General features: G+C 42.5%; 1 protein-coding gene across 2 annotated transcripts; it reads right to left on the bottom strand.

Annotated features, from left to right (window-relative positions):
- Positions 1-50,330: 50,330 nt before the first annotated feature.
- On the bottom strand, positions 50,331-259,904 carry NYAP2 (neuronal tyrosine-phosphorylated phosphoinositide-3-kinase adaptor 2). Of its 2 annotated transcripts, XM_068279253.1 has the most exons (7): positions 258,641-259,904; positions 235,377-235,617; positions 113,703-114,004; positions 88,242-89,333; positions 64,233-64,445; positions 60,174-60,277; positions 50,331-50,808 (listed from the first exon to the last, which is right to left on the bottom strand). In XM_068279253.1, the coding sequence occupies exons 2-7, from the start codon at positions 235,580-235,582 to the stop codon at positions 50,581-50,583; spliced, it is 2,145 nt and encodes a 714-aa protein (XP_068135354.1). In that variant the 5' UTR covers positions 235,583-235,617; positions 258,641-259,904; the 3' UTR covers positions 50,331-50,580. The 2 variants fall into 2 exon arrangements, with proteins under 2 accessions (XP_068135354.1, XP_068135355.1); XM_068279254.1 differs by lacking the exons at positions 235,377-235,617; positions 258,641-259,904 and adding an exon at positions 220,790-220,929.
- Between the last annotated feature and the right edge of the window lie 28,454 nt (positions 259,905-288,358).

Here is a 288,358-nt window from a genome sequence, read left to right as displayed (position 1 = left end):
ATCCTGTCTCCATTTTTAGGGTGACCTGCTCTAGGGGACAAAAGGGAGCTACGGCTCATACCTGCCACCTCATTCCTCAAACGATACACCAAATTAGGGGGATATCCTCTGTCGATAAATTTTCTGGACATAGTTTCCAAACGACAATGTGGCGTGTTGGAATCACTTACAATCCGTTTCACTCGCATAAGCTGGGACTTAGGAAGCGATTCACGGAGTCTCTTGGGATGGAAACTACGGAAATCCATTAACGTATTGCGCTCCGTAGGCTTGCTGTATAGATCACAGCTCAAGAGCCGTCCTATCATGGAAACATCAACATCTAAAAATGGAATAGCTCCATTGCTTATATTTGCTGTAAATTATCTTGTATTCCAACTGTGCAGGTATAGGTTATTTCGTGTAATATTGTATTGTTCTTTACTTCATCTTCTTAAAAAAAATGTTTTCTTGAAGTGCACTTTCATCTTCATAATGTTTCACTCCCTCACTTTTTCACGTCAATTGGTGTTCTTCTGTCCACTGTATGCTACTATGAGTTACTCTATTTTTCACACTTGTTCTTAAAGGGGAAGTGTCCCTTTTCCTACTCTTAAAGGGAAGGTTCAGGGTGGCTCTTAAAAAAATAAAAATGCCCATCAACTTACCTGGGGCTTCCTCCAGCCGTGGGCAGCCAGGACGTGCCCTCGGCGCCGCTCCGCAGGCTCCTGGTCCCCTCCGGTGGCCGACCTGACCTGGCCAGGCCGGCTGCCAGGTCGGGCTCTTCTGCGTTTCAAAATGCGCTTCATGGGGGCTCGCTGACGTCATCGGACGTCCTCCGGGCTGTACTGCGCAGGCGCAGAACTACTGCGCCTGCGCAGTACAGCCCGGAGGATGTCCGATGACGTCAGCGCGCCCCCGTGAGGCGCATTTTGAAACGCAGAAGAGCCCGACCTGGCAGCCGGCCTGGCCAGGTCGAGTCGGCCACCGGAGGGGACCGGGAGCCTGCGGAGTGGCGCCGAGGGCACGTCCTGGCTGCCCACGGCTGGAGGAAGCCCCAGGTAAGTTGATGGGCATTTTTATTTTTTTAAGAGCCACCCTGAACCTTCCCTTTAAGGGGAATTGTCCTTTTAGATTGTACTACAGTTCTTTTGATTGTATTACAGTTTTTAATTGTGTTGTTTTTATACTTTGTAGATGTTCACTATATATTTAAAGGCCTGAAGAAGGGTTACCAACCCGAAACAAATTGATGTTGTTGCCTTTTTTTCAATCAATTATATGCACTTTTTTACGTGATTAAAGAATTTGTGTACATATTTCTGCACCTTTTTGCAAATAAAAAAGAAAGTAATTTTTCAATTTTTGATCTTCCGTGTCTTTGGTATATCCCTGATTAATTATTTAGACTTTGAGCTTGGCGTTTGTGGTGCACCTGCAGGGATTTTTTTGTATATTTTGCTTTTCCCAAATACACTAACCACTTGTATGTATGTGTGTGCGTGTATGTATGTGTGTGTGTGTATGTATGTGTGTGCGTGTGGATGCATGTGTATGCGTGTGGATGCATGTGTGTGCGTGTATGTATGTGTGTGCGTGTATGTATGTGTGTGCGTGTATGTATGTGTGTGCGTGTATGTATGTGTGTACGTGTATGTATGTGTGTGCGTGTATGTATGTGTGTGCGTGTATGTATGTGTGTGCGTGTATGTATGTGTGTGCGTGTGGATGCATGTGTATGTGTGTGTATGCATGTGTGTGTGTGTATGTATGTGTGTGTGCGTGTATGTATGTGTGTGTGCGTGTATGTATGTGTGTGCGTGTATGTATGTGTGTGCGTGTATGTGTGTGTGTGCGTGTATGTATGTGTGTGCGTGTATGTATGTGTGTGCGTGTATGCATGTGTGTGCCTTTGTGTATGTGTGTGTGTATGTATGTATGTGTGTGCGTGTATGTATGTGTGTGCGTGTATGTACACTGACAAAAACTATGCAGGGCCCCCAGGGACCGCAATAAAATTAGGGGGAAGACCTGGGGGTTCTAGAGCTGGTTCAGGGGCCTTGGGGAGGGGTCTGCCAGGGGGGCCCCCATGTTAATCAGGGCAGTGTAAGAACAGGCCCTTCCTGTGTGCCTATATGTCTGTGCAGTTGTATATGTTTGCCTGTGTGTTTATGTGTATTATGATAGTGTAGGTGTGTTTGTGTGCGTGTATGTATGTGTGTGCGTGTATGTATGTGTGTGCGTGTATGTATGTGTGTGCATGTGGATGCATGTGTGTCCGTGTGGATGCATGTGTGTGCGTGTATGTATGTGTTTGCGTGTATGTATGTGTGTGTGCGTGTATGTATGTGTGTGCGTGTATGTATGTGTGTGTGTGTGTGTGTGTGTGTATGTATGTATGTTTGTGCGTGTATGTATGTGTGTGCGTGTATGTATGTGTGTGCTTGTATGTATGTGTGTGCGTGTATGTATGTGTGTGCGTGTATGTATGTGTGTGCGTGTATGTATGTGTGTGCGTGTATGTATGTGTGTGCGTGTATGTATGTGTGTGCGTGTGGATGCATGTGTTTTGTGTGTAATTTTGTGTGTTTTTGTTTTTAAAATGAATGCTAACGAGTTACCATAGTGAATAGAAAGCAGGCCTAGAAACTGTATGGAATGAATTTCAGCTGCTTATAAAGAAAAAAAAAAGTACAAACAAAAGCTGCTTTTTATTGTGCACATTTATCGCTGTTTTTCCTCCCATTTGCTTTCATGTTAACTTTGCTAAGTACACAAATGCATTGGAAAGTCTGGTCAGCATAGATCTAAGTACAGCGTATTCTGGTCATGGAGACTTTTTCCAAAACAGTAATTGGCTGAAAGTGATAGCAAATGGCTGTAAACCAAAGCTCAGTGTGCTTATACATCTAAGGAATATTTACATGCTGTCTTTGAATTTCCTTTGTCAGAATGGTTGAATAATCTAGACATTTGCAGTCAGGTATTATGCTTTTGACATTGTACATTGTTTTATTTGGTAGATAAGAAGTTCCAGGGGCAGTATGTACTGCAATGGGAACATGTAATTGCGTGTAATAAAAACCTGATACTGTCTTTCAGTGACTAGATGCCAGAATTACACTAGTGCAGGAACCAGTCTGCTAAGATAACTCTTACTCATGTCAGTGTGACCCGACTACTCTGAGAGATTTACAGCTCTGGAAAATAACTGTAGACCTTCTTTCTTCTGTAGACGTTTAATTTATTTGCAGAACAAATGGATTGTTATTTTTCCACAGCATTATACAGTATGTCTATAAGAATAAACTATCCATGTACATAGCTCCCAACTGTCCCTCTTTTGGAGGGACAGTCCCTCTTTGGGAGCCCTGTCCCTCTTTCCTCCTCATGTGTCCCTCTTTCAGGACTGATGTACAGACCTATGTGAAATTATGTATTTTTCTACTGAAAAAATGTGTTAAATTGACTCTAAACCTTATACTCATCCTTTAAACTCATATTTCTTATGTTCCAATGTGCTATGAAGGAAAATGAACCAGGATAGAAAGGACCAGTGTGGTCTAAATAATAAAATGACATATTTTTCTTATAAAATCTTTATGGTATGCATGACTAGGGGTGTGCTGGGGGCGTGATTATGGGTGTGGCAGGGGTGTGGCTTAAGTGTCCCTCTTTCTGATCTCAAAATGTCCACAGACATTATGTACACTTATTTCAATCAAGGAACCGGAGGGGAGGGGGGGAGGCTCAAGTTCCCCCTCTTTGTGTGACCCACTAACCTAGGCCCTTCCACCGGACTTCCTCCTTATTACGCGTGTGGAGTGGACTGGAGGGTTGGAGCAAACTTGCAAAGTAAGTTATACTCACTGGTCGTCGACAGACGCAGGGACCCAGGCAGCACAGGCGCCAACAACTAGGAAGTTCCTTGAAGCTACTTGCGCACCAAGACGTTGCGTTAGGTGCTACATTAAGGTCGCATAACGTGCACCTAACGCAAGGCCTGGTGCTCTTCGATGTGGACATCAGAGTGAGCCGCGTTGTGCAGCTCACTCTGCCGTCCGTGATGCTGTGATGCGTACTCTTGGACGCATGAGGCATCACGTGGTCCCGCTGGCCAATCGCCGCACAGAGCGGCTGCACCAGGAAGTAAACACTGCACGTCACAACGTGCAGTGAATATTAATTAGCCATGTGCCTGGCCGCTCTCCTCTCCTCCCCAACATGAGTGAGCATGTGCAAACAGTCTAACGCGGCTTAAGCCGCTGTAACGCCGTAGCATGCTGCACTTTCGGCAGAACGTGCAGCGTTACATGTAATGCAACGTGGGCTGTGTGAACAGCCCACTTGTGTTACATTGCTGTGCGTTGGGGGAGCGTTACAAGCTGCACTAACGTGCGTCTGTAACGTCTTAGTGTGTAAGCAGCCTGAATCTTGGTGTACCCATTACAACTGCACCTTATGTGCGTGACGTGACGTAGCATTGTTGCCATCTTGACGTCATGACAGCGGAGGAAAGAGGAGGAGGGAACGTGCGGCCACCAGTGACAGGTCTGACTAACTCCACACCATTGAAAGCAGCCAGCGCCTCTGGGAATGAATGTGTGCATCAAGCAGAGGGGCTCAGGGGGATGGTTTGGGACAGTAAGGGGTTGATTCACTAAACAGCGCTAACTAATAGCGCTATAGCGTTACATCAATAAAGCGTGTTATTGAGCGCGTACAACTCTTGTTTAAACACATTGCATAAATGTTTATGCGCCTTAACTCTTTTAACATGAAAAAATGGAGAGGAGGCACACCTTCCAGGATTCAGTTTGATGTGCCAAGGCCATCCGGAAACCACCCGGATCAGACTGTAGCAGAAGATTAGGCCGGCACCATCCATAGTTTTATAATGCTCTTTTATTGAAGTTCCATCATACTAGACTGTCACACATAGTGCGACGTTTCGAGATGTATCTCTTTCTCAAGCATGTGACAGAGTACATGTACACATAGCAGTATTTATATATCCCCACCAAAATATAAACCAACCATGGGTCAGAAATCATCCCAAACAATCACAGGTCCTATACACACAGGTGGACCTGATGGGGAACTTATTGTGGTCTGAATGGACCAATAGAAAAGGGCACACTCACCTGTAGCAGCCCCTCCACCCCCACCGGTCACTAGCACTTTGCGCAGAGGTGTCTGTCACCATCTGCGGCCTGGCTCCACCCACTGGAGGAGGGCGAAGCCACCGCATTGGAGCGTGGCAGACGCTTAAGCCTCGTGACCTGCCAGCAAATCCGATTGGCCACTCACAGGGTACGTGGAATGCGGAAGTCGCATGCAATGCAAGATGTTAATGCATGCATTGCGTACTTCAATGCGTACACATCACCCTGTAGGCATAAGCGCTGACGCGCTACCATGACAACGTGAGCTCCCAGACGAGGCAGCGCCACGGAAACGGGGACGCCGCCACAGAAAAGATAGAGCTGTAGGGAAGTGGGCCAATAAAACAAGGAGTTATCCACCATCAGATGAGTTCTATATGATCGAATATAAAAGTTATGTGATCAAAGTGAAACAAATACATTAACTTCTTGAGGACCGCAGTGCTAAACTCCCCTAGTGACCAGGCCATTTTTAGTCAAATAGGCCACTGCAGCTTAAAGGCCAAGCTGCAGGGCTGCACAACACAGCACACAAGTGATCCCCCCCCCTTTTCTCCCCACCAACAGAGCTCTCTGTTGGTGGGGTCTGATTGCTCCCCCATGTTTATTTTTTTTGTATAAATATTTTTATTAGCGTTTTTTTTTTTAAAAAAATGGTTTCTTTAAATTTCTTCCCTCCCTCTCTCCCCACAGCCAGCCAATTGCGGCGATAGGCTTCCGCCTATGAGAGCCGATCACTCTCTTATCCCCCAGGGGGACAGCCATGTGACACGGCTGTCCCCAGTACAGCGCTGCTGCCGATCACAGCGCTGTACATGTAAATAGCCGCTCGGAGACTGAAGGCAGGGTGGAGCTCCGCCCCCCAAGCAACACCCTGCGCGCGATCTCCTGCATTAGCTGGCTCCAGGACTTTACACCAATCGGCGTTAGGCGGTCCTGAGGCTGCCGTCGCGGCCAGGCCCATCGGCATGACACGGTCGGGAAGAGGTTAAGCACAGTATCATATCACAAAAGTGGCAACAGGTCATATTCTCTATTGAGACCTCTTGGATCTAGGCAATAAAGCGTCCTGATTCAGAAGGCCACCCTGTATAGCAATCTTTTTAACCTGCCTGGCGTTCTATTAAGATCGCCAGGCAGGCTGCGGGAGGGTTTTTTTTTAATAAAAAAAAAACTATTTCATGCAGCCAACTGAAAGTTGGCTGCATGAAAGCCCACTAGAGGGCGCTCCGGAGGCGATCTTCCGATCGCCTCCGGCGCCCAGAATAAACAAGGAAGGCCGCAATGAGCGGCCTTCCTTGTTTTGCTTATATCGTCGCCATAGCGACGAGCGGAGTGACGTCATCGACGTCAGCCGACGTCGTGACGTCAGCCGCCTCCGATCCAGCCCTTAGCGCTGGCCGGAACTTTTTGTTCCGGCTGCGCAGGGCTCAGGCGGCTAGGGGGGCCCTCTTTCGCCGCTGCTCGCGGCGAATCGCCGCAGAGCGGCGGCGATCAGGCAGCACACGCGGCTGGCAAAGTGCCGGCTGCGTGTGCTGCTTTTTATTTCAGCCAAATCGGCCCAGCAGGGCCTGAGCGGCAGCCTCCGGCGGTACTGGACGAGCTGTGCTCGTCCAGACCGCCCAGCAGGTTAATCTACTGCCACCTCTTCTAATAGGTGGAATGCCTTCAATGACCTTGGCGTTCTGATTCTTTCCGGATGTAGGGTCTAAAAGCGGTGCTGCCAGGGAAATCTGCAGCACCCCAGCAATGACTCACGTCCCTGGCTCCAGCGCAGCAGTTAAGCCTCCATCCTCTGGGTGGCGCTGCAACTCTAAAGTGAAATTGCCGGCTGTCGTCATGACGACAGCCGGCGGTCTCACCAGCAGGAAGCAGAGCCCCGGAGGAGAGGAAGAAGAATGCCAGCTTACGTCGGGATCCCCAGGAGTTATGTAGAAACGCTCCCGCTGTGCGCGTTGCTCTGCATACAGCCTCCGGCGGCTACCCCGAGCAGAGGTCAGGATTACCGTTCTTAGCTGCGGTTTTCTGCCCCGATCCTAGCTCAGGATAACTGCCAAGGAGGTTAATAAAGTGGGCTGGAACTGTTACGAATGGCTGATTTATGGGCTGATAATCTAACTTTGAATTTAGACGTCGTTTGACCCACATAAATGAGCCCACAGGGGCACTTTAATAGATACATAACATACTGTGAATCACCGTTATAACATGCCTAGATATAATATTTTTTACCTGTATGTGGATGCACAAAATATGGGGATCTGATGATCGAGTGACAGGGCACGCAGTTGAGGCAGGGGAATGTCCACCTGCGAGAAGAATGTTCTGGGGGTCTTACCAAGGTCCTCATCTCTGCGTGTACAAGCCTGTCAAGCAGTTTGGGAGCTCGTTTGTATGAAAGCAATGGAGGTTGTTGAAATTCATTAACAGAGGGAAAAGAGTGTGACAATGTGTGACAATATTTTTTCAAACTTTTTTCAAACTTTTTCCAATGGAATCACTCCAAATATTATATTGGGAAACAAACAGCAGATGATTGCCAGAACTCTTCCTCCTCTTAGTAAGACCAAGGGATTCACCTGCCTCCCTGTGTGTACCTTGCACCAGATCACCAGGATATTCACGAGCCAAACATTTTTTTGTCATTTCATTTAAATTCACATAAATTTCCATCATCCACTATTCGGCCTATCCGCATAAACTGGCTGTTAGGTATCGATCGTTTAGTGTTGATAGGGTGGAAACTGTTATAGGACAAAATGGCAATTCGATCAGTCGGTTTTACATATAAGTCGGTATGCAAACTACCGGCCTTAAGGTAAACCATTGTGTCAAGAAAATTGACACACTGTCTGTCACTATGAACAGTGAGGCGTATGGCCTCACATTGCTGATGTCACAAATTCATCCGGGGTCGAACGTGGCCCCGCTGTAACGATTGTGGAATTATCTCCGTGGTCAGCGCACAAGATGTGCGCTGACACTGCGGAAGTCCTCCACAAGCGTATAAAATGACAGAACCCAGCTTGGTGCAATGCACTTGTAGAGGGAAATTCCCACCGGCAGATGGAGCTGTGGAGTGCAGAGGAACAACTCCTCTGCACTGCCACAGATGCCAGATGGGGATTGTACGAATAGCAACAATGCAGGGCAAGATAGCCCTCAGAGAGAGAGAGTGCGCAAAGCGACAGAATGTATGTGTGTCCACCAATCTAGTCGCCCCCCCGCCCCCCCCCCGACGACGGTGAACACACAACAACGGAAATTAAGTGGGAACGCAATCGCAAGAGTGGCGATTGCCAACAGTGACACAAGACCGAATAAAGACAGAGCACAAGTGTAGCAAGAAAGACACAGCAAATAACAATGATCAGAACGCCAAGGAAAATAACAAACGCACTCGCTAAGCACAGTCGCCGCGCGAAAAGCGCAACAGCGACAAAGCATGCTAATGGCGCGGTCTCCGCACGAAAAGCGCAACAGAGACAAAGCATGCCAAACCTAACTAACCAATGTAACACAAAAACGAACAGAGAACGCGAACGCTTACTAAACGGTTACCTCACCGAGCCTACAGCAAGCGTTCGTTCCAAACAAGACAGACAGAAGGAGTAACCAGTAGCAACCACAGCTCTGGCCTACACTCCCAGACAGAGTACAGAAGGAACCACCGCCACTACCGCTAGGGCGTATGCGATCCAGACAGACAGACAGATGGGGCTACCAGTAGCAACCACTGCTCTGGCTTGCACCCCTAAGGCAGAATACAGAAGGAACCACCACCACTACCGCTAGGGGGAATGCGATCCAAACAGACAGACAGATGGTGCTACCAGTAGCAACCGCTGCTCTGGCTTGTACCCCTAAGGCAGAATACAGAAGGAACCACCGCCACTACCGCTAGGGCGAATGCGATCCAAACAGACAGACAGATGGGGCTACCAGTAGCAACCGCTGCTCTGGCTTGCACCCCTAAAGCAGAATGCAGAAGGAACCACCACCGCTACTGCTAGGGCGAATGTGATCCCAACAGACAGAACGATTTCCTGTCGACCGCCGCTGGCGACAAGACAATCGCAACACATAGACAGTACAAGACAATACAGATAATACAACCTGACTACGCTAGAAGGAATGCTTAGTGCACTCCCAAGGAATTACTCTAAGATAATCTTAGCAAACAATTAGCAAAGGCTGAGACTCCAGGTAAGTTAGCAGGAACAAACCATCATGACCAGCCAGGGATTCTGGGAGGAAATGGTATTTATACTGCAAGCCATCAAAGGAAGCAGCTAAGCAATTTACATGCCAAGTGGATGCAAATTCCTCACCAGAGCAGCAGCTCAGCAAGTTGCAGAGTGAAGACAGGTCTCCTTTCCAGGAACCTGCAGCACTCAGACCTACAAAATTACACCCGTCCACACCCAAAATATATCATCTATATATCTTAGCCAAATCTTAGCATGTTTATGACAAATTTAATTGGTATATACAAAACTCTCTTTGTAGACATTCATATATATATATTTGCGTAGGATGGGACCACGTTTGACCCTATTGCTGTACCCCGCACCTGTACAAAAAATTGATCGTTAAACACAAAATAATTGCAAGTTATTACAATACGTAAAAGATCAATCAAAAAGTCAACTTGTGAATCAGAAAAATCTGATGCAATAAACAAAATATGTCATACTGCCTCTACATCATGTGCGATGGAGGTGTAGAGGCTCTCGACATCCATAGTAACAAGCAAGCTTTCATGTGGGATGTCACTCAAGGTGGCAATAGCATCAAGAAACATGGCCGTGTCCCTAAGATAAGATTTTTGTGCTAAGACATATGGACGTAATATATAGTCCAGGTATTTGGCTAAAGGAGAGAGTACAGAGTCTATGCCTGACACAATCGGTCATCCAGGTGGACATTGTAAGGATTTATGTATTTTGGGGAAAAGATATAGGACTGGTGTCCTAGGATATTCCATTTGTAGAAACTTAGCAAGATGGTCATCAATACGTTTCTCCCTCAAAGATTTCTCTGTGTTATCTGTTTCTTAATGTCAGGTAGGGGGTCGCAAGGTAGTGGTTGATAAGTATTGATATCATTAAGCTGTCGTGAAGCTTCCAACAGATAGTCTGCAGAGTCCATCACTACCACTGCTCCCTCCTTATCCGCCGTTTGATGACAATAGAGCTATTAAATTCCAATTCTTTAATAGCCAAACGTTCCTCTGAAGTGAGGTTGTGTCTCACATATGTCCCTGGATCGCCAACCCTGAATAAAGTGTCAATATCCTGGGTAACAGAGGCAGTGTGCGTTATCTAGTGGGGAGTACAACATGGTCAGAGTATAAAGTGAGATTGGCCTAAATTAGAGCGTATGCTTGTCTGTAAAAGTGAGTTTTGAGGTTTTGCATTCAGATTTCAAAGGTTGAAGAAGGACAAATGTGTTGTGGCACGTGCAATATCTTATATACGTGAATGCGAGGAGGTGATTCACAAGGAGGAAAAAAGAAGGTTGTGTGCAGATCTGAGATTGCGATTACAGGTATTGCGCAGCGGGAGCGCGACTCACCTAGCCGGGATCCAGCACAGCAAAATGTGACACTACATCACATCTCCTTCCTGGTCCATGGCATTCTGTCGCACTGGTAACCGCGCTCCCTGTGATGACATCCTGGCTGGATCCTGGCTAGGTGCATCTCCTGTTCCAGTGGGGTAGTCAAATAAGTTTTTTATTGCGCTCACCAATTGTTACTGCACCAATGGATTGTGACGTGCTGTGAACACCCCTGGAGGCACAAGGATAGACTTCATCAATACTGGAAAGATTCACACCATCTAAAAACGTATTTTATTACAGCTCTTTAAAATTAGGCAATTATAAAAAGCAGTACATCAGTTTGTGCCAGGTCTGCATAATGATGACGCACAGCGTTTTTGTCCGAAAGGCCGTGTGTCATCATTATGCAGACCCGGCACCCACTGATATACTGCTTTTTATGATTGCCTAATTTTTAAAGAGCTATAATGAAAGAAGTTTTTAGATGGTACGGATCTTTCCAGTATTGATAACGTTTTTTTTTATTGAACTGAAACTGACATATCAGGTCTTCTATTGGGGAGGTGAGTCCACCACTACCTCCCATTTTATATAATTTTAAGTGAAAGTTGTTCTTATTCTTTTGGCGCCTCTGTACAAGTCTACTGTGTTATGATTGTCCGCCCTTGGTGGAGGGGCGTTTCTCACCTTTCCTACCTACAGAGAGCAACTTCTTAAACCTTGAGTGGGGCCAGGTGAAAGCTCCCCACCTGCTGTGGCAGTGGTTGCCTGAGTGGTAACCCTTGTTTGTGAGTAGAGGTGTAGCGAACGGTTCGCCGGCGAACGGTTCCAGGCGAACTTCGGGGGTTCGCATTCGCCTGCACCAGGCAAACTTTTGCGGAAGTTCGATTCGCCCCATAATGCACTATGAGGGTCAACTTTGACCCTCTGCATCACAGTCAGCAGGCACATTGTAGCCATTCAGGCTACACTAAGCCCTGGAGCCCCACCCCCCCCTTATATAAGGCAGCCTCCGGCGGCCATTACAGTCACTCGTCTGCCTACTATTAGACAGACTAGGGAGAGTTGCTGCAGACTTGTTCTTCTAGGGACAGATTAGTTAGGTTCTTGGCTGCTTAGCTTGCTCCTGGCTGATTGTTATTGCTTTTATAGCACCCAGCAACAGCTCTTGTCAGAGCTCATCCTGTCCTTTTTTTCTTTTTTTTTCTGTGTGTCAAACTGACACTTTTGTTGCATGCACAGCATTGCTAATTGATAGTGTGTGTGCCACTGCCAGCAGCCCAGTACATTCAGTGACTACCTGTGTGTGTGACAGGGAGCTGCACATTGTACTACCCAGTACTGCATATACCCCAGTACCTGTTGTGTATACTTAACCCACCTCATCACTGCATATACCTAGCTTTGTGTTGAGTGAACCCAGCTCACTGCATCTTCTAAATACCTGTTGTGTTGAGTGAGAACCCACCTGGCCACCTCACTGCATCTAACTACCGGTTGTGTTGAGTGAGAACCCACCTCACTGCATCTTAAGTACCTTCACTGTTCAGTGAACCCAGCTCACTGCATCTAACTACCCAGTACCTGTTGTGTATACTTAACCCACCTCATCACTGCATATACCTAGCGTTGTGTTGAGTGAACCCAGCTCACTGCATCTAAATACCTGTTGTGTTGGGTGAGAACCCACCTGGCCACCTCACTGCATCTAACTACCGGTTGTGTTGAGTGAGAACCCACCTCACTGCATCTTAAGTACCTTCACTGTTCAGTGAACCCAGCTCACTGCATCTAACTACCCAGTACCTGTTGTGTATACTTAACTCACCTCATCACTGCATATACCTAGCGTTGTGTTGAGTGAACCCAGCTCACTGCATCTTCTAAATACCTGTTGTGTTGAGTGAGAACCCACCTGGCCACCTCACTGCATCTAACTACCGGTTGTGTTGAGTGAGAACCCACCTCACTGCATCTTAAGTACCTTCACTGTTCAGTGAACCCAGCTCACTGCATCTAACTACCCAGTACCTGTTGTGTATACTTAACCCACCTCATCACTGCATATACCTAGCGTTGTGTTGAGTGAACCCAGCTCACTGCATCTAAATACCTGTTGTGTTGGGTGAGAACCCACCTGGCCACCTCACTGCATCTAACTACCGGTTGTGTTGAGTGAGAACCCACCTCACTGCATCTTAAGTACCTTCACTGTGCAGTGAACCCAGCTCACTGCATCTAACTACCCAGTACCTGTTGTGTATACTTAACTCACCTCATCACTGCATATACCTAGCGTTGTGTTGAGTGAACCCAGCTCACTGCATCTTCTAAATACCTGTTGTGTTGAGTGAGAACCCACCTGGCCACCTCACTGCATCTAACTACCGGTTGTGTTGAGTGAGAACCCACCTCACTGCATCTTAAGTACCTTCACTGTTCAGTGAACCCAGCTCACTGCATCTAACTACCCAGTATCTGTTGTGTATACTTAACCCACCTCATCACTGCATATACCTAGCGTTGTGTTGAGTGAACCCAGCTCACTGCATCTAAATACCTGTTGTGTTGGGTGAGAACCCACCTGGCCACCTCACTGCATCTAACTACCGGTTGTGTTGAGTGAGAATCCACCTCACTGCATATAGCTAGCATCCCCCCCGAGATGGACAAAATGGACAAACCAGGTAGAGGAAGAGGTAGAGGCAGGCCCAGAGGAAGGCCACCAGGCACCGGCAGGTCTGTGCGAGGTGGTGTTTCTCTGATTTCGTGCGGACCTGCCCCAAAATACAGTGCTCAGAAGAAGGCACGTGCCATCACTTCCCAAAATCGTGAGGAGGTGATTGAGTTTTTAACACAGAACACCTCATCTCCCGCAGCCACCAGCGCTACAACAAGCACCACATCCGCTGCATTTGACACTTCGCAGGAGTTATTTGGTGGTGGTGGTGAAATCACTGATTCCCAGGCAGCCACTACTGCCACAACAACAAGAAGGCGCAGGTACACCACCTCATACGTCTGAGTTAGGTGGCGATAATATGGACGTAACGTGTGTGGATGGGGATGATGGTGGACCACCTGAAGTTGGTGCACTTGAGGAGGTGTCTGAAGAAAGCACAGCTGGCCAGGAGGATTATGATGACGATTATACGGATACCACATATGTTCCCGGTAGAGGAGATGACCAGGGGGACAGTTCAGAGGAGGAGTCAGAGAGGAGTAGGAGGAGACGACTCCATGATAGAAGCAGAGGGAGCTCGTCCTCAGAAACAGCTGGGGGCAGTGTCCGGCGCCATGTATCGCCAGCTATGGCCAGCCAGCACACATGTCCTTCAACGTCAGCTGCTGATGCCACCGTAGCGCCATCAGCCCGGGGGGGCTCAGCGGTTTGGAAATTTTTTCACGTGTGTGTCTCAGATCGGAGCAAAGCCATCTGTTGTCTCTGCCAGCAAAAATTGAGCCGTGGAAAGGCCAACTCTCACGTAGGGACAAGTGCCTTACGAAGGCACCTGGAGAGAAGGCACAAACAGCTATGGCAAGAACACCTGAGGCAAAGCAGCACCCCTCAAAAGACAAGCCACCCTCCTTCTCCTCTTCCTCCTTCAGGTGCATCGTCTTCATCCACTTTCTCCCTTGCACCTTCACAGCCACCCTCCTCCACACCGCCTCTTCCCTTGAGCGGTTCCTTCTCCTCTGCCCACAGCAGTACCCAGCTGTCCGTGAAGGAAGTATTTGAGCGGAAGAAGCAAATGTCTGCCAGTCACCCTCTTGCCCGGCGTCTGACAGCTGGCGTGGCGGAACTATTAGCTCGCCAGCTATTACCATACAAGCTGGTGGAGTTGGAGGCTTTCCGTAAGTTTGTGGCCATTGGTACACCACAGTGGAAGATACCAGGCCGCAATTATTTTTCACAAAAGGCCATACCCAAACTCTACCGTGCAGTTGAGAGGCAAGTGGTGTCATCTCTGGCACACAGCGTTGGGTCAAGGGTCCACCTGACCACGGATGCCTGGTCTGCCAAGCACAGGCAGGGCCACTACATTACATACACAGCCCATTGGGTCAACCTGGTGACCGATGGCAGCAATGACATTGACATTTTGAAACATACTACACCATCGGGGACACCCAGTTTCCCTCTTTTATATACAAATGTTCACATTATTAACCTTTAAGGCCCCTTTTACCCTTTATGTGATCCGTTGCATCCATTCACCTAAAACCACTGCATCTAGACCAGGGCTGCAATCTTTACATTTCAACCCCCCTCCCTGCAGAGTTGGGAGCGAGCTATCACCCTGAATGTGGTATGGCAGGTCCCAGCATGGTAACAAGCCAACTTGCATGTATACCCCAGAAATGAGGCAACTTTAAATGGAAAGCATGCCTACCTGATTTGGTCATTTGGTCATACTGCAGCTGTATAGCACGGCTGTCAATACAATCCAACACTCCCTAGATCTCTCTTCCTACAGCTAGGGTGAAAGCAGGAAACAAAACTAGAATGCCATACCCTTTACACTGAAACCTGAGAACACTTCATTGGATGTAGAAAAGAACATAGGCACCCCCCTCCCTCAAATAACAAAAAAAATCCTTATTCCAAATTGTTCTCTTATCCACAAAGAATTTACCTTAGGCGACTTTCCAATTTTGTGCACTCATCCCTATTTGTCACTATCTGCTGGAATCCCCTCCAGGTGAGAGCAAATGCTGGGGACCTTTCTGAGTGTGGCATATGAGGCAGCTCTAATGTTTATTCAAATGACCTTTTAAGTTTAGAATCATCTCTGGCTTATTTTAGCTTTGCACTAATTTATCATAGCTTTGCCTGTGCTCTAAGAAGAGCTCTAACAAGAGTTTCAATAGCAGGACAGTAAAGTTTCAGGGAAGAAGCACTGTGCTTCCAATAAGATAACTTTGCTTGTCCCCATATAACCTAATAGATATGTGTATAGTCAAGTTCAAGGTTATTTCAACTTGAGAATTCTCCCTGCACATGCTCCACATTTCAGGGCTGATCTTTTAATCCTAAATGCCAAGTTGAACTCTTTGTTCTTCTATTACCCATCTTTTATCTCATCCCGAAGATTCTGTTAAATCTCGAGGGTGTCTCCTAGTCTTTGTTATGACTCCAGGAATGCTTAACCTTTAACTTTACAGTACAAGGTTGTCCCCCCTGCAGAAATGTTAACCATTCTTATATCTACTGATAAAACTACAGCATAGTTTATTTTTTAGGTGATCAATTTGAAAGATTTCAACAGCAACTGCACAACTTCATAAATCGGTGATTTTTGGTTATATGTCATAGTTTTCTTACTCTGGTCCAGAGACTGTTGGACGGCTACAGGCTTTTTCCTAGTGGTAAATTACATGATTCCTCAAAAAGCATGTCATTTACCACTTACATTAAAGCAGAAGGCTCCTGGGTAAGTTTCACCCTCCCGTCACGTGTGTCCCCCAGTGTTCACTAAAGATAGGGCATCATCAATATCCCAGTTAGCATTACCAATTGTGACATGACACATATCTTTGCTTTAGTTACTGAGCATGAACGCGATGAGAATCGCATGAACTGGTGATTGCGTTTGGGGAAAAAACGGTGCACACCAGTGGGAAATGAGCACAGTGATTTACATGTAAATCCCAGTGCTCTAGCCATTAGCAAAACAACTGTGATCCGCATTTTGGAGCGGATCGTAGCTAGTGGAAAGATATAGTTAATTAAAGCTTCACTAACAATCTGGACCATTTAAAAAAATAATGCTACCATGAGCTTAAATTCAAGTAATGGGGCCCCCCAGCAAAGCTTTGATGGGGCCTCAAAATGTTCCCACCTTTCCCATGCATCTATCTGGTAACCATCACAGCGGGGAGCCTTATAATATGCCAAAGTTTTCACAGTTGCAAACTCTAGCAGGAAACAGATGATGGAATCTTCTATTCTTCTTCCCTTTCATAAATATGCCCCATGATTCTAAAAACCAAAGCAAGGAAAATAGATTTTTTTCAACCAAAACTGAATTATCTATTCATTCAGTTTGTACGGTAAATGTTATGCACAATTTTTTAATTACTTAAAATGTCCCCTAGATGGTGCTGCTACTCTAATTTCAGGCTTCTTTTTTTAGTAGTCACTGATATGAGATGGCACTAGAATGCTTCTCTTAAAGAGACACTGAAGCGAGTAAAAAACTCGCTTCTTCTCTTATATTCAGCAGGGGCATATGTGCCCCTGCTAAACCGCCGCTATCCCGCCGCACAACGGGGGTCCCTTACCCCCCAATTCCCCCCCCCCCTGAAAAATCTACGACCAACTTGGTCGTAGATTTTGCTGCTCCTAGAGGCAGGGCTAACGGCTGCAGCCGTGCCTCACAGCACGTCTATCAGTGGCGCATCGCCGCCTCTCCCCCGCCCCTCTCAGTGAAGGAAGACTGAGAGGGGCGGGGGAGAGGCGGAGATACGCGCTGACAGATGCGCGTGAGGCGGGGCTGCAGCGGTTAGCCCTGCCTCCATGCGGAAGAGATCTCCGGCGAGGACGGAGGGGATTTGGGGGGTAAGGGGCCCCCATTGTGCGGCGCGATAGCGGCGATTTAGCAGGGGCACACATGCCCCTGCTGAATATAAGAGAAGAAGCAAGTTTTTTACTCACTTCAGTGTCTCTTTAAGAGAAGCATTCATACTTCATTTATACTCGCTTCAGATTCTCTTTAAAAGAAAAAATTAATTGTACCTTACCATATACTGTAGTGTATTATAGTTCATCTTTGATGTCTAAAGGCCAGAGCCGGGACAAGGTCCTCCAGCAGCCAAGGCTGAGACACCAAAGTGTGCCCCTCCATCCCTCCCACCCCAGACTTCACACACTGATTGCTATTAGACTAAGAAGGCCACAGGGCCCACAACCTCCCCAACACCTTAATATCTAGTTCTCTGGCCTGCAGTCACTGCTATGTATCCCCTTTTCTTATTTCTTTCTGCTTCATACACAATTAGGAATGACAGCTGAATGAATTGTGCGCCCCCTCCTACACTGCGCCCTGAGGCTGGAGCCTCTCCAGCCTATGCCTCGGCCCGGCCCTGCTAAAGGCTGCACAGCCATGCAAGATTTATTTTACAATAAATGCTGTGTATGTGGTAAACCAAGGTGCTTCTATAGTTTCTAAAAAACAGATCTTTATAATATATAATGCTTGTTTCAAGTTGAAAAGCTTGGAGTGATGATAATATGCATATTCTTGGCCTCTATAAACACCAATTTATCTAGTATTCATGTTGCACTACTTGCCTTCAAACACAATTAAATGTTTCACTGTGTTATTAAACAGAATACACCACAAATGAATTTTGTATAATATGGACTATAGTTAGAAAAGCCACTATAATCAAATTTTACCTGTCTGGGAAAGGCTTTGGTGATTTGTCCTGTTCAACCACGTCCCTTCCTGGAAAGTTGCCTCAGTTTTTGCCTGCACACCTAATTCTTTGGACAGACAGGGGGTGGAGTCAGCAGCACACTCTCTGGGGGTAGGGTTAAATTGTAGATGTGGTCATAATATTTATATATATTGCAGACAAATAGAATACAGTAATACTGAGGTGTGGGGGGAGAGAGCAAAGTAATCAAATTTACTTACAGGGATGGACCTGATAATTCCTGCTTGTATATGGATGTCAGTGTCACAGATTCAAGCTATACTGCAGGAAATGAAACACACACACACCATAGCTCCCAACTGTCCCTCTTTTGGAGGGACAGTCCCTCTTTGGGAACCAAATCCCTTTGTCCCACTTTTTTCCTCATTTGTCCCTCTTTCAGGAATCATGTACAGATTTGTGTACTTGTATGTATTTTTCAACTGAAAAGCTCGACAAATTACTCATTTCATTTAATATTCAGAGTCAGCAACTGAGTATATACAACAATTTGAGACATGGCATGCTGCAGCTCAACACAATAACACACTGGTTGGCTGGCTGCGAGTCTGTGACAAACAAACTGCTCACCCTCAGCCAGTTGGCCGTGCTCCATTCCTCCTCAGTCAGGACAGCAGTGCCACCTCCTCCCTTCTGCTATGAAAGTCAAATGGAACACTGCTGCTCTCCTGCCTCCCCCTCCTCATTCACTGTCAGACTCCTCACACAGCACAACAGGCTGCTTTTCCCCTATGATGACCATTTCACCTCTCTCTCCTCTCGCTCCTCCTCCTACTCTGACTGCATGCTGCAAGTATAAACACAGTACAAACATGCTGCCCCTGTAATCTCTGCACCTAATGCAAATGTTTCACCTTGCTTCATGAGAGAACCAGACCTGCTTTGCCCTGATTAAAACTTTGCTTTTCCATTTTAGAGCAGAGTCCCTGGGTGTTAGGTGATTCTATCTATCAATACAAATCTGGGCTCAGGTTTCATCTGTTATTAATGTTTAGGGGAGAAGAGAGAAATCATTTCTGCTCTCCTTTCCCTGCTTTACTCGTCCTCCTCACACAATCACACTGTAACGCTCAGCAGCTATAAATGACTGCGCCCTGCTCCCATACCTCCTGTGACCTGAGGCATCCTCCAGCTGTAGTACTGCTGCACTTTAACCAGCTCCCTCATGCAGATCACAGCATTAAGGCAGTAGTAGGAAAAACAGCGCTGGGCACCAACTGCATCTGCTCTCAGGGAATTTATTGACAGATAAACATACAGAATTCAAGCCAAGGGGGTAATAGGTCTAACAGCCATTTTACGGATAGCCCGCTTCCTCAGAGACCAGATCACAGCATGATCCGGGAGGAGGAGGATGGTTGCACGGCAAGTGCTAGCAGCAGTAGAGAGCAAAAGGTACCGGGGCTGTGAGGAGCGGGGCACGCTCGGGTTGGCTGCCTCTCTCTTATTGGCTGAAGAGAAGTGCCAAAAAAGAAGGCGAATGACTGGAGAGGGAGGAGGAGGTGGCAGCCTGAAGCTTCTGCTGCTGCCACCCGGGACTCTCCTAACTGCATTCATATGTGAAAAGTCACATTTTTTGATGGACGCCAGTCGTAAAATCACGGACAAAATGGACATGAAATTTTGAGTGATTTTGACGGATTGTTCCTCTAAAGATGGACAATTGGCAACCCTGCTTATTACTGATAGCTGTCAGTAATACATGAAAGAATGCTGAGGGCAAGTGCAATTTAAAAAATAAGGTTCCCAGTTCATTTTCTTTTTAATACTTTACTTTACTGAAGTGATTATCAATCTGATGTACATACATTTTTAGTTTTTTTTGCATCATAGATACCTTATCAGTTGATATTAGTCTAGGAGGAGGATCCATGAATCTAAACTCTGTAGGTGAATCGTTGGATACAGTTCATGCTTCTATTGTTTTCTTTCATGCTTTATATTTCCTTCTGATTGGCTTTGCTCACCAAAAGTGTCTTTTAATGGAAATCTGAAGGTGCCAGATCAGGGCTGTGGAATGGATTATGAAGTATTTCCTAGTTCCAGAAGATTTGGCCATATCCCATTTTGAATGATAAGTAGCTTACAAAGTGTAATAAGTGCTACTTATTACCAGGTCATGGCACAAGGATTAGTGGCAAATGCAATTATAGCTATTTGCCTGAGCCATGCTACTAGTCCCCATGCAATAGGATGCCTGGTTTTGTGCCGTAGAGCTCTTTTTCAGCACCACAGAACTGCTACCTTGCTGCCCTGGGAGATGCGTCACTCTGGTTGCTGATACCATCTGCCGCTAGCTGTCGCTATGCCCGGAAAGGTACCCAGGACTTACCCGATGTCTGCCATGAAGAAGGTCATTTGGGCGCGTGCTCACTGCTGTGCTGCACCTAACCTGGACCATCAGACCCCAAAATACTTCTCTCTCCAACTTGCTATGACTCAGAAGGGGAAACAGTATTTAACGCCACCTGAAATTTCAGCAGCAGGAAGATGAGTTATCATTCGGCTATCTGTTTTGAATGCAAGTTGTGTAATTTAGCTTGTATTTCGAGATCTGCACATTTATGAAGGTAGTGAATTCAGGTGCAGCTTGTATCGGGGAAGCACTTCCAATGGGTCCTAAACAAAACGTAAGCATATTTTTGGCTAGGCAGTTTGCATTCAAATTTTTAGAATAGGTATAATGCATAATTTTCAAATGATTTGTATTCAAGGTATGTAATTTAGCTGCTGGAGAGATTTGCATGCCTCTGTTGGTTTCACTTCATTTGCAGCCTAGAGCGCTGTCAATGGTGCGCTGCTGTTTTATACAAATGTGTGGGCATGCGCTCATCTCTGCATTCTAATGGACCACATTTTTACAATGTCTTCCTAGATAATGGTGTCAATTTACAAAACTTCTTATAAATGTCTTCTTTTTCTCCTAATTAATAAAAATAACCTTTCAGTACATTTACAAAAATAAAAGTAAATAATCACTCAAAGTAAGTTGTTACTGATTAAGTTCATTTCAATATTACTTTTCTTACCTTAATTATATTGTTTTTTTGCTCTTTGGGAGCTTAAAAATGTAACATAGATAAGGTGAAAACAGGTGAAAAAGCTTTTCGAATTATGCCCAATATTTGTGGAAACGGACGTTGTGTAGCAATTCTTCATGTTATGAATAAAATGTGTGCATTTTTTGATGTGTAGAGTGTATATTGTGTATCACGAACATTATAAAATGCACATAAGTCCTTCTCCAAGGAGATCATTTTTTTCATCTTCTGTTTAAAATAACTTTTCAGCAGCTGCAGTTGAAAAAGTACCAAGAAGTAGGTGAAAAAGTACTGTCAAAATCATTCAGAGTATTTTCTTGCTTGCTAAAAGGCTTAAAAAGACATTTTATTGATGGTATGAAAATGGCACCTAGAAGAAAAATTAGGAGAAAAGGTGAATTGAATAAGGGCCATCATGTGAAGTTAGCTAAGAGTTCATTATTTGATTAGTTTCTGTAGAGACTGATATTGATACAAGATTCTTATTGTCACTGGCCTTATGTGAAGAGAGCATGTTTTCTCACTACTGCTGCAAAACTATATAGTTTTTGCATATGCTGTACAGTTTACTTACTGCGTTTGTGCTTACGTTCAAACAAAGCAAGTGTTGAATAAAATATACCCTGGTATGCATAGAACAATTACTATACTTTTGAGTCCTAAAAGGAACACCATTCTGGCTATACTAAAGATCCTACACTACTGGCATGCAGACAACGACCATGCAGATCTCTGTGGCTCTGTGAAGTACTGTACTGTTGTACATTGGAAGCACCAGTAAGCATTTAGAAGCCTTATGTCAGCAGTAATTCTGTATTCTTTCACAGATGCCCTTGCGGCATGCTTAGATTATGGTAAACAAGATGATGTCACTGTGCACCAAATAGTGAAAGCATTACTTTATACATTTAGGGCTCAGGGCTAAATGGGCAAAGATAAAAAGGTGTGCACTGGTCAATATAAATAAATCCTACTGATACTGTTTCATTTAAAAATATAACTAGTATGATTCATACCATATTGTGTGGCTTGTGTTCCTTAATACAGATTATAACAATTGAAGATGTCTTTCCAATAGAAATGGCCCGAACAGTTCACTGGCGGACAGTTCCCAGCGAATATCAGCTGTTCGTGCCCGCATCGGACGGCGAACACATTGGGCTTGATTCACTAAGATGCCTTATCAAAGTTAACACGCCTTATTAAAGTTAACACGCCTTATCAGAGTAGCATAGCGAGCGCTATGAATTTATGCCTTGGCAATGACGAGAGCTCCACTCATCCTACACTGAGGCCCTGCGGGTTCGTAGCACTCGCTTTGCTACTCTGATAAGGCATGTTAACATTGATAAGGCATGTTAACTTTGATAAGGCATGCTGTTTGTCTTAGCGAATCAAGCCCCTAGTGTGTTTGACCCACCCCCTATACATCATCGTTGAGCTAAACTTTAACCCTTTACCTCACAGTCAGCAGACACATGGCAGCTAATCAGCTAGCACACCCTCCTGAACCCCCACCCCCCTTTAAAGTTGCGCCAGCCATTTTGGATTTAGTCTCTGGCTGCTGTAGTGAAAGGAAGGGACCGAGCATTGCTGCAGCAGATAGGCATTCAATACCTTCAATACCATCAGCCCTAAAATACTTCAGGACAATCTCGCTTTGCTAGGAGTCCACCCCACCCTACGCCTGTGGATCACGGACTTCCTCACCAACAGGTCCCAGGTCGTTAGGTTAGGCACCATATCCTCACAACCTAGGATCACCAACACAGGGGCCCCACAAGGCCGTTCCTGTCCTGTCGCCGTTCCTGTTCTCTCTGTATACGAACAACTGCAAATCCACTTTAGACTCGGTCGAAAGCATATGCCGCTGGTGCAGAGAGAACGGTTTGGTCCTAAACACAGCAAAAACGGTGGAGATGATTGTTGATTTCAGGAGGCGCGCCTCTACCCCGCCTCCAATCCACATGGATGGCATGGAAGTGGAAAGAGTCCCCAGTGTCCGCCTACTGGGCACAACTATTTCCAATGACCTGAGGTGGAACACCAACACTGCCTCAACACAGAGGAAAGCCCAACAGAGACTTTTCTTTCTCCGCCAACTGAAAAAGTTCGATTTGGCCCAAAAACTTCTGACAAATTTCTACTCAGCCACGATCGAATCCGTCCTATGCTCGTCCATCCTGGTCTGGTATGCCAGCTCCTCCGCCAGCGACAAGTTCAAACTGCAGAGGGTCATCAAATCTGCAGAGAGGATCATCGGAGATCTAGAGTTGAGCCGAAATTTTCGTAATTTCGCATTACTATAATTACGCATGCGAAATTTGCGATTACAATGCAAAATTATGGTAGCGTAATTGCCATTAAAATCGTGATTGAAAATACCGTAAGCGTAATTTTCAACGCGTAATTTCGCGTTTCGTTCATGCCATAATTTCGCATTAAACGCTACCGTAATTTCGCGTTAAACCGTAACGCTCCGTATAATATAAAAAAGCCGCCGACTTTAAGGGTTAATAGCAAAGCCCCCTTAAATGCTAAGAGCCTCAAATTTGGAGAATATATTAAGGAGATCAGGAGGAATAAGAAGAAAAATTTTTTTTTCAAAAAGACCTTATAGTTTTTGAGAAAATCGATTTTTAAGTTTCAAGGGCAAAAATGTCTTTTAAATGCGGAAAATGTCAGGTTTTTTTGCACAGATAACAATAGTGTATTATTTTCATAGATTCCCCCAAGTGGGAAGAGTTTTACTTACTTCGTTCTGAGTGTGGGAAATATAAAAAAAAAACGATGTGGGGTCCCCCCTCCCAGACCCCTTTAACCCCTTGTCCCCCATGCAGGCTGGGATAGCCAGAATGCGGAGCACCGGCCGCGTGGGGCTCCGCACCCTGACTATACCAGCCCGCATGGTCCATGGATTGGGGGGTCTCGGAAGGGGAGGGGCAGCCAAGCTTTCCCCTCCCCCTCCGAGCCCTTGTCCAATCCAAGGACAAGGGGCTCTTCTCCACCTCCGATGGGCGGTGGAGGTGGAGGCCGCGATTTCCTGGGGGGGGTTCATGGTGGAATCTGGGAGTCCCCTTTAAAAAGGGGTCCCCCAGATGCCCACCCCCCCTCCCAGGAGAAATGAGTATAGAGGTACTTGTACCCCTTACCCATTTCCTTTAAGAGTTAAAAGTAAATAAACACACAAACACTTAGAAAAAGTATTTTAATTGAACAAAAAACATAGCCACGAAAAAAGTCCTTTAATATTCTTAATTAACCAATAATAATTACCTGTCCCTTTAAATAAATAATCCCTCGCAATATCCTCGGAAATGTTCTATCAGTTACAATGTAACAAAGTCATTACAATGTAACAACTTTGTTACATTGTAACTACGCCGCACCCGACGTCACTCGCCGCTCAGCCGCCGCATACGCGTCCGCGGCCGGTGCTCCGCATTCTGGCTATCCCAGCCTGCATGGGGTACAAGGGGTTAAAGAGGTCTGGGAGGGGGGACCCCACGTCGTTTTTTTTTTTATATTTCCCACACTCAGAACGAAGTAAGTAAAACTCTTCTCACTTGGGGGAATCTATGAAAATAATACACTATTGTTACCTGTGCAAAAAAAACTGACATTTTCCGCATTTAAAAGACATTTTTGCCCTTGAAACTTAAAAATCGATTTTCTCAAAAACTATAAGGTCTTTTTGAAAAAAAAAAAATTCTTCTTATTCCCACTGATCCCCTTAATATACCCTAGGAATTTGGTGTTCCTAAACTTTAAGCAGGCTTTGCTATTAACCGTTAAAGTCGGCGGGTTTTTAACTGTATACATTTTTACTTTGAAACTTTAACATCGATTTTCTCAAAAACTATAAGGTCTTTTTGAAAAAAAAAAATTCCTCTTATTCCTCCTGATCTCCTTAATATATTCTCCAAATTTGAGGCTCTTAGCATTTAAGGGCGCTTTGCTATTAACCCTTAAAGTCGGCGGCTACCTAACATTGATCCATGCGTCAACTTTTCCGCTTGGGAGCATGGCCATACGCATTAATTTCGTAATACCGACAGTAATGCGAAAATTACGTGAAAAATTACGCTTACACGAAATTTCGCAAAATCCTTCTTCATTACGATTATGTACTTACGGCCATAATCGTAATTACACTAATTACGCGAAATTTCGCGAAATCGTAATTACGTCATTACGCTCATCTCTAGGGAGATCCCTTCCCACTGTGGACTTCCTCTACCACTCCAGGCTGAACACCAGAGCATTAAAGATCGCGAACGACCCCTCACACCCAGGCTACCGCTTCTTTAATCAGCTCCCCTCGAGCCGGAAGCTCCGGTTCCGATACATCTACACCTAGACCTCAAGACAGAAGAACAGTTTCTTTCCCTCGGCTGTCAACCTCCTGAACTCTCGCCATGGAAATGCCCATCCCCACCCCACAATACCATGACGCACTGAAGCACTCTGCACATAGACAGCGCTCCAGTTCAAGCGTACTTTTTTGGTTGTTTTTTTTGTATTGTAACTTATGCCACATTGACCTCAATTCACTAAGCTTATCTCCAGTCTTTAATAACTCTTCTAGAGTTGTTACCATGGTGATAAGGCATGTAGTATTCAGGAAACATTTTACCTCAGGCAAGCCTAAAGTTAACTCTTCTGTCTTTAAATTAAAGGGATACTGTAGGGGGGTCAGGGAAAATGAGTTGAACTTACCCGGGGCTTCTAACGGTCCCCCGCAGACATCCTGTGCCTGCGCAGCCACTCACCGATGCTCCGGCCCCGCCTCCGGTTCACTTCTGGAATTTCAGACTTTAAAGTCAGAAAACCACTGCGCCTGCGTTGCCGTGTCCTCAATCCCGCTGATGTCATCAAGAGCGCACAGCGCAGGCCCAGTATGGTCTGTGTCTGCGCAGTACACTCCTGGTGACATCAGTGGGAGCGAGGACACGGGTGTGCAGGCGCAGTGGTTTTCTGACTTTAAAGTCAGAAATTCCAGAAGTGAACTGGAGGCGGGGCCGGAGCATCGGTGAGTGGCTGCGCCAACACAGGATGTCTGCGGGGGACCATTATAAGCCCCGGGTAAGTTCAGCTCATTTTCCCCCGACCCCCCTACAGTATCCCTTTAACTCTCCAATCCTTAAAATAACTCCAGAGTTAAAGACAGGCTGTTAATTAACTGCGTGTGAAAATAACTACAGAGGAGGTAAATTAACTACAGAGGACGTAAATTAACTACAGGAGAGGTAACTTAAGGAATGAAGAGGTAAGATAACTCTCTCACGTGTGGAGGTAAGTTTTCTCTTGCTTTATTATCTCTAGCATGATCTTAGTGAATTGAGGCCATTGTCTCCCTCTGCATAAATGTTATATACAGTAATGTTCTGTTTTTCTGAATAATGTTCTGTTACTACTGCATGTCCTGTATCTGTAACTACTGTATACCGTGTATCAGTACCCTGTACGTGCCAAGCCCAATTCCGGGCACAACCCAGTCGTGCTTGGCGAAATAAAGTTTCTGATCCTGATTCTGAAGTTAGCTAGGCTTGTTTTCTTGCTGATTGACTTGCTGTGAAATCGCCCCAAATAGCCCTGTTGAGGACTACTATATTGTTCTTTTTTTTGTATGCGACACACCACAGCCCACCCTGACACCCAGAGCTGTGTGCACAGCACACTACTGCTATGTAATTTTTGGTCCAAAGTATAGAAGGGTCGGCACCACCAAGTAGTAAATATAGCTCTTTATTCCAGCAGTAACAGACGCTGCTTCGGGCTAACAAGCCCTTTATCAAACTGCTCACCATGTGTAAAACACCACCACCTTATATACCCACCCACAAAATGGGTGGCAACACAGGAGGACCTGATGGGGAACTTTAGAAATGTCATAAAACACTCACCAAGAGCGAAGAAAACGTTAGGATGCCAGGAAGTAGCTGCAAGGTGTATTGAAAGCCATATGTCCAATCACAGCAGCTGTACGCCGCTGACCAATCACAGAAGGCAGTCCCCGCCGTCCAATCGAACACAACAACGCTTGGAGCAAACCTCACAGCGCGCCTTGACTGACGCTGGCCAATCAGGGCGGCTGAAGCCGCCAACCAGTCACAAGTGTCTGTCAGCGTCGCCCCGCATGACGTCACGGTGTAATTACGTGCGTCTAAGAGGGAAGATCATAGGTAGTCTCCATGCGTATAGAGGGGCGTGCGCTGTCGCAACATTATCGCACCGCCCACATAGAGGAGGACATATAACTACATAGATAAAATAGGGCATGGGGTGTCATGACAACGCCGCTCCGCCCTTGTAAACAAAGGGAGTAAATATAAATCCTAGCTACAAGCATCACTAACAAACATGTGATAGAAAGAAAAAATTCACATGTAAACAAAAATAATATAACTCACAGATTCCCAGCAGGTCCTCCCGTGTCAACATTAAAATAAGGCAAGAGCACCTGTTAAAATATAAAATAAAAGAAAACAGATGTCAAAGACCAGCATAGTGTGCAACTCTCACTTACAAGCAAAATCTGAGATCATATTCTTTATTGAGACCCCCTGGACCCATGGTACCAAGTCTACGTATCCAATAAGCCTCCTTACGTAGCAGTAGTATTGGGACAAAGAACTGCTACGTAAGGAGGCTTATTGGATACGTAGACTTGGTACCATGGGTCCAGGGGGTCTCAATAAAGAATATGATCTCAGATTTTGCTTGTAAGTGAGAGTTGCACACTATGCTGGTCTTTGACATCTGTTTTCTTTTATTTTATATTTTAACAGGTGCTCTTGCCTTATTTTAATGTTGACACGGGAGGACCTGCTGGGAATCTGTGAGTTATATTATTTTTGTTTACATGTGAATTTTTTCTTTCTATCACATGTTTGTTAGTGATGCTTGTAGCTAGGATTTATATTTACTCCCTTTGTTTACAAGGGCGGAGCGGCGTTGTCATGACACCCCATGCCCTATTTTATCTATGTAGTTATATGTCCTCCTCTATGTGGGCGGTGCGATAATGTTGCGACAGCGCATGCCCCTCTATACGCATGGAGACTACCTATGATCTTCCCTCTTAGACGCACGTAATTACACTGTGACGTCATGCGGGGCAACGCTGACAGACGCTTGTGACTGGTTGGCGGCTTCAGCCGCCCTGATTGGCCAGCGTCAGTCATAGCGCGCTGTGAGGTTTGCTCCAAGCGTTGTTGTGTTCGATTGGACGGCGGGGACTGCCTTCTGTGATTGGTCGGCGGCGTACAGCTGCTGTGATTGGACATATGGCTTTCAATACACGTTGCAGCTACTTCCTGGCATCCTAACGTTTTCTTCGCTCTTGGTGAGTGTTTTATGACATTTCTAAAGTTCCCCATCAGGTCCTCCTGTGTTGCCACCCATTTTGTGGGTGGGTATATAAGGTGGTGGTGTTTTACACATGGTGAGCAGTTTGATAAAGGGCTTGTTAGCCCGAAACAGCGTCTGTTACTGCTGGAATAAAGAGCTATATTTACTACTTGGTGGTGCCGACCCTTCTATACTTTGGATTGCGGAGGTCCCAAGAGACACTGGGACGGAGTCGTGGCACACCACATTGTGCTAAGGTGCACCTCACCTCACTTTCTTTGATTACTGTGAGTGTCTCTGTGAGGTCCAGCACTTAGCTTGAAGATGGCGGAGACCACTGTGGTGGACACTTTCTACTATAATGAAGCTCAAGCTTCTGAGATTCTGGCTCTTGATGAAGGCGAGGCTGAGTTCCTGCAAACACCCGATGTTAGAGCACTCCAGAGGGACTTGGAGGTTGTTAAGAAGCGGAGGGCTAACTTACATCTTCATGCCAAAACTTTGGGCGAATACTGCAGAGTAAGGAGGATTCCGCGAGCTATGCGATCTCAGATTGCTCCTATCATGTTCCCTCATGATGTGGCTTTTACCAAGATATGGGAATGTATTTGGAACAAGGCATCCTTTGATGCGATGCTGCACACTATAGTCCGAATACGTCAAGAACTCCCACTTTTGGATGCCAGAATTGATTTATTGTTTGCTCAAGTTAAGAACAATATGGGTTCAAGTGAGTTTGCAAAATATACTGAGCTTCTCACTAAGAAGATGGACGAGTTCATGAAAGCTGTTCAGAATGAGAAAAGAGGGAAGTTTGCACGGGACACAGCCGACTATACTTCGGGCTATGTCTATGCCTGGCAGAAACAACCGGCCCCGAGATGCCAGGGCCCTAGAGGTGGGAGACCACCACGAGGACGTAAACCCAGGGTCCCTGGTTCAGGTTCCGGGGTGGATCCTGCATCTGATCCTTCCAGTGGCGGTTCCAGAGATCCATCCCCAAACGTGGGAGCCGGGGGAGGATCAGGAGGGGTGGACGGAGACGGAGGAAGCGCAGGGAGAGGCAAGCAACCATTGAGCCCCAGGATCCTGAGACCCAGGAAATAAGAAAATCCCTGGTCGTTAATATCTCCTCATATCCCTTATCCACGGAGGAAGCTGAGGTTCTGGAACTTGGTCTATCATATTGCCCTACAAACTTTCCCAATTTCTTCAACTTGGATCAAGAACTGTATCGTTTTTTTAGGTTGCTTAAACTTAAACCGTTCTTCTCCATGGTACCACAGTTCACTAACCGGACAACACCGATTGATGGGCGTTTTGAATTACGAGCTTTGGGATTTAGAAATCGGAGTGACTTTGTTCCACCAAGCCACCCTATCATTGATTCCTATATTAGCAGGGTACAGGAGGATCTCCAAAGATTGGAGGCTGACTTTCAACATGACTCATACAGGGTCCAGTGCAATTTGTCTCCTTCCCAACGGAAGGCACTGGGTACATTGCACAGGAACACCTCCATCACGGTCCGTCCAGCTGACAAGGGCGGAGCCGTGGTGGTGATGGACACCACCATGTATGAGGCCGAGGTGTTACGCCAATTGGCTGACACTGAGGTCTATGAATCAATTAACCATGATCCTGTACTTGAGATACGTTCTAAAATTGATGTAATATTAAATTCTGCATTACATTCTGGTATCATTGATGAAGGTCTATATAGGTATCTTAGGGTTGACTTTCCGAGCACTCCATATCTTTATATATTGCCCAAAATACACAAGCGGTTGGAGCGGCCACCGGGGAGGCCTATAGTGGCAGGGGTAGGTTCTATTTTTGTCCCTGTGGCCAAATTCCTCGATGGCCTTCTCCAACCAATTGTACAAGCTTTACCTTCCTATCTGCGAGATACGTCTATGTTCTTACATAAACTCAAAGAACTGGATTTTGGGGGTGATGTGCTATTGGTTACCATGGATGTTGAAAGCCTCTCCACCTCCATCCCTCATGATGTGACGTCATGCGGGGCGACGCTGACAGACGCTTGTGACTGGTTGGCGGCTTCAGCCGCCCTGATTGGCCAGCGTCAGTCATAGCGCGCTGTGAGGTTTGCTCCAAGCGTTGTTGTGTTCGATTGGACGGCGGGGACTGCCTTCTGTGATTGGTCAGCGGCGTACAGCTGCTGTGATTGGACATATGGCTTTCAATACACCTTGCAGCTACTTCCTGGCATCCTAACGTTTTCTTCGCTCTTGGTGAGTGTTTTATGACATTTCTAAAGTTCCCCATCAGGTCCTCCTGTGTTGCCACCCATTTTGTGGGTGGGTATATAAGGTGGTGGTGTTTTACACATGGTGAGCAGTTTGATAAAGGGCTTGTTAGCCCGAAACAGCGTCTGTTACTGCTGGAATAAAGAGCTATATTTACTACTTGGTGGTGCCGACCCTTCTATACTTTGGATTGCGGAGGTCCCAAGAGACACTGGGATGGAGTCGTGGCACACCACATTGTGCTAAGGTGCACCTCACCTCACTTTCTTTGATTAATGTAATTTTTGGTGGGACTTTTGCATGTATTCCACAGTTCCAGTTCCATTGAAGTCTATGGCAGTTCGCACAAACTTGAACTTTTATGGAAGTTTGAGTTTGGCGTTCGCGAACCCAAAATTTGATGTTTGCGACATCTCTACTTTCCAACACCTTTCACTAGAATGAGACAAGCTGTACGATAGGTGATTCCATCATTGCTTTTTACAAAAATTATATACCAACAGATTTTCTGACATGGCGATGGATGGAGGGAAACAGTGGGCCAGATTTATTAACGGAACTGTGTAGTAAAAAAACTGGTCATCAGTTAATGCATCTGCAACGCTTTCTTCTCCCCACTCTATCATTTTGCCCATTTACCATTTAGTGATTTATAAAGGGATGTTTTGTTTGTATTCAGAGATGTCTTACTACTGTAATCACTCTAAAGATCCTTTTTACACTATATACATTTATTCACGCAGCAGTGCAGTGCCCCATGGACAGTGTAGAGTATAGTATAGTTACAATGCATAACTATAGCCCCCACAACCCCTGCAACCATTGCTTAGCCACCCCTTAACACTCCCTCACCCCTTTATGCAGAGCAGCACAGCATGTAGTACATCACTGTGGCTCTGCTCTCTCCTCTTCACTATGCAGTGTGGGAATGAGCACCAGCATTCCTCCATAAGGCCCCAGAGCATGTCACATAACGATGTATTTAAGGTGGGCCCAGGGGTTACAGGCAGGTGGGCAACGGGCAGGTTTTTTTTAGCATTGAGCCGCACAAAGTTTTCACCGTGGGCTTCCCATGCAGCTTAGTTACACCCCTGTTAGAACAGATCCACTAAATTAAACTATACCTTAGGCCCGTTACAATAAAGGGCACAAGGCCCTGCCCACTATGCCCCTTAAAACCCCCTCCCCATGTCACCTCAGTCAACATCGCCTGCACGGTCAGCATGCATGCGCATGGCCGCTACGTGTACGTGGTCGATACACATACATGCATGCACAACACAATGGTTGCATTGCGCACACATGCACGTGCACACGCCCGCCCCCTGCACTGGTCCTCCTGTGCTGTCTAAAGTTCTCCCACATGCCACGCATGCACGCTGGCCTAAACGCATGGACACAGGGACACAGGAAGATGCGGGGACACAGGCAGTTTATTATATAGGATGGTTCCTTTGACAAACAAACTGTGCTTAACCTTAACTCCTATGGACCCCCCATACACAACACACACATACACTCCTTACACATCCTATGATGGTAAATAGCACCTATATGTGGCTATAATGTTAAATAGCAGCTATAAACCTCAGGCATCTCCGAGCCCTCAAATTACCGTTTATGGCCACTAATCACAGCTTTTTACATTGTCGCCTATGGCAGCACTGTTTTTAACAGGGCAACCTTTTTATCTGCTTTGGGTATGAATATCCTCAATATTTGCATGTATTATTAAAGCACATTACCACTGACATTCCTGGAATGGAATATTCAAGTGTAAAATGTGGGTTATCTGGAAAAAACAAAAACGAACCAGACCCTACCATGGAATTTTATGTAATTGTCAATATGTTGAAAAAGATAGTTTACCCCGTTAATAAATGTTTTGTCTAGAATTACATGTACCAAGAAGAAAAACATTTCAGGCTATAAGTTGCCCTTGATCTTCCTAATAGAACATCCTGGGCTCTAGAAACAGTGAGCCACCATGTAGGACAAATATAAGGTAGCATTTTGCAGTTTGGCATCTTATTATCATATATCATTCCATTTAGGCCAACATTTTTACACTCAGATTTTGGACTAAAAGTATGTGTGTGAGTGGGGGGGGGGGGGGGGGGCCTGTAGAATTTTCTGTGGGTGATATACTATGTGCAGGGCCCCCCTATGCAGCGCATGCATTGGAAACATGCTGGAAAGCATACCGTGGCTTCCTCTCCTCGCTCATACTTGCATTGTTGCATCTTTTCGGGTTAACTCTTTCCAGTACTTTTATTTGAAAATCCACTTTTGATGATCTCTGGGTGATGTGCCAGGGAAGGGAAGGGGGAGCCGGTGCACTAGTGTAAGGAGGTGACCCTTCAATGAGAAAGGGGCGAGTTAATAATCACATCTTTAACCACTTCTGTGCCAGGGGTATTTTTGCTGATCGGTGCTGCGTGGGCTTTCCAGCCCGCAGCACCGATCAGCTAGCAGCCAGGGCAATCAGACTTCCCCCCTTTTTTCCCCACTAGGGGGATGTCCTGCTGGGGGGGTCTGATCGCCGCCGGCTGCTTGCGCTTGCGGGGGGGCTCTTCAAAGCCCCCCTCCGCAGCGCTTCCTGGCCTCCTTCCCCTTCCCTCCCTCTCCCTTCCCATGTGAGCGGCGCAGGACAGATTTCCGTCCTGCACCTGATGGGATAGGCTTTAGCCTATCAGATGCCGGCGATCCCCCGCCAATCAGAGGCCGGGAATCGCCGATCTCCTCTACGGCGCTGCTGCCATATACATGTAAACACCGGGGAAGATCTTCCCCGTGTGTTTACATTTACCCTGCGAGCCGCGATTGGCGGCTCGCAGGGTGTTCACGAAGACACCCTCCGTGAACTGACATGGAACGACCGCTCATGCGTGCGGCCGTTTCCATGCTATCCACTTCAGGATTCAGGGGCGTACTTAAGCATACGCAGAATCCTGCAGTGGTTAATTTAAATAGACAAAGTGTAAACATACACGTGATGCTAGGTTTTGGTAAGCTTTTCTTAAAGCAGTATCCCAAAATCCATGTTATTTGTATTATATTAATTCTCTTTGTATTATATCTCTGAGCATTGCGTGAAATGGGAAGTTGATACTGAAATAATAACTGTACAAATGAATGCCAAAACTTGGAAAGTGTTTTTTTAGGAATATGCATTGAAACCTAAGGCCTCTTTTCCATGGGAAGCTGAACTGTGTGCTTGTCGGGCAGTTCAGCCTTCCAGCTGCTAGTAGTTACATGCAGCCAAATGGTGGTGTTTGATTACACCATGCATGTCACAACAGCAAGCACCATCCTCAGATTCAACTTCACGGGGGGCACCAGTCCACCGCCTGTGATGGGGTCCTGTCTTCTTAGAGTACAGAGCAAAAAACTGTAATAATTTTAAATACCTGTGATATTGTGAATAAAACAGTAAGGCCTCGATTCATAAACAGCAGTGCGATAAAAAAAATCTTGTCGGGAAAATACCGCACTCGGTATTTTCCCGGTCTGTGTGCTAATTCATAAAGATTTCCCCAGCTGCCCTTGGAGGTCGGTAAATTACTGCAGCCCATTGAGCGGTAGAGTGGAGAAGTGTCTCGATTCTCTCTTTGCCCTGCAGAAATGACTCACACAGACGGCTCTCTGGCTCTCTCCACTGATGACTCAGACAAATGAGTCACACAGTCTTTCCCTGCCTGCTCAAATGATTCACACAGAGGGCTCTCATCACTGATGACTCAGACAGATGAGTCACACAGTCTTTCCCTGCCTGCTCAAATGATTCACACAGAGGGCTCTCTGGCTCTCTCCACTGATGACTCAAACAGACTTCGGCTCTCTGCACTTTTGCATTCATCAGAGCTGTCGGTAACTTGTTATCGCCTCACTAGAGGTGTCGGTAACTACCGTCAGGCTTACCGCTTGTTGAAGGCTTTATGAATTGACATTTGCTGACAATTTACTGACATGTGTTGTCGGTAACTACAGCCAAGTCGGTAATTTATCTCCCTGGTCGGTAATGTCAGCTTTTCATGCGGTAACAGCCTTTAAGAATTGACATTTTGCTGAGTGGTCGGTAAAGTCTGCTGTTTTCAGCATTACCACATGAGGTAATGCTTTATGAATCGAGGCCTAAATGTTAACACATACACAATTATGTTATTTTTAACATGGCGAGTTCATTACAATGAAAGTCCAACAAGTTAGAAATACTTTAAACTATTGCTTTTATTTCCACTGGAACACAAATAAATAAGCACATAAATAATTTAAAATATTTTAATGCACAAAGGAGAGAAAAATTAATATCGGAAACAACTTTGTAATGTTACTACCATAGTATCAAATTACTTTTAAATACTTGGTATTTAAAAAAAAATATGAAAAAGAAAATACCACTGAAGCCTTGTATGGAAAAATGAATCAAATAAAATGACTCTCTGGTTTTGCACTTGTTATTTCAGAAACATCTGACTGAATGAAGGTGTATAGTGTTATTTTATTATATTGGATTTATTTATTATGTATAGTAGTTAGAAGAATCCAATTCATTTATTATATCATCCATTTTATGATATATTTATTTCATTAAAAGAAATATTAGAAATTAGTTTTACATGTTTTTTAGAGCTTCATTTACTGATATGACTGTCAGGGTTTGTAAATAGAAAAGCATAATAACAATAATCCAAACATTTGTATAGCGCTTTTCTATTGTCAAACTTCAAGCGTTCAAGAGCTGCAGCCACTAAGGACATGCTTAAGAGACCACCCTGCAGTGTTAGGGAGTCTTGCCTTGAACTCCTTACTGAATAGGTACTGATTCTAGCCAGGATTTGAACCCTGGTCTCCCATGTCAAAGGCGACGCCCTTTAAGTGGAACTTCAGCCTAAACAAACATACTGTCATTAAGTTACATTAGTTATGTTAATTAAAATAGATAGGTAATATAATCTCTTAGCCACCCTGTTTCAAAAGGCAAATGTTTGTGATTTCATGGGGGCAGCCATATTTTTGGTTGAAAGGAGGTGACAGGGAGCATAAGACACTGTTCCATCTGTCCTGTGTCCTGATCACCCCTCCCAGCTGCATGCGCTAGGCTTCAAATCTCAAATTCAAAATTTAATTTGAACAAATTTGCGCCAAAACAGCAGAGGGAGAACAAAAACAACAGAAATTCCATCATGCTTTGCACGGCATCAGGAGAAAATTTTTTCATGGGGCGGAGCTTAGCTTTCGTGCAGCTAAAAATAAGGCTTTGGTAGGAAAAACCAAGTTCTGATGCTGTGAAAACTGTTAAAGAAACACCAAGCCATTTCAGTGCTGCTGAGTAGATTTTTAGTCTGGAGGTTCGCTTTAACCAGTGCACTATTCAGCCACCATCGTGCTTCTGCTGCTGTAAGCAAGCCTATAACTTTACTATGCTAAGTTTCTAAATAGCTGAGATCTGTAATATACTACAGACTAATGTTATTTTTACAGCACAGCAGTAAAACAAGAATATGTTTCAATGCAACATTTGTCAGTCTAATCAGCAAGGGAATCTCTAAAAAACAAAACATTCATCCATAATATATTACATGTTCCTAAAAATAAAAATAGTTTTTTAGAAATTCTAGTTTAGTACTATACATAATAAAAAAAAAAATGAAAAAAAAAAATCACTATGCATTTCCTTAGAAGGACTAGTATATCCCCTCATCCAAACTAAGTGTTTGCTTTATATGAAAGAACTATGAACAGCATTTACAACTGTGTATGTAAAAGTTCCAGAACAGAATGTAAGATATTGGGAATTTACGTAATTTTTTGTGCAGTCATTTGTGCATGTAAACTGTCTCTGGAGGCAAAATGATAGGAAAAATTACTATTGAGAGTTTTCCTTTAGGGACCTCATTTATGGAATCTGCTCTAAAGACATTTATTTTGATGCCTATAGTATCTGATCAGTTTCTATTTGACCTTTTCAGAGGCCAGATTCGAAAATAAACGAATCTAGTTTCATTACTCAGCAACATTTTCTCTTAGGACAAATTACATACTTGAGGTTCTTTTATTATGAATGGACAGGAAGTCTCTCATGAGGTGGGTCATAAATATCCCTCCCCAGTCTAGCACCTTAGTTTTAAATATCTTTTCCTCTGATTATCTCCTGGAAGTTTTACATGTTAAAAAATAAAAATAGAAAAAACTTTGTAAAGCAACTAACTCCACCTCTACACAGCAAGAACCAGTAGATGGTGACTGTGATACACACATGCCCTGCACTTCATTGCAGCTGCCCTGCACCAGGAGCCTTGGAAACCGCATAGGCAAACCCCCAAACCTCTGAATTTACCCATTGGCCTATGGGTCCTAGCTCAATGACTGTGCTCAAGAATATAGCAACATATAGGCCAATATGCAGCCAATATGCAATTAACTTCTTCTCCTGAGTTTTTTACTAGGTGATATTTTCACACCTTGTTGTCAATAAAATGTGTTTTAACTACCTGAAGACCGATCCACCCCCCTGGGGCGTGGTCGCGGCGGCAGCCCCAGGACCGCCTAACGCCAATTGGCGTCAAGTTCTAGGGCTGCATTTTGCAGAAGATCGTGCGCAGGCTGCGTGTGCATCTCCTGCTTGGGGGGGGGGGGGGGGGAAGCAGAGCTACGCCCCGCCTTCAGTCTCCGAGCAACGATTGCCGCTTGGGAGACTGCAAGACGGCGAAACCGCTGTATTTACAGTTAGTATAGCGCAGCAATCAGCAGCAGCACTGTACTGGGGACAGCCGTGCCCGTGTGACATGGCTGTCCCCCTGGGGGACAAGAGAGCGATCGGCTCTCATAGGCAGAAGCCTATGACAGCCGATCGCCAGGATTTTCTGGCTGGGGGGGGAGGGAGGGGTTTAAAAAAAGAAAAAAAACAATGTATAGTAAAAAAAAAACAAAAAACACCAACATAAATATTTATTGAAAAAAAAAATAAACACAGGGAGGGCGATCAGACCCCACCAACAGAGAGCTCTGTTGGTGGGGAGAAAAGGGGGGATCACTTGTGTGCTTTGTTGTGCGACCCTGCAGCTTGGCCTTAAAGCTGCAGTGGCCAATTAACAATAAAAAGGCCTGGTCTTTAGGGGGGTTTAACAATGTGGTCCTCAAGTGGTTAAACTAACACCAAAATATTCAAAATAATTTTGATGCTACTTTTTCACCAACTTTTGGGTACTTTTTCAATTGTAAATTGCTTAACAGTTATTTTAAAGAGAATATGAAAAATAATCTCAAAGGAGAAAACTCAGGAGTAAAGGTTAATTGCATAGGGACCATTGGGTGATAAGATGTCTGCACACAACCAGGAAAAAGACCAAGTTAAGATCCTGCTGGAGCACACTGAGGTAGCTGAGGGGTAAGTATACACACTGTCACCATCCACACCTTATTGTGCTGGCTGTGTAGTGTGTGTAGGGGAGGGGACATGTTTTAAAAAGAACACCCAAGCTTACTGCAGCAACCAGCAACGTTATTACAGCATGTTTTGAGTTAAGAGGCCCTTTGATGACAATTAGTAAATAAAAATACCATGAAAACATTCAATTTCAGGATTAGTAAACAAATTACACTTAACATATATACCGTTTCATCTTAAAAACCATATACAGTATTTAAAAATGTGTCATAGTACACTAAAAACATACTGTTTTATGTTACTTTACATTGTATATAATTGTCAATAAGCAATAAAGAAAACATACATTGCTAATATACACATGTATAAATATAGCTACTTGTATACATATAGATATATTTATACAAACAACATTTTAGTGCAAGGGTAACAAGACCAGAATGTGACTTGTCTGTGCTTCATTTAAATCACAGCATACATCACAGAAATGCTACTCTAGAATCTCATCTATCCTCAGTTAAAAGAAGTGCATACAGAATAAGAGAACTGTGCACATGTAAACATAGGTGGGGACATGGTAGATGATGGATATGAGGCTCCTGAATTTTAAATGATATTTCTGTTGACCAATTCTCATGCAATTCTCTTTGCAATATAGATATTTTTTTATGTCACCTTGTTTAAAGAGAAACTTCAGCCTAAACAAACATACTGTCATTAAGTTAGATTAGTTATGTTAATTAAAATAGATAGGTAATATAATCTCTTACCCACCCTGTTTTAAGAACAGGAAAATGTTTGTGATTTAATGGGGGCAGCCATCTTTTTGGTTGAAAGGAGGTGGCAGGGAGCATGAGACACAGTTCCAACTATGTCCTAATCACCCCTCCCAGCTGCTAGGCAACGAGAACAACAACATCAGCAATCCCATCATGCATTGCACAGCATCAGGGGAAAAATGCCGGGCAGTTTTCTTTGATGGGGCGGAGATTAGCTTTCGTGCAGCTAAAAATAAGGCTTTGGTAAGAAATACCAAGTTCTGATGCTGTGAAACTGTTAAAGAAACGCCAAGCCTTTTCAGTGCTGCTGAGTAGATTTTTAGTCTGGAGGTTCACTTTAAGTTAGGTTTGGGTTTAGTTAGGTTCCAGGTGATTACTGGTTACTAATTGTTAGGTGGTTATGTCATCTTTCACCAGCTGGAGACGCTATGGGAGACATCAGAAATTATTGAAATGATAAGGTTTGAATGGGTTATGGTAAGCTATGTGTCACCAGTTAAATACTACTTTTAGCATTGCCCAGACAACCTGGCATTCAATAGAAGAAAGATCTATTTTTAAATTCCATGAGATTTTTGTCAAGCAATAATTTAGTAAACCAACTGGCGTTGGGGTGTATTTCAGTGTGTGTCATTGAAATAGATTTCCATAATGAGAATTTGTTTAAGTAAACATTAACAGCTGTTAATTAATCATCTCATTGCTTATTGCAATATCATTAACGGGGTTAATTATATTGCAGTTAGTAAAGATGTTACCTAGAATTCACCTCAGTATATCAGTCACTTAAAGGATGACACATGAAAATGTAAGTAAGTGTAAACAAGTGAGTGGAGCTAATGCCCTAAATAGCTAGTCCTTTTAGAATGATTAAATGATAAAACTAACTGACTGTTGAGGACCACACCTCCAACGTTACTGCAGGTTTTCTAACAATGGTTTTCACAGATCAGCACCATAGCAACCACTGGTCTGAAATCTTTCTGAATTAAATCATAGCAATAATAGTGAAGGTTTAGGCCAAAATATTATGATATATTACAAATATGTATTACTATGGAACTTGAATATTGTTGATTGAGTTATTTTGAACAGTAACCAAGCAGATTTTGGTATTAAGGACTTATGTGAACAAATTTGTGCCACATGCTGTATTTCAGTCCCCTTTTCCATACTCTTTAAATAATATTTCTTATTTTATATTAATGTATTTATTCCTGAGAGAGGGGATACATTTATTAAATTAACTCACTTGGCAATGTAAGTGTTGTTTTGGTTAACCATTTGTGTATTCCAGTTTTAATGATAATACTATATTTTTCAATATAACTTTACAAATGGATGTGTAATTGCCAAAAACAGATAGTGAGAGATGTTCTACAGTTGATATGCAGACACAATGGTGTTATTTTGGCTTTCAAAGAGTGGGGGTGGGTTAGAATATCCTTCAGGAGTCTATTGTTTTCGGGATCCCTGAAAGACTGATATCACTCAATTCCTGTTACATTACAATACAAGTGGAGATCTAGTTAGCAGGAGAACAGACAGAAAAAAACCCAAAAAACGGAAGGTGGCTTTAACCCTTTCCACACTACTACTATAGTATTAATAATTTTATTGCAATGTGGAGGAGTAAAGAGATATATTATCAAGAAGCAATGCAACCATAAAAGGCATAATAACTCTTAATGCTATCCAAACCTTAAAGAAAAAGTCTTGGGACGGAAATGCACTTTAAAAAACTCCTTTGTTGTCCATAATCACCAGTTAGACTCGGACTTCTTGATCAGACCTTTTAGTTAGTTGTCTGAATCTGCTTTGTGTCTGAGGTGGTCAACTCAATTCATATGTACTTACGGTAACTTTTCAAATGTGACACATTGGATTATTAGCACACAGGAAACACACTTTCTATGAAGAATCAATGAAGCATAAACTCCAGTGACATTAGATTTTGTTTTCATTTATTTAACATGGTTATGCTATGTTTTTTTCATTTTCATTAAATATATATTTTATGATTATTTACTGATGAATATTTTCATATTGATGTCTTAAATAAAAATAGCCTCTGCAGTATATTTAATTGCTAAATAACAAAATGTCTGTATTGCTGTTCACACATATTGTACCTGTTTAAACAGAACCTATAGTGGATTGTCCCACTTCTGAGACCCAGCAGTTCTCCAAATGCAGCTGGATTTCCTGGCTCAGAAGCAAAGCTATGCTTCCTCTCACCCCACTCACAGCCCCACCACCCATGCACCACCTATTCCTGCCCATGCCACTTCTCTTCCTGTACTCGCCTTGCCCCTCCTATATCAGTCATCCAGCCTCTGCACCAAATGGGCTTGGGATTGGTCAGACAGTCTATTCTATAGTCAAAGTCCTACTTTGGGGACCTGCTAGGGTGAAGAGCATGCAGTCTTACAACCTGTTTATAATACAGCAACCCACAAGAGGGTAACTTCAAATGTTAAACAATAATCTCTAATCTACATATTTAAATAATTCATCATTAGGAGAAAAATACAATAAAGTGCTCTTGTTTCTTATTTGGGGATTAATAATATTTATCCTCCCTAGGAAAAAAAAAACAAAAAAAAAAAAACAAGACAACAGATACAGTAGACTCTAACTTTCTCGTATTTAAATGTCACTGCATTGGGACACAAGCTGGGATTATCACAAATAAACACAGTAGTGCACTAAACAGCAGTGTGGAACACTAAAAATAAAATAGTAAGCAAACAAGTAAATACATTTTCTGACTTCCACTGTATATCATAGAGTTCTAGGCTTAATAGTTTAGAACCATGGGTTTTGTAGTTCTACATTAAAAATAGTGGTATATTGTAGTATATAGTGAACTGTATTTTTGCTTTGAAGATATATAGCAAATTTAATAAAGAAAAATATAATGGGAGTAAATTAGTATGATTTTTGTCTCTTTGAGTAGTTACCCTGAACGTTACTCAGAGATATAATACTTTAACATATTTCTTTAAGTAATGATGTAACTGGATTTTGCACATAAAACATGCTTCTCATCCATCAAAAACATATTTTTTTAACCCCTAGCCGACCACTCCACGCCGATTGGCGTGAACGCGACGGCAGCCCCAGGACTGCTCCACGACGATTGGCGTGAATGGCTGCGGGCAGGGATTGCAGGAGATCTCTGCATGAATGACAGAGCTCTACTCCGCCTTCAGTCTCCCAGTGGTGACTGTTAGACGGCGAAACCACCGTCTGTTAACATTGTACAGCGCTGCGATCTACAGCAGCGATGTACTGGGGACAGGCGTTTGGCATCGCTGTCCCCCTGGAGCTCACAAAAGTGATCTGCTGTCATAGGCCGAAGCCTATGACAGCCAATCACGCCGATTGGCTGGCCGGGGGGAGGGAGGTAAAATAAATAAAATAAATACACAAATTTATTTTAAAAATAATGAAATAAATATTTATATATATAAAAAAAAAAAAACATCTGGATAACGATCAGACCCCACCAACAGAGAACTCTGTTGTTGGGGAGAAAAGGGGGGAGGAGATTACTTGTGTGCTGAGTTGTGCGGCCCTGCAGCGAGGCCTTAAAGCTGCATTGGCCTATTAAGTAAAACATGGACTGGTCACTAGGGGGGTTTAACACCGCAGTCCTCAAGTGGTTAAGCACTGAAGATCACTATCAGAGATAGTGGTCACATGGTCACTAATCAATTATGCTGTCAAAATGCCTTCATAAGTATTGAAATTTCCAAAATTAACCAAATTTCCAACAAATTAGTGCCAGAAACTAACTCTTCAGCTTTATTATAATACTACTCAGCTATTTATTTTAGGAGCAAAAAGATAACATGAATAGATTAAAAAATATGATTTGCCATTTTTTATAGAATTTGTTAATTTGTTAAGCTCAACACACACCATACAATCTTGGTTGTGCAGATTTACCAAATCTATGTAGTATAAGGGCCAACAGATTCAAAATACCTTGAATGATTGATTGGATAAGCTTTTCTACTACATGAAAGTGGTAAGATTGAACAACCAAGATTGTATGGTGTGTGTTGAGCTTTAGAGTGACTTTAAATTGCTTACAAATAATAAGAAAAATGTTGATTAAAATGTTAGAAAGTTACACTAAATCCATGTAAAAATAATTGTATTCAGCTGAGTTCTACAATTGCTGTGAGACTTGCCTGGCAATAGGTCATTATAACGATAAGTATGCTTGAATTTAGAGAAATTGTGAGTTTGTATTGTTTAACTTGATACACTGAGCACAAGCATTCACATCCCAGTAAGGCATTCCATCTGTATTGCTTGACAAGTGAGCTTACAATCTCAGCTAATTTGGCCCTTAATATATAAATAAAATTATTAGCAATCTCAATGTGAAATGTATAATTTGAATGTTGCTTTGCTTAGAATTAATCTATGAGACACTGTATAATATAATAAAAAGACGAGAGTAATATTGACAACCTTTACAACATACTTTGCTGTAAATGTCTTCTTGGATAGATGAACATTCAGTTAATAAGCATGGCTCTTGGCTTGTCAAAATCTGTCAAAATATAAAATATATGCAGTGAAGGGACTGATACTAAAGATGTACATTGCCATAGTTAAATGAGTGTGAAAAACTGGTGAAACTAAAGTATGAAATATTTATTTCAGGAAATATATAGGGTATCAGCTGATTACCAGCATATGCCTAATGCCAACAATGTAAATGCCATGATGCAGTGCGTTCTCATGAGTTCCTGATCAACTGCTTTGTGAAGGACCGATGTGGTGACTTTTATTATTATTCTTAGCTAAATAAGACTGGAGGCAAGTCAAAACTTTAATGCTGCTTCAGAAGAATAATTAAACAGTTTTTAGGATGAGTAAGCACTCATTAAAGCGGAATATAACCCTGCATTTCAACTTTGCTCTAAAACATTATTTACAGTATATTATATGCAACCAGCATTTTTTTTTTACTAGACCAGCATTGGAAGGGTTACACAGGGCTTTAAAGTTCCTGGAGATTTCTGCAGACGCATCCGAAGCTGACAAAGATACATTTTGTTTACATAAATGTATCTAAGTGTTGAATGTGACTCATCTCTCTGACTGAGAAGGAGTTGGAGGACAGCCAAAGAGTGTGTAGCATTTATCAATAGATACATGTAACTAAATAGAATGTATCTATCTGAACTTCTGCATATTTCTCCACGGGACTTTAAACCTCTGTGTTTAACCCTTCCAATGCTGGGCTAGTAAAAAAAAAATGCTTTTTGCATATAATATATGCTGTAAATAATATTTTAGAGCAAAGTTGAAATGCAGGGTTATATTCCGCTTTAATCAGGAGAATTAGGCTTTACTATCCCCTGTGAGAATCCAATGTTTCCAGATCTCAAAAGATATTTTTCTCAAGGGCAATGTCTGGCAGCTGTTTGCCCACCAAGATGGAATCTATACTCCCTCTTTGTATTTGGTGTGATCTATAACAGCTACAGTATATGGTCTGCCCTAGGGGAGTAGAGTAGTTAGCTCTGCCATGGTGTTTTATGATAATTTAATAGTTACTAGATAATGTTAACTATAATTGGGATGGCATGTAGGCTTGAAATGGCCCTGCAATTCTTTATTCAGATGATATCACAACAATAATAAGGCGGAAGTAAATCAGTAAAATCTGTGGCGGCTTAAGGCTATTCATATGAAAAGCTGTGGTAGTGATTTTTCGACACAAGAGCACAACACAATGGAGGACAACACACCTTAAAAATTCACTTCCTTGCATAGTCTTTGTGAAGCAGCACAAAAAGACTTAAAGAGACACTGAAGCGAGACTAAATCTCGCTTCAGGTCTTATATATAGCAGGGGCACGTGTGCCCCTGCTAAAACGCCGCTATCCCGCGGCTTAACGGGGGTCCCTTCACCCCCAACCCACCCCCCGCAAACCTGGGTCGGAAAAAGGTCGCTGGAGCTGAGCTTCCTGGAGGCAGGGCTAACGGCTGCAGCCCTGCCTCCAGTCGCGTCTATCAGACGCGCATCGCCGCCTCTCCCCCGCCCCTCTCAGTGAAGGAAGACTGAGAGGGGCGGGGGAGAGGCGGAGGTACGCGTCTGACAGACGCGCATGGGGCAGGGCTGCGGCGGTTAGCCCTGCCCAAACCAGGAAGCGCTCCCCCGCTGCTCGGAGGGGGTTTGGGGGGACAGGGACCCCCGTTAAGCCACGCTATAGCGGCGTTTTAGCAGGGGCACGCATGCCCCTGCTAGCTATGAGGTCTGAAGCGAGATCTATTCTCGCTTCAGACTCTCTTTAAGTAAAAATGGTAACAATACCCTGGTCTTTTTACTGGATACAATTGCATTGCTTTTCCCCACGTAAATAAAATGATCGCCCTTTCTTTAAATAACCTTTGTCCACAGGTTTGAGGGTTAGAAAATCAGATATACAATTTCCAGTCGGGATGCACAGCAAATCTGTGTTCTCAGTAACTGAATGACTCTCATGTGAATGAATGGTCCTCATGGTAGACAGCCATGTTTGTTATATTGAATTCCTTCTCATTAGCCCAGAAAGCCCTTATACATTTTGAATCCCCCAAAATGCTCTATTCCACCCCGCCCAGCAATACACAAATCTATCAAAACAACTCCAACTGCTAGTGTTGGTGCTCTGGTTTGTAGACATCAGAAAGAGTCAGGACAGAGCTTCATATCAGGCCTCTATTCAGAATGAGTCTTCCTATATAATAATCCCCCTGTGTCTCTGCGTCCCTGTCCCTGTGTGTGTCCGTGCGTTTGCGCTACTGCGCATGTGCCGCACGGAGAGCCTTGGGACAGGGAGCAGGGCAGGCCATGGGGCGTCAGGCCTGCGTGTGCATGCACGTACGATATTTGCTCTGACTGTGCGGGGGTGGCGGCGGTCACAGGGAAGGGGCGTTCCGACACAGACTTACAGCCCATTTTTAAACAGGCTTAGGTCTACTAGTATATTAATAACCTTCTGGGCTTTGCAGGATCTGCACTTAAAGATAAACTTTCACCAACATTTTAAAGGATACCCCAACTGAAATGTGACATAATGAGATAGACATGCGTATGTACAGTGCCTAGCACACAGATAACTATGCTGTGTTCCTTTTTTTATTTTTCTGCCTGAAAGAGTTAAATATAAGGTATGCAAGTGGCTGACTCAGTCCTGACTCAGACAGGAAGTGACTACAGTGTGGCCCTCACTGATAAGAAATTCCAACTATAAAACACTTTCCTAGCAGAAAATGGCTTCTGAGAGCAAGAAAGAGGTAAAAAAGGGGAATTTCTTATCAGTGATGGTCACACTGAAGTCACTTCCTGTCTGAGTCAGGACTGAGTCAGCCACTCACATACCTGATATTTAACTCTTATAGGCAGAGAAAGAAAAAAAGGAACACAGCATAGTTATCTGTGTGCTAGGCACTGTACATACACATGTCTATCTCATTATGTCACATTTCAGTTGGGGTATCCTTTAAGTCTGGATATATTGTTACATATCACAATATATGCCAACACTATTCCTTTAACAAGAAATAGGATGGCCTCACAGGAACATTGTGCAAGAATGATAACATTCAAAATATTTATTACAAATCAGGAAACACAAGCAAATAAATGCCACATAACTTGAGGAAAAATATGATAGTGTTGACCCTTGGTAGAAAATTCAAAATGTCACAAAAAAGCAAATTGATTTTGTGTTTGAACTTATTTTCAGAGGTGATCTTAAAGACATGTAGGTGTGTTCTTTATCAGGGTCTTTTTAACAAATGTAGTTTGCGTAATACAATATAGATTTGCTTTAAGCAGCAGTGTAAGTAGAAATTGGTGGAGCTATAATGATAGATTACACAGAAGTTACCAATGCGCTATACAAATGTAAGTTGTTTGAATAAATTGTCTGTTAGCATGCTTGTATGTTGGTATAAGTGACCCAATCCTAAGAAAGGAGCCTTGATGATTGGTTAGGTAGTGTAACAGATCCGGGGTTTTCTGTTCCTTGGAACTGAGTTCCTTGTGTTTCTGTTAAAAAAGGGAGAGAGGGAGACCAGGAGCCCAATAGTGCAGTATCGTTAGGACTCTGGAGGTTCAATTAAAGGAACAATTGAATACTCACAAAGATGGGTTGCAATCCTGCAACCACCGTATGTGCCTGTGGGAAATTTGGACCGCTCCTGCTCGGTCTCCTGGTCTGCTCTGGACTCGGGTGGTGGCTCTCATCCTGGGGTCTTCTCTACTGGTGGAACGATTCCTGACGTAGTGAAGGCCTACACCTCTGTAGGAGGTGGTGAAGTATTCAAATAGGGGTTGTGAGGAGGCGCCCAATATAAATGTACTGACTGATTTCGAAAATATAATAAAATGAGGTTTCTTACCTCTACAGAAGACTCACTAAGATGGAAAACAGGGAGTCTTTATAAAAAAATGGTTAAACTGTAGACAACGCGTTTCCCGGGAGGCAGCCCGCTTCCTCAGGTCAATAATACAGAAACCTTAAATGTCAGCCATGCTGTCAGCCATGCTCATACGTTTTTTAATAAAGACTCCCTGTTTTCCATCTTAGTGAGTCTTCTGTAGAGGTAAGAAACCTCGTTTTATTATATTTTCGAAATCAGTCAGCACATTTATATTGGGCACCTCCCCACAACCCCTATTTGATGATTGGTTGTTTGGCTTTATTTGAGAATGCTATGGTATTTTTGAGAAACTATGATCTTCCATTTTATTTGGCAATTTTTATTGCTGTGTTGTGGCTGAATGGAGTAATGGTTAAGGGCTCTGCCTCTGACACAGGAGACCTGGGTTTGAATCTCGGCTCTGCCTGTTCAGTAAGCCACCACAAATTCAGTAGGAGACCTTGGGCCAGTCACCCTAACACTGCAACTGCCTATAGAGCGAGTCCTAGTGGCTGCAGCTCTGGCGCTTTGAGTCCGCCAGGAGAAAAGCGCAATATAAGTGTTCTGTGTTTGTTTGTGCATTGCTGCAAGTGTTAACTTTGAGGGCAAGGGTTAATATTAATTTGCATACTAATTTAACTATCTTTCATAAGTTCAGAGGTTTAAGTGTTTAAATCTCATCAATAATTCTCACTTTATTTGGCTTTACATTTTACTATATATCAATGGAGCTGTATGCTCTTTGTGCACTAAAACCAAAATGCCACTTTTTATTGTTTGTTTGCTTCTTTTTGTATCATTATTTTTTCTTCTCTTTATGGTTTCTTCTTAAGCTTGTCCTAGAGCTTAGCAATTACCAGTATGCCTGTGATGGGATTATTCAGTTTTACTGATACAGAGTTCTTTTATTGTTTAATTTGATTTATAATGCGCTCTATAAGCAGTATCAATATGAAAATATTTTCATAAAAATAGCTTTTTAGAGGCTGTGTATTTATAATTCACCAGTAAATGAGTGGAAAAAACCTTACGCCATAGTAGAAGTAGATGTTAAAAAGGAAAGAAAACAAATATTTCTAAATGCTTTCATTTTGTACTGATTATGCGTTCCTATATATCCACTTTCAAACAATTCTTGAAAAGAATAAGGGGATTATTGGTTTATTATAAATGTGAATAGGCTATAGCAGATTGCCATAACTGCTTTAGAATTATGTATGGTATATAAACCTCCCACTTTGCTGCTAATGTATCTTGCTCAAACTATGGTCTGTAGCCCTGATAAAGGTATTTTGCTATTCTTGCAGTATGTTGTAATTCTAACCATTGTTATATTCTCAGGTTTTCTCTCTTGCAAAGAGGACAGTGGACAAGCCAACAACTTTAAAGACCAAGAACCATATACCTTGACTTATGAAGTATGCATCACAGCAATTCGATTGGCAATGCTTGCATTAGTCACAGTGAACTATGGTCTCCTTCTTTAGAGGATATAAATGGAACAGTCAGGTTAATGTCATCTATATATAAACTTAAGCAGGGTGGCCTCTACAATAAAAGGCCTCCACTAGGTCTTGTAGGCTACTGAATTAGCGCTTCCATACCAATTCTGGCAGCATCACTCACCTTGTAGGTAACTGGAAGTGAATGAGAATGCCATTAATGACTTAGTCATGACTCGCTTTGGTAGTACATTAGAACTCTATTCATACCAGTAGTGACATTCAAAAAAAAAAAAAAAGAAAACATGAATGGAGTCATCATCATAACTAACGTTTAACCCCTTATAAATGCCAGTAATTGGGCAAGTAATCCACTGTCTGCTAATACTGACAGCTTTCCTATGCAAAATCAAAATTCCCTAAGATTTTGCCTCTGATACAGCAAGTATAAAGCTTGTACTTGGAATATCTAGAATCAGTCCATATTCAATGATTGTATAGGCAATTATAGATCATTGCTGAACTAATCTTCTCTTTGTTATGTTCACAGCAAAAAGGTCAATTCCCTAACATCTCCAAATCACATCATTGACTCCTAGTAATTTTTATATAAACTGCTTATCAGTCAATAATGACAAGAACTAGGTGAAAAAAGAAACACTATATAGAACCTGTAGTGCTGTACATCACACAAGATTGTTTCTCATTTTCAAGCCTATTTAAAGGGACCCTGAACACCAGATAAAAATGGAATTTGAACTTATTTGGGGCTTCCTCTGGCCCCCATACCCCACAAGGTCCCTCCCCATCCTTTGGGGCGCCTCCATTCTCTCGCTGGTGACTCTAACCGGGAGTCATGCGCTGCTGTGCATGCGTGGCCTATCTGCCACCTGGCCGGTGGCATGCCTATTGTTGTGATCATTCTGTGCACAGTTCTTGAAAACATGAACCGAGCATGTGCAGAATACTTACTAACGGGCGCACAAATGAGCTTGGCGCAAGGATGGGCCATGCATCTGCAGTTGTGCATGACTCCCGCTAAAGTCCCGTGCTATCAGAGCTGCCAATGGGACTCGGAGGAGGCCAAGGGAGCTTGCAGGCTATGGGGGGGGGGGGGGGGAGGGGTGCTGCAGGAAGCCCCAGGTAAGTTTAAAAAAATCAATGCTTATCCTGTGTTCAGGGTCTCTTTTTAGTATAGCATGGGAAAATGTATCTGACCTTTCAACCCTTCTTTTGTTCTACTATATATATGTATGCAATATAGGCTTAGGCAGTTATAAAAATGAGTATGTCATGAAAAATGCATGCTGATGGGGAAACTACAAAGTGGAAATCGGATGACGTGAGAAAATATTACGTAAAATTGATAGTAAACAACATTACATTTAGTACATTACACAAAATATCAAAAATTATTCATAAAATTTTAATAATTTATTTTTTCAAACAATGTATTTTGTCTTTGTCATAAACGGATTCGTTATTTACATTAAATATCGTTGTATATATCTTAAAAAAAATTCTTGATAAATATATGACATGAAGTAGGTAGATCAATCTTCTTTGATTTGTTACAGGTACATTGTGGCAACAAGTACATGGATGTCCCCTCTGCATGAAATGCAATTGCTCTTTCGAGTGAACAATGAACATTGCTACCTGTGCAATTCAAACCTTAGTTTCATGTGACGGAATCTTTTCGACTACAACTGTGTCATATAGCGGTGTCCCAGAAGACCGTTTGCTGTTTGGAATAGGGTGGAGGGCTGTACTTCTTCGACCCGTTACTCTTCTTCCAGCTGGGCAGGATAGGCATACTCTCTTGTTTGCAGAGTCCCTTTTCTGTTTTTTGTCTTGCTTTAATCTCTCTGCACAGAGTACGTTTCTTCTCAATCATCTCCATCATTGTGTGGTCACCGTAAAGCCACTGCATAGGTGCCATCTGTCAAACAGAGTCACATGAGATATTGTTTAATGATAACATGCCAACGAATATTAGAAATGGGAAAGGTCAAAGCCTATTTGTAGCGTACAGGCTAGGTTCACAGTGGTCAGTTAGGCATAAGGCACTCGTTATAATGCATTATAATGAGCATGAACTGCAATGGAGACTCGGCATAGACTTCAATACAAAGCCTACAAGCAGCTAGTTAGAATAACATGATGCATTGCAATGCAGTTCTGCCAACAGGCCCATAGAATTGTATGGGCAGTGAGATGACATTCAGAATTATTCTACAACGTAAGTTTGGTCTACCTCAAAAATTAATGGTGCAGTTCTACACTGCGATCATTGAATCCATCATGACATCATCTATGTCTGTATGGTTCAGTAATACTACAGCGCATCATCTGAACAGCGGAAAGGATAATTGGCCATAGCTTACCTTCCCTACAGGATCTTTAAGCTACTAGGTGCAGAAAGTGAGTGACCAAGATTGCCTCTGACCTCTCTCACCCTGCTCACTCCATCTTCCAGCTCTTGCCTTCAGGAATAAGATTCCGGTCAATCACAACTAAAACTTCTAGACACAGGAACAGCTTTTTCCTGCAGGCGGTAGCCATGCTTAACCCCCTTGGCGGTATGAAAAATACCGCCAGGGGGCAGCGCAGCAGTTTTTTTTAAATTTTTTTTTTTTTAAATCATGTAGCGAGCCGAGGGCTCGCTACATGATAGCCGCTGCTCAGCGGCATCCCCCCAGCCCCGCCGATCGCCTCCGGCGATAGGCGATCAGGAAATCCCGTTCAAAGAACGGGATTTCCTGGAGGGCTTCCCCCGTTGCCATGGCGACGGGGCGGAATGACGTCACCGACGTCAGTGACGTCGGGACGTCATTGGGAGACCCGATCCACCCCTTGGCGCTGCCTGGCACTGATTGGCCAGGCAGCGCAGGGGTCTGGGGGGGGGGGGGCCGCGCGCCGCACCGGATAGCGGCGATCGGGCGCGCGGCGGCGGCGATCGGGGTGCTGGCGCAGCTAGCAAAGTGCTAGCTGCGTCCAGCAAAAAAAAATTATGTAAATCGTCCCAGTAGGGCCTGAGCGGCACCCTCCGGCGGCTTACCCCGTGTCACACACGGGGTTACCGCTAAGGAGGTTAAAGAGGAACTCCAGTGAAAATAATGTAATAAAAAAAGTGCTTCATTTTTACAATAATTATGTATAAATGATTTAGTCAGTGTTTGTCAATTGTAAAATCGTTTAAATCCCTGATTTACATTCTGAAATTGATACATGGTGACATTTTTACTGTTGGCAGGTGATGTAGCTGCTGCATGCTTTTTTGGCAGTTGGAAACAGCTGTAAACAGCTATTTCCCACAATGTAACAAGGTTCACAGACAGGAAACCGCCATCACGGTCCTTAGAGTTTCTTGTGGGAGGGGTTTCACCACAATATCGTCATACAGCACCCACTGATGGTCTGTTTGTGAAAAGGAATAGATCTCTCATGTAAGAGGGGGTATCAGCTACTGATTGGGATAAAGTTCAATTCTTGATCGGAGTTTCTCTTTAATGCTGAACCATGGTACAGCTACTAGGACTGGAAAGCATTCAGCACAGAACTGTAAATGAACACTTCTCACCCTGTTTACTGCCGCTAGAACTTACATACAGTCCTTGACTTGTAATATATATATACTGTCTGTCCTTGTAGTGTTTTGTATCTGTATGTTAAGCAACCGCCAAGTCGAATTCCTTTAAAGTGCAAACTTGGCCAAATAAATTGATTCTGATTCTGATAATCCAACTTGGTGGTGCCAACTAATAGTGTAAGTCTGTAGTTATTTCAACTTATATCAAACCATTTATGAATAAAATAAAGCTTTTATCTAATGCCCCACCTAGACCTCTAGAACTGGATTATTATAACACATAGCCTTGTAAATAGCTTTTGCTAATTTGGTTAGTGTGTGTTTTCATCATAAGATACCATTGGGTTTGCTTGGGTTTACTTTAAAGGACCACTATCTTGGGGACTTTAAAGGACCACTTGCTTGGGTTTACTTTAAAAGACCACTATCCCAAAAAATGGTAACATTTAAAATGCATGTGAACACATACAAATAAGAATTGTGTTTCTTCCAGAGTAAAATGAGCCACAAATTACTGTCACTTACAGTAGGTTGTAGGAATCTGACAGAACCGACAGGTTTTGGACTAGTCCATCTATTCATGGGGGATTCTCAGCATGGCATTTATTGTTTATAAAGACACTTCCTGAAAAGGATTTAGACAAAGATGCTGGCCAGCCTCCCTGCGTGCTGCACACTCTTTTGGGAGTTGGACAGAGCAACTGCCATTCACTAAGTGCTTTTGAAAATAAAGAAAACCCTGAGAACCCCCCATGAGGAGATGGACTATTGCAAAACCTGCGGTTTTTATCAGATTTTTACTACCTACTGTAAATGACAGCAACATGGAGAAAAGGCTCATTTTACTCTGAAAAAAACGAACTTCATATTTTTAGGTGTTTACATGTATTTTAAATGTTATGATTTTCTTGATACTGGTCCTTTAAAGCCCCTAAAATGATGTACAAATCATATAATATTACAGTTGTTGAAAGCTAATTTTCTGTTCAATGCAGTGTGTTGTTCTACCACTAGATGGTACTCATAAGTCATAATACGCTTCAAGCTGTTTGAAGATTTACAGGCTAGGAAGGATGTATTGTATTAGGAATTGTGAACACAAACTGTATTACTGTAAATTTGGGTATGTGTACACAGTATCATTCATTCTCTTTATAGTTCTAGTTGGTCAAGCTTTTCTTTCTCTGATACAGCATAAAGTGGCCTACCAGGAATTACCGGTATATACATTTTGCAGCTGAATGTCCACAAGATACCCCATGAAAGTCTAGCCTTGAGTTGAGTATAACATTTAAACAACACAATGGGGATTCATGTAAGAAAGTCTTGTGTATTGTATCTAGAGCTTATGAACCAATTTTTTTCATTCGTCTGACTTATATACAGTAAGTGTCTAGAGTCAGGGAAGAAGAATGTCCTCAAAAAGCTAATTGGCCAAACTTAGGTATTGCCCTTGGATGCCTTTATGCATGTTAATTAGGAAATCTCTTTTTCAAGTTAAACAAGCCCAATCTGTCTAACCTTTCCTGCTAAGTGAAACCTTTTATCCCTTCAATTAATGTAGTTGGCTATCTTTCTATGCATACTAACACTTCGATAACTGTCCTGAATTAATAAATAGTGTTCAGTCTAATTGCTGGCCTGCAGTATTTAGGCAGTAAGGCCACCATTATCACTTATCTTCCTTTAACACTGTTTTGAAAGCTTTTATTTGCTTTAGGGCAACCTGCTTATATAGTTCATTTTCTCACCTTTTAGTGGAAGGTTGAGTACCCCTTCCTTCCTCCCCTGACTGCTTTTGAATTGGAATGTGATGACTTAGGATACTGTTCAGAAGCACCATGTTAAGATGGGCACACAGCACATTGCACAGCGCACTGCTCAAAACCAGTGCCATAACTATAAATCTATAGGGGAGCAGCACCTGCAACTGCGGGGGGGGGGGGGGCAGCGTTGTTGGAATGGCCCCAACTAATAACCTTCCCTTCCTTATGATACTCCAGATCAGGTGTTTTTGTGGCTACACTTGTTATGGGTGTAAAGATCCTGATGGCCACATTTGTTTTATGATCCTTGTAAGATGGGCCTCCAGGCTGTGAGGGTCACCAAGGGGTGGCAGGGGAAAGTATGTAAAGATTATAGGGGCCCCATCAAAGTTTTATCATGCCCTGTGCAACACAAATAGCACAATTTGCGTGACATACACAACATGCACATTGCTTGTATAATTTGACCATCATGCTATCTGCGTTATTCAACCAACAAGCGTATTGTGTAGGTAATGTGAGTTAGGCTATTGGCACAATGCCCACTTGCACTTTGCATGATACCGTGTAAACCTTACATGCGCTGTCTGTAGATATTTTTACCATTGTTTCGTTCTTATACCTTTAAGTTAATTTTTTTTTCTTTGAATTGGGGCTGGTTCACACTTGCTTCAAAAATGTACCCAGTTGGGACGATTTTTAAGCTCCTCTTAGTGCAGGAAGTGTATCCTAATGTTAAAAATGGGATCCGTCTCCCGAAGCAGGATGAAAAGGGAGCAAGAGCCCTTACAGAAAAAATGGTGCTGCAATAGGCGTCTATGATAAGAGCCGCTATTAGCAACATCATTGGAAATTTGGACGCATGGCGGCAGCCATTAGCAGGATACCTCAGGGTGCCCCAATTTTACCTTTTTTACCACAAATCGCGGTTGATATGCAGCTATGAAGGTAAAATTGGGAGCCGGGAGGCACCCGAATAGCGGCAAGAGGGGCCATTTGTTGCAGAGAGGCTTTGTGGAAAAGAAATGGTTTGCGGTCACAATGAAATGATCTATATCTTTTTTTTTTGACACCAATTAGGCTTTCTTTGGCTGGTAAATTTTGCTAAGAACTATTTTATTTTAAATGCATTTTTATGGGAATAATAAGAAAAAAAATGGAAAAATGGAAAAAAAATATTATTTCTCAGTTTTTGGCCATTACAGTGTTAATAAACTGTTTTACTGTGAATCAAACCCACACATTTTATTTTCCCATTTGTCCCGGTTATTACAACATTTCAAATATTTCCCTAGTACAATGTATGGCAACAATTTTTTATTTGGAAATAAAGATGTATTTTTTTTGTCTTGCGTCCGTCTCTAATTACAAGCTTATATTTGAAAAATTAACAGTAATATACCCTCAACATATTAACCATTTATGCCGTCTGGACGTGATTGTCACGTTCAGGTGGCTGCTCTGGAGCTGGTGTGCGCTTCTGTTTACCTCCCACACCAAACATTACCCATATAAAAAAATTTATGAAGAAAAAAATTAAATAAAAAAAAAAAAACATGAATAGTTACCTAAGGGTCTGAACTTTTTTAATATGCATGTGAAGAGGGTAAATTGCAAACATTTTTTAAATTATAAGCTTGTAATTAGTGATGGATGCAAAACTGAAAAAATGCACCTTTATTTTCAAATAAAATAATGGTGCCATACATTGAGATAGGGACATCATTTAAATGGTGTATTAACCGGGACAAATGGGCAAATAAAATACATAGGTTTTAATTATGGTAGCATATATTATTTTAAAGCTACAATGGCCAAAAACGGAGAAATAATGAATTTTTTTCAATTTTTTCTTAATATTCCTGTTAAAATGCATTTAGAAAAAAATAATTCTTAGCAAAATGTAGCACCCAAAGAAAGCCTAATTGCTGAAAGAGAAAACAAGATATAGATCAATTCATTGTGATAATTAGTGATAAAGTTATTGGCGAATGAATGGGAGGTGAAAATTGCTCTGATGCATAAAGTAAAATATACCCGCGGGCTGAAATGGTTAAAAAAGTTCAGTCCCTAAAGTAACTATTTATGTATTTTTTTAAAATATCATTTTTTTTAATTATATGTGCAAATATTTTATTTTGTTAACTATGAGAGAGTGGAGAAGGTAAGGGGTTAATTTTAATGGTAAATGTATGCATTAGTGTGCAGTGTAATGTGTATAATTTACTATTTGGCCACTAGATGTCCTCCCTCAGCTTACTCCTCTGAGTACTGATTAGTATACAGAGAGAAAGTATCACCTTTATGTGTTACTTTCGGTTTTGTCAATGATCACATGCATCGTCCAAAAGACGAAAGTAGTTAAGCTCTGAGATTAGCCTCAATTTTTCAGAACTTGTCAAGATAACACGATAAAGTTTGTCAGATGTCATCCCTGCCTTTTGTTTACGCTGATTGGTATTGACATTCGCCGTACAATACACCCACAATTTAAGATCAAGATCAAATCAACAGTCTTGAAATAGAACCCCAACCATTTGTTTCTAGCTTTGGCTAGCGTGAGGAAGATTTAGATTCTTACCTATTCTTATTGTATAATACAAATAAAAAAAAATTGCCGTTTGCATCCCCTTTGTGGAAATCTCCCTTATTCTCTCACTTTGGACCTAGACTGCAATACAAACCCAGCAAGGTTTCTTGTCCTTCCCAATACCTGAAATAAGTTGTGGGGTTAGCTTGTCATTGATATCGCCAGAACAGGTGCCCCATTGAAAATGTTTTCCAAACTCCTGTCTTGATTACAGCTATAACATGTCTGGTACTTACCCCCCTATCGTTCCTTTTGCGAGATGTCAGTCAATGATAAGAGTTTCATCCCCTCCTTTATTAAAATTGAAATGAAAGATTTTGCTGTGCTTTAAAGGGAATCTGAAGTGAAAATAAACTTATGATATAATGAATTCTATGTGTAGTACAGCTAAGAAATAGAACATTAGTAGTCTCATATTGTTTCCAGTACAGGAAGAGTTAAGAAACTTCACTTGTTATCTATGCAAAAGAGCTTCTCTGAGCTCTCCGATCCAACCTGGGTCAGAGACAGTCCTATTTTCTGAAGCACTTATACATCAAAGAAACAGTGAGAGGCAGCTTCAGATAAGGTTTTACTGCAGAGGAGTCATTAGTTCTGCTCTGTTTCATAGTTTAAAATACACTGTGGATTGTAATTGCACATTTGACAGAATGATTTAATGTTATATAAAAAGCTATGCAACTGAAATACAAATATGAGCCCATTTTCTTTGCAATTAATGTTCTATTAATTATCTGTACTACACTTACAATTCATTATATCATTAGCTTTTTTTTGCTTTAGTATCTTTTTAATGTTACTCATTCATTGCGTGTTGCAGCTCGAAACCTTTTAGTATGATTTAGAAAGTTTGAATGCTCATAGCAATGTGGAAGAAGTGTGTTTGGTTGCATGATCAACTGTAAGGTAAAGTTGGATTGCATCAGGTGAGGTATATTTTAGCAACACTGCTTGTCTATAACAGCTGATGAGAGTGCCCCAGAGGTATAGGCAGCTGCTACCAGTGAGCAGTAAGTTTGGCATAAAAGTTAGGTTTTAATGTCAAAAAGGGAAATCACCAATAGTATAACAGTTAAAGTATTTAACACAATGGCAGAAACAATGTCATGAAACTGAAATAGCAATTGGCAATTGAATTGTTTAGCTAAAAGTTTACTTATCAGGTTCCTGGGTCCAAACCTTCCCATACATACTACATACTTCCCATACTTTTATACCCCTGCAGTTCATCTATCATTCTTTAACCCATTAGCAGCTTCAAATGAATTATCTCATTTGAGATACGTGCAGTGCTTTTGACTTCAGTTGGCAGAACTTGATGTGCTGTAAATTCTTGGAATGCTTTAATGTCTCTCTGTTAGCAGAAAATATAGAAACTGGAAGAAGAAGTCCTCTGTTATTGTGTCACGCTGCCCCCTAGTGAAAGTTGGCCATAAATACACATTGCAGCAATACTAATTAGTAGCAATGAAATAAGACAAATAAGAAGTAAAATGTGCTAAAATAAATTGGTCTGGAACACTTGCAAGACTCTATATTGGATTTGCATAGTTGCACATGTACCTACATTAAATTTAAAGGAATACTGTAGGGGGGTCGGGGGAAAATGAGTTGAACTTACCCAGCGCTTCTAATGGTCCCCCTGCAGACATCCTGTGCCGATGCTCACCGATACTCCAGCCCCGCCTCCGGTTCACTTCTGGAATTTCAGACTTTAAAGTCTGAAAACCACTGCGCCTGCGTTGCCGTGCCCAGTATTGTCTGTGCCTGCACAGTACGCTCCTGGTGACATCAGCGGGAGTGAGGACATGGCAAATCAGGAGCAGTGGTTTTCAGACTTTAAAGTCTGAAATTCCAGCAGTGAACCGGAGGTGGGGCCGGAGCATCGGTGAGTGGCTGCACGGGCGCAGGATGTCTGCGGGGGACCATTATAAGTCCCAGATAAGTTCAACTCATTTTTCCCCGACCCCCCCCCCCCCCCTACAGTATTCCTTTAAATATTTGCAAATGCACTCACAGTAAATTCTTTGTAACAATTCCAGGACAGCTTTAGGTGTGTGCCCAGTGACTGCTATTTCACTGACCTTTGCCACCTAATAGAAGACTTTTTTTTAATAAATCCAAGACAGGTTTGGCAGTCCACTAATATTCTCTGACGTTTTCCCATGTACTTCAGTTTTGAAGAAAGTTAGCTTATCAAACCCTGTAAGTGACTGACAACTTGCAGGCTTCCAAAACAGAGTAGGATTCTTCCAGAACAGAGGAACTGGGGTACCAATCCCTGGTGAGCATAAACTTCAGTAGGAGGTGCAAAGTTTGGTTAATTTTAAGCTGACCGTGTTGGGTTCCAAGTTTTGGACAAAGTTGCTTCTACCAGATCCTTCATTCCTACTATTAAATAACCTCGTTGATGATGAACATAAAAAAACATCAAATATGTACATGTTGGACATGTAATATCATGCAAGTCAAGAAACAGACACACAAAGTCATGCATTGAAATGCACAAGATATCAGTACAACACAGTTGAGATAAAGTATTTAGATGCTGATTTTATTTATATTTTAAAGATGATAATATAGTTAGACTTTTTTTCATGCACAAACACTTACAGGTCACTTACTATCATCATTTTTTGGCAAGAGAACGGGCTCAGATTAACCCCCAGATTACCCGGGACATCTGTCAAATGACAGGACACCCTGACAGAAGGAGGGGATAATGACTACCATACAGTTTACATCATTAACAGTCCGTGATTTTTATTATCATTTTTATTCCCTCATGTCACAAGGCTAACATTTGGGGGTAGCTGCCATATTTCTGGATGGGAATTGATGGCTGTGCAAAGATACAGACTGTGACACTTCAGAGTGTAATATAAACATGCACAAAGAGTCAAATAAATGCAAAAAACAGTCACACATATTACAATATATCAGGGAGATTCTGAAAATGTATGTACAAATTATTAACAATGTATTTAACTGCAGTAGACAAGACATTCATCTCGACACAGAAAAACAAGGCTGTGAAATTTATCAAAACATGATAAATTTTTCTCAACAGTAAAAATGTGCACACCATGTAAAAAACAAATAAAAGAATTAAAAAGTACAAATAGTAAAATGGTACAATCAAAGTACAGAATGAGTCAATCTAGAACAACACAGGAATTGAAGAAATAGAAAGACAAAGCTCCTCCGTGGACAGAGCGGCGGATGACTTTGTTGACTAATGGCAGACACAGAGTGGACCGTACCAAGACAGACACACAGAGCGGACGGCAACAGATGACAGACAGAGAAGTGGCATGTAGAATCACATGACGTCATTCACTACTGGGTAACGGTGGTACCTGGCTCTGTAGTTGCTCATTGGCTAGCCTGAGGGGAGTAACTGAAGGAGGAGGCACACCTGACGTGGAAGCAGAACGACCTAATTTGCAGCTGATTTTCATGTCTGAAAAAATCAACATTAACATACGGTTAGAATCAATGATATTCGAAATCCTGCAAGGCACAGATACACAATTATAATCAAGAACAGCATAGAGGTGCTATTTCTATAACTAGTACATTTCTTCAGTACATGAAACTGCTTCCTGCCCAACTAATAACTTTTATTTATTGTTTGTTCTCAGAATCGTCATGTACCTGTCTCTCAATTTATATAAATAATTACAGTAAAAGTTTTCAGTTGTCACCTGGATTATATCAGCTGATAGTGAGAGGTATTTAAGCATAAATACTTAACACATATAACATACATGACATTTTGAGTCCCTTTAAAAAAATAGAATAGAACTTACGAATGCAAAATAATAATACAGCTGTAATGGTAGGTCTGCACATGTATAAAATCTCTTCTGGACTAACTTTATTCGTCAAAAAGGTGACTTCCTTTTCTCAGAGAGAAAACAGCAAATAATATAGAAAAGTAAAAAATGATAATATGTACATTTTAAGAACATTAATACTGCTTCAATATGCCTCTGCCTCAGTTTGGATGAATGGCTGTCAAAGGGCATTGAATTTGCAAACTTTGGCATCTGAACACCATTAAATTCTATAGGAAAAATAGCTCTTGCAAACCAGCTGATTTTGGTGCAGTGTTGCACCGATTGTTTGTGTGCATGATTTGGGCGCCAGGAGTTTCAGCAGGGCACCGCACAAATCAGGAAAACAAAGAGTAATTCAGTAATAGCTGGTGCCTGAATTATGTGTTCCCACAAGCTGCTAAAATTCAGAGGGGGAATAGTAATCAGCGTGAGCCCAGAGTTTGTGCAGGAGCAGAGTGAGCCGCTTCACCCTGTGCCAAGATAGCCCGCACTGAGAATGAATAGACCCTGGCTCTGGTAGTTTGCTCTAGTGTCTATCAGGCAATATCAGAAGCCAAATGCAAGAGAACAGGTTGAGAAGTATGACATGTGGCTGGGGGGGGGGGGGGTACTATTTAAGGATTAACCTCCCTGTAAGCAGAGGCTGCTTGGGTGGTAAAGACAGGAAGGAGGAGGAGGAAGATTTAGGTGCAATCGGTTGAGGGAGAGTGAGTGGCAATGGTACTGTTCTCTTGGCTTTTGGTTTTTTTTGCACACACTATTTATCTCAGGATACCTTGGCTCTGCCACATCCTCCTTTGCCTCCTTCCTGCCGGAGACTTTGCTAGTTCCTTACTTTAACCCATTAGCCTCCCCCTCCCCCACACACACAAAGTTTCCACTCTTAAAGTGTACCCGAGGTGACATGTGACATGATGAGATAAACATGTGTAGGTACAGTACTAAACATACTAATAATCAGGGTCTTTTGCTTGTTTTATTTTGCTGCCTTAAATAGTTAATTTTTAAGGCTGGAAATGACAGCTTCTGTCTTGTCAGAAGCTTGTCAGGAATATAGTAAACATCACTGATAAGCGAATTACAGCCATAAAAGTTTTTTGTGGCAAAATACATTTTCTACATATTTCTGAGAGCAGATGGAGAGAGAAAGGGTCAATATAGTTCATGTATTTTCATTTAGGGACACTTAATAGACTGCAACTGAGCAGAGACAACAAAACATTCAATCTACTTTCTAAATGTTTAAATATAAAATAAAATCCTGGGATGTCTTAAAAGTCATTTTTTGGAGTAGGAGGATAAATATAATTGTTTATCTCATCAGTTTATTTTCACCTCAGGTTCAATTTAAAGAATTTTTGACCACAGCATCCACATGTTTCAAACAGAAGTTGTATTTTACTAGTAATTCAATAGGTGAGCGCTCAATAACATTTGTGGACAATATTTATTTACGTAACCGTGCAAGGCCTTTAGCATTGTTACTATGTGGACTTTGCTGAATGGCAGAGAACTGTATATTATATTTCTTCTGTTTTAGCTTAACATGAAACTTTTCAGAGTAGATGGCAGAACAGAGATCTGAAGATGGTGAAGTAATGGGTCAGGTGTTAATGATGTAAGACTTTCTCAGCTTAGCTGTTTCTTAGCCCATCATAGAAAAATCTTTTGACATATTTTTTTAGGTTGTCTCATGGTGCCCATACATGGTACATTTTTTTTTCATCCAATCTTACCATTTCTATTATGTAGTATAAGGGTAAATTAAGTGAATATACTGAAAGGATCATTTAGGTAGTTCCCTTATGGTGGCCATACATGGTACAATTTTTCACTTTATTTCGATTAGATAATTTAGTTTGATTATTCCATTAGATCGCATATAAAGATTTTTCCAGCATGTCCGATCAGATTTTTCTCGAAAAAACGGGATAACCGTTCGAATTTCTTGATTGAAAAAAATAAAATATTTTCAACTTTCATTCGATTTGATCATTTAGATTGAATAAACGGGAAAATCAAACGTTTTTATTCTATCTTGTATGGGCACCATTATATTACATAGAAAATGTAAGATTGGATTAAAAAAATGGTACCATGTATGAGCACCATTAGACATGTATTTTATCAGAATCAGAATCATTTATTTCATTTAGATTAGAGTTGTAACAAGAAAAGAAGACCATTTAGGGGGTGTTTGACCTGTATGTACCATTTTCAGAATTTGAGAAAGAGAAATACTGAAAATAGAGAGGCTAGTGTGGATTTAAGGGATCAGACATATTTTAATCATCTTTATGTCAAAATTGGAATTTTGATGAAAATACAACTGGATTACACATTGGTCAGTTTTGCTTCTTTCTAATCTATGGCAGTAGTTCTGGCCAATAATGCTGGAGAATCTCTCTTTCATGAATGCTGTACAAATTACAACTGTAAGGAAGCAAGGACAAGCAGAAGGCGACCTACGAAGGAGAGAGGCCATACCAGTTGATGTACCATGTCCATACTATGATGCAGATTACTATATACGTAGATCTATATCAGACAGCTATTCATACAATATTCCCAACCAAGCTGGAAGAGATGAGGCAAGAATAACGTTTTCCCATCTCTTGTGTTTATTTTGTGATATTTTCATAGATGTTTCCCACCCTAAGACATATGTGCTTAGAGTATGTAGCTTGGGATTGAAGTGGGCACTTTAGGGTCAACATAAAGTATTATAATACCAAATTATGGAATTTTTAATGAGTGGAAATATCCCAGTAACCCTGCTGTAGAAAACTGTTTTGTGACTTATGCTTTCTTTTCGTGAAAGGAGCTGTTTTTATCTGTATTTGCACTCCTCCTGGAGAATAAGTATAGCAGCCGTGTTGTACGGGTAAGGAATATGAGGGTGGAAGTGTCTCAGAAAAGAAGACCTCGTCTTTGAACAGTAGGTATTAATCACACATGCACTTTAATTTCTGGCAGTGTTAGTGAGAAACACAAGAAGTGTTAGAATTTAGAAATTTCAGTACTGGATATAAATAGAGAAGGCTGACATAGCAGGGAGGAAATGCCATAGGATAAGAAACAGTACTTGTGTAGGCACCTACTAGGGTAATAGTAACTGGCAATTGTCACAAGTTGCTTTCAGGGAAATTGTTCCACAATGCGTCACAGTCACAATTCTTTCGAGACTTGTAGCTCTAGCTTTCCCAATTGCCTTTTATCAAATGAAGCCCTGACCAGGGCTTGCTGTGGATGTCTGTGGATATCTAAAACCAACAACTCCAGTTTTGTTGTAGGCTTCATGCATATTACTATATGGATAAATAAAAAAAAACTACCAATACAAAGCATGGGCTTTCTATCTATTTATTTCCTGCCAGACGACCCTTATCAAACTTCCTCGCTCTTGCCTAAAAGCCAGCTTCATGGCAAATTCTGCTGCTGAGTTCATGAGAATCTCACCAATCTAAGTAAGATTTTGGCTGGTTCTCTCTCTCCAAACTTGTAAAGTTTGCTCACTCACTCCTACATGTAAATACTGCAATGTAAAATCTATGCCAAAAAACACGTCTTTCTCACCTGAACTATTGTTTCCTGCTAGCATGGTAGGACTCACGGACGATCTTCCGAGTCTGCTGGAAACATGAGTTGGGCCTGGAGATCCATCCCATTCCTGAGCTTTTATTGAATCTCTGGAGGATGGTGAAGAATGATGACCAGATCGTTCTTTGCTTTCCAACTTTGGTAAAGGTTCTGTGCTGTGACTCCTGACCTTCATTTCATCAGGTGGTTCTAAGAGAAGGATATAGAAATTCACATTTACATTTAGTACACTAAAGAGCAAGTATAGAAGCAAATTAGAAGTTCCCTAAAATATATTTATGGCTTAATTTTTTATTTTCCAATCATATTTAATTTGGGGGTTCTGCCTTTCCATAGAAGATTCTTAGCTGAGAGCCTGGACTACAGAATTTATTTGACTCTCTTGAATATTCAGTCTGACTTTTAATGTCTGTCTCCATCTACCATCTCATCCCTGCCGAGTGTACAGTAGGGCAATAGTCATAGCTGTGACAAGCTGATGTTTTATTATTATTGATGTATAAAGTGCCAACATATTCTGTGGCACTGCATACAAATACACACATACAGACAATGGTGTACACACCAATATACAAAATACAGAATTGGTGCAAAATTGGTTATTATAGTGACAAAAGTGACATGATGAATAAAAGGTATAACAAATTTCAAAAAACAAAAGGGTGAGAGCACCTTGCCCTTGTGAGCTTACAATCAAAGGAATTGGGAAGAGGGGGAGAGACAAGAGGTAGGGTTGTTTACATATAATCATACATAGAGGCAGTGCATTTATAGGTTATCTAGTAAGGAGTACAACTTGGCCATCGGTCATAAGGTGAATGGCATAAGTTAAAGCATACGCTTGTCAGCAAAAATGTGAGTTTTGAGGGAGGATTTAAAGATATCAAAGGTTGGTGAGTGACGGATGTGTTGTGGAAGGGCATTCCAGAGAGGGGTGAAGCACATGTAAAATATTTTATACAGGAATGTAAGGAGGTACAGTAATTCGAGAGGAGGACAAAAAGAACGTCATGTGTAGATCTCTAGATTGCGTTTAGGTTGGTATCTGGAAACTAGTGAGGAGATGTACAGGGGAGAGAAATTGTGGAGAGCTTTGGAGGTTAGGGTTAGGAGTTAAAACTGGATCCTCTGTTTAATTGGTAGTCAATGAAGAGCTTGACAAAGAGGAGCAGCAGGGGAAGAGCGAGGAGAAAGATGAATGAGATGAGCAACTGAGTTCAGTACAGATTACAGCATTGCCAGTCTGTATTGTCTGTTGTTTTTGGTGAGCTGCTTATGTCTGCTTTTTACATTTTTGTACTATTGCCTCCTACCTCAGTGATCTACCAGTCTGAACATATTTTGTGTTACCATCAATCCGATGCATACTGCTCATGACAAAGGCATGGAGCTGGCCATGGATGTGCTGGTGTCTATGGCGGAATACAAGTGCCACGCTGCCGGAGGGGTAGCATAGCTTTATTGTAAAGCCTGCCACATCCTTCTATATCCCCATGAGATCTGAGGAAGATATTGGAATGTTCCAACGTTACTTACATGGCCTCATAGGGGGAACCCTTCCTCTCACATTAACAGCTGTTTAACTCCCCCTTCTGCACAAAGCAATGCCCCAAAGGTCCATTGGTAGGACCATTCACCAACTTCAGAAACACTAACATTATAAGTGTCAGCTTTTTTATAAGCACTCTGCAGCATTTACATAGTCATTTTTTAAAAAAAATGTTTTAACATATTTTGCTATTCTGCCCCTTTAAAAGACAAAGGAGGCTATTTACGAAAATCATAAAATGGATTCAAATTAAGTTTGTCTGGTACTGTACACAGTGCAATGATTGTAATCTGTCATATTTATAAAACTCATCATTTCTGAAGGATTTGGAGAAGTGATTGTGCAGACACTTGAATGAAGTAGTACTGAAATCAAATTTTATGTGGTAAACTGTAGAACATCTTTTGTTATTCATATGAATAGACTGCACTATTAATAACTATTAATGAACACAGCTGCATTTCTGCATTCAGCCACTAGGGGGCACTTGACACTCACATCCATTTCTCATAGACAACACATACAGTTTAGGAGCAAGAACATAAGGATTTATACCTGGATAATTTACACTCAAATGTAAAAAAAAAAAACACACAGGAAAAAAATTAGCAAAAATCATGGTATAACACAAAGTTGCATGGTCTTTCAGCCATGTGGTTCAGGGGGAAAGACAGATGTTCTAGCATGGTAGGCATCTCATTCACATTGTAGAGGAATGTCTGTAAAGATGACATCATCTTCAGTGGGAAAGCATGTGTTCTCATTTGTAGGAACCAACATCCGAATATAAGCCTTTCTTTGGCTTCAAGGTTAGCAAAGTGCGTCTATTCTTACTATTGTTTAACCTAACTTCCCTCTTGTATTGTTTCCTGGATGTTGTTTCCATTATTTACCCAAATTGATTTAAATAATTATAATTAAATATAATAGGGGGTCCTCTGCAATTGGCACAAACAACAACAAAACTGCAAACAACTGTGGGTGGGGGTGCTCCCTTCGTTTGGCACTGGGTGGTTTTGATACAGCAATTGGGTGGCATTGGTGTTAATGAATTTGTTCCTAAGGCCCTCAATAAGAGTTTTTTTTTTACGTTAAAGGATATCTTAGCGATCCTAAATTTTAAAAGCGGGGCATGTGTAGCAGGCAGTCCTCATGCCCACTGCTCCCTTCATTCTTCTCTGTCCCCCTCCATTACCTTGTAAAGGCCGCCCAGAGCTACTTCCAGGTCGGCCAGGGTCGGTGAGCAGTGTGATGGCATTGCCTGGTGATGTGCATCCTTGATCGTGCGCCCTTGGCTGGCAGCGCTCTGCACACGCGCACTACGTAGTTGAGGGGTGTAAGGCAATGCAGAGGAATACTTTTAACGTTTAACATGGGGGCAGTACTGGTGCGGAGAGAGCTGTTAGGACATGGATAAGGAATTATATTTTACATTAGTGAGGTTCAAGTTGGCCAGGATGGTTGAGACATGGTAGAGGAGTAGTATTTTGTTTTGTGGCGGTTATGGCTTGCATGGTAGGTAAAGGAATTGTCGGCTTGTCTCTGAAATACACAATGCACTGCAGTTCTGACATTAATCGTATAGACCCTTAGATTTACCGTAATAAAATGTAAAAAAAAGGCAGAATAATATACTGTATATGACTTAGAATCAAAACTTGAATAAAATAGGGGAGGGAAAAGAAGAAGGGTTTTTATTTAGTCCAAAGCAGGTAATTTGGGTGCCAGTGGCTATGGTAAAAAGAACACTCCATAGACCGCAATGTTAATATCTTAAAGGATACCTCAACCGAAAAAAATTATAGCTGCAGTGTGTTGGGGGTTAAAATTACATACCTCTCGTCCTCCTACCCCCCTCCGTCTTCCGCCGTTAGTCTAATATTCCTCCCGGTGTCCGGTGACTCTCTTGACCCCCCACCTGGACATACTGCGCCCTGTGTGCGCAGTATGTCCTCCCCTGTTCACTTCTGGCCGGCGCATAGCAATCGGCTCAGAAGCACACTGCCCCTCTGTTTCCTCTGGGCTGCGTGTGCGCTCCATTATACCAAGCATCACATGCATGTGATGCTTGGTATAATGGAGCGCACACGCAGCCCAGAGGAGACAGAGGGGCAGCGTGCTTCTGAGCCGATCGCTATGCGCCGGCCAGAAGTGAACAGGGGAGGACATACTGCGCACACAGGGCGCAGTATGTCCAGGTGGGGGGTCAAGAGAGTCACCGGACACCGGGAGGAATATTAGACTAACGGCGGCAGACGGAGGGGGGGGGGGGGGTGCAGGAGGACGAGAGGTATGTAACTTTAACCCCCAACACACTGCAGCTATAATTTTTTTGGTTGAGGTATCCTTTAATTTTGATTAATTTTGGATATATCGGTACTTTGAGCGCCGAAGGCGCCAATAAAAATATTGTAATTACGTGGGCTGCATCTGAGTATTTAGCAGCGAAGGCAGTGTGGATATTGGAAATACCACATCCCAACAGTAAAATATCTGTAATTTTACCAATATTCTACTAACAACAATCTCCGGTGCCCAGTTTACGGCGGCACACATTTTACCTGTATGCTGCTAATTTGACTTCACTGTGATGTCTCTTTCTCTCCTCTCATTGCTTTAACATGCATTTATTTGCAGACTTTCTGATGCCAGCAGAAAATTAATAAATGCTTTTGGATGTGCAAGCCATGCATAATAATGTTCATGATAAGGCATTAGAGAATGATTGCTTTTATGACTTATTTCTAAATCAATATTTTCATTTTTGTAGTTGGCAAGAATTAGATCATATCTATGTGGTCCCATGCTACCATTAGAGTCGTTTGTGTGTAGCAAAACTCATGGAGAAGCAGGTCATTAGTTTGATACACTAATAGTTTTGGCTCTGATTTCCTGTTCATGATGATTTTTCTCTTCGGTCTCCTAGGTTAAATGGGTTAAAACAAGAAGTGATTAGAGCAAATCAGAACCTTACAAACTGTTACAAATCAACCTGTACAGGCTGATCACAGAATTGTTCTGCCGCATACACATGAGCAATACTATATAGCTCAGCAAAGTCTCTGTTATCCGAATTTCAGTAACCGGAAGTTTCAACTAAACGACATGTCTGAGGGGAATAACGGGGACTGTGCTTTAGGGTTTTTGCAGGGCAAAAAAATACACATCAAGCGTCTAGTGCCGTCTTCTAACCTTCCTGTAGCTCCTAGTGGCTTTCCAGCATCCATGCACAGCTCCTGGCATGTCATGTGACCTCACATAGGTCAGGTGACATGGCGGTAGCCGTACACTCCCGGTAGCCGTGCACATAGAATGCCGGAAAGCCTCTAGGAGCAGCAGGAAGGTAAGAAGAGGGCTCAAGCAATCCCCCCAGTGCCGGATACTGTGGAGTTTGCTGTATACATAAGCTAATGTATAAATGAATGTTTGCACAGAGGCGTATGTACAAGGATGCAGATTTGGCAGGTGCCACAGGCACTTCTTATTTTAAAGAACTGGGGACGCTGTACAACCACAGCATTAGAGATGGCTCGAACCTCCGATTTTCGTTTCGCGATCCTCCAACGAACTTCCGCAATTCGGGTTCGCGCGAACTTCGCGAACCGCAAATGACTTCAATGGGGAGGCAAACTTTGAAAACTACAAACATTTATGCTGGCTAGGGATGGTCGGAAATGCCAATTTCCAATTCCGCGGTAATTCCGCATTCCGCCATTGCCAAATACCGATTCCGCTTTCCGCTACCAATTTCCGCATTCCAATGTGGAATTTCCGCCGGAAATCGCGGAAATTCCGCCCGATTTTAACATCGATTTTCTCAAAAGATATTAGGTCTTTTTGAAAACTTTTTTTTGCATCTTGTTCAGAAGATTCTGTTTAATAAACCCTGAAAATTTGTTGTTTCTAGGACGTGCGGGGGCTTTGCTATTAACCGTTAAATTTGGCAGATTTTTCCTGTAATGTAAATGCAGAAAATAGGCAGAAGCAGATTTTCTGCATTTTACATTACAGTAAAAGTCTGCCGAATTTAGTGGTTAATAGCAAAGCCCCCTTAAGTCCTAGAAACACCAAATTTTCAGGGGTTATTAAACTGAATCTTGTAAACAAGATGCAAAAAATTTTTTTCAAAAAGACCTTATAGTTTTTGAGAAAATCAACGTTAAAGTCGGGCGGAATTTCCGCGATTTCCGGCGGAAATTTCCGCAATTTCTGGCGGAAATCCGCCTAAAGCACTTGCATTACCGATTTCCGCATTCCGATGCGGAAATGCATATTCCGATCGGAATTTCGGAAATTGCATTTCCGCGGAATCCGAATGAGCATCCCTAATGCTGGCCACAAAAGTGATGGAAAATATGTTTCAAGGGGTCTAACATCTGAGTTTTGCATGGGGTAGTGGGATACACGCCAAAAGTCCCGGGGAAAAATCTTTATTTGACGCACAGCAGTGTTTTAAGGGCAGAAATCACATTGCAATGCTAAATTGGAGGTATAAAGTGCTTTAAAACATCTTGCATGTGTATACATCAATCAGGTAGTGTAATTAGTGTACTGCTTCACACTGACACACCAAACTCACTTTGTAACTCACTGCAAACAGCTATTTGTGTAGTGACGGCCGTGCTGGACTGGTGTGCATCATGGCGAGAGTGCAGGCCATGGCGGTTTTCAAGCCCATATGGTCGCCGGGCTGTGGTAGCTCAATGTTAGAACAACGGGTGACTGTCCAGCTGATCGAATTTGGTCTGTCCACAATGAAGCAACGACCTTATTATCTTGGGTGCGCCCCCCCTCCGACACACTCATATAGCCGGCGGTCATTGCTTCATTGTGATACGCAAGCCCATTTACCGTGGCAAGGTAGCGATCACGAAGGGGAATTGACACATGTACATGACTTTTGTTTTGTTGTTGCAGCCGCAGTGCAGCCAGAAAAATTAGGCAGGCATGTACACAAATTGTTGACAGCTCTGGCCACAGGTCAAGCCTGCGCACCCAGTAGTCCAGGGGTTCATCGCTGTTGTCTACATCCGCAGTTAAGGCCAGGTAGTCAGCTACCTGCCGGTCCAGGTGTTGGTGGAGGGTGGATCCGGAAGGGCTAAGGCGAGGCGTTGGACTAAAGAATGTCCGCATTCACCCTTAAACGCACTGAAATCACCCTTAAACGCACTGTAAAGCATACTTGACAGCTTGCGTGGAAGTGCTGCATCCTTTCTTCCTTCTGGTGATTTGGTGACATCTCCACCACTTTGTGCTTATACCGAGGGTCTAGTAGCATTGCCACCCAGTACAGGTCATTCCCCTTTAGTTTTTTTTTTTTATATGGGGTTCCTTCAACAGGCTGGACAGCATGAAAGTCCCCATCTGCACAAAGTCGCATGCTGACGTACTAGCCATCTCTTGCTCTTCCTCAGTGATGTCAGGTAAGTTCTCCTCTTCCCCCAGCCACAAACAATACCACAGGAAAGGTGAGCAGCACAAGCCCCCTGCTGCGGTTGTTCTTCTGCCTCCTCCTCAAAAAAAAAAACCACCTTCCTAATCTGACCCCTCTTCCCCAGGTGATTGTTCCTCCTCATCCCCTCTCCTCTGTTCTGCTGCAGGTGTTGAGGAAACATCTGGTTCTGCTGATGATTGTTCCCACTCTTCCGCCTCTTCCTGGTCACGCTCGTCCACAGCTTGATCCACCACTCATGCGCACTCATACGCACGGCATGCTCCAGGAAGAAAGCATATGGAATTAAGTCGCTGATGGCGCCTTCACTGCGACCCACCAGGTTGGTCACCTCCTCAAACGGACGCATGAGCCTGCAGGCATTACGCATGAGTGTCCAGTACTTTGGCAAGGAAATGCCCAGCTCTCCAGAGCCTGACCGTAGCTGTTCAGATAGTCGTTGACTTCTTTCTCCTGTTGTAGCAGGCGGTCAAACATGAGGAGTGTCGAATTCCAGCGAGTCGGACTATCGCAAATCAAGCGCCTCACCAGCAAGTTGTTTCTCCTCTGAAAATCGGCCAAGCGTGCCATGGCTGTGTACGACCGCCTGAAATGCCCACACACCTTCCTGGACTGCTTCAGGACATCCTCTAAGCCTGGGTACTTAGACACAAATCTTTGAACTACTAGATTCAGCACATGTACCATGCAGGGTACATGTGTCAACTTTCCCAAACTCAAAGCCGAAATGAGATTGCTGCCGTTGTCACACACCACGTTGCCGATCTCCTGTTGGTGCGGGGTCAGCCACTGTTCCACCTGTTTTTTCAGAGCAGCCAGGAGAATTGCTCCAGTTTGACTCTCGGCTTTGAGGCAAGACATGTCCAAGATGGCGTGACACCGTCGTACCTGGCATGCAGCATAAGCCCTGGGGAGCTGGGGGTGTGTAGCTGGAGAGGAGATCTCAGCACCAGTAGGGTAGCAGTGCCACTCAGCCAATGAGGAGGACGACAGCGAAGAGGATGTAGCAGGAGGAGTAGGAGAAGAAGGAGAGGAGGTGGAAGCAGGCCTGCCTGCAAACCATGGAGGTGTCACAACTAGGCCCGCTATACAGCCACGTACTCCCTGCTTGCCAGCGGTCACCAGGTGGACCCAATGGGCTATGCAAGTAATGTACCTGCCCTGACCGTGCTTTGCAGACCAGGCATCCGTGGTCAGATGGACCCTTGACCCAGCGCTGTGTGCCAGAGATGACACCACTCGCCTTTCAACTTCATGGTACAGTTTGGTTATCGCCTTTTTTGAGAAATAATTGAGGCCTGGTATCTTCCACTGCGGTGTCCCTATCGCCACAAATTTACGGAAGGCCTCAGAGTCCACCAGCTGGTATGGTAACAGCTGGCGGGCTAACAGTTCTACCAAGCCAGCTGTCAGACACCGGGCAAGGGGGTGACTGCCAGAAATTGGCTTCTTCCGCTCAAAGATTTCTCTCACGGACACCTGGCTACTGCTCTGGGCAGAGGAGCAGGAACCGCTCAAGGTGAAAGGCAGAGTGGAGGAGGGTGGCTGTAAAGGTGTAAGGGAGAAAGCTGCTGAAGATAATGCACCTGAAGGAGGAAGAGGAGAAGGAGGGTGGCTTTGCTTTTGTGTGCTGCTTTTGCTCAGGTGGTCTTCCCATTGCCATTTGTGCTTTTTCGACATGTGCCTTCGTAAGGCAGTTGTCCCTACGCAGGTCTGGGCCTTTCCACTGCTCAATTTTTGGTGACAGAGAGTATAGATGGCATTGCTCATATCTGAGGCAGACACACACAAAAAATCCACACCGCTGAGCCCCACTGAGCCCCACTGAGGTGATGGCACTATGGTGGCGTCAGTAGCTGACATTGAAGGGCATGTTGGCTGGCTGTCCATAGGTGGCGATACATGGCGCCAGACACTGCCACCAGCTGTTTCTGATGACGAGCTCCCCCTGCTTCTTTCAGCAACTCATCTCCTCCTACTCCTCTCTGACTCCCCCTCTGAACTGTCCCCCTGGTCATGATGTCTAGTAGGATCCCACGTGATGTCCATGGCAGTATCATCATCATCGTCATCGTCATAATCATCCTCCACAGCTTCGCTTGTATCAGACACCTCCAAAACTGCACCAACAGCAGATACTTCATCATCATCCTCACACCTTATGTCCATAGTGCCGCCTAACTCAGACATATGAGGTGGTGTGGTGTAACTTGCTTAGCGCCTTCATATTGTTGTAACAATAGTGGCTGTGAATCAGTTCATTCCCCACCAAATAACTCCTGCATAGTGTCAAATGGAACGGATGTGGTGCTTGTTGTAGTGCTGGTGGCTGCAGAAGATGAGGTGTTCTGTGTTAAATAATCAACTACGCCCTGACAATCTTGGGAGCTGATGGCACGTGCCTTCTTCTGAGCACTGTACTTTGGTCCAGGGCCACACGAAAGTACATCAGCACGACCTTGAACAGACCTGCCGGGTGGCCTGCCTCTGGGTCTGCCTCTGGGTCTGCCTCTGCCTCTGCCTGTTTTGTCCATATCAGGGGGGATGAAGTGAAAGGTATGCACTTACTTGACTAATACAATGTGCAGTCACACAGGTGCAGTGAAAGGTATGCAGTGACTGGTATTACAATGCAATGTGCAGCTGTCACACAGGTGCAGTGAACAGGTATGCAGTGACTGGTATATAAAACTGCGTGCTGTTACACAGGTGCAGTAAACAGTTATGCAGTGACTGGTATATAACACTGAGTGCGGTCACACAGGTGCAGTGAACAGATATGCAGTGACTAGTATTACAAATGTGCAGCTGTCACACACACAGGTACCGTGAACAGGTATGCAGTGACTGGTATATAATATAACACTGCGTGCTGTCATGCAGGTGCACTGAACAGGAATGCAGTGACTGGTATCAATACAATGTGCAGCTGTCACACACACAGGTACCATGGACAGGTACGCAGTGACTAGTATTACAAATGTGCAGCTGTCACACACACAGGTACCATGAACAGGTATGCAGTGACTGGTATTACAAATGTGCAGCTGTCTCACACACACAGGTACCGTGAACAGGTATGCAGTGACGGGTATTACAAATTTGCAGCTGTCACAGACACAGGTACCGTGAACAGGTATGCAGTGACTGGTATTACAAATGTGCAGCTGTCACACGCACAGGTACCGTGAACAGATATGCCGTGACTGGTATATAATTTAACACTGCGTGCTGTCATGCAAGTGCACTGAACATGTATGCAGTGACTGGTATGAATACAATGTCCAGCTGTCACACACACAGGTACCATGAACAGGTACGCAGTGACTAGTATTACAAATGTGCAGCTGTCACACACACAGGTACCGTGAACAGGTATGCAGTGACTGGCATTACAAATGTGCAGCTGTCACACACACAGGTACTGTGAACAGGTATGCAGTGACTGGTATATAATGTAACACTGCGTGCTGTCATGCAGGTGCACTGAACATATATGCAGTGACTGGTATGAATACAATGTGCAGCTGTCACACACACAGGTACCGTAAACAGGTATGCAGTGACAGGTATTACAAATGTGCAGCTGTCACACACACACAGGTACCGTGAACAGGTATGCAGTGACTGGTATATAATGTAACACTGCGTGCTGTCACGCAGGTGCACTGATGCAGTGACTAGTATTACAAATGTGAAGATGTCATACACGTGCAGTGAAAAGGTAGGCACCGAATGTGCTGGGTGTGGCAGTGGCATAGCACAGTAGGAATTAGCAAGGGCCAGCTGCAACTGACTGACAGGGCTGTATATGCAAGTGTCAGTGGGCCACACAAAAAAAGAGCTGTTGTGGGGTGCTTTTTAGCAATAAGTATCAACAAGGAGCAAGCTTACAAGCCTAACAAGAGCCTAACTAAGCTTTCCCTATGTCTACAACAGGTTCCTCTCCCTTCTCTAATTACTGCAGCCACACTGAGTGAGAAAATGGCCGATGCAGCTGCCTTATATAGGGGGGGGGGGCTCCAGGAGGGAGTGCAGTCTGATTGGATGACCTGTGTCTGCTGACTGTGATGTAGAGTGTCAAAGTTGAGCCTAATGATGTAGTATAGGGGATGGGTCGAACTTGCATAAAGTTCGCGGTTCACCGCGAACGCGAACCACCGGAGTTTGCGCGAATATGTTCGCGGTCGAACCGCTCGTGCCATCACTACACTGCATGCCTGTTGTTCTCTACATAGGTTACAGCTCGGTGAAGCCCTGCATCTGCTCTGCTCTCTGGTGTCATGTGGCCTGGAAGATGGACAGAAGAAAAGGTCATATCAGAGGCAGGAGGCTTTTTGCTGGCCACATGGAGAAAGGTAAGCCTCATCTGAACTTCCACCACATGGAGAGTGCGTATTCATTTTAGTATTAGACCAAGAGGACTGAGTATTTTGTTTGTCACTGTGGTCTGTTACTAAGGGGAAATCTGTAACTGTAGGTTTGTTTTGGGGGGCAATGTGTTGCTGAAGGTTTGTGATGAGGGCTTTGTCCGTGGGGTGCTATAACTGCAGGAAGAAAAACACCATGCTAACAAGGTTGCTCAAGAGGGCTGTACGTTACTAGGATGTGTCAAGAGATCTGTTTTTTTACTGTGATATGCATGCTGCCTAATTACATTATTTTAGGTCTTTAAGTCTGTTAGGACTTTAAGTCTGGCTAATTTTATTACACTGCTTAATTTTTATTTGAAGGACATGCTGCTTCCATTTTGTTATTTGGTGATGATTCTCCTGCCTGGTTACATATTTGGGGGTTTGGAGAGCCAAGCTGCCTAACTGTTGCTTGCGGACATGTAGACACGTCGTTGACCTACTATCATACTTCATTATTACAGGCCCTGCTTTATTTCAACTTGTACATACCGTGTGTGTGTGTGTCTTGTATATCTTTTCTCAGCAGAGAAAGCATGATTTCCAGAAATCTCATTAGGACAACATGAGATCTGCTGCAGAGAGCATTGCATGTTCTTTGTCTCCAGTGGCTGTCTGCATTGCGTGTAGTGTGGGGATACTGATGAGGTTTCAGTCAGTTCTATTTGGCTGGGATCATTTAAGGTTGTATGGCACGGAGCCAGCAGGAAAGCTATGTCTCTTTCTCTCTCTTCTTCCCTCTATTTCTCTCTTTCCATCCCTCTATCTCTGTCTCTCTCCATCTGTTTCTCCCTCTCGTTCTTTCTCTCCCTCTTCTCTATTTATTATCAGTACTGATTCTTCCTAAATGAAATGCCATTACAACAGTCAACCTTTTGAGACACAAAGGAACGTAGATCTAAACTGAAGACATTCAGCTTCTGTAGCTCGTTTGACCCTGAATGTCTGCCTAGAGTCAGAACGCCAGAAAGCTTACTGGTTAAAGGGATACTGTAGGGGGGTCGGGGGAAAATGAGCTGAACTTACCCGGGGCTTCTAATGGCCCCCCGCAGACATACTGTGCCCGCGCAGCCGCTCACCGATGCTCCGGCCCCGCCTCCGGTTCACTTCTGGAATTTCTGACTTTAAAGTCAGAAAACCACTGCGCCTGCAATGCCGTGTCCTCGATCCCGCTGCTGTCATCAAGAGCGCACAGCGCAGGCCCAGTATGGTCTGTGTCTGTGCAGTACACTCCTGGTGACATCAGCGGGAGCGAGGACACGGCAACGCAGGCGCAGTGGTTTTCTGACTTTAAAGTCAGAAATTCCAGAAGTGAACCGGAGGCGGGGCCGGAGCATTGGGGAGTGGCTGCGCCAACACATGATGTCTGCGGGGGACCATTAGAAGCCCCGGGTAAGTTCAGCTCATTTTCCCCCGACCCCCTACAGTATCCCTTTAAGGCTAGATGCATTGAAAGCTGAAAGTGCATTGGACTGTTACAGAAACTCCAATTATCTTTCCTTTACGTGAATTCTCCAGGTAAGATATAAACACACAGGCTCCTATTCAATTAACTTTTCTCCTAAGTTTTCTCATAGGTGATGTTTTCACACCTTATCAAGAAAATACCTTTAAAGCCGACAACAAACAAGAACATTCTCAAAATCAGTAATTTTTTTTGTATTGTAACTGTAGTTAGGGACACACTAGTGCATTTTTGGCAGCGTTTTGCCGCAATGCGAAAATGCGTGTAATGATTTTGTTTGGAGCATATGTGATTCTGCATAGTGTTCAAAAAAATGATACTTTTTCGTACAATGCTTGTGATTCTTGGCTACTGTTACATGCCTTAAAGTGCACACAAATCGCACAAATCATGCAGCAAAACGATTGACAGAAATAATCTGCGGTTCCGACTGATACAAGTTCCCTCAGGACATTTTCATCATTTGCATCAGTATAGAGATAAGCATGTGTTGAAGGCCTGAGATAGTTTTTTGAGAAATATATGTCCATTTTAAATTTGCTGCCAAGAACATCTTTCTAAATAGGTTTGGGGCAGGGACAAGTTTACAAATATATTGTGTCACCTCTCTTTTAACAACACTATGTAAATGTCTGGGAACTGGAGACACCAACTGCCCCATTCTTTACTGATAAAATATTTCAGCTTTAGTATACAGTGATTTCAGATCCTTTTTGTCATATTTTTTTAATTTTAGATGTAGACTCCAGACAAGCCCTCCTGTGCATACCCCCCCCCCCCCCCAACACACACACACTTTTGGCCTAAAAATAGGCCATAGGCTATGACCCACCAATTGTCCGACCCCCAATGTGCCCCCATCACCCTCCAGGTAGAGCACCAATTTGTAGCGTGCCGATGCAGAGTGTGCACATGTGTGTGATTTAGCATGTATAAACTACCTGTCCTTGCTACAGCTTCTGAACTGTCACTAGAGCTCCAGGGTCACTGTCATGTGACTGCAGTAAGCCGGGAGCTCTTATGGCCAGTTCAGAACGCTGCTTGGGACACTGAAAGATGCAAGCCTGAGTGAGGACAGGTAGCTATACATGCTAAAATATGCTCCACAGCACACTCGGGGGCCCTGCACACATCATCAGTGTAGATCTCCTGCGGATAGGCCGACCCACCACTTTACGTTCAGAATTCAGGTGTCAATTCAAACAGCCTATCTGAGGTCATATACAATGCCTAAAAAAGACGTTGGCAGCATGTTGCTGCTCCAAAACCTGTGAATATTATTCAGCATCTACAATGCCTTCCCAAATGTGCAAGCTAACCATTCACACTAACCATCATGGTTGCTAGCATTTAAATAATATGCTGAAAACAAGCCAGATTGTCCTTTCCCACCCTTAGCCCAGAGGGCATGGTATCCATGATTTCCAGACTGCAGGACAGTCTTCTAAGTTGCCTTAGTGCATATTAATGTGCTCATGCCCAGAGAAGGTGACAGGATTTATGCATTATGTTTATGTTTCTTCCTTGCATGGTAGAGTTTTAACTTGTATTTCCGGATGCAGTAACATGCATGTTCAAAGACAATGCTTTCTGGAGGTGTTTCTGAGCCCATGCAGTGATTTCCATTACAGAAGCATGTCTGTTGTTAAAGTGACACTGAAGCGAAAATACAATTATGATATAATGAATTGGTTGTGTAGTACGGCTAATTACAAGAACATTAGTAGCAAAGAAAATATTCTCATCTTTTTATTTTCAGTTATATAGTTTTTATAGTTTATAGTTTTTTTTTATAACATTGCATCATTCTCTAATATTTGCAGTTTACACACTACTCAGCATTCTAAATGATTTCACAAAGCAGACTAGTGAAACTTTGAACTTTCCTCTGCAGAAAAAAAAGCAAAATACATAAACAGACATTTGAGATAAAAAGCTTCAGAAGACAGAGTTCTCTGCGACTTTGAAAGTCGCGGAGCTCAGTGGCTCTTTTGCATAGATAACAACTGGAGTTTCTTAACTCGTCCTGTACTGGAAACAATTTAAGACTCATACCTCTGCTGCTAATGTTTTATTTCTTATCTGTACTACACATACAAATCATTATATCATAAGTTTATTTTCACTTCAGATTTCCTTTAATGTAGTACGCCCTGATGTCCTGAAGATTGCAGGCACCCAACATTGTCCTTTGGCATTGTCTCTTGTATACAGAGTTATTTATGTTTTCTATGAATGTATTTAGAAATGTTATGTATGGCATAAGAGAGCAAAAAACAGACTTTGGCCTCTTTTACAAGGAAAGCTGAACTTTATACTTGCAAGACAGTTCAGCTTCATCTGGTCAGCAAGCACCTTTGTGCTGCAGTTTAATGCAGCTGACCAGCAGCATTTGCAACCACATGCAGCAGGTCAGCATTTCACACGTAGTGTGGTGATCTGGCAGCAAGAAACTACATCGGTAGAGTGAGGGTTCTGTGTGAGAGTAGGGTTAGGTCAGGTCACAGTAAAATATCAGTAAAGTTTACCAATATTTTACTATCGTAATTTAGTAGAAGAATATCAGTCATTTTACTGATATTCTACAAGCAGCTATCTCTGATGGCCTTTTTTTTACCGGATGTGTTTTTTACATGTATGGTCTCACCTGACTCTAGAGTTGGGCCGAACGGTTCGCCGGCGAACGTGGTTCGCGCGAACTTAGGTGGTTCGCGTGCGGGTGTCGCACGCGAACGTTTTGCGGCAAAAGTTCGCAAAAAATCGGTTCGCCCCATAATGCACCTGAGGGTCAACTTTGACCCTCTACATCACAGTCAGCAGGCCCAGTGTAGCCAATTAGGCTACACTAGCCCCTGAAGCCCCACCCCCCCTTATATAAGGCAGGCAGCGGCGGCCGTTATGGCCACTCGTGTGCCTGCATTAGTGAGAGTAGGGCGAGCTGCTGCAGTCTCTCATAGGGAAAGATTAGTTAGGCTTAACTTCTTCCTGGCTGCATACCTGTTCTGTTCAGTGAGCCCTCAGCCCACTGCATACCTGTACTGTGATCCTGCCACTGCATACCTGTTCAGTGATCCTGCCACTGCATACCTGTTCATTGATCCTGCCACTGCATACCTGTTCAGTGATCCTGCCAGTGCATACCTGTTCATTGATCCTGCCACTGCATACCTGTTCAGTGATCCTGCCAGTGCATACCTGTTCATTGATCCTGCCACTGCATACCTGTTCAGTGATCCTGCCAGTGCATACCTGTTCATTGATCCTGCCACTGCATACCTGTTCAGTGAACCCGCCACTGCATACCTGTTCTGTTCAGTGAACAGTTTGGTGTGTCAGTGTGAAGCAGTATGTATACACATGCAAGATGTTTTAAAGCACTTTAGGCCTGTCATTTAGCATTCAATGTGATTTCTGCCCTTAAAACGCTGCTTTGCGTCAAATCCAGATTTTTCCCGGGGACTTTTGGCATCTATCCCACTCCGCCATGCCCCCCTCCAGGTGTTAGACCCCTTGAAACATCTTTTCCATCACTTTTGTGGCCAGCATAATTTTTTTTTTTTTTCAAAGTTCGCATCCCCATTGAAGTCTATTGCGGTTCGCGAACTTTAACGCGAACCGAACCTTCCGCGAAAGTTCGCGAACCCGGTTCGCGAACCTAAAATCGGAGGTTCGGCCCAACTCTACCTGACTCACAGAATTAGCTGTTGGGCAGCATATGCAGAGGTAATTTTTGCTTTAAAAATATATACTTATCTGGCACTTTTATTTCATGTTTCAGTAGCCAAAGAGGGTGAAATCCTCTAGTGTTAGCGACCAAATGAGATTGCTCAACCAGCTTGCCTTGCTGTCGCACATGATGTTGTATCCATCCTTTTTTCTGGTGTAGTGGATGCAGGGGAAGCACTGGCTGTTCCACTTTTGAGATGTACATACTGATATCATTGTACGTGTGCACATCGTCACTATAAGATGGGCAATCAAGGGTTACAGTACAAGCCTTCTGGGAGGTAAGTAGTAAGGGGAAGGGAAGCACCAGTAACACAGCTATATATACAGTGCTACTGTAAAGAAAATTAGTCTTCAAGTTTTCAAACCCCCTTTAAGAGAAACTGTAGGGAAAATAACATAGCTCATACATTTGCTTATTGTTTACATTTTTAATTTATAGATTACTTAGTCAGTGTTTGCCCATTGTAAAATCTTTCATCTCCCTGATTTATAGATTTATATTCTGCCAGGTGATCAGTACGCAATGTTCGTTGCTGAGAGTTTGTTTTTTGTTTTTTTACTTTTTTCATTAAAATTTTTACTGAATTTTGTATAACAAAAACATTGTACAATCATAACAGACCGTAAACAAGAGTTAAAATGAATCAACCATGAACAGGATTCATAGCAAGGGAACAAAAGAAAAATACTCATAGAACACATAGGATGATCCAAATGTCAGCATAACATAACAGCAAACTCTGACCAATAGCACATGAATTTGGAATCATTTAAGGTTACAGTTTGCATATTATCTTAAGGGACAAGTATAATGAAAGTGCAAAAGACAAGGAATACAACCTCTGCCCATTCATAGAACCAGAACTGGATGGGCAGGGGCGTACCCCATAATGTAGAATAAACACTAGTGGAGCCTGTCTTCCAGTGAAGGCAGGGTAGGGATATTTGCGAGTACATCTTGTGTATATAAGGGGTAAGGTTACAATGATAAATGGTAAATCATGTAGCAGAGATCAAAAGAGAGGTAGCAAGGGGAAGAACAAAAAAGTAGAGGGAGGGAAGTAAGAAAAAGAAAGAAGAGAGAGGAGAGAGGAGAATATGGGACGAGGAGAGCCCCATGACTCTGCAAGTAGTACGAAGAGAGGTCAAGGACTCAAGAAGATTCAAAGGTTACTCACCCAGGAGCTGTGTTTGGAGCCCAAAAGGTAGTCTATAAAGGGCGCCCAGATTCTATTGAACTTAGTTATATTATCTTCTAGCCGAGCTCGTAGCTTTTCAAAGAAGAGGCAGCTGCTATGGTAAGTTTAGTAGTGGTAAAGATGTGTCGTATAAGCAAGTTCTGCGCCTTGGTTGGGTTAGAGTAGAGGAGGCCCAATAATGTGTGAGCTGGTTTCCTGGGGACTGGTTTGTTAATGAGGGAGGAGGCCCAGGTACACACTCTTAGCCAAAGACGGCGCACCTTGGTGCATTTCCACCAAATATGGTAATGGGTTCCTAGAGTGCTACATCCTCTAAAGCAATTTGGTGAGATATCTTTGTTAAATTTAGCCATGTGGGGAGGAACCATATACCAACAAAATACGAGTTTATAATTAACTGTCATGACATCACACTGTGGGAGGGGTTTCACCACAATATCAGCCATACAGCCCAACCCCCTCTAATCCCCCCGAGAGGATCCATTTGAGAAAAGGTAAAGATTTCTTGTGAAAAAGGGGGGTATAAGCTGTTGATTGGGATATAGTTCATTCCTTGGATTAAGTTCCTCTTTAAATCTCAGTCCATACATAATATTTGCTTGGCCCTTTTTTATATGTATGTAAATCTTGTTGTACAAGCACTGTGGTTTGCACTCAATGTAGTTCATTGTTATTAACTACACATTCAACATAACTAACCACATCAAAATAATGAGCTGCATGACTTACGCTACATGTCGGCCCTTGTTGCTGCTATTCGCAGTAATGTAGAAATGCACAGTAACAAAGAATTTTCAATGAACTGAACTTCGACACTGAATATCATTAGTTAAATCTACTTACAACATGCATCAGCTCATCGAGTAATATAAAGGTTCATGCATTGTAACAAGCACACACATTAAAGTCACTTCTACACAGTCAAAGTAAAGGCACACCATTGAACTGCAGCCTTTCATTTGTTTCAAGTTTGGAATACTGCCATTAATTGCAGGCGGATTCATTCCATACTAATGCACATGTGAATAATTTAAATTGAGGCATGGCTGCTACAGACAATCTAGTCATTGGTCATGTGACTTCCTGTTCAATTTTTTTTTTTTGACTCAGTGTTGGGCGACATTCTTTCCAGTGTGGCATTCTATCTCCACTGATCTAGAAATGATGACTTAATACTTTTCGTTAGGCCCCGTATAATATGGATCTTAAAGAGAACCAGAGATGAAGCAACCTCATGTATTTTACCTTATAAATCAGTGGGAACATGACAGTAAACACCTAATCTGCTCTTTGTTACATTGTTCTCTGTTTAATTTGCCTGTTATCACCTCTAAGATAAGAATCCCGACTAAGCAGTCGGTCTGGCTTTGCTACAGAATAATTATAGCTGAGACTGTGTTCTTTGCTGTCTTCAAGTCCAAGCCTGCCCCCTGCTGGCTTTGCTCAGGAATCATTATAGCTGAGTCATTATAGCAAAGCCAGACTCAATGCTCAGTCCGGGATTCTTATCTCAGCTAGATAACAGACACTTTTAGCAGTGAGGATGGAACAGAGAGCAGGGTAAATGTTTTCTCTAATGTTCCCACTGATTTCTATGGTAAAATACACAAGGGTGCTTCGTCTCTGGTTCACTTTAAGTGGATAAGATGACCTCATGCCCCAATTTAAGTAGCAACAAAGCTCAGCCAGCCTATTTGGCTAATCTCTGAAGCAGCACTACAACTCATACACAGAAAGGTTTTGAATGCAATTACTTCCAGTACAGAGAAACAATGGGATTCCAAATGCCTGGTTAGGTCACTCAGAAAGCTTTATTAAACATAACTAGCATAACATTAAATTACAATCATGCTGCCGCACCCTCTAGAAAATTAATTTTCTTAAGCATTTGTTTAAAGCCTGCAGCATTCCAAACATTAACCAACTAAATTCTTAATTATATTCTGATGGTTAGTTTAGCTTCTTTGAGTAAATTTGGTAAATAGAGGCGCCAAAATAGGATAAGATAGGTTAAAAACAGGCACTGTATTTGGAGATTAATAAATATTTTTGTATCATCTACGGCTTGAATTTAGCCTGGTCATTTTTAGTGAGGGTAGTGGTTCCACCAACCCCCTCCTTTTAAACAGTTTTTAACCTATCTTATCCTATTTTGGCGCCTCTATTTACCAAATTTACTCATATCTTGTCCACCCTAGGTGGAGGGGTGTATCCCCATTTCCTTCTATAGAGAGCGACTTTTTTATACCTGAGTGGGGTCAGGTCATAATTCTCCCCACCTGCCGTTACAGTGGTCGCCTACGTGGTGACCCACACTTGTGAGTATATTCTCATTTACATTTTTTTCCCATATTGGCTGAACATACTACACCAGATTTGGCTCTCGGTTCTTTTTCTTGTCTTTCAAGCACAGTTTAGCTTCTTTGTGCATCAGTGTATTTGTAAAGTTCCCTGTGCATCAGTGCAAAGTATTTGTACAGTTCCCAAGTGGATCAGTTAAAGAAAATCTAAAGTAAGAGGAATATGGAAAATGGCATTGCTTACATCATACTGCAAAAGTATTACTGCTGCTACCACTACTGTATTACTATTGCTAAAACACATTAAAGGAGCACTGACTTTTTCTGAAATGTTTCACAAAGAACATTGCACCAGTTTAATCGCTGTGCCTCAAGCAACTTAACTAGGCAACATCACTAATTCATCACTAATTCATAAAACATAACACTTATTAACTTAAATAAGAACTTTAAACCAGGATTGAACTTCATCCTAATCAATAGCCGAGATCCCTTTCCCACAAGAAATCTTTACTTTTCCTAGAATAGATCCCCAAGGATGTCTGTATCGCTGATATTGTAGTGAAACCCCTCCCACAGCGTGATGTCAGGGCCATGGTCCGGAAAGCCTTTCCTTTTAGCCTATCATATTGTAAGTGGGTGTGTTTATAGATGATGGCAGTTAGTGCTGTCTGTTTTTTTCTTGTCTCATCATAGGGATGATTACCTTTGGGCTCAAGATGGATCAAACAACTTGAACAAATTACATGGCGAATATAAATCATTTCTTGATCTGTGGCACTCCGCTGCTAACAAGAACTATACTTCAATTTATACCTTAAAATAGATAAAACAATATTCTATACGGTGTTCCTTAGACTCTATAGACAGTAGCTGTGTTAGGGAGTCTTGCGCAAGTTTACGCATGTTCAGCTGGCTTACTGATCAGAAAGAGCCATGATTTGAACCCTGGTCCCCTGTGTCAGAGGCAGAGCCCTTAACCAGTGCACTATCCAGCTAGCTATATACAGAATACTCTACTGGCTGCCCCAGATGTGGCATCTCTTATTTATTCACTAGATGGAGCCAAATACTGTGTGATCCAGGTGTTCAGTAATGTTCCTGTCTTCTCCAGGATGACACACTTCCCTGGCCATCCCCGCCCACTGGTGAACCTGGGAATTGTAACCATAACCACTGAGCTAATTGCACTTTGCCTCCAAATCTTACTGATATACAGCTACAGACAAACTGAGATGAATGGCCAACCCGACCTTGCTAGCCAAGGATATTTGCTTTCTCTACTGGGATCTGATTGTTTACTTAATCTGGATTAAACATGTTTTTGTGATTTTACATCCTGAATACATATTTATATTCATACCAATCTTCAAGGGCTTTGATGTGTGTAAAAAGAAAGATTTACAGTTGAATATCTGATTCTAAGTAGACATCAGGACCTCTTAAACTTTCTGGTATCATACAATAGTGCTGTTAGTGCAGAATATGCAATCTACCTGTTTAGGGTATTGGCATACATATTTTTAAAATTTTAAGCCATTTATTGAAGCAATAAAATGGCTCAGACAGCGGACCAATGGGGAGCCCTGGCTTCAGATTCAAAGATGCTTTGCCCAGGCTCCTATGTGGACAGTAATTACAGTGATAGATACACTGTAATGACACAACAGAATTTGCAGCGAGAGGTGTCGGGCAATCAGCAGCAGTATGTATGTTTACAGGGGAGCCCGGCAGAGCTATGTGGGGGGCTTCTAAGGTGTGCGGTGACCAGACATGGAGCTCTGGGGATCAGGAGACCCCCAGATGCTGCAGCGGAAGATGGCAGCGATGTTCGGCAGGTGAGTGCGCATGTGTGGGGAGTGAGGCCGTGGTGCTGAAGGACAGCACCACAGCGTAAACCTCACTCCCCATTGCCCGGTAACAGGGAGCATCGCTCAGGCTTTCGCCTGAGTAATGTTCCCTAACGATCAGCCATCGCGCGAAGGAATGGGCGATAGCATTTGCCGGTAATCCTCACACGATGGCAAGGTTATTATTACATAGTGCTGTACATTAGGCAGGCAAAATGGGCGCCAGACATTTGGGGGCGCTGCCAGGTGCCGCCATAGGCTGTAATGTAAATTACAGCTATAGCGGCGCTCGGAGGGTAATTTGGTCACTGACTAAAGACGGAGCCCAGATTACAAACAAAACAGCGCAATTCGTCCGCCAGCAATAGTTGGCCGCCGAATTGCATCTTTCCTGAGTTCATGGTGGCCTGGAGGGGGCATAGTAATTAACACCACCAGTAAATTTGCAATAGCCAGTTTTCAGCTTTGCCCTTTGTCCAAGTTTCCCGATTAAGGTTTTACAGAGTACAAACTTAATGGAAAATGGGATTCTTTTAAAAAAATGACTACAGATGAGACAAAAAAAACTTAGACATAACTAAAATTGGTCTTTCATGAATAGAGTGAGAAGTTTTTTTTCTCATCTGGCTGTAAAACCTGCAAAGGGGCTTTACATGGGTGTAGAAATATTAAACTATAAATTACACTTTAAACTGATATTTTAGTTGTTTATCAAAGATGAAGAAGTGTCCAATACAGTATTTTAACACTCTTCCATAAGAAATATGAAGCCACAGAGGTGATAATTTATTAATAAAAGTTTTCTTAGATTTCATTATCCTCTTCGTTTTCAGTGGTGTTTGTCATTTGATAGTTTAAGCTCTGCCATCAGAAAAGCAATAATGGCAAACATGGACAAGCGATTGGATCAGACAGTAATATCCTGCAGTACAATGCTGCCATCCCTCTGCAGGTCCCCGTTAGTAGCTGATAATGATCAGCAGTAAGGGAACATTGGAGAAATACAGTTATGAGAACACATCTGCTACACTTCGTGTCAAAAAGTTTGGTTTAACCCCCAGTTTTAACCAGCTGTCTTTACACCAGAGAAAAATCTAAATTTAACATAACATTAAAGCCAATGGGTACCAGTTTAAAAATAAAAAAGTCAGATACTCTCCTCTCCTCGTGCCCTCGGTGCTGCGCTGGCTCCCCCATACGCGTCCGCCGCCGCAGGGACTTCAGAAGTCTTCGGGAGCACTCGGGCTCCAGAAGACCGGCCGCTCCATACTACCCACGCGTGTATGCGTCATAGAGGACGTTCGCGCATGCGTACTATGGAGCGGCCCGTCCTCGGGAGCCCGAGTGCTCCAGAAGGCTTCCGAAAAATCCCTTCGGTGGCGGAAGTGGCAGTATTTGACCGAACTGGTCGAATACTGTTACTCGGGATCCTGCGCGGGACCGGGCACCGTGAGAGGAGAGGGAAGGCTCATTAGGACCGAGCCTTCCCTCTCCTTAGTTGAGTATCTGACTTTTTTATTTTTAAACTGGCACACTTTCACTTTAATATACAAATTTAAGCTTGCTTGTTGGAAACTACCAGCAGGTTGTACCTATTGCAGAAGGTTGAACCTGATGGAAACATGTCTTTTTCAGCCCAGTTAACTAGGTAACAATGTGGTCACTGTGTGCAGCAAGACAGAAACATTGCATTCTTGCACAACTAGTAAACGGGTTCTTAATTTCCATCCCCTTGTTTTTCCATTGTATTTGATGTGGTTTTGAAATAAAGACAACCCTGAGAATCCCCTTTGAGCAGATGGACTAGGCCAAAACCTGTCAGATCTGCTCAATTTTTACAATCTATTGTAAGTGACAGCGACATAAGAAAAAATACATTTACATTGCATTTTACACTGGCACAAATGCATACACATGGATTTTATATCTTACAATTTTCTGTGATAGTGGTCTTTTGAACATTGTTTTCATTGAATTATGGTAAAAATATATATATGTTTGAATCTTGTATTTTGAGTGTTACACTTACTTTCTGAAGGCTCTTTAGAACGTCTTCCACTGGAGGGCCTCCTCAGCAGACTCCTTCCTGAGGTAAATAGGTTTGATAATTCCTCAAGGGGACTAGTTGGTGTCCTAGAACGTGAGCTGCTTTGAGATGCACAATAAGTACTACTAGAAGAATTGATTAACTTCACTTCTTGTGGTGTGTTTCTGCCACTCGAATGAGGCACTGATGGAGAACTTCTTGATAGACTTCCTGAATGCACAGAATCATAGGGTGGAGGTCTTTTGAGGCTTAGAGGAGTCAGTGACCTACCCATGCTTACAGGAGAGGGAGAAGCAGAATGACTTTTAGGATAACCATGAGGAGACTGCGTTCTGTATGTGGCTGAAGCATGTGGTGGCGAAGAGGAATGCCCAGATGAAGTACTTCCATGCGCCACTGCTGCCTGATCCTTTTCCCCTTTCTGATGCCCTGGAACATGTGCTGAATGTGAAGATGGTGAACCAGCATTTTGCTGCTTTATGTAGGCCACATTTTCCAGTACGGGAAGCTTTGCCACTTCGAGAGGGGTTAAAGGAGATTCATCTGAATTTGGTGAACATTGTGCCGGTGCTGGTGGAAACACCAATAAAGGAGGCCTTTGAGAAAGTAGATTTGGAAATGGAGGGGGGATGTCACAAGTCTGGCCTTTTGGAGTTGATGGCACTGAGGACTTGGTGAATTCTAAATCAGGCACTGTAGGAGTAGGACACTGAGAAGAGCAAGAAATGTGGTCCATTTCATAAAGACACCTGGCGTCTGGACCTACATCATCAAATGTAGGATATTTCATTTCTTCATAAACTGCTTCACACTGGTCTTCCTCATCTTTTTTAAAGTCTCTTAATATATTTCCAACCATTTCTATATAAACAGGCTCATCATCTCGGTCTAGGGCATGGCTGCTGAGCTGAGATGATGATAGTTCTCTAAACAGACTGCCCTTCATGCGGCCATGTTTTTTAATGTATGTTTCATCAAATGATGTGCTAAGGTGAGTTGTTGGGTTCCGCTTGGGTTTTGGTGGAGGGATCTTCTTTGTGTACTCATCACTGTGAGGCCTTTGCTTGGATGCCGCTAGAAAATCAAGGAAACTTTGTTTTAAAAAAAGCATATATATTCTAAAACACATAAAAAAAGCATATATATTCTAAAACACATACATTGAGATAGGCAGCAAAATAATACAGTTCTTAAAGACATTTAAAATAAACCTCCAGGAAGCATAATGAATGTATTTCTCTAAATACCAAGACTTGAATTTCTCCATTCTTGTAAATATTTTCTTTAATAAAATTACCATGTACCTTAAAGTAGTATTAATGGTACTGCATCGCACTTTACTTGCACAGGCACTTTAGTGCAAATATGAGATGATTTTCAAGGACAGGTAGAAGAAGGAAGATACCCTTCAGGCGCAATGTATTTTTTTCTTGCTTGGAGATAGAGTTGACTAGAACTTATTACTACAATACACATTCAGATGTCACCTGTAGCTATCTTTTGCAGGGCCAGTTTTAGGCATAGGCATGTTAGGCAGTTGCCTAGTGCACTACCTTCTAATAGGGGCTAAACATTTCCATGCCAAACACAGTAGTCTCTATCAGAGCAAGGACAAGGTCCTCCAGCACCCAAGGTTGAGATACCAGGGGCCATATGCAATTCTTTTTTTCAGTGTTCTCCTAGGTGATATTTTCACAAATTGTAAATAAAATGCGTTTTAAACCACCAGCAAGCAAAAAAATACTCAAAATAATTTTCACAATGCTTTTTCACCTACTTTTTGGTACTTTTTCCATTGCAAAGTTATTTTAAATTGAAGTTGAAAAATGGTCTCCTAAGAGAAAACGGAGGTGAAAAAGTGAATTGCATATGGGCCCAAGTCCGGCCCCCCATCCCTCCCACCTCAGCCATCACACACTGATTGCTATTAGACTAAGAAGCTCCCCAGGGCCCTCAACTGTTCCAGCACCTCCAGATCTCTAGTTATCTGGCTTGCAGTCACTGACATATATCCCATTTTCTTATTTCTCTCTGCTTCAAAAACAATAGAAGAATGATAGCTGAGTGAGTTGTGCGCCCCCTCCTACACTGCGCCCTGTGGCTTAAGCCTCTCCACCCTCTGCCTTGGCCCGGCCTTGATGGAGTTACAACACAAGGCTACTGGGTATATGACTGATGGGATGGAACTGATGGAAAGTTCACATGATGTTATAACATCTACTCAACCCAGTAATAATGTTTACTGAAACTTAAAAGGACATCTTTCAATTAGCATAATAATGGAGTGGCCGATAATATTATTATACTATTATTGCATGCTAATTATGCTGTTATCCTTTAAATATGTGTCCTTTGTTGAATGTCTCTACTTTCCTATCCCTGCTTATTAAATTTCTGACAAAAAAAAAAAACACAATCCTCATGTTCTACCAGTCTACATGAAAAAGTAAGGGTTATTGGCATTTTTTTGGGAGGTAAAAAGAAAATTAAAAAATGTTTGTGCTCCAAGGCAAGGCAGTGCACAGTGCTGTCAAAAATGACATTAAACTGTCCAGCCTCCATCTGACCACTGTGAAGTCCAACGATGTATCGGGAAGTACACGTTTCCCTTAATGGTTCAATGGAGCTATGCATAGCTGCAGGGCCGGATTTGTACTCACCAGTGCCCTAGGCCTGCTGTCACCATGCGCCCCCCCCCCCCCCCGCCACCACCACCACCAAATAACATTTTGGCCAACTATCTGACTAGCGATCACTGGTTTGAATGGGCTCATTTCAGTTGTGCTGCTGTGCCCCTCATTGAACAAAGAATCAGTGGATGCTCTGTCCTCTCACGATGGAAATTTGCGCTCCTGCCCGAATGTGCACAGCAGCCGATAGTGTTCTGGGCATGCATACTTGAGAAATTACGGTGATGTATGATCGGTACTTGTCAAGAATGCATAACACTATACTGGCCTCGGTTGCTGTGCACATCTGGGCAGGAGCAGGAAATTACAGGGAGCGCAAGTGGCCAGAGCATGCGCTGCTTCTTTATCCTCTGTTCGACTGGCTGCAGTCAGAGCCACAAACAGGTGACAGGGAGCGTGAGTGGCCAGAGCATGCGCTGCTTCTTTGTCCTCTGTGCGACTGGCTGCAGTCGGAGCCACAAACAGGTGGCAGGGCAGAGCAATGGAGAGAAGCCCATCCAAAACAGAGAACAGGTAAGTAGCAAACATCCTGTCAAGACCCACTTTGGATGTTCTGTTGTAATTACAGTGGACCTGAACTCAGAACTTCCTCTCTGCTCTAAAAGATACGCAACAACATAACCTTTACATAAAAACATTTTTGTTACAGCTGATACAAATCCTGCAATAAATAGACAGTGTGTCTAATTCCAACTTTCATGGAAGCAAATATATTAACATCTTGTGCTTTAAAATAAGCTTATATGCTGTGGCAGTCAGGTGACACAGGGAAGATATCAAATTTGTGATAAGACACAGATGTGGAAGAATTCTAAAGGCTCTCTAAATACATACATGGTGCATTTCTCTGTTTTCCTTCTGTCCTGTGCAAGAGTTCAGCTCCACTTTAAAGCATCTGAATGACATTTATTTATATTTGCTAAAAAAAAAACTACGTATCTCTTTTGAATGCTGAATGTACATATAGTGGTGTGCTCTAACATACAGACACTATACAGGAACAAAGTCTGAAGAAGGCTTATTAGCAGAAAGCTTACTCTTTTTCTTTTAAGCCAATAAATGGTATCATCCTGATTCAAAACTCTCTGCTTTTGCTGATGGCTAAGATGGTAGAATGAAGAAATCAAGGGAACGGACGAGCACCATCAACCATAATGAATAATCAGGCTAATAGATAAACCAATGTACTACTATCCTAAATAACGTGTGCAGAAAGGCCAATATATCAATGTATAGCACTAAACAAGGGAAGGATTGGCCCTACAAAAAACACACCACCAGATATGTAGAAAATTACAAAATAGCCTTTATTAAACCATACAGTAGATAAAACCATAAAAACAAGAGCACAATATAAATAACAATGTCCTCAATGAAGGTATGGTAAATCAAGAGCAATGGTACACATGAATAATATGAGCTGTGCAGCAATTTACACCGATAACCTATGCATGAGGGAGATGCAGGGAGTGAAGAATGAAGTGCAGCTGGATGACCTGTGGGAATAAACAGAGTGAGTGAACTGATGTGCAAAGGGGATGACAGTATCTATCCCCTGTGCCAAGCCTGTATCACAGAGCATGGGGAAGGTGAATAGCTAGTGCCCGCAGCATGAAGGCACCGAGTGACGTGTGTGTCTATAAAAGGAGAGCTTCACAAGAAGCAGGATAAGGAACCGTGCATACAGGAGCCAAATCCGACTCCCAAAGTGCGGAAAGGAGGGTGTGAAGGGCCGTAAAGGGCTGTGAACCCAGCGTCACGGAAGTCCGTGCGGTGGGAGTGCGGAGAGAGGAGAGGCTTACCGGTGGAGCTGGACAGGGGGACAAACGTGCAAGGGCCCTTCATTCTTCACTCCCTGCATCTCCCTCATGCATCGGTTATCGGTGTGAATTGCTGCACAGCTCATATTATTCATGTGTACCATTGCTCTTGATTTACCATACCTTCATTGAGGACATTGTTATTTATATTGTGCTCTTGTTTTTATGGTTTTATCTACTGAATGGTTTAATAAAGGCTATTTTGTAATTTTCTACATATCTGGTGGTGCGGTTTTTGTAGGGCCAATCCTTCCCTTGTTTAGTGCTAAGATGGTAGAATGCTCTAATGCTACAGGAAAGCAGAAGGATGCCAAACCATACACACTAGCATAGAGGTAGTAACAGCTCAAGTGACAGTGACAGTTTAGCAATGAAAGGAAAGCATACAGCATTTTTATTCCAGGCTGCAGCAGTTCTCATAGATGGTCGGAGCTGACGGACAGAAAATGAGTCAGGAAAGAGTTAACTTAAGCAGAGACGAGATCACTGGCTAGGAAGAAAAAAAAGCAATAAATTACGGCTAGATAAGAAAGTGTAATTTACAACTGCTGGGGTCAGTGTCACAGCTGTAAAAAAGAAGGCAAAGAAACTAGCAGAAATGTTTGTGAATGCCTGCATTAGAACTCACGGAACTTAGTTTTATCTGCTTTGTAATTCAAATCCCTGGTATTTCTCACATCCACTTGTACTGTATGTCGATCATAATTGGATCATCAGGTGACAGTTATGATTGATCCTGATTGTTATAACACATCAGGAAGTGAGAGATGCAGGGATTGGGGAACTCTGGAATTCAGCTATTAGTGCAGAGCAGGGCGCTGGATGGCTGCGCTGCAGGAACAGAGGAGATGATTTACTTTGACATATGACTTCTTCTCTCTCCAAGTCATGTCGCCCTTCTGATCTTATCTAAATTTATCGCCCTAGGCCATGGCCTTTTGGCCTTTGCAGAAATCCGGGCCTGCATAGCTGCAGTAACCGTCAGCCACAGATCCAAGAGTGCAATAGCTGGCCTCTAGGCTGCACTATGAAAACCAAAGCACTACAGCCAGGTTACTGGGATTTTTAAAATGTAAAAACGATGACGCCCATCATATTACAAGGCCTTCAGTTACTCTGTATGCATATGTCCAGATTTTGTATATGCTGCAGTGTTAGCTAGTGCTTTATGCCTTATAACAGCGGTATACAGCATTAGTTTGATTGAAATATGGTGCTCAGAGAGATTAGAGGCTTTGAAGCTTTTTCATGCTGCAGATGCAGTAATTCCTACTCTCACTGCAGTCGGTAGCTTTTATATAGCTAAAGCGACAAAGCTGTATAGAAATATTGCTGTTATACTGTCATCTCTGTAGTCACCAACAGACCTGATAGGCTAAATCACTGAGAGGGTATATAGGGTGAACAGGATTTATTCTGCTATAAAATATGTTACTGGCTCTAGTAGTGTCTGGCTTTGATTCAGGATAAAATAGCATTAATTTAATAATTAATTGTGTTTGATTTTATTTTTGCATATGGATCTTTTAAAAAAACAGCTTTGATTTTGAAATGCTACATTTATTCAGTAAAGCGCAAAAAAAGTAACTTTCAAGTACAGGAAACGGGAAAAAATGTTTTGATTCCTTAAAAGGAAATGTCAGCATTTGCCATTGGATCTGAGCTACAGAACGGCTAACTAACTTTGTAAACATACATAATACTCTTATCTGCCAAAACATTTAAATAGTCAAAAAGTCCATATAGGAAGGCACCACCATTAGTAAAACATAGCTCTTTAGGAAGTCATTAAAATGACAAAAACAATAAAATTGGCCCGAGCTGGGGCCTATATGGACTTTGTGACTGCTTAGTCACTTGGCTACTGTGACTACAGGCATTGGAACACCAGGATCCTCTTTTGCATGGTTGCTCCCCCACATCAATAATTGTTGCAAAAATATTAAAAATACCATCCTAACATTGTGAAGGTCCCCCTCGTGCAACCAAAACAACTTAACCTATTTAAAGTTTACCTGGAGTTACTCCTACACATCTCAGAATAAGTTTGTGCATATGCACTATAAACTTGAAAACTGAGCTCTGTTTTCAGACCACATAATGGAAACTACTGTGTTTGAGCCATACAAATGTACAGACCACGCTCACAGTCTTAAGTCCCAGGACAAAAGAACCCAAACAGAGGGTAAACCATCCGCTTTTGAGCAATCAAGCCATCCTGTGTACTCCATCCTCCCTCACACTTCAGGATAGGACTTCACAGCAGACAGAAGTGCTCTCCTAAAGTGTAAAAAACTTGGAGCAGCATACTGTCTAATTAGGAAGAATTGGCCACCTAATGCGCTGAATTGCTCCTCTGATCTAAAGGGGGATGCCAGGGTACATGGGGGAAACTGACCCGACACTGGAGAATCCTGACACTGGTGGTCCAAGAGTGTTTTGAGATGGAGGAGAGTTTTTATTCATGAGGAAAGATGTCGGGTACAAGAATAAATACAGAATTACACTATATATCTTTTCACCTTTTGGTATGCAAATTTGTATTGGTCACACATCAAGGGAAGACTGAAGACTTATGAATCTGCAGGACAGCTTCATTTTCTCAAAAGTGGACTGTTGATTTACCTTCAGTTTGAGATCTGTCCTCCTTGGACTAGATCTTGAGCATAGTCTGTAAATTTGTGTTACGTTCTGCTATTTTGTGTAAGACTAGGGCGCTATAACTTGTATTTATATTGTTTCCATCAGCACAGATTTCCTTGTAAATATGTGTTAAAGAGGAACTCCAGTGAAAATAATGTAGTAAAAAAAGTGCTTCATTTTTTACCATAATTATGTATAAATGATTTAGTCAGTGTTTGCTCATTGTAAAATCTTTTCTCTCTCCGATTTACATTCTGACATTTATTACATGGTGACATTTTTACTGTGGGCAGGTTATGTAGCTGCTCCTAGCTGTTTTGGCTGTTAGAGACAGCTGTAAACAGCTAATTCCTGTCTGTGAACCTTGTTACATTGTGGCAGTTTGCCCAGAGTACCGCAGTCCCAGAGCTTCTTGTGGAAGGGGTTTCAGCACAAAATCAGTCATACAGCGCCCCCTGATGGTCTGTTTGTGAAAAGCATTATATTTCTCATGTAAAAGGGGGTATAAGCTACTGATTGGGATAAAGTTCAATTCTAGGTTGGAGTTTCTCTTTAAGCTGTTCACCCCACAAAATACAAGATGGGACAGCTAAATGAACTGATGATATAGGAAATCGGAAAAATCTTCAGGAGAACAAGAACATGTATTTGAAATATTACTGAACACTTGTAAGACTGCAAAAATGATCTCCCTTATTGATTGTTAAAATGAAAATAGGTTACTGTAAATAGCTAATGTCAGTGAATCAGTGAATCACTTCATCAGCACATGTCTGTTTACATTTACAAATCAGTCTCTTGAAAGCATGCTATAAAAATACATCTATGCGACTTGCATGATGTTGGCATATTTGGTTCACTTTCAAACCTAATGTCCTTTTAAATGGCATATGAACTGCTTCTGTACAGAAGAGGACACATTCTGTTTTGAGTAAAGAAATTTTATCAGAGGTAAAACAAGGAATGCCCTGGAGCAAGGATGAAACCACTCACACCCCCCCCCCCCCCCAGGATACATTCACTTCCTTCACAATTACCAGCCTTACATCTTCATTGTAAGTGTCTCCTCAGACAAGAACTTTGCGCTATGAGAACCTCAGAACCGTATGCTGCTTCTTTGACAAAGGTATATTTAGTCCCATGGTTGCGGAGGAGAGGAACCATAGTAGCAAGGTTACATATGCAATGTCCCTTGTGTTAATTTCAATATATCATGTAGAAAAATATTTCTAAATTCTGAATGTTTCATATGTAACGTGCAGAACTGTGTGGGGACAAAGATTTGCTAATTGATTAAAATGGGCCCAAGGGCTATGTTAATGCCTCTACACTACTTTCTGGTATAGCTCAGGATGGAATTCAAAAGACAGAAGTTTGGCTGTAAGGCATGTTCCTTGTTGCTAAGCAGCAGTAACTGCAGCACATGGTTGCAATAGCATTTTGTGTTATCATTGATCCCCACTGTAGCAGTAGGGAAAACACAGACTGGAAATGCAGCTCCTGTTTGAGGGGTACACCATCTAGTACATGTGCAGGACACCTACCCTTCAACCACTTACCCTCTGGACAGTCTTTTTGGATTAGCATCTGTCCTTAACTTTCAAGTTCCAAATTAGTGCAAAGTAAAATGTTAGAAGGCATTTGAATGGTTCACCTCACCAAGTTCTGTCTAGAATGTCAGCATATCACTACTAATGATCATCATTCTTATAGTCAACCTCTTCACCCCATGCACTCGGTCTTGTGCCCCATAGTTGACCTCCTTTCACCTTTCTAGCAACAGAACATGTCAGTAGCCTGCAGGCTAGTGATGTGTCTGGAAAGAAGTCAGCAGCCTCGATCTGTTGCCAAAGGGACAAAGTCCTTATCCCAGTGGGTGGCAGCCCTTGTACTTGTCATTGTATGAGGCTTTAGTCAGCCACAGACTGGTACCAATACACTGTTCATGCATTAATTTAAAAGTCTGTGAACTTTACATTTCTTCTCTGCTGACATGATTATTAGCTTAGAATCTAAAAGATCTGCAATGTGATCTCTTAGTGTAGAATGTCTAAGATTATAAACCTATGTACACAATTGGCATTATTGTCACTCAAAACAATTACATATGTTTCAGCAGCAATTTCATTATGAACGCTTTACAGATACACCTCTCTGCTTCTAGTTCAGCACCGTGTTCGGTTATAAGTAGAGGAGAGGGCATAGGACAAAAGAGTGAAACCCTGCTGAGAGAGCTTCAAAAAAATTTCCAACAGCAAAAATGGATGTGAGGTGAAACCTATCCAGAAAACTAGAGGGTCAATGACTTCTGGTAATTCCTGTATATGCTTGATGCACCTGAAAAACCATCCCATATGACCGCCACAAGTGCAAATATATAGATGCCGGCCATTCCCTGTGCACCTGTTAATCTCCATGCTTTTTGGCTTTATTTAAGCCTGTGCCACCTACATTTAGTGCCGTAAGTTTAACGCTCTCATGCAACAGCAAATGCAAACAGACACAGGTTTCAATAAAGCCACATAAAAAACAAACTGCACAGATAAAGTAATAGGTTCTTAGGGAGGGGCTGGCCGGCATCATCCTGTAAACATGCGCTCATAACAGGTACATGGGCTGTATCCATAATGTTATTTAAGCACCAGTACCTCTCAAAAATTGAATTGCAGTTCTGCACAAATACATCACACAGCATGTTGGTCAGAATAACTTATTACTGCCTCCTTCATAGGATCACATAACTCATCCCTTGCCCAAGCCACCACACCATCAGTTAGATCAGGGCATGTATAGACAAACTGATAAAACCTAGTAACACAAAATATGAGTTGCATAAAAATCTGTATGGAAAATATATAGTTGATGTTTGTAAAATTCAGCTGAACTTCTTGAATAAACTAGAATATGGCCTCAATTCACTAAGGTTTATCAAATACTTTATCAAACGTTTGATAATTTACCTCATCGGTAAAATCTAATTTTGAATTCACTAAGGTGTCATAGGTTTATTGAATGTTTTATCAATAAACTAGAAGATGTATCAAAAGTTATCCAAGTATCTTTCTCAGTTCAAATGAGGTGAAGGAATATCCTCAATACTTATGCACGCCTGGGTAATGCAACCCTATTACTTCAGGCACTGTAACAGCTAAACCTACACTAAAGCAAACAGAATGTCCATTATTACTATTACCATTTTCATCACGTCTTGCAGAAATCAGAATGTTCAGAGGCATATCTTCACATACCCAATGTCTCTCTCAATTAACTAGTGGTAGTCAATAGACATAGATAGATGGATAAATATACCTGTAGGTGAACTCGTGCAACCTCTGTCCTATATAACAAGTAAAACGCATGCTATTTTTTTCCTTTGTAGTAGACAGGCATTGCTTCAAGTGCGTTGGAATACTGTAGTGCGTAGAATCCCAATGCACTGCATGCACTCAGTACATTCCATCAAGTTCCAACTTACTATTGCAGTGTGACTTTCTGTATAAAGATGTCCCCATAAAGTCACACAGCAATGGCCCACTGAGAGCCCAGCCTCAAACCTAGATCATGCTCTCTGTGTGCTGATTAAATACACAATAGCACAGAAAGTAAAATCAATAAATGGAACCATAAGGGATAAATGGTTGGCAATGATATTGGTGATGAGAAAGTGCCACAATACTTCTATTCCCCCAGATCTCTGTGGACAAAGATGGACTCATCAGAATTACAGGCAGTGGCACATGCCAAAAGTGGAGCAATCATGATTTTGGGAGCCATTATTACATAACTGTCCTTTGGAATTTGTTAAAACATAACTTTAAACTTTAAACCTTGAATAAACTATAATTCTCAATGCTAACTGAAACTACAGGAAACAGACAGGCAAAACATAGGGCCATATATTCCCGGGTGCAGACACTGTGAGGGCACACGAGAGGCAGCCTCGCTGGCCACCCAAGTGATCCCTCAGCCCTCCCTCCTTCCCTCTGCAACAGCAGAACACTTGCTGGCTCCAATGTTCCAGCAATGGATGACATCATTTCTCCTCTGCAGCATCCGTCGCTAGAGCGTTGCAGTTAGTGAGTCTTGTGCTGTAGCTTCCGTTATCACTCTGCCGAGGGAAAGAGGCAAGTGGGGGCACATCTTTCCATACGGTCAGAGGAGGGCACATATGGCTGTTCATAGAGGGAAGGGGACAGATATGGCTGTTCATAGGGGGAAGGGGGCACATCTTGCTATCTATGAGAGGGGGGCATATCTGGCTATCTATGAGAGGGGGCTTATCTAGCTATTTATGAGAGGAGGGCGTATCTAGCTATGTATGAGAGGGGGGCATATCTATGAGAGGGGGGTATATCTAGTTATCTATGAGAGGGGGCATATCTAGCTATCTATGAGAGGGGGGCATATCTAGCTATCTACAGTGATGTGAAAAACTATTTGCCCCCTTCCTGATTTCTTATTCTTTTGCATGTTTGTCACTCTTAAATGTTTCTGCTTATCAAAAACCGTTAACTATTAGTCAAAGATAACATAATTGAACACAAAATGCAGTTTTAAATGATGGTTTTTATTATTTAGTGAGAAAAAAAACTCAAAACCTACATGGCCCTGTGTGAAAAAGAATTTGCCCCCTGAACCTAATAACTGGTTGGGCCACCCTTAGCAGCAATAACTGCAATCAAGTGTTTGCAATAACTTGCAACAAGTCTTTTACAGCGATCTGGAGGAATTTTGGCCCACTCGTTGTAATTCAGCTTTATTTGAGGATACCGTCTTTTTAAGGTCATGCCACAACATCTCAATAGGATTCAGGTCAGGACTTTGACTAGGCCACTGCAAAGTCTTCATTTTGTTTTTCTTCAGCCATTCAAAGGTGGAATTGCTGGTGTGTTTTGGGTCATTGTCCTGCTGCAGCACCCAAGATCGCTTCAGCTTGAGTTGACAAACAGATGGCCGGACATTCTCCTCCAGGATTTTTTGGTAGACAGTAGAATTCATGGTTCCATCTATCACAGCAAGCCTTCCAGGTCCTGAAGCAGCAAAACAACCCCAGACCATCACACTACACCAGATGTAACGGGACACGCACCTTCCAAAAAGTTCAACTTTTGTCTCGTTGGTCCACAAGGTATTTTCCCCAAAGTCTTGGCAATCATTGAAATGTTTTTTAGCAAAATTGAGATGAGCCTTAATGTTCTTTTTGCTTAAAAGTGGTTTGCGCCTTGGATATCTGCCATGCAGGCCGTTTTTGCCCAGTCTCTTTCTTATGGTGGAGTCATGAACACTGACCTTAATTGAGGCAAGTGAGGCCTGCAGTTCTTTAGATGTTGTCCTGGGGTCTTTTGTGGCCTCTCGGATGAGTTTTCTCTGCGCTCTTGGGGTAATTTTGGTCGGCCGGCCACTCCTGGGAAGGTTCATCACTGTTCCATGTTTTTGCCATTTGTGGATAATGGCTCTCACTGTGGTTCACTGGAGTCACAAAGCTTTAGAAATGGCTTTATAACCTTTACCAGACTGATAGATCTCAATTACTTTTGTTCTCATTTGTTCCTGTATTTCTTTGGATCTTGGCATGATGTCTAGCTTTTGAGGTGCTTTTGGTCTACTTCTCTGTGTCAGATAGCTCATATTTAAGTGATTTCTTGATTGAAACAGGTGTGGCAGTAATCAGGCCTGGGGGTGACTACAGAAATTGAACTCAGGTGTGATAAACCACAGTTAACACAGTTAACACAGTTTTTTTTAACAAGGGAAATCACTTTTCACACAGGGCCATGTAGATTTGGAGTTTTTTTTTCTCACAAAATAATAAAAACCATCATTTAAAAATGCATTTTGTGTTCAATTATGGTATCATTTTTGATGAGCAGAAACATTTAAATGTGACAAACATGCAAAAGAATAAGAAATCAGGAAGGGGGCAAATAGTTTTTCACATCACTGTATGAGGGGGGGGGGGGGGGGGCATATCTAGCTATCTAAAAGAGGGCACATCTGGTTGTCCATAGGGGGAAGGGGAACACATCTAGCTATCTATGGGGGGATGAAGGGGGGCACATCTAGCTATATAAGCAGAGAAAGTGGGGCACATCTGGTTATCTATGGGGGAGAGGGCACATCTACCTATCTATCGGGGGGGGGGGGATTAGGCTATTTTAATGGGGAAAGGAGGGCACATCTGGCCATCTAAATGGGGAGGGGAAGGGTGGCACACCTGGCTACCTGTATGGGTGGGGCACATCTAGCTACCTGTACTGGGGAAAGGGTGGCACATCTGGCTACCTATACTGCCATCTTCTGCACCATTTGTATGTTTGGTTCCACCTTTGACCACACCCACATTCCACTACATGACCACGCCCATTTTATTTGTGCGGCTTACCAGAGGGGGGCACAAAAATTGTCTTTTCCCCCGGGTGCCTAAAACCCTAGCTATGCCTCCGGGTATGCAGCAGCATCACCAGTTGCTACAGTGCCTCATGCTGGCAATTCTATGAACTGGGCTCCAGTGAAGAAACATGATTGGATGATGAGATGCTAGGCTGCACTCTGGTGCTGAGGAAGGGAAGAGAAGGTATGAGAGAGATAAGAAGAGGAAAGCACTGAAATGGTGGTAGAGGGAGAGGTCTAAACAAGAAAATTATATTTTACAGCAGACACAGGTGAAATCAGGTGAGGCTAGAAATAAAATAATTTTTCAGCAAACGTATTCAAAGAAAAGTATACTGCTGTGCTAATTTTAGTGAATGCTATAAACGCAGTTCGTGTATGACAAACTATGATAAAACATAATAATAATGATTCTTGTACATAATAAAGTTAAAAGTATTTTGGGAGTACTTCTGCTGCTGTGCAAAGCAGGCCATCTGCTTGGTAAAAACATGTCACTGCTAGCATAACCAAAAAAGACCTTTTTTGTTTGTAATTCCTTGAATAAAAGCAGATTGGAGAGTTGCTGCTGTGTGTAAGCAAAGCAAATTCTAAAAATAAAGAAATATTAATAATGAATAAAAATTCAACTCTACAGCCACATAGGCCAGCTGTTGCTGATGATATTCCTGAAAACCACTCTTGTTCTGTAGCACATCTCTGTAAAGGTGGCCACACACAATACAATAAAATGATACGATTTTACAGCAATTCGATAAAAACGATCGTAACTCCCGAAAAAGATCGAAAGCTTTTTTTTTTTCATTCGACTGGAAAATCCAACCGGATTTCCCGTTTTATCCGATTTATATCGAACCGGAATGCCAGATATTTCTCTTCAATTTTTTTAAAGATTGTATGGTGTGTGTTAGATTGTCAATTTATTAATATACACACCCTAGCAATTTTCTCAGAGTTTCCAATCAGTTTTATCATAATTGGGGAAAAAATGAACATAAATGTGTGGTACATTGGTCTTATTTTTGAAATTGTACAATCTGTTAGAAAAACTGATTGCGATTCCTAAATTGAACAGATATTTAAAAATTGTATGGTGTGTGGCCACCTTTAGGGCTTGTTTACACTATGAGCTTGATTCACTAAACCATGATAACTCAAATATCACACCTTATCAAAGATATCACACCTTATCAAAGTTAACACCCCTTATCAGAGTAGCATAGCGAGCACTACGAACTTATTCCTGCTAATTGGCAATGGCACTGGTCCTGCCCTGAGCCCCTGCGGGTTCACAGCACTCGCTATGCTACTATGATGAGGCGTGTTAACTTTGATAAAGTGTGATATCCTTGATACGGTGTGATATTTGAGTTATCACGGTTTAGTGAATCAAGCCCAATTAGCGTTTGTGGATTTTTTTTAAAGCAAGGAGTTTTGAATCAGGATGATACCATTTATTGGCTAACTTGGAGATGAATAAACAGTAAGCTTTCGACTTATAAAAAGTCTTTGTCAGACTTGGTTCCTGACAAAAGCTAAAAAACACATACAGTATATACTGACATACAGAGAAGAAACATTCTTTAGCAAACATAAATGTAATTAGTTGCCTTAACTGTTACTTCAGGAGGCTTTCCCAGGCATTCTGGCTAAATTGACAAGATCAACAGTTTCCTCAACATAACATAAAGCAGACATTGGTGATGGGGTTATGGATTTTTTAAAGCACTGACAATTTTAAAAATCGCCTTAAAAGCACTTGTGCAATTATTTCCTATGAGAGTGTTCACACATTTCCATTGCTTTCCGATTTCAAAATTGCTGCCTGTACCATTTTCTGAGTGCTTTGGCTCAATGGAAAGTATAAGGAGATCTCAAAGCGCTTGAGAAAAAGCGCTTTGTATAGAGATTTCCTGAGCACTTTTAAGAATACATACATTGTATTTATACTTTTCTGGGTCAAAGAGTTCATTGCTAAATTGCTCAGCAGAAGCGCTTACAAAAGCGCTTTTCTAAGCTCAAAGCGCAGGGAAAAGTGCTTTGAAAAAAGCTCAATAAATCGCTCAGCACTTGCGATAGTGCTGGCGTTTTATGTCGTGAACAAGGCCTTAGGCTACATTCACAGTGGTACGTTCCAGTGCAGCATAATGACCACTTTGTAACTCGTCTTGATATGCTGCAATGCACCACCTATGCAATGCAACAGGTGCATTGTGGTTTACTGGCATGTAAGATCATAATGCACTGCATGCAGTGTGTTACTGCAAAATGCACAGGCTGGAAGTAAAAGTGAAGAATACTTTTCATTGGCTGTATGCTTCACTGTAAACGACGATAATGTGCACTGCCACTTTCCCAATTTGTTGTGTTGCCATTCCTACTGTCACGGGGAACACAACACCCACTGTGAACGTAGCCTTATACCACATCCAGCTTTAAAGAGAACCCGAGGTGGGTTCTAAGAATCCAATTAGCATTCAGAGGCTGGGTCTGATTATAATACCCAGCCTCTGTTGCTATACTGTTTCCCCCCAGCCCCCCTCTGCGCTCTGCTGTCCCCCATAAATCAATCACCGTGCTGGCGACATGCAGCATGTCGCCAGCCAGCTGCTTACATGTGAAGTGTCAGTCTGCCGCTCCGCCGCCTCCTCCGTAGCAAAAGGTCCCTGCCTGCGTCCCTTCCCTCCAATCAGCGGAGAGTGAAGGGACGCGGGCGGGGACTGGCGCTATGGAGGAGGCGGGGGAGCGGCAGACTGACACTTCACATGTAAACAGCCGTCGCCAGCACGGCGATTGATTTATGGGGCATAGCAGAGCGCAGGGGGGAGATTGAGGGACACGGGATAGCAAAAGAGGCTGGGTATTATATGCAGACCCAGCCTCTGTATGCTAATTGGATTCTTAGAACCCACCTCGGGTTCTCTTTAAGGTATCCCACAAAAAATGTTTATTGAAAGATGTTGTGCATCTCCCATGTGACCCTTGAAAATGTGTAACATGGCACTTTCCCCAGCTCCACCCCCACTCCGCTGCAAACATTTTTTTCTTACTTTTAAATTAGCACCTGATCCTCACAGCTATATGGGCCTTCCTATGCCACTTTGGTTAGAATACTTTTCTAACGACGCCCTAAAGGTTAGAACTGAATGTCGCATTGGTCCTCTATTATTCAATGAAATTTGATTTTGCATTTTTCAGTTCAAAATGGATGAACTGAACTGAACTGAGTGATGTACCCGAGGTGACATATGACATGATGAGATAAACATGTCTATGTACTGCGCCAGTGGCGGACACAGCCAGCAGTGGGCCCCTGTGCAAAATTGTAATTGTGGGCCCCCTATGACCTGCCACGGCAAAATATGGGCGTGGCTACAACCTGCGGCGCGCAAAGCGCGGCGCGGCAAAAATTAGTGGATAGAGCCTGCGGCGCATAAATGGGCGTGGCAATGACCGGATGAGGGCGGAGCTAACTGTAACTTAAAGCGAACCCGGGGTGAGGGTTTATTTCCTTTTAAACAATACTAGTTGCCTGGCGGCCCTGCTGATCTATTTGGCTGCAGTAATAAACTGAATTACACCAGCAACAAGCATGCAGCTAATCTTCTCAGTTCTGACAATATTGTCAGAAACCCCTGACCTGCTGCATGCTTGTTCAGGGTCTATGGTTGAAAGAATAAGAGGCAGAGGACCAGCACGGCAGCCAGGCAACTGGTATTGCTTAAAAGGAGAGAAATATGGCAGCCTCAATATTATTCTCACCTCAGGTTCCCTTGAAAAGTGAAACGCAAAGACAGTGGGCCCAAGTTTTGGTGACCCTTTCCCCAGAAAATTCACATAATTGTGCAGGTTTTCTCAAGAAAATACACATATATGCCCAGAAAATACGTGCAATCATGTCGGCAGATATGCCCAGAAAATACGTGCAATCATGTCGGCAGATATGCCCAGAAAATATGTGCAATCAAGTCGGCAGATATGCCCAGAAAATACGTGCAATCAAGTCGGCAGATATGCCCAGAAAATACGTGCAATCAAGTCGGCAGATATGCCCAGAAAATACGTGCAAACAAGTCGGCAGATATGCCCAGAAAATACATGCAATCAAGTCGGCAGATATGCCCAGAAAATACGTGCAAACAAGTCGGCAGATATGCCCAGAAAATACGTGCAATCATGTCGGCAGATATGCCCAGAAAATACATGCAATCATGTCGGCAGATTTGCGAAGAAAATACATGCAATCATGTGGCAGACCTGCCCAGAACATACACCTGCTAATATAAATAAAACAAAAACATTTACTCACCTGCAGCAGCAGACCTCCTGTCCCAGCCTCCATCCGGCGCGCAGCTCCCATGGGTGGTTGGGTGGATAGGTAGCCTAGTGGGTGGGTGAGTGGGTGGGTGGGTTGGTAGCCTGGTGGGTGGGTGGGTGAGTGGGTGGGTTGGTAGCCTGGTGGGTGGGTGGGTAGGTAGCCTGGTGGGTGGGTGGGTAGGTAGCCGGGTGGGTAGGTAGCCTGGTGGGTGGGTGGGTAACTAGCCCGGTAGGTAGGTAGGTAGCCCGGTGGGTGGGTAGGTAGGTAGCCTGGTGGGTGCGTGGGTAGCCGGGTGGGTGGGTAGGTAGCCTGGTGGGTGGGTTGGTAACTAGCCCGGTAGGTAGCCGGGTGGGTGGTTAGGTAGGTAGCCGGGTGGGTGGTTAGGTAGGAAGCCTGGTGGGTGGGTAGCCAGGTGGGTGGGTAGGTAGGTAGCCGGGTGGGTGGTTAGGTAGGTAGCCGGGTGGGTAGGTAGGAAGCCTGGTGGGTGGGTAGGTAGCCGGGTGGGTAGGTAGGTAGCCGGGTGGGTAGGTAGGAAGCCTGGTGGGTGGGTAGGTAGCCTGGTGGGTGGGTAGGTAGGTAGCCTGGTGGGTGGGTAGGTAGCCTGGTGGGTAGGTAGGTAGCCGGGTGGGTAGGTAGGAAGCCTGGTGGGTGGGTAGGTAGCCTGGTGGGTGGGTAGGTAGGTAGCCTGGTGGGTGGGTAGGTAGCCTGGTGGGTGGGTTGGTAACTAGCCCGGTAGGTAGCCGGGTGGGTGGTTAGGTAGGTAGCCAGGTGGGTGGTTAGGTAGGTAGCCGGGTGGGTGGTTAGGTAGGTAGCCGGGTAGCCGGGTGGGTGGGTAGGTAGCCTGGTGGGTGGGTTGGTAACTAGCCCGGTAGGTAGCCGAGTGGGTGGTTAGGTAGGTAGCCGGGTGGGTGGTTAGGTAGGTAGCCGGGTGGGTGGTTAGGTAGGTAGCCGGGTAGGTAGGTAGGTAGCCGGGTGGGTAGGTAGCCGGGTGGGTAGGTAGCCGGGTGGGTGGTTAGGTAGTTGGGTGGGTGGTTAGGTAGGAAGCCTGGTGGGTGGGTAGGTAGCCGGGTGGGTAGGTAGCCGGGTGGGTGGTTAGGTAGTTGGGTGGGTGGTTAGGTAGGAAGCCTGGTGGGTGGGTAGGTAGCCGGGTGGGTAGGTAGGTAGGAAGCCTGGTGGGTGGTTAGGTAGTCGGGTGGGTAGGTAGGAAGCCTGGTGGGTGGGTAGGTAGGTAGCCGGGTGGGTAGGTGGTTAGGTAGCCGGGTGGGTAGCTATCCGGGTGGGGGGCCCGACTCCTATCCTCCCTCCCTCCCTTCCTTCCTCACCTCGGGGGGCCCCCTCCCGATATGCGCGGCGGGAGAGCGAGCGGCAAATGCAGGAAGTCTTCAGGGCTCTCCAGGCATCCGCTAGAGGCCCAGCCGCTGAGTCTCCAATATGTCTCCAACTGGAGACATATTGGAGACCAAGCGGCTGGGCCTCTAGCGGATGCCTGGAGAGCCCTTCCTGCATTTGCCGCTCGCTCGCTCTCCCGCCGCGCATATCGGGAGGGGGCCCCCCGAGGTGAGGGAGGGAGGGAGGATAGGAGTCGGGGGGCCCCCCGGGAATAAAATAATAAAAAAAAAAATATAAAAAAAAAAAAAATACTTAATGGGCCCCTGAAGAAAACGGAACTTCAGGGGCCCTCGTGCGGCGGCACGGCCTGCACGGCCGTATGTCCGCCCCTGTACTGCGCCAAACATACTAATAACCAGGCTGTTTTACTTGTTTTACTTTGCTGTCTGAAAGAGTTCATTTTTAGGTATGGAAGTGACAGCTTCTGTTTTGTTGGTACTTTTTTACGGGAATATACAAAACATCACCGATAAGCAAATTACAGCCATAAACGTTTTCCTGGCAGAATACAACTTCTGAGAGCAGGGGAGATTAAGAAAAAAAGGTCAATAGTTCATGTATTTTCATTTAGGGGCACTTAATTGGCTGCCAGCGAGCAGAGACAAAAAAAACATTCAATCTACTGTGTAAATGTTTAAATATAAAATAAAACCATGGGACATCTAAAAAAAGGGTCACTTTTAGGAGTAGGAGGATTAATACAATTGTTTATCTCTCAATTTATTTTTACCACGGGCTCACTTTAAGCATATTTATTCATCACTGGTTTCGACAGTGATGAATAAATATGATTGCTTAAAGTGGAATTAAGATTGCTATAAAAACAAACAGCTTCACTTACCTGGGGCTTCCCAAAGTCCCCAGCAGCTGTCCTGTTCCTCGCCGGTCTTGCACGATCCTCCGTTCTCCCGCCGTCAGCTAGTTTCATTACCAATGAGTTGTAAGATGACGGCGACTGCACCTGCACACTCTGGGCCACCTGTATCTTTCTCTGCGTTACCATCCTGCAGTGGACGATAACGTGAATAAGGATCTGCGTGGCCCGGGGTGAGCAGGTTCAGTTGCCATCAACTTACAAGTCAACAGTAACAAAACTGCACCGCGGCGGGAGAACGGAGGATCGTGCAGGACCGGCGGGGCACAGGACAGCTGCTGGGGGCTTGGGGAAGCCCCAGGTAAGTGAAACTGTCGTTTTTATAGCAATCTGCGGTTCCGCTTTAAGCTTATTTCTCAACTTTGACTTTTACCCAACTACTTTTTTTTTTTATTACAGAAGAAACATAATGCAACCCAATTGAGTATAATTGGTAGGCTATTTAGAAGAACCTAGTTAATCCATGTACGGTGAAATTTTAGTTTGGACATAATATTGTCTTCATCATGCCAAGCAGACAGAGCTTCCAGACACTCTAGAATTCTGAGAGTGCATTCTCATCTGTATGATAATCAGGACCACATAACATCACACTTACACGCTAATATTCAGATCAGCTGAGATTCACATTTCTAGGGTTTCAGTTAGAACACGTTTTATTTAAAAATGAATACACAACAGATTTACCATTTGATATTGTCAATTTCTACATTACCATTAGCTATTTCAAAACTGCTTTTATTCCAAACAATATCTGTTTTGAGAGTCTAAGTCAAAACTGAATTTGAAGAAAGCTGCTCTACTGAGAGCCGAGAACGTTTTCCTTATTTTCAGAACATTTTGTGGAGGCTTGATTTGACACATTGCATAAAAATGATTTCCAATGTAGTATCAACTGGAAATATATTATGGTATTATTTGTCTGACTTTTTCCTTCTTTGCTTGGGAATATGGAATATTATTTTCTTCCAATCCGAATCCTGCTTCTCATCCGTCTACCTATTTACTTCCAATGCCAATCCTTATTTAGTGAAATTTTAATTTCAAAACTGATCTGATGCAAGAAGAGCTTAAGCTTTAATTTGTCATAGGTATGTGTATGCTGCTGGTAAGTTGGGCACAGGGTGAGCTGAATGATGGCTCACCCTGCTGCCGCTCAAATTCCCAGTGGTATGAAATACTATTCCCCCTCCAAGTTGTAGGATACCGAATTACCCATGCATGGGGTGTGCACTATAGCACTAGTGCTATAGCGGTGCCCAAGTCAGGCGCTACGCCAAAAGCACCTGCCTTGTTAGTGTCCTACTGTGTCAAAATCAAATTAATGTTTATTAACCACTTGTTCTGACTCAGTATAATCACGTCCACCAGTTTTGGCAGAAGGATGTGATTGTAAGTATGTAATGCTGAAGAGCACAGGATTGTGCAAAGAGCTCCCATGAACATGAGCAGTCAGTAGTACGGTGCTTTGTGAGAGGAGAAGGATTTGTCAGTCCACTGTCAAGGTACCAATACATTGCTGACAGGCATAGGGCTACTAGTACCTAGACTTGGATACATATGTTTGCTAGGTCTCTGCCTGCTCCTTATTAGCTTGGTTGTTATAATTTATTTACGGCAAACAGGAAAAAAAAGGAAAGCCTGCTTCGTGTGTATGCAGTTAATTGGGTGCAAAATTAACAGAAAACTTCCTTTTCACAGGTGCTAATTATATAATGTTATATAACAAAAATATGAAATAAAACAAGTGTTAATAAAAGTTCAGTGTTTCCACCCCACTGTAGTTTCTGACAGGAGAAAGAAAACCTAATGACACCTTGTTCAATTATAGAGTTAACATTTTTCTGAATGGTTAGATTCTAGCTTACCACTTCTCTTTGCCACAGCGAACAAAGTAAATAGTGCAGGTTTGCAGAAAAAAGAACTGTGAAACCTTAAAGACTGGTCATGTGATATCTACCCAGCTTTCAAAATAAGTGCAACCTATTTCATGAGAGAAAACCTCACTGTAATAGGGAATACCGGTACACTGCAGGATGATGTGCCCCCTTTCCTCCAAGCTTATTGTTAATACCATCCCTACAAGATAATTTCCTCTTCTAGTACTGCTGTTGTTGTTAATACACTTCCAGAATGTTAGCATTCCTGGGAAAATCAGGGGTGATGAAGGCATCTCAACCTCAGCTTACTTCACATGATGTGAACACATTAAGTGGAGATACGATCTGGAAAAATGCAGTAGTTAAGGGCATACAGTATATCAAAGCATACAACTAGCATAAACTGATTTCCGGACAACAATTGCAAGATTTTTATGAAAATAATTAAGAATAGATTATTTGATTTAAATGTGGCAAACCAAATTGAACAGAAATACAGGATTTTGAAAGATTTCATTTTGCACGGTCTAGCAATGCTTTTCATAACTTGCATCTATTGAGCCAGCTAATATCATCCTCGGTGCAACCTGACCTGAGTCCCTCTAGCCATGTGTCTGTGGTCATGTACTCATAGCAAAGGTTTTATCTGTAGAAACTGCATTTCACGAAAAAAGGAAATACTTGATCACATTGGTTACTAAGTTAGTAGAGGGTATTAGATTGGAATTTTAAAATATTAGCCTGAGATAGGATTTCACATCAGAATTAGTTATAGTCAGCTCCCAAAGCTGGGGATCACTACTTATATGTGCCTCTAGAGTAGCTACTAGAAAACACACATCCATTGTAGTGATTTTATGTTATTTAAACGGTATTCACAAAGTTAAAGAGACTCTGTAACAAAAAAAAACCCTCTGGGGGATATTTACCTCAGGAGGAGGAAGCCTCAGGGTCCCAATGAGGCTTCCCTGTTCTCTGTAGCTTGGGGGAATCCAATGCTGGCTCAGCTGGAAGTCCCTCGACAAATCCTGACAAGTGGTGCGCCTGCGTGGTTAATATTTACCTACCCGCAATACAGCGCAGGTGCAGTAGTGGCTCTTCATTTGCGCTAAGGCGGAAATAGCCAAGCCCGATCGATCCACTCTACTGCGCAGGTGAAAAGGACTGGCACCTGCGCAGTAGAGCGGATATGATTGGGCTCGGCTATTTCCACCCTAGCTTGAAAGAAGAGCCGCTACTGCGCCTGTGCTGGATTCTAGTAGGTAAATATTTACCTTGCCGATGTTTGGGGGTCGCAACGATAGATTTCCGGGACAGTGGAGGATTGGGGAAGCCCCGTTAGGATCCAGAGGCTTCCCCCTGCTGAGTTAAGTATCCCCAGAGAGGAGTTTTTATGTTAAGGGTTTTCTTTAAACTTTCAATGGGATAACTGAGAACAACAGTGGTGTAACATCCATGAAGCAGCCCCTGCAGCCTTGTAAGGGCCAATAGTGAGGGGTGGCTTGCTATTACTTCCCTCCCTAAAACCTTTTGTAGATCATGAATGTCACAATGTTACCTCAGCCTGGCTCCAGCAATGTATCGGCAGTCTCTGGGAGCCAGCAGAGACAGATGATCGGCTTCCCACATGCAGTTGGCATCTTTGTTACTCCCACAAGCTCACGAGAATGGGCTTCCTCTGTCATTGTTAGCAAACACTGAACCAGGAAGTGATTGACTAGTACAGAGTCAATCACTAGAGGCAGGCTGTGTGATTTTATTGGCTGGCTGACTGAGTTGGGCTTCCTGATTGGCTGCTGGAAGTATATAAACCTGGGTGGCACAGCTATTAGTTATCTGTGATAGTGTTATGTCACTAGAGCTAGCTGTGGGGTGTACCTTTGCATCTCTTGCCTGTTACCTTGCCTGATACCTGCTTGTTACTTGACTATACTATTGTTTGCTGCCTAGACTAACCTTTGCTAGTTTGACCACTCTTCTGTCTCATCCCTTGTACCTGGTATCATCTATTTGTGTATGACTTCTGACTACGATATTGTATACTCCCCTGACTGGCTGCCATCTGATTACTGGGTATGACCCCAGACTGTTTGACTATGATAATTGCCTGTATCTCTGCCTAGGGAGTCCTGGTGGTACCACTGTCTTACAGTCTTCAGTTCCTATACCTTGCACTTTAAGCCTGGGTGTAAACATTTGCTGGGTAGATGCAGTGAACTGAACTGAGGCTGAGCTAGGACCTGCCACATAGGGTCAAGACTGCAGTAGAGATTGTGGCATAGGAACTGATATAAGGTGGTACATCCACAAAGCCTTACAATAAAGTGTTATGGTGCCCATACATGGTACAATTTTTTCATTTTTTTTTCAATTAGATAATTTTGTTTTATTATTCCGTTAGATCAAATAATAAGATTTTCCCAAAATGTCTGATTGGATTTTTATTGAAAAAAACGGGATAATCGTTTGTTTTTCTTGATTAACCTCTTGCCGACCGCATCACGCAGAAGCCTATGACAGCCGATCGCCGTAATTGGCCGGCTGTGGGGAGGGAGGGAGCGAGGGAGGGAAGGGATTTAAAGGAAGAGGGTTTTTTTTTTAAAAAATGGCAACACAAATATTTATTAAAAAAAAAATAAACATGGGGGGAGCGATCAGACCCCACCAACAGAGAGCTCTGTTGGTGGGGAGAAAAGGGGGGGGGGAATCACTCGTGTGCTATGTTGTGCGGCCCTGCAGCTTGGCCTTAAAGCTGCAGTGGCCTTTTAAACTAAAAATTGCCTGGTCACTAGGGGGGTTTAGCCCTGCAGTCCTCAAGAGGTTAAAAAAAAATATTATTTTCAACTTTCAGGCTATAGTTTTGGTCAAATAAACGGGAAAATCGAATGTTTTTATTGTACCCTGTAGGGGCTCCATTAAAGTTTCTGTCATCCTTTTTTTTATGTTCCTGTGGCCTCCATGGTTCCTGCTAATGACATGGATGTCCCGGGGATGGTAAGTGCGATAAACAGAAGCAGTTCTATACTCTTTCCACACTATTTAACACTATTATTTTCTAGGGAGGTGGAGCAGACTTCAATGCAATTCATTGAAATTAATAAGGTCAACATTTATACATTTTAGGGTATTCCTTTACCTCATTAAAACGTATTAAGCCACTTGTTAGTGGTTTTAATGATGGTTATTACAGGGACTTGCATGCAGCATAAGTGAAAATAGGGTTTGTATAAAAAAATAAAATAATGAAATAAAACAGAATTTGTCTGTGTTAAAACAGTGTTTTGATATCTATCCCTTCTAACAGTTACGTATAATATTACATAACAAGGAACAAGGACCAGATTCGCTTCATGTTTTCAGAGCCCTTAAACACTATGAAAATGTTCCATTAATTATCATATTATGTCTGGAAATGAAAGATTTCATGCATATGACTTACCATCTGTCCTGTCTGTGAACTTTGGACTCTTGCCTAGTGTTCCGGTGTTAACAGTCTCTGATGAAATGCTTAGCTTTGTGTTTGGGTCTCGTTTTGGCTTTGGAGGAGGTTGTTTTCGAGAACAACCACTGCTGTCATCATCAGTGCCACCAACAGAATGGAGGGACTGTGAGCGCACAGAAAATCCACTAGAACATGGATGTGGTAGCCTATCTTGCGGTGCAGGCATTGTCATAAATCCCATGCGGAAGTGTTTATTGACGTAACTCCCCTCACTTCCTCTTACCACGTCTCCACCAATGCTGCAAGAGAAACAAAACAACAACCGCATAATTAGTTGAAGTTGGCTAATGATTTTTCTTTATATAAAAAAATGTAGTACCGTAGTCTAGTAATTAACCCAGAATTAATTCAGAATATATATATATATATATATATACATCATTAATTAGTATTATAGCATTTGATCTTTTTTGCCCCTGAAGCTTTTAATTGTAGCTCAGGCAAAAAGGGGCCTTGTAGGCTTGAGTGTTGTTGTTTATTGGACTGCAGTTCATGTAAAGTTTAAATGTTACAACAGTCACAGAAAAAGTTTTCAGCATGGAATGTAGTAATAAAATAACCTATGATTACATGCGATCTTTTTTTTTAATTTAATTAAATCTTGTAGTTATTTTTGGCAGAAATGTCATGAACACATCTCCTTTCTTATGTTATTTGACCATTACTATTCGTTTTACAGGAACAGCCTGTATCTTTATCCTTCTTAATTACTGTATAGTTATGTGCACATAGCCTCTTTGTATTAATGCTGACGTAATGTTCTACTTCCCTGACTTGGCCAGAGATGCCCACATAGTGTAGATGATACAGCAGCTAAGATGGTAAATGTTCATACCACACTAGAGAAATGTTATGAAAAAAAAATTGAGAGCTAAAATAGTAGGAGAAAAGATTAATTGAATAAGTGTCTATAACCCTTATTCAATTTACTTGTGGGCCGATCCAATTCACTTTTTCTCCTACGTTTTCTCCTAGGTGATATTTTCCCAACTTATCAATAAAATTGCCCTTTAGGCCACCAACAAGCAAGAAAATACTCAGAATTATTTTGACAGTACTTTTTCAACTACTTTTCAGTACTTTTTCAATTGCAGAGTGTTGAAAGTTATTTTAAACAGAAGATAAAGGAGAAACATTAGGCACAAAAAAAGAAAAGCCAACATCTTCCGTAGCATATACATAGTACAAAACAAATATTGTGGAACAAATACACATGAGAAATTCAAGACAGTGTACAGTCATGACATAGTAGAAATACAAGTATATACTTAGTTAATGTGTAAGTTTAAGATATCTCTGAAGTTGGTACAAGTGCATATGGTAAATTACAGCAGAAACACTAGGATGAGGTCCCTGCCCTTGCAAGCTTACAATCTAGAGGAAAGCAATTCACTTTTTCTCCTTCGTTTTCTCCTAGGTGATATTTTCACACCCTGTCAGAAAAATGCATTTTAAAGCACCAGCAAGCAAGAAAATGCTCAAAATAATTTTGAAAGTACTTCTTCGCCAACTCTTTTGCACTTTTTTAATTCTTAAATGCTTAAAAGTTAAACGTTTTAAAGAGATTATGAAAATTATCTCCTAGGAGATAACTTGGGAGAAAAATTTAGTTGCATAAGGGCCTATGGGCCATATGCAATTCACTTTTTCACCTGCGTTTTCTCCTAGGAGAAAAAATTAATCTTCCATTTAAAATAACATTTTAGCACTTTGCAATGGAAAAAGTATCAAAAAGTAGGTAAAAAGTACTATCAAAATTATTTTGAGCATTTCTTTGCTTGCTAATGGTTTAAAAATCAATTTATTGACAAGTTTCAAAATATCACCTAGGAGAAAAGTCATGTGAAAAATTAAATTGCATATGGGCCTATGGGCCATATGCAATTCACTTTTTCACCTGAGTTTTCTCCTAGGTGAAATTTTTAAACTTGTCAACAAAATGCCTGTTAAGCCACCAGCAAGCTAGAAAATACTCAAAATAATTTTGATAGTACTTTTTAACCTACGTTTTGGTACTTTTTTTAGTTGAAAAGTGCTGGAAAGTTATTTTAAATTGAAGATGAAAAATTTTCTCCTAGGAGAAAACTCAGGTGAAAAAGTGAATTGCATGTGGGCCTATGTGTCCATCCCAATGTCACCTCAACCTTACAGGGACAAATGTTCTATTACAGATTTGGGCATCAAATTAAAGGAAGGACAATAGAGTTTTAAAAATGATCCAAATACAAGCAACTAGGTTATTACAAATAATTAAAAACCAAATGTATAAAGAAAAGTTATGCAAAATGGGCTCAACTAATTAATGTGTGTAAATACATCCAAGAGCAATAGAAAATCTTGGTGGATGAAGCTTTTTATCTCTTAGCATGTAAAAGGACAAGAGTACATAATTGGAGGGAAGGAGATTTTACTACTTTTCATAGAAAGTGGCTTCTAAAAAATTATATATCTGCATTTAGAACTGTCCTGAATGATTTTCTCTCTCTGAAGTCCTTGGGCCTGATTCACAAAGCGGTGCTAACAGTTAGCACGCTGGTGAAAAGCCCTTTATCACACCTAAACTCAGTTTAGGCATGATAAGTTTAGGTGTGATAAGTTTAGGTGTGATAAGTTTAGGCATGATAAGTTTAGGTGTGATAAGTTTAGGCATGATAAGTTTAAGCACCAACTGCGTTAGCACCGCAGTGCACGGCTGATCAAAAGTTTTGCGCTAGCAAAGTCTGGTGCACTTTGCATAGAGTTTAATGGCGCTGCTTTGCGTGCGGGACTTTGCACGCTATCTACACTTATCTAAACTTAGCATGCCTAAACTTATCACACCTAAACTTATCACGCCTAAACTGGCTTTTCACCAGTGTGGTGCAAAGGTTATTATATAACTGAGTTATCACCGCTTTGTGAATCAGGCCCTTTGAGTGCATCACAGATATCCAGTGAGGGAGACAATTTTACATTTATGGCTTTTTTTTTCCTTTAGAGCACGCATGTCCAAAGTCTGGCCTGGGGCAAAATGTGGATGCTGAGCCATTTCTAGTGGCCCCCAAAGCTCTTTCCAGTTGTTAATTCCATGCGGCCCACAGGCCGTAGCTGCAGTGCTGCATGCAGGGGCCAGCAGCAGTAGCAGCTATTGATTAGCAACTGTCACTGTGCTAGCTGCAGATGGTATATGGGTTATTTCCCATGGAAATGTCTTATTTGACAAAATGTTACAGGCATAAGGCTTGATTCACAAAAGGGTGCTAGCTTAGTTAGCATGTCTAAAAGCCCCTTAGCACGCCTAAAGCCCGTTAGGACGCGCAAAGTTTTGCGCTGCCCAGTGCAATGTTTTCATCGCACCCGGTGCAACATTTCATGCGCACCACGCGGCACAAACCTTTGCGCGCGATCAATAAGGCGTGTTAATGCTTAGCACCCTAGTTAGCACGCCCAAAGCTTTTAACTGATTTAGCACCCTTTTGTGAATCGAGCTCATTGTGTATCTAATGGCAATCAGCAAAAATTGTGTTTCACTTCACTAGTTTGGCCCCCTAGCACTTTCAAGAACGGCTATATGGCCCTTGGCCTGAAAAGTTTTGACACCTCTGCTCTAAAGAAAGGCACACTCTAGGTGCAAAACTGGTACAATAGTGCAGCAGCCACTCAAAGTGCCCAAAACTGTTGATCTGGATATCCCATCATTTTATTTTATTTTATTTTTTTGCCCAATTTCTTTACTTCAGTTTTCTTTGCACTAGTTTGTATAAATCTGCTTCCCAACAGGTTGAACTTGTTGGACGTTTCATTTCAAACATCCAATCATATGCAGGACATTTAAAAATCTGCACATGATTGGATGTTTGCTTCATTGCTCTTTGCCTCCTTTAATATGTCACCCTAATTAATTATTGGACAAGCAAGGTGCCCATCACTAGTCCATTATATGTTTTACAAATATTACTGTATGACTGATTTCTGTTCCCTTGCATCAACACCTTTTGTTAATTAAATTGAATTGCCTGTTGCCAAGTCCTCATCATTTATCATGTTGCCAGTAAATGTAAAAAATTGCATACATCCCTAGTGCTGTTCACTGCAGACCCATCTCCACCCTCTTAATCTGCTTTGTTTACATGCAATCCAATCTGACACACAAGGATTTAGCAGCACTTTTTAAAATAAAGGGCACCAAAGGCGGTTAGCTTAGAATAATTGTAAGTGTTGATCCCAGTTTATTACATTTGACAGGAAGGAAACTTGCATGTCTAATAGGCTGCATCTATTAAGTGGCATAAAATCAATTTAGAAGATTGTTAGAGAAAAGTTAATTATTGCATATGGTAATGTTATATGATTATAAATTCTGTGCCTCAGGATGTCAGGAGGCATTTGATGTTGCGTTTTCAGATTTACATAATTTTCTTCTCATATCTTTGACATATATATATATATATATATATATACATATATACATATATATATATATATATATATATATATATATATATATATATATATATACAGTATATAATCCAAGGCAAGAATGTTCATTAATCCATCCCATTTATGTTTAACCACTTGCCGACTGCCTAACGCAGGATGGCGGTGGCAGAGAGGCTCTGTTATTCCTCAGCAACGCACGAGCGTGAGCTCCCATCACTATAAACAGTGGGCCTCAGCGATCAGCCTCCCAGTGGCTGATCAGTGCTGGCAGGCTGGGTTTTGTATTTATAAACATAAATGTATTTATATAGCACTGACATCTTACGCAGTGCTGCACAGAGTACATCCTTGTCACTTAACTGTCCCTCAGAGGGGCTCACAATCAAATCCCTACCATAGTTATATGTCTATGTATGTATTGTGTAGTGAATGTAACGTAGTCTAGGGCCTATTTAGGGGAGAGGGGGAATCAAAAAATATATCTTTTTTTAAATATGTCTTTTTTAAGTAATAAAAAAAAATGCAGCAGCAATCCAATACCGTCAAAAGAAAGCTCAATTTGTAAGAAGAAAAGTGGTTAAATTAATGTTGCTTGTATGACCGCGCAATAAACCGTTAAAGTTGTGAAGTGCCAAATTGTGGTCCTCCTCAAGTGGTTAAAGTACAAGTAATGCAAAATCAGCTGGAACTAAGGTTATTAATGATGTAAAAAGTGGAAGATTTGTAAACCTGGATATCCTACAGTTATTTTGCATCCTGTGCTATAAAGCTACAGCCAATTGCCCATATGCAATTCAATTTTTCTCCTGCGTTTTCTTCCAGGTGATATTTTCTCAGTTCATCATAAAATGTCTTTTAAACCACCAGCAAGCAAGGATATACTCAAAATAACTTTGCTAGTACTTTTCACTAAGTTTTTGGTACTTTTTCAACAGTAAAATGCTGGAAAGTTATTTTAAAGAGAAGGGGAAAATAATTCAGGAGAAAAAGTGAATTGTATATGGGCCAATGTCTCGCAACTTGCTATCAGGGAACTGCAAAACACTTCTCCATTTTTTTAATTCTCAGCTTGAATACTTACACTTTATTTTGTATTTTTATGTATTTATTGAATTTGGTGCTAAAAGTAAGTACTTAAAAAATGCTTCTTGGTTATTTTTAAATCAGAAAAAAAATTAACATGTTTAAAGAAAATCTGATATTTGTTTGGAGTTCCAATTGCTGGTTTGACTGGCAAGTCTAGTAGGCTCAAGATTGTTTTATTTCCATAAGACCCTTTAGTATATGTTGCTACATTGGGTTATATAAGTGTAATTCCTGCAATGAACTCCACATTACCAACAGCTAGAAAAGTAATCCCTTATGCCAGGTACACACCATTCAATTTTTTGTCACATCGATGGGTCAAATCGATCATTTAGAACATGATTGATTTCTGATAATTTTTCTGATTTATTTTTTACAGAAGTCCGACATCAGATCGGACCTGAAATATACGTTTTGACCTGTCAATCTGATGGGAAATTTCATGGTGTGTACCAGGCATTACAAGTTGGCTGCAACACAATTTACATAATCAATCAGCACCTTGATATGCCACACCCGTGAGGTGGGATGGATTATCTCGGCAAAGCAGAAGTGCTCACTTAAGCTAGCCACTAAGGGTCCAATTTCTAGCGAAAAATCGTTAGAGCGATCAGAAATTCTGATCGGATTGGTTGTAAATAATCTCCATTGGTGGACACAATCGATTATGAACGAGTGAAAAAAATGTCGCCCGAATGAATTTTCATCGAACGAAAATTTGGATTTTCTTGGTGGTCGTGATAGGTAGGAAGCAATGATTGGTTAGTTGATGGTGTAGTGAACGATTTTTCGTCCGATCAGAATTTCTGATCGCTCAAACTATTTTTCGCTAGAAATTGGACCGTTATTGGCCAACAGATTTAGACAGATTTGTGAACAATATTTGAGATTAATGGGTCTTTGGGTATGTAGAAAATCTTTCAGATCATTGAGTTCAGCTTATACGAAATGGGAGCAAAACCGAAAGTGTTGTGTTTATATTTTTGCTCAGTGTAGTTGAGGTGAAAAATAAGTCAGGTGAGATAATTCAGGAGAAAAGCATTGTGAATCAACTCCATGGCCCATATGCAATTAACTTTTTCTCCTGAGTTTTCTCCTAGGAGCATTTTACAATTAAGAGTACCCAAGAGCTGGTCAAAAAGTACTATCAATGTTATTTTGAGTATTTTCTTGCTTGCTGGTGGCTTAAAAGACATTTTATGACAAGGGCCCATATGCAATTCGTTTTTTCTCCAGAGTTTTCTCCTAAGTGATATTTTTAAACGTGTAAATGAAATGCCTTTTAAACCCCCAGCAAGCAAGAAAATATTTAAAATAGTTTTGATAGTACTCTATTACTTAATTGTAGGTACCTTTTCAATTGCTGAGTGCTGGAAAGTCATTTTAATAGAAAATGAAAAATGATCTCCTAGGAGAAAACTCAGGGGAAAAAGTTAATTTCATATGGGCCAAAGGGCCATATGCAATTCACTTTTTCACCTGAGTTTTCTCCTTGGAGATACATTTTAATCTTCAATTTATAATAACTTTTTAGCACTTTGCAATTGAAAAAGTACCCAAAAATACGTGAAACATTACTGTAAAAAATTATTTTGAGTATGTGTTTGCTTGCTGGCAGTTTAAAAGGCATTTTAATTACAAATTGTGAAAATATCACCTAGGAGAAAATGTAAATTGCATATGGGCCTATGTGTGAATTCACTAGATTACGCCTTAAAGGAATACTATCAATACCCAAGTGTTCTAAAATGACAGTGTGCAAATAATGTAGCTGTGTAAACATTTTCCTACTTTTCATGTTAAATATCAGAGGCAAAAACTGAAATTTATTGAGGGTAGGATTAAGCTATATTGGGACAAATCAATTGCAGAAGGGGTGTCTGCTTCAATGCACAGCCAGAGTTGCATATCAGACTACAGAAAGCAAATATCAAACATATCAAACTCTGAAAGCAAAAACAGTATGAAATGCTGTGAGAATTAGTTACATTTCCTCTGCTCTCTTCAGACACGTCAGTCAGAAACACAGGACTCAGAAGCTGCAGCTGTTGGGAGCTCTCTTCTCTGTCACACACAGAGCTACACATAGAGTTAACTGATCAAGTGTGAGGGGAATTTCCCCTCTCCTCATGGTTCAGTCAGCCATCAGTTTTGGCATCAGTAAAGTTTGAATGTATTTTGATAACAGTAAACAAAGAAGTTGCTACTAAAATGTATACACCAGTACTTAGCAGCACTTCCCAAACAATTCCTGTGTCAATTGAAAAAAATATGTGAATCGATAGTATTCCTTTAAGCAGTGCACACTCTTTTACACATAAGCAGTAGGTTTTCCAAACTATTCCTTGTAGTGACCATGCTTGTAAAATAACTCAAAGCTGAGTCAAAGCTGCTTGATTACCCAACTGACAGAATCATAAAGAGATACAAATAACTTAACAGAAATAAACACAAGTTTATAAAGAAAACAAAAAGTACTATCAAGGGTGTAACTACAAATCATGGTGCTCCCCAGCAAAACTTTGATGGGAGCTCCAATGTCTCACTCTTTCCCTTGCTTACCCCTGGTGACACTCACAGCCTGGGCACACATCTTGCAAGGGTCATAAAACAAGTGTGGACATCAAAATCTTCACTCCAATAGCAAGTGTTGCCACAAAACCACCTGACCTGAAGGCTGGACCATTTATCGGAGGGAGTCAAGTAGCAGTTGTGGCCCACTTCCAGCTCTGGGCTTCCTTGCAGTCGCAGGGGCTGCTCTCCTCTAGTTACACCCCTGAACAGTATGGCAACCAGTCAGAGTTCATTTGACTGGCTATAGTGAACTGAAATCATCTGGCTGCAGCACAATGACATTTGACTGATCGATGTGAGTTATTGTGTTTCGCACTTATTCATTATTACTTTTTTTCCTCTACCTTATTGGAGAAGCTAATGTATGTGTTCTTCAATTAAATGGCCTTTCTATGACAAAAATATGTCAGCAGCATTTCTTCCATTCCCTGAATGATATACACAGCTGTCACATTAATGGCCTTCCTCTAGTTTTAGGATTTATCATACTTATAGGCTTAAACATCTAAGTCACAGAATGTACAGGTCACACTGCACTACATTTAGCTGCACACAACAAATGCTGTGGAAAGTGGCCAGCAAACCCAGCAATTCTCAGAGTGGGAAACAGACTGGGGAAGAACAGCACTTCTCAAAGACACAATGACAAAATGTTTTGAAAACTGAAAAAGAAAGCAATACAGAAGTAACCGTATAAAACGCAGTTTGCCTCAAACAGATAAATACTCGCTTTGTCTCCATCAGAATTTCTGAAGAAATGGAAGAATATAAATTCTAAATTTAGTTGTGTTGTTTGGAGCTTCACAACCCCAATGACTATTTTTGCACTATTTAACCCAATTCTATTTAAATGCATACACATTAATATGTATTTTTTAAGTTTTGTGGAGTATATTTTTAGTACATGTTAATACGTTTTTTTATATATATATTTAGTCCCTCTTTTTGCCTTTGTGTAAATGTTTGAGAATGCATAAAGAGAAGCACAAAAATACATACAAAGCCAAAACAAAAAGCAAAGCAGCACATGTCAAATGCCAAGAACCTCACAAAAATTAAACCGTATCTTTGACTGGATTTTGAATTCAGCAATGTTAATTGCCCCTAATGAAAATTTCAGTCTTTATCACCGAGCCATAAATTAAGACGCAGATACATTTCATATGAGTTGTTTTGTCTTCTTTGTGATGTCATTGCCTGATTTTATATGCAAATAAATGTGTTCTGCTTGAGAAAGATTCATTTGCATACAAGGCCAAACAAGGTCATGAACAGGCTAAGGTAGGCTCTGTCTCCCAAATGTCATGATTAGCCAGGCAGACTTTTCTATAAGTCAATGGTTTTCCTCTCTGAGGACATTTCTGGTTTTGAGAATTTATGCTTTTGATATTTTGTGAGACTTTAACTTAAGTGACTGCATTTGCTTTAAAAACATCAGTTGAAAAATACTCTTTAAAGTAAATTTTGAATGATTCAGTGGGGCACACTTTTAGCTACCTCTTGATTCGGCATCGCTCCTTACAGCAATGCCTTCATACCATGTCTGTTTGCATCATCTCCTGCAGGAGCTGGGCAATGGACATGTAAAGGAGGGTGTTTATATACAAAAGGAATACTCTGCACGTAGAACCATCAAATTTGGCCTGCAAGTGGTTACCCCACTTTGCATTATGTGTGGCCCACTCTAGACCACCAGGAAAGCTGCATTGGAGGTTAAGCTCTAGATCACCAGGGAAGCCATATAGGGGGAGAGGTAAAGCACTAGACACCAAGGAACTGTACAGAGGAGGGAGGGTACTAGACATCAAGGAACTGAATAGGGAAGGGAAGAGTCCACTAGACCCCAGTGAACTGTATAGGTGAGAGATGACCACTAGGCACAAGTACCTGTATATGGGTGGGAGAACCACTAAACACTAAGGAACTGATTAGATGTAGGGGCAGGGCCATAGACACCAAGGAACTTTATAAAGGAGGGGGGGCACTAGATACCAGGAAACTGTATAGGGGAGGAAGGAGGCATTAGACACCAGGGAACTGTAAAGGGTAGAGGGAGGACCACTAGACACCAGGGAACTGTATAGTGTAGCGGAGAAGGGCACCAGACAGCAGGAAATTGTATAGGGAAGGGTGGGGGACCTCCAACCACCAGATAACTGAATAGGGGAGAGAAGAGGGGTACTAGACACCACGGAACTGTACGGCGGGAGGGGGCATTCAACCCCAGGGAGGTTTATAAGGAAGGGAGGTGGCTACCAGACATTGAGGTTGGCCCAAGACTTCTCCCAGTGTTCAATTTCAGCCTACGTTGTATGACAACCCTGTCCTAGAGCACAGCAATGAGGTTGTGCATTTTGAAATATATTGCTGCATTCAATTTGAGCAAGATTTGGCCTGTAGGCCAAAGTTTGAAATGCATGATGTAAACTATGCTTACAAGAATACCTATCTATGGTGTAAGAAGTTTTACCACTAGAGCAATGCTATTAAAGACTAATCCTAACCCTGGTGCCTAACCTTAACTCCTCACCCCATGTAAACAGCTTCCTGATACCTTACCGTAGCTTGTTAACTCATACCTGATGCTTAACCCTAACTTCACCCCAGTGTAAAGTGCTTCCTGATGAGTCAATCAAATAGTTTTCTTTAAAATATTCATTTGATACAGTTTATCTCTTTTTATAATAATTTTGAAAGATTGCATTTTATTTTAGCTTATTTTAGAAGTTTGTATAAAGATCTGTATGTATATGGTCAGCATAAATGGAATGATCTGTCTTACCATGTCAAATAAGTCTGCAAACCACACAAACAGCTTTTATTTTATTCATTTTTTTGTGGGAGATACACAGGAATGTGAAGGTAAAAATTTGCATCTATATTTGCATTTTAAAATGTTTCTTCTACTGTGAAATATGCAAACAAATATTCATAGCTAAACATAAATAATACATAAAATAACATTTTCATGATATGGAAATATATTAACTCATCACTAATGGAAAATCTTAGTCTCAAAGATGAGGTCATGTCATGTGCACCCAGCCATTGAAATAGAACAAAAAATTTGCTTTAAAGAGAACCTGTAAAATCAGGTGCTAACCTGTGGTGACTATCACATGTATTTGCTTAAAGGACGTCTGTCGCAAAAAATCTTAAAATTTAAGATATGTATGTAAATATATACAATTAAGAAGTACATTTCTTCCAGAGTAAAATGAGCCATAAATTTATTTTTTCCTATGTTGCTGTCACTTACAGTAAATAGTAGAAATCTGACAGAACCGACAGCTTTTGGACTAGCCCATATCCTCATGGGGGGTTCACAGAGATTTCTTTATTTTCAAAATGCACTTAGTGAATGGCAGTTGCTCCATCCAACTTCCAAAAAAGTGTACAGTGAGCAGGGAGGCTAGTCAGCATCTTTATATAAATCTTTTTTAGGGAGTATATTTATAAACAATAAAAGCCATGCTGAGAGTCCCCTATGGAGAGATGGACCTGCCCAAAACCTGTCGGTAATGTCAGATTTCTACTACTTACTGTAAGTAACAGAAACATAAGAGAGAAGTAATTTATGGCTCATTCTACTCAGGAAGAAACAGACGTCTTATTTGTATGTGTTTTAAATTTTACGATTTTCTCGACAGTTCCTCTTTAAGGATGACCAACAATTCACTGTCCTCTTGCTATACAGAAATAGGAATACATACGGTTTACCATAGACAGGCTTTCCCTGTCCTGAAGCCTTGGTACTCGGTACTAAATCATGTACATTAGACTATACATTTTCAGACCTAAGTATTTTGTCTGACACAATGATCTTACATAATCTATTTTGCTTTTGTGACAGTCAGGTAAAGTCAGTCAAGAGCAGAAGGCTTGCCAGTGTGGGTAGCTACAAACTATTTGTTGAATAATTCAAGAGGATGTCTGTCAAATGTCTTATGACTGCATGAGCTGTTGCTACCCCTTTTTAGCGTATTCGGAACTATGTACCGCCTCAGTGAATAAGTTGGTGCCTTAGTGTCTCTGCCATTTGCTCTGCTGTTTAGACCTCATAGTCAGAACACAGCAATAGACATATTCTTCATCCTTGCTTATTTTCTTTAAGGCAGGGGTCACACTTGTCTTTCAGTTTTCTACAATTTTCAGAAAACTGAAAGAGAAGTGTGACCCCTGCCCTACAGCAGCTAATGTAATTTATAGAGAAAACTGACAAATTGCGCAAGATGTCAGTTTTTTTTTTACTGCGTGCGAATTCGCCCATTGATTAACATGAGTTCTCAGTTGAAATTAGTTTTTCTGTGCAGAAAACGCGCACGAAAGCCGACAAGTGTGACCCCTGCCAATGAGTACATTTTGTACACACATGAAGTAGGATTTAAACATGATGATGGCACTCTTGATGATAGCCAGGGTGAGGATGATGAAGATAATGGAGGAGGTGGTGCTACTGCTGCTGATGGTGATGATGTTAATGGTGGTTGTGACGGCAATGGTGAGCATGGTGGTAGTAGCGATGACGGTATGACTTTAATTTATGATTATAATTATCTGTATTTATATTAATAATTGCAATCTATTGTGTAATATTGGATCCTTCCCATATGCACTCCTAGTCAGTGTGTGCAGCTGCATAAGACACTGTACTATAGACCTGAAAAAGTGGGCAGGTCCCACAAAATGTGTCGTCCTTTTCTGTGTCCAATAAAATTATTACCTTTAAACCTCATCCCTGAAGTAAGACTGTTTCATTACCCAAGTTTGCCTATTGCATACTACATTGGGGCGCCTCCTCCCATTGTAGGTACAGTTTTCTCCTCCCCCAGGGGAGTCCTCTATGGTAATTATCCAGTGGTCCTTTTTCTGCAGTGCGACCCAACCTACCCTAAAGAGGATACCCAATCCATGTGGAGACAGAATTCTCCACCTGCCTGATACTGTGGTTGCCTAATAGCAGTAGTAAGTAGTATTTATATTTTCACACAATAATTCATTGCCTGGAAGTACTACACTATCTGGCTCCTGATGTTTACTTTTTCCTTTTTTCCTCCCCTGGTTCCTGAGGTTTGGCAAAGCTATGGCTTGCAGTGAGCGTCAGCGATATTACACATCCCAGAAGTACCACTACTGCTAAAGAGATATCCTCATGCTAGACTAGATCTGGAACGAATAGCAGATGATCACAACATACAGATGATCAGAAAAAAAGAGGCTGGGGCTGAAGAGCAGGATGACGTTTTGGGTTGGAGGTAAATGTGAGCACAGTTTGCAGAACTAAAAAAAAATCGAAACCAACAGAAATTAATATGGTTCTTAGAACTGGAATGGCAAAGACCTTATTCACAGTAGCTTAAATGAGATTAGATGCAAGAATGGCTTGTACTATTTATACAGATAGCTCTGAGTGAAGCAATGTTTTCACTGAAATGATGGCTGGAAATTCTGATTCACTAAGAAACGTGTTATTGTCTTGTGCCTTTTTAACTATTAGTGAACCTATAACAATACATTTGCAGTAAAAGTAACCAATACTTTTTGTTCTGCATGTGATATTTAACTTGATAAGGCAAAGAGATTAGCAGAATTAGGCAGATGAGATCTCACTGGGAAATACTTGAGAACTCTGGGGGTTTCTGTTAATTTACAAAGTGCAAATCCACTAATGAAAGGGAAAGGAGCCTTTGATTTGCTGATTGATCTCCAATCTGCAGAGCTGTCTAAACCTCAAGATCTAAATAATCAGCAGAACTAAAGAAAAACGTTAAAAAATAAATACAAAAATAAATAAAAAAAAAAAGAATAACTTACTTAAGTGAACATTACTGTTTTTATTAAATTTTTAAGATTTGTATTTTTAAGCGTCAGTTTACCTCATCATTCACAAAAAATAAAAAGGCACAGGCAAGGTTCTGTATTAATTAGCACCTAATTATGCACATAAATTAATACATATAAAAATACTGCACCAATTAACACAGTTTGAAATAAAGTGATTAATAAAGTGATTCTTGAATGCTTTCTCCCTGCTTGCGTGATTGGCTTAAAGAGGAGCTGTTAGGTATAGGGTCTCAGAGAAAAAAAACACATATACTGTATCAGTAGCTAAATATTGGCTGTACTTACATTACATATGCATTTCACTGTCCACGTTTGGATTTCACAGAATTTTTATATAGTATTTGCAGAGATTGATGCTCCTGACAGCTCATGGCAGGTTCCATGTTTGACTGTCTTGTATGAAGCCAATTGTGATGTAATATCCTCCCTTACCCTGCTTCCTGATTGATGATTTTTTTAGCCCTCCCAAGTTCCAGCCCTCAGACACTCCCACTAGTCTCTGGTCTAACGGGCATTTTGTCTGGCACTCTGATTCAAATCGGATCATTAAAAAGATCCGGATCTTTGAACCGAATCTGTGAATGATTTGCAGCAGAGTGAGAGATGCTGCAGTTCCTGTTTCTTCCAGACATCCACTGTGAACCGAATCTCGGATGATTTGACTCACAAAAAAGATCCGGATCAAATATCCTAATGTTCATGATCCAGACAACACTACTGTGCAGTGAATATTAATTAGCCATGTGGCTAGGAACAATAGCGGACTCCTGCAGTATACTCTAACAGAACATGTGCACTGTGAACAGCACATTGATTTTTCAGTGCAGTGAGTTGGGCTGCAAGTTACAAGCTGCTGTAACATAAGCCTGTAACTTCCCACTGTGAAAGCAGCCTTAGGGCAGGATAGGGAAATGAAGGGGAGGACCAAGGGAGTGCAATAGGGAGAACAAGCAGCCCCTGCATGCTCTGCAGTATCTGTTATGCGGCCTGTCAGCCTCCTTAGGAGCTTGGGAATAAAGAGGATTGCTATTCAACAAACATCAAAGTAAGAGAGATTTTTAACTTCAGTATTGCCTTTTTGGCTTCCTTCTAAACTGTTTAACACAGGAGAATAGAGGTTTGAATTAGCTTTTTCAGCCTGACAGTTACTCTTTAAAGCAAACCTGAACTGAAAATAAACTGATGATATAAACAATTCTATAATCTTATATCAATATCTATGATTTTACTCCTGACTAAGACTTTTCTAGAATCCCACACACAGTTTATTTTGTGATTAAAAGCTTAGAAACAGTATTTTAATGTTCCACCGCTTCAGCTGCTATGTACTGACCTTTAAATCTCATTTCTGCACTCATAAGTATTTTTGTGCGATGAAAAAGCTTTATGACTTGTTACTGGTAAGAGCTAAGCTATGGTACCTCTCTAGCCTGACTGAAGAGAAAATATAATTTGTATTCCTGAATTCTTAGCTCTTACAGTGAAAAAATAGAAAAGGACCACAACCTGTATGTTTGGGACTGTACATACACATGTGTATCTTGTCATGTCACAGGTAAGACCACATAACCTTTAAGGACTGCTATAAGACCTGCCACAATAAGCATACACTAATAACACACAGCAGATCTGTGCTTTTGTAGTGTAAAAAAGGCATCCCCACAAACTCAGAATACATTTAAACGTCACACTGTGACCCCACCCCCTTACAGCATTTTGGGTTGCAGCATGTTGCTTACAGTGTTCTATATTGCTTTCTTTAAATGGTATCTGGAGGAAGTCCATCCTATTCAATGTTTTCTAATCAACTAAAGGGCTGCCAACAGCTTTTCCTCTATTGATACTCAATTGTGCAACCTCAAAAGATGTAGATATAGTGGAGGCGTCAGCAGCAGCCCATTAGTGAAGCAGAAGACCTAGAAGAAGATGGACTTCCTCCTGACATTCTTCAGGAAAGAAAGAAAACTGCAAGCACAACCAATAAGAAATGAGCCATACTGTAATCAAGGCTCCTGGTGAAGATGGAGGTCCTGCAGAAAAGCCCTGAAGAACTCATATATTATAAATATTAGAACCCCCTGTGTTTTTTTTGTTTTGTTTTGTTTTGTTTTTACACAGGGACAAAATACAGTGGGTTGCAAAAGTATTCTGCCCCCTTGAAGTTTTCCACATTTTGTCACATTACTGCCAAAAACATGAATCAATTTTATTGGAATTCCACATGAAAGACCAACACAAAGTGGTGTACACATGAGAAGTGGAATGAAAATCATACATGATTCCAAACATTTTTTTTACAAATAAATAACTGCAAAGTGGTGTGTGCATAATTATTCGGCCCCCTTTGATCTGAGTGCAGTCAGTTGCCTATAGACATTGCCTGATGAGTGCTAATGACTAAATAGAGTGCACCTGTGTGTAATCTAATGTCAGTACAAATACAGCTGCTCTGTGAGGGCCTCAGAGGTTGTCTAAGAGAATATTGGGAGCAACAACACCGTGAAGTCCAAAGAACACACAAGACAGGTCAGGGATCAAGTTATTGAGAAATTTAAAGCAGACTTAGGCTACAAAAAGATTTCCAAAGCCTTGAACATCCCACGGAGCACTGTTCAAGCGGTCATTCAGAAATGGAAGGAGTATGGCACAACTGTAAACCTACCAAGACAAGGCCATCCACCTAAACTCACAAGCCGATCAAGGAGAGCGCTGATTAGAAATGCAGTAAAGAGGCCCATGGTGACTCTGGACGAGCTGCAGAGATCTACAGCTCAGTTGGGAGACTCTGTCCATAGGACAACTATTAGTCATGCACTGTACAAAGTTGGCCTTTATGGAAGAGTGGCAAGAAGAAAGGCATTGTTAACAGAAAGCATAAGAAGTTCCGTTTGCAGTTTGCCACAAGCCATGTGGGGGACACAGCAACCATGTGGAACAAGGTGCTCTGGTCAGATGAGACCAAAATGGAACTTTTTGGCCAAAATGCAAAACGCTAAGTGTGGCGGCAAACTAACACTGCACATCACTCTGAACACACCATCCCCACTGTCAAATATGGTGGTGGCAGCATCATGCTCGGGGGGTGCATCTCTTCAGCAGGGACATGGAAGATGGTCAGAGTTGATGGGAAGATGGATGGAGCCAAACACAGGGCAAACTTGGAAGAAAACCTCTTGGAGACTGCAAAAGACTTGAGACTGGGGCGGAGGTTCACCTTCCAGCAGGACAATGACCCTAAACATAAAGCCAGGGCAACAATGGAATGGTTTAAAACAAAACATATCTATGTGTTAGAATGGCCCAGTCAAAGTCCAGATCTAAATCCAATCGAGAATCTGTGGCAAGATCTGAAAACTGCTGTTCACAAACGCTATCCATCTAATCTGACTGAGCTGGAGCTGTTTTGCAAAGAAGAATGGGCAATGATTTCAGTCTCTAGATGTGCAAAGCTGGTAGAGACATACCCTAAGGCTGCTTACACACCAAGACGTTACGTGCGCCTGTAACGCTCCCCCAACGCACAGCAATGTAACACAAGTGGGCTGTTCACACAGCCCACGTTGCGTTACATGTAATGCTGCACGTTCAGTGCAAAGTGCAGCATGCTATGGCGTTGGAGCGGCTATAGCCGCGTTAGACTGTTTGCACATGCGCAGTGGGGGGCGGAGAGGAGGCGGGGAGAGCCAGCTACAGTAGCCGCGCACATGGCTACTTAATATTCACTGCACTGGCGGCAGCTGATTGGCCGGCGGGACCACGTGATGCGGAGTGTCTCGCTCCGCATCACGTGGTCCCGCTGGCCAATCAGCGCCACTCTGGGAGACATTATAGGAATCGAGCCGCCGAACGCGGCTCACTCTACCGTCGGCTTTTGCAGCACCATACGTTGTGTTAGGTGCACGTTATGCGACCTTAACGTGGCACCTAACACAACGTCTTGGTGTGCAAGAAGCCTAAAAGACTGGCAGCTGTAATTGCAGCAAAAGGTGGTTCTACAAAGTATTGACTCAGGGGGCTGAATAATTATGCACACCCCACTTTTCAGTTATTTATTTGTAAAAAATGTTTGGAATGATGTATGATTTTCGATCCACTTCTCACATGTACACCACTTTGTATTGGTCTTTCACGTGGAATTCCAATAAAATTGATTCATGTTTGTTGCAGTAATGTGACAAAATGTGGAAAACTTCAAGGGGGCAGAATACTTTTGCAACCCACTGTATATGGGGTCTCAGGAAACCACAATACACATAAGCCAGAGTGAGCATACATATTTGTCTGCTCTGAATTTGGTGTGATAGGACTGCACCATAACTATGGTGCTTGGGGTTCTCCGTGCAATGCTCTCCCTACTGGGTAATGCAGCTCCCAAGTCACATAGCAAATGTGTGCCCCCAGGTGTTAGAAGCTGGCATGAGAAAGCCTGCACGTAATAGCATTATTATGTGGAACCAATGTCTTTTTGTAGGATAGAGGACCTGGTTTCAGCCCGTGCTAATTCTAGAACTACAGATGCAATTGCACATGTCCTCAAATGTATGCACCCATTTATAAGCTAGGTGCTGTTTGGTATTGGTCACTTCTTACAACCTCACTTAAAATGTCACTCCCTTGAGAAGTTTTTAACTTTGTACAGGCCCCTCATGAAGCATGGCAAGTTGCCCAAAGAGAGGTGCGGTTATCTGGCAATTTATGTGCTGGCTATTGCAGCTTGACTAAACTTTAGTGCACCCAGCCCTCGGCTTAGTTTAGTGCATCCAGAGCCAGGCGTGTGATTGGTAGCAGTGCCGGATAAATGATTAGATGCTGTAAGTGTGTGTGACCACGCCCCCTGAGGAACATATAAGAAGCCAGCATGACACACTCTGGATGTTGTGACCCACCCAGCTCTCCTTTCCCTGCCTGTCTCACTCTACCGCCTCGCTCCAATTGCATCATCACAGCACTTGCTTGACAGCTGTCCTTCATACCAACGAAGGGTATACTCTACACAGGTTCTGTGTCCATCCTTCAGCTCAATTTGGACTTGCAAAACCTCGCCATTGAGCCCATCTATGCTGTTCACACTGATACAAGGCTGGGGTCAACACTGCTCATGACTGATATGTGGACTCTGACATTAAATTGCAATGAACAGAGACTGAATTATACACCAAGCTTGCCTATGTTGCAGCTGCCATGCTTGTGAGGCTATATTGCCTTCAGTGACTATTTTCCAAATCTGCTTTTCCTTATGCTCCTTTTACTGCTTTTCCAATGCATGAACGCTACCTCCCAAGCTTGTCTACAGGTGATGGATGCTGGGTTTCCCTGAAGTGGACATTGACTGCTGGTTGGCTGAAGTATGCTTTCCTTTGGCCTGGTTTGCTTGTGAGAAGATTTGAGTGTGTTGTGGTGCTATAGGTAGTCGAGATAGTGGTTCCATACCTTTTTTAAAATTGAAATTTTTTTATCAATGATAATTAATACAATCTGATTTTTTTTTATCTCTCAGTTTTGTATATTTGTTTGACAAAGTTCTGGATCTCAAAATGTTGCACCAAAGAAGTTCTCAAGCTTCAGTATGATTCTGCTACTAAACATGGCACTGGTCTGAGATAGAAAGTTCATTGGCTTTCAATCAGTCTCTAATGGATGTTCTCCTTTGTAAGCAGTACTAATTACATTGATGTTTTCTAGTCGTAAGTAGTGTGGAGGACTGATTTCAGAGAAATAGGCTTAAAATGGATCTAAACTCCGAAATTCCTCTCTGCTTTAAAAGATTATCCACAGCATGATAACCTTTAGGGGGGGAAATCCTCATTACAATTTATGGAAATCCTAAACAAACTTTTAACAGGATGAACTGTGCAGGGAGCACATAAAGGGTTAAGCCTCAACTTTTCTGCAGAGCAGTGCAGAGCTAAGGTAATGCTGTGAGTCACAGCTACTGATAAGGCTATTTACACTCTGATGTAGCTAAACAAACACACAGGGCACACTGCAGTCGACTTTTACAGCACTTATATGCGGAATGAACACTTTTCATTGTGTGCTGTACAAGACATCAGGTCTGCTCTAAATGATATGCTATACTTGCTTTTTCCCTTTTGTATCCATGTAGGTGCCTTATGAACAGTGCAAATGCTTTTTAAAACCACATTAGCACTAACACACTTCTATTTAAAAAAAAATATCATGATGCAAAGTAAATAAAAAAGGTAAATATATGATTGTACACATGCAGTTGAATATTTTAACCACTTCGCATCCAGACCTTGTTTTCCCCTTATTGACCAGAGCAGTTTTGACGCTTTAGCGGTGTCCCTTTTTAATCAGCAGTAACTTCATCTCTACTCATGCCACCTAAATGATCTATATATCGTTTTTTTCAAGACAAACTAAGCTTTCATTGGGGGGTATTTGGTACGAAGTGAAATGTTCCTTTCTATGCATTTTAATGGAACAAAGTGGGAACATTTTAAAAAATGCATTATTTCCACATTTTGACCAATTCTATTTGAAAATAAAAAGTGCGATTTGACATAAAAACTGTGCCGCCAGTTAAAGTTGCCCCAGTATAGATATCCAGATGTGTCCCCAGTATCACCGCCTCCCCCAGTATAGCCAGATGTGTCCCCAATATCAGCCCCCCTAGCATAGCCACATATGTCCCCTGCGTTTGAAAGCCCCAGAAAAGATTGACAGACGCACCCCCAGGAATAGTGCCCCTCTTCATGGCCATATGTGTCCCCGGAACAGGATTACCCCCATTATGGCCAGATGTACCCCTAGGATTAGTACTGCCCCCCATTATAGTCAAATATGCCCCCAGTATATGATTATTGCCCCCCCCCCAGGTGCCCAGATACACCAAATTAGTAAATCCCCCCCTCCCCTTAGTTAATTAGATGCCCCCCAGCAAACATGAACCCCCCTTTTATATATCCTGCCCCCACCCCCCAGGATCGATAGCCAGATGCCCCCCCCCCCATAAGGACAGCCCCCTCCGTGCAGAAATAGTAAAAAAAAATGCACAAGCAGGCAGTCTCACTCACTTTACCTCGGTCCTGCGACTGTCCTGAAGTTTGATCCTCCGATCCCCGCTCTGCAGTCAGACGCATATTGCCGGTAACCCGGGTCCCGGCTTGATGACGTCATCAAGCCAGGACCCGGGTTTCCGGCAATATGCGGCTGACTGCAGAGCGGGGATCGGAGGATAAGACTTCAGGACAGTCGCAGGAACGAAGTAGGTGAGTGTGACTGCCTGCTTGTGCATTTTTTTTTACTATTTGTGCGCCGAGGGGGACAGATGAAGGATCGCTGCAGTTCACTACTGCAGCGATCGTTCATGGGAGGGGGGTGGACTAATTGGCCAAAAGGGAACATGTTCCCTTCCGCCAATTAGTATTGCAGCTGACAGTGCCGGAGGGTGCGCTCTGAAGCGCACCCGACCGTGCACAGCAGGGCTGCAGCCAGGTCAGTATATCTACGTCGCTGTGGCTTGGAGGGTGCCACAGCTGACGTAGATATACTGTAGTGGTGGGGAAAGTGGTTAAAAATAATCTTTTCAATTTCATTATATATAGCACACAAATATTCTTTGTAAAAGATAGTATAGAAGCAAGGAAAAGAGGAAAAAAAATAAAAAAACATTTGTATTCCTGAAGCCCTCACAAATCATATGGTCAGGCTATTGAACTGCAAAGTCCTTGACTGTATGTTTTGCTTCTGATAATACAGTAGAATTAAGCCTGGCTATTTTAGGAAATTACATATTAGCAATGTCAGTATATGTAGACATCAGGACAAGAAGATTTCCCCATGATTATCAGCTCCAAGCTATCTCTGTGAATCTTCTGATAGATATCCTCTAAATCATATAAATCAGGGGCCTTTAAGGAAATTGTGCCAATGAAAATCACACTACGATTAATGTCACAGAGGTCACAGAGAAGTCACTGGCTATCTGCATTCACGCTCTTTTACCTAAACTGTAAACACAAACATATCCTCACATTATTTATAATGCTAAGGCCACAACATGCATCATTGGAGATCGCTATGACACAGAGCATCCTCACAATAGCACCGTGGATACAGGAGGTTACAAATCCAATTAACAAGATGAGAATGCCTGTTAACGTCTGTTCATTGGAATTATCAAGGTTATATTTATGTGCAAAAGTGACATTTATTTTTTAACTGACATTCATTCTTTTTATGTGTAAAGGGGTTATGTGTATATGACAGTTTGCCACAAGATAATTCAACACTACAGGTGTGCAAACAATGGATACATTGCTCAGTCTGCTCCGTGTTGTGTTTATATGCTGCTAGTAAAAAAACCGAAACTTACATATTTGTTTCTTAGAACCCGTTACACTTTCATTGTAATGCAAGATAGTAAAAAGACACCTACTGTAAGTTGTGAACATTAAATTAAAGAAATCATTAATTAGCCAGAGCTCTGCCCATTTTCCCTATCATTGGCTATCTTCTCTACTAAACAGAGAGATCTTGGCATGGGTGCAAAGGACACCTGACCCAAGGCAAAGCTACTTAAAGGGACCCTGAGCAGTGGACAAAAATGAAATCTGGAACTACCTGGAGCTTCTTACAGCCCCCATAACCCGCGAGGTCCCCCTGCATCCGGCAACTTCAGCTGATCTCTAAAGACTGAACCTCATATGCGCAGGATGCTTATGGCGACCGGGGCGATGACGTGTCAGGTGTGTACCGAGAGCACACATGCCAGAGCCATCAGCTGTTCACAGAAGGAACCAAAAGGATGCACTTTGCTGGCTACGGGGTGCTGCAGGAAGCCCCAGGTAAGTCCAGATTTCATTTTTTTTCCACTGCTCAGGCTCCCTTTAAAGTAAGTACAGATGTATGTTTTGCTGGATACATATACCTCTGTGTGTTCTGCAAGCCAGAAGAGGCAGGCTTGCAGAGTTGTTCCCTCCAATTTCCTCCTTATTATCTATCCATTAACTCTCCTAATGGGTTGGGGAAGAGGAGGGAATGGGAGGGTGATAGGAAGAAGAATTCTTAAGAAGAATTGATACTTAACTGGGTCTTCCTCCAGCCCCATATATGCCAGTGCCCCCAACCCCCCACCCCCCTGTTGTCCCTAGCCACTCCCTTTGTCTACATTCTATCTCACCTGGTATTATGGTTCCACTCTAGCAGGGCGCCTGCCAGGGAGAATGGCGAGGGAGGTAGCGGCGTACATGGGGTGCAGGAAGTATAAGTAAGTATCAATTGTTTTACTTACTTCGTCTCAGATGCCCTTTAAGCCAAAAGTCACATTTTTCAAAAAGTGATTATGGGGACCTTGGGAGAAAAGGGGGCGAGGAAAGCAATGGACAATGCACAGAGGTAAGTGGTTCCAGGCAAACAGCATGGCAGATCTCAGAAATGACAAAATACCGTACAATTTTCAACAATAAAAGAACCAAGCGCAGTGTCCTCATCATCTAGGCCAGTGATGGCTAACCTTGGCACTCCAGCTGTGGTGGAACTACAAGTCCCATGAGGCATTGCAATACTCTGACAGCTCTAAGCATAGCTCGGGGAGGCAGAGGCATGATGGGATTTGTAGTTTTGTCACAGCTGGAGTGCCAAGGTTAGCCATCACTGATCTAGGCTCTTCCTTCTCCAAATTATATCTACTACTTGTAGTTAGTAGGGACAAGCTAAAATGTTGCAATTTAAGTCATTTTCCCATCAATGTGTACATTTTAACAATTGTGCTCATTTGTGCAAAAATGACTTTTCTCAAGCTCATGGACTTCAATACAGTTGTCAAAGAATGCCAATGGTTTTTTTACATATATTCTAATCTATGTGATTATGTATTTTTTCATGTCCATATGTTTCTCAAACATACGTGAAATTTTCATGAAACATGAAATGAAGAGAAAATGACAATACCCGCTCATTATTACATTAACATGTTCCTTTTTATGGTCAGTTTCCTTTCCTGTAAAATAATGCATGTGTATTCCAAATGTATTTACAATTATTGTGAAGCATTCATAAGTCTCTACTGTGCCCTGCAGTCTGAATTAGTTTTAGGTTTTTGTTATATTTACATTATTTTGATTATGCACAGCGATGCAGCTCAAAGTCAAGCTGAAATTTACAGAATATCTTCCATGTTAGTGACCACCACTGTTTTCAAAATGCTGCTGTCTTGGTGAAGACTACATGGGCATCCATGCGAATTATCTTCTTCAAATTAACTGTCAGCACATCAGATTAAAAAGGTGCCAGTCTGACTTCCGCTATTTCACAGTGCAGCAGAATCTTCTCAGTGTTGGAAAGGTCATGCATGCTATTGATTTAATCAGACCAGTCCAGTTTCTTATTCACTACATTGTGTATTATACAGAAGATAGCTATATTCCAATTTCTGATAATGGTCTCCATCCTAATGCTTGGTACACACCGTATAATTTCCCATCAGATATTGGGTCGAATCAATCATTTCCTACAGGTCCGATCTGATTTCTGGACATCTGATTTTTTGTGAAATTATCGATTCGACCCAAAATTTGACAGGAAATTGCATGGTGTGTACCAGGCATAAGATGGGTTACCACTAAAAAAGCCTGGATGTTTAAAGATAACCTGAGATGAGAAGCATCTCAGTTTCCATACTTACCTGGGGCTTCCTTAAGCCCCCTTGAGGCCGCTGATCCCTTGCCAACTTTCACCCGCAATAGTGCCTGAAAGCCTGGTTGAGTCACGCTTCATCGCACATGCGCGGTGGGCCAAGCACGCTCCTATCTCTATTAGTTTTCTGTGCCTGCACAGTGGCACTGTGAAAGTGCAGAATGCTCCCATCCGCGGGAGTGCAGCAGGGGAGCGCATCTTGCCAAGCCACGCATGCGCGATGAAGCACGATTCGGCCAGGCCTTCGGCAAGTATTGGAGGTAACAGGAGCCACCCAGGGAGATGACGAGGGATGAGAAGGCTCAAGGGAGCTTAAAGTGGATCCAAAGTGAACTTTTACTCATTGCATAATTGTGTTCCTTTCCTGTTGTTTATAGGGCTTTCCTCAAGCCAAATACTTTTTTGTTTTTGTTTTAATACTCTAATTCCCTATAAACTAAATACACCATGCCCACAGGTTTACAGAGAGCCTTGGCAGTAGCAAGGGCTCATGAGAGCTCAGTCTGGGCAGGGGGAGGAGGAGGTGTTACTAGCCATTGATTTCAGAGGCAGAGGGGAGGAGGGAGGAGGAGGGATTAGGTTTTTTTCACAGTCTGAGTGCTGTTGGTGCAGATAAGCCTGCCTCGGTGTAATGTTTACAAACAACATGGCTGCTGTCATTGTATCACAGGAAGAAATAATCATGTTCTATTAAATCTGTTTGCAGCTAGATTTGCTGTGTAAACTATGTAAACTTTAGATAAGATATATAGACAAGTTACTTGTTATAGTTCGTATTTCATCTCGGATCTGCTTTAAGGAAGCCCCAGGTAAGTATGGTACCCGAGACGCTTCTTGTCCCTGGTACACTTTAAGTTACAATGTTTGTCCATTATTGCAGTGCCACATATCTAACTCTAAGAAACCTGAAGTGGGAGGGAGTGGAAAAGGGGGAGAATAGATTTATCTTTAAGTAGGACAATGGCCCAGAATTGCCAAACTGCAGGGCTTGAGGGTCTCACCCATGCTAATATTTGAGAAGAACAGAGCTATTTTACTTAATGAACCGCGCTCACAGGGTAATTAGACCTGTGCTACGGTATGTATGAAGCTGGAGAGCACTGCCCTAAACACATGGTCAAAGGACAAGGCAGTACAACTCCACATTCACCAACTGTAGCATGGCCCCAATGAAATCTGACTTTTGACTAAACCATTTTAAAACATTCAGGTACTTAAAACACTTAAAATGGTCCAGTCAAAAGTCAAATTTCATTCTAGCCGAGGCAAGACTTGAAAATAACTGTTCAGAACTGTCTTTGATCCTCTTTATAAGATTTAGATGCTTTCCTTGTATCAGAATTTCTTCCATATTGTGAGGAGTAATCTGAATCCAAAAAGTAGCAATGAGTGTCAATTTATAGCTACAGGATCTTGTAACCACTACCTAATTAAATCCTGAAGTTATAAATTGGCTTGTTTAGTGGTTGCACCAATCAGAGGTACTGCCATTCAAAATGTGACCCAGGGAAGCACAGTGATTGGTGAATAGCTCTAGCCATTTACTACATTGTATAATTGCATCTGGGAGGATAGGGTCTACATTTTTTTCTAAATATTCAACTTAGTGACAGTGTTACATATGGTTTGCAGACCTTTTTATTGTCACATTAAAAAAAATCATTTTTTTAAAGTGAACCCGAAGTGAGAGTGGCATGGAGGCTGCCATACTTATTTCCTTTTAAGCAATACCAGTTGCCTGGCTGTCCTGCTGATCTTCTGCCTCTAATACTTTCAGCCATAGACCCTGAACAAGAAAATTCAGATCAACTCACAAGATTGGCTGCATGCTTGTATCTGGTGTAATTCAGACACTACTGCAGCCAAATAAACTATTAGGCCTAGTGCACACCAGAGCGGTTCTGCTGCGGTTTGCGATCCGTTTGCGGGTGCGGATCCGCTTGGGTAATGTATTTCAATGGGCTGGTGCACACCAGAGCGGGAGGCGTTTTGCAGAAACGTATACTCCCGGGCTGCTGCAGATTTTGGATTGCGGATGCGTTTCTGCCTCAATGTTAAATATAGGAAAAACGCAAACCGCTCTGAAAAACGGCACTTCAGAGCGGTTTTGCAGGCGTTTTTTGTTACAGTAGCTGTTCAGTAACAGCTTTACTGTAACCATACATGAAATCTACTACACCAAAAACGCTTCACAAAACCGCAAAATGCTAGCTGAAACGCTACAGAAAAATAAGAAAAAGCGTTTCAAAATCTGCTAGCATTTTGCGGATCTGCTAGCGGGTTTTGGTGTGCACCGGGCCTTAGAGCTGCCAGGCAACTAATATCATTTAAAAGGAAATAAATATGCAGCCTCAATATCACTGTCACATTCGGTTCACTTTAGGCATATTTCCACTGCTTCTATGAGAAATAAACAAACAAACAATGATGAAACATACAATATGAGTAATTTTGGCAAAAGATTAGTCAAGCATACAGCATACAGATGTGCATAGATCATAAACACTTGACAATAATATTTCATATCTTTAACCACAAACAAGGGAGGTTCTACAATGTACTGAATTATAAAGTGTGAGTTTCATTCAAGCTGATGTCAAACATTTTCTTTTTCACCTTATACAAAAAACATTTTCTTCTTTTAAAATCTTAAGTGCATTGTGGTAAACAAATATACCCCAATTAAACCCATTTCAATTAAATGCTGTAACCATAAAAAAATTGGAAACATCTTGAAAGGAAGTGAAAAAGTATACAGCATAAAGTGCTGCACCATCTCCGGCTACAGAACCTGTCTAAGCACAGCTTGATTGACTAATAGCACTTACTAAGCTCCATTTCACTTTACACTGCTATGAAATAAACTCAGAGATATTTCACATGGATTTATGGTCAACAATAAAGGATTTACTGACAGACATGTGTCACAACATGAATACTGCTATTTCTCTTCTGTGATGGGATTTTGGCATCTACTGGGATCACCTGTCTGGTATGATTAACTCAGAAACATCTAACTAACCATAAAGAAATGTATAGATACTACCGTTATTAGGCACTGTTAATATATGGGATGCCATTGTCTTCTTCAGAAAAGGGGTTTGGCCTGGAAAAAGATTTACTAGACCACTCTAAGGTGACTATTAACCAAAACACTGTCAGGAAAAATACAATATCTATACTTACTTAAAGGAATACCTGTTACTTTTTAATAAATGGTGGGGAGACAGAATTTCTTTTTCATAATATATTTTAGTTCACTCACACTCCTATCTAAAAGCAATGTGTCAGCAACAGAAGCCTTGTTTTTTATTCTCCTCTTGACAATTTTTAGGGATCATTCTGGGCAACAATTTAAAAAACAATTGTTGTACAAACCTGCTGTTTAAGAGGGATAGGAGCACAAGTGGAGAATGGATTGGAGGAACTGAATGATACTGGTTGTTCATGTTGGTCATTAATCCCTAAACACAAAGTAGGTCATTATGGCACATGTCCTGTTCATTACACTGGGCATTGCCATAGACCACAATGTAATCTGAGGCTATGGCACTACCGACTGAGTAATTTGGGCTCCACTATATGGCAGCAGGGTTCAGTGTGCAGGGCACAAAGTTTGGCGGGGGAAAGTGTGTCAGAGGTAAGTAAGCTGAGCTCAATCTGCGGTGGGTGTGAGAAATTGGGTGTCTGGAGTTACGCTACTACAGAATGTAGCGGTATCCCAGAACAGCTGCTGCACGGTGTTAGTGTTGGCCATAGGTAGGGGGTGGCTAGTGTTAGGTGTAAGTAGGGGGAAGGTTTGTGTTAGGTGTAGGTAGGGGGTTAGTGTTTGGTGTAGGTTGGTGGAAGGTTATTATTAGGCATAAGTAGGGAAGTGTTAGTGTGAAGTATAGGTTAGGGAAGCCAATAGTAAAATATAAGTAACTTTACTGAGATTCTGGAATACTTTTGGAAATACTGTTGGATCTGGTCCCCAAACTAATCAGGCACCTTTTTTACTTAACGCCACAAAACAACCTCTTGGGGCACCTGTACTGACAGCAGATGGGCAATGTGCTCACTAGAGATGGCCCGAACCTCCGCAAACATTCGCGAACCGCAATAGACTTCAATGGGGAGGCGAACTTTGAAAACTAGAAACATTTATGCTGGCCACAAAAGTCTCATTGCATCATACTTTCATAGGTGCAGTTTTAAAGCAAACTGTTTCTTTTAAGCTATAAGACAAAGCAGAAATAATGATCCTTTGAACTTTCCTGCAATAAAACCTTATCTCAAGCTGTCTGTTTCTTGGCTGTCTAAGTGCTTCAAAGAACAGGACTGTATTCCACCTAGTGGGTCAAATAGCTCGCTCAAAGAAGCTTTTTTTTTTTTTTTTTTTGCGTTGATAACAACTGAAGTTTTTTTAACTCTTCCTGTATTGGAAAACAATATGAGACTCTTTTCTTTGCTACTAATGTTCTATTTCTTAACTGTAATACACATACAATTCACAATCTCCTAAGTTTATTTTCACTCCGGGTTTGCTTTAAGACCAGCTTTCCTGCTAATGCAGGTGAGTACACTCATTTCCATCAATCCTATGACTCAGCAATTGCACACAGAACACCCACACAAACATTCCCCTGTAGCCACCATTCCCTCACGTTCATGTGTCGTTCTGACCTGGATTACAGAGGGCCTTGTGCATGAAATGTTTGAAAATAGATTTTGATTCTTAAATCAATCAGCTTTTCTCTTCTGTTTTTTCAGGGCAAGGTAGTACGTGAATAGAAGATGTTGGCTGGTTGCTGGGTGAAAACAAACATTTCTTCTTCTGTGCACTTAGTACACAAGAGCATATATTACAAACAGAATCCAACCACTTGAGGACCATACATGTGGCAGACATAGTCCCCCCAGTTCTGACAGCGGAGTGTGATATGCAAGTGGCACTGCAGTGAATCGGACGTGAGGTAACTTACTTCAGGAATGATACTTACCTAAGAAGAGGAAAGGCTCTGGATACTATTGAGCATACTCATTCCTCAGTGCTGGCCATAATTCCTGCACCGTGCCCAGTGAAACTTCTTCGAACTGCTAGGTCGTAGAATGGTTTTTTCGTTTTCGAGCAACTTTTGAAAGTATTTGCGTTAGTACTTTTGAAGACAAACCTGGGCTACGTTACGAGTACTTCTGAAGACTGCCTGAAAACTGCTGAATTGCTAGTAGGTTTTATTTTCTTTTTTCCATCTCAATTCTAGTAGCATACAACCCATTCAAAATGTAAATGTGCCACATCAGCACCCTCTTGAGATGGGTTGCCCTTCACATCATAGTTGGTTATGCAAGCTTTATTACCAATAAACTGACTACCATCCCTGAAATGGATCATCTTTCCCATCAAACATCCCCTACACCATAGCCATCCATATCTTCTAACTGAAAACACTTTGATTCACTCATTGAGTAATTTTCCCTCTGACTTTGCTTATAGTTCTTCCTCTCTATTGTCTGTCCTTAACTTCATGTATTGAAGTTCCAGTAGTTTGAGAAAGTTTAACTGGGCACGGCACAGGTACGATGGGCAGCACAGAAGAACAGGAAGGCTCAATAGTATCCAGAACCTTCCCTTTACTTAGGTAAGTATCAAACCTTTGCTTCTCTTTGTTATATGCTCTTTTGAATTAAATGACAACTGACGTGAGAGGGATATGGAGGCTGTCATATTTATTTCCTTTTGAGTAATACAAGTTGCCTGGCTGTCCTGCTGATCCTTTGCCTCTAATGCTTGCTAATTAGCCATAGACCCTGAACAAGGATATGCAGATCAGATGTTTCTGACTTTATTGTCCGATCTGACAAGATTAGCTGCATGCTTGTTTCTGGGGTAATTCAGACACTACTGCAGACAAATAGATCAGAAGGGCTGCCAGGCAACTAGTGTTGTTCAAAAGGAAATCAATATGGCAGCCTCCATGTTCTTCTCATTACAACTGTCCTTCGAGTGCATAGAAGAAGAAATGTTTGTTTTTACCCTGTAATAAGCCAACAGGTTTGCTTTCATGTGTCAGATATTACACTGGTTTAGGAAGCAACTACCTAAGCCCATCTAAAGTGTACAAAGTACTCTGAAAAAAAATGTCTGTCTTCCATATTTATGTTTGGGACAGTTAATCTCTAGGTTGCTTCAAATTAGCAGTTCTGTTGCTGTCCTGTCAGCGCCTAGCAGCACAAAAATCATAGGTGTTTTCACAAGCTGTGCAACAAGGACATTTGTCCAGAAATGTCAAAGTGTTCTTATGATCAAATATGTCAGTTTCTCACACAATGCGGCTACAAGTTATACATATCATCCAGGAGATTAGTGCACTGCTAGGTTTAAAAAGTAACAAAACATGTTCTATCGCCAAGTCTAGTGGAAATTAGTCCAGCTTCCAGCTATTCAAGACTTTTGCTCTTTACAGCAGCTCAATACCCATCAAACCAAAAAAATAAAAGGAAACATCCCCTCACCTCATTTAACCTGAGGAAAATAGTAACTGGATTAATGATGCAATACCTATTAGAATATTTGAGAAGCCCAGTTACCGTGTTTCTCCAAATATAAGACACTGTCCTGTATTCTTTTTAAAGGGGTAGATGCTATGTGTATGGAGAGGTGTGCAGTCTCTTACTGCTCCTCCCTTGTGGCTGCGTCCCCCTCCATTTGTGTATAATTGCTCTAGTATCCTAGCTGGTCGGCACTGTGACCCCTCTCCACACAGGAACGTGACCACGCTCCCCTGTCATAATGTGTGCACGCACTGATGCGTCCCTGGCGCACATTGATTATGACAGAGGTGAGCGCGGTCATGTTCCTGCGCGGAGATGGGTCACAGTGACGACGAGCTAGGATACTGGAGTGGTTATACGAAAATGGAGGAGGATGCAGCCATAAGGGAGGTGCGGTAAGAGACTGCATACCTCCCCATGCACATAGTGTCCTACAGCTAAGGCTTATTTTCGGGGGAGGACTTATATTTCAAGCATGCTTGAAAGTTAAGCTAGAGCTTATTTTCGGACGAGGTCTTGTTTTAGGGGAAACACGGTAGTAGGGACATGACAGGACAGCTATACTTGAGAGATGACCGGCTCCTATATGAAAACAAATCTTACATCTGTAATGAAGAAAAGAAGACCAACTGTCTGGGGGACTTTTTTGCTGAAGCAAATATCTTGTTGAGATAGGCTATTTGCCCTGTGATGCTTCACAATGGTAAGGGTGGTAAACTAGGTAGAAGCATGGCAGATTCGTACCAGTGAAAGAGGGCGCAGTGCTTTTTGCCTAGAAGCATGTCAAAGATCTCATAGAATAGGCTACTATACAGAGTTGTGTAATCCATCTGCAATAGAAGTTTTAGAACTGTGTTAACCACAAAAAGGTCAAACAGGTGACTGGATCTTCTCCATTTCTGGTATTGCCACTGCTCTTTTTACCTCTAGGAAATGTAGGTACTTTCTCTAGAAAGGCTATCAGAAAAGAAGGAATGAGTAACTCCTGTGAGTGATGAAACGTGGACCTGGTAAGTATATGAAATCCAGTCTGAAGAAGGATAAAAAGAAGTGAAAGGTTCTGTAGATTGCTGACTGTTCTGGCAGAAGAAATAGCCACAGAAAACATCATCTATAAAGCAGGATATCGTTTGATGAATATCTACAAGGGTTTAATATCGATGCAGCTCAAGTTGGCCTTTTGTTTAAAGAGAACCTGAAGTGAAAATTTGAATAAAAGTTACATTTTCACCTTAGAAGAGGAAGCCTGAGTCTGGTTCCACACTACAAACTGGAACCGCACTGCTAATAACAGGCCTTCAGGGAATACAGCGTTACTACATGGTATTCCCTGTTAGGCATCCGGCCAAACAGGAAGTGATGTGCGTTTGTGGTCACTGGTATGCGTGTTAACGTAGTTTTGGAAGCACGTCAGATTGAGGACTTCCGGCGCACCGGGACACAGGTAATGTGATTTCCCCCATAGGTTTTTATTGGAGTGCAGCAGCAGAGCGTCAATTTGATGAACCGAACCTCCCCAGTGTGAAAGGGCCCTGAGGCTTCCTCCACTGTCCTCGACCACACCGATCCAGCGCTGGGACCCTTTCAGCACATCTTACAAGAGCTTCTCGGACTCACTCTTGTGGCCTTTCTCCCCTCTGTGTGTGTGCAGCCACAGTGTGTCTGTGTGAGTACTGCTTGCACCTGCTTACCTTTTTTCTCCATGCTGCTGCGCAGACACAGACAGGATTCACGCAGGCACAGTGCAGCCACACTCCTGCATGGAGAGGAATGCCTCCACAAAGAAGACGGTCCTGGCGAGCAATAGTGGGGTCGAGAAGGACATGGGAAGCTACTGGATCAACCGGAGGCTTCACTCTACCTTGTATCTAACTATTTTTCCTTCCTGGTTTGCTTTAAGAAATACTTTATGAAAAAGAGCATTTGATTAAATGAGTTAAAAAATGTGCTTGGTTACCATATCTGCAGTAAGGAGAGGTCACTTAGGACATCTCATTGTTCAGCAGGGTCTTCTGTAACTGGCATATTGATATATACAATAAAATGCATGTGGTGCATGTTTGAAATAATGTGTCCCATTGACCTTTAGTAAATTGTCAGCTATTGTGCTTATTGATCAAGTTCAGTTTGTTTCCTTTTCTTTTGGAAGGTCATATATTGATTGCATTGTGTTATGACTCATACGCTGGTTAGTTTCCCAGGGCTGTGCAGAGAGTTAAGTGTGTGTGAACAATCAGCAAGGGAAATTTTCTATGTTGGAGGAAATATAGTCACAGGAGGTTTCAGTAACCCATTTTAATGTATTACTGGATACAGTTGGATCTAGAGACTGACTAATGCCAAAACATATACGATATATAACAATATCACAATAATGTAGCTAGGTTTTTCTAATATTTTTAAATAACACTACCTTCAAAAGATATAACACAAATATATTGTCTTGGTCTCCCTTTACATGATACTACCAGTGAATTTTGTTACCTTTTAGATTTACCAAGTGGCAGCTGCAGGACCAGCGACGCAGTATTGCGTCGCCAGCTGCAGGCTGATTAATCAGGAAGCAGCCGCTCGCGCGAGCGGCTGCTTCCTGTCAATTCACGGCGGGTGGCGGCTCGCAGGCTAAATGTAAACACAAGCGGAAATAATCCGCTTTGTTTACATTGTACGGCGCTGCTGCGCAGCAGCGCCGTAAGGCAGATCGTCCCCGGCCAATCAGCGGCCGGGGATCGCCGCCATGTGACAGGGGACAGCCTGTCACTGGCTGCACAGGACGGATAGCGTCCTGTGCAGCCCGGTTCACCAGGGGGGGCCAGGTAGGAGAGGGAGGGGGAGGATTTCGCCACGGAGGGGGGCTTTGAGGTGCCCCCCCCCGCAACGCCCGGCAGGCAGGAGCGATCAGACCCCCCCAGCACATCATCCCCCTAGTGGGGAAAAAAGGGGGGCGATCTGGTCGCTCTGCCTGCACCCTGATCTGTGCTGGGGGCTGCAGAGCCCACCCAGCACAGATCAGCTAAAACAGCGCTGGTCCTTAAGGGGGGGTAAAAGGTGGGTCCTCAAGTGGTTAAGCCAGACGACTTCCAACAAAGTCGTGCTATGACTCCTCTGGAGGAGTCTCTTGCAATGGCCATGCATGTCACTTCCTCTTCCTGCTTCATTCAGTGATGCACTCCTCTAAAAGAGAAGACAGGGGTGACCTGGAAGTTATAACATAGCCAAGATGGCAGCCGGGATTTTTAAATTGAAATCGCATGAAAACTATTTGGTGTAGAATGGCGATCAAATGAAAGAGGAGAGCACAAGCTACAGAAAGGTATGCATGTTTAAGTACTTTGCAGTACTGGTCGGAGTCTTAAAGGCATGCCCATGAGAGGTGCTCGGAGTCCCTTTAATCTTGCAGCTCCAGTAATGACAACCTTCTCATGGACTAACTTGGACATGATTTGCTGGGTCTCTGTAAAATCACATGAACATGCATCTTATACCCTGTTTGCATGTACAGTCCTGGCCAAAAGTTTTGAGACTGTGAAAAATATTGGAAATTAGAAAAGTTGGTGCCTAAGTTTTCATAATAGCAATTTGCATATACTCCAGAATGTTATGAAGAGTGTTCAGATGAATTGCATAGTCCTTCTTTGCCATGAAAATTACCGGTAACTGAATCCCAAAAAAACCTTTCCACTGCATTTCATTGCTGTCATTAAAAGACCTGCTGAGATCATTTCAGTAATCGTCTTGTTAACTCGAGTGAGAATGTTGACGAGCACAAGGCTGGAGATCATTATGTCAGGCTGATTGGGTTAGAATGGCAGACTTGACATGTTAAAAGGAGGGTAATGCTTGAAATCATTGATCTTCCATTGTTAACCATGGTGACCAGCAAAGAAAGGAATGCAGCCATCATTGCGTTGCATAAAAATGGCTTCACAGGCAAGGATATTGTGGCTACTAAGATTGCACCTAAATCAACAATTTATAGGATCATCAAGAACTTCAAGGAAAGAGGTTTAATTCTTGTTAAGGAGACTTCAGGGTGTCCAAAAAAGTCCAGCAAGTGCCAGGATCGTCTCCTAAAGAGGATTCAGCTGCGGGATCGGAGTGCAACCAGTGCAGAGGTTGCTCAGGTATGGCAGAAGGCAGGTGTGAGTGCATCTGCACGCACAGTGAGGTGAAGACTTTTGGAAGATGGCCTGGTGTCAAGAAGGGCAGCAAAGAAGTCAGTTCTCTCCCAAAAAAAACATCAGGGACAGATTGATCTTCTGCAGAAAGTATGGTGAATGGACTGCTGAGGACTGGGGCAAAGTCATATTCTCAGATGAAGCCCCTTTCCAATTGTTTGGGGCATCTGGAAAAAGGCTTGTCAGGAGGTGAGCACTACCATCAGTCCTGTGTCATGCCAACAGTAAAGCATCCTGAGACCATTCATGTGTGGGGTTGCTTCTCATCCAAGGGAGTGGGCTCACTCACAATTTTGACAAAAAACACAGCCATGAATAAAGAATGGTACCAAAACACCCTCCAACAGCAACTTCTTCCAACAATCCAACAACAGTTTGGTGAAGAACAATGCATTCTCCAACACGATGGAGTACCATGTCATAAGGCAAAAGTGATAACTAAGTGACTCGGGGACCAAAATGTTCAAATTTTGGGCCCAGGCCTGGAAACTCCCCAGATCTTAATCCCATTGAGAACTAGTGGTTATTCCTCTAGAGGCAGGTGGACAAACAAAAAAACAACTAATTCTAAGAAACTCAAAGAAGTGATTATGAAAGAATGGGTTGCTATCAGTCAGGATTTGGCCCAGAAGTTGATTGAGAGCATGCCCAGTCGAATTGCAGAGGTCCTGGAAAAGAAGGGTCAACACTGCAAATACTGACTCTTTGCATACATCTCATGTAATTGTCAATAAAAGCCTTTGAAACGTATGAAGTGCTTATAGTTATATTTCAGTACATCACATAAACAACTGAAATAAAGATCTAAAAGCAGATTAGCAGCAAACTTTGTGAAAACTAATATTTTGACAATCTCAAAACTTTTGGCCAGGACTGCATAACCTTGTGCTATGTTGTATAACTGTTTGCAACCTCTCTGTCTGTCACCTCTTTTTTACATTGTATGTATCCCTATTTATTGTCCAACGCTGGGTAATATGTTGGCGCTTTATAAATATAATAAATAATAATAATAATAATACTGGTTAACCTGTAAATCAAGACCCTTAATTCCTGTCACCACTTACTAATCAAACTACAATTATTTTAGTGACTTTAGAATAAATCTGAGAATTTGCAAACAAAAGTATTTATACTTACCTGGGGGTGGCTTCCTACAGCCCCCTGTAGTCTTATAGCGCCTTCCATATCCATCCGCTCTCCTCCGTTCTGCTACTGTGGAGTCCATGATCCAGCCAGATTTCAAGTCACTGTGCATGCAGGATCATGGTCATGTGCATCCCCCAATCGTGCTCCCCTTGGCTGGAGGCATTCTGCACAAGCTCAGTTACAGTCTTAATGAACTGAGCATGTGCCGTAGTCCCGACTGGCTTAGTAGGGATCTTTACCTGTGCTGGAAGCAGTGCAACGGAGGTAACCAGGAAGGTGCCAAGGCAGCAGATGGTCTACAGGGGGCTGGAAGAGGCCCCGGGTAAGTATAATACTTTTGTTTGTTTTGTTTCTCAGGTACACTTTAAAGCAAATCTAAATAGATTTTTTTTATTTTTAGTTATGTAGCTTTATTTATTGCATTGCACCAGACTTTCTCAATTGCAGTTTTGAATACACACTCTGTATATTGAGCTGTAAAACAATGCAGAATGAATGACCCTTTGACCTTTTCTGCAGTAAAACATCTAAAGCTGTCTTTTACTTTTTCTTAGCTGTTTAAGCTCTTCAGAAAACAGGACTGAGTTTGACCACGGTAGTCGACAAGCTCAAAGATGTTCTTTTGCATAGATAACAACAGTTTTGTAATGACTCCTATACTGGAAAACCATACGAGACTCTTTTCTTTGCTTCTATTTATTATCCGTACTACACAGAAGATCCCAATTACTCATATTAAATGAGGCTGCAATACTACACATAATGTGAATAGAAACAAATATAGTGTCAACAATTTCATTAAAAAAAAACCTGCATATCTAAGTTGGTGGAATAAAATTGGGTATATGCTACACCCATCAGTCGTAGATAGAGATGGCCCGAACCTCCGATTTTCGGTTCGTGAACTTCCGCAAACGTTCGCGAACATGCAAACTTTCGCGAGCCGCAATAGACTTCAATGGGGAGGCGAACTTTGAAAACAAGAAACATTTATGCTGGCCACAAAAGTGATGGAAAAGATGTTTCAAGGGGTCTAACGCCTGGAGGGGGGCATGGCAGAGTGGGATACACGCCAAAAGCTACCGGGAAAAATCAGGATTTGACGCACAGCAGCGTTTTAAGGGCAGAAATTACATTGCATGCTAAATTGGAGGCCTAAAGTGCTTTAAAACATCTTGCATGTGTATACATCAATCAGGGAGAGTAATTAGAGTACTGCTTCACACTGCCAGACCAAACTCACTGTGTAACGCACCGGAAACAGCTGTTTGTGTAGTGACGGCCGTGCTGGACTGGTGCGCACCATGGCCAGAGTGCAGGTGATGGCGATTTTCAAGCCCATATAGTCGGGCTGAGGTAGCTGAATGACAGAACAACAGTGACTGGGTGCCCAGCTGATCGAATTTGGTCTGTCCACAATGAAGCAACAACCTTATTATCTATTTTCTTGGGTCAGGTGTGCCCCCCAACCAGCCTCGGACTGACCCACCGAACTGCCGATGATTCCATCGGTGGGCCCCGCCTCCTGGGGGCCCCAGGGGGCCCCAGAGCCGGCACAGCGCAGGAAGGGGGGAAATTGGGCACACAGAGCGGCGGGGAGGGGGGAAGCTTCCCCCCCCTCCCTCACCTAGGGGCCCCCCCTTCCGCACTCCCCCTCCCTCCACAATGTCAGGCAGCGAGCGGAGAATAGCTTTACCGGCATAAAGACATGTCTTCAGAGGAGATCCATCGCTCTGCGTGCCGCTTACTGGTCTGGTCTCCGTCTCTCCTGCAAGGCTGCAATGCACTGACCAATCACGCTCTTACAGGAAGTACTGTAAGAGCGTGATTGGTCAGTGCATTGCAGCCTTGCAGGAGAGACGGAGACCAGCCAGCGGCAAGCAGAGCGATGGATCTCCTCTGATGACTGATGTCTACAGTCTATGTCTTCATGCCGGTAAGCTTATTCTCCGCTCGCTGCCGCTGGCTGACATTGTGGAGGGAGGGGGAGTGCGGAAGGGGGGGCCCCTAGGTGAGGGAGGGGGGGGAAGCTTCCCCCCTCCCCGCCGCTCTGTTTGCTCATTGCCCCCCTTCCTGCGCTGTGGGACACCTGCGGCCTGCCTACCTAAACTGGGGGGGGGGCTCCAGGTGAGGGAGGGGGGAAGCTTCCCCCCCTCCCTGCCCCCCCTACCAAGCTGGGGGGGGGTCGGGGGGATATTAGACCTACCTAACTGGGGACACCTGTGACCTGCCTACCTAAACTGGGGGGGGCTCCAGGTGAGGGAGGGGGGAGCTCCAAGTGAGGGATGGGGGGAAGCTCCCCCCCTCCCCGCCGCTCTGTGCCCACTGCACCCCCTTCCAGCATGGGGGCCCCCACTAACAGGGGACCTGACTTTGTGGGGATATCTGCCACCAATTTGATTGCATTTTGTGGGGATATCTGCCGCCAATTTGATTGCATTTTGTCGGGTTATCTGCCGCCAATCTGTTTGCATTCTGTGGGGATATCTGCCGCCAATTTGATTGCATTTTGTGGGGATATCTGCCGCCAATCTGTTTGCATTCTGTGGGGATATCTGCCGCCAATTTGATTGCATTTTGTGGGGATATCTGCCGCCAATCTGTTTGCATTTTGTGGGGATATCTGCCGCCAATCTGTTTGCATTTTGTGGGGATATCTGCCGCCAATCTGATTGCATTTTGTGGGAAAATCTGCTGCCATTTGACTATTTGATGAATTATCATGAGGCATGTAACTACTTGATGATTTTATCTAAAATGTATCTGGTCGGACCTAATCTCTGTGAATAAAACCGCTACTTATTTTGTGTGGTGCGTGGCGACACCCATTAATTTTTGCTGCGGCGCGCTAAGCGCGCCGCATGTGGACATATCCCTTTCGGACACTGTCCTCAGAAGTGTTTAGAATCTATTCCCTACCATCAAATCATGCAACATTTCTAGAGTACATGTATATGTGAGCCCAAAATGGGATGGGGGGGGGGGGGAGGGGGGGCGGGGGGCGGGCCCCAGGCTGAAACTTCCTCGGTGGGCCCTTAGTGTCCCAGTCCGACCCTGCCCCCAACCCCAACACACTCATATAGCCGGCAGTCATTGCTTCATTGTGATACGCAAGCCCCTTCACAGCAGCAAGGTAACAATCACAAAGGGGAATGACACATGTACATGCCTTTTGTTTTGTTGTTGCAGCTGCAGTGCAGCCAGAAAAATTAGGCAGGCATGTACACGCACCAGAAAAATTATTATAGTGGCCGCTGCTAGCGGCCTTAAAAATTCAGGAATCCGCCTGTAGTCCTGGTGGACCCTGTTGGTGGTGGCAGTCAAGCGGCCTGCAGGCAGAGATGCTGTGTCGGGACCGACTTAGTCTTGGGGCAGGCAGCCAGTCACACGGCGTGCAGGCAGAGATGCTGTGTGCGGGGACTGACTTAGTCTTCGAGCGGGCAGTAACCCTCCGGGATCCATGCCTCATTAATTTTGATAAAGGCGAGGTACTGAACACTTTTGTGACCTAGGCGACTTCTGTTCTCAGTAGGGATGGTCGGAAATGCCAATTTCCGATTCCGCGGTAATTCCGCATTCCGCCATTGCCAAATACCGATTCCGCTTTCCGCTACCAATTTCCGCATTCCAATGTGGAATTTCCGCCGGAAATCGCGGAAATTCCGCCCGATTTTAACATCGATTTTCTCAAAAGATATTAGGTCTTTTTGAAAACTTTTTTTGCATCTTGTTCAGAAGATTCTGTTTAATAAACCCTGAAAATTTGGTGTTTCTAGGACGTGCGGGGGCTTTGCTATTAACCGTTAAAGTTGGCAGATTTTTCCTGTAATGTAAATGCAGAAAATAGGCAGAAGCAGATTTTCTGCATTTTACATTACAGTAAAAGTCTGCCGAATTTAGTGGTTAATTGCAAAGCCCCCTTAAGTCCTAGAAACACCAAATTTTCAGGGGTTATTAAACTAAATCTTGTGAACAAGATGCAAAAAAAAGTTTTCAAAAAGACCTTATAGTTTTTGAGAAAATCAATGTTAAAGTCGGGCGGAATTTCCGCGATTTCCGGCGGAAATTTCCGCAATTTCCGGCGGAAATCCGCCTAAAGCACTTGCATTACCGATTTCCGCATTCCGATGCGGAAATGCATATTCCGATCGGAATTTCGGAAATTGCATTTCCGCGGAATCCGAATGAGCATCCCTAGTTCTCAGTGACAATGCCTCCAGCTGCGCTGAAGGTCCTTTCTGACAGGACGCTTGAGGCAGGGCAAGAAAGAAGTTGGATGGCAAATTGGGACAGCTCTGGCCACAGGTCAAGCCTGCGAACCCAGTAGTCCAAGGGTTTATCGCTGCTCACAGTGTCTACATCCACACTTAAGGCCAGGTAGTCGGCTACCTGCTGGTCGAGGTGTTGGTGGAGGGTGGATCCGGAAGCGCTAAGGCGAGGCATTGAACTAAAGAATGTCCGCAAGGCCGACATCACCATGAGATCGCTAGAGCGTCCTGTCCTTGCCTGCATGTACATGGGAGGAGGAGGATTACTGGCAGTGGCACCTTTATTCCGTTGTGCTGTGACATCACCCTTAAACGCACTGCAAAGCATAGTTGCCAGCTTGTTCTGCATGTGCAGCATCCTTTCTGCCTTCAGGTGAGTTGGTAACATGTCCGCCACTTTGTGCCCATACCTAGGGTCTAGTAGCGTGGCCACCCAGTACAACTCATTCCTCTTGAGTTTTTTTATACGGGTGTCCCTCAACAGGCTGGACAGCATGAAAGACGCCATCTGCACAAAGTTGGATCCAGACGTACTATCCAACTCCTCTTGCTCTAGCTCAGTGATGTCAGGTAAGTTCTCCTCCTCCTCCCAGCCACGAACAATACCACAGGAACGTTGAGCAGCACAAGCCCCCTGCGATGCCTGCTGCGGTTGTTCTTCTGCTGCCTCCTCCTCCTCAAAAAAACAACACCTACTGCATCCTCTTCCCCACACAACTCTTCCTCCTCCTCCTCCCCGCTCTGTGCTGCCACAGTTGTTGAGGAAATATCTGGTCCTGATGAGAATTGATCCCACAACACTTCCTCCTGTAACTGTTCCTGTTCACGCTCCTCAACAGCTTGATCCACAACTCTACGCATGGCACGCATCAGGAAGAAGGCATATGGGATCAAGTCGCTGATGGCACCTTCACTGCGACTCACCATGGTTGTCACCTCCTCAAACGGCCGCATGAGCCTGCAGGCATTTCGCATGAGTGTCCAGTACTTCGGCCAGAACATCCCCATCTCCCCAGACTGTGTCCTTTGACTGTAGTTGTAGAGATACTGTTTGACGGCTTTCTCCTGTTGTAGGAGGCTGTCGAACAGCAGGGTCGAATTCCAGCGAGTCGGGCTATCCCAAATCAAGCACCTCACCGGCAAGTTGCTTCTCTGCTATCGGCCAAGCATGCCATGGCTCTGTAAGACTGCCTGAAATGCCCACACAACTTCCTGGCCTGCTTTAGGACATCCTGTAAGCCTGGGTACTTAGACACAAATCTCTGTATTACGAGATTGAGCACATGTGCCATGCAGGGTGCATGTGCCAACTTTCCTAAATTCAAATCCGATATGAGATTGCTGCCGTTGTGACACACCACGTTGGCGATCTCCAGTTGGTGCGGGGTCAGCCACTGATCCACCTTCTTATTCAGAGCAGCCAGGAGAGCTGCTCCAGTGTGACTCTCCGCTTTGAGGCAAGACATGTCTAAGATGGCGTGACACCGTCGTACCTGGCATGCAGCATAGGCCCTGGGGAGCTGGGGCTGTGTAGCTGGAGAGGAGATCGCAGCACCAGTAGAGTTGCGCTGCCACTCAGCCAAGAAGGAGGACGACAGTGAAGAGGATGTAGCAGGAGGAGTAGGAGGAGTAGGAGAGGAGGTGGCAGCAGACCTGCACATCCACGTACTCCCTGCTTGTCATCCGTCACCAGGTACCGTGAACAGGTGCAATGACTGGTGGTATTAACAATGCGTGCGCTCACATAGGTATAGGTAGGTAGGTGCACTGAACAGTGAACAGGTGCAGTGATTGGGATTACAAATGTGCAGCTGCCCGTCACACACACACACAGGTACCATGAACAGGTGCAATGACTGGTGGTATTAACAATGCGTGCGCTCACATAGGTATAGGTAGATAGGTGCACTGAACAGTGAACAGGTGCAGTGATTGGGATTACAAATGTGCAGCTGCCTGTCACACACAGGTTGTCACTCACTGAATGTGCTGGGCCTGGCAGTGGCACAGTAGGAATTACCACCAAAAGGCCAAAGGCCAGCTGCGACTGATTGACAAGGCTGTATATAATGCAAGTGGGCCACACACACAAAAAATAGATCACAAGAATAAGATTAGCTCTCAAAAGAGCTGTTGAGGAGTGCTTTTTTTGCCATAAGAATCAGCAAGGAGCAAGCTAACAAGCCTACAACAGCCTAACTAAGCTTTCCCTATAGCTCTCTCTGCAGCAGCTCTCCCTTCTCTAATTATTGCAGGCACACGAGTGAGTCCAATGCCTGACACTGTCTGCCTTTTATAAGGGGGTGGGGCTCCTGGAAGGAGTGTAGCCTGGTTGGCTACAATGTGCCTGCTGACTGTGATGTAGAGGGTCAAAGTTGACCCTAATAATGCACTATGGGGGCGAACCGAACTTCTGGAAAAGTTTGCGGTTCTCCCCGATCGCGAACCCCGGAACGGTTCCCGTTCGCCGGTTCCCGTTCGGGCCATCTCTAGTCGTAGACTGCTAACGGGGGAGCCAGAGGTGGAATGCGGGGACCGTCGGAGGAACAGGAAGACTCAGTAGGACCCAGAGCCTTCCCTCTCCTTGGGATCTGTTGCTTATTTCAGACTCCCTTTAAATTACAATTTTTGGAATACAAAAACAAAATCAAAATGCATAATATACAAATAATGGGGTTGATGCAGAAAAGGCTGATAACATTGCACATCATGCGGCAATGTTACCGGCCTGTACTGTAATACTTGTTGCACAGATAGGGCTTGATTCACTACACCGTGATAACTCAAATATCACACCTTATGAAAAGATATCACACCTTATCAAAGTTAACGCGCCTTATCAGAGTAGGATAGCAAGCGCTACGAACCAGCAGGGGCGCAGGACGAGTGCCATTGCTAATTTGCAGGCATAAGTTTGTAGCGCTCCCTATGCTACTTTGATAAGGCGTGTTAACTTTGATAAGGTGTGATATCTTTTCATAAGGTGTGATATCTTTTCATAACGTGTGATATCTTTTCATAAGGTGTGATATCTTTCCATAAGGTGTGATCTTTGATAAGGTGTGATATTTGAGTTATCACGGTTTAGTGAATCAAGCCCAAAGAGTGACAAGCGTTATCATAGCAATGGGCATAAACAGTGTACGCGCGGTATGGCAGTAGTGCAGTAGTGCATCAATCCCATTATTTCTATTAACAAAAAGTTATCAAAAACATTGAGAGCAGAGGCAAAGGGAAACCTCTGATCTACATGCAGTACTTGTTCCAGGCAAGATACTCCAAGAGACTTTCACTGGATCAACAGTATAGCTTAAAAACAAAAATTTTTGAAGTTCAAGATATGGCTTAGTTTTCATATGTATGTAATAGAAAATTATTTTACATGCATTATGTATGAGGGTTTTGTAGAAAGCATCACCAGTTTTGGTTATCCTCAGAAAACTCCTCTGCCATTCATTCTCAAGTTTTCTGACTGAGGAGGCAGCAGGAAAGCTTTGTTTACATCACAGAGCAATCACTGTCCTCCTGCATGCTAATGTGATCATAGTAGGTGTGGCTCAGACTGACTGTAGAGTAAGCAGGAAGCTGTAGGTCTCTGAGGAGAGGAAGAATAGGAAAAGCATGTGTTTTTCTTTTTGATTTAGAAAAAAAACTACATTTGTTCACCATACTTTAAATGATTCGGGACTGACGCATGTTAAAACTCCGCCGCACTTGTGGCTGCTTAAGACTAATGCAGTGTAGTTTTATTGCCAGTAGCTCGCAACCAAGGGACACGATTGCACATCCCCGCAAGCACAGAATTCAACTTTTTAAAGACAGCTGAGTTCCGTTTATAGGTCAGGAGCCGTTTTCATCAGGCCATTCAAAGTGATCAGGAAGTAGTGAATTAAAAGAAATTTCTGACGTCCATGCTTGCTTGTGACCATATTTTAAAGGCACTTATATTGACCTGAGGAAGCGGGCTGAGACTCATGAAACGCGAGTACTGAATTAAAAGAAAGGCTGTGGTCCTTAAAAGGGCCAAAGCCTGCGGTACTGATTTAAAAATAATGTTCTATTAAATGCATATAGAAACTATGCCTAAACTGTGGTTATTAAATCCAGTAGTGGCAGCCTTTTGCTAGGTCAGGTGAATATATATATATATATATATATATATATATATATATATATATATATATATAGCAGCCTATGGGCTGTATTCACTAACCGGCGCTAAGTGTTAGCACCGATGTGAAGAGCCCTTTTTTGCCGCTAGTGCGCGCAAAGCTACTTTGCGCGCAGCCCCGCTCACTACAACGATAACGACGCATCGGGTGCCCCTGAAATGGCGCAGCAATGCGCTGCTTCGGGGGCACCAGATGCGACGTTTAAGGGGCAGCGGGTGCGACATTATCGTCGCACCGCGCACTAATATAGGCGTACCCACTCTGCACTCCCACTCTGTGTGGGCGCAAACTACTTAGTGCCGTAATTTGTGCCCACTAAGTGATAGGGCACACTAACCGGCTTAGCGCCGGTCAGTGAATCAAGCCCTTTGTGTCATTATCAAGATTTCCAGGTTTTTAATGACAGAGAATGCTTAGTCTGGGAATTGCTGCTTTAATCAATCGGAGTACTGCTATTATGTGTACAAGCACATAGTGCGCTTCAGCCTATTTTTACTATAGACTAAGCTCTTGCACTTGGATTACTTGGTCCCTTTCCACATCTTCACTCCAGGAATATGTCTGACCCCTTTATCTCTTGGTGCAGAACACTGCATGTATCCATGGTGACAAGAGGGTTAACGTAGTTAACATAGATCTCAGAAAGACAAGGCTGTTCAGTAATGAAGCTATTCTACTATTTGTTGTCAGAAGAACTGGCAGTCATAGATGCATAGTCCTTGCCAAAATATCTCTCCTTCAAAGGTCCTTCAATATTTCATGTGCATTTTAAGTACAACCCTTAAAATCTACTTATAAAGCAGCAATAAAACTGGTCAACAGGTCATTTAATGTAATTCATTAGCCAAGGTATTATACACTATTTCATAATTCATTACGTTGAACAGGGGACATGGCTGCTTTCCAGTAAGCACTAAGCAAGCCCCAAGCCTAACAATACCCTTGATATTCCTGAGATTACAGCAGCTCCTGCCAGATACAGACTAACCACTGGATTATGGCATAAAAAATATTAATTTGCTACTGGTGCAGTTTAACATTAATTGATCAATTGTGTAATATCCAAATGTGGTTTTAGGTAATGCCCACACAGCAACTTGGACTAAATACTATACATAATAACTGTATTAAGGAAATTAAATTAAAAATAAAGTGTGTTGATGCAGGGTCTATAGCATATCACTAGTTCATACACTGTTAAGGTGAATCTATAATAAGACTAAATCAGATGTCATTCCAACAAAAAATCACAGCACGAAACATCACTAATAGTAATAAGGATGACTAGGTGAGAGCGAAAATCAATTTTGCAGGAGGTGAAACTGTAAGATGAGGGCCTTGGTAGTTAACGCACCTTGGATGCTGCCTTCATCAACTTGGCAATTCCTCCTTCACAGGAAGTATCGGAAGGATGTAGGGGAGTATTGAGGTGAGTTAATCTCCTCTGCCATGGCCTACGTCCTCAGGAAAGACGATATTTCCCTCTCACCTGCTCATACTTTTAATGACCATGAATACTGTTAACCACTTCACCTCCAAGGGATGTAGATAGTCCTCTGTGTAAGTGAATGAGAAATGAATGGGCAGATAAAATTACTCTGGTGCTGAAGTGGTTAAGGTACAGTCATCCTGGGGTACCTACAAGAAATTGTAACATAGATTTCTGGGAAAGCTTTGTTTGATGATCTGCATGATGTAGTACAGACACACAGCAACATGCACCCAACTTCTGTCTCCTGCTTCACATTTTGAAAAACAGAAAATAAATATTTGTTATGTTCCTATACTGTTCACACACACTCAGATACTGCCCCTCAAACCACTGTCCACTGATGGCACTGGGCCACAGGTACATGAAGGGATCACAGCCCCACCAAATTTCTGTGCAAGGTGAAGCCGAAAGATTGCGTTAATGCTATTCTCCTTGTGAGTGGTCACAACTCGTGGGAATGCATAATTTGGCACCAGCTATATCCAGTGGCCATATTTTAATTTTGTTTTACTAACCTGAGCTCTGGCTATTGCCAGCACCCAAATTAGTCACTGAGCCGCGCTATAGCTGTAATTCTCATAACAGCTTATGGCAGCATCCAGTGATGCGCCGAAATGATCTGATTCATCAATACAAGTAAATCTGGAGCTTGATATTGTGTTCTGTGGATCACTAGAAGCCAATGCAAGAGACTGCGGTGCAGAAGACAAGTATCTGAGACGCTGAGAGGAGATGTGAATAAATCCAATTTTCATACGGTCTCAAGTGCCTTCTTACTAGATTCACTCAATGATCTAAAGCATTTGAATTCCCTCTCTGCTCCAGTTTATGCAGATTTTGCTGTTCTTTTCAAGTACCTCATAAATTGACTAAAAACAATAAACTCGTAGTGTTTGTGATTTTATAGTCATGAAATGGCAATCTATAAAATGTAAACAAGCAGATGAAATTACAAGTACCATGGTAAATGAGAAGGCTAGGCCAGGGTAACAGAGAGGTAGTCAGATTTACCAATGATTAATCCACAGTGCATCCAAACACAATCCAAGGCTGCACAATCTCTTCCTGCTCTTCCCCTGACTCTGTGCTGGTATTACATCATGGTTATGGAGATCCTCTATGAAGGACACCTCGTCAAATGGAAACAACTTATTCAAAATCATCCTAAGTATATATTAAAGTACCTTACATTTCCTTACCTTTAAAAAAAATAAAATATACAAGGAGAAAACTTTACAAAAGATGTAAAGGTACCCCTTAACGTTAGAGAAAGAGCGATTTAAAGGACAACTTAAATGAGAAGAATATGGAGGCTGCCATGTTTATTTCCTTTTTAAACAATACCAATTGCTTGGAAGATTTCAAAGACCATAACAGACTGAGAATAACTTTCAACACCTTGTGTTTACTGCACACTATGGTGTCATATTTCATTATTATTAATACTATTGTTTTTTATTGCTGATTTTGCTCACTAATATTACCATTATACTGGGGGGGGGGGGGGGGGGGGCTTGGAACGGTCTGGCCTTGTTTTTAATTGTTTTTAATCTTTGAGTTGGCTTTAATATATATTTTACTTGTTAACATTATGCTGTTTCTTGCTCCATACTGTTATTTGCTCTGGTGCTTAATATTTGATACATTTTGGGGGATTCTCCTTTCTTTTTGTATGTAACGTTGTGTAGCTATTGAAATTACTGGGTCGGTGACCCTAATCCCCTCTCCATCCTATTAATGGTAATAATTGGCAATGTCGATTGCCTTAAATATGCATGCTCAGTTTTTTGTGCTTAATTTTACCTTTGTAGCAGCAAAGCAAACCATAGTCAAAGCATGGAATAAGCAAATTCTATCTTTTGAAGAGGTCAAATCCAGGCTCACTACACTGGGATCCATGGAGACCAATGATGGCAATAGAGTAGGGGGGAAAGGGAAGGGGATGCATCCCTGGGATTTTGGACGACTATTACATAACTTCTTAAATATTTTTCTTTTTATTCTTCTTTCTTAATCTTTCTTTAATATTTCCTTAAGAATAGTATATTTGCTGGTACACAAGGTTAATTCTAAACCTTTAAATTTAACACATTGGAGACCTTAGCATTAATTTGAGTCTCAAATAATTTGTTGTAAGAATGTGCCTTTGAACACCCAATGAATCAGAAATGTTAGAAACACAGGATCATAGTTTTGGTTTGTAATGTACAGTATTTTTATGATACATCTGTTTGATTGTATTTTTAATTTTGTTAAAATCCCATAAGGAAGCAAACTATTTGTTAAAAAAAGTATATAGATCATTAAGGTATGATAAGTAGTAATAAAGTTATTTGCGAATGAAGGGGAGCAGCCCTATGTGAAAATTGCTCTTGTCCTGAAGTGGTTAAGATAAAATAAACTTATGCTAGCTTGACAGTGATCACTAATCTATGAACTGTCTATGCATCTGCATTAGCTGCACCATATAAAGAACTTTACAATGTTTTGTGGAGTGCCAGGAAAACAATGTTTGATCATGACTCACCTGCTGCCACGTTCATTGTGAAAACGTACTTTGTTGTTCAATTCATACAGAGGTATAACCTCACCAACAATTGATGTGTTTTTCATTGAAACCAAAGCTGACTCATTGATGAAAAACACAAAACAATGCACCTGCTTCCTCAACCCCCGTCTTTTCATTGCAGTGAGTATGTAATACATCTGCTGCTTCACAGTGACATGCAAGTCATGCTCAGTAAGTGTCATTTATATGTCAGGCAGCTATCTGCAAATAATCACATAACAGGTCTCAACACTCCTTGATTTTCATTGCAAATCAGAACAATCATGGGACATGTCAGACATTTAGGACTCTGTAAAGAAGCATTAAAACACGAGTACGTGTATCTGAGGTGTCTGTTTATTTGGACGGCTGGTATTGCCAATAGTTTGAATATCGGTAATGTACCACCAATATTCTCTATCTGTTTCTGTGATTACTAACACTAACTTCCCCTACCTACACCCCACACTAAACCTCTTACCTAAGCCTATGGGGGATTTGGACATGGTCAACAATTCTCTTAATCGCTTCCTGACCGTGCTGGTTGAAATCTACACCCTGTTTTGCACCTGCTCTGTCTTCCAAGGCATCGATTTCAATCCTTCGTGCCGCACGCCCTCGCCATTCCCATTGATCACGCCTCTCTAGCCGCTGCCTCCCCCTCGCTCTGCCATCGCTCCTGACCCTGTGATCACTGTGAGTCAATCACACTTAGTCACATTGATGACAGGGTCAGGAGCCAATGAAATCAGTTCCTGACCGTCACAGGGATCTCTGCCATCCCATGATGGAAAAGCTCCCTGAGCTGGTCAGAAACTGATTTCAAGGGGCTACAGTGACGGGACATCTGCATGAACGCTGCTAGCGGTGGGTCAGTGCTGTGTGATATCGGTAAGCAGTGGTGCTCAGCAAGATTTCCGAACTACCCAGATAAAACTTTTTCCACTATCCGAACTTTGAATAGCAATTCGGATATTTTTTAAAATCCGAATAGACTATCCAAGCAAACTCGGATTTCCCATCCGAAATCCGGTCAGATATCCGAGCAGAAGCCAAAATCACCTTCAATGGCAAAAATCCCTTTCGAAGGCATCCAGGCCGAGAGAGAGAGAGAGAGAGAGACCTCCGAAATAGTTTTTTGCCATTTGAAGAGACTTTTGGAAGCATTTTAAGCCATTTTCAGGTCACTTCTGGTTTTCTATCCTCCTACCTATCACAGGAGATCGCAAAGGCCGCCAACAGACCAGCCCAACTATTCCGCACAGTTAATAGACAATGTAATCCATCCTGTCTAAAACCCACTATAACTCCCTCAAAGGAGCTATGTGAGAAATTTGCTTGCTACTTTGCTGACAAAGTATCTTCTATTCGGTCTCTCATTCAGTCCACAGCACCCAAGACTCATGCAACTAATGGAAATAGCTGCAAAAACAACCTAACACCCTGGACTGACTTCAAAAGTATTAGTGAGGAAGAGATCTCAGACATCCTCTGTCGTCTCCGCCAGACAACCTGCGACCTGGACCCTGGACTAACTAAACATATGCTGAAATGCCCTGAACTGCTTGGTCCAGCATTTCACAAAATAGTAAATTGCTCTCTGCAAGCAGGGAGGTTTCCTACCTCTCTAAAAGAAGGAATCATCAAGCCCCTTCTTAAAAAACCTTCCTTGGATCCAGATGCTATGAGCAGCTACAGACCTGTCTCCAACCTCCCCTTCTTAGGTAAAGTTATTGAAAAGGCTGTCTATCTGCAACTTGAAACCAGGCTGTCAGTAAACAACATCCTGGACCCTCTACAATATGGCTTTAAGAAACACCACAGCTGTGAAACAGCCCTCATCCAAGTCTGCAACGATCTGCTCATGGCAAGGGACAGAGGGGAATGCTCCATCCTAATCCTGTTGGATCTCTCAGCAGCTTTTGATACAGTTGACCATGAAATCCTGCTTAACAGACTGCAGGAGTACTGTGGCATCAGTGGATCAGTCCTCCAGTGGTTCAGATCATTCCTGACTGACAGAACACAGAGAGTATCCCTAGGACCTATAATGTCCAAACCTGCACCTCTACAATTCGGAGTGCCACAAGGATCAATCCTATCCCCTCTGCTGTTTGCAATCTACATGTTGCCACTCGGTACACTTATCCAACGACATGGCCTGACGTACCACTGCTACGCTGATGACACACAGCTATACCTGTCCTTCAAACCTGGTGGAACAGACCCTACCCCAAAAATAAACTCTTGCTTAGCTGAGCTTCAGGCATGGATGAATGATAACTGGTTGAAACTGAATGCTGACAAAACTGAGGTCCTGTTTGTCCAAAGCCAATGCTCGCCATCAAAACAGCTCTATCCTAAAGCAACACCAATCAGGATTGGGAATTCAGACATAAACAGCTCCAACCTTGTGCACAGCTTTGGTGTACTAATCGATAGGGAATTGAGTTTCAGAAACCAAATTTCATCTGTAGTTAAATCTTCCTTCTTTCATCTGAAGAACATTGCAAAGATTAAACATCTGATTCCCCCAGAGGATCTTCCAACCCTAGTCCACGCCTTCATCACTTCACGGCTGGACTACTGCAATGCCCTTTATGCTGGCCTCCCCAAAAAGGACCTGCGTCGCCTGCAATTAGTGCAGAATGCTGCTGCCAGATTGCTAACAAACCAGCCTCGCCACTGTCATATTACAACGATCCTTCGCTCACTGCACTGGCTACCAGTAGAATGGAGAATACTCTTCAAGATTGGACTGCTGACATTCAAATCCCTGCACAATCTGGGCCCTGGATACATGAAGGACTTGCTGAAGCTGCACCACACCTCTCACAACCTCAGATCAGCAAGTTCTATAAACTTGGTCACTCCCAGAGTGCACCTCAAAAAATCTGGAGACAGAGCCTTCTGTCATGCTGCCCCTACTCTTTGGAACTCCCTACCACACCCAGTAAAGACAGCACCATCCCTGGAGCTATTCAAATCCAGACTAAAAAGCCACCTGTTTAGCCTGGCATTTCCAGATTTATAAAATTCTTCCTCTGTACCACGATGGTCGGAGCCATGCTTATGCGCTTTGAGTCCCACGGGAGAAAAGCGCTTTACAAATGTTATTTGTTGTTGTTGTTGTTGTTCTATCAGGATATCCAAATCCGGCCGTATATCCAGGATATTGGGTTCGGATATCCGAGTTTACTCAGATACCAAAAAGTTCGGATTCGGATAGCCGATTCGGATCCGGATATCTGGGTATCCAGATTCAAATCAATTCGGATTTTAAAAAGAGGTTTCCGAGCACCCCTGTCGGTAAGTGCCGTTATTTAAACCTGCAGTCTCTGGTCTGTAGGGGGCCAGAGACTGCTGGTATGACAGGGGTTAAATATCAAATCTACCTCAGCTACTGTCATGTTCAGAAACATGGTGACCTGTTAAATATCTTCTTTGATGCCACTGGCTTAAAAATCCCAGTGAATGAAATATACTGGCTTCTCTTAGCACACGAAACGATGTCCTGTGAGCGTTCAATAAACTATACATGTCTCTGTTTATCATTGGGCACTGAGTCATTGCGTTTAATTGGCGGAAACTGGACCGACAGCAGGGCAACTAGTCAATAGAGTGGACCTCATAATGCAGATAGATTATCTTGCTTACTTTGTTTAGGGATACCAATCAGTGATTTAGCTATGTTGAGGGTTTTCAGAACTGTCTTTTAACACGGTATTTTGTACTTGTTTTATATATAAAAGATAGATACAGTATTCATTGTATTCATAATGGTATGTGGTTATTTTTTATTCTTTGGCATTTAGGGCATATGGTACTGCACGCTCTTATACCTGTTCTTTTATTATGTTTTGTAAATGAAAATGTTTATAAATGCTTTATAGCTTGGAAGATTTAGCAGATAGAAGAAAAACAGTGAAGAGTGCTGGTATAAAAGCTGAATACTCACCAGAAAACACTGGAAGATGGATCAGGAAAACTCACAGTGATGCCTCCCGACAAACGAGTGTTCCCGATCCATCTTCCTACCCACGGGAACACACAACAGCACACATCGGGCGAGAGCAAGACTCCCTTTGCGGGAGTCATAGGGGATCTTAAAGATCTCATCCGCCATAACAGTCATAATCGCTGCACAATGCCAGCTGGTTAATCACCCGTACCCACGTTGCGAGATGATAGAAATGATCGCTCATCATGCAAAAAAATTCCGGTTGTCAGAAAAATTGCACAAAAAGTCGCAACGTGGTTATGAGTCTTAAGTGTAGGTTTGTAAAGTTCTGCTTCTTTCCTATTAGTCAGTTACTATAAACTTTCTATCACAATGGCATGACTGGTGCAAATCTTCCCACTACTACAACGCGCAAGTACTGACGGTCCTATTTGCTGCTACCAGGAAAGACATTTACAATATCAAGAATATGCCTTGCAAAGGAAAAAAACTAAACTTGCTGCAGAGGTCTGAAGAAAAATCAGTAATCTTGCCAAAGTAATAGCCTGGCTGTTGTTGCAAGGCCAATAGACTGCATTATGATGACTCTGCTTCTTGGTGTTAGCTAGTGTTGGGCGAACAGTGTTCGCCACTGTTCGGGTTCTGCAGAACATCACCCTGTTCGGGTGATGTTCGAGTTCGGCCGAACACCTGACGGTGCTCGGCCAAACCGTTCGGCCATATGGCCGAACTAAGAGCGCATGGCCGAACGTTCCCCGAACGTTCGGCTAGCGCTGTGATTGGCCGAACGGGTCACGTGGTTCGGACCCGAACGCGCTCTGATTGGCCGAACTGTCACGTGGTTCGGGTAAATAAATACCCGAACCACGTCATATCTCCGCCATTTGTCTGTGGGTTTAGCTTTGGGTAGGCAGGCAGGGTAGTTCGCGCTCCAGCCACGCTAGCCAGGGTCCCCCCCAGTCATTGTGTGTCGCTGCTGGGAATAGTAGTACACCGCTCGCTCAGCATTCTGTTTACTGCCACTCTGTGTACCTCGCTCAGCCACACTATATAGCATTCTGTTTACTGCCACTCTGTGTCTGCTGGGAATAGTAGTACACCGCTTGCACAGCCACACTATATAGCATTCTGTTTACTGCCACTCTGTGTACCTCGCTCAGCCACACTATATAGCATTCTGTTTACTGCCACTCTGTGTCTGCTGGGAATAGTGGTACACCGCTCGCTCAGCCACACTATATAGCATTCTGTTCACTGTTCTGTGTCTGCTTGGAATAGTGGTACACCGCTCGTTCAGCCACACTATATAGCATTCTGTGTACTGTTCTGTGTCTGCTGGGAACAGTAGTACACCGCTCGTTCAGCCACACTATATAGCATTCTGTGTACTGTTCTGTGTCTGCTGGGAACAGTAGTACACCGCTCGCTCAGCCACACTATATAGCATTCTGTTCACTGTTCTGTGTCTGCTGGGAATAGTGGTACACCGCTCGCTCAGCCACACTATATAGCATTCTGTTCACTGTTCTGTGTCTGCTGGGAATAGTGGTACACCGCTCGCTCAGCCACACTATATAGCATTCTGTTTACTGTTCTGTGTCTGCTGGGAATAGTGGTACACCGCTCGCTCATCCACACTATATAGCATTCTGTTCACTGTTCTGTGTCTGCTGGGAATAGTGGTACACCGCTCGCTCAGCCACACTATATAGCATTCTGTTCACTGTTCTGTGTCTGCTGGGAATAGTGGTACACCGCTCGCTCAGCCACACTATATAGCATTCTGTTTACTGCCACTCTGTGTACCTCGCTCAGCCACACTATATAGCATTGCGTACTCTGCCAGTCAGTGTGTATATTGCTGGGATCAGTAATACTCCACTCACCGTCAACCACTATATGAGCTCAACATGAGTTCCCCAGAGACCTCCGCTGTGAGCAGCACTCCCAACAACAGCAACAGCCAACGCCCCACGCAAGCTATAACATCCACCCCAGCAGCCAGTGGTCAGCAGCAGCCCTCCCCGGAGGAGAACGTTGTGTCCATCAGTCCGTCGCCAGAGCGATTAATGAGGGCTGCCATTGAGGAGATGATGGGGCCTGATGTGGAGGAGGAGGTCTGGCTCAGGCCAGCATCCCAAGTTAATGTTGAGGACGATGAGGGGTCTGTGTCTGGGGATGTTGGGGTGGCAGAGGTGGTGGGTGGGTCAGACTCAGGAGAAGAGTTGTATGATGAGGATGATGATCGGGACCATCTGTATGTGCCTCAGAGTCCGACCCCGGAAAACATGTTGTATCGTGTGTTTAGGTACTAAAATCTGCGTTCCCTCCCAGTAGTGTTGGGCGAACAGTGTTTGCCACTGTTCGGGTTCTGCAGAACATCACCCTGTTCGGGGTGACTATATAGCAGACTATATAGCATTGTGTTTAATGCCACTCTGTGTACACGGCTCAGCCACACTATATAGCATTGTGTTTACTTCCACTCTGTGTCTGCTGGGAACAGTAGTACACCGCTCACCCGCCACTGTATAGCATTGTGCTCTGTGTCACTGCTGACAATAGTGGTACACCGCTCACCCACCACTGTATAGCATTTCTGTACTGCCACTGTACTGCTGCCAGTCAGCGTGTACTTTAAGGATAAGTGAAATGAGGAAGAAATCCGGTGAAAGAGGGAGGGGCAAGGGAAGAGGTGTTTCCCCTGACGGTTCACGTACAGGCCACAGGGGAGCACCCAAGAAAACCCACTCAATACTGCCCATGTTGTCCAGGACAACAACCCTCACAGATCCAAAAGAACAGGACCAGATAATTACTTGGATGACCTCTCAAGCGTCCAGCAGTGGGTTAAGCAGCACCAGCACATCACGCACGAGGTCCGAGTCCTCAGCCAGTTAAAGTCTGGGCTTTCTTTGAAGACTGCACTGAGGATGTTACCATGGCGATTTGCAAGGTGTGCAAGACCCGCCTGAGCAGGGGGAAAAGTATTAACAACCTCTCCACCACCAGCATGAGCCGCCACATTCTATCCAAACATCCCACTCTGTGGGCAAACGCGGCAGGACAGGGTACCACCAGCAACACTGCCTCCCTTGGGTTCACCAGACTCACCACCAGACCCGCCTCAGCAGCAGCAGTAGCCCAGCCATTGCGTGGTTCACAACATTCACAAACATCAGACGATGCTGACACTGTCACTTTCCGGACTAGTGCTCTTGAGGTCTCCCAGTGTTCATCAAACACAACAACCAACAGCCCTTCGGTGTGCAGCGCTACGGTTGAGTTGTCTGTTTCTGAGATGTTTGAGCACAAGAGGAAATTGCCAGCAAATGACCCCCGGGCCGTGGCAGTAACAGCCAGCCAGCATAGCCAAGCTTCTGGCCTGCGAAATGCTGCCATATCGAGTGGTGGAGACAAACAGCTTCAAGGGCATGATGTCAGTGGCCATCCCACGTTACGTGGTTCCCAGCCGCTACCACTTTGCGCGCTCTGCAGTGCCTGAGTTGCATGAGCACGTGGTCAGCTAAATAACCCGAAGCTTGAAGAATGCCGTTGCCTGCAAGGTTCACCTCACCACTGACACCTGGACGAGTGCGTTCGGCCAGGGTCGATACATCTCCCTTACCGCGCACTGGGTGAACCTTGTGGAGCCTGGCAGCGATTCCTCACCTGCTACGGCGCGGGTGTTGCCCACGCCGCAAACAGCTGGATAACAACAGCAGCACCTACCTCTCTGACTCCTTCTCCTCCAACGCATCTCAAAGCTGTACCTCATCCGGAAATGCTAACCCAGCACCAGCAGCAGTAGGATCGTGGAAGCAGTGCAGCACAGCTGTTGGCATGCGTCAGCAAGCGTTGCTGAAGCTGATCTGCCTTGGGGATAAGCAGCACACAGGGGAGGAAATTTGGAGGGGAATAAAGGAACAGACGGATTTGTGGCTGGCACCGCTGGACCTGAAACCGGGCATGAAGCTAGACACCTGGCACGAACTGGCAATGTACGCAATAGAGGTGCTGGCTTGCCCGGCAGCCAGCGTTATGTCGGAACGCTGTTTCAGTGCTGCCGGAGGCATCATCACAGATCGGCGTATCCGCCTCTCCACAGAAAATGCAGACCGTCTGACTCAAATTAAAATGAATCAATCCTGGATTGGAAACGACTACGCAACACTCCTGGACCCCAACCAAGTAACATGACCGATGAACATCTGGGATGGTTTAGCGTTTCCGGTCCCTGTTTATTGAACCTCTCATCTGTATTACATTTATGACTGCATGGCGGCAAAAAGCATTGCTGCTATATCCGCACGCTTTTTGTCCTCATGCAAGGCCTGGGTTGTTGTGTCTCACAAAGCGTGGCCTTCTCCTCCTGCGCCTCCTCCTGTTCCATCACGTGTGCTGCTGCTGCTGCTGCTGCTGGGTTAGCGTTGCCGCGTGGTCCCTGTTTATTGAACCTCTTATCTTTATTACATTTATGACTACATGGCGGTACAAAGCATGCTATCCGCACGCTTTTTGTCCTCATGCAAGGCCTGGGTTGTTGTGTCTCACAAAGCGTGGCCTTCTCCTCCTGCGCCTCCTCCTGTTCCATCACGTGTGCTGCTGCTGGGTTAGCGTTGCCGCGTGGTCCCTGTTTATTGAACCACTTATCTTTATTACATTTATGACTGCATGGTGGTACAAAGCATGCTATCCGCACGCTTCTTGTCCTCATGCAAGGCCTGGGTTGTTGTGTCTCAAAGCGTGGCCTTCTCCTCCTGCGCCACCCTCCTCCTGTTCCATCACGTGTGCTGCTGCTGGGTTAGCATTACCGGTCCCTTTTCCTGGAACCTCTTATATGTATTACATTTATGACTGCATGCCGACAAAAAGCATGTTACCTGTGCAAAGAAAACAGACATTTCCCGCATTTAAAAGACAGTTTTCCCTTTGAAACTTTAAAATCGATTTTCTCAAAAACTATAAGCTCTTTTTGCTAAATTTTTTTTCCTCTTGTACCCACTCCCAAGGTGCACATACCCTGTAAATTTGGGGTATGTAGCATATAAGGAGGCTTTACAAAGCACAAAAGTTCGGGTCCCCATTGACTTCCATTATGTTCGGAGTTCGGGTCGAACACCCGAACATCGCGGCCATGTTCGGCCTGTTCGGCCCGAACCCGAACATCTAGATGTTCGCCCAACACTAGTGTTAGCATGCCATTGAGGAAAATCAATTCTGGGTCAGAGGCAGTCGTCAGAGTTTTACTTTCCTTTACTTTTCTTGCATTGATGGGAATGATCCTCTATCATCTAAAGGTCATATATATTAAAATATTATAAACACATAATGGGCATTGATTGTATACAGTATAGACTAGAAATGAACATACATCCTTTTGTAATATGCAAATATTTGCTGTTTTGTAAGACATGTGTGATATATCTCATGCAATACATGAGAGTGCCTAGTTTACTATACATATTTTTATTATTGTCTTAAAATTGAAAATCTCTTGCCTCTGTGTGTAATTATAAACCTATGCATATTAACCATATTTGGGTATAAAAGTATAGACTCTGTAAAACCTCTTATCACTTATTGGACCTCTTATTGCATCGCATTGTTTGAAAATGATGGAACACACCAAAACAGCTCCCACCCCACCCCCCTGTTTTGTGTGCATTTTGTAATGATGCAAAAATCATTGGCACTGCCACTCTCAAGCATTCTAATGTGACTTGTACAGACCTAAGCACAAAAAAGGTAGCAGCACGGTGGCGTAGTGGTTAGCACTCTTGCCTTGCAGTGTTAGATTGCCGGTTCAAAACATTGGCACGGAGTTTGTATGTTTTCTCCATATCTGTATGGGTTTTCTCTGGGCAAACCGGTTTCCTCTCACATGCCCAAAATATACAGATAAGTTGCTTGGCTCCCCCCTAAAATTGACACTGGATTACAACACATACACTAGCTACATGATACATACATAGACATATGACTATGGTAGGGATTTGATTGTGAGGACCTTTGAGGAACAAGACAGTATACTCTGTACATTGCTGAGGAAGAGATTGGCGCTATATAAACACTAAATTATTTTAATAGGATATGGATGGTGGGGAGAAGGCTTGACCAAAGATAGCCAGGAGAGGCAATTTGGTCACATTAAAAGAGGGACTGTCTCTTCTGTCTAAACATCTGTCGAGAAACTACAGCTGGATTTGGCATTGGGCTGGCAGCTTCTAATGGCTCATACACACGGGGCACAACTGTCGCCACAAACACGTGGCATGCGTGCGCCACGAACTGTCGCTACTCAGAGCTGTCGACAGGCGATTGGCTTGGCCAATCGCCGGCAACAGCTGTTGCAGCAACCGTCGCTAGTCCGCCACGCATACTGCGTGTGTATGTGCGGACTAGCGACAGCTATCCACAGCTAGAAGGAAGCTTCCGGGGGGCGAACCTTCGGCGACAGCTTCCGCCGCGTATCTGCCTGTCGTGTAGACAGCTGTCGCTCAGTCGGAGCTGTCGCCGAGCTGTTGCGCACACGTCTCCTGTGTGCTAGCAACAGCCACAACGGTGCCTTGTGTGTATGAGGCTTAAGAGGTTCCTTCACTTCTGTTTATTTCAGTTTTATTGTGTCTATCCCCACCAAAATGATGTGTGTCACTGGAGGCTTCAAATGAACACTGTGCACATATGTATTTCCTTTTCATGTGAATATATTGCTTCATTATCATATGACCACTATCATTTTCTAAATGAACAACAGCTATGGCATTGAAAATACAAACAGCCACAAGTCTGATAGCCACTGTTCTGTCACAGAACAGTGGCTATCAGACTTGTGGCTGATTGTATTCTTTTCTGTGTCTATGGCCAGCCGTACGGTAGACAGAAAGATGAGCACTGACAAACAGAAAAGATTTTCAAGCTACATCTCACAAAAGGGGTCACATTCAAAAGAACATGTACTGCCCCAGGGACGTTCAAAGTCTTTGTAGCTTAATGGCCTAGAAAATGTGAGCAAATTTCCCGCCCATCCGAAAAAAAGAAAATAAAAAGTATTTTTTTTTCTGAAGCTGATCTCAACAATTACTAAAGGAAAGCATAATATGGATGTACAAACATGGGATCCAGCCTACCTATTATTGACATTATTTGACTATGTTAGTTTAACAAACATCTTAACAAGAGAACAGAGATGCTTACTGCTTTTGTAATTTAGTTTGCTTTGAGACTGTGTGATCATCCAGACCATCATAGTTTCTAAACGCTCAGTTCATCATTGTATGTAACAGCCCTGAATTTGCTTGTGTGCATCACAACAACATACAGTCGGGAACTGTCAGAATTATTTCACTCTATAATTGTACCAATTTTGCTGCTGAAACTACATCTGTCACAACATTAAACTAATTCCTTAGTTGGTCACACTTTTTTCTGTTTAGGCAATTACATGGTGTTCTAGCCTTTAAGGCATTTTAATTTGCTTATCTTGGCTTTAGTGGAAAGCATTTATAGTTAAATGATGCAAAATAATCTGTTGGTCATTCTCTGAACTTTATCAAATATATGCATCTTACCATACCATACTCAGAAGTTGTCACCCTAATCTTAGTACTTCTAAGGCCTGGGACCCACTGGTGACACTTTGTGAGAGATTGCAAAGTGCCCAGATTCCTGAATCACGGAGGTCCCGCGATTTCAATCTCGATTCCCAGAGTGATCCCGATTTGGCTCTGCAGCCATCATGCGATTGCTCTGGGATTGCAATGCTGCAAGTGCAAATTGCAACAACCCCCATAGGGTTCTACTGTTGCAACACTTAGCTGGTCACTGGCGATTAGCAAGCATTGTAAAAGTGCTGCCAGTGGGTCCCGGGCCTAAAGACCAATACAAAAGAGTAATGTAGCCCAGGTCGACATTGCAGGGCCAAGGCTGACAAAGGTGTTGCTAGCCTGCAGGCTACTGACATGTTCTGTTCCTATGGAGGGGGAGGCCTAAGGGCCAATGGAGTGGTGCAGGTGTGATGCTACATGGGAGCCGGTAAGTGGGGACAACAATGCTCTAGGCCATAGATTGGACAAAGTGATCCTCCATGTTGGATCGCTGGCCAGCTGGTCAAGAGGGGGTCAGGGGCTGCAGTGCACACACTGGATTCATGGCAGAGTTGAATGTTATCAGCCCCCATGGCCGAGTTTCAGCACGTCTACGGAACTTGAGTAGTATGATAATCACTAGTTGAACAACTTACTACTGTTGAACAACAGCAATAGCAAAGGTAATTTAGAAAAAAAACAACCCAATAATAATAGAAAACCACATAGATCCTAGATAAGACGTATGTATTAAACTTGCCTTGCTGATAACTTGACCAATCAAATATGGAAATACTATCTACAGGATTAAATTCCAGTAATGATATCATCAAAGACATAAAATCAGGCATCTATACTGACCAAATAATGTGAAGGAGGCCAAATAACTCTCTCTGAAAGCACCTCTGTCTAACTTTCTGAGATACTTTGAAGGAACTAACATCATTCAGCAGTGACCAAAATATCCCCATTCTGCCTGCCAGTAGTCATGTGAATGTGCACTGAAATACTCAACACGTCTGAGTATCAATAAGACCACTTAGAGCACAGGTGTCGAACTCCATGCCTGGAGGGCCAGATCTATGGCAGTGTTTAGGATGGACTGAGAAAGAGAGAAATGTGTTCTACATGATGGATTGCACCTTTCCTGATTCAGACCCATCAATTAATTTGAGCTGTGTCAAAAATGTGTGAGGACCTCTGCCCCCAAAGGACCGGTTTGACATCCCTGCCTTAGAACAATTATGAAGAAACAGTGTTTGATTGCTTAGTTCAGCTGAAAATGGAAAAAGGCATCAACCAAGCCTTTTATAATCCCCCTTATTCTAAGAAGTAACTCCATGAAGGACTACCACTCAGATCTGTCAGCAGTTTCATCTCAATGATAAACCCTTCCTAACACATTGGGCACCTAGCACCATTGGTTGGTAATACAGTTCACAAAAACAATTCAATATCTAAGCATTAAGTATATTTAAAGAGTAACTGTTAGCCCCCAAAGTGAAATTTAAATCTCTATAGCAATGTTTTATTTAGTATTTCAGTGAGCCAAAAAGCCAATGCAGAACGTAAAAAACAATGTAATTTTTATACTATGTAGCCTTTTGGACAAGCTCCGGACGCAAAGCCGCATATCAGATACTGCTTCAGCATGCAGAGCATGCCTATGTCTGCCCGACCCCTCTCTCCCCCAGGTGCCGATCTATTCTCACATCAAACAGCTGACCGCTCTGACACGGAGAGAGCGGGAGCACTTACAGCGCCGCCACCGCAGAGCAGCCGCCGAGTCACATGTGAGAGTGACTCGGCGGCGGCTGCTCTGCGGTGGCGGCGCTGTAAGTGCTCCCGCTCTCTCCGTGTCAGAGCGGTCAGCTGTTTGATGTGAGAATAGATCGGCACCTGGGGGAGAGGGGGGTCGGGCAGACATAGGCATGCTCTGCATGCTGAAGCAGTATCTGATATGCGGCTTTGCGTCCGGAGCTTGTCCAAAAGGCTACATAGTATAAAAATTACATTGATTTTTAAGTTCTGCATTGGCTTTTTGGCTCACTGAAATACTAAATAAAACATTGCTATAGAGATTTAAATTTCACTTTGGGGGCTAACAGTTACTCTTTAAGTGAGGTTAATTTGGTGGGCAGAGGAAACTACACCAGCACGGTGGTAGAGCAGCTAGCTTTATTTCCTTGCAGTGCTTCAGTCACAGGTTTGAATTTTGATCAGGATCCTATTGCATGGTGTTTGTTCTCTTCATGTCTTTGTGGGTTTTCTCCAGGCACCCTGTTCTCCTCTCACATCCAAACCACATGGTAAGTGGACTGGTTTCCACACATTGACCTTGGACTGTTAAGGTTTCGATGTACTATGTATTATTTCTATGGGGGAGGGATGATGGAGCTGTTTCAGGCATGATGAATCCATGTTCTCATTCTGTTTACACCAAATTCTGACTCTATCGAGACTCATCAGACCAGGCAACATTTTTCCAGTCTTGAACTGTCCAATTTTGGTGAGCTTGTGCAAATTGTAGCCTCTTTTTCCTATTTGTAGTGGAGATGAGCGGTACACGGTGGGTTTTCTGCTGTTGTAGCCCATCCGCCTCAAGGTTGTGCGTCTTGTGGCTTCACAAATGCTTTGCTGCATACCTCGGTTGTAATGAGTGGTTATTTCAGTCAATGTTGCTCTTCTATCAGCTTGAATCAGTAGGCCCATTCTCCTCTGACCTCTAGCATCAACAAGACATTTTCGCCCACAGGACTGCCGCATACTGTATGTTTTTCCCTTTTTACACCATTCTTTGTAAACCCTAGAAATGATTGTGCGTGAAAATCCCAGTAACTGAGCAGATCGTGAAATACTCAGACCGGCCCATCTGGCACCAACAATCATGCCACGCTCAAAATTGCTTAAATCACCTTTCTTTCCCATTCTGACATTTAGTTTGGAGTTCAGGGGATTGTGTTGACCAGGACCACTCCCCTAAATGCATTGAAACCACTGCCGTGTGTTTGGTCGATTAGATAATGGCATTAATGAGAAATTGAACAGGTGTTTCTAACAATCCTTTAGGTGAAAGTATATTTTGTTGCACATTGATTTGTATTACCATGTACAGTATAATACTAGCATGTGAGGCTAGGCTCACAGTGGCTGTTGCATTGCATTCTCTTTAACAGTAGGAAAACTATCCAATGATATCCTGCGCCTGAACTTGTGAAAAATTGATGTCTACCGTATTGCGGGAGCCAGTAGTGATACAATATACACACGAACAACTCCAATACACTACTGTCTACTTGACATATAAACTTTATTAAATACTGTTTAAACAACATACCCTAAACCCATTAAAAAGAGCAGTACTGCGATGATCTGCCTAAGCTATCCACAGCCGGCTGTGTCACATACAACGGTCGCCACTGCATACAAGCACCCATTCACATACAATGGTCATTATACTCCCGGGAGTTTTTCATAAGTTGTCTGCCTGCAGCAAGCTTAACTTAAATGACTCCAGGTATGTCACTTGTTTCTCATGCGGGGGCTGTATGCCGGGTGTTAGGCCCCGTTCACACTTGCGGTTCTCTGCCAAACGGACCGGATGACCTGACCGGATCCGGACCGGATCCGGATCGGAACCGTACGGTTCTGATCCGGATCCGATCCGGATCCCGTCAGTTTGCATCAGGTGTTCATCAGGATGCGATCCGGATCCGTTTGGCAAAAGATAGTAGAAAAGGAATAAAAATGTTGGGGTCTGGGAGGTCAGCAAAAGGTGGACCTGTGGAATCAGGCCCTCCGCTGTTTAGCACTCACCTCCACCTCCGACATACTGCCAACATCTCCAGCACGTTTAAAGTCACTGCTGCTCCACTCCAAAATGCTTGCCCATGTGTCCCCATCCAAAATCGCCGCTTCAATACGCATAGGAAGTGGGGTAGAACATCCGGATTTTTAGCCAGTGTGTTGTGCGCTCTCCGGTTCTCATTGGTTTGTATTGGCCGGATGGTGCAGTCCGGCTCCGCTCCGGATACGGCTGCCGGAGGAGCCGGACCAAAAAATAGCGCATGTTGGGTCTTATGCCGGAGTCCGGATCCGGTCCGGACGAAACGGACGCATGTGAACGGACGCATAGGCTTTCATTGCTATGCCGTGCGTCCGTTTCGTCCGTTCTGCATGCGGTCCGGCTCCGGCACTGCGATTCCGGACGGCGACCGCTAATGTGAACCGGGCCTTAGTGTAGCAGTTTCCCATAAGCAGCAAGCACATGCCTCATGGATATATTCATGCAGCGTTAGTGGTTATAAACAGCAGACGTATCAAGCACATGTAGCTTTTTATGGGTTGCCACTAAGGGCTCTCACCACCTCCTGCGCATTGTCCCACTTTGCTTGAGTCTGATATACAGTCCTCTTTAGTGCGCTCTGCGTCCTGTTCTGTCCCCTCCGCGTTTATAGGCGTCCATATGCCGGCATGTCCGCAATGTAGGGATCCCTCACTGCTATCACCAGATCACGCCGCTCGAGACCCGGATGTGACGTCACCGCTCTGCTCTCCGCATCACTAGTATCGGCCGCCCACCAGCCTTCGTCAGATGAATTGTATGTGAATGGGTGCTTGTATGCAGTGGCGACCGTTGTATGTGACACAGCCGGCTGTGGATAGCTTAGGCAGATCATCGCAGTACTGCTCTTTTTAATGGGTTTAGGGTATGTTGTTTAAACAGTATTTAATAAAGTTTATATGTCAAGTAGACAGTAGTGTATTGGAGTTGTTCGTGTTTAACAGTAGGAACACAACGCAATGGAACAGTAAAGAGGCACCACATATTATCCGTGCATCGCAACGCATACAGTGAAGTACACAGAAGCATACAGTGAAAGAAAAGAATACTTAACTGTCACTGTTAAACTGCACATTTGGTGCAGTGCATTACGATGCCGCATGACATTGTATCGTAACACGCCCTCCAGACTGTGAACATCGCATAGGTTGTGCATTGCAGTGTGGCAAGCCAGATAACAAAGTAGCCCTTATGCTGCACCATAATGCACAACTGTAGACGTAGCCTAAATACAACCAGTGCCCTGCAAGATCTCCTAATTTGTTAAATTTTTATAAATGAAAACATTGTGAAATGTTTTACAGAGACCTCTGAACCTTTTACATCTGACCCTGGCCTGAAGGTGCTTAGTCTCTTGTCTGTACAACAGTCATAAACACAGTCACATAAAATACTGTGTATGATGATTCAATTAAAGTACATTGAAAACATTGAGTTAAAATGAAGGATTAACCAATGCTGTGATACACTACTGCATTCCCCTCAGTAACCCGTAACTCTTCAAAAACAATCTATTTAACATGGTTTCCAATTTAATAATTCAGGGCAGCCTGCAGGGAGTAATGCATGTTAGAGAGTAGAGCTAAATCCTTTGTTGTCGCAAAATGAAAGTGGCTGATTAAGTAGTGGCTCGGAAAGCTTAAAATAAGACGATGCTGAGGTTATTTTTGTACTACGACAAACCACTGCCAAGAAATAGCAAGAAGAAAATTGTGCATTTCTCTGATTTTAGAACTGACGTGCCAAATAACTTTCAAACACAATAGCATAAATTATGGCTATATTGAGGCATATATTGTAATACTTGAAAAATATGTAATTAACTGTCCCTTCTATTATACAGAGCTATTCTTATTGAATGTACAAAGGTTGGGTAACATTTAATCGGTCTAATCTCCTAAATAAGTAAGGCTTGAGGCTCCCAACTGTTAATGATAAAATGAGAAAAGTTGTCCTGTTCTCAAAGGCCTTACATTACCTTCTTGGTGCATTCAGAGCTACCCGGAGAAAACTGTGCTTGCTTTCAAGACCAGTGCAGACTCTGTTACAAATAACGGTTCCACTTGAGCTATTCAAAAATCTATCTCTATCTGTCTATCTATCTATTCATCTATCTGTCTATCTATCTATCTGTCTATCTATCTATCTATCTATCTATCTAGCTGTAACGATTGTGGAACTTTCTCCGTGATCAGCGCACAACGCGTGCGCTGATACGGCGGAAATCCTCCACAAGCGTATATTTGCAGGCACCCAGCAAAAGGTGCTATGCACCCGTAGAGGGAAAATTCCTGTTGGCAGATGGCGCTGGGGAGTGCAGAGGAACCAATCCTCTGTACCTCCACAAATGCCAGACAGGAATTTGTACGAAGCGCAGAATGCAATCGCAAGAGAGGCGATTGAGAATGAGAACGAGCAAAGGGATAGGTTGTATGTGTGTGCGCCAATCCAGTCGCCACCCCGCGACCGTGCACACACAACAGCAGATATGAAATAGGAACGCGATCACGAGAGGTGCTATCGCCAGACGTGACACAAGGCAGATCAGGACAGAATACGAGGGTAGCAAAGGCACAGTAAATAATACAATGAGAAGATGCGGAAAACAACAAACGCTAGCTAACCGCGAACACCGCACTCATTCGCAACAGTGCACGCGGTTATGCGCGGTCTCCACGTGATAAGCACAATAGAGACAAGCACGTCTAACTAACCATCGACAGACAAACATGAAACAGAGGACGCAAACGCTTTCTTAACGGTTACCTCACCGAGCCTCCAGCAAGCGGTCGTAGCAGATAAGACAGACACACGAAAACAGGGACAAGCGAGAGATAGGATCCACAGCACTAGCGAAAAGTGGCTAGCGCGATCCAGGTACAGAGTAGCAGAACAGAAGGATCCCCAGCGCTAGCAAAAAGTAGCTAGCGCGATCCAGGTACAGAGTAGCAGAACAGAAGGATCCCCAGCGCTAGCAAAAAGTAGCTAGCGCGATCCCAGGAGACAGAACAGAAGGATCCCCAGCGCTAGCGAAAAGTAGCTGGCGCGATCCCAGGAGACAGAACAGAAGAGATAGCTGGTAGCAACCGCTGCACCAGCTATACTCCAAGAACAGAGATCAGAACCATTTCCTGTCAACCACCATAGGGACAGGACAATGGCAACAGGCAAGACAAGACAGAACAGGCAATACAGATAATACAATCCTAACTGCACTAGGGAAATCTGCCTAGCGCAGATTCAGGAATTACTCTAAGCTGATGTTCAAACAGAGAGCAAGGCTGACACCCCACCAGGAGTGTTACATAGGACGAAATCCTTATGAACAGCCAAGCATTGTGGGAAAGACATAGTACTTATAGTACACGCCTCCAATGAATGTGGCCAGGCAATTTGCATGACAACGTACGCAAATTCCTCTGCAAGCACAAGCTGCAAAACTGACAGAAGCTCTTCTTTCCAGAGTCCTGCAGCATGCAAATCAAAACAATGGTCAAAAAGCTGCCTGCCTGCACAGGCAGCTGAGCAAATCATCACAGTACCCCCCCCCCCCCCCTCCAGGGTCGAATTCCAGACGACCGTCAAAACTGCTATTAGCAACAGACTCAAACTGAAGACTCATGAAGGTCAGGACAGCCCGACAAGGTCCAATTCCAGAGTCAGTCCACCCGAAACCGACCTCATCGGAAACAGAAGCCACCGAAACATGCCCATCAGTACTACCAGTCTCAGTATAATACCCATCAGGACTGTGAACGCCAGAGAAGAAGCCATCGACACCCTCCAGACAATACCCACCACCTTCCAAGGAGCGTCCGAAAATACCAAACCTGCCACAATACCTGTTCGAAGTGTCCCTTACAACACAAAAGCCACCGTTGATCTTATCCAGGGTACCAAGCAAAATTTCTCCCGGAATCTCCCAGAACCTTTTGAAGCTCCACAGAGATCCCAAGAGGGCAGAACAATCACCAGGCTCACATGGAGAATTACCAAGAACCCCCATGGAACTAATGACAATTCCGGATTCAGAATTACGAGGACCCCCATCAAGATCAAGACTTTCAGGGACCACTTCGGGGCATGCAAGCAGGCAGGCCATATCAGAGCATGTCTCCACCGAGGACGCATCTGAGTACGCTGGTAACCGAGACACACTTGGGCTTTCTGGGTCACAGAGCACACTGGGGTACACCAGCACAGGAGAAACCTCAGGACATGTCGGGGAACTGCCAACCTCAGAGTCCGACACGAGGAAACCAAAACCAGGACCGGGCAGAGAATCATCACGAGCAATGGTCTCAAGCACTGGACTTTCAAAAGAAGACTCGGACTCAAATTCAGAAATTTCTGTGACTGCAATATCATCATTGACTACATATGAGTGAAGCTCCACCAGAGCTGCAAAGGTAGTCAGCACAACAGCAATGCCTACTGAAGTGGGCAACACCTCAGAAGGACTTGGGGGGCAGGAGACATCTCCTACAAGTTCTGCTCCCTTTGGGAGGAACTCAGAGACCTCCAGAACATCAGACAAAACTTCAGGAACATAATTTTTCAAGTTTTCTGAGAAGGATTCTGAACTATCCATGTTACAGGGCAAAACTAGAACTTAATTTTGTGGACAGGGCAAATGTCCCAGGGAAGGTTCCACTATAAACTGAGACTGGATCTCATCATCATGAGCGGAATGTACAGGAATATCTACTAGAACACACACTGACTCCCCAACTTTAATCTCACTGCACCCCGAATTCTGTGTAGCAGTCAAACTAGCCTGCAACTCCAACACTGCAGAAAAACAGGTGAGTATAACAGCAATACCTAGACGAGCCTCTAGGGGCACTGCAGGAGACATTGTACAAGGCAATATTAACTCATCCAGAGTACAGGGTGCCGAATCAGCATTTTTCTCAAAACAAGAAAGGGACTCACAAATGTCAGTGCAAGTGGAGATCATGTTTTTATTCATGGTACAGGGCAGATTCAGAGAAAGCGTCTCTGAACAAGGCAAAGAAGGTTCAGCATCAGATTCGCAAAACCGAAGCGCTGTCTCACTCTTAGATTCGGCTAACAATGTCGAATCCGAGGAATCAGAACGCAAAACCTGCGAATCAAAATTCACTTTAGGTTGTGAAACTGACGCTTCTATAGCGCAAACCTCCGCGGAGCAGACCGCAAGGCATCTAGGACCAAAACGCTGGAGCAACTGTCCCCAGGCAACGGGCCCTTACAGGTGTGAACAGGGTGAGACAGAGACTCATTTGCAAAAGAAATGGCGACATCAATAGGATAAACTTTATTAGGCATAAAAATTTTACTTTTGACGCTGCATAGTCGAGAAATTTTCCCCATAGCAGGGTCACAGACGGAAGATCTCAAAGATCTGTTTCTAACTGACAAAGGATCCCACACATCCTTGAGGAAACCGGCAGACTCATGCCGATCACAATCTGCAGGAACATCCGAGAAACAGGCATCAGATCGCACAGATTCAGACTGCACACTGTCAGGAGAGAATCCTTCAGGATTCGCACAGGAACCAACCACAGCGGCATACTCATTCATTTCAGATTGCACAAAGTCAAGACTCTCATGCTTTACCCCAGAAAGGCAGGAACAATCATCCGACAACGATGTCTCTTTATTGGAATCAATTGGTTGGTGTGTGTGCAACTCATCCAAAATCGTTTGCCATACATAGATCACCAGATCCACATCATCCTTGTCACATGCATCGGAATCATTTAGAAGGTACATAGAATCAAGACAAGTATTCAAGACATCTTCGCTTTTTGCGATGTAAAAATCGCAAAAGGCTTTCCAATCAAAATCGAATTCTTCCAGCAAGGCCCCAATATCCCAGGAAGCAAATGGGGGTTCAAACAGGCCAGTATCCAAATAATCTCCATAGGGGTGGAGTTCAGGAACAAGAACAGATTTTTTTAACTGCTTTAATGTAGTGTGCGATCCTACCTATAGCAGGATCCACATAAGCTTTGGATTGGGGCAGAAAACCTGGAAACTGATCAGCAGATGCATTATAAACATCATTATCATACTGCATGGTTTTGCCCATTTCAGACTTGACAGAAATAACCTCTTTATTTGTGGTTGCTAGGGGCAACGGATCTTTCCGCTGGGAAGCCTTCCTAGATCTTTTACGTTTAGACTTAGAGGCTTTGGATGGCTGCTTTATGGATGAAAGAGTAGATGGAACAGCTGATTGAGCTGCTGACAACAACTCGTTAAGGGGATATGGTAATTGAGGTAATCTCAGCCAATTGTGAATTAAAAAGGCCAAGAATTCCAGGGGTCTTTGACTCAGGGTGGTATGATCTAACACATCATAAGCCCACATTGACATTTCGCCCCCCAACAGAACGTAAACCATTTGGGGGGCCCAGGTAGACACTGGGGTGCATTGGAATTCAGGATTCGCTAACAGTTTTGTACACTCAGACAAAAATTCGTCTGCTGATTCAGGTTCAAGTTTTTTAAATCTCTTAAAGGTACAAGAGCCATATTCGACAAAATCGTACAAATCGGAAATTCCGTCTACACTGGGGTTTTGAGTTGGGATGTTCATACTGTAACGATTGTGGAACTTTCTCCGTGATCAGCGCACAACGCGTGCGCTGATACGGCGGAAATCCTCCACAAGCGTATATTTGCAGGCACCCAGCAAAAGGTGCTATGCACCCGTAGAGGGAAAATTCCTGTTGGCAGATGGCGCTGGGGAGTGCAGAGGAACCAATCCTCTGTACCTCCACAAATGCCAGACAGGAATTTGTACGAAGCGCAGAACGCAATCGCAAGAGAGGCGATTGCGAATGAGAACGAGCAAAGGGAAAGGTTGTATGTGTGTGCGCCAATCCAGTCGCCACCCCGCGACCGCGCACACACAACAGCAGATATGAAATATGAACGCGATCGCGAGAGGTGCGATCGCCAGACGTGACACAAGGCAGATCAGGACAGAATACGAGGGTAGCAAAGGCACAGTAAATAATACAATGAGAAGATGCGGAAAACAACAAACGCTAGCTAACCGCGAACACCGCACTCATTCGCAACAGTGCACGCGGTTATGCGCGGTCTCCACAGGATAAGCACAATAGAGACAAGCACGCCTAACTAACCATCGACAGACAAACATGAAACAGAGGACGCAAACGCTTGCTTAACGGTTACCTCACCGAGCCTCCAGCAAGCGGTCGTAGCAGATAAGACAGACACACGAAAACAGGGACAAGCGAGAGATAGTATCCACAGCACTAGCGAAAAGTGGCTAGCGTGATCCAGGTACAGAGTAGCAGAACAGAAGGATCCCCAGCGCTAGCGAAAAGTAGCTAGCGCGATCCCAGGAGACAGAACAGAAGGATCCCCAGCGCTAGCGAAAAGTAGCTAGCGCGATCCCAGGAGACAGAACAGAAGAGATAGCTGGTAACAACCGCTGCACCAGCTATACTCCAAATCATCACACTATCTATCTACCTATCCATCTACCCACTTATCTACATATATGTAATTTGATCATTTTCTCTCCATACTTGAAAGAGCTGAGGAATTGCATTGCAGTCTATTTGCACAAAAACAGACTATTTCAAAACACATAGCTGTTGTGGGTCAGGGGAAGTCAATCATTCTTCATGAAACAGACAAGAGAATTGTAGCTTTGTTGAAGTCAACATGACTGCCACTTGTGTTAAATTATGTATGGGATGTCTTCAGGAAGATTGTCCAATGCATCTAGAATAGTTTTAGCCATCTTTTAGTCGGTATTCAAAAAAGGTCATTATCCAAAGTGCTAAAGCATTCAATCATCCTGTCCAGGAAATTTACTGCCTTCCGTTGTAAATAACAAGCACTGAAACGGGACATGCTGCAAAAAGGGAATCATTTGCCATGCAGGACTCAGCTTCTGTCAACTGCTAGCCGGCAGAGACAAATGCAGCTTTATAGCTACTGAAATACATTGCATTAGGACACAAGAAATTTATAGCCTTCAAAGCAAGAGGTGAATCTGGGAAACTTATAATGAAAGTGGAATTCCAGGCAAAACTGATTTTTTACTCTACAAAGGAAGATGCCATCAGTTTTATAAAAACAATGTTATCTCCAGGATAGTTGCTGTTTTGTAAAAGCAATTATGGATTGCGTGGTTGGAATTGTTTGTTAGCATTTCTGTTTTTTGGCAATACTGTTATGTGTCTCAAGTCAAGCCTTAAGGTGTGTACCCAATACACCTGTCACACAGCCATTTTTGTTTCAAAGTGGGATTATACTCCCAAAACTAAATCACGAAAGAACAATTGAAAGCATTCCCAAGTATTCCCAATTTTTTTTTATTTTCACTGCAGAGAGCAGTAGAAGCTTTCTTATCTCTGGCCATCAGCATAGGCAAGAATCTCCCTGTGCTTGTTTCTTGTCTCACCCCCCGCCCCTTTTCTGCTGAATAGACCCATCTCCCTGGCAACAGCTGAGTTGCTTCAGTAGAAATGTACAATGACACAAAAACTTTTTTCTTTCACTCATGGTTAGTGGTTGGCTGAAGCCATTTATTGTTATTTGGTATACCTGACCATGTTTCGGTTTCCAGAACCCATCATTTTCCACTTCTTAATTTGAGTTTGAACACTGCTGATTGGCATTCCCAATTCCTTGGATATTTTCTTATAGCCCTATCCTGTTTTACAGAGTTCAACTACATTTTCCTAAAGATCCTTTGACATTTATTTGGCATTCTCCAAGACGTAGAATCCAAAAAACATCAGAGCAGCAATGGATGATAGATGGAAGGGTATGTCAGGAGTCCAGAAAATCCACTGTACACCCACTAATTACAAGCAAAGAGATCACTGGTGAAGATGGTTACTTTTGATTAAAACCCATTTGCATCAAGTTGTGTGCATGTTATCAGGCAAAATCACTAGGGTATGGAAACTTTTGATACGGGTCATTTGGGTAGTTTGTGTAGTGGTTATGATTTAAAACAAGTAAACAACGTTGTTTAACAATAAATGGCTTCAGCCAATCACTAACTATAGGTGAAAGAAAAGTTTTTGTGTTGTCATTTATGTTCTCTGAAAAATGGTTAAAGGAAGCATCCGAGCAGCCCCAAAAAAACCTGAGATCTACTTACCAGGGGCTTCCTCCAGCTCCTGGCAGCCACTATGTCCCTCACCACAGCTCCGGGGACCTGAGATCCCCTCCGTTTCAGAAGCCGACCTTGCCAGGTCGGCCTCTATTGCGTCTGTGCGAGCGCCACTGTCAATCATGCTCACATGGTCTGCAGTGTTCTGCACAGACGAAGTACTACTGCTTATGGGCAGAACATGGCAGAGCACGTGAGCGTGACTGACAGCGGTGCTCTTGCAGGAGCAGTAGAGACTGACCTAACGAGGTCGGCTTCTGAAATGGAGCTGATCCTGGGACCCCAGAGCTGCGGCGAGGGACATAGCTGCTGCCAAGGGCTAGAGGAAGTCCCGGGTAAGTAGATCTCTTTTTTTTTTTTGGGCTTCTTGGATGTTTCCTTTAACAAATCATAAATTCTGCCAGCACATCTGTAATTTGTGGAGATCTAGTGATCAGAGTGCCCTGTAACTCAATGACTAATGGAACAGTGAAGTTACTTTTAGTGTAACGATTTCAGGATAGTCTCTAATTCAGTGGACTGGCAAGAGCTGGGCTGGCACAGAGGATGCTGAGAAAATCAGTAATGAAAGCAGAGGCTCAGTCACAGAAGAATTTTGGACACAGAGAAGGACTACTGATTTGCCATCATGACTTTAAGGTAAATTGCTATATGCCTCAGAAAAGAAGTGAACTAAAGTTTGTCTGAGCTAAGCAAGTGAAGTTATGGTCAAGTGCTAGTTGTGGAGCAGATATGCTGACATCAAACCAACAAACATTGATTCAGGTAATGACTAACTGTACTTAGTTTATTAAAAGCTTTCAAACCTTTAAGTTCCTTCTTCAGGCATTATACCCAACTGGATCAGAACCGTCACGGATCATATGGTTATGATCCAGTTCTGTATAATTAAAGGAGCACTATCACGAAAAAAGTAGGCAGTTAAAATCTGACAGAACTGACAGCTTTTGGGCCAGTCCATCTCCTATTGGGGAATGCTCAGGGTTTTTTTTGTTTTCATTTTCAACGACATTTCCTGAACAGCTGTTGCAAAGTCTAGGCTGGCTGGTATCTTACTATTTTGGCAGTTAAACTGCTGTTCAGGAAATGCTGTTGAAAACAAAGAAAACCCTGAGCATCCCCTTCAAGGAGATGGACTGGCCCGAAACCTGTTAGTTCTCTAAGATTTTAACTGCCTACTTTTTTTGTGATAGTGGCCCTTTAAGAAACGTAATGTTTGGAAAACTTGCAATAAACCAAGTACTGTTAGTCATTAAAGGCATTACCCAAATCAACGTTTAGGTTTAATGTCAACATATCTGTGCTAAGCACAATCATAAAGTGCTGGTGACCACTAGTGCAGAAGCATCAGTCACTAAAATGAACACTCCGAGGACATCTTACACCTGGGGGGCATGTTATGTTGGTAGATAGTTCCCAAAACCATGCACTACATGTAGAATGTAACAATGTAATAGTTCCCAAAACCTCTTGACTCCATGAAGGACATAATTTATGAAAATGTTTGGATACTTTCTTAGGAAAGTTGCAGGGGGGAAAGATATCCAACTAGTGAGTCTCAGTTTAAGATTATACCTTGTAGCTGGAATGAAATAGCCTAAGAATCCCTCAGGAAGATTTCAGGTTTGCAGAAAGATAAATGATGGTTTGGGCCATTCTGTTTACTACATTTCCCACACAATCATACACAGTGCAGTTTCTAGGTTAAAATGCACCCAGGGCGAGGGTGTGAAAATTGCGCCCCCCCCTGAGCAAGGTATGGGTGCCCGCAGTATAGGTTAGCCAGGTCTAGTTGCACTTAGTATAGGTCCCCCCAGTATAGGTAGCCAAGAATAGGTACCCAAGTATAGGTAGCCAGGCATAGGTGAGCCAGTATAGTTGCCCCCGCTATAGGTTAACCAGGTAGGTGCCTCCAGTATAGGTAGCCAGTATAGTTGCCCCCAGTATAGGTTAGATAGGCAGGCGCCCCCGGTATAAGTTAGATAGGTAGGTGCCCCAGTAAAGGTTAGCTAGATGGGTGCCTCTAATATAGGTAGCCAGAATAGTTTCCCCCAGCATAGGTTAGATAAGTAGGGGCCCCAAGTATAGGTTATTTAGGTAGGTGCCTGCAATATAGGTAGCCAGTATAGTTGCCACCTATATAGGCTAGCTAGGTAGGTGCCCCCAATACAGGCTAGATAAGTGCCCCCAGTATAGGTTAGATATGTAGCTGCCCCCAGTGTAGGTTAGATTAGGTAGCTTCCCCCCAGTGTAGGTTAGATAGGTAGCTGCCCCCCAGTGTAGGTTAGTTGGTAGCTGCCCCCCAGTGTAAGTTAGATAGGTAGCTTCCCCCCAGTGTAGGTTAGATAGGTAGCTGCCCCCCAGTATGGGTTAGATAGGTAGCTGCCCCCCAGTGTAGGTTAGATTAGGTAGCTGCCCCCCAGTATAGGTTAGATAGGTAGCTGCCCCCCAGTGTAGGTTAGATTAGGTAGGTGCCCCCCAGTGTAGGTTAGATTAGGTAGGTGCCCCTCAGTATAGGTTAGATAGGTAGCTGCCCCCCAGCTTAAGTTAGATTAGGTAGGTGCCCCCCAGGGTAAGTTAGATCAGGTAGGTGCCCCCCAGCGTAGGTTAGATTAGGTAGGTGCCCCCCAGTATAGGTTAGATAGGTAGCTGCCCCCCAGTGTATGTTAGATTAGGTAGGTTCCCCCCAGTGTAGGTTAGATAGGTAGCTGCCCCCCAGTGTATGTTAGATTAGCTAGCTGCCCCCCAGTATAGGTTAGATAGGTAGCTACCCCCCAGTGTAGGTTAGATTAGGTAGGTGCCCCCCAGTGTAGGTTAGATTAGGTAGGTGCCCCTCAGTATAGGTCAGATAGGTAGCTGCCCCCAGCGTAAGTTAGATTAGGTAGGTGCCCCCCAGGGTAAGTTAGATCAGGTAGGTGCCCCCCAGCGTAGGTTAGATTAGGTAGGTGCCTCCCAGTATAGGTTAGATAGGTAGCTGCCCCCCAGTGTATGTTAGATTACGTAGGTGCCCCCCAGTGTAGGTTAGATAGGTAGCTGCCCCCCAGTGTAGGTTGGATTAGGTAGGTGTCCCCCAGCATAGGTTAGATTAGGTAGGTGCCCCCCAGTATAGGTTAAATAGGTAGCTGCCCCCCTATAATGGAGGGTTGAGCCAGCCCCACGGGAAGGGCAGCCCGACCTCTCCCTCTCTCTCCTCTCCCGGGCCGTCCTCCGTGCTCCCCCCTCCAGACTGCAGAGTAATGCGCAGGGAGCGCTGTATACAACATACCTCCCTGCGTTCCAAGCGCTGCTCTCTCGCCGCCGGTCTCTTCCTCTCTGCCGCCTATACGATGATACACACGCTGCTTCCTGTTTAGCCGGAAGCAGCGTGTGTATCATCGTATAGGCAGAGAGGAAGAGACCGGCGGCGAGAGAGCATCACTTGGAACGCAGGGAGGTATGTTGTATACATCGCTCCCTGCGCATTACTCTGCATCTGAGAGGGGAGCAGGAGGGCGGCCCGGGAGAGGAGAGGAAGGGAGAGGTCGGGCTGCCCTCCCCGCGGCTCCGGCTCCCCCTCCATTACAGCGCTCCAATCCCAACAGCGCCCAGGGCGGCGGCACGCCCCGCACGGCCCAAGAAACGCGCTTGATCATACAGGTTTATGTTGCAAGAAAAGATAACAGGATAAAAAGACTTCCACAACATGTACCACCTTCCTAGAAACCACACACACTGGTTCGTTGTTCGGTTATTGGATTGTTATGTTAGTAGTGAATGTGTCATCCTCACAGACAGACGTCCATTTCCTTACAGTGGATTACATAGTATTTCATTAAAAATGCTTTTCATAGCCAGAGCTGACCACTGTACATTTCTAGGACAAGGCACACTGCCCAGTTTATAAGAGCATTACTGATGGGATGACCGCAATGACAATCACTACCACAATCCTTTAAAAAAAACTCATAGTGCAGCAAATTGTGGATGCAAGATCTAATCCTTACTAACAGGCACTGGAATTAAAATATCTTTTAATTTGTATGCTTGGTGCAGTGGTGGAGGTTTGCCTTTCTGCCATCAGTAGCGCTGCTGTTGGATGATTTTAGGCCAGATTCACATGCTGCACAGCTAGTTTCCAAAATATAAATATTTTTCCCTACATTTCATACCACTTCCTAGAATCTCGCTCATTTTTCAGTATAGGAGCTCACTCACGCAAGAATTAATTTTACTTTTTAAAGTGAATGGGAACCGCATTTAAAAAAAAAATGAAGCAAATACTTACCTAAGGAGAGGGAAGGCTCTGGGTTGTATAGAGCCTTCCGTTCCTCTCTCTGTGCTCTCTATCCTGTGCTGGCTTCCCCCCGTTTCTATCCCCCACCGAAAGGGTATTTGGAAGTCTTCAGGAGCCGTGTCCTCCCAAAGACGTGCGGCTCCATACTGCACAGGCTTGAGCATGCAAGAGAGAGTGTTCGCGCAGGGGCAGTACAGGGCCACCCTTCTTCAGGAGCACTTGTGCTTCCTGAAGACTTCTGAAGCCTCCTTCGGCCGGGTAAAGCAGTATTTGACTAATTTAGTCAAATACTGCTACCGGGCGAGCCAGCACCGGAACGACAGGACCAGGAGAGGAGCCGGAAGGCTCTATAGGACCCAGAGCCATCCCTCTCCTTGGCTAAGTATCTATCTAATTTTTTTAAATGCGGTTCCCATTCACTTTAAGTATATTTTCAGTGACAATAAATACAATATAAACCCTAACATTCTCAGTGACACCTTTAATGACTTACTGTACGTTTTAACTTTAAGTTTCTTCTTCAGGCATGTTTCAGAGCTGGATCAGAACCATACAAAGTACTGTCACATACTGTATGTATGGTTCTGATCCAGCTCTGAAACATGCCTGAAGAAGAAACCCTAGATAGAAACATATGTTATTCTATCTCTCCACAGGCGAGGTAAAATAAGAACAGGTTGAGAGTGGTGATAAATACGAACAAGCCTAGACTTTAGTACCACATAACATAGCATTAGTGAATTAACACACATTCTTTATTTCATTAATTGTATCTGTGATTTATGAATTGTGTCTGTAATTTATGAATTTTGACTGTCATTTATGAATTTTGTCTGTAATTTATGAATTCCATCTGTATTCTAAGAATGGTCTAATTTAGCACTGCAGGTAGTAAACTTAGAACAAACAGCTTAGTGAATTTACCACAGTGATAAACTATATGCAAATGAGCAAATACCTTTGGAAATGATACTAGCACTACTGAAAATGCCTAGTGAATCAAGCCCACAATGAGCGAAGGGGACACAGAAGAGCCAAAGAGGTACAGCCCATCACTGTCATGGGAGGGGAAAATACCAGATAACCCCTGCAAGGAAGCCTGGGGTTCCAGGGAACCTGGTTGAGAAAGCCTGTATTAGAGGAAGCGGATCAGCAGAACAGCCAGGCTATTTGCACTGTTTAAAAGAAAATAAATATGGCAGCCTCCATATCCATCTCACTTCAGGAATCCTTTAAATATTAAAACAGTCCTAACCACCTTTTATATATTCTCTAATCTTGTATGTAGTATAACAGGAGGCAGCAGGGTTAGAATGTTGTAATACAGCATCAGTACAAGAGGGTTTGCTGTTATTATGAGGTCCGCTGGGAGAATCCGGTCACATGACCAGTTCTCCAGGAGACTGTGCTAAGCAGAGAAAAGTGCATAGCCTGTAAGAGCTGTTTCTGGTGGTTACCTATTATTATGATTATTTATTTATTTTATTTATTTATAAGTAAAATGATATACTGCTTTACTCTCATAAACATTTAGTTAATTTTGTTTCTTAACTAAAAAAAATGAAACAATGGATGTGTAAAGAGATTGTTAAAGTATTGTGCACACACTTTGAATTAACGCTGCCTAGAATGATTTCTTGTGATAGTTTTGGGTGACAGTTCACTTGTGATTGGTTTACAGATGTGCTTCTGAACAGCAGGTCCGGTCCAGTAGTAGGGAAGGCAGAGGACAAGCAGGAGGAAGCAGGAACTACAATAGTGGTTAGCTGAAACTTAGTCAGTCTGATAAATCCCTAAAATGGTGGTTGCCCACATTGGGGCTTACCTGTACTCACGTTAGATCATCACCTGAGACGATCATGCCTCCTATTTTCTGTTAGTAGAATTGAGGTCATACAACTACCCACCAAGGCCACCATCTGTTTGTAAACCTCAAAGCCCCACCTCTTTGTATACAAGACAAATGGTTTCTGCTGTAATGCTGGGAAATATAGTCAAGCATCTAATGCTCCTCCTTCTTTCAGTGTCACAGTACCATTCCTGATTGACCAATCGGCAGCTGAATTCATTATACTGACCCACTCAAGGTATTCTGTTCCCTGTACACTGGATATATTTACTTATCCTTCTGATTTTGCTATAACTCAAATTTGGTTTTGGTAGGCTTTAACCCTCTAACTGCCAGTGTATATCTATTTCTGCATGCTAATGTGTGTGTCTGTCTCCTCAATATTTACATCCCTTACTGCCAGTGTATTTGCCTGTATGCATTGTTCATGTGTTTGTCTGTCTGCCTTAATAATTGACCCCCTCCCTGTGGGTGTGTTTGCCTGGATGCATGCACACATGTGTGTGTCTGCCTGCTTCAATATTTATCCCCCCTCACTGCCACTGCATGTGGATGCATGTTTTTGCACGTGTGTATCTGTCAATACTGAACCCTCTGATCCCAAGAGATATCATCCTGAGCTTCAACATAAATACATGCTATACTGGGACCAAGCGTTTCAAACTGATACCTCACCAGACTCCTGGCGAAAGATCTGGCAAAATGCAGCAAAACATCCATTTGTGTTCAAACTAAGGAAAATATTTACAAAATTATGATGATGTGGTATAAAACCCCGGTGCGTCTTAACAAATGGCTTCCTTCAATATCTTCGGCATGCTGGAGAAACTGTGGAGATACTGTTTTTTTACATCACATTATGTGGGACTGTCCAATAATTCAATCTTTCTGGTCACAAGTTTTAGTATTTATCAAAATAAAGGTTTACTGACATCGAGGTTCCTTTGGATCCTTGGATCTGCTTGCTTGCTAAACCCATACCAAAAATTAAAAATTACTCATCCAGACTGATAAATCATGTCCTATCAGCAGCCCGATGCTTGATTTCTAAGCATTGGAAGGATGTACAAACCCCCCACCATGGCGGAACTTCAAACCAGAATTAAATATGTATATAATTTGGAATATCTGACAGCTAGAATTTAAGATAAAATGCATATATTAAATAGGGTGTGGGGTGATATATCTTTTTGAATATAACATTTTAGGTTATTCGGAATTGGTAATGGTCTCATGGTTGACCCCTCTCTAGTTTTTTCTTTTAGTTTTTTTTCCTTTTCTCACTTTTTTTCTTTATTCTTTCCTTTCTCTTTTCTTTTCTTTTCTTTTCTCTCTTAACCACTTGCCGACCGCACACTCATAACGTGCGTCGGCAAAGTGGCAGCTGCAGGACCAGCGACGCAGTACTGCGTCGCCAGCTGCAGCCTAATTAATCAGGAAGCAGCCGCTCGTACGAGCGGCTGCTTCCTGTCAAATCACGGCGGGGGGCTCCGTGAATAGCCTGCGGGCCGCCGATGGCGGCTCGCAGGCTAGATGTAAACACAAGCGGAAATAATCCGCTTTGTTTACATTTGTACGGCGCTGCTGCGCAGCAGCGCCGTAAGGCAGATCGGCGATCCCCGGCCAATCAGCGGCCGGGGATCGCCGCCATGTGACAGGAGACAGCCTGTCACTGGCTGCACAGGACGGATAGCGTCCTGTGCAGCCCGGCTTACCAAAGGGGGCCAGGTAGGAGAGGGAGGGGGAGCATTTCGCCGCGGAGGGGGGCTTTGAGGTGCCCCCCCCCGCCAGCCACTCGCAGGCAGCAGAGATCAGACCCCCCCAGCACATCATCCCCATAGGGGGGAAAAAAGGGGGGCAATCTGATCTCCCTGCCTGCACCCTGATCTGTGCTGGGGGCTGCAGAGCCCACCCAGCACAGATCAATCAAACTAGCGCTGGTCCTTAAGGGGGGGTAAAGGGTGGGTCCTCAAGTGGTTAATCTACGGGGATAGGTGGGGAGTGTCTTAGTTGATACTCTCTCCTAACTTTTGGGTGATATTAAGCTTCATGAGGCTCTAATTCATTGGTTTCTTGGTTCCAATATTAATACAATATGTACAGATGTGAAGCATAGAGTAACACCAAGTCTGTTATATATTAGCACAAGGGGAATAATGGTTTTCTGATCGCCATTCTAGGAGTAAAGACTCCCAATATACTGTGATTTCATTGTACTGCAACTTTGATACATATGTATTTTGGACCTGTTTGTATATTGATTGAGCCTATTTCAATAAAAATTTAAATACAAAAAAATACTGAACCCTCACACTGCTAGTGTATATATGTGAGCTTTTAACAGTCTCATTGCCAATATTTGAATATGCAAATGATCCTTTCATCAGTGCCGGGCCGAGGCAGAGGCGAGAGAGGTTCCAGGCTCAGGGCACAGTGTAGGAGGGGGCGCACAACTCAGTCACCTATCATTCCCTTATTGTGTTTGAAGCAGAGAGAAATAAGAAAAGGAGATACATGGCAGTGACTGCAAGCCAGATAACTAGAGATTAAGGTGTTGGGGGTTGGGGGCCCTGGGGTGCTTCTTAGTCTAATAGCAATCAGTGTGTGACGGCTGGGGTGGGACTGATGGGGAGGGGGGGCGCTCTTTGGTGTCTCAGCCTTGGGTGCTGGAGGACCTTGTCTCAGCTCTGCTTTTAATGATATTATACTCTCCTACTTTCCCCCTGTATGTGTTGCTTATGCCTGCACTGATCTGAACATAGCTTGCTTCATGCCTTATTCCTTATATGCATGGCCGGATTTCTGGCAAGGCCACATAGGCCATGGCCTAGGGCACCAGATAAACAAGGGGCGGCCTGCAGACAGTGGGCATTATTTGCAAGTGTCCAAACAAATGAAAGTGGTCAGGATAACTGCACTATTAGTACCAGCTGGCACCTGCCTGTGCTGTGCTACAGGCAGCTGCAGTCCGTTAACCAAACATTTGTGAACAGTGTGTGATAGCAAAAAGCCAGACCTTGTCCAATGACATAGCAGCAGCTCCAGGCAGTTACAAAAGGCCGGGTCTCACACACTTGGTGTGGGGGATGAAAGGACCAGGGGCAGCACCAGCAAATAGTACAGAATACAGAAGGCAGCCTCTCACAGTACCCATTTCTTAATTATTGGTTGGCCAGCGCTGTTACCCTGGAGACAGCAGTGGGTACAGGACTCACTTTTAAATGTTGCTGACCCCACCCAATGTCCAATTGTGAGCCACTTTTGACTATGTGTGTGTGGTGGACGGCTCCCACCACGCCCATCACCTGTAGATCACTTGATTGACCAGTTCCCCAGTGTGACATGATTGATTCACTTCACGTTGCCATGGAGACCTCGGCACTAGCCCCAATAGTGGACACCTTCGGCTCAAAAAATTTTGGATGGGTGTGTGTGGAGAGAGGTGGTAGGATACGGTTTCGGTTGGGGCGGCTGGTAATAGTCGGCCTTGGGCGGTAAGAAGTACAAATCCGGCCCTGCTTATATGTGCTGCGTCGGTCTAATCTTTTGCTACCTAATAGTACCTGCCCCTTCTGGTTCAGGGAGCCATATGTAGGATGCAGAGTCAAGCTTAGCACTAGGCACACTAGGCACTAGCCTAGAGGCACCAATGCAGTGCTGGTCGTAATGGAAAAATCTACGCTTACGGATCATTACGCGTAATTTTACGCTATTACGCATTACGCAATTACGGTTACGGCGTAGGAAATTATCTACAGTACATAACTGTAATTACGCGTAAACTTACGCAATTACGCGTAAGGATACCGTAATGAAGGCGCTTACACTACAATGTTACGCGTAGTGCCGTAATACCCATTAATGCGTATTTTTTTACGCATGCGGACGATATGTACGCAATAGCCGTCAATGTGACAGTTATTGCGTACATATCATTTGTATGCGTCAAAATGTACGCTTATACTGAAGGGCGGGAGAAGATACTATTGGTTGCTTAGGATGTTGACTGATTGGCTACTCTTAGAAAATGGGAGATTTTACGTTAGTAATTACGCGTAAAATTACGCGTAAGTGTTCGTAAAATTACGCATGCCTAGCAATTACGATGCGTAATTACGCTCATGCGTAATTTCGGCCCAGCACTGCACCAATGTGCTGAGAGGTGGCTGTCATGCAGGGGCGTAGCAATAGCCATAGCAGCTGCTATGGGGCCCTGGAGCATAGGGGGCCCTGGTGAAACTTAATGTATTCACCATTAACTCTCGTGTGTTTCTCCACCCTCTGACTTAATCTCAGTGCCCATGAACTATGTGCAGTGTTGATTGCATGAGAATTAAAATTGCCCAATTATCTCATACCCACAGGGTAGGGGCAGGTGGCATTGCTTAAAGAGGCACTTAAGCCTGAAAAAAAAAATCAGTTTTACTCACCTGGGGCTTCTACCAGCTTTCTACAGCCATCCCGTGCCCTCGCCGTCACTCACGGATCCTCCGAAGGATACTACTGCTGGCGGAAACGCAAAGAAAGAGACGCATGGCCAGGCCCACGCAGACACCGTGAGCCTGTCGGCCAAAGGCGACACTATCTGGCGGCGGGGGACTGGATGCTCTGTGAGTGACTGCGAGGGCACAGGATGGCCGTAGGGGGCTGGTAGAAGCCCCAGGTGAGTAAAACTGATTTTGTTTCCAGGCTTAAGTATCTCTTTAAGTGCCTACATCTGAGGGCCCCACAAAAGTTTTGCTATGGGCCCCATGATCTCTAGCTACGCCACTGTCATGTGTTTGTGAATCAGCACTCAACATCCTGGAGCTGTGCTGACATCACAGCTTCCAAAGCTTGAAGTGCCCAATAGGTGGGCATGGGCTACATAACTGTTAATCAAAGAGATTTTTATTGTTTCTGTAGGTCCAGGAAATCCTGAAACGTTCAAGCAAAAAATATACTTATTATAGAAAGAAGTAACGAGAAAAGTATTTAATCTATTGGTTGTGCATAAACAGATCTTGGCTCTTTATAAGCATTTAGCCTAATGGACACAGTGATTTATTCACCACTATAACGGGAAACAGTATTTTACTTGCAAAACTGATCATTGGTGCAGGCATAGAACAGTATTTACTGCTCAATACGTCTGACTCCACACAAAGCTGACCACTAAATTAAAGAAAGCCACACTCACATGTCAAGAATTTTTCATTATCATATACCTTCATGAAAAGAAGGTGAACAGAATTCCAGTCAACAGAAATATTGCAAAGGAAACCAATGTGTATTGCCAAAGCTCTGAGACTCTAATGAAAGGATAACTGTCACCTGAAACAATTTTTTTTGATATCACTTTGGTGGCGGTTTGATGGTTTTGCTGGCCTGCTGGCAAGCAGTACATTCTGCCCTGTGGAGAGGGGAGGGGGAGAATGAGCAGAAGATGTCCCACTGCAAATCACAGAAGGAAATTAAACAGAGGTTTGTTAAAGGGGATCTTTCATGAAAAAAGTAGGCAGTTAAAAAATGTGACAGATGACAGCTTTTGGGCCAGTCCATCTTTTTAAGGGGGATTCTCAGGGCTTTCTTTGTTTTCAACAGCATTTCCTGAACAACAGTTTAACTGCCAAAATAGCAAGATACCAGCCGGCCTCTCTAATCACTTGCATACTATGATGTCAGTTAAATTTTGCAACTGTTGTTCAGGAACGGCTGTTGAAAATAAAGAAAGCCATGAGAATCCCCCTTAAAAAGATGGACTGGCTCAAAACCTGTCATCTGTCACATTTTTTAACTGCCTACTTTTTCCGCGAAAGAACTCCTTTAAGGATTTTCAAACTTGACAGCTTACTGGATGCACCGCCAACTAGGGGCATCAGAAACAATTATAAACAATCATTTTAGGCAATAAAAAGCTAGCACATGGGTAGCTTTATATAAACACTGTATTTTTTGGACTATAAGATGCTCCAGACTATAAGACGCACCTAGGTTTAGAGGACAAAGACCAGGGAACAAAACACCCTAAACCTGTTGTGTGCATGGTGCAGGAGTGTCTTATAGATGTTCTTCCCCCAATTATTGTGTCCTCCTCCTGCCCCCCTTGTGTCCTCCTCCTGTTCCCCTCTCCTGTCTCCCTTGTGCCCTCCTCCCTATCCTCTTCGGTGTCCTCCTCCTGTCCCCTTGTGTCCTCCTCCTGTCCCTCTTTGTATCCTCCTCCTGTCCCCTTTGTGTCCGCCTCCTGTCCCCTTATGTCCTCCTACATAGCCCACTCAGTGTCTTCCTCCTGTCCCCCTTGTGTTCTGCTCCTGTTCTCCTTTGTGTCCTCCTCCATGTCCTCTATTGTCTCCTATGTCCCCCAGTGTCCTCCTGCACTCCCCGCTGTCTTTGTGCGCTCCTCGTGTGGAATATAACTAGCAGCGCCATTTGCGTGTATCTCTCATCTGATCTGAGGGTGCCCACGGCAGCCAGCTGCTTCTCTTCTCACTCATTCTTCCCCCTAGTGCTGGCATTTCCTGGTTGCATCATTACACACACGACTGGCACTAGGGGGAAGAGTGAGTGAGAGGAGAAGCAGCTGATCACTGCAAGCACCCTCGGGTCAGGTAAGAGATACACACGGCTGCCGCTGCTAATTACATTCCACATTGGCAGAGAGGATCATTGGAAGACCTCTCCCCTCACTTGACCCCTCCAGAACACGCTCCAGAGCAATGAGGATTTCCGGTGACCACTCACACCCCGGTCACTGCTCTTTCAGTCACCACCCTATAGGCCACAGGCTTCAGGTCATCTTTACCAAAACTTTGAGGCATAGGAACTCCTTTTTCCCCTCTGCTGTAAACCTCCTGAATTCCCTTCAGGTCATCCCACCTCCAGTGCCCACCTCCTTAAGTTCAATACCCCCTCCTAAAGCTGCAGCCGTCTGATCGAATGATCTACCTAGTGAATCATTGTGTTGGAACTGTACCATTTATCTAACTTTTACTTGCACCCATGTTCATAATTAGTTGCACTCCTGTCTTACTGATTGACCTATGATACACTGTGTTGGAAACTGCACCCTGTTTACTTAATCTTAATTTGCACTTGTGTTTACAGTTATTAATTTGCACTCCTGTTATATATGCTGTTGTTATGCTCTGTTATCTATACTTCCTATCCCTATTCCGATCTACTACATGTACCAAAACTCAATTCTGGGCACGGCCCCGTCGTGCTTGGCAATTACATTTTTTCTGATTCTTAGATAGATAGATAGATAGATAGATAGATAGATAGATAGATAGATAGATAGATAGATAGATAGATAGATATTACAAATGTTGTGGCAAAAATACATTAAACAGGTAAAGTGAAAACCATTATATGTTCAGTTTAAAGTAAAACAACCCTCTGTCTACAATATACTACACAAATCGTCCATCCTGAAAACAATGGCCTATGACTTACCGTAAGATTTAAGCTTCCATCTTATAATGGTAATAGCTTAAATAAAAATATTGATCATACATCAGCGTAAATGGGTATCCGTCAATCCTACATTGACATTAGCTTTCTAGCTAAAACCTAGCAGGCTGTGAAGTAATTAATGTATTTAAAGATGTTTATTGTGCTGCATAATGCATCTTGGTTTATACCTTCACTAATGAGAAGGGTTTGAGAGTCTGAAGAGTTATTATGTATACTTTATACTACTAAATGTCAGAAGCTAGGATTTATATTCCTCTACTTGTCACTAGAATATCTCAGCACCTCTAAACCATTTGTGTTGTCTTTTTTTTCACTGATCTATGCCATACAAACAGAAGTACTGTGCTCCAAATCCAAATCCAAAAAAGCTTTATTGGCAGGACCAAATACATTTAGCATTGCCAAAACAAAACAAAGCATTTACATGGGAAGGGGGTTGTGGGAATAAGGGAAGGGTATAGGGGGTTGGGGTATGTAGTCCTTAGGGTGTGGAGGATGTAAGGGACAATATGGGGGGCTGAGATTTATGGTCCATAGGGGGGTATTGGGGTTATACAGTCCATGTGGTATCATGTTCCTCTCAGTTGGTGGCAGGCTGTGAGCCTGTGACATATCGGGCAGCTATTTGCACGGTTGTTTCCTCCTCCCCCAGTAGACAGTGAGTTTCTGGGAATTCTTTATGTCACTTCTCCATTCCTCTATGTATCGTTCCTTGCAGCTTTCTATAGTCCCTTTTATTTGGGCTTTTGTCAGTGTGTTGGTGGTCTTGGCTGGGCTGGCTGCTGATACTCTGCTTGAGAGCACGTGGTATGGCCTCACCCCTGGCTCAGTGAGGCTTGATGGTGGTAAGTGCTGGGGTTGCTGCTCTGTATATGCGCCCAGTATGAGAGTGCCCTCTGCTGAGTAGTCAACCATAGTGGGAATCTGCCTAGCTCTGCCCGGCAGGCTGAGCTCGAAGTGCTGCGATGGACTTGCAGAAGATACTTTCAGAATTCTAGATGGAAGATTTCTGTTGGGCTGGAGTCCCATTTTGATTGGTCAGGGTAGGTGACCGGGCCCCATACCTCAATGCTATAGAGCAGGATTGGGGTGATGATGCTGTCAAATATCTTTACCCACACTCTCACTGGTGGTTTTAGGAGGTAATGCTGTCTTCTGATGGCATAAAATGTTCTGCAGGCTTTTTCTTTCAGGGCCTTTACTGCTGGTTTAAAGCTCCCTGATTGGTTGATCACCAGCCCCAGGTAGGTGTAGCTGTTGGTGGACACCAGTGGGGAGCCATTTAATATAAATGAGGAGGTTGGGATTTTTATTTCCATTCTTCCTCTGGAACACCATCACTTTCATCTTCTTTGGGTTGATGGGCAGTGCCTATGTGGTGCAGAAACTATCCAATACTACCAGGCTATCCTGTAGCTCTTTCTCTGTTGGGAAGAGCAGCACAAGGTCATCTGCATATAGCAGGAACTTCTCCTCACGGTCATGCAAGAGGAGGCCTGGTGCTGGGGAGGATTCCAGGGCTACAGCCAGTTGGTTAATTTATATGTTAAAGAGCGTTGGGCTCAGACTGCAGCCCTGTCTGACTCCTCGATCCTGCTTGAAGAACGCGCTTCTCTTCCCATCCACTTTCACACTGCATTGATTCCCAGTATATGAACTCTTGATGACATCTTAGGTTCTTCCTCCTATTCCACTCTCTAGGAGTTTTAGGAAAAGGCCTGGGTGCCACAATTAGTCTTCTTAAAATCCACAAAGCAAGCATGTATTTTGCCACGTAAGCTGTGGACATGGGTCTTGATGAGGCTGTGTAGTGTGTAGATGTGGTCGGTTGTGCGGTGGTTTGGCATGAACCCAGCTTGGCTTTTGCTGAGTACGTCCTGCTGTGTGAGAAAGGAGAGGATCCTTTTATTCATGATGCTGTTAAACAGTTTCCCCAGTGTGCTGCTGACACAGATTCCTCTGTAGTTTGCTGGATCATATCTGTCCCCATTCTTGTAGATGGGTGTTTTGAGGCCTTCGCTCCAGGCCTGAGGAAAGGAGCCTGCACTCAGGATGAGGTTGAATAGTCTTGCGAGTGCCTCATGTATGTCTGGTGGGCTGTATTTGATCATCTCTGGCAGGATGAAATCTGTACCGCTGGCCTTCTTACATTTTATCTGCTTTGTTCTTTCTCTTATTTCCTGCACCGTGATTAGTGTATCCAGAGGGTTTTGAAAGTCCTTGATTGTCTCCTCCATGTATTTCAGTTTTGCGGCTATTTGTTTCTGTTCCAGGGTTTGGGCTTTTTCTGGGATGTTTTTGTAGAGGTCCCTGAAGTAGTGGAGCCAGATGTGGCCATTTTTGATATGAAGAGGGCTTTTTTTAGGCTTTGCGCCGATATGGTTCCAGGTCTACCAGAATGAGTTGTCCTGGAGGGAGTCCTCCAGCTTTTGGAGTTTGTGGGAGATGTGGCTCTGTTTTTTCCACCTGAGGGTGTCTTTGTATTGACTCTGTAGGTAGTCATGGGCTTCCCTTAGGTCCTGGTTGTTGGGGTCTCCGTGCTTTTGGTTAGAGGCTGCCCTTAGCGAATTACATAGAGCCTTGCATTCACTGTCAAACCATTTTTGGGACTGTTTATTTGTGGATCTCTTGAAGTTGGTCTGCTTGATGCCTGTTAGTATTGCCATGGTATATAAGATGTTACTGAAGTCCTTCACTGCATGGCTGACACCCTGTTGGTTTGGTTCATATGAGTTGTTATAAAAGTTTGTCAGCAGTTCTTGGATTTTGGCAGTTTTGGTCATGTTGCTGTATTCGGTGGCAGACTGTTTGGGCCATTTGAAGGGTGGTGGCAGCTTATAGAGGCCGGTCTGGTGAGGCTGCGGTGCGGTTGGTTTATCGGTGGATTTCAGGTACAGCAAGATTTGGTTGTGGTCTGACAGGTGTGTTTCAGGGGTGACTATGAGGGCATTGATATTTATGGGGTCTGTGTCTGTGATGGCATAATCTACCACACTGCTGCCTACATGAGAGTTCATAGTAAATCTCCCAAGAGAGTCACCCCTGGTTTGCCCATTCATTATGTATAGGCCGAGGCTCCGACACAGGTTCAACAGGGCTTTCCCACTTTTGTTTACTGCCTTGTCATAATTATTTCTTGCTGTCTGCATTGGTTCCTGGTAATAGCTCTCTCCTCCAAATATGTATGTGTTTCCCTCAGAGGTCAGATTGTCCTTCTCTGTGCCTGTTCTGGCATGAAGGTCTCCATAGATGAGTACTCTGCCCTGAGACTGGAAGTGGCTGGCTTCTCTTTACAGGATCTCATAGATATCAGGTTTGTAGTAAGGGGACTCTGTTGGGGGGGGTACATGCTGCACATAGGTACATGTCGGACTGAGAGGTTAGGATGTAGCTGTTTATTTTGATCCAGATGTGGCTGTCTCCTCGTTTGATTGCTTTAACTTCCCTGGCGGTGCATTTCTGTCTGGAATTATGAGTCAAAAGCGGTACATTTATTTCAAGAATTTTAGGCCTTTAATTTTTCAGTCATAACTCACCAAAATATGTCTGAATAAAAGCCTGGTAGACATTCTGCATATAAATAAAAAATGGAACACAAATGTGTTGATTTAATTCAATTTATGAATAAACTTTAAAAAATTGTGAAACTGAACAAATAAGTCAGGCAGAGAGTAGTGAAAATCCAGACAAAAATCGGTAACTGTAATTGGATATACTGTCATCCTGTGCTTTCATATTAGCTTATCTGCCATCTCTGCCTTGGCAGTCAGGTGACCCGGGAGAGATCAAATCTTGTGTTTATAGAGAAATTGGGAGAAATTAGACACACTAATATATATACACGTGTGTGTGTGTATATATACTGTGTATTTATTTATATCTATCTATCTATCTATCTATCTATATATATATATATATATATATATATATATATATACAGTATATATGTACACAGTAAAACATTTCTCTTTTACAACTGATACAAATCCTGCAATTATTCTGCAGTGTGTCTACTTCCTGCTTCCATGGAAGCAAACATATTGTTAACGGCCTGTGTTTAGAAATTAGCTGCTCTGCTGTGGCAGGGGAGATTCCCAAGCTGACAAATCTGAGAGATCTAATTACAGAGGTGATAAGTCACAGATGAGGGGGAATGAGACAGACTAAACTCTCTAAATACATACAGGGTGCATTTCTCTGTTTTCCTTCTGTGCTGTGCAAGAATGATGGATTCACTAGTATAGCAGACTAAGAAGGTGAGAGTTAGGAGGCCAGGTTATAGGAAAGCATAAGATTGGATTCAAGTTACTGATAAAGTAGAGATAGGATAAGATTAGTAATCATTTAAAGGGTATCGTCTAGGGTTAGAGATTACCATTTAGGAAGCAGAATTGTTGCCAGTTTGCCCCCCCGATTCGTTTTGATAAGTAAAGCTGGTATTACGGTATCTGCTGAAAATTACTTTAATAAATATCACTGCAGAACAGGCAGCTGGATTAAGCAATAATAGGATTTCTACTCCTGCATGAGCCCAGCTCCTATTTCCTGTCTCTAGGATGTGGGTCATAATTCTAGCCAGCCCTTTCTGTCTGTTGTCCACTCTGTATTGAGACTTACGAAACGTATTAGTATTAGATAAAACCGCCTTTATTTATAGAAACTCCTGCTGGGGTGGCCTTTAAGCTTTAAAGTTAGTCTGAGGTCAGAGAAGGGCTGCAGTAGCAGTAAGGAAGGGGATATATAGCTAGGCAAATGCAAGAGATCAGCACAGAAGAGGACATGTGAGAGTTATGCTCCGGGATATTGAGGGTGAGCTGTGAATTGTGACATCCGGAGTGTAAGCTGCACTAATATAGCAGTGCCCAGAAACACGTTCACCTAAGGAGGCTGACAGCTTCCCAGTCTAAAGTGTCAATTCCAGCAGTAATGCTAATATTCTGATTAAAATGCCTTCTGAATCCCTCTGCTGGAGCAAGTGTGTGTCCAGTAAGAACATCAGTGGAAATGCAGTATTCTATATGGTAGGGCCAGGTGAGTGTTTCATGTCTTTTATCCACAAGTACCCTTTGATTAATGTACATACAGGTATATTACAGTATTCTCTTATTTTATGTAAGTACATTCCAAGCAAGCCCATTTTTTATGGCACACGCTAAGCCAGCTAATGATGCAATATACAGTAATGCAGCAATGCAGTACTGTTCAGCATCTGTTGCATTTCTGCCACCTCTAATTAAAAACCTTAGCTTGCTAATTACATGGCCTCCAGCTTGTTTATGCATGTCCTCGTTTTGTTGGAAAGGCCTGTTCCATCAAAGGGGTTTATGTCACAGAAACTCTGCTAGGTACACATTTAGCATGTGGTGAATGTTGTCTTCAGGGTGTAACAACAGCCCCCGCAGCCCTGCCATCAACCTCTTCACTTCCTGTGCAGCCCTGCCATCAACCTCTTTATTTCCTCTGCAGCCCTGCCATCAACCTCTTCACTTCCTGTGCAGCCCTGCCATCAACCTCTTTACTTCCTGTGCAGCCCTGCCATCCTCTTCACTTCCTGTGCAGCCCTGCCTTCAATCTCTTCACTTCCTGTGCAGCCCTGCCATCAACCTCTTCACTTCCTGTGCAGCCCTGCCATCAACCTCTTCCTGTGCAGTTTAAAAGAAGTGCCGTGCAGCTTACATCCCCGTCACATGACATGGGACTGAAGCCGTATGATGATTGGCTTGCTACACGGTACTTGTATACTGAAGAGAAAGTATTGAGAGTCCTGTATCACTGCCAGGAGCAGGTAATGTTTATACATTGACCATTTCTAGCATAGGCCCAATGTCAGGCATAGATTGACATAGGAAAAATATTTTTGTGAGCACATTTGGGCTTGTTGTAGAGGTGCCTCTGTCAGATCTGCATCACCCTATGTGGATTCCCTGAAGCACCATGCCATAATGACAGAGTTATGCTGGCACACATGCAAGCGGACAGGGCTACAGCACACGAAATGGCCATGGTTCTGCCACTTTTGCCAGGTCATCTCCATGATCTAGTGAGAAAAGGTAGAGACCTCACCAGTACCCTGCAGCAACCCCAGTGCTGAGGGGGACGTGGGTAATTGGGAAATCGATTGGAAAGGGTTAAAGCCAAGAGACCTCCCTACTAAGTATCCAAAAATTAGGAAAGAGCCCAACATTTCCTCCAGTTTGTCTCTGCACTAATACGCCATACGTTTTTCAGAAGAGCTCAGTGTAGAGCATAGACTACTAATTGAGAATGTAAACGTTACCTAACTGGTAGAGACACACAAGAGAATGACAGAAAATATTACTCATGCAGAGGGGAAGCATTGCCGATAGTACACAGTGCTCATTTTACATTGCACGAAAAAAAAAGAAAGAAAGCAAAACAGAGCAGCTCTGTGATGCTATGTTACAGGTTCAAAGGATTGAAAATACGCTTGGCCATGTAAGTTAATTGAAGATATAAAGGTTAGAAATATACAGTATGATAGCACACAAAATACAGTATAAAAGGTTTGTGTATTATGCACCTCACTTATAGAAACACAATGGGGTAAGAGGCGCCCAAAATCGACAAAACTTAGTTAAAAAACTAAAATACAAAGAGAAGAGGTGACCTACCTCAAGATATGACACAAGGTTAAAAACAAAAACTTTTTCAAACAACGACAACGCAATTCATCATGGGCCTCTGCCCACTTCCTCAGGCCAATGGCAGAGCCAAGTAAACACAAAGCTTAGCTCTGAGCGCGGAGGGGTGTTTTTAACTAAGTTTATCAATCTTGGTTGCCTCTTACTCCTTATGTTCCTTATGTTCCCATTTGAAGGACTTTGGTCCCCAGCTGCACAGCCTGTACCCGATACCCTGGCAACCACACCAGGATCCTGATGAAGACACCAGGATCATCAAGGAACACCCAAGTGAAGAGGGGTTTATAATCTCCACCTGCTCGCTATGGTTAGTTGCCTTTGTTGCAGCCTGATTTTGTAAGTACTACTCCTTCTTCAATATCCTCCTTCCAGTGACATACTGAATCATTGGGACTCCTGCTCCCTCTGTGTTTTCTTTTTTAGGCACTTGTAGAAAGATTCTGCAGAGATTTACTGATATTTAATAGGTCTACATATACACAGGAGAAATTCCCTGAGATGTGATACTGTACACCAGTGGTTCCCAACCTTTTTGGAGTCGTGACACATCAAACCAAACGTTCAGATCTCCGTGACACGTAGACTAAATGCATGTAGTGAGAGACAGCGTTTCCCCACTAAATGCACATAATAAGAGACAGCTTTTCACCAGTAAATGCACATAATAAGAGACAGCTTTTTAGCAGTAAATGCACATAATAAGAGACAGCTTTTCACCAGTAAATGCACATAATAACAAACAGCCAGTTGTCCCCAGTATATGTAGCCAGGGATATATGTGGCCAGTATATGTAGGCAGGTGTATATGTGCCCAGTATATGTAGTCAGGGGTATATGTGCCCAGTATATGTAGCCGGGGTATATGTGCCCAGTATATGTAGCCAGAGGTATATGTGCCCAGTATATGTAGCCAGAGGTATATGTGCCCAGTATATGTAGCCAGGGGTATATGTGCCCAGTATATGTAGACAGGGTATATGTGCCCAGTATATGTAGCCAGGGGTATATGTGCCCAGTATATGTAGCCAGGGGTATATGTGCCCAGTATATGTAGCCAGGGGTATATGTGCCCAGTATATGTAGCCAGGGGTATATGTGCCCAGTATATGTAGCCAGGTGTATATGTGCCCAGTATATGTAGCCAGGGGTATATGTGCCCAGTATATGTAGCCAGGTGTATATGTGCCCAGTATATGTAGCCAGGGGTATATGTGCCCAGTACATGTAGCCAGGGGTATATGCGCCCAGTATATGTAGCCAGGGGTATATGTGCCCTGTATAGGTAGCCAGGGGTATATGTGCCCAGTATAGGTAGCCAGGGGTATATGTGCCCAGTATAGGTAGCCAGGGGTATATGTGCCCAGTATATGTAGCCAGGGGTATATGTGCCCAGTATATGTAGTCAGGTGTATATGTGCCCAGTATATGTAGTCAGGTGTATATGTGCCCAGTATAGATAGCCAGAGGTATATGTGCCCAGTATAGGTAGCCAGGGGTATATGTGCCCAGTATAAAAACCAGGGGTATATGTGTCCAGTATATGTAGCCAGGGGTATATGTGCCCAGTATATGTAGTCAGGTGTATATGTGCCCAGTATATGTAGCCAGAGGTATATGTGCCCAGTATATGTAGCCAGGGGTATATGTGCATAGTATAGGTAGCCAGGGGTATATGTGCCCAGTATATGTAGCCAGGGGCATATGTGCCCAGTATATGTAGCCAGTGGTATATGTGCCCAGTATATGTAGCCAGGGGTATATGTGCCCAGTATATGTAGTCAGGTGTATATGTGCCCAGTATATATAGTCAGGTGTATATGTGCCCAGTATATGTAGCCAGGTGCCCCCCCCCCCAGGAGGAGAGAGTGAGGGAAGGAGAGCGGCACCTCAGGGTGCTCTCCCTCCCTCGCTCTCTCCTCCGGAATAAAGTGCGGTGGCTGGCAGAGGGGCGGAACTTACCTTCCGTGTCTCCATCTGGTCTCGTCGCAGGCGTGCGGGATGATTTGCCACTACTCTGGTCTAATCCAGACCAGAGCAGCGGCTGTGGCACCAGAACTTCCGGCGCTTGGAGCGACACGGAAGGTAAGTCCCGCCCGCTGCCAAACGCTGCCACACTTAGTATCGGAGGAGAGAGAGAGGGAGGGAGAGCACCCTAAGGTGAGGGAAGGGGGGGAGATGGCCCCCTTTTCCGCCGCTGCCCACAGCTCTCCCTCCCTCGCTCTCTCCTCCGAGAGCTGACACTGCGACACATACCCGAAGCTGCCGCGACACATGTGTCGCGGCACATGGGTTGGGAACCACTGCTGTACACACTATAGAATGTAATCATAGTTCAGAGTTGTTCTGGCAGCACATTACATGGCTTCTCAAACTCAATATAACCACATTGATAAGTCAGACATTTGTTGCCAAACATAGGTAAAGCTGATTCTAAATACAACATTTGTTCCAAAAGGTATTAGTGGGGAAAATATGCAGGTGGAATACAATAACAGTTTGTATTATATTTAATCATATTTAATGAGAATATATTCCTTAACTGTGCAAAGTCTGAACTGCACCTCAATTTCCAGAATGCAACCCTGGCATCAACTGATAACTCCCTGTATATGTTTTTAACTAATTAAATTTCAAACTTTGTTTGATGACCAAGCAATACAAGGCGACTAGGAAGTGTTTCTTCCTCCCAGAGTTCTATTGATCTGTGTTAGTCCCTTGTGCATGTTACAGCCAAACACAAATCATTAGGTTCCAGAATCTCTCTCTCTCTCTCTCTCTCTCTAATATTTTATAGCCAGCTTTCCCTTTTCCAAGCACGTCGTGTTATTTATTTGTTTTACGATAGGTTGATTGACAAGCCAAAAAGGTGGAAATAAGTATGCTGCTGGGGTTTTCTCTTTTCTTCTGATCTACTTTTAGTAGTTATTATTCTGTTATCCCTGACCACTACATCACTGTGTCCTTTTCCCTACTGATTGTTCTCTTTTGACCTCCCTGGTAATCTTAATTTTGAACTTAAAATACACCAACCCCCAAAGCAAGACTCATTGGTATCCACACACATGTATTTACTTATCCACATATACACACATATACTGTACATAAACATGCATGCACAATCATGTCCCAGGCATTGTCACTGAGTACCTAGATAGCTCATGGTGTCTCATAACCACAAGAGTATCTGGACCTCTCTGCACTAGTGACCTCCATCATCTCATGGAATTTACCACAAGTGTCACACAGGGAACAGTCTTATCGGGCAGATTTCACATAAACTCTCTACATCACTAACAAAAAGCTGTCTATGGATTAAACTAATAATAATGATTGACATTGCCAGCAACAGCAGAGCTCGTCACTCCATCACTGCAGCTGACAGGGAGTAACTAACAACAAAGCAACAATGTGCAGTCTACAATTAGCTGTTTGCTTTAAATCCTTCATACCATTGGTTTGTCACTAGCTTAAAAGAAATCAAGTGATATGTATGGTGATGTTTTTGTTGGTTTTGTTGTGTACTTTTCAGGGCCGGATTTACCATAAGGCACTGTAGGCTCATGCCTACAGGCGCCTTAGGTAGGAGAGGCAGCTCCCCTCCCCAAATGTCCCCCTACCTATTAGGGGGGCTACTTAATACTAGGGCAGGGGCACATCTAGCCCCGTAAACTTGGGAGGGGGGGGGGGGCACATCCACTTACTAGAATAATGGGGCTACCAAATACTGTGGAAAAACTGGCTAACCTATTCAGGGGAGGAGGGATGCCTACCTAATATGGGGGTGTGGCCTGAGTTGAAAGGCTGAGTTTAGGGCACCAGAACGCTTGTGCCTACAGGCCCCAGAGCTGTACATCTGGCTCTGGTACTTTTTATTGCTTTTTGCTGTTTCTTTTACTTTTTCACGCGTGAAAGTCTCTCCAGCCTTGTCTGATGACATCAGTACTCCTTATCACAATGACATCAGCACCCCTTACAAGGGTTACACCAGCCTCAGAACTTTCCACTGGAGTACATTGCACACCATTATCCTGTAGTTTGACTAAAACTGTACTTAGATGCTGCTTGGTACTGTGTGTGTTTTTCCTATACCACTTTTTCCATTAATGACGAGACTGCCTGACAAAGTGATATTAAATCTAATGTTAAAATGTAGCAGCTGTTAGGAAAAGACACGATGAATGTCAATTAAAAAGACGTATTGGTCAGAAACCAGTGCTGCCACTGTGCTGCTCGCATCCCCGCTGTGCTCATATTACAGTCCAGATGTCTGATTTGTATTTAAAGTCCATACAAAGAAGGCAGCCATAAAGCTGTGCCTCTGCCTCATGTAATATTCTGCAAACTAAATGCGTGTCCCATTCACATCACATACTTGATTACAGGACATTGTGACTGCTGCGGTTTTTACTATGATGAGAATACATAGATACCTCTGATTGAGGAAAAACTGTCATACAGTATATATGGAAACTTATAGTGATGAAAGCTCATACTGATATATTCTACTCTTCTGAGAGGCACTGACTTGCACTCAATGGATTCATTCTATACCATGACATGGACACAGCAACACCACCTCTGTACGTAAGCATAAGACAACAAAAACATGGCTGCGTACAAGAAAGCCCTGCGTAACAGCATAACACTTAAAGTGTATATAGAGTTTCCAACATTGTTTTACAGCACTACTTTCTTGTCCTCAGCAAAAAAATAGCTGGGGGGTATTTATGAAAAACAGCTATTTACCCCAAAATATTGGTCATGTGATCTGTGAACAGCTTATCTTAAATGAATGTATACAACTGTTATAGGAGTCCTTAAAGTGGGACATAACCTTCAATAAAAATGTGTTTTCCTACTTTGTATTACCCATGAAGTTAGCATATTTGCTTTTGAGCACAAGTAATATTGTCTGTACAAATTACAAGTTCCCAAAGTACATTTTTATCTGCTCTGAAAGCTGCCATTGCATGTTATTGCATAACTGCTGTATTTATATATATATGACAACATCTAGTGATAATTTCTCGGTTTTCTCTGATTTTACTATGCGATGCAGCTCAGGTCCAGCACCCTGCTAATGTTTACATTCCTTTGTGAGCTACGATTAGTAAACAAAAAATAAGATAGCACATCACATCTCAGAAGCAGCCCACTGAAAAAGAAAGTGCTGTGTAACTGTTTGAATGCTGTTCTGCTACCATTTTTTGTGGTATTAGATTTTATGGTGAAAAATAATCTTTTAAAACAAAGAAGAAATGCTGAGTTTCATACCACTTTAAAGTGGAACTAAACTCAGAACTTTTTATCTGCTCTAAACAATTAGTTGCAGCATAATAACCATTATGGGGGAAAAGATTTCATTAGCGTTTCGGATAATCATACAAAAAAACAAACAAACTTCGCTTCACTTTTGCTGAAGGCACAGCAAGGGTTAAGCCTTAGTGTTACCTCTATGCCAATAAGAACTAATTAGACATGCTTATCTGCCTAAACAAACACAGACACAGAGAAGTGAATTTCCTCAACAACTTAATTTAGAATAAAGACTTTTCATTGTGTGCAGTGCAAGAGGTCGAGTCTGCTTTAAGTATCCATAGATTGGAGATGATTCTGTGTAATTGAAAGATATGTTATATGCCAATGGCGAGAGCGAGGTCAACTCACTTTCCTATACAAATAATCAAATATGACAAATGCATTTTAGCTTTGTACGGTTTTGCCTTTTTCCAACAGAAATTAATTGTGTAATGTGTATACTCATTCAGAAGTAACGGAAGAAATAGTTGGTGTCAAGGACCATAAAACAGTACTTGAGGACATTAGCATTGAGAAAATAACTCTGCAAAATAGCGATTTTTAACTGTCTGAACTAAAGAGTGAAGATCAGTTTTCAGCAGGTGTTGGCAGATTTGTACACAAGATACTACATGTATTTTAAAAGTATTGTCCTCAATAAAATAATATTGTGTGTAATGACTATCTTGGATTCAGCACCTGGCAGTTTTTAAGACAAAACAAAAGAATGTTAAATCACCCACAATGAAAGTTGCAGAATTCGTGTTTTGTCTGCAGCTTTCTTATGTTGTTGTGTAAGCAATCTGCATATGTTTGAGCCTGACAGCTGCTGGAGCATTGAAGGATCTGAGCTCCCCAGCATTCCTTCCGTGGATGTAAAGACACATACAACACAGTGACAGGCACGTGGGACTCTATATCATCAATGCCAATAGATACATCTGGACATAGATGGGGGAGGGGAGATCAAAAGGAGAGATCAAGCCATTCCCGAGCATCTGTTGTGCTTATGCATGGATTAGTAAGAGAAAACGGGAAATTCTGGATGAAGCTACAAACCGGATACAGCCCCCTTGCAAAACTGCTATACCAGTCTAATGCTAGCCTTGTATGACGTAATGTGCAATCAAGCAATCTAAATGACCAAAACAATTGATGGCCAATTTCATGTGTGATCTCACCTATAAAACAATTGTTCGATTATATTTTTTTCATTTGCTCAGATTCATTTTCTGGAGAGAAATGATACAGTTAGGCAATGTTCACACTGGTTGTTGTGTTGCATACTCCGTAAAAACAGAATCACAACAGAAAGGAAAAGTCACACAGCGCGGTAGGAGTTCTATGCATGCAGTGAAGCATACACTACATACAGAGTACACTTCACAGCTAATTGTTAATGTGCACATTACGATATTGTATTGTATTATGCAGAGAAGATGTATGAAGAACCAGCTGTCACCACTGAAGGAGAAATCGTGAAGTCCATCCAGTTTATATACCTTGGCAGCACACTGTCTAGATGTGTAAATACAATAAGTCCCCGTTATACAGACCTGGAAGTCTCAACTAACCATCCTGCTTGAGAGGATACCAGGAACTGTGCTTGGGGGGGGGGGAGGGGTAGGGCATAAGATACCTATCTCCAGGAGGCATTTGCTGACCTTCCTATTGCTCCTAGGGTCAGTTGACAAGCGGAAGCTATACACAGAGAAGGAGCTACAGGATGGGTAGAAGACGCCGCCCAGAGGCTAGGTAAGTATTTTATGCTGCATGGAGGAGAGGTTTGTGCTTTTTCATCTAGTTGCTCAAGCAGCAACCGACATGCACATGTATCTGGCATCAGGTGGTCCCCGCCGGTGCCAGATACCTGGGACTTTGATGTACTGTATTGACATTGAGGTGAACATCCGCTGCCAAAGCAACCTTTGCATTTGCATGTCTGCAGTAGTCAGTAGGGGAGAGGAGAGGTATCAAACTGTCCACAAAGCTAAAAGTATACAAGGCAATTGTACTGCCCACTTTTCTGTTTGCCTGTGAGACATGAACTGTGTATGAGTGCCATGCTAAGAAGCTGAATCGCTTCCACATGAGCTGCTTGAGAAGGCTGCTGAAAATTACCTGGTAGGACAAGGCTCCAGGGATAGATGTCCTTTCTCCAGCTGTCTACCAAGTATCTACACCCCCCGGAAGAAAGCCCAAGTCAGGTGGGCAGGCCACATTGTTCTTATGCTAGACACAGGGCTCCCCAAAAGACTATTCTATAGTAAACTGGCTGAAGGAAAATGTAAGAAAAGTGCTTAAAGCGGAACTGTAAATAGTTTTTAAACACATTGTTTCACTTATCTGGGGCTTCTGCAAGCCCCCAGCAGCCATCCTGTCCTGCGCCGGTCCTGCCCGAACCTCCGTTCTCCCGCCGCCAGCTACTTTCGGTTTTGCCGTCGGGCCACTGCGCCTGCGCGGCTCTGGCCACGCGTATCCTTTCTTCGCATCCCCTGCTATTGCAGAGGGGAACACGAAGAAAAGATATGCTTGACAGGGCTGCGCTGGCATGGACTTACAAGTCTACGGCACGGCGGCGGGAGAACGGAGGCTCGGGCACGACCGGCGCGGGACAGGACGGCTGCTGGGGCCTTGCAGAAGCCCCAGGTAAGTGAAACAATGTGTTTAAAAACTATTTACAGTTCCACTTTAAAAACATGCTCAAAGTCTCTTTCAAAAGCCTTGGCATTGACCCATACTCCTGGGAGAGCCTAGCACAAGATCGCACCACCTGGCCAAGCTGTATCAGCAAAGGTGTTACCTCCTACAAGCAGAAAAGGATTGTAGAGGTGGAGCTGCGCAAATTCAATGCGCAAATTCAATCCAAGAGTCACAGCTCTGCCAACCATCCCAGCAAACCAATTGTGCCCTACATGTGGCAGAGCTTTCTGAGCCTGCATCGGACTGATAAGCCACCACTGATAAGACACATCATACCCAGTCAAAATCCTTTGTATGATGTTCTTGGTCATCATTGAAAATTACGGCCAAACATGATGATGGGGTACTACAGTGCCTGCATGCTTTGCATTGTGCCAAGTGGTTCCTCCGCACTGTGCTGCTAATGCGCCAATGTGAGCGTACCATTACAATAAATTGTATGGTGTTTGCATTATATTGACCAACGCAATGCACCACACAGGGGCGTACCTAGAAAGCCCCGGGCCCCCTTACAAAAAAAAAGTGGCCGCAGATCGGTGGGGAGGGGGGAAATCCCCCCCCCCCCTCTCACCTCGGGCACTCCTCTCAGCACTCCCCTCCTGCAAGTAATCATTGGTGGTGCTCGTGGCAGCCACGGCGGCGGCGGCGGCAGGCAAGCTGAGCACATACCTCCTTCTGGCCGGAGGTCTCCGATCACTAAGTGCTTCATAGAACTTCCTGTTTACACAGGAAGTTCCATAAAGCACTTAGTGATCGGAAACCGGCCAGAAGAGGTATGTGCTCAGCTTGCCTGCCGCCGCGGCTGCCACGAGGGGGAGGGGGGATATTCCCCCCTCCCCACCGATCTGCGGCCACAGCTCTGCGGCCACAGCTCTCCTCTTATGCTGCGACCCCTCCTGCCCCCAAAAAGTCCCTGAGCGGGCCCTAGGGGGGCCCTGGGTTCCCCCCTCCCCCCCGCGACGGCAGGGGTCGCATCCAATATGGATGTCTGTGGTCTATGTAAAAAAAAATGTTCATTTGACTTCATGATCTATTCAGTTATTTGTTCCATTGAATGATCAGATTGTAAAGTGTATAGTTAGCATGAACCTGCCTGATCTGCCAGATGCAAAGCTAGAATGATAAATTAACATGAAACAACAACGGAGGCAGTGTACTCACTGATGATAATTCCCTACTCCGCGTCAAATGCAGGATTACAATTTATCAAGGCAGCAGCACTGGAGAGCGCTTAGCTACTGTGTGCTGCTGCCTGTGACTATTAAAGTGGTAATTATTGCGGTAATAAATGCTTTAGCCTCTGTAACGTCTCATGGGAAATGTCATACTACAATATATTACAGATTCCCCAGCTTACACAGGATAACAGCAAGAAAGTTGAATGAAATTATCAGACAGTTTGCAAGAGGAGAATACAGAATGCAGCTCTGTTTACTGAAAACTGGGTCAAGTGTTCACCGCTCCAGCCTTAAAATTACAGCTTTGTGACAGCAGAATTATAGTATCATCCTCTTTTTAGGGAAACAAAGCACTGAACAGCATCACATATACCCACTACCCATTACTGAGAGAAGCATTAGTTGTTTATGGGAGTCAGACACTGTTTAAAGAGGACCTGAACTCTTGCACAGGACACAAGGAAAATAGAGAGAAATGCACCCTGTGTGTTTTTATAGAGAATAGCCTAATTGACCCTCATCTGTAAGTAATCACAAGAGTTACTTGATCTCTCAGCTGGGTCAGCACAGAACTTTGGCAGTCCTCGGCAGATACAGTTATTATGTAAACATAGGATGTTAATCCTTTGTCTGCTTCCATGAAAGCAGGAAGTAGCCACACTGAACATTTCTTGCAGGAGTTTTGTAAACTGTAACAAAGAAATGTTTTTATTTAAAAGGACCTGAACACAGAACTTAATCTCAGCTCTAATAGATAAGCAACAGTATAATAACCTTTAAAGGGACTCCGAGCACCTCTCATGTGTATGCCTTTAAACCAGACGACTTCCAACAAATTCAAGCTATGACCCCTCTGGAGGAGCATCTTGCAATGGCCATGAGTGTCACTTCCTCTTCCTGCTTCATTCAGTGATGCACTTCTCTAACAGAGAAGACAGGGGTGACCCGGAAGTTATAACATAACCAAGATGGCAGCTGCAATTTTTAAATTTAAATCAAGCAAAAACTATTTGGTTTAGAACGGCGATTCAGGCATCAAATGAAAGAGGAGAGCACAAGCTACAGAAAGGTATGCATCTTTAAGTACTTTGTAGTACTGGTCGAAGTCTTAAAGGCATACCCATGAGAGGTGCTCGGAGTCCCTTTAAAGAAAAACATTTCTTTGTTACAGCTGATACAAGTCCTGCAATACATCTGCAGTTTGTCTATTTCTTGCTTTCATGGAAGCAGACATATTGTTTACATACTGTGCTTACAAATGAGCTCTCTGACGTGGCAGTCACCTGACACAGCTAAGGGATCAAATTACAACTTGTGCTTAGTCACAGATGAGGGGGAATTAGACAGGCTAAACTCTCTAACTACATACAGGGTGCATTTCTATATGTTTTTTTAAAGGCGTCTGATAAGGTTTTAGTGCTAGAAAGTTCAAGGGGTCATTACTTCTATTGTTTTTTTTACAATCAGAAAGGACAATTTGTCATGTTACACATCATAAAATAAATCTCTTAAACTGAACATAAAAAATATGAGACTCAGATCTGTGTTTAAGTTACCATTAGCAAAGCACATTCAATTCATCATATCCTAAATGTATTTCCACTTCAAGTTTGCTTTAAGAATCCCTTTTTTGAAAAAAAATGTAAAATTTATAATATATATATATATATATATATATATATATATATATATATATATATATATATATATATATATATATATATACACACACACAAACACACACCAACAACACATATATTAATCTGTCCCAAAGTGAATCTCACTTACTTTTTCCCTATATTGTTGTTATTAAGGATGCCTGTTAAAGAGAATCTGTACTGTCCGATTTGTACAATGAAAACATATCAATCGAGTCACTGTGATCTCCTGGGTCCCTCTTTGCCGTTTCCACCACTCCCCGCCGCGATCCTGGCTTTTAATCACCAGTTTTAGGCAGTGTTTACAAACAAAAAACATGCCGCTAATCAGGAAGTGATGTCTGTGTATATATATATCATGTTATAGTATACTACAAGTTATTACATAATGAACTCCAGTCAGGGATTCTCACAGTTTCTCAGCATGAGCAGCTCCCTTCCCCCTCAGACAAGCTGAAATTGAGAGCAGAGACCTGTCTGTGACTACTAAACAAAGCACACACACAGAGCCTGCAGGGGGCATGGAGCATAACTTCTCCCTATCACAGCTGCGGCAGTGCATTCCTCTCTGAATCGACAAAGCTTGACAAAGGAAAGAAGATTAGATATATTACAGAGACAGTGCAACTAGAAAACGCTGCAGTAATCCAGAGCACATAAGAACAGGTATAGGAACTTATAGGATAGAAGAAATAAGGCTGTTACAGAGTCTCTTCAATGATCATGATTGCACAATCTTACTACTTCTCTTTAATATGAGGGACTACCTAAAAAATACATTTAAAGTACATTAACTCAGTTTGACCCTCTACAACATAGATTTGGTACAATTGTACAATCAAGATTGTATCATTGATAGTCACCTTTACTGTAGGTAGTAAAAATCTGACAGGTTTTGGACAAGTTCATTTCCTCATGGGGGGATCAAAATTATTTTCGATGGCATTTTCGGTAGAAAGTTACATTTAACATTATTTTCACAAAAATGTGTGCAAAAAGAATATCACCATTCCCCCCTCATTACTGTATGTCATCATATAGATTGTCTGCTGAAGAAACCACTACCTTGTGGGTTTGTTGGATTCATAAAAGGTTTAAATTAAAAGCTCACATCTCCAATTTTCAGGATGAACTTGCCATAAACCAAGCATAACCCAAAGTACCACTTACTGCTACAGATGGTCAAAATTTAGCATGGAATTCTGAATGAATTCCATGGTTGCAGTGTGATAACACAAAATTGTAATTCATTGCTAATATATTTTCGCACTAACCATAAAATTAAAAATGGTTATTGGAAGTATGCGAAAACATGTTGATCACATTAGGTTACACTTAAGCTTATACTTTTTGCTTTTTTGTTTAGAATGTTTACATTCATGTCCCCTCAGCATGCTCTGTACACACTTCTTGCTATTTATATGAAAATTGTACATTATACAAAAATAAATTTGCGTAACTTTCAGAAATTACGGATCAGAATTCCGGGATTTATAATCTCTAATTTGCTAAATTCCAGTGTGAAAATTGGAATTTTTAATTTCTGCTACAGCCGTGCAATCATCCCTGCTTACTGTGGCCATACCTTGGCAAATCTGCAAATATTATTTTTTATCTAAAATATTTAATCTAATGTACATATTTCTCACACATTTTTGATTACAGTATCTTTCTGCCATCAAGCACTCTGTACATGCACAGCGGGTCACTCCTTTTTCAAACAGATTTCATAAATAATAATGATAATGAAATATTTACAAAGTAAGAACAAAATGGATGGCCTAATTTCCCTTTACCCTATGGAAATCATGCTCAAATCTCCAATAAACATAAAAAATCTAATAAAGAATTGTTACCAGAACAAAGAGAGGCAAAACTGGTTCATTCAAGATGATTGAGTTACAGAATAATTTTAATTAATTTTAACGTTAACCCATATTTGTGTAAAACCTACAGAGGAACTAAAAAATATCATTGTGTGTAGCTGAATGTTTGACTCAAACACAGAATGTTCATTTAAACATAAAATTACACCAATAGTAAATGTTCTCCTTAGAAAACTGATTTTATGTGTTTTGACTAAACAGCACCTAAATAGGAAGTCATTTATACATTTATTTTGGATTGCTTCAGACAGCAGATCAAAGACCTAGGATAATGTGCAAACCCAGCAACAACCAATCAGACCTCATGTGTACAATACAGCAAAATCTGATTGGCTACCCCGGGTTACTACAGACTGTTATCTCTTAGCATAGCAAAATGACCTAAAACGTAAAAGCATTGTTTCAAATCAAAAGCATAAAAAGCCTACACATTTTACAATTAATGTTTAAGTCATTACCTGCTGTTTGTATGGACTGTTTTTGTTTAACCCTATACTGTGCTATAAGTAATAAAACTATGCATATTTATTATCTGTTATATTCCAGGGCTGTGAAGCATAGAGCAGTAGTAAGTAAAGATATACACACCTGACAGTGGCAAATCATACTTCATGTCCCTTCACATACATAACAAGCCTTTGTACAAAGGAACTAAATAATTGCTCCATTTTTCAAAGCGGCATCCAGCGAGTGGCTGTGTGTGAGCGAGGAAGTCTTGAGAGCGAACCCTTTCTGCTTGTCGTGTTTTTCTTGTAAGCAGTCATGCAGCACTGTCAGCCGACGCTCCACCTCCACAGCATCTGGCTGTTTACTACAAATAATGAGCAAGCACAAGGCTCCCCACTCACACTTCATGTGTAGTAAGGGGGAGGGGGAGCCATCTACAAGGGCGTATGAAATATGAAAGAGTAAAAAATGAGCAGAGGGCTCTCCAGTCTGGTGCTTCCAGACCACGGGTTTAACAGACTATAGGATTTATCTTCATGCAGGCTCATAATGGCCACACACGTTTACGCTGCAATCATTCAATGCCACTTTAGATCTAATAAAAAAGATCACATCTAGGCAAAACCAAACTAGCAAGTTCAAAGCAAAGGATTCATTGTGACTTTATAGAGCGAACTGGATCGTTTTAAATGAAAAGGAAGCTGTAAACTTTAGACCTAATAGAATCAAATGGATCATTTCAAAGTGTTTTAGATTCATTTATCATTGTTTTAAAACTGATAGTCTATTTATCAATCTATTATTATTGATTTATAAGGCGCTAGCACATTCCATGGCGTTGTACAAAGTAAGAAACAAACATGGGGTACATACTAATACGGACGCCGGTATATACCAATATACAAAATACAGGATCAATACACAATACTTCATTGGTAACTACAGTGACAAAAGTGACATAATGAATAAAGTGTATAACAAATATCAAGACACAAAAGGGTGAGAGAGCCCTGCCCTTGTGAGCTTACAATCTAAAGCAATTTATCAATCTAGGTCTGTCTGTCTGTCTAATAGACCATAGTGTACACTAATCCTCAAGATTGCTCAGAGAATCCGCCATGTTCAATCTTGAGTTTATTTGGCTTTTAACAGCTTTTAGTGGATAAACCTGTTTCCACTACACACAGATTGGATGCAGAATGGATGCAGAAAAATTGACTCCAATGAATATCTATGGGACTGTTTCCACTAAACACAATTTCTCTGATGCAGATTTTCCCATAAGCATTCATTGGAGTCAGTTTTTCTGCATCAATTCTGCATCCAATCTGCATCCAATCTGCATGTAGTGGAAACAGGCCCTAAGGCCAGACAAGCACATAATTCTTCAAAGGAATTCCAATGATAATAAGCAACCAAACAAAAAGGCAGATGGCAAGAACACAGTTAGCCAAATGCTTCTATTAGTTAGGATTTAAAGCAGAATTGAAATAAATGTAAAAAAACAAGAGAGTTTCACTTACCTGGGGCTTCTGCCAGCCCCCTGCAGCTGACCTGTGCCCACGCCGCCCTGGACCGATCCTAGTTAGCCCGCCCTGGCTCACTTTTCTTCACACAACTTCTATGTCAACCTCCACTGCGCCTAGTCACGAGTATCCTCCTAAGCGTTCCCGTAGCTAGACGCATCCTGCGCAGGCACAGTACGAGAAAAACTCATCTACAGGAGTGTGAACGAGGTCGTGAGCGGCCAAGGCCACACAGGCGCAGTGCACTCCAGCTGCATGAAGTGAAAGTGAGCCACGGCGGGGGACCAGAGCATCAGTTAGTGGCTGCGTGGGCACAGGTCAACTACAGGGAGCTGGCAGAAGCCCCAAGTAAGTGAAACTTTTATTTTTTAAGTTTATTTTAGTTCCACTTTAAGAATGGGGTGGTGGAACATAACTGGGTTGGGTAATATTTCTATAAAAGAGAATCAATATTTCTTAGAGGAGCACAAGTCAAAGCCATATTCTAGCAATAGTCTCTTCTTAACAGTTTTACATAATAGACTTTTTCTGTTGCTATAGAAACTGGAAACTGTCAAAAATAGTTTTTTTTTTCTGACACCTGTTAACCAGCAAATACTTATTTTAAATAAGTAAAAGGATTCAGTGATTTGTGTAGCAGTTATTACTTGTATAATACAGAGGTGATGTGCCACAGACTCCCTAGACATATTACAGACTCTGAAAACAGATGAAACATTGACAGAAACAGGGTAAGATACTTGAAACTACTAAGCATAGAGTAAGGACCAGGCATAAATCGTGGTCTCTAATCTCTGGCCTGTAGAAAGGCCTAATTACCTCTGTCATCAAAGATTACTTGGAGAGAGAAGAGTATAAAAGGTACCGATACAAATGCAAAGACACATTTGCTATTATCATCAATCCTGCAAAACTGGCGGTTTCCCTATTTCATGGAAAATTGTAAAATATACTGTAAAATACTTACATATAAAATGTAGATTTCTCCCAAAGTAAAATGCAGTTATTACTTTTCTGAGCTCCTCTGTTTCTGGCCCTCACAGTAAGTAGTAAAAAAAACGGACAGATCGGACAGGTAATGGACTAATACATACTGTATCTTCATGGGGGATGCTCAGGTATTTTTACAATGTACTATAAGTCCCAGCAACATAGGAAAAAAGTTTTTTATAGTGCATTTTACTCTGGGAGAAATGTACTTCTTATATGTATTTTAAATTTTACAATTTTTGTGCTAGTGGACCTTTAACAAAAATGTTCCTGTGCATAGAGCCCAAGTGAGACAGTGCAACGTGTGTATCCCAAATTCACTGCTCATTCATCCGGCCTTACTATTACATCCTATATCTCATGATAATAATAATCATCATCATAATAATAATACTAACATTTGTATAGAACTTTTGTCAGATGCAAAGTGATTGAGAGTTGCAGCCACTAAGGGCATACTCAATAAGCCACCCTGCAGTGTTAGAGTCTTGCCCAAGGACTTCTTACTGAAAAGATGCTGGCCTACTGAATAGGAACAGTCAATATACTAACACTGGTCTCCTATGTGGCACCCTTAACTAGTACTCTGTCTGATGTAAACATCACCAGCAAATAGTGCTGGTATACAGCCATTTATCTTCTTGTATAAATGGTCTTTCTTAAAACATTTCTGTTACCTTAATACAGTTAATAATTATATCTAAATGTTGGATAGCATATATAAAGTCATTTTAGTGTCTTCTGTCCATTTTTGTTTAATAACAATACCTAATCATAAAATATAGACCAGTCATAATAACAGTGAGGTTTTGGACCTATGCAAAGCCTCTGACCTTTATCAAGCCAGGTCACTATATGAATAATTACATACCAGCCTGCATTTCAAACACTCACCCACATAGTTCATTAACCATAATTTTAAAGATGATTATGATTGGTTAATGGACTAGATTACTGGACAGGCATTGCTGGCTCATAAACTGGGAAGGTCTAATGGCAATCAGCAGAGAAATTCACCATTTGCAGCCCTGCACACTACAGTTCATTCATTTAATTGCCATTTAAAGCAAAAATCTATGATTAAAATCTGTCAGTATTTGTAGAGTGGAAATCGGCCTACTCAGCACTATATAACCACTTTCATTGCTGCAAACAACAGCAATGGGGAAGAGTGGAGAGGAGTTATATGTTTTACAAACACCCTGTGCAGATCTCCACTTTAAGAACAAGCAACTTTTCTTCCAAGAATGAATGGTTGTCACTAGAAATCTGTCAATCCATTTAAGTGAAGGGAGGTGCGGGCAACCAATTTACGTAAATTACGGTAGTGATGATCAAGCATTTCTTGCAAGTGAGCAATATATCATACCCCTATGCAAGTGACATTATTATTTTAAAAAGTGAAACAAAAAATCTATGTCTTACAGTGAATATTTGCAGATTTGAATTCCCTGAATAGGCAACTTAATAAAAAAAATGATTTTTCATCACTCTGCTCATATGCATCTTTGCAAAGCTTTGACACGTTAAAGGGGTACTGTAGGGGGGTCGAGGGAAAATGAGTTGAACTTACCCGGGGCTTCTAATGGTCATGGCACGGCAATACAGGTGCAGTGGTTTTCAGACTTTAAAGTCTGAAATTCCAGAAGTGAACGGGAGGCGGGGCCGGAGTATCGGTGAGTGGCTGCGCGGGCACAGAACGTCTGCGGGGGACCATTAGAAGCCCCGGGTAAGTTCAACTCATTTTCCCCCGACCCCCCTACAGTACCCCTTTAAGTAAATTAAAGGGAACCCGAGGTGAGAGGGATATGGAGGCTGCCATATTTATGTCCTTGAAAAACAATTGCCTAGCAGTCCTTCTGATCTTGTTTCTCTAATACTTTTAGCCACAGATCCTGAACAAGCATGCAGCAGATCAGGTACTCTGACTGGCTGACTGAGGTTTTACTGGATTAGCCATAATGGGGTGGTGGAACATAACTGGGTTGGGTAATATTTCTATAAAAGAGAATAAATATTTCTTAGTGGAACACAAGTCAAAGCCACATTTCTAGCAATAGTCTCTTCTTAATAGTTTTACATAATAGACTTTTTCTGTTGCTATAGAAACTGGAAACTCTGTCAAAAATAGTTTTTTTTTTCTGACACCTGTTAACCAGCAAATACTTATTTTAAATAAGTAAAAGGATTCAGTGATTTGTGTAGCAATCTATGATTGGTCTAGGGTTTTAACTGAGACACTACTTACGCCAGAAGATAGAGATGTCCCAAACAGTTCGGCCACAAACTTATTCACGTGAACATCATGTCGAATCGCAAACTTTTACATGAGCTCGACCGCCCCTGTACTACATCATTGGGCTAAACTTTGACCCTCTACATCCTAGGTTCTCAACGTGTGGTACGCGTACCCCAGGGGGTACTTCTGATGATTCCAGGGGGTACTCGGGCAAGAAAAACAAATTTAGAGTTTTAGAAAAGGATAAATCCTATTTAAACAACACCAAATTAGTGTTTTAGCTAATTAAAAGCAATTGTAAATGCTTAGAAATTGTTTAGAACCAATTATCATGTACTATGATTAAATATATATTTCTCAAGGGGTACTTGGATTAATGTTTACTATGCTAGGGGGTACTTTGCAAGTACAGGGTTTGAAAAGGGGTACTTACCAATAAAATGTTGAGAAACACTGCTCTACATCACAGTCAGCAGTCACATGGCAGCCAATCAGGCTGCACTCCCTCCTGGAGCCCCCCCCCCCTTATATAAGGCAGCAGCATCTGCCATGTTCTCACTCTGTCTGCTGCTGTAGTAGTAAGAGAAGGGAGAGGTTGCTGCAGAGACATAGGGGAAGCTTAGTTAGGCTCTTGTTAGGCTCTTGTTAGGCTTGTTAGCTTGCTCCTTGCTGATACTTATTGCTAAAAAGCACCCCAAAACAGCTCTCTGTCACAGCTGGCTCTTGCTGATTGCTATACTGTGCCAGGCCCAGCAAATTCAGTGCCTACCTTTTCACTGCACCTGTGTGTGTAACAGCTGCACATTTGTAATACCAGTCCATGCCGTGCACACCTTTCACTGCACCTGTGTAATAGCATGCAATTTTATATACCAGTCACTGCATACCTGTTCACTGTACCTGTGTGTGTGACAGCAGCACATTTGTAATACCAGTCCGTGCATACCTTTTACTGCACCTGTGTAACAGCACACAGTTTTATATACGAGTCACTGTATAGCTTTCACTGCACCTGAGTGACTGCACATTGTTGTACCAGCAGACACTGCAACCTTTTCACTGCACCTGTGTAACTGCACATTGTTGTACCAGCAGTCACCTTTTCAGCCTGACCATATGGGCTTGAGAACCGCCATTGCCTGCACTCTCGCCATGGTGCGCACCAGTTCAGCACAGCCGTCACTACACAAACAGCTGTTTGCGGTGCGTTACACAGTGAGTTTAGTCTGTCACTGTGTACAGCAGTACACTACTTACAGATGTTTTAAAGCACTTTAGGCCTCCAGTTTAGCAATGCAATGTGATTTCTGCCCTTAAACCCTGCTGTGCATCCAATACAGATTCTTCCCTGGGACCTTTGGCTTGTATCCCACTCCGCCATGCCCCCTACAGGTGTTAGACCCCTTGAAACATCTTTTCCATCACTTTTGTGGCCAGAATTAGTGTTTGTAGTTTTGAAAGTTCGCCTGCCCATTAAAGTCTATGGCAGTTCGCGAAGTTCGCAAACTTTTTCGCATGTTCGCGTTCGAGGTTTGTGAACCTAAAATCGGAGGTTCAAGACAACTCTGCCAGAAGATCAACAGGGCTGCCAGGCAAATGGAATTGTTTACAAGGAAATGAATATGGTAGCCTTCATATCCCTCTCACATTGGGTTCCCTTTAAGTCAAAATTATGCCTGCTGTGCATGTGCTTAAGCACACAAATGCATGTATGCTCTGAAATTAGCTCTATGGGCTGGTTGAGGTCATGTGATCATGTCTTACTTATGCTAAGACAAAAAAAACCAAAGTGGTCTTATCACAATCAGCCAATATTAAACTTAGAAATAGAACACACACATCTCTATGAATATTTACCTAAGAAGGTTTATAAATAAGAAACTGGCTATCTCGGTGTAATATTAGAATTATGAATTAGCATTTTATTCTAAAAAACCAACAGGTCTGCTTTTTACTTTTCACATTATCTGTTTTACAATTGTACTATTATTATTTTAGAAAGCATTACCAATTTCTATAGCACTATACAGAGTACCAGATACATAGTAGCAACTTGTGTGGACATATTTCTGGTAGTGACAGATTTTTGATATATGTATGAGATGGAGATGAGAGGAGGTGTTTAAGGAGTTATTTTGAGGTTGGAATAAGAGTTCAGAGACAAATATGACTCCCAGACATTGGGCTTGGTAGGCTGAGGCTCTTGGGGTTCTTCTGTCTACTTGTGTGGTAATGGTATAAAGGGGGGGGGGGGGGTGGAAGCAAGATGTAAACACCAAGAACCTTAAACATTTACTTTTCTCTTAGACACCTTATCAATAAAATGCCTTTTAAGCCACCAGCAAATAAGAAAATAATAATTTTGGCAGTACTTTTTCACTTACTTGTTGGTATTTTTTCAGTTGCACAGCTTTAAAAAAAATTATGTAAACAGAACATGAAACATTGTCTCCTAGGAGAAAACTTAGGAGAAAAATTGAATTCGATATGGTCACACATGTTTTGTTTTTATTGCTGCTGAGTTTGAGGAAAGCATGAATTAACTGCAACCATCAGAAACATGAGATAGTAATGATGACAGGAGCAATTGTCTAAAACCTAGCCTTGTGGTACTCCAACAGACAGTGGACATGGAGCCGAGCCAGCAATAGGACTTGATGCAACACAAATATGATGTCAGTACTGTAGTTATTTCAAAGTAAACCAATAGCAGACTCCGCTGATAGATAAACTTGCTGAATTTTGAGTAGCGTTTCAAGCTCACTAGTGCCACCACTGAAAACACTGAGAGAAGAAGGCAGACACTGCTTGTTTAGTCATTTTCATGAATGACATGACACATTTCTAAAAACAAGTGTAATGAATAGCAGAGATGCCGCCACGCGGACAAGCGGCAGGGCGGCGGTCTCCGCGTTCAAGCCAGCGGCTGTTTCCGCGCAGCAACATGTCTCTGGTTTGCCTGGTCCTTCTAGTGCACGCAGATGGAGAGCTACGCGCGTGCGCGCCAGGCGACAGGAACTTTATGCCAGCAGAAGGGGAATCAGCTGATCAGGCCGATCAGCTGATCCCAGTGGGACTGGCTAGGTGGCTGGGGCGGCGTTGCGGAGCGCTGTAAGTATATATAGAGCTTGCTTGTCAGTTGCTGGTTGTCTGCCATTGCGAATACTCACGTGTGAGCACTCAGACCTCAGTCAGATCCTACAGTGTGTTAGAACCAGTTGGAACTGGGAATTCACACTTAGCCAGATTCCGCTTAGGATATTGCTGTGTTATACTTCAGACTAGTTCCCGGGTGTTGAGACCAAGGACCTCACACCTAAGTCTAGGATATTGCTGTGTTATACTTCAGACTAGTTCCCGGGTGTTGAGACCAAGGACCTCACTCCTAAGTCTAGGATATTGCTGTGTTATACTTTAGACTAGTTCCCGGGTGTTGAGACCAAGGACCTCACACCTAAGTCTAGGTTATTACTGTGTTATACTTCAGACTAGTTCCCAGGTGTTGAGACCAAGTACCTCACACCTAAGTCTAGGATATTGCTGTGTTATACTTCAGACTAGTTCCCAGGTGTTGAGACCAAGGACCTCACATCTAAGTCTAGGATATTACTGTGTTATACTTCAGACTAGTTCCCGGGTGTCGAGACCAAGGACCTCACACCTCAGACTAGGATTGTGCTATATTGATACTTGTTATGGCCTCTAGCTTTGCTGACCTCTCTCCTGATTTCTGATTCGGTACCTCGCATATCTGATTACCTGTTGCCAACCTTGCCTATACCCTGACACCGAATCAGCCTTCTGTCTCTGTACCTTATCTGCTCGTGTGTGGCCATCCTGGCTTCTATGACCCTTCTGACTGTCACCCGTCCCTTGGGTGAACAGTTACTCTGTCATCCTTGAGACACCAACTCTATAGGTGTCCATTAGCTGTAAAGGCTGCCTGCTCCTCTGGAAGTCTTCTTACAGTCCAGTCAGGGGACTTTACCTATAGGAGTCCACTGGCTGCAGTACAGTCTGATTCCCAGCCCATCAGGAAATCCTTGGCTGCAGTACAGTCTGATTTCTGAGTCATCAGGGAATCCCTGGCTGCAGTACAATCTCCATCTCCGCCTCCTAAGGAGATTAGTATCTACACCGTCAGAGGCCACCTGCTCCTCAGGTGTCCACTGGCTGCAGTGCAGTCCAATTCCCTGCTCTTCAGGGAATCCTTGGCTGCAGTAGTGTCTGTATCTTCCGCTCCTCGGGAGATCACCTTTCTTACTGTTGCACCAAACACTCACATTACATAGGTATCCTGTGTCTTGCTATACTTGTATTATTGGTGATTCTGCAGATCACCGTATAATCAGCTATAACATCTGTATTATTGGTGATACTGCAGATCATCAATAATCAGATACATTCTGTGTGCTGACACCTATCTTTACAACTAGCTCCAAATATATAAAAAATATTATTATTAGATAAAGATGTGTGGTTGTGTAGCACATTGTGTTAACAGTCTTTAGTTCTGGGTGTTTTTTTTTTTTTTACAGTGGTCAGCAATGATTTGATTTATAAGCCAAGTTAATTTTAGATGGGCTCAGTTAAGAGCAAGTAGATCGAAAAATTTGCCATGTACTTCTGATCTTAATTAGCCTGCATTTAGTTCTGTATCACTGCATTTGTTTCACTGTATACAGAATTTTTGATAATAAGAATATATATATATATTAATCAATGTTTGTACATTAATCCTGTTTTCAAAATTGTGCACCACTGGATCACTAGTTTAATTTGCAATCTTAAAAGCAATTCAAAACAAACTACTATCCCCCACTTTGGCTAATTAATGTGGCCCACAACCTAAATTTTAGGTGTTAATTTATTCAGCATAAAAAATGCAGGGGAAAAAAGAGTAGAGGAGGGGGGTCTCTCAAAGAATAAAAGATCCTTTAATTAAATAAGGAAGATCAGAGAACTCATTTCTTTATCAAATTAAAAAACAAAAATTAAAGTGAACCCAAGGTGGAAATAAACAGATGAAAGAAACAACTGTATCTTTCCTCCTACTCCTAAAAAAATACCCTTTTTTATATTACTTGGTTTTATTTTATATTTAAACATTTACAAAGTAGATTGAATGTTTTATTGCTCTTCTCAATCACAGTCTATTAAGAGTACCAGAGTTAAAATACATGAACTATTGACCCTTTTTCTATCTCTCTCCTGCCCTCGGAAGTATTTTGCCAGGAAAACTTTTATGGCTGTAATTTGCTTATCAGTGAGGTTTAGTATATTCCTGACAATGTACAGATAAGAGAGAAGCAGTCACTTCCATGCCTGAAAATTAACTCTTTCAGGTACCAAAATAAAATCAGAAAAACAGCCAAGTTATTAGTATGTTTTGCACTGTACATACACGTTTATCTCATTATGTCACGTCTTCTTGGGTACACTTTAAGAAAAGACAGAAAAAACCCTTGTGATTCTTATGAGCGGTGCCATTAGAACAATTCCATATTTCGTTTATGGAAAGCTGTTTTGAAAGGGGAGTCAGTTGACATATGAGAAGAGTTTTTTTGATTATTCAAGAAGAGTTCTTTCTGTAGCAATCATTCCGTATCCGTACAGAGTACTCAGCTTCAGAAAATGTACTTCAATGAAAGCTACAAGTTCCTGCTGTACTTATTCAGGAGAACATCACAATGACAATGATGTGCAAAAAGCTGTAATCCACACCAACTAAACTCCATATCCAGGCAGTCAGCTCAATCAAAAGTTAATGCTGACTGGATGCTATGAATGGCAATACTTTGCAAACTCACATTAGTAACTGGAAGAAAACTGACTAAGTTTATTGGTGAATGAATAAAAAAAACATCCAACCACTTTACAGCATAGCCCACTCAGAAGGTTGTAATGCTATTCTTTTATTGGTTATCAAAGGGTTCAGCTACCCATCAAGTGAAGGTCCAACACCCTTTGGTTGCTGCATAATGCAAGTAAAGTTATAGGTGTCCATGACTTACACACAGTATAGTTACTACATGGTTGCTAAGCATTGGAAGAAACATTCAGGCACACATTAATGGACATATGCCATACCTCCAAGTGCCCCAAATGCCTTAAGATGCTCAAAAATACTCAGCTTTTCAAGGCCAGCAACTAATAAGTCAGTTGTTTGTGCAAGCTAGGCCAAAGTGATATATATATCGTATAGTCCGGCGTATAAGACGACTGGGCGTTGTTATAAATCACCTTTTTGCTTCGACACCAGCACTTCTTAGAGTTGCACCTCACAGACTGTGAGATAACTTGACTCTCCACACAGCAAGCATTATAGGAGATAGACCATTCTCAAATGTCTTCAAAGTACAAGGAGTTTATTCAATACACAGATATACAGATACAGTTCGTCATATCTTAGCCAAGCAGATTCTTCTTTTGTCCCTTTGCAATACAAGCTCTTGATCACCTTCCTGTTGAAGGTAATCAGGTCATCTTCTTTCTATTCTAAGTTACATCTAACTATGTATATAAAGCATTACATTATATCAGCTTACATAAAGAAAGGAAATAATTATGGTTCCAGTCAGTAGAAGTCAGTAGATGGAGAGCGTGAAAGTAAGAGTAAGAATGCGCTCCGCTGGCCCATCCGGCCCTTTAATACTGACTAGGAAAGAGTTAAATGTGACCTCATCTGAGCCCTCCCCCAGAACCGACTATTGGCTTAGACCCCTTGTGTTGTCTTAATACCCACCTACTCGATCAATATTCCATGCTGCCTTTCACTTACATACAGGAATGTGATATTTTTTTAATATGGCCTATGTTGATTGTTCTCGTAGTCCATTTGTCTGGGGCAGTGTAGGCCTGTGGCCTTCCTTCAGGAACATGGTCTCAGTATCTGCTTGCATCATCTGCTTGCTTCAAGCAGACACTGAGATGCTTCTACCTGCATCTTTGAAAACTCTTTAAAGGTATACTCTGCGAACAAGCCTTTTACCTAAAAGCCAGTCTAGATAACTGAGGCCTACTTAAATTAAACATCCGTATAAGACGACTGGGCATATAAGACGACCCCCCAACTTTTCCAGTTAAAAGATAGAGTTAGAGTTTGGGATATACTCGCCGCATAAGTCTACCCCTCTTCCAACACATACCAAATAATAATTATCAAAAAAATCATATACTGTTGCTATGTACAGTATGAACAGATACTGGTGTTGTAGTGTATGTGGTACCCAGTATATAACTGCAAATAGACGACTCACTGGTTGCATTGGTCAACTCTCCCTCTCCCTAAGTGGATTGTTCAGCTCTCCTTGTCTACCTATTTATCAGACAGTATGCAAGAATAGATTGCGCTGTGCCCATGAACACACCTCATTTACCCTTCTGGCACACCCCTGTATCCTATTTAACTCCTTCTCTGCCTCTCAGATCTCTCACATATGCGCCTGCGCTGCTTCACTACAGTCCTCAGCAGCGGGATCTGAGAGTCGGTATCAGGATAGGGCGTATCACCCGGCTTCAATGACACCCGGCGTATAAGACGACCCCTGACTTTTCAGAAGATTTTCAAGGATTAAAAAGTAGTCTTATATGCCAGAATGTACAGAATATATCAAATAAATCATGTGATTGCTCTGGAAGTTCATTCTTTAATTATATGTAACACCTAAATAGTGGTTCTCCCATGGTTAAGGATAGTTTTTAACCACTTCTGGACCACTTCTGGACGATGCTAGTTGACCTGTTATCCCTGCCAGGGTGTACATTTCACCTTCCCAGCCGAGCACGCCCGCTGCTACTGCCGATTGCGCTGTTCTCACGATGTTAAAGCCCACTAGCCCTGCTGTTGGTATGACAGCAGAGCTCCATGAGTCGATAAGGAGCCGATTTCATTGGCTCCTGCCCCTGTGATCACTGTGAGCCAATCTCAAATTCCAGCATGAAATCTCTTGGGAAACGTCCACATCCGCCCTGTCTGCTGCATCTGCCACCTTGCCGCTGCCCCCCTAGTGTATAAATGTGCCCTCCGTGCACATGGGGGTTACTGGACACACAGTTTTATGGTAGCAGTACTCCAGACTGACTACTGTTATTAAGATCACAAAGAAGATCAATTTAACCCGGCCAATAAGGCTGGAAATTCATCCTCTGCCATACAGTGCCAATGATTGAAAACGGATGTAATAAATAATAATTAAGTAGCTGCAAAGTGGAAAGAAAACTGGCACAATTCCCATCTATATTTACAGTAATTTTATGACATGCACCTTTATTTCACCACTAAACTTTTCTAAATGCTCTTAGAAGAATGTCCCATTGCTCCTTACTGCAGTGAGAAAACTGCATTATCTATTAGCAAAACCAAGCAGCACAACTCCCAGTCAGCAAATTTGCTGACTCTGGCAGAATATTTCAAAATTCAATAGTAATTCTGTATGCAATTATAGGTAATTACTTAGCCGCAACTTTTTCAAAATAGTTAATAATGGCTAAGGCTATAGGCAACTGTGAATCTCACAGATTGATAGCTTTTAAAGGCAAAATCTTTCATTCTGGTGCTATTCATACAATTGTTGAAAATTAGTGAGATTCATTTTTTCAGGAGCACCAAAAACAGAGAAATGAGTTATTATTGTACAGTTTTTACTCATTTCTACTGAAGTACACTATCTAGTATGAAATTAAATTGCAGTATTGCGGCAATCGTGGGAGATCGATCTCTTAATAACGTGACCACAAGTCTCTTGTGTAGCGTCTCTCATTAAAACTAATGTGATGCAAACAGAGACACTAATCCCAGGAGGTTTTAACCTAATCTACACATATGACTGACAGCATCATCTCATCAATGAGTCAGGAACTAAAAAGAGAGAACAACCACCTTAACTACTTTAGAACCGCAGTGATTGAAATCTACGCCCTGTTTTGGTGGATACCTGGCTGACGGCGCATAGATTTTAATCACGGCAGCAACACCCACCTGCCGTTTTCGTCACTCCCGCTGATCTCGCGCTTATTCCCCGCCTTGTCCCATCGCAGCTCACTTGCTCTGCCTGTCTGTGAGCCGGTCAGGAGCCGATTTTATTGGTTTACATTGATAGACACAGTCAGGAGCCAATGAAAGCAGCTCCTGACTGGCTCACATGACTCTGCTGTCACAGAGATGGCAGAGTGGGTGTCCTGAGGATCCCAGCATGCGGCGGTGAAGGCGTTGAAGGCAGGTATATTCCGTTGTTATTGTACCAGCAGTTTCTGGTCCTTAAGGGGGCAGAGACCGCTGGTGCTTAAGTGGTTAAATATGTTTCTTTTGTTTTACCCGTGTGGTGACAGTTCATTTAATTACTATTAGTTACCTGCCCATTTATCACCACAACACTACTGGCAGTAAATAAATACAGTACTCAAAATCACTTCGTAACTACTCTGACCAACCATGAAATGGCATTGTTCTATTGATTTTGGCCTTTGATTTGGATCTTTTTGGTCAGTGCCCCCTTTCCTGTGGCAATGATCAGACATAACACATTCATCACTTATATGATAGTACGAAGCAGGTGTTTTTGGTGCGCGCTATTCCCTGTGCTGCCTGGGCGCCGCTATAGACATAATGTTATTATGTCTATGGCTGCACTGCAGTGTAATTTGGGTTTGGGGATCTCTGGATCCTGAGTTACTTCTCCCTCCAAGTTGCTACGACTCGGTGGGGGAAATAGTAACTAATGCTGCCCGGAATTTGAGCAGCAGCAGGGTGAGCTGTCATTCACACACGTTACTTATGGTCCCTTACAGACATGGCCAGTAATGGAGGATTTGCAGAGAGCAGATACAAGTGATAGTAATGCTGTCAGAGAAGCAAGAAGCAGGCACAGCTTTGCTAGGTATTGTACTGGCTCATGGTAAAGTTCACATATCATTTACAAATAAACAAATTCAAAATGCAGTCATGCCAATAAACCGTAGTGGTGCTTATTACCGTTTGATGACTTCCTCTTGCTTGCGTCGTTTTTCATTTTTTTCTTTTAAATAAGCCAGATTTGTTTCATTTCTCAGTCGGTCGTTTTCTCGAGCAATGTCTGAAGCATTCTGTATCACCAGGCCATCGTAAGCCTTAAGGCCCATATCTTCAATGTACTGGAGGAAAGTGCCCAAAGTATCGTCCTCTTGACCTGTACTCATCATCTTGCTGTAGATAATTTATACGAGGGTAAATTAGCCTGTGGGTTAAAGGAAAATGTCAAGTCAGTCATCATCAGTTTGCTCTATAACCTCAGCTCCTTGTGAAAAGGAGGAATTCTACATCATTGCAATAGGATTTGCTCAACACATGTAAACATGTGAATGCTGCATTGATGTTGGTAAACTTGCATTACCTTGCTGCCAGCTTAAAGAGGCAAAGATGGAACTTAATTCCTATCAGTAGCTGATACCCCCTTTCCCACGAGAAATCTTTACCTTTTCTCAAATAGATCATCAGGGGAAATCTGTAGGGCTGATATTGTGGTGGAACCCCTCCCACAGTGTGATGTCATGACATTGGTCCTGACAGCTGTCTGTGAACCTCATTGCATTGTGGGAAATAATGGCTGTTTCCAACTGCTAAGCAAGCAATATCTCCCTCTATGTATAGAACTCTCAGTAATGAACATTCCATAAAGATGACCTGGCAGAAGATGTCACCACCAGTGATACATTTTAGAATGTAAATCAGGGAGAGGAAAGATTTTACAATGGGCAATCACTGACTAAATAATCTATAAATGGATATTGTTAAAAAAATAAACAATTTTATTCATCATACTACTTTCCCTATAGTTCCTCTATAAGTGGAGTGCTTATTTAAAAAAAGCAATTCCCCCCCCCCCCCCCCTCAATACTTCAAGATATACTCTGTTATTTAGAGTTGCAGGCCTGCGATACCTGACAACATGCAGTATCTGTGAGAGGTGTGTAGTACACTGCAAAGGGGGCTGCAAAGAGTACCAAATGGGTAAAACCAAACTGTTGCATATACCATGCAATAATGGGAATGTTATGTAATGTTTATACTTAACAAGGGGTTGCTCACGAATTGTTCTAATGAATACAAACCATTTTGTTATATGATTAGTATATCACACAATCATGGACATTTCAGTCCCAATGAGATCCAGCACTTAGCTGTTGTGGACGGCATGACAATATATATAGATGTGCATTGATGCATAAGTCACGTGGACATTCTGCTACTGGGCAATTTATGTTAATACACTCCACTCTGCTAATCCTTCCTTGCTTGATACCTAACTTATGCTGTGTAGTTTCTTTGGGACATCCAAGTGAAAAAGAAAAAAAACTGGCAGGACATCTCACAACTAATTAAGTTAATTGTCAACAGGTCAGGAATATAACATAACTGAGTGGGAAAAGAACAATCCAGAGAAGCTGAGCCTTTTTGCTGTCACTCATTATATGGGAAAATAGTGCAACACTACAGAAATTCCATTCTTAAAAATAAAATTGCAATGAACGAGGACATTTCAGTCAGTCGCTGCGTAATATGTTGACGCTTTATAAATACAATAAATAATAATAATAATAATAATTTCAGTATCTACAGTACATCGTAAAAGATATGGGAATCTAAAGAAATGTACACAAATCTGCTAGTGTAGAAGATCCCAACAAAGCCGTAAGCAGGGCCGGATTTGTACTTTTTACCGCCCTAGGCCCACTATCACCAGCCGCCCCCTGACCAACAGAATCCTAACAATTTTTTTTTCTTTCTAATTTTAAGGGGAACTTTTGCTATGCCCCAGCACAGGATCTGTATTAAATTTGGACAAATAGCGATTAGGTGGGGGGATTCAGAGCGAGGTAGCTGAGGTGCAAAAACGTTACCCTTCACACTTGTTGAAATGCAGCATACATTATCTCCCACACATGAAAAAGGATACAGCCAAAAGAGGCGCAGGGAAAAAATGGCGCATGGTAATGTAGTAAAACGCTATTTACCGTTGTTATAAAAACGGTAAATACCGTTTCTAGATTACTGCCCTGAATAAACTCCTGTTTGTTTATTGGCTTCTTACTTGCTTTGCTCTCCACGATGTGAAGCCATAGGTGCTGGGTGGCTGCCCTCGTCAGCTCAAGGCAAATGACCACGCTGTTAGTTTTCATTCATCCGCGGTCCAGAGCTCCACTAGTCTCTGCTGCTACCGGCATTGCTTACAGGGTACACTTGAAGCTGCACTGTGGTGCTTGCAGTGAAACAGTAAAACGATAGATGGTGCTAATTCACATAGGGTTGTAAAATGATATCTAAATACTGTTAGTGCAGGCTGGAATAAAGGGTGTGTAGCACAGTGGTAAAGAACTGGTCTACCAAGTGAATCTTGCAAGTTCGAATCTGCTCAATGTTGTTGTTTTTTTTCTTTTAGTTTAGTAGATAGAGATACTGCTGCTATCTGTAAATTAATAAAAGATTAGTTTAAAAATACTTTTTTTATGAAGTAAAAGTTTTGTGCTTTTAATATCCCAGCTGCATAACATAAGCAAGGTTAAGAAGAAGGAAGTGGGAACTGATGAAAATAGCTGTAGTGATTCCTTTTGAACCACCTTGTATACGTCGTTGTGGAGCTAGGATATTAAAAGCACAAAACTTTTACTTCATAAAAAAGTATTTTTAAACTAATCTTTTATTAATTTACAGATAGCAGCACATCTATCAATTAATAAAAATAATAATGGAGCATTGACTGTATTCGAACTAGCACCTGCACAAAAATATCACCTTTGTCCTGTGCTTTACCACTGTACTATACAAATAGTCAACTGAGTTGTACATTTCTTTGCATCATAACTTTCTCTTCCAACCCGACAATAGAAAATAGCGTTTTATACTAAACTGAATGTTCCTGCAGAGCTGTGCACCATTTTTTCCTGCCCTCGTTCTAACACATAGTGCATCGCATACAAGCTATGCTGGCACTTGTAGTTCATCACACACAAGCTATACTGGCACTTGTACTGCATCACATACAGACTATACTTGCACTTGAAATGCAGAGTGCCCTACATGTACAAGTATAGCCTGTATGTGATGCACTACAAGTCCTAGAATAACCTGTATGTGGTGAACTACAAGTACAAGTCTGTATGGGCCTGTGTATGAGGCACTACAAGTACTGGCATAGCCTGTGTACAATTCACTAGAAGTTTCAGCATAGCCTGTACCTGATAGCTAGCTTTAGGTGCTCTATCGAGGCATGTTAAGCCATGCATGCCGCCCATTGCCCACTCCCCCAGCTGTCACTCATGCACAAAGCTTGTTTCTCCGCAGGAAGCTGGTAGGATCCCGAGTGCCTCTCCTGGTCTGATGAGCTCCTTCATGGTGCAGTTGGCTCCCGTCCTCCCGATTCCTGTCCTCTCCGGTCCCTGTCCTCCTCCTTCCCGGAGGTCCTTTGAGCCACGAGCCACAGCCTCCCTCCAACAGACAGCAGCCCTGCACACCAGGTCACCCAAGCGTGAGTGGCAGCTCCAGCCAATCACGCTGCACGCTGCCACTCAGCTGACTTCCGGAATCTGCGCTACTCATAGGCCGGCAGGCAGGAACTGGAGCGGAGGAGGGCGCAGATGTCCGTTTCTACCCGCTGTTTTGAAAGCCAATTGATGGCACAATTGATGGCGTTCATGGATCGGGAGTCAGGACGCAGACAGTTTTCAATGCGCCCTTTGAACTCTGGCGCCCTAGGAACGTGCCTTGGAGGCCTTCCCACAAATCCGGCCCTGGCCGTAAGTTACTATCTTACGGTAGGGAGAGTGGAGGCCTGGTTTAGAGCCGAACTGCGCCGTGGGACCTAACAGACTTCTAGGGGCTGGAAGTAGCTCCAGGTGAGGGAAACATATTTTTTAGATTGCTGGATGTATCCTTTAAGATTGTCAACAAAATTCTGCAACAGTCCTTAGCAGACCCTCCCTGCTGTAATGTGTTCTGTACATAAAAGTTGACTAAAGGTTCATACACACCTACCAACTATCTGTCCAACTATCTACCAAACTTGTCTGTTAAGCCCCATTCACACGCTCAACAGCGGTCTTTTATGTTTTCACAACTTTTGTTGTGAAATAAGTTGAAACACGTAAAATTTTATTTTGCTATTGTTCAAAGAGCTGATAAGACAGATAAGAAGTCAATCCAACTGTTGGATTGACTTCTTATCAGTCTTATTAGCTAGTTGAACAGTAGAAAAATATTTTTTTTAGGTGTTTCAACTTGTTTCACTACAAAAGTTGTGAAAGCATAAAAGACCGCTGTTGAGCGTGTGAATGGGGCTTTAAGCACCATACAACTTTTGTTGTGAAACAAGTTGAAACACTTAAAAAAAGGATTTTGCTATTGTTCAAACAGCTGATAAGACTGATAAGAAGTCAATCCAACAGTTGTATTTACTTCTTATCAGTCTTATCAGCTTTTTGAACAATTGCAAAATACTTTTTTTAGTTGTTTCAACTTGTTTTACAACAGAAGCTGTTTGACAATTGTGCTGCATAAAAGACCACTGTTGAGCGTGTGAATGGGGCTTAACAGACAAGTTTGGCAGATAGTTGGACAGATGGTTGGTAGGTGTGTATGAACCTTAAGCTTCCACAACAATCATACAATGTACTGAGCTTTGGAAAAGTTATGAAATTCTCCAAGAGTCTTTCCATGGTCTTGCCTGCAAGTGCAGCTGAATAAGCCCCAAACAGCAATGATACGTGAATAAATCAATCTGCCTTCACTCATATGGTTTAAAAGGAACCCAAGGTGAGAAGGATATGGAGGCTTTCCATGTTTATTTCCTTTTACATAATGTACATTGCCTGGCTGTCCTGCTGATCCTCTGCCACTAATACAGGTACTTTACTAATACAAAATGCATTGCATTTGATACTTAAAGCCATAGACCGTGAACAAGCATGCAGATCAGATCAGACTATGACAAATCTGACAAGATTAGCTGCATGCTTGTTTCAGGTGTGTGATTTACACCCTACTGACCAGAAAGATCAGCAGGGCTTCCAGGCAACCGGTAATGTTTAAAAGGAAATAAATATGGCAGCTTCTATAGGTCTCACACCTTGGGTACCTTTTAAATGCAGTTGAATAAGACCCACTGAGCAATAAGATTAATGCAAATAAATTATTTTCTCACCAAAAAGTTATATATCATTATCTCCATAGCTCAGTATTTATCTAAATAACTAGGCAATGCATCCAGCCTGTGAATACCGGTTGATTGTAAAATGGGTGGTATTTGAAGGCATACATGTGAAAACGAAATTTGGGCATAGGGTAAATTAGAATGACAGCGAGTCTCATTTTTTATACATTCCACCACTGTAACCCTATTTCTAAATTTCCTTACTGCCTTTCTTTCCATAATTCAGGCTGCAGCTATTGCCGGTGGCTGAATTACTCTGTTTTTATCATAAATCATGCTCCAGCTATTGCCGGTGCCTAAATTGCACAGTGAGCGCCATTGTAATTCACATTACAGCCTATGGCGGTGCCCAAGTCCTCTGTGCTGTGCCCAAATTTACTGTTCCAATTTTAAGTCCTTTGGTGGGGCTTATGTGACCACAGGGACCTAGTAAGACACCTGTCACTGCTATAATGATGGCCATGTAATGTTCTCCTCCCATAGAATTCCATGGCCCTGCTCAGTGACACTTTTTGGTTCCTCGGGAGCCCAGTAAACTATGCTTATGCACTGAATTTGGCAACATGAACAAACCTAAGATGGTTGGCTTTAGATTCCAAACTTGATTCTGCAGTGTTCAGGATCAATTCGATATTAACCCAGACTGCTTAGAAGCACTATACAATGTTTCTGCCAAAATATATATTTTTTTAAATATAATTTTCCAACTGACAATGATCTTTGTTTATTTGTTTAGTAAAAGCCCTAGTATTACATATCTCTTAGAATTTGATAAGAGGATTTCTTAAGCATGATCGCAGACTGACCACTTTGAATGTTAGTGTCATCCCTACTCATGTGTGTGTTTCTAGCGTGTGGATTGAAGATTGGCTGGTATTTAGTAGAATTCAGAGAGTATGGGGGCTGGTGAGCGCTCAGTGTGTAAACACACCGTAAATGACAGCATAATACAATATGTGTTGACAGAATGAATTCTAGCAATCTGTTCTTTTGTGAAACATTAAGCCTTTTAATGAGCAGTAATAAGGGACAACAACTGTACTAAACCATTGCATTGGCACATATTTATCCCACTTTAAATTGCTAGTTATATTTCCTGGTTGAAATAGTGTATGCCATTAAATATTTACACACAGATTTGCTTTTTAGTAAAGATAAGCAACAGAAATGAGTAAACAAATTTGTATAATGTGAGACTTCTCTTAGATATTACACATTCACACCATGCATGTATCAGCAAATGTTAAGTTGTTGATGGCAGAATTATTACTCAATTTCCAGCTATGCCTGTCTTTCACTGGCCTTCTTCTGAACTCTCCTTATTCAAGTTATCTGTCCAAAACACGATCAGTAGACTAGTAGTAAAATACTCTCTAGAATACAAACAGAAAACTCTCAACTCAGTCTTATGTTCCTTTTTCTACTTTTGTTCTGCTTCATATTTCCCTAATTTGGAATTGTCCTACTCAGGATGGAGAAAACTGGATGACACTGCGGAGTATAATGATCTAAGTACAAACATCCAATTATGATTGCCCAATTTTACCCTTTTTATGTAGTATGCAAGTTTACCTACACAATGGGCTCGATTCACAAAGCGGTGCAAAGTGTTTGCACGCTGGTGAAAAGCCCCTTATCACGCCTAAACTCACTTTAGGCATGATAAGAAGAAACTCGCGCGAATTTTCCGCGCGCAAAGTTGTGCGCGCGCAGCGCAAATTGAACCCTATGGGACTTTGCTGCTCTTCGCGCGAAGCTCACGCGCGCAGCGCGGGAGCTTCGCACGAAGAGCAGCAAAAATCGGTGATAACTCAGCGGTGCAAAGGTTATCATGCCTAAAGTCTTTTAGGCGTGATAACTGAGTTATCACCGCTTTGTGAATCGAGCCCAATATGTTCATAGTATTCTAAATATGTTGGCCCCATGCTACATCGAGGTGGTAAAATTGGTCAGTCGCTGGCCTATCAAAATTGGATGCAGCTACAAAAAATTTGTCTGCTGGTGGCTAAGAGGTTAGTAAATCAGTGTTTTCCACCTTCAATGTTATTACATACTTTTTAAAGATTCCAATCTTTGTTACAATTTATGGAAATCCTCCCCCCCAAAAAAAAGACTCTGAAGTGTTAACCTCCTGCACATTCTTGAAAGCACAGAAAGGGTTATCCTCAGCCCTGGGCCGCCCATGAGGCGGGTTAAGATGGGTTCCTCAGGCGGCAGAAGTGTGTGGGGGGGGAGGGGGGGCAGTGCCTGCCTGGCTGTGGGTGGGGGGCTGCCGAGCTGGAGGGGGTAGCAGCCAGGAAGGGGGGCAGCAGGCACAGCAGTGGATAGGGTAGGACCCCCCTCACTCACCTGGGTCCCCCGTCTGCTCTCCCCCTCCAGCTATTAACGCAGTGTACAATTATCAGGCAGTGGGCGGGGAAGCAATGACTCACCTCCTTGATGTTCCACCGCTCATCACTTCCTGCAATGCCACCCATTGTACTGTACAGTGGACGGCATTGCAGGAAGCGATGAGTGGTGGAACTGACGCTGGAACCCAGAAGGAGGTGAGTCATCCCTTCCCCACCCACTGCTTGATATTTATACACTGGACGGGGAGCAAAGCCCAGGGGGACCAGGGTGAGGGAGGGGTCCGACCCTCCCCACTGCTGTGCCCGCTGCCAGCCTTACTTGCTGCTACCCCATCCTGGCTACCTATACTTGGGGCAGTTATACTACCTATGGAGTGGGAGGGCATCTTTAAAAGATTGCCTCAGGTGGCAAAAAGTCTAGAACCGGCCCTGGTTACCCTTCATTGTTTACTTATTATCACAGAACCACAGCACAGCTGAGACACAGTTCAACTTTCTGATAAATTCAGAGGCTGATCTCCCTAAACACACACAGAGTTCATTTCTTAGCAACTATATGTGTTTTCATTGTGTGCTGTGCAAGAGTTTGGGTCTGCTTTAAAGTTTAACCAATTATATTCTTCCTACAAGAGCTTAGAAATACAGCTATGAGTGGTATGCTTGCTCATCACACCACTAGGTTCAGCATGGGGACTGATTGTGAGCAATGCAATTGCTGATACTCAGGTAGTTTGAGGTTGTGTTCTAGTTTTTAGGTTATTATAATCTCCTCTCCCACACTGATCAGCTAATCCAAATATATATCCAAAGAAAAGCCCTTTTCCAGCACCTAACCTAAACTTCATCCATATTGTTAACCAATTTCTATTTCTTAAAGGGACTCCGAGCAGTGCAGAAACTATGGAAAGATGCATATCATTTTAAAGCTCTCTTTCTCCTCTTTCCATATAATTATGATATAATTAATTGTATATGTAGTACAGCTAAGAAATATAACATTCATAGCAAAGGTATGAGTCTCATATTGTTTCCTGTACAGGAAGAGTTAAGGAACTTCACTATTAATCTATGCAAAAAAAACCTTCTCTGAGCTCTGACTAATTTAGTCAGAGAAAAGTGCTATTTCCTGACGCACTTATACATCAAAGAAACAGTGAAAAACAACTTCAGATAAGATTTTACTACAGGGACGTTCAAAGGGTCATTAGCTGTGCTCTGTTTCATATTTTAAAATGCAGAGTGTGGTTTTCTAAACTGCATATATTAGAGAATGATGGAATGTTATAGAAAAAAAGCTATATAACTGAATATATACAGTATATATGAGACTTTTTCCTTTACTACTAATGTTCTATTAATTATCTGTACTACACATACAATTCATTATTTCATACATTGTTTTTTTTCGCTTCAGTTTAACTTTAAATACTCTTGTTGCAAAAAAAAGGGATACTTTTTGAAAAAACATGATGACCAAGAGTTATTGTATATATTAAATCATGTGAGAGCTGTGCCTTCTACTAGTGTCTCGAAGCCCTGGAACGGTTCACAATGTTGTACACAACAGTCTGTCCTCATTTAGGCCTAATTCACATTGCGTTCCATCCACGTGTCCGTCCGCATTGCCTTTTTTGAGGCAATTTTTTTCCCCTTCCCGGCGCTTGGGTGGGCGATGTGTTTTTGTTAAAAGCGCTTTTCTAAGCGCTTTTCCCGAGCTTTTTTTTTAATTCACTCCCTGACGCAAGTCAGGAAGTGAACTCTTTGACCTGGAAAATAATAAATACAATGCATTTATTCTTAAAAACGCGAGCGCAATTGCTACACAAAGTGATTTTGTGAGCGTTTTGCATTTCACCAATACTTTCCATTGAGGCGGAATCGCCCCAAAACTGGCCCACGCACCGCTTTGCCAACCGCACAGCGCAAGACCCACGTTAATATGAACCTTCTCATAGACTTTCATTGCACAAGCATTTTATGGGTGATTTTAGAAATCGCATGCGTGTAAAAAAAAGCCAAAAACGCCTACAGTGTGAACGAGCCCTCAACCTCCCTGGCAGTATGGACGAGCCTGGCTTGTCCAGGGAAAAATTGCTGAAAATGATATGGCCAAGTAAGGCTCGTCCAGGAGTGCTAAAAATATGCTCTGGATACATTGATGCAATAATTTGCATGGGAATGCAAACAAATGTATGCAAAAAACTGCACGTTTTTTGCCAAAATGCTGAAGAGTGAGGAAATTGTGGCCTGGCAGAGGCCAGGGGGAAATTAAAGTTAATTTATTTTTAGCATGATTTTGTGTTTGAAACTTTTATTATACTCAAAATGTATACTTGACCCTTGCTTGGTACATTTTGGTAAGTTACAGGCAACAATTTCGATTTTGAAAATTAGTTTAAAACTACTTATTGCACAGAAATCCAGCAGAAATTGAACATCAGGCAGGTTAATGTTTTGCTAGTGTACTACACAATATGTCCTTGCATATCCCAGCAATAATTTCTCGCCTTTGTCGTACGAGTAATTATATCAGCATGTGAAAATTAGTGTGTTTTTTTCCTGGAAGCGCTGGATGTTCGCAATATGTTTACAGATGCGGAAGGTGTCGTTTCCCGTTTTGCAGCATGCACACACAATATCAAAGATTTTCAGTATATTGCAGCATTTCACACCAAAGAGCACCATTGGGAGCAATGATTTCTGCCTCTACACTTGTAATTGTTCTTCAGGGATATGGCGAAAACAAGAGTTCATTCCCATTGTTCAGGTTTATGCAAAGCCTGTTCCAGGCACTAGGAAGAGTCAGTGTATGCAGAGCAGTGATCAGAATTCTGTGCATAGATGTGGAAATGAGACGCTGTCACCTCACATTCCACACTTGGGAAAAGGCTATGCTTGATGCCTGCATGAGTCACTGCTTATGCTAGTTAAAAAACCCCTATCAATATTGCATCACCTTCATTTGTAGCAGTGGAAGAGTCATAAATAGAATATAAATATAATCATTATCATTGTCATCCCTGCTTTCTGTTCTTCACTGTTAGGCATTAACTACTGCTACAGCTTTGACAAGAACTATTAAATCCAAGCTATCTCTAATGTCACACCGCCGGGCGTATTTATCATATATTTCATTTATAAATGTACACAGAATTTGCATTACTAAAGCTATTAGATAAATAGCATTAGATTTAAAGAGACTCTGTAACAAAATTTTCAGCCTTATTTCTTCTATCCTATAAGTTCCTATACCTGTTCTAATGTGGTCTGGCTTACTGCAGCCTTTTCTAGTTGCACTGTCTCTGGAATATATCTAATCTTCTGTTCTTTGTCAAGCTTTGTCGACCCAGGGAGGAATGCACTGCCTCTGCTGTGATAGGGAGATGTTATGCACGCCCCCTCCACGCCCCTTGCAGGCTCTATGTGTGTGCTTTGTTTATTTCTCACAGACAGGTCTCTACTCTCAGTTTCAACTTGTGATGCAGTTTGTGAGGCTGAGGGGGGAGGGAGCTGCTGCCTGTCACATGCCGAGAAATAATATATATACACATCACTTCCTGGTTAGCGGCCATGTTTTTTGTTTGTAAACACTGCCTAAAACTGGCAAGTAAAAGCCAGGATCGTAGCGGGGAGCAGCGGAAATGACAAAGAGAGATCCAGGAGATCACAGTGACTCGATTGGTATGTTTTTTCTTGTACAAATCGGACAGTACAGATTCTCTTTAAAGAGAAATTTTACTGGATACAGCTCAATGAATAAAATTACTTAATTTTAACAATATCACTTTATAATTAATTTGCCCATAGTAAAATCTTTTTTTTCCCCCAATTTACATTTTTTAATTTATCACAGATAGCATACTGCTGGTAGGTGTATCGCTGCGGAATGTTTGTTTAGTGTGTGTTTTGAAGTTGTTACAAACAAAACCTGGTCTACATGTAGCATCCAGGATGAAACAAGATGATGGGAAGTGATGGGATAGAGCTCAGCATTTGCATGAACCACAATAAATGAACGTGTATGGACATTCACTTAAAGTAAACCTGAGATGAAAGGACTGAAATGTTTTATATATACCTGGGGATTGCTCCAGTCCTTTCCATGCAGATCGCTCCCTCGTCACCATTCTCCGCCTCCTGGATGGTCCGGTAAATACCCTATTATCTTTAGCCAGTCAGGCGTAACGTGCATGCGCAGCCCAGCCGTACGCATGACACCGCGCTCCCTTCACGAGAGCATTCTGCGCCTGTGCAGTACTACTGCGCAGACACAAAACCTTCCCAGCCACAGGACAGGAGCACCACGGGGGAGCTGGTGCGGGTGCTGGTGCGGGTGGACTGAGGCTGTGCCGACTGGCCAAATAACGGGGCAGCTTCCGGACCAACCAGGAAGAGGAGGATTGCGGAGCGATCTGCATGGAGGGGGCTGGAGGAAGCCCCAGGTATGTATAAAAGTTTTTCACCCTTTTGTCTCAGGTACACTTTAAACGACAAGCCTTGGAGCCATTGATTTATGCTGTCCAGTTCTCCCCAACTCCTGCAGGCACTCTAAAGGTGGCCATACACTGGTCGATTTGCCATCAGATCGACCAACAGATAGATCCCTCTCTGCTCAAATCTGATCAGAGAGGGATCGTATGGCTACCTTTACTGCAAACAGATTGTGAATCGATTTCAGCTTGAAACCAATCACAATCTGTGGAGCTGCCGCCGCCGCCTGCCTGCCAGCTATGCATTACCTGATCTGGCTGGCGTGAGTTCCCCAGTCTCCGCTGTCTTCTTCTCCGTGCTGGGTTCCGGACCGGCTGGTTTGGCTTCACTGAACTTCCTGTCCGGGGGAAGTTTAAACAGTAGAGGGCGGTCTACTGTTTAAACTTCCTGCCGGGACAGGAAGTTCAGTGAAGCTGCAGCCCTGGAGCCCGGAGCGGAGAAGAAGACAGCGGAGACCAGGGGAGTCGCGCTGGCTGGAACAGGTAATGTATTGCCGCTGTATTGCGTCGGTCGTCGGGCATTCGAACGCCGCTAACGACGCACTCCTGACACGCCGGAGACCGAGAAAAATCTTCCGCACGGACGGATCGACGGGAATTAACGGGAACGATTGATTTTGGATGGAAATCGATCATTCTGTAAGCATTTGCGCAACGATTTCACAGCAGATTCGATCACAGTGATCGAATCTGCTGTATATCGGCGGGAAAATCATTAGGTGTATGGGCCCCTTAAGTCAACTCTGCCATGAGTTACCTAGTAATTATAGCTGTGAATGTCCTTGAATGCAAGGCAAGCATCTAAGCCTCTTTTAAATGCAAATATAGTTTGCCATGACTACATCCTGAGGTAAAATATTCCACTGTTAACCACTCATACTGCTTACTGTAAAGAAACCTTTCCTAAACGTATGGCAAAACATTTTTTTCCTCTATCTGCTGATTATGTCCCCTTTGTAAAAACCTAGACAAAAATCTGATTTGCTAAGTTTTTGTATTGCCCTCTGACGCATTTGTACATTTATCAGGCTTCCTCTTAGCTCTGTTTTTCCAAGCTAAATATGTCCAGTTTGTCCACCCTTTCTTGGTAAGTGAGACCTTCCATCCCTCTGATTAATTTTAGTTGGCTGTCTTTGTACCTGTTCTAGAACATAAATGTCCTTCCTATAGTCTTGTGACCAAAATGTATACCATATTCCAGATATGTGATTTATACAGAGGGAGTAGTATACCATTTTACGCATCCCACAATTGTATGTGCTTTAGCTGCTGCTTGGCATTGAACATGGTTGCTTAACTTGTTATCAACCAGTATTCCCAAGTCCTTCTCCAAGTCTGATGTTCCCAGCTCTATGACATTTATCATATGTGGTGCTCTACTGTTGGCACCTCCAACATAAATGACCTTACATTAACCTACATTAAATGTAATCTGCCGACGGCCAATTTTACTCTGTATAGATTCTTAACAAATTCATTGAAAAATATTGGAACTAGTACTGATCTTTGTGGGAACCCACAACTAAAAGTTTACAATTTTGAATAAATTGTATCATCCTGATTCAAAACTTTTCAATTTTGATTATGAGACATTTAACACCACTCTTTGCCTTTTATCCCATATAAATATGTTTTTTTTTCTAGTCATGGTATCCTCAGCTTCTACATCAGGCTATTGTGGGGAATAGTGTCATAAGCCTTCCCATAGTCCAATTACACTACATCTATTGCTTCCCCAAGAGCTAAATGTCCATTCACAACTCCATAAAAGCTGAACACATTGTTGAGACAAGATCTGTCTTTAGTAAACCCATGTTGATTGACTGACATTCGATTATTCTGTGCTATATAATTTTGTATAGCATCCCTTAGGATACCTTCAAACAGTTTACATACAACTGATGTTAAGCTTACAGGTCATGAGCTCTATGCCAGTCATAAGGAAATGCTTCCAGTCTTGATTTAAAGTCTTCAAAGTTTCAAACCTAAGAGGATCAAATATTTAGGGGTTGACTTATATGTGAACATGACTTTATTTTGAAAAGATATGATATATCAAGTAAGTAGCACAGAAGTGATAGACATGACTATATTTCCTGCCATTAATTGGACTTAAAGGATACCTGAGGTGACACGTGGCATGATGAGATAGACATGGGTATGTACAGTGCCTAGCACACAAATAGCTATGCTGTGTTCCTTTTTTCTCTCTCTCTGTCTGAAAGAGTTAAATATCAGGTATGTAAGTAACTACAGTGTGACCCTCACTGATACGAAATTCTAGCTTTCTAGCAGAAAATGGCTTCTGAGAGTAGGAAAGCGATAAAAAGGGCCAATAGTTCATACGTTTAGCTCTGGCATACTTCAATGAATCATTGAGCAAAAACAATAAAACAGTTAAAACTTAAAAAGTCATTTTAAACATAAAATAAAACTGTGGAATTTCTTAAAAAGGCATTTTTAGGAGAAGGGAGATATATACAATCATTTATTTCATTCGTTTATTTTCGCCTCGGGTGTCCTTTAAGACAATCTGTTTGCACAAATAAACAGAGAACTTTTAGTTCTGAAGGGTTTAGTCCTTGCAATTCCTATAGTAAAACCCATCCGTGCGATATTCCCAGATTAATATCCACACTACAAGTCAACGTAATTGGTACGTTTTCACCAATTTAAATAGCAAATCAAAAAATGAAATGCAATGTTTTTTTTGTTTTTTATTATAAAAAGTTTTAGTTAAATATTTAAGCCATGCATCTACACTTATGCTTTGTTCAATAGTCAGGCCATTCAGGTTATTTCCTTCTGAACTTCCTGTCACAGGTTGGATATGATTTTGACAACTTAAAAGTCATTGTCATTTTCTAGACGATCATGTGACTCTTTGCTGCTGTTTGGAAGGTGTCATTGTCTTGTGACAAGGACAAAATGACAGCATGATCTTCACAGCCAAGTCCTGAATACAAAGCAAAAACTGGATAAATATAATTTAACCCATTGAGCAATACAAAAAAAGCTCTAAATAACAGCCTTTACCTTAAGAATCATTCAGTGAAAGCATGTAATTTATACCAAGGTGACATGGGAATGATAGCCAGTTTCATGATTAAATTGAGGCCTGTTATCACATATTCTACTTGTGAATCTAAGCTAAACGTAAAGCTTTCTAACGGTCAAACAGGGGAAAAGCTTGAAAACAGGTGAACAGCTTGTTGACTAAAACCATACCCAAATGATACCATATACTTTACTCTAAAGCTTTTGCCAATACCTAAATGCATAAAATAAGTGGTATCTAGAAGTGAGCAGCAGTTAGACATGGTGCACAAGAGCACGCCATCTACTAACCATATGTCAACAAAACACACTCATGGGACGCATACAATAAGCAAAAGTGTGCAATGCAAAGGTCAACATTGGCCCCTGAATGACTCAATCCAGTAAGAAAAAAGGCAGAAGAGATATAAGGAATTAGTGTCACGCAGAGGGGTCACTGACAGTTGTGAAAGCTTTCCCTATGACAAGTAGAAGCTTTATCTAGAACATTAACAACATTGAACCTTCAGAACAAATCATGTATATTATCTGGTATTGTTCCTCTGCACTGTTGCTTCTCCAGAGGTCAAGTGGGAATGCCAATGAGCTGTGAAGGCAACTGGTCTCTGGAAATTGCATGTCTATTACTGGCAGAGGAGGGAGAATCTGTAAATCAAGCCTGCAAGGTCATTGTTTACATAATATAAGGAAACACCCAATTATATTGCTAAGCAGTAAATGCAGAAACTAACAACTACGACTGTTGGTGATAAATGACAACATAAACCCTGTGGTGGGCAGCAAAGAAGACTTTCTTCAATCAAAGCATTCTTTACCAATACAGTGGGAACATGACAGCCATAAAAGGCAGACATGCCCATTCTATTAAGGGTAAAGCTGGCACCTCCATAATAATTATTTTTTGTTTACAGAAACAATCCTAACAGCTAACATTTTGAGATCACACAGGGCCACTTTCTCAAGGCAGGACCTGCTCAACGGCAATTATCTGATGGTCAGTCCACTAGAGCACTAGGCATATGTAGTACCACAAAGACCAGCACACTCGGTTCAAGTTGCATTCAAATCTTCTAACTTTCATTGCAGAAGATCTGCACACAGTGTAGTAGATAAATAAGTGACAAACCAGTACAAGCCATTGGCAATAGGACACAAAAGCTCCCACAGTTGATCAAAATATCTGATTGTTACTGATCATGTAAGCTATACATTAGCAGTTTAGGACTAGAGTCCCAGTCCAAGATTCAGGGTCTTTTTACACCAGAGACTGGCGTAGAGCTATTTTGGGCAACCTGCCCATCTTCAAGCCAAAGAAATGTGCACAGGAAGTTGATAACCTATCTCCAACACTAGGACCTTCCAGGCCCAGTTGCTTTGGCAGATCATATTTGCCTTATCAATACAGTATAGGTATTTGTTTAGATTTAGGCTATATCTATACTATGAGGACTTGCCTATATCTTTTAACTGCACAATGAAATCACTCACTGTTAATTACAGAAGGCATATAATTGGCATAAAGGAGGTATACATTATAAAACAATGGCCTCTGTTTGTTGAAGACTACATTGCAGTACAAAGTTGACACTGATCATGTACAATAATGAACTAGTAGAGATCTGCATGAATAACAATAGGTGGTACATGCTACAATATACTGTGCACTATAATGTTTTATCACTTAGAAATTCATCTCAGGTACTTCGGACAGCTGAGATTCAACCTACATGATATAGATGAAAAGTTGTCCACAAAGCCATGAAAAAAAAATTCTCATGTTTTCACTGTGAAATAGGGTAGCAGTGAGAGAGACTGCAGCTAGCACAGAAGACACTCTCTGTATAAATCAAGTTACTTTGACAACCAGATCAAAACATAACTTCTCTCTAACAACCAAAAATAATAGAGAAAATAACTTATGACAGCTCAAGTCCTCAGTACTTTTATCTAGACCAAGTCCCCACTGGTCTAGGATCTATGCTCGCAAGCTTGGGGAAAAACGCAGCTCCTTGGCACAATTGCACTACACTAAACATATACTCTCTCCACTTGCATTACATGTACACTAGCCCAGGCTTCCAGTCTGGTAGGAGCAAAAGCCAGGCATGTACCAGGGGTGGCTCCAGGCTCGTGGAAGCCCTGGAAAGAGAAAGACTCAGTGGCCCCTTCGCCTGCCAACGTCAATCTTATGCACAGAAAATGATCACATCCGTTGTAGACACTGCATAGCCGCCTTGTGCTCATGACACAAATGTTTATCTTTTGACGAAATTTTCCACTGCAATTGCCTTCACTCCTCACTGTCTTAGCGTTTAATGTCCTTTCTCCACACTGCCAGAGGCGGGGCTGATGGAAAGAACCTCCCGGTGACTAGACTGCAATTTGAAAAAGGGCACGATTGCCCGAAACAGCAGTCTGTAATTGCTGCCATACCAATAAAAAGCTATAAATTATCTGCGGTGGTCCCCACCCATCTGTGTGGACTTCTGGAGTGTACCCCTTGAGATGCTGGGGTAGGGGTCGACCACGCCTCCTAATCCATTGGGTGCTCCTTTACTGCTTTATTGTACTTCGGTGACTAGACTGCAGACAGTGCCTTTAGTAGTAATTGAGTAATTGTGTGTTAGGGTTAGAAAAAGTGGGCGGGGCCAACACCAGCCAGATACATACCTGGACAACGCCGGGCCATCAGCTAGTAACATATATAATTCTTACATTCAGGTGTGAGCTGGAAGTGATGGTAGTAACTCACCTCTGTTTAACATAAAAGGTGTGTTGTATCTTATAATACATTAATACAAGTGCTTTTGTGTCCCTGAGAATTTACAAATGCGCTGTCATATTCTAGATACAGACAGAGAAAGCTGAGATGCTTCTCATTAAAGAGAGTGCACAGAGCCATACCCTATCCTAACATGCCAGCACATGCACATCTTAGCTTGTGGTCACACTTCCAATTGTTCAGCTACTGATGTCACAGTCAGAGAACACATGCAAATCCCATCAGGCTGAAGTCTAGTGTGTATGCAAATATGTGTAAATGAATGGCTTGGTTACACTGAGGCTGCACAATGGTTTCAGAAACAAAATTAGGTTTCTCTTTTATGGCAAATGGAAAGAACAAACAAAGGGATATACTTTCAGTTGCAAGTTAATGCCTTTTGTTCATTGAGGTTTGGAATGTAACTTCATTAGTGGTAAGGATGAAAGTATACTACAATGCTATGGAGTGCTTGTGGTCTCTTTACGACTCACCAATGGAATTCTAAATTCTCAGTTAATGGTGTGGAGCTTGTGAATCTTAATTCTGTTAACACAGCTGAATCTGACTAGCACTTAAAGAACAGCTATCTCAAAATATCTATTATTTGGCTTATACTGGATATACTGGACACTCATTCCCAGTGATAAATATGTTTTGTTTGCTACAGGTTTAAGGCTGCTTTCACTGTAAGACGTTACAGGCGCACGTTAGTGCAGCCTGTAACGCAGCTCAACGCATAGTAATGTAAAATCAATGGGCTGTTCACAGTGCCCACGTTGCGTTACAGGGTAACGCTGCACGTTCTGGGAAAGTGCAGCATGCAGTACGTTATATGCGGCTTTAGCTGCATTAGACTGTGTGCACATGCTCAGTAATGTTTTTATATATATATATATGCTGCCGGAGAGGAGGTGAGGAGAGTCCGCTAATGTAGCCAGGCACATGGCTACCTAATATTCACTGCACTTGCAGTGTTGTCTTCCTGGAGTGGCCGCTGATTGGCTGGCGGGACCACGTGATGCGGAGTGGAACACTCTGCATCACGTGGTCCCGCCAGCCAATCAGCGCCACGTAAACCACGTGATCGGAACGATCACGTGGTCTCTGCAGTCTGTACTGCGCAGTGCGTACAAAGAGCTGCATAACGCGGCTCACTCTGGTGTCTTCCTCCAACACCACCAAGCGTTGCGTTAGGGGCACGTTATGCGGCCATAACGTCCCCTACAACGCAACGTCTTGGTGGGAAAGAGGCCCAACTCTGTTTCTTAAAATCATGTGAAACCACGACTGATCCCGACTTTAAAAGATACCTGAGGGGATCCTGGATTATCGGAGCAGCCGGGAAAGAAGGCAATCAAGCCCACAGTCCTCATGGGGCTGGAGGAAGCCCCAGGTAAGTACACATTGCCCAGTATCATTCGTTTCGCTGGCGATATTACTGGGAGAAGCATAATATGTTAACCTAAGGTTAGTTTCACACTGGGCAACTGTGTTAAATTAACAGTAAAAACAGGATAGCAATAAATCAGAGAGGGATAAGTTGCATTGTGTTTTACAAATGTGATGCAATGCATACAGTGAAGCATAGAGTATATAAAAAGTATGCCTCACCGCAACTGTAAACACGAATGCCTGCCCGGCACTCATGTGAATGTACCATTAGAATATACTTATATCATGTGTGCTATATGATTATATTGTCTAGTGCCATGCAATGTGTTGGTGTAAAAGCAGACTGACGCTTTGTACACATGTCAGATGGAGTTGGCTGATCTGCCCGGTGGATCGATTCAGACACCAATCATTCACAATAAAGAGCGCATACAGGAATTAGTTGATCATGAAGGAAACATTGGTGAAGTGCGGACCGTTTTCGGCTGTGCGCAAAAATTATCTAAGGATACATCATGTTGTGTGTACACCTGCCATTGCTAATGATGTGTCACTCATGGCTCGGTCTTCCATCGTTCATCAATTGTTTTGAATGACTTCAATCTGATGCAGAGCCGGGACAAGGTCCTCCAGCACCCAAGGCTGGGACACCAAAGTGCGCCCCTCCATCCTTGCCACCCGAGCCATCAAACACTGATTGCTGTTAGACTAAGAGGCACCACAGGGCCCACAACCTCCCCAACACCTTAATATCTAGTTATCTGGCTTGCAGTCACTGCTATGTATCCCCTTTTCTTATTTCTTTCTGCTTCATACACAATTAGGAATGACAGCTGAATGAATTCTGCGCCCCCTCCTACACTGCGCCCTGAGGCTGGAGCCTCTCCAGCCTATGCCTCAGCCCGGCCCTGATCTGATGTGTGTACAAATTTTAAGGCTGACCTTAAATGACATCTTAACAATCCTGCTGAAATGTAACACTGCAACAGCAACGCAATACATGAGATGCTCAGGCCTCTCTGGAGTTTATTATTAGAGCAGTGAAAATTAGGGCAATGCAAAAATATAAACAATTCCATTAGGAGGTTGAAAGCATGACGGGCCAGAGATGGAATGCAGCGTTCTGCAAACACACACAAAGCTGAACTCCAGATTATTCTCAACATTTGACTACTATCTCTTCAGCTGCTACAGAATGCTGTTTACAGTACAGTAGAATCTCGTTATACCAAACTCTGATATAGTAAACCTCTGGATGTAACTCAGTCCTCAGGTCCCTGCAACTGTGTCTGTATAAATATACAGATACAAGGTATGACCAATTCTGATATAGTTACCTTCTGATATAGTAAACCACTTTTCCTGGTCCCTTGGAGCTTATTATGAAGGGATTCTACTGTATGTTTTACACAGACCACTTATTTTGCACTTACCTCATTATGTAAGCCGTTGTGGTCTGTTTACTTAGCATACCTCCAGCTACTGTACATGGTGTAACTTACTTCCTCTGTCATGAGAGACCTATGGGAAAATTGCTTGCCTTCTAAAATATCTAGACGTGATCTCCAAGCTACTATCAGGCAAGCGGTTCAGAAAGGATTATAGCCGGGTAATCAGCACTACAGTCAGAATCCAGTACTTTAGAAAGGTGTCTTCACAAGACACTTCCTTTCATAATAGTAAACTGGATTTAAAACCCCTGTAAAGAGACACACTAGCCTCATGTGAGTACTCACTTCTTTTATCCCTTTCCCATCATGCTCATGGCTCCCCCTTCTCCCTTCTCCATAGACTGTATGTGATGGCAGTGTTGTCATTTGAATTAGATACCCTTTTATCATGTCATATGATGCACGATTATGATGTATCACAGCAAGATTACATTAAGGCTGTAGTGAACAGACACATGTAAGCATCATTGTTTCACCTTTATCACAGTCTACAAAATGATCTGCGTGCATAATGGCAATGAAGCAACAGTAATTCCTATCAATGTGACTTAAAAAAAATGACCAGCTGGCTTAAATACGGTACACTGCTAATTTATACTGTAGCATACAACAGTCCTGATGTATGCCATCGTTATAATATGAACCAGCAATGTCACTAGTACAACTTACATCTGACATTAAACTTTCTTCACATGCTAAGTTAGCATACTGGTAAGGCTGCTGCCTTTGATTGTCGGTATTGAGCCTTTGACCAGTAAGGAGGCTTCGGGCAAGGCTACCTAATAATCCTAGTTGCCTGTGCAGTGCGCCTTAAATGGCTGCAGCTCTGGAGCTTTGAGAAAAGTGTAATATAAAGGTCCTGCATCTTGTGTCTAAGTTATGATGAAATATTGACACATGATTTTCCTGGACCAAAAACCCACACGATGAATTCATATAGAGTCTAGCTTTGTATTCCATATAATAGCATATGTAAAAATGTCTACAGTGGCCAGAAAAATGTTTTGTAAAATGTATTTTACTGCATGGTAGTGCTGTCTAACTTACTAAAGCTCACTGACTCTGTATGCCATACATTTTTATATCATGTGCACAAAAACATTCATGCAGTGCGTTGCTGCTAAATAATATATTGTCTACACTGCATAGTTTACATTAAAAGTCAGTCAACCAAAAGTGATGTTATGGCTGAAGTCATCTATCGGATACACGTATCTCTTGGGGATGGAGGCAGTTAGAGTTCCACACCGCAATTATCATCTCTATTAGCTCCCCCTAGACGTCCACCTACTACATCAAGGATGTTTCCTCTCTGCCTGTTGCATACTTCCTGAGATCACATACATTACAAAGGCAGTTGGAAGAGCATGACCTTCTCCTGAAGCCCACAGCAGGTATGTAGACCTGAGAACTTGAGCTGCTCAGATCTCTCTACTTCAGTCTGTAGGAGTCAGAGGAAACTACCAGATGATTTAGCTCTCCAGTTGCTACTGAAAATGAAATAGTTTTATGGACACGTTTCATTTTTACAGCTCTATAAAAGCAAGGGAAGTATACAGTATGAGGTTCAGCAACCTAATTTCAGAGTATATAAGTCTGATAAGGGAAAGATTAATTCGGAATAGTTGTTATAGATTTTCGTATAGTTATACTGTTTGCTATAACATCCCATTTCAGTTTAGAGCATGCAATTTTTAAACGTATACTTGTTACCCAAACTTGTGAAACAATTCTTGCCAGACACACACTGCACACTCTCTGGATAGTGTCAATAATTCAATTAAGCAGAAATAATAAAAGTCAATTTGAGCAGCTCTTGGACAAGAGGACTGTCTCTGTTTCTTTTATAGCCATGGTAAAAAAATAATTTGCTGATAAAATAACAGAATCCACAGCTTGCAGTGCCACTTATCAACATAGTAAATACTGTTAATCACTACATATGTAATTTCACAATACAATAACACCATATGCTGCCTCCATACTAGTTGTATCCTTTTAAAACTAACGTGGAAACTGAAGGCAACAAGAGAATCTTTTTTTTTCTTCTATAGTTTCCTTCAGAAAACCCATCTTACACATAATCTGATCCTAACTGAACTGAAATGAACACATATGTTTCCATCATTTATTATTCATAATGTCTCAAAGCAAAATAACTTACCAGCTGGCAAAAGGTGTTGTCAGGGTAGAAAACATGTCTTTATAGTAATAACACTATAGTCATAGAAAAGTGGTGCTGTTAACATCAAATAGCCTTTTAAGCAGTGTTAAGAGCAGATTGCATACATCTAAGATGGGGAAGGAGCATAACTGCCAATAAACTTCAAGTGGATCTCTACTTTTATCGTTGCCGTTTAATGAAAATATGAGGCTCTATCAACATAAAGACATCTCTTAAACACCTTATAGAAAGAAGGTTTTAACAGTGTCAAAATACATAAATAGATATATAAGCTACAGTTAAGAAATAGGCAAGCAAACAAGCAGAGATAGATCATAGATGGATAGATAGATAGATAGATAGATAGATAGATAGATAATACTTACCAGAAAACAATGTCCTGGTTGAGTGAGTAGCAAATGTTACTTTAAATGACTGAAGCCCTCCTCAGGGTTGGTCTCAGTGCAATCTGAGAGGATAGTTCAGCACCATAAACAGATTAGTGTACCAGACTGTCTTTTCTTCAGCTAAAGTGCATTTTTTTTACCATAAAGAAGCCCACAGTGTAAAATCCTGCATCCTTATTGTTGGCACCTTAGTTATGTTATCAGTAAAGGCTTTGGCCTTTTAAACTTGACTACACAAGGTTGCCAGAGAGAGAGAGAGAGAGATACAAATAAAATAAAAAGAAATGTTTCCCTTTCAGATCCAGATGAAGCAGTGAAAGCACATAGATAATGGGTGTGTGGCAATGACACCCCGGACTGTGGTCCAACACAGACAAGGGTGTATGAAATCTCTCCACTTTACTACACAGAAAATTGCAGCACCATCAAATGCAATCACGCTCAGCTGTCTGTGGTGCCTCATTGGAATCGGCTCTGAGGAGGCAAAAACAGGCAGAAAATATTAGGCAAATCGCTGTCCATTGAAGTGGCTTGTTCCTCACCAAATGATGATTCTCCCATTGCTACTTAGATGCAGAGGAGCTTGAAGCAGTCTGGCTCATGGTATACTCCCTCCCCTGTGACTGCCGGCAGACTTGCACTCCCTCTCCCTTTCTGGCTGTTTTAGTCTGTTGATGCTTTTGTAGTGCAGATTTATCAGGGATCGGGAAACAAAGAGAGAGCCTACCTTCTTGTGAAATAAGCTGTAATCAGGCTCGCCTCTTGCTCTGCAGCAGCACCAGCAGCACGGACAGCAGCGAGCATTCCAGCACCTTGGACAGCTCCTGCTACTCAGGCCCATTGGAAACGTGGGGAGAAAGAACAAATGAAGGAATCAGCCACAGCATTCAACAGCATTACCATCATTCCGGTTTTTATCCAAGGTCTTTTTTTTTTCAGCAGGGCATCGTCTGTCTTGCCTCTGTCTCCCTGCTGCTGCTGAAAGCAGGCTCTCAATAAAGCACGACCAACATTTAAAATAGCATGATGTCGGTGAGATTATCCCAGCCTTATGTAGGAGCAGGAACAAAGAGCTGCAGTGCAAAGTGACCCTTAGCCCATGTTGCTTCTAGAGCAGCAGATGCGGGAGTGTTGAAGGTGCCTGTCTGGATGGCAGAGAAGCTGCCGGTCTCCCTTGCATAGCTAGCGCTCGCTCTTCCTCATTGTACAGCAGTGAAATGCACACAATTCCAGCTGACGTCTATCAGGTTGCTGCTGTTGGGATAAAGATAGGCGGAGCACAATAACCTCGTCAAAACAACCCCCTGCCACCTGCTCTCGCTGCATCAATACAGAAGGGTCCTCCTGACCAAAAAAAAACCCTGCATAGATTATCCCACAAGGCTCAAACACTTTTGTGTGGGAAAGCTATAAAGCATCCCAGGGCAGGCATTGATTTCATGCTTCCAAGAGACAGCTACCAATTACTTTGCATCCCAAAACACTTTTTATGATTATTTTTAAAGACATACACATAAAAGGGTATTTGCATCTGAATCACTTAAATAATATTAGATAATGGTCCAGAAACGGGATCCAACAACATGTTAGTTAAGGAAGCCAATAAGCACTTAAAATTTTAAACAAGATTACAAATATGATTTATTAGAAAACATAGTTTTTCTGGACTATTTGGGGCTGTGACAATAACATGGTATCAGGCCTGGATTTACATCACAGGAGCCTATAGGCACAGATGTCCTGACACCCTAGACTCCGCCCTCCATGAACCTACAAACCCCCAACAAACTGCACAGCAAGTGTGCTGCCTGGCTCAGCTGTCACTTCTCCCTTACTTACCTTGCTTGTCATACAGGTAGCTACAGGTGTCCATTGGCATTATGTAGCCAGAGCTATTCTCAGTATTAAGTAGCAAGAGGTGCCCCCCCAAGTATTAGGTAGCTAGAGGTGCCCCTGACCGAAGGGAAATCTGGTCAGTGGAATGCCGAGACCCAGTTGAGTAACCTCTCATTTACACTCTATTTGGGCCTCTGCATAGGTAAGGCAGGAGGGAGATACTTGGGGAGGGGAGTGAACCACCTTTCCATCATCAGGCACCTGTAGGCACATGCCTACAGTGCCTTATGTTAAATCCGGCCCTGCATGTTATGCCATTATTAGTAATAATAATTATTATCACTATCATTGTAACTAACATCCTGAAATGTGAACCGACTTTTTTAGTAAAACGTGCGCAAGTAAGGGCTGGTTCACACTGCAAGGGCTTTTTCTAAGGCTTGTGATTTTTAAAGCTCTTGCTGATGTAATGCTATAGGTGTGATCCCACTTGTGTGATGTGATTTTATAAAAGTCCCTCATAGATTGCATTAGCAAGAGCTTTTTAAATCAGTGGTCCAACTTCAAGGTGCATAACATTTACATGAGATTTCAATGCAAGGAGAAATTATTTGCATCTCATGGACAGGGCCGGAGCTACCATAGGAAAAAATGGGCAATTGCCCCAGGGCCCCATAGCCTGTAGGGGCCCCCAAGGTGTCCTTCCCCCATCTTAACTGTTGCTCCCCAGGGACTCTGCAGAGTCTGTTAAGTTGGGAGGTGATTGGGGGAGGGACAGTAGCCAGCTCAGGGGCCCAGAAGGGAGATTTTGCTGCAAGAAAGGGCCTCTAATGACAATTTTTGGTCAGGGGTGTCTGTTGGGGGGGCCCCAGGCTAATCTTGCCCTAGGGCCCAATTGTTACTTGAACCGGCCCTGCTCATGGATCTGATGATCCCTAGTGGAAGGACTGAAGTAAAGTGTAACTTTAAAAAAAAAATCAAATTTGCATATGGCCCTCAGCCACTCTATTCCTCCTCAGGAAGGTACACACAACACAAAAATGCTGCACCTGAAATTTCTGCGCCTGATGTAAATGTTTCACCTTGCTTCATGAGAGAACCAGCCCTGCACGGAGAATATACTTTGTACAGGTACTGAATAGCCATGTTGGCATGCTGGCTACACTATGAACTGCCTAGATGTATGACTGGCATACTTTAAAGTAAACCTGGAAGGTTGTTAGGGATAAATATTGATACTTACCTTTGGAAAAGGAAGCCTCTGGACTTCCCTAGTCCTATTTCACTGCTCTGTTCCAGTGCTGGGACCCCCACAGTTCCACGCACAGACAGCTTGTGCATGCACGGTAGCACTGATTCGCCACTCAGGCACAGACAGCTTGTGCATGCACGGTAGCACAGAACCGCCACTCAGGCACAGACAGCTTGTGCATGCACGGTAGCACGGATCCGCCACTTAGGCACAGACAGCTTGTGCATGCACGGTAGCACAGATGCGCCACTCAGGCACAGAGAGCTTGTGCATGCACGGTAGCATGGATCCGCCACTCAGGCACAGACAGCTTGTGCATGCAGGGTAGCACTGATTCGCCACTCAGGCACAGACAGCTTGTGCATGCACGGTAGCACTGATTCGCCACTCAGGCACAGACAGCTTGTGCATGCACGGTAGCATGGATCCGCCACTCAGGCACAGACATCTTGTGCATACACGGTAGCACGGATCCGCCACTCAGGCACGGACAGCTTGTGCATGCACGGTAGCACGGATCCACCACTCAGGCACAGACAGCTTGTGCATACACGGTAGCACGGATCCGCCACTCAGGCACAGACAGCTTGTGCATGCACGGTAGCACGGATCCGCCACTCAGGCACAGACAGCTTGTGCATGCACGGTAGCACGGATCCGCCACACAGGCACAGACAGCTTGTGCATACACGGTAGCACGGATCCGCCACTCAGGCACAGACAGCTTGTGCATGCATGGCAGCACGGATCCACCACTTAGGCACAGAGAGCTTGTGCATGCACGGTAGCATGGATCCGCCACTCAGGCACAGACAGCTTGTGCATGCACGGTAGCACGGATCTGCCACTCAGGCACAGACAGCTTGTGCATGCACGGTAGCACGGATCCGCCACTCAGGCTGGATGGAAAAAGCTCAGCGCGTTCAGGTCTATACAAGTGCGCAGGCGTTAGCTGCCTTCATATGAATATTATTACTATTAATTATTATTAGTATAGTGCTGACCTCTTCTGCAGCGCTGTACAGAGAATAAAGTCTTGTCACCTAACTATCCCTCATAGGGGTTCACAATCTAATCCATACCATTGTCATATGTGTATGTATGTATCATGTAATGTATGTATTGTAGTCTATGGCCAGTTTAGAGGAAGCCAATTAACTTGTAATAATTAATCTGTATGTTTTTTCAGATGTGGGAGGAAACCAGAGTGTCCAGGGGAAACCTACACAGAGACAGGGATAACATGCAAACTCTGTGCAGAGTCCTGGCTGGGATTCAAACCAGGGACCCAGTGCTGCAAGGCAAGAGCGCTAACCACTACGCCACCGCAGAGGTTCACATGATGAGATAAACGTGGATACATAGTGTACTAGACTAAGAAACTGTCTGAAGTCTCTTTCTGTTTTCCTGTACAGCAAGTGTTCAAAAAAAAAAACCCAAAAAACTACTGCTTCAATAAAATCTTTTCAGAGTAAAAAAATAAAAACTAGTGTTGTTATCTATGCAAATGAAGCAGCTCAACAGCAAGTGGAATTCAGCCCTGCTCCGCTGAAAAGAAACCAGAATACTTATATCTGGCTGAAAGCACTGCTGACAATAATTTAGTCCCAAAAAGTTTATTACTCTGGCCTCAATTCACGGAGCATTATCAAACGTTTATCAAACACTTTATCAAACATTTGGTAATTTACCTCATGTGTAAAATCTCATTTTGAATTCACTAAGGTGTTATATATTTGTTGAACGTTTTATCAGTAAAACATTCGATAAAGATATAACACCTTAGTGAATTTAAAATGAGATTTTACCCATGAGGTAAATTATCAAACGTTTGATAAAGTGTTTGATAAACGTTTGATAATGCTCCGTGAATTGAGGCCTTTGGGATTTATTTTGTTTGTTTGTTTTTTTACTTGACAAAGCTCCCTACAGGACTGTTTTTCTTATAGAAAGGATGGTAAGGTTATATACACTATAATTTTACTAGCTTACTTACACACTTGATTAAAGTCAGCTGAGGCGGCTGATAACGACCACCTCAGCCAATAATCAGGCATGTGTACGGAAGCCCCTGACCCCCCCAACCACCACCCCTGCAAGCGATCCACAAAGAGGATCAAAGTGACTGATCGATGGCTGGCTCCATTGTGCATGCTGCTCCTCCGCCCGCTGCATGATATCACACACCCGCCGCACCATCATCCCCTCGCTCCCCGCATAGCAACAAAATGTGTCCTCAGCTATACAGTACAGCCCAGCTATGTTTCCCAAGGAGATTGGGTCCCAATCCCTGACGGGCGACCTTAGTCAAAGGTGTGTACATACTTTAAGTCATACTTGGCCAGTTATGACACAGGGGGTGTATGCAATATACTGTATTATGCAGAATTATGTGCATGCAGTCTTACTGCACAATGAGTAGAGGAGAATGCAATCACATTAAATGCAATGTATTATGTTCTACACATCGTGCAGTAAGGCTAGAAACCCACTAGGGCAATTTTGGCAGTGTTTTGAGATCACTGACAATTGCCGGTGATTTCCAAAAATGCTTCGCCAATGAAAGTGAGTGGGGGGAACCTATTAGTGTGATTGTGATTAGGGGTAATCACAATCACAGGACATGTAGCATTTTACAGTGCTTTGGGGGGCCAAGTGATTACCTAAAATAATATATAAATTACATTTTAATATACTTACCAGGTCTCTGTATTTCCTTCTTCCATCAATAGCCCCTAAAGAAAGAGGTCCCAGGCGCTTCTCTGATTGGTCATAGAGAAGCACCTAGTAAGAAGGACCCCTGGTAAGTATAATAACGTTGTATACAAAAAAGTGAATCACAAATTGGAAACGATTTACAGTTTATTGTACACGCTACCAAGTGTCAGGTAATCGTGAGCCCAATCGCCCTAGGAATCGCTGCACACAGCGCTGCGGCAATTTTAAAGTGCTGTGGTGATTCTTAGTGAGTTTCTAGCCTAAGACTTTATGCATGTAATTCTGCTTAACACAGTTTATTGCATACACCCCAAGGACACTTAAGGTAGAGCATTACTCATGTTCCTTTTAAAAAATAGTCCATAAAAATTATATATTTTGTATAGGTCCCTTTGAAGAAAAGTCCACGTGTTGACATTAACAGAAGCCATTCAGTTCAGCACTACATATTGCAAAAATTAATGCGAAACATTATTTCAGTTTGCATACTTTGTTTTTTTGTGCATATAACATGCAGTCATGTGAGTGTCAAGGTTTACTGCTACCGTAGTCAATGTTGGAAAATAAGCATTCATGTTTCAGCAGTTTCAGTTGCCAGTTTCGAAAAATCTTATCTAGAGTATTGTCATGACAAGATTATTTTAATAATAATAAAAAAACAAAACAACCAACAAAAAGGCGTACGTACAAAAAGGGCGTCGGGAGAAAAGGGCGCGGGGTATAAACGATAATATTGTTTTGTATTTAGTGTACAAATAATGTTTTACAAATGTGTAAATCATTAAATAATGTGTATAAAATCGGCAATAGTGAGAACGTTAATCTTCTCTGTTTCAAACGTGAAACTTAAAATAACTTTTAGTAAAAACAACTTTAATATATGTTTAATCGTTATAATTGTATATTATTGTGATTAACCTTTATTTATGGTTTCTTCTTATAATAAAAGCTGAAAATATTGTTTATAACGATGATATAAATATAACTACGTTCGTAATAAGTGTTGTAGAACATTAGTAAGTATTACTAAAATGTTGCTAAAACTATACCTAACCCTACTCTCACACAGAACCCTCCCTGTACCTATCCCTAACCCCTAGACCCCCTGGTGGTGCCTAAACCTTAGACCCCCCCTGGTGGTGCCTAAACTTAAGACCCCCCTGGTGGTGCCTAAATCTAAGACTCCCCTGGTGGTGCCTAAACCTAAGACCCCCTGGTGGTGCCTAAACCTAAGACCCCCCTGGTGGTGCCTAAACCTAAGACCCCCCTGGTGGTGCCTAAACCTAAGACACCCCTGGTGGTGCCTAAACCTAAGACCCCCCTGGTGGTGCCTAAATCTAAGACCCCCCCTGGTGGTGCCTAAACCTAAGTGTCGAGATTTCCATATGGCGGAATATCGTTTTTCCGATAAACTGAACTGTACATGATCAAATAGGAATAAAATCTAATATTTCCTTCCCCTAAGGTACAGAAGACAAAGACTTCTTAATGTAGGGTGATTATAGGTTAACATATACATTGATCATTGAGAAAGGCAGAGCATATTTTAATATGGCGATGTAATATTGCCATGCAAGGCTGACTTGTATGTGTCTCTAAAGGAAGGTCAGATGTTGAACAACAGGCAGTCAGCTGATGTGCTATTTGCAATGGGTAATCCCATTCACCTTACTGGGAACAATGATATCAGACCATTCTTTGTTTTAGGTCAAAACACTTGACAAGATAGCAAACAAGAGGAGTCTGAGTGACAATAGTGTGTTTAAAAATGGACTAATATCTGTATACAATGGCTCAAACCTGGCTACATTGAATGTGAAACCAAAACCCATGCAAGGTTTCTATGCAATATTTGTGTTTCCAAAGTCCAGACACAAACACAAGGCTTAGGAAATACCTTTATTTTTCTTATAGCTGGGCAAACCAGTAACAATATGAAAATGTTATTGAAAATGTATACGTGTTAATATAAAGATTCCCTGAATGAATATATCCAGAATGGTATAGAAATGTTATATGGTTACCAGTGTTGTATATTAAACAATAATGTTAGAGATATAAAACCATGCTAACAAAAACAATGTTTTATATAAGGAGGTCCATGGTGGTTTTCAATATGCCACTATGATTTTGGATAAAATCAAATCTATCTTGGATATGATAGAAAAGGTCACTGTATACTAAATAATAACCAATGATCCCATCCAGATCAGCTATCCATAAGATATGAATTTTTATAACATTGATTTATTCACTGTTGGGGTATAATAAAACATGATTTTTGTCTTTAGTTTGCCATATCCCATTAATAAGGTGATTAGTTAGCCAACAGCACCTCCAGAGGGTGAAATCCAACATTACACTTGAGTTAAAGATTAGTGACTGATCACTCCCACTGATCACTCCTACTGCCTTGTGATAGGTTGGAAGATTTAATCTCCTGGGCAGGATCATAGGTAGTGAGGGGAATAAGAAGAGAGGGGTCATTCAATGAGAAAGAAGCAGACCATCAAGAGATCTGAGCAGACCAGGACATAGAGGATTCATGCCATCTGAACACAGCCACGCCTAAGAGGAACACGCCCAGAGGCCATCTTGGTGACTATACTTGAACCCAGTTCTGATTTTCTTGTTAGTTAGACGGCTTATTACAGCGCAGAATATCTGAACATATGATGTATTGATTGAATTTCATTGGTTGATATTTTAAAAAGGGGTGAGCTTTTCCAAAGTTGCAAGTTGGAAACAACTCACCTAAGTTCTACCATATGTTCATTGATAACTGGCTGTTTAACTCAGTCTTGGATAAAAAAAACTAGACCTTTCAAGCTACCTCCTCTAGATATTTTGATACTTTGCCGCAGCATGTGCAAGCCACACCTAGCCAAATTTAGGACGACTCAATAGATATCTTATTCCAAAATTATATGTATTTTACCCGCCTGCTCTGTGTAGTAACACAGGCCAGCGGAGGTTAAAGTGTAGACAGAGGGAAAATTCCTGTCATTTATAGTTGATTGCATAGAAATTGTGGGGCAACGCCCAGTCGTCAGATCCACTGAGTCATCCTAAATTTGTTATATTGAATGGTATAGCTGACATCAGCCAGTTTATTTTGGATAGCGCATTTTTGATTTTGGACTGCGCAATTTTGATTTTTGATAGCCACCATTTTGTTTTTGATAGCCACCATTTTGTTTTTGATAGCCACCATTTTGTTTTTGATAGCAGCCATTTTGATTTTGATAACAGCCATTTTGTTGTCGTTCAATTCATCCATTTTGTCTCCAGAGACCCTGTGGTAAATTGAGTAACAGGGCCGACGGCCATATTTGATGAGTCATAACTCTGCACTGTATTTGAGTTGACTGCTAATTGGTTTAAGCCTTTTGTATTGGTGAATAAGTATAATAACATTTTGATGTTTTACTGAAATTATTATCCAGCTCATTGCTTATTATAAGAATGACCTTATGAGTTTTGTTTTATATCAAAAGTGCAATATTATATTGTTTTGATATTGTAATATTTATTCGATATTAAATTGATATTTTTATAAATTGGTCCACATTTATTTGCATGTTTAAACCAGTACTGTAAAACCTCGGAAAACAAGCTCACACAGTTAGGCGTATGTTTGTATTTTAGCTCCTCCTATTTTCCCAGGAGCGTTACATTTACATTTTTGATTTTATATTTATTTTTAAACAAGTTATACAAACATTGACAAAACGCCCGACATAAGATTGGAGGCCCTAGTGAGATCCGTTTACTTTCCATTACTGGTTTAAACAGTGTAAAAACGTTTTATTGAGCTGGTTTTATTGCATTGGCTATTGAATCATGAGTGCTACAGGTAGTGATTCAGAACTGCATTTGGAACAGACGTTCCGAAAAATTGTGGAATTTATATTTATACAACTGAAATATAATGAGGAAGTAGATGAATGGATAAGCAGAATGAGGAAAAGTATAAAACAGGAAGCTGATCATATATTTCAATCTAAGGGTCTGGTGGATCATTATCTTTCATGTATGACCACAATAACCTCGGATTCCGAACTGAAGAAGAGGTTGTTAGGCGCCCTACCCTCTGTTCTATATGGGTTATTAGAGGTAGATATCCTTGCACAGTCTAGAAAAAAAGAGATTGTACAGTTGAGATCCCAATTGCAAGGAACAGAGGGAGACGTCCAATCATTGAACTCCCAGTTACGGGATGTGGAATCAGATCTTCAAATTATAAGGGCTGATAGAGACCAATTAATGATTAATATTTCAGACAGAGAGGTAGCGATCAAAAGTCTGGAAAGAGACGCCGAACGGAATCGTGAAGCGCATCGCAGACTTAAACAGGATTTTGAAGAACTACAACAGCAGTACTTCAAAATCCAACAGGCAGGTAGACTCGATAGATCATCCAGCCCTTGCCCGCCAATACTCACTCCATATGACCTAAAATGGCAAGGCATGTTGGATCGTATGGAGACGGTATGTAAGACTATGAATACCATAATCGATGACAGTACAAGGGTCCCTAAAGATCAACATTTGGATTCCTCTCCAGAGAGAGATATGCAAATGAGGGCCCCTAGGTATGATGATTCCCATAAAGGTCACGACTCCCTTGCTGATATTGATTCAGATGAATTGGAGGCTGATGAGAGAAAGCGAGAATCCAGCCCTATCCCAAGAAGGGGGAAAGGTACGTATAGGGGGGAGTCAAATAGGGGAAATAATCAGTACCCCCAAGAAAAACAGAGCTCGGCCAGCATCATAAAATTCTTAAACACCGCTGTGCCAAAGTTCACTAAAAAGGGTTCGGCGCAAATAGCATCCCACATGGAGTTGTATGAATCCACTATGGACTCTTTAAATCTGTCTGAAGCAGACAAAATCAGATTTCTCCCATGGGTTTTTGATGACAGATACCGCCACTATTTCACCTCATTTAAGGAGCGAGGTATCATTAGATGGCAAGCAGTTTCACACGAAGTGAAGCTGGAGTTTGGGCCGTATCGCACTATCTCAGAAGCAAAACGAGATGTGTATCGACTTACTTGTCGACCCGATCAGAGCCCCCGAGAATTCCTTTCTGTGCTAAAAAACTCTTACAGTTTGGCATATCGGAATCCTAACTGGGAGTCTCTTGATTTTAAACAGGCATATTATGATGCATTGCCTACCCAAATAAAGTTAAGCATGGCCAATGAGTTAGACTTCGGAAACTCCCTAGAGAAAATGGTTACCTCAGCGACACTGCTGTTCAACATCAGTGGGAGTTCCAACGTAAGTAGGAGGAACAACCGAAAGTACCCAGAGCACAGAGTAGAAGAAACCAAAGTGAAAGCGGACCTAAACCTTGAATCCCAACAAAAGAAAATACCTCCTGCAAAAGTACCTATCCAGCAGGGCCAAAGACAGCAACAAAACCCTAATCAAAACAGACCACAAAATCCTAAAGGGTCAGATAGGGATAGCTCAGGTTCTGAGAACCAGGTCTACCGTCCTCGGTTCAATCGCAGGTATCAAGGATACCAGGGTTACCAAGGAAACCGGGGTGGCCAGGGGTACAGAGGTTACCAGGGATATAGAGAACCCCAGGGGTACAGACGACCCCAAAGATATAGACAATGGGATAACCGACCCAGGCAGCAGTGGGAAAGGAGACAGCACCCACCTAATTCACCTAAGGGTAGATCACCACCTAACTCACCTAGGAGTGGATCACCCGCAGGGAACAGATATGATCCCAGGAACCAGAACCCTCGCCGACCTAATAGGTTTGATCAGCTTGTTGATCAAGTGAACAAATTGAGTGACATGATGGGTAAGTTGGCTCAGGGATCTGCAGGAAGACAGCATGAGGATTTTTTAGCTGGGGAGGCAGGGCCCAGCTCTGCCAATTAAAGGAAACCGAGACAAATCACTATACGGAAATGGATATGGCAATACTAAATACGAGTAATGAAAATGATGTACAATGTACCGACCTACCCCAGGTCGAGGAAGGGAAGTCTAATGTTCTTGATATTTCACCACAAATGGGTGATATTATGTCATTTGAGCCAGAGCGTGAAGTACCCTCTGTTCAGATTGTCCCATTGGTAGAATCCATGGGAACCCAAATGCCTTGCAGGCAGAATCAGGAGGAACAAGTTCCTAATACCCTGACGCTGCAGAGAGATCATTCTCTGAAGCAACAAATGGAAAAACATTCCAATTTTCTTTGCAATCTTGAACAGGTAGATGGCCGGTATTTTATCGATACCCATCTAAAAGATGGATGTATCGGACCGATCCCAGGGTTACTGGATACCGGTTCCCAGGTTACTATTCTGTCTTTTAACTATTACCAGCAGATCTTGGATTCATCACAAAGGAAGCCAAGATTAAAAGCCTTTGACGGTGCGCTGATAAGCGTTGGTGGTAATAGTTTACAAGTAAAAGGCACATCCTGGCTGACATATAAGATCGGTAAAAAGATCATTAAACATCCAACTTTGATTGTTGATCTTCCATATGATAGATTGATCATTGGAATTGATCTGCTCAAACGACTAAATTCCATAATTGACTTCATAAATGAAGCAATATGGGCTCAAGTCAATACTCCAATTGATTTTGAGCGCTCCAGCCATGCACAATTGCAACGCAGCTGCCATATGATTGAGGAAAGGCCTAACTCTGTTGAAATCCATTTCCGGAACAGTCAGATACCAGAAGTCACGATCCTGAAAAACGGTAAACCCGAGGAAAATGCTAACACTGCTTTTCACATCATAAATATCCGAAAGGATAAGATTGAAAAGATAGTCCTTGAAGAGGATGTGTTAACTATTTCCTTTAAAGGGGGAAACCAGGAAGTGGCAGGCATAACCAAGCATACACAGGCATTGGTTGAAATCGAGAAAATCAATGATAATGTGCTGGTTCCCGTGCAGGTAAATAATATTGCTCGGGTAAAATATGCCAAGTTGGATCTCAAATCCGAGGCCAGCTACATAAGCCTAGGACTGCTGAAGCAGGTAACAGACCCTCAGGTGATCAAATGTATTTCCACACAGGAATGGATACACGATCTGGATAACGATAACCAGAGTCATAATGTGATTGCAAAATGCATTTTATCTGTGTCTCTAGGAAACAAATCTACAAAACATGTCTTCAGTGTGTTAAAGGAACCACAGTACCAAATGTACTTAGGAAACGACATTATTCACCGATTTGCCATACAGGTTGATCTGGTTAATAATGTTCTGTGGTCCAAATTATCCGGAAACCCAGAGGAATTCCAGGATAGAGAACAAGCCTTGAGATGGGGACAGCGAATACCATATGCAGTGGATATCACTGTCGCTGAGAAAGTAAAAATCCCTGAAGGTTGCAAATCATTTCTCTTACCCATTCGAGTAAAGAAGGGTCAAAAGATGAGAAATGCAGATGCATTGATTTGTTTATCCAATCGGATGCAACAATTGGGGTTGAAGGTAAAACCAATTCCCCTAATAAATATTCATCAGGAACCATTATATATGGTCATGCAAAACATGAGCCCTCATAGTATCACGTTACAGGAGGATACAATGATTGGCTTAGCCATTGACTCAGAATATTACACTTTTGGATTCCAAAATGAAGTCATTGGAATAATACCTGATGAATATTTGACAGAAGAACAAATAGTGGACCAACAATATTTCTCAACACCTGAAGGATTGTTCAGCATACACTCTGTTTATCCTTTCAGTCCTGAGGAAGGTACATGTCATGTCGAGGGAACATCATTGATTTTTAACCATGAGATCAATGAAAGTGAGTATCAAACACTCCAGCAGGGTAAGGATCAAGCATGTTACACCCCAAATGACTTAACTAATAGGCTTGAAGAAGCTTATGAGGTAGGTCAACCTGAGATTTTCCCAGAATTTCAGGAACGGGTGGAAGAACAGCTCTCTATATCTGATGGATGTTCTAATGAATCAGAACGACAGCAGCTAAGGCAACTATTCTGGGATTTCCAGGACATGTTTGCCAAGGACTCTTATGACTGTGGGGAAACTAACCTGCATGTTACGAGAATCCTGACTGATCCAGATGCACCCCCTGTGTTTATCAAACAATATCGGCTCCCGCTAGCAGCCTATGAGTCATTATCGGAAATTGTTAAGAACCTGGAAAAGAAAGGTATTATCCGACCAGTACACAGTTCCTTCAATCATCCAGTACTCGGAGTCCTCAAACCGAATGGTCAGTTCCGTTTATGCTCAGACTTGAGACAACTAAACAAACGTGTCTACATGTCTGGTTGGCCCGTACCATACATTGACCAATGCTTGGCGCAAATCCAAGGGTCTAAAATATTCACAGCCCTTGACTGCGCACAAGGATATTGGACAATTAAAGTGGATGAAAGGGATCAATACAAACTAGCCTTCACATTCGGTAACAGACAATTTGCGTGGACCCGTACGCCTTTCGGATACATCAACGCAGGCCACGAATTTGCTGTGTTCATGCACAAAGCAATGCCTGATGCAGCTGAACGAGGTACACTAACTTATGTCGATGATATCCTTATCAAAAGTACAGTCTTTGAGGAACATATTTCAGAGTTGAGATATGTATTAAATCAACTAAGAGAAGCAGGTATTAAACTTTCCCTACAGAAAGCTCAATGGTGCCGATCTAAGGTAAATTTCCTAGGGCATGAAATTACTGCAGAAGGAATTACTCCACAGAAAAAGAAAGTGGAAGCTATCAAAAATACAAAGTCCCCCACAAATCTCAAGGAACTGAGATCATTCCTGGGGATGATGAATTATTCTCGCAAGTTCATAGATAACTATGCTGAGATTACAAAACCGCTATTACAACTACTAAAGAAAGGAGTACAATGGGAATGGAATGAGTGCCATGAACAAGCTGTATCTGAGCTTAAAACAAAACTCATACAGGCCCCATGCCTTGCTTATCCAGAAGGTGGTAAACCCTTCTATGTTGAAACAGGTTTTACCGACAAGAGTGTAAGTGCAGTTCTTTTCCAAAAGCAAGAAAGACTGAATAAAATAATTGCTTATGCCAGCAAATCACTATCACCAGTTGAAATCAAATTTAATAATTGCGAGAAGGCATTATTAGCAACTGTGTGGGCTTTGCAATATTTCAGAAGTTTTATTCAAGGTGAAAAGATCATTGTAGAAACTGCACACCAATCACTACAATATTTGCAAAGTAACCAAATAAAAGAAGGTAACCTGTCAAACAGTAGGATAACGGCATGGACAATGTCCCTAATGGGATGGCCACTGGAAATCAAATATAAACAGGATACTAAAAACCCAGTTGCTCAGGGATTAGCTGAACTCCATGATTGTACTCATGTGGAACATAAAGATGAGTCACCAGAAAACGATTTTCTGGAAGAGCAATCTCTATCTCCATATAAATCCTATGAAGAGGAGTACTGCAAATCACTACCATGTGCATATGTTGATGGCTGTTCTTTTCACACAGAAGGTGATGAAAAGATGCTGGTTGCAGGTATCGGTATCGTATGGAATAATATATTTCCAGAGATATCTGCGGGATACAAAATTGGTCCCAAAAGTAGCCAGGTCGCAGAACTCGCTGCCGTGTATAAAGCTATACAAATGGCTATCGAACATGACCTTAAGGAATTTGTTTTGATAACAGATTCTGAGTACGTTCGGAACAGTTTTGTGGAATATTTTCCCAGTTGGAAAAGGACTAGCATGACAAGGAGTAACAAAAAGCCAGTCAAACATGGTAAATTGTTTTGTAAAATTGATGAACTGGTTAATACCCACGACCTTACCATTTATTGGGAAAAGGTAAGGGGTCATTCGAAACACCCTGGCGCTGATAAAGATGGGAACGATCTAGCAGATTCCCTCGCTAAGAAAGCAGCCATTGATGGTGAGATCTTCGATATCAATGACCTCATGGGAACTATCGAAGTAAATGTCACCACTAGGGGGCAGGCCCAAAAGGAGTCTCAACCCAGTGTGGCAATGTGGTGTCAAGATTCTCCTAATGAGGATCTCATTGCAAGCCAAAAGGGGGATCCCATAATTGGTTTGTTTTATAAACATATTGGAAGTCCACATGATTATCCCATCACCGTGGAAGACTGCAGTGACAACGAAGAATTACGTATTCTGATGAAAGGTGTGTCACAATTTTCATTACAGGATGGATTGCTGATACGAACCTCGAAAAATGGTATTACGCAGTGGGTAGTACCCGCAGCATATCGAGGTCTAATGTTACAACATGCTCACGATGCCCCGACAGCTGGTCATCGAGGAGAGAAAATAACGTATGAGTTATTAAGAGACTACGCTTACTGGCCACACATGTTACAGGATGTCAGGACATATTGTCAAGGGTGCTTGATATGCCCTCAATTCCAGCCACAAGGTCCCACTCACAGGGCACCGCTGATGAAAAGAGGCATAGCCATGCCATGGTCAGACATCCAGATCGATTTTATTGGTCCAGTAACAACGTCCTCAAAGGGAAATCGATACATGTTGACTGTAACATGTTTATTTACTAAATGGGTAGAATGTCTACCAAGTAAAACATGCAGTTCCAGTGTGTGCGCATCACTGCTCATTAACCACATATTTTCCCGATTTGGTCTTCCACAGCGCATCGAATCCGATCGCGGAAGTCACTTCACCAGTGAAGTAATGACCAAAATGTGGGAAATCCTAGGGGTAAAACGGAAGCTACACATAGCTTACCGACCAGCCTCTAGTGGTGGAGTGGAGCGTTACAATCAATCCATTGTAAATATCCTGAAAAAATTTGTTAGCGAATCAGGTAAAGACTGGGATGTCAAGCTGCCACTAGTTCTTATGGCTATTAGAGCTACTCCAAGCGCAGCAACCAAACTTTCCCCATTTGAGATGCTCACTGGTAGAAAGATGGTGTTACCCCAGCATTTGCTTTACAAAACCACAGATCATAACTTGATGAATGCAACTACCGCACATCAATACGTGGAGAACTTACGCAAACACCTCCAGCATGCCTTCGCATTTGCTCAAAGAAACATCGAAAGAGCCGCAGTCAGTACGAAAACGTATTATGACCTCAAAACTACCCAAAAGGAGTATCAGGTTGACGATAAGGTGTATCTGTACAATTTCGCCAGAGACCAGGTAAAGGAAAGGAAGTTCCTCCCTTCATGGAAGGGCCCATATCCAATCACTGATAAGTTGTCTCCTGTGGTGTATAAGGTTAAGATCCCTAAGGGGGATGACTTTGTTGAAAAATGGGTGCATATTAATCAACTGCGTATATGTCACCCTAATTCACAGCTACGGAGAATTGAGCAATCTGAAAATATGTGTTAACAAATTATTTTTCTCCTGACAGGTATACCTAATGATGCATTTAATCTCCACTAGACACACAAAGATTTCATACCGGCGCAAAGATGCCCCACCTGATGATTGCCATCCTTTACGCAGTCCTAATCTTGGGGAAGAGTGCCGAGCCACGAGTGATGCCAGATCCAGCATCCGTGATGTTACCGGATACAGCGGAGTTCATCATGACCAGATAGATGTTCCTATCCTAGAGGGTCCAGATGAGCCTAAACCCGCGATGTGTCGTTGAATGACGAGCTGATGTATCCGAGGTCCATTGATGGAGATGCAAGTCTGACACCTGTTGCACACCAGATACTCACAGGAGTGAGTTGTTCAAATCTTAAAGCAAATCCGGGAAATCCTTTTGTTTGAGATAAAGGCCAAAGCAGTTCATCGCTTTTACAGTCGCTGTTTGCTACCTTTGCAGCAAGAGGAAACCTGTTTGTTTACAGCAAGAGTATCATTTGCCAAATTTATTTTTCTTGAAGCGTGAAACATGAACTTCAATGTGATGAAGACAATGTTTTAAAGTCCATTTTTCCCTTTCATACTTGGATTACCAATACAAAACATAAAGATTTGCTCACAACGTGTTCCCACGGGAATGAAGCAGACGAAAAACGATTATTAATCCTTGTTGTTCTTTTGAAATGATCACACACTGGAACATTCCAAAAGAAAAGGGGGATGTGTCGAGATTTCCATATGGCGGAATATCGTTTTTCCGATAAACTGAACTGTACATGATCAAATAGGAATAAAATCTAATATTTCCTTCCCCTAAGGTACAGAAGACAAAGACTTCTTAATGTAGGGTGATTATAGGTTAACATATACATTGATCATTGAGAAAGGCAGAGCATATTTTAATATGGCGATGTAATATTGCCATGCAAGGCTGACTTGTATGTGTCTCTAAAGGAAGGTCAGATGTTGAACAACAGGCAGTCAGCTGATGTGCTATTTGCAATGGGTAATCCCATTCACCTTACTGGGAACAATGATATCAGACCATTCTTTGTTTTAGGTCAAAACACTTGACAAGATAGCAAACAAGAGGAGTCTGAGTGACAATAGTGTGTTTAAAAATGGACTAATATCTGTATACAATGGCTCAAACCTGGCTACATTGAATGTGAAACCAAAACCCATGCAAGGTTTCTATGCAATATTTGTGTTTCCAAAGTCCAGACACAAACACAAGGCTTAGGAAATACCTTTATTTTTCTTATAGCTGGGCAAACCAGTAACAATATGAAAATGTTATTGAAAATGTATACGTGTTAATATAAAGATTCCCTGAATGAATATATCCAGAATGGTATAGAAATGTTATATGGTTACCAGTGTTGTATATTAAACAATAATGTTAGAGATATAAAACCATGCTAACAAAAACAATGTTTTATATAAGGAGGTCCATGGTGGTTTTCAATATGCCACTATGATTTTGGATAAAATCAAATCTATCTTGGATATGATAGAAAAGGTCACTGTATACTAAATAATAACCAATGATCCCATCCAGATCAGCTATCCATAAGATATGAATTTTTATAACATTGATTTATTCACTGTTGGGGTATAATAAAACATGATTTTTGTCTTTAGTTTGCCATATCCCATTAATAAGGTGATTAGTTAGCCAACAGCACCTCCAGAGGGTGAAATCCAACATTACACTTGAGTTAAAGATTAGTGACTGATCACTCCCACTGATCACTCCTACTGCCTTGTGATAGGTTGGAAGATTTAATCTCCTGGGCAGGATCATAGGTAGTGAGGGGAATAAGAAGAGAGGGGTCATTCAATGAGAAAGAAGCAGACCATCAAGAGATCTGAGCAGACCAGGACATAGAGGATTCATGCCATCTGAACACAGCCACGCCTAAGAGGAACACGCCCAGAGGCCATCTTGGTGACTATACTTGAACCCAGTTCTGATTTTCTTGTTAGTTAGACGGCTTATTACAGCGCAGAATATCTGAACATATGATGTATTGATTGAATTTCATTGGTTGATATTTTAAAAAGGGGTGAGCTTTTCCAAAGTTGCAAGTTGGAAACAACTCACCTAAGTTCTACCATATGTTCATTGATAACTGGCTGTTTAACTCAGTCTTGGATAAAAAAAACTAGACCTTTCAAGCTACCTCCTCTAGATATTTTGATACTTTGCCGCAGCATGTGCAAGCCACACCTAGCCAAATTTAGGACGACTCAATAGATATCTTATTCCAAAATTATATGTATTTTACCCGCCTGCTCTGTGTAGTAACACAGGCCAGCGGAGGTTAAAGTGTAGACAGAGGGAAAATTCCTGTCATTTATAGTTGATTGCATAGAAATTGTGGGGCAACGCCCAGTCGTCAGATCCACTGAGTCATCCTAAATTTGTTATATTGAATGGTATAGCTGACATCAGCCAGTTTATTTTGGATAGCGCATTTTTGATTTTGGACTGCGCAATTTTGATTTTTGATAGCCACCATTTTGTTTTTGATAGCCACCATTTTGTTTTTGATAGCCACCATTTTGTTTTTGATAGCAGCCATTTTGATTTTGATAACAGCCATTTTGTTGTCGTTCAATTCATCCATTTTGTCTCCAGAGACCCTGTGGTAAATTGAGTAACAGGGCCGACGGCCATATTTGATGAGTCATAACTCTGCACTGTATTTGAGTTGACTGCTAATTGGTTTAAGCCTTTTGTATTGGTGAATAAGTATAATAACATTTTGATGTTTTACTGAAATTATTATCCAGCTCATTGCTTATTATAAGAATGACCTTATGAGTTTTGTTTTATATCAAAAGTGCAATATTATATTGTTTTGATATTGTAATATTTATTCGATATTAAATTGATATTTTTATAAATTGGTCCACATTTATTTGCATGTTTAAACCAGTACTGTAAAACCTCGGAAAACAAGCTCACACAGTTAGGCGTATGTTTGTATTTTAGCTCCTCCTATTTTCCCAGGAGCGTTACATTTACATTTTTGATTTTATATTTATTTTTAAACAAGTTATACAAACATTGACAAAACGCCCGACATAAGACCCCCCTGGTGGTGCCTAAACCTAAGACTCCCCTGGTGGTGCCTAAACCTAAGACCCCCCTGGTGGTGCCTAAACCTAAGACCCCCTGGTGGTGCCTAAACCTAAGACCCCCTGGTGGTGCCTAAACTTAAGACCCCCCTAGTGGTGCCTAAACCTAAGACCCCCCTGGTGGTGCCTAACCCTAACCCCCCCCCCCCCTTAGTGTTCACTTTATTATGTGGATAATAATGTTTTACAAATAGTGACTGTAAAAAAATATATTGCAATTTACGTTACGTACTGATTGCTTTATTTTGTGAATAATAATGTTTAACAAACAGTAAGGGATAAAATTTTGAATAACGTTTTAGTTAAATAGGATAAATATGTTTAGTATTTTTTATAAAATGTTATTTGTCACGGGTGCATTTTCTAAACGTAAATCATCACAAGCACAGTTATAAAACATTAAAAAGCTCCGGGCACTGTTTATAAAACGTTATTTATCTCCGGCACCCTTTTTTCCTGCTTGGCGCCCATTAAACATTATTTATTATGGGAGTGAATAGCTGCGCCCTTTTTGTCCACTAGCAGCCTGCGCCCTTTTTTCCCGTCCCCAACAAAAAGCTATGATCTGTGGCTGTTTTATACTGAAGGTTATACTGAAGGTGCAAGCAGTAAATGGATCATTCAGCAAAAAAAAGTGCCGATCCACTGCATATTGACTTACATTCTGGCCATGAAGTGCCACTATTACATTTAAGTTGATTGCCACTTTTTACAATTCAGGTGATCTGAAAAATGTAATTGTAAATCTTTTTAACAAATTACATTAACCTTTTGAGGACCAGAGGTTTATATCCCCCTAGTGACCAGGCCATTTTTTACAATTTGGCACTTTATAACTTTAATGGCTTATAGCTTGGTCATACAATGAATAGCACCCAAATGAATTTTACCTCCTTTTCTTCTCTCAAATAAAGCTTTCTTTTGGTGGTATTTGATTGCTGCTGCAATTTTTTTTATCAATAAAAAAGACATTAAAAAATATTTTTTTATCCCCCCACCCCCCAAATTGGCCCTAGACTATGTTACATACACTGCACAATACATACATAGACATATCCCTATGATAGGGATTAGATTGTGAGCCCCTCCAAGGGACAGTTAAGCAACAAGGCACAAGGCCAGCGCTATATAAATACATTTTTGCATATAAGTAGAAAAACCAGCCTGCCAGCGCTGATCATCCGCTGGCAGGCTGATCGTTGTGCCCCACTGTTTACAGTGATGGGAGCTTGCGCTTGTGCATCAAATCTCACTCCTCACAAGAAGACGCCATATGGAGGCGTGTAAAAACAACAGAGCCGCGCTCCCACCGCCACATGGCTTTAGGCAGTCGGCAAGTGGTTAATCAAGAACAACCTGGTATTTTTTCCCTCAATGTTGTGACTATTGTAAAGTGGGGAAAGTGGAAGTCTGTTCTGTGAGCTCCATGTGTAATCATCTGCACAGTGCAAGAAGTATTCATCTCTGTACAATAATCAACCAAAGAAAGAAACAAACTGACACGCCCAATACTCAGTGTGCTGTACATGTGGCTGACTCTGCACATAAAAATAAGGTAACATATTTGAAACAGTGTATGTAAAGTTCATTGTGATGTATAGCTATGAACAGAGTGGAGTGTTTTACTATCATCACACATGGAAGATCCCTTAAAAAAAACCTTTACTAACAAGGACATTGAAGCTTCCATGTTTATTACCTTTTAAAAATATTCCTTACTTGAAAACTGACTATACGTCTTATAGTCTTAGCCACTGACCCAGAACAAATATGTAGATCAAGTGCTTCCTGGGTTTACAAATGAAACTGCACTGGATACAGTTTGTTCCAGCTCTGAATCCATCCATTACATGTCATTAGGAAAGAATACTTTTAGCTGATTCAGCTAATATTTAGGAAAAGGAATGTAGTGTGCATGAAACATTATAAAACTCCAGCCTCACGTAGATTGATGGTAAGTTTTACACTGAGTTCTATTTAAATAGTAGACTGTGTTAACCACAAGTACTGTAAATCTGTTTCATGCACCCTTTTTGATACATGTAAGTATCTAAGAAACACAAATAAAAATGTTTTTCATCAAATTACCTGATTTGAGCAGCAACAACAGAGGCGTATCTACAGGGGTGCAAGTATGGCATGTGCCATGGGTGCCTCATACTGGGGCGCTGCTCCATAACATTCCTGGTGTTCTCCATATAGGTTTCTAGTTTTTATCTGGGAGACATTCTGCTACGTGCATATATATTTTCTTTTTCTGGGGGCTTCCTAATGGTTGTTTGGGGATATGTACAAGCTGACCACCACACTTAATTCTTACAGGCCATGCTTTATTTCATGCTTAAAAACAAGAAGAGAATCGAGAGCCCAATATGGTGCAGTATTGTCAGGTAAAATGAAGAGTTCAATACAATTTTATGTGTATATACTCACAAACACGGGTTACCCATAGGCAACCACTTTAAATGCAGGTGGGGAGCATTAGGACCTGACCCCACTCAGGTTAAGAAGTCGCTCTCTGTAGATAGTAGATGGGGATGCACCCCTCCACCCAGGGTGGACTAGAAGATCAGCAAAAGCTCGGTATACAGAGGCGCCAGAGTAGAGTAAAACGTTTTAAAAACCGTTTAAAAGCAGAGGGGGATGTTAGGGTGGACTTACCTCCCTCTTACAAAAAAGAAAACTCACTCAAGTCTCGATAAAACAGAATTGACAAATAATTTATTCAACTCCACAAATGCAACGCGTTTCGCGGGCGTGACCCCGCTTCCTCTGGCAAAAATGGGAGCACAACTCAGTGGGTCAAGCAGTAGGTTTGAGGTGCTCAAACCTACTGCTTGACCCACTGAGTTGTGCTCCCATTTTTGCCTGAGGAAGCAGGGTCACGCCCGCGAAATGCGTTGCATTTGTGGAGTTGAATAAATTATTTGTCAATTCTGTTTTATCGAGACTCGAGTGAGTTTTCTTTTTTGTAAGAGGGAGGTAAGTCCACCCTAACATCCCCCTCTACTTTTAAACGGTTTTTAAAACGTTTTACTCTACTCTGACGCCTCTGTATACCGAGCTTTTGCTGATGCTTTATTTCAACTTGGACACAACCATTTCCACTACGACTAAAACTTAAACAGAAACTCCGACCAAGAATTGAACTTTATCCCAATCAGTAGCTGATACCCTCTTTGACATGAGAAATCTATTCCTTTTCACAAACAGACCATCAGGGGGCGCTGTATACCTGATATTGTGGTGAAACTCCTCCCACAAAGAAATTATGAGTATCGTAGTACTCTTGGCAGTTTCCTGTCTGTGAACCTTGCTGCATTGTGGGAAATAGCTGTTTTCAGCTGTTTCCAACTGTCAAAAAAGCATGCAGCAGCTACATCACCTGCCAACAGTAAAAATGGCACCATGTAAGTAATGTCAGAATGTAAATCAGGGATTTAAAATATTTTACAATGGGCAAACACTGACTAAATCATTTATACATAATTATTGTAAAAATGAAGCACTTTTTTTTTATTACATTCTTTTCACTGGAGTTCCTCCTTGAGTTGCTAAGGTATCACTAACCCCACCCCCTTCCTTGGGGCGGATTTCAGTGATTGCCTAGGTGCTTGTTTCCCTAGATATGCCTTTGGGCAACAAACAAGGTTTACATAACCTTTGTAACACGTTATAGAATTAGCATATTTCACATTATACATGCAACTTATTTACGTCATACAAGTAACCTAGGCATTGGGTGCGTGGCGTTAATTACAGTAATTGCTTGGTGCACATTATGAAAGGTTATATAAAATCAGTCTTGGGGCATTACATATCATGGAATCCTCTTTAAGAGAAGACAAGCTGTTTACACAAACTGTATACACGCTCTTCAGAATCGAAAAGCTGCAGACGGTTGCTAAGCACATGTCAACAGAAGGTGCACCTGGAAGTGAGAGCCTTCTCTTCCCTGTATTACATCAGAAGCACCTAAGGGATTCTACACTTTATTTAATTGCAACTGGATTTCTCAAGAGAGGCATACATGCTGAGGGTACTTCCCTTTGTCAGGGTTTGCATAATGCAGCTACTCAAGTTTTTCTTTACAAATCCAATACACGTCTAACATAGGCGAAGAAACTCTTGTTTGCTGCTTTCTTTAAATCTGAACATAGGGAGCTCACCATCATGTCATGTCTATCTGTACATCTGTCTGTGTATACGTTGTCTGTACAACACACTGTAATGCTGTCTCAAGAGGAAACATTCGGTAAATTGATGCAAAAGAGGTGTGATGATTTCCACAGTGCAAGGAAGCCCGTGGCAACAAGTCTGATTTCTGTTTACTGTAATAAAAGATCAAAAGCAAAAACATGTCTGATTTAAAGTATAATCCCTTTATGAAGCAATGAGTGACCCCCCCTTCAAGAATTGCACCATGAGAGAGTTGGGCTCCCTGTAAATGTTGAGGTTTACATGGGTTATAAGGCAACCTAGTCATATAAGCAATCACACCTTAAACTAAGTATTCCAGAAAAACATTGTGCCAATTTCAAAATCAAGAGTTTTATTAATTATCTATTAAAATTTACATTCAGCAGATTGCTTACATGATAAAATGTTCACAAAAGCTGCATATAATGATCCTTTTAAAGTGTACCCGAGGTAAAAATAAACTGATGAGATAAACTATTGTATTTATCCACCTACTCCTAAAAATGACTTTTTTTTTTAGATGTTCCATGGTTTTATTTTATATTAAAACATTTACAAAGTAGATTGAATGTTTTATTGCCTCTACTCAATGGCAATCTATTAAGTGTCCCAGAGTTAAAATACATGAACTATTGACCTTTTTCTATCTCTGCCTGCCCTCTGAAGTTGTATTCTGCCATGAAAACTTTTATGGCTGTAATTTGCCTATCAGTGAGGTTTGTAGTATTCCCAACGAGTTACCGGCATCACTTGCATGCTGTAACTCTTTCAGGCAGCAAAATACAAGAAAAATAAAACAGCCTGGTTATTAATATGTTTTGCAATCAATCAGATTCTAGTTAACTCTAGTCACTATGAGGAAAATTGCTCTGACTGGTTATCTTGTTACATGGCCTGATAAAATAACTGTTACATGGCCTGATAAAATAACTGTGTTATTTTATCAGGCAGAGGGGGACACAGGACAGACAGAGGGGGGCACAGGATGGACTGAGGGGGACACAAAATGGACAGAGGAAGACACGGGGAACCCAAGAGGTCCATAGGAGACATAATAATGTGGGGGGATTGGGGGGAAAAGGTCCATAAGACACCCCTACACCATGGATGCACCAGGATTAGTATTTTTTTTACATTTGTCCACTCAGGTTTCTGAGCTATTCAACCCAACTTGGTCAATTACAGTCCTCTTTTCTGAAGCACTTAAACAGCCAAGAAACAATGAGCAACAGCTTGAGATAAGGTTTTACTGCAGAAAAGTTCAAAGGGTCATTGCTTCTTCTTTGCTTTATAGCTTAAAAAACAGTGTGGTTTCTAAACTGCTAATATGACAGGATGATGCAATATTATATAAAAAAAAGCTATATACGGTAACTGAAAATAAAAATATGAGACTTTTCTTTGCTACTAATTTTCTATTCATTATCCGTACTACATATACATGTCCCCATATGAAAGACCGATGCCATCAACAAGATGGCTCCGTCTTTTACAAATTCCCTTTTGTACCATCTTCGCTTTACTTCCGCTTTGTGTAGTAATACTACAGAAGTGAGCGGCGAGGGCATCTTGTGGCTATATAGTAAAATTACATCTGGAAATGAAAGTTTCCAGATAATGACATTTTTACTTTTTAAAGTAGTCCCTTACCTCCCACACTCCCCAATAGCTACACAACTTTTTTTTGTAAAAAAACAAAAAAAAAATATATGCAATAAAAAAATACATAAATAGTTACCTTAGGGACTGAACTTTTTTATTAATATGTATGTAGTAAGGTATATTTCTGTTTTTTTTTTCTTTTAATTATGGGCTTGTAATAAAACTGAAAAAATGCACCTTTATTTCCAAATAAATATTGGCGCCATACATTATGATAGGGACATAATTTAAATGGTTTAATAACCGGAGCAAATGGGCAAATAAAATACATGGGTTTTAATTACAGTAGCATGTATTATTTTAAAGCTATAATGGCCAAAAACTGAGAAATAATGAATTTATTCAAATTTTTTCTTTATCTTCCTGTTAAAATGGATTTAGAATAAAATATTTCTTAGCAAAATGTACCACACACAGAAAGCCTAAATGATGGCGGAAAAAACAAGATATAGATAATTTCAGTGTGATAAGTAGTGATAAAGTTATTGGCGAATGAATGGGAGGGAAAAGTTGCTCGGATGCATAAGGTGAAACAACACTGAAGGCTGAAGTGGCTATGGAGAGATAAATTGTGAGTTAATAAGTAAAGTGAGATAATGCAACAGAAAAGCTTTGTAAATCAGACCCAAGATCACTTAGTGTACGCTTAAGCTAGAAACATATTTAATATTGCACAAATGGCTATTTACATTTTTTATTCACACTAAAAGCAGTTTATATTTTTTGGCTTCTATTGGGCAGTAGTGACATTTCCCTGTATTACAGTTTAGAAAAATTTGCAGTTAATTTCAAACAGGGCCAAGTTATAACAATGTATGGCACAAAGCCTAATGCATATCAGTCATTTCCGTGTTCCACAGAGAAGAACTAACTGACAACAAGCTCTTTATTGTGATACAGCTCAAGTTGTTTTTGGCCATTACCAGTGAAATAATAAATATTTGTGCAGAAATGTTGCCTTCAGTGTGTAACGCTCTACTTCCTGGGACTCAGAATGTGTCCCTCATGCTGGCTGGTTCGTGGCTTGGCAAAGATGGCCATCTGTTATAATGAGTTATTTAATCAAACACATATAATTGACAGCATGCCATTTCTAAGACAGTTTTTTTTTATATTCTCAGAAGTCTGTTAAGCGTGACTGGCTGTCTTGTAATGCGGCGGAACAATATGATGTGTTTTAATGCTCCACAATATGTTAATATCTTCAGCAGTTTACTCATTTATGCAAGCTGGATGGGTGAGTCTGGTTTCATTAGAGGTACGTGTGTTACATGTTCTAGGGTCCTGTATGTCATATCTATACTGAACATTTATATACTACAATACCTAATGGGGCAACAACAACTGAATTAGGTAAAACTAGTGCTATTTATTTTGATGCCATGAATTCATCTGTGACAGACAATGTTGACCCCTTCCTAATGCCTAATCCCAACCCAACCCCTGTGCTTTGAGCAGCTCCGCGTGTGCGCATACCTAGGTCTGTGGCTAGTATTCTTGAGAGTTATGAGTTGAGATGTTAAGGCTCATACACACCAACCAACAATCTGTCCAGCTATCTTCCAAACTTGTCTGTTGGAACGTAAGTTGGGTGTATGTACAGCTGACAAACAACCAGATGACCAACTGATAACAGGTTGTTTGCCAGATCCAACTGGTGGATCAATCTGACCAACTATATCAGGCAGTTTGGAATGTGTGTACAAGTCTTTTGAACAATTTTATTGTTTTTGAATGCGGACATGTTGTGCAGTTTGTCATTTAGCTTGCACACAAAGTATTTAAAGAGACACTGAAGCGAAAAAAAAAATGAGGATATTATGATTTGTATGTGTAGTACAGCTAAGAAAAAAAACATTAAGATCAGATACATCAGTCTAATTGTTTCCAGTACAGGAAGAGTTGAGAAACTCCAGTTGTTATCTCTATGCAAAAAAGCTATTAAGCTCTCTGACTAACTTGGTCGTGGAGAGGGCTGTTATCTGACTTTTATTATCTCAACTGTAATTGAACTGTTTACTTTTCTTCTGCTAGAGGAGATGTCATTACTTCACAGACTGCTCTGAAAGACTCATTTTGAATGCTGAGTGTTGTGTAATCTGCACATATTATAGGATAATGCAATGTTAGAAAAAACACTATATACCTGAAAATAAAAGTATGAGAATATTTTCTTTGCTGCTAATCTTCTAGTAATTATTCATAGTACACAACCAATTCATTATATCATATTTTTTTTTCGCTTCAGTGTCACTTTAAGAGAGTTGGTTGTTTAGTTGGTTGGCGTGTATGTACGTAAACAACTTGTTGTGTGGTTGGTCCTGTTGTGCATTAAGTTGGGCGTGTGTATGAGCCTTTACAAGGTTATGAAGATCCCAGACCACCAGAACCTTTTGTAGTGTGCCAGAAGGAAAAGGAAACCACCTACCTGTTTGAAAAGTTATGCAAACATCTGTTTTGCCTTCTTAAAATATATTTGCATAATTCACTTACTACCCTAAAGTGAACATTATGAAAGTTAATTCAGGAAAGTTCAGCCAGCCACAGTACACAATGAACGGGGCTTAGTCATACAGCACCTGGTCGCACATGAGCAAAACATGCTCTCTTATAGTGAATGAATCCTGAGTGCATTCATGCTGCAGTAACAGTGTGCCATAAAGTACTGGCAGGTACTGCAGCCTGACAGAGGTTTAGTGCATCAGACCCAAAGTCAAGTTGATGTGTAACTAATGAATTTAGTCGTTTCTGCTTATTAAATCTTTTTTTTTTACTTACTTTTTTTACTTACTTTTTATCTATATCATATATTTTCAACACGTTCTAAACTAAAAAAAAAAAAAAAAAAAAAAAAAAAACACTTAAAGAGACACTCCAACAAAGAGTTGAACTTTATCCCAATCAGTAGCTGATACCCCCTTTTACATGAGAAATATATTGCTTTTCACAAACAGACCATCAGGGGGCGCTGTATGACTGATTTTGTGCTGAAACCCCTTCCACAAGAAGCTCTGGGATTGCGGTACTTTTGGCAGTTTGTTACAATGTAACAAGGTTCACAGACAGGAATTAGCTGTTTACAGCTGTCTCTAACAGCCAAAACAGCTAGGAGCAGCTACATAACCTGCCCACAGTAACAATGTCACCATGTAATACATGTCAGAATGTAAATCGGGGAGAGGAAAGATTTTACAATGAGCAAACACTGACTAAATCATTTATACATAATTATTGTAAAAATGAAGCACTTTTTTTATTACTTTATTTTCACTGGAGTTTCTCTTTAAAATGAATTAAATAGCTTTACTTCAATATTACTTTTCATTTTTCATTTTATTTTTAGTACTTTTTTGTTGCTTGTTGCTTGCTTTTACATTAGCAAATTTGCAATTAACAAAGCTTATCTCATGAATTATCTCCACGTATCTGCTTTTAACATTTTTCTTTGTAGCACTTTTTAAAGCACCAAGCAAGCAAGGAAAAACAATACTAAAACAGGGCAAGAAAAGT

This window comes from Hyperolius riggenbachi, chromosome 4 (genome assembly GCF_040937935.1).
Source record: "Hyperolius riggenbachi isolate aHypRig1 chromosome 4, aHypRig1.pri, whole genome shotgun sequence".
Classification (NCBI taxonomy): domain Eukaryota; kingdom Metazoa; phylum Chordata; class Amphibia; order Anura; family Hyperoliidae; genus Hyperolius; species Hyperolius riggenbachi.
This window is presented reverse-complemented; position numbering and strand designations above follow the sequence as displayed.

Excerpts from the sequence above, each read along its gene's own strand:
- NYAP2 (XM_068279253.1), bottom strand. The coding sequence starts at position 235,582 with ATGATGAGTACAGGTCAAGAGGACGATACTTTGGGCACTTTCCTCCAG. Across the intron at positions 64,446-88,241 it reads TTCTAAAGAGCCTTCAGAAA|AACCACCTGATGAAATGAAG; the intron begins GTAAGTGTAACA and ends TCCTTCTCTTAG. Across the intron at positions 50,809-60,173 it reads ATGAGCAACTACAGAGCCAG|ATGGCACCTATGCAGTGGCT; the intron begins GTACCACCGTTA and ends TCTGTTTGACAG.